This window comes from Molossus molossus, unplaced genomic scaffold (assembly GCF_014108415.1).
Source record: "Molossus molossus isolate mMolMol1 unplaced genomic scaffold, mMolMol1.p scaffold_m16_p_18, whole genome shotgun sequence".
NCBI classification, from domain to species: domain Eukaryota; kingdom Metazoa; phylum Chordata; class Mammalia; order Chiroptera; family Molossidae; genus Molossus; species Molossus molossus.
This window is the reverse complement of record NW_023425353.1, coordinates 52878301-53111202: the sequence shown is the minus strand read 5'-3', so window position 1 is coordinate 53111202 and position 232902 is coordinate 52878301. Positions and strand designations below refer to the sequence as shown.

General features: G+C 43.4%; 4 protein-coding genes, 2 non-coding genes and 1 pseudogene across 7 annotated transcripts; 3 read left to right on the top strand and 4 right to left on the bottom strand.

The window, feature by feature from the left end:
- Window positions 1–15917: 15917 nt before the first annotated feature.
- CCR4 (C-C motif chemokine receptor 4) lies at window positions 15918–20581 on the bottom strand. The gene is made up of 2 exons (XM_036267225.1): window positions 20526–20581; window positions 15918–17576 (listed from the first exon to the last, which is right to left on the bottom strand). Exon 2 carries the CDS (start codon window positions 17500–17502, stop codon window positions 16420–16422), a length of 1083 nt encoding a protein of 360 aa, XP_036123118.1. The 5' UTR covers window positions 17503–17576; window positions 20526–20581; the 3' UTR covers window positions 15918–16419.
- A 25423-nt stretch (window positions 20582–46004) lies between these two features.
- Window positions 46005–110960, bottom strand: TRIM71 (tripartite motif containing 71). The gene is made up of 4 exons (XM_036266082.1): window positions 110074–110960; window positions 62080–62247; window positions 51497–51631; window positions 46005–47456 (listed from the first exon to the last, which is right to left on the bottom strand). The coding sequence occupies exons 1-4, from the start codon at window positions 110938–110940 to the stop codon at window positions 46005–46007; spliced, it is 2622 nt and encodes an 873-aa protein (XP_036121975.1). The 5' UTR covers window positions 110941–110960.
- A 32862-nt stretch (window positions 110961–143822) lies between these two features.
- Window positions 143823–208287, bottom strand: CNOT10 (CCR4-NOT transcription complex subunit 10). Of its 2 annotated transcripts, XM_036267048.1 has the most exons (19): window positions 208003–208287; window positions 193391–193485; window positions 192341–192502; window positions 188147–188297; window positions 184989–185131; window positions 182350–182436; window positions 181737–181820; window positions 180085–180202; window positions 176317–176466; window positions 174396–174598; window positions 171251–171372; window positions 169519–169695; window positions 168531–168611; window positions 156188–156301; window positions 150885–151015; window positions 149579–149614; window positions 149252–149379; window positions 144945–145020; window positions 143823–144077 (listed from the first exon to the last, which is right to left on the bottom strand). In XM_036267048.1, the coding sequence occupies exons 1-19, from the start codon at window positions 208022–208024 to the stop codon at window positions 143926–143928; spliced, it is 2232 nt and encodes a 743-aa protein (XP_036122941.1). In that variant the 5' UTR covers window positions 208025–208287; the 3' UTR covers window positions 143823–143925. The 2 variants fall into 2 exon arrangements, with proteins under 2 accessions (XP_036122941.1, XP_036122942.1); XM_036267049.1 differs by lacking the exons at window positions 143823–144077; window positions 144945–145020 and adding an exon at window positions 147894–147914 and having other exon boundaries at window positions 208003–208165.
- Window positions 155584–155931, top strand: LOC118633275 (translation machinery-associated protein 7-like). The gene has a single exon (XM_036267050.1). The coding sequence runs from the start codon at window positions 155584–155586 to the stop codon at window positions 155857–155859; it is 276 nt and encodes a 91-aa protein (XP_036122943.1). The 3' UTR covers window positions 155860–155931.
- Window positions 183676–183780, bottom strand: LOC118633664. The gene has a single exon (XR_004960218.1). It is a non-coding gene; the product is annotated as a small nucleolar RNA U13 (small nucleolar RNA).
- Window positions 197449–197804, top strand: LOC118633274 (annotated as a pseudogene).
- Window positions 208288–216595: 8308 nt separating the features above from the next.
- On the top strand, window positions 216596–216732 carry LOC118633654. Its single transcript, XR_004960212.1, has one exon. It is a non-coding gene; the product is annotated as a small nucleolar RNA SNORA29 (small nucleolar RNA).
- Window positions 216733–232902: the final 16170 nt, after the last annotated feature.

Here is a 232902-nt window from a genome sequence, read left to right as displayed (position 1 = left end):
ATCAAGTTTTCTCCCACACCGAACACCAGAATTTTTTTCTAGTAGCTAGGGGGAAGCAGTCTATCTCAGGTATTCAAGTAGAGCCATGCTTTTGAGAATAATTAACTCCTCACTTAGACATAAAAAGTCAGTGCCTATATAGCAACATATATAGAAAACCACACAGCGGGAGTGAACCACACTTTCAGCCCCTTCTCACTGAGCAGACCCTTCAACATCATATTGATCTGAATTGTTCTTCTTTCTCTTGGTAACAAAATTCTGCCATTTTCTGTTCCCGTGGTTTTGTACACTGGAGCCGTCTCTTCTCCATCTCGGATCTTATCACCTAAGTCCTTGGTCCTTCAACCTGAAAAGTCTCCAAGATCCTTCTTTATAAAAATGTCATTAATCTCCAATATGGTCTACAGAGTGCTTCTAGCCTCCATCTCTTTGTTAAATTCAGGACAACATTCATTCATTCATTCATTCATTCATTCAATACTAGTGAGTACCTAATACATGCTAGGCCTTGAGGACAAAATAGTAACCACTTTATAGCTCCCTCTCTTAATCTCTCTCTCTCTCTTTTTAAGAGTAGCCCTGGCCGGTTTGGCTCAGCAGTTGGAGCGTCAGCCTGTGGTATAGAGAGACCCGGGTTCGGTTCCCGCTAAGGGCATGTACCTTGGTTGCAGTTTGTCCCCAGTCCTGGTTGGTCGTGCGGGTGGCAGCCACTCGATGTGTCCCTTTCACGTCGATGTTTCTGTCTCTCTCTCTCTTCCTCCCACTCTATCTGAACAAAAAATAGAAAAATGTCCTCGGGTGAGGATAAAAAAAAAAAAAAAAGAGTAAAGAGCCACTCTCAATAGCAGTAATAATAAAAATACGGCCCAGGACTTCAAGAGGTTTATAGTTAGTAGCAGAGAAAGCAAACACGCATTTTCAGTGCCGTCTCGTGGGCACCACGGGACAGGACAGTACAGGGTGGTAGCTCACCCGTACGGTGTGGAGGGGTTCACAGTCCCGGCCCAGGCAGGCAGGGGCTCTGTCTTACAGCAGAACCTAAAACAAGGGTTTGGACACATGTGGTTTATAAAAGGGCTGCCATAGGAAGAAAGGGGCCCCGGCCGGTGTGGCTCAGTGGTTGAGCATCGACCCATGCACCTACAGGTCACCGGTTCAATTCCTGGTCAGGGCACATGCCCAGGTTGTGGGCCCCGTCCCCAGTCGGGGGCATGCAGGAGGCGGCCAATCAGTGTTCTCTCTCATCGATGTTTCTATCTCTCTCTCCCTCTCCCTTCCTCTCTCTCTAAAATCAATAAAAGAAAAAAACTTTTTTTCTTAAAATAGAAGAAAGGGAATACAGGAAGAACATGGGGCAGGGGAATAAAGACAAACAGTGACTACCTTCAGCTGAAAACCACTGTTTATTTAGTTCATGGTTCTGGACAGTTCCAGTCTGGACTGGGCCCTACTGAGGTAGGCTTTGCTCATTCATGTGTCTGAGGCCAGTCAGTAGGTCAGCTCTGGCTAGTTCCAGAGGAACTCACATATAATTATTGCACCACAAAGTTGGTCTTACCTTGAGTCAAGGGGGCCAGACTTTTATACTCCCGCCCCTGCCTTGTCAACCAGCCAATGGCTGCAGGCTGCCCCTCAGGGGAGGAGGAACTAGTTGTGCTCCGGGAAGATGGTGGGGAATTGGCCAAAAACAAGAGAGAGGGCATCTGTTAGAAGCCAGTGCCCACAGAGACTGGGGACTGGGTACACCAGTGCCTGAAGGAGTTTTGGGCAGGCTTCATGGGCATCTGCTAGGGGTCTTAAACTGAGACCTGCAGAATGAGTAGGAGTTAGTCCCAGGAAGGGTCGGGGGGAAATATTTCAGGTCAAGTTAACAGTGTACGCTGATGGCCAGAGCCAAGTGAGAGCAAGCCCATTCACAGAAATGCTGTGATGGGGATGGACAGTGTGGGGACACATGGAGCTGCAGCAAGATCAGGGTGCTAGATGATTGTATAATGAGGATGCTATTTTCACAGTATTCGCCCAATAATTCCATATCAGTCAGTAACAAACAACACCAAAACCTTTGTAATTTAAAACAAGATGTATTTCTCATACTTGCTGTGTTCTTTGCTGATTATTTGGGGAATCTCAGTTTCCTGTGTTTTTGTTTGTTTCTTTTTCTTTCTTTTCACACTAGGAACAGGATAAAACATTCTTTTTTTTTTATCCTCACCCGAGGACATTTTTACATTCATCTTCAGATAGAGTGAGAGGGAGAGAGGGAGGGAGGGAGGGAGGGAGAGAGAGAGAGAAACATAGATGTGAGAGAGACACATCAACAGATCGCCACCCACACGACCCAACCAGGGCTGGGGACAAACTGCAACCAAGGTACATGCCCTTAGTGGGAACTGAACCCAGGTCTCTCAGGACCTCAGGCCGACGCTCTAACCGCTGAGCAAAACCAACCAGGGCCCAGGCTGAAACATTCTTTACACAGTTTCCAAAGCAGGCAAAGGTAATGTAGAAAATCACACATTGACTCTTAAAGTTTCCACCTGGAAGTGATTCCAAAAACAAACAAAAAGACTTTAATTTTCAAAATAGCATTAGAAATAGAGTCGCCAGTCTGACCAGTGTGGTTCAGTGGTTGAGTGTCGACCCATGCACCAAGAGGTCGGTAGTTCGATTCCTGGTCAGGGCACATGCCCAGTTTGTGGGCCAAATCCCCAGTGGGGGGCATGCAAGAGGCAGCCAACTGATGTTCTCTCTCATCAATGTTTCTATCTCTCTCTCCCTCTCTCTAAAAATCAATAAAGAAAAAAAAAAGTTTAAAAAAAAAAAGAAATAGAATCACCGCAATAATTATGAAATTACTATTCATCAAGAAGCTATATTATTAAAAACACATGCATAAGTAAAATATATAAATAAAAAATAATTGAACTACAGGGAGAAAATAACGATCCTTTATCACAGAGCATTGAAAGCTAATAGAATAGAAAGAGAGATAAATAAATCATTGAAAGACATTTTTGTTGATCCAAAGTAAACTGATGGTGAATTGAAAACAATTTTGAACGGGTTCATGAGGCAAGGAGCACAGAAGTCAGTGCCTGGCATTTATAAAAGTTGGAAAGTCTAATAGAACTAAACAGAATTTCTGGAACTGCAAATTAAAATAACCAAAATTTAAAACTCAATGTAGGGTTTGGGAGCTGGTTGGACACAGTAGAAGAGAAATGGGTTGGAATATAGATCAAAAGAAATAATACAGAATGTAGTGTGGTAGGGATCAGAGACATGGGGGATAGAGAGAAACGATCTCACATATTCCAAAAGGAGAAGAGGGAATGCAGCAGAGGTAGTATTTGGAGAAATAATGGATGAGAAATGTCTAAAATCAATGTAAGGTGCCAATTTATAGATTCAAGAGGCCCAACAAACCCCAAACATTTAAATTAAGCAAAAGTTTATATCTATATACAATGGAATACTATGCAGCTGTAAGAAAGAAAGATAAAGATCTCTTATCCTTTGAGATAACATGGAGGGGCCTTGAGAGTATTATGCTAAGCAAAATAAGTCAATCAGAGAAAACAAATACCACATTATCTCACTTATTTGTGGAATATAATAAACAAGGTGGGCTAAAAAATAGACCCAGAGACATAGAAAGGAGTATGGGGGCGGGAGGGATGGATGAGATAAACCAAAGAACTTATATGCATGTATGCATAACCAATGGACATAGACAACAATGTTGCGAAGGTGGGGGGGCGGGATGGGGAGGAGGGTGTCTAGGGGGGAAAAAAGGAGAAACATCTGTAACAAAAATAAATTAATAAAGATAGGAAGGAAAAAAATAGTTTAGCCCTAGCCAGTTTGGCTCAGCGGTTGGAACGTTGGCCTGCGGTCCAGAGAGACCTGGGTTTGGCTCCCGCTAAGGGCACGTACCTCAGTTGCAGTTTGTCCCCAGCCCTGGTTGGGTTGTGCGGGTGGCAACCACTCAATGTGTTCCTTTCACGTCGATGTCTCTCTCTCTCTCTCTCTCTCTCTTTCTCTCTCTCTCTCCTTCCCACTCTATCTGAACAAAAAATGGGAAAATGTCCTCGAGTGAGGATAAAAAAAAAAAAAAAAGTTTATATCTAGGCATATCATTGTAAAACGGAAGAACAACAGCAACAAATAGAAGCATCTTAAGAGACGCCAGAGAATAAAGATTACCTTCAGGGGAGTGGCAATACACTAAAAGAGGATTTCTCAAAAGCAAAAATAAAAGACCAACAATAATAGGATGATATCTTTAATGTACTGAAAGAAAACAACTGCCAACCTATAAGTCCATACCCAGTGAAGTTATCTCTCAAGAATATTGGCAAAAATTAAGACATTTTAAAAAAATGTATGTTTTTATTGATTGATTCTTTAGAGAGAGAGGAAGGAAGAGAGAGCTAGAAACATCAATGTGAGAGAGATACATAAATCCACTGTCTCCTGCTTGTCCACCCCCCACCAATGGGGATGGAGCCTGCAACCCAGGCATGTGCCCTGACCAGGAATCAGACCAGGACCTCTCAGTCCATGGGATAATTCTCAATCCACTGAGCCACACCTGCTGGGCAAGACATTTTTTGAAAAGCATAAACAGACTATTACTAAAAAATATACTAAAGCATGTACCTCAGGGAGAAGGAAAGTGACTCTAGAAGGAGAGTCTAGAATGTAAAAAAGAACAAAGAGCAAAAAAAAGTGGCAAATCCACTCATAAATGTACATAAATATTCAATTCATGACACAATAATATTAATGACTATTGGATCTCACAATATTGAATTATAATACACAAAAACAAGGACTGTAAGGCAGGAACAATATAAATAAAGTCTTCTAGTTTGGTGGTGGTGGTGGTGGTGGTAGTTGATCTGGAGGCTTTTTGTGGGTAATATCTATGATAAGGGAAAAGGCAAATGATTTATTTTAAACTTGGAAATTTTAAATATATGCTCCAAAAAAATTCAAGAAACAATATAAAAAGAAACTTGACATAGGTAGCCTAAATAAAATCCATGATGCCCAGCCAGCGTGGCTCAGTGGACTGAGCACCGTCCCATGGACTGAGAAGTCCCCATTCAATTCCTGGTCAGTGCACATGCCTGGGTTGTGGGCTCAATTCCCAGTAGGGAGCGTGCAGGAGACAGCCAATCAGTATCTCTCTCTTACATTGATGTTTCTAGCTCTCTCTTCCTTCCTCTCTCTCTAAAAAATTCAATAGAAACATATTCTTAAAAAATAAATAAAATCCTGAAATATGATTTGTACATAAATATATCAGTAATCACAATATACATGGGCTAAATACAACAATTAAAAGACCAAAATCACCAGAATGAGTCTTTTATAACCTAACTACATAGTGTCTTTAAGAAAGCAAACGAAAGCATAAGGACACTAAAAGGCTGAAAGTTAAAAGATGGAAAACGCAAATCAAAACAAGCCAGTTACCTCACCCAGAGGTTTTTGAGATAATGGGTAATTTCCTGTTTTTGTAACACCAGTTCTTAATATTTTACTTTTATTCTCCCATTAGCTTAACTGCAGCATTGTAAAGTGGTGGTCAGGGAGCTTCTGCAATGTAGTCCTCACAAAGCAATAGTCAGTGATACTAGCAAGAATCAGAAAAGAAGAGAAACATATTTTTTAATTAGGCAAAGGACGCTGTCAGAAATTCAGACTTGTGGATTAGGACCATGTTGGTAACACACTGTGCGAGCCTTGATGGCAGAGGACATGGATAGGACAGATGGTAAACTCTCCCATGGCCTCCTATGTTCTCCTGATGTTTATTAGTGCAGGGGCTGTTAATTCTTTCTCAGGTTACATCCCCCTCTGTGGCACTTAGCTCATAATATTGCGGTTATTTGTTTACCCCTAACCAAGAGAGCATTCATGAGAGGTCCCATATGATTTTAATTCTTGTGTCCTTGAGTCAGTACATCTAGTCCATAGTAGGTCCTCAATCAATGCTTTCTGCATGAAAGAATGTTTTCTTGACATTCACAGACTAAGAGTGGGTCCATGTATTTCCCGCATTCCTTTAGGCATGTTCAACACAGACTCAGCTGAGGTGTCCTTCTCTTGAAAAATCTAGATAAGATCTGTCTTTAAGGCCTTCCCAAGAAATCTGCAAACCCCTTGGGGGTGGGGGGCTCTTACTTTCTCAGTTTCCTCTGGCTAGACAGTGTGCCTCTGCTTCCACTGAATTAGTTCAGTTCATAAATGATTTCACCATCCCACACATTCTTTTGCATTATCTTGACTCAAATGTGGACTGAGTCCCTTGAGTTTCACAAAAACTTCACCCACATTGGGACTTTCATCTTTAGAACTTTACAGAAGCTTTGAAGAGATCAGGGTGAGGGGCAGTCTACATTGCAACAGCATGAGCTTAATAGTATTAAATATTAGGTATCTATGTTTTCACAAGACATTCTACCATCATCCACATTGCTTGGCCATTGTCTTCTCTTCACTTCTCTCCTCTTCTTTGTCCCCTCCCACCTCTGAATTTCTAATCATTTTATTTTATTATTTTTTTCTTTATTTGTTTTGGAGAGAGAGGAAGGAAAAGGGAGAGAGACAGAAACATGATGAGAGAGAACATCAAATGACCACCTCCTGCGTGCCCCCCACTGGGGATCAGGCCCACAACCCGGGCATGTGCCCTGGTGGGGAATTGAACCGCGAGCTCTTGGTGCCTGGGTCGATGCTCAACCACTGAGCCACACCGGCCAGGCTCTAATCATTTTAATCCTCACCCGAGGACATTTTTTTTTTTTTCCATTTTTTGTTCAGGTAGAGTGGGAGTGAGAGAGAGGAACAGAGAGAGAGAAACATCGATGTGAAGGGACACATCGAGTGGTCGCCACCGCACAACCGACCAGGGCCGGGGACAAACTGCAACCGAGGTACGTGCCCTTAGCGGGAACCGAACCCGGGTCTCTCAGGACCGCAGGCCGACGCTCTAACCGCTGAGCCAAACCGGCCAGGGCCAGGCTCTAATCATTTTAAAATTAAATGTGTCCTATCTGTATTCCTGCAATGACACATGCTTGTCTTTCTCTTCCAGGTCTAACTTTTTAGGGAGGGGCCCCGAGAGGCATGAGGCATCTGTGGGCTCACAGAGAAGAGAGGAGTCAGAGGAAAGTAAAAATTCAGATGCAAGTGAGCATCCTTGAGATGAGTCTGGTGCCCGTTCACCCGCCCCATGGCCTAGCCCTTGGGGTTGGGAAGCACAATAGAATGTCCACAGGGCTTTTGAGGTACCATTCCGAAGGTCAAGCTAAATTCTAAAACAATGAACAAGATTAACAATTTAAAAAGGAGCTCACTTTGAGGTGAACTCAGTATAATATAATAGTGTGAAAATACTTTAGAATAAACATTCTGATTTGTTCTGAGGAAGTACTAACACCCACTAACAAAGAACAAGAAATTCTAAAATATTTTCTGTCACCAGGAAGGGCTGATACCCAAAGGTGTTAGGAGTGATATTCATGGGTGTCAACAGTAAATGGCTTTCTAGAAAAGAATTTAATTTTTATTTTGAGATCCGAGTTCTCCCAGGAATCAGAAACTGTATCTCAGTCAATTCAGTGTTTTACCCACTTCCCCTTGCTCAGTAACATTTGTGGTAGAATTTTGGGAAAGGACCCTGGTCTTTGTCATCATTGATGTCAGCACCTTCTGACATGCACATCATCCTGTCTGGGTCTCAAGCATCACTCCACAAAGTGACCTGCTGAGTTGGTCCACACTCACATACAGGACTTCCACAAGGCTTCTTCTTAGATGCAATGGTACCCTGAAGACACAGGACACCCTGCATTTTCTCCTGCTCTCTGTGGTGTCAGGAGGCTTAGTGGGGCTGTCTAGAGTCTTTGCTGCTTTATGCCGCTCTAGCTGGTATGAGAGACCATCTACTGCTCTCCACTCCGTGTCTGCCTCACGGGACCCCTTGGCTCATGTGCAAACATATGTGTGTGCTGCCGCCATATGTGCAAGCTTGAATGATGAAATTTTGGTTTGCATGATCATTTTGAATGAAAGGTTTTTATTAGTTGATAAAGAATGCATTCTCATTCTCTCTCTCTCTCTCTCTCTCTCTCTCTCTCTCTCTCTCTCTCTCATTTGTTCTGCTTCTCTGGAAAACCTTAATACAGACACATCTTTGCTTAGCTTCTTCCCTTTCCCTGTTCAACATCCCTTCCTCCACTTCTTCAGGGAGCAGCCCCCAGTAAATCTCTTGTACTAGGATCTCTGTCTTAGGTTCTAGGGAACGCAACCAAAAGTCCTTCCAATCAGCAGCTTAGAGTCAATCTGTAAACAGGACTGATGCGGGTGGTTTGAATCTCAAGTCCCAGAGTGGTTGGGGGTGTCACAGCTCTGATCACTGAATCATGGACTTGGGGCTTGGTTCAAGTCTTCGTTGTGCGTTTGCGTTTCTCTTCCAGCCGGACGGGGCCTACAGTGGCCAGCCAGCAGCGTCTTCATCTCTCAGGGGTGGGGCCGCCTGCCCTGCCATCACCACTCGCTTCAAGCCCGCGCGGGGTCTGGAGCAGTTACCCCACCGGATCTGAACTGCTGGAAGCTGCTGCCAGCTTCAAGCCCCGGGACCCAGCAGACTTGAGGTCTCAGCTTTGCTCACCCCTTTGCTTTTATTTTCCAACTGTGGTCCTTCCTCACTGAGGTTTTATCCTATTTGCTTTGCAATATTATTTTTGTATTTGTGTGTAATTTGTATGGCATAAAACATGCAGGTTTGTAAGTGTAGAATATAATAAAATTTGATGAATATATCTACCCAGGTCACCCACACCCAATAAGATATAGGAAATTTCTATCACCCAGATTATTTCTTCGTATGCCTTTATTGTTGACACTCTACCACACATCAGAGGCAATCACTGTTATAATTTGTTCTACCTAGGTTAGTTTATGCCTGTTCTAGAACTTCAGATAAATAAAATCATACAATATGTGCCCTTTTGTGTCTGACTTCTTTTTTTTTTTTTTTTTTATCCTCACCCGAGGACATTTTTTGTTCAGATAGAGTGGGAGGGAGGGAGAAGAAGAGAGAGAGAGAGAGAGAAACATCGACACGAAAGGGACACATCGAGTGGCTGCCACCCGCATGACCAGGGCCGGGGACAAACTGCAACTGAGGTACATGCCCTTAGCGGGAACCGAACCCGGGTCTCTCTGGACCACAGGCTGATGCTCTAACCGCTGAGCCAAACCGGCCAGGGCTGTCTCTCACTTCTTTTGCCCAACATAACGTTCCTGTTACCACAGAAACAATGTTGTTGCACACGAGTGATCCCTTCATTTACCTTGCTGAATAGTAGTCCATTGCATGATTATACCAAGTTTGTTGATCCATTCTCCTGCTAATAGACAATGGGATTATTTCCTTTTTTTTTTTTTTTGGCTATTGTGAATAAAGCTTTTACAAACATTATTAAACATTTTTATTGAGATGTAACTCACATACCATAAAATGTACTCATTAAAAATGAACAATTCAGTAATGTTTAGTATATTCACAGAGTTGTGCAACCATCATCACAATCTAAGATTAGAATCTTTTTATCACTCCAAAAAGAAACCCATACCCACTAGCAGTCACTCCCCATCCATCTCCTTCTTCTCCACAGGGCTTTTGAGGCACATTCCCAAGGTCAAGCTAATTCTAAAACAATGAACAAGATTAATAATTAAAAAAGGAGCTCACTTTGAGGTGAACTCAGTATAATATAATAGTGTGAAAATACTTTAGAATAAACATTCTGATTTGTTCTGAGGAAATACTAACACCCACTAACAAAGAACAAGAAATTCTAAAATATTTACTGTCACTAGGAAGGGCTGATACCCAAAGGTGTTAGGAGTGATATTCATGGGTGTCAACAGTAAATGGCTTTCTAGAAACGGATTTCATTTTTATTTTGAGACCCGAGTTCTTATTAGAAAAAAGTTCAGTGACATAAATATTTTCCAGTTTGTCATTTGTCTTTTGGTGATGTTTTTGTCATGCATATTTTTATAGTCACACAGTCAAATTTACAAATCTTATAGCTCCTGAATTTTGAGAAAGGCCTTGCTCATGCCAAAATTATTTAGAAATTTTCCAGTGTTTCCTATTAGAACTTTTATTGTTTCAGTTTTTACATTTCAATATTTTATCTACTTGCAATGTAACTATGTGGCCGATGTGATGTGTAAATCGAGCTTAATTTTTTCCCTGATGTCAGTTTGTTTGGCCCACTTCTTAAATAAATAATTCTTTGTATCTCTCCTTTGATTTAAAATTCCATCTGTAATATAAGCTAAATTCCCATGTAAATTTCATTTAGTACTATATTTCCCATTCTGTTTCACTCACCTTTCTGGTCCATTGCCATACTATTTTAATTAACTAATTAATTTACTAAACCTACTCACTTATGTATATCTTCATTGCTCTTCTTTTTCAGAGTGAACCTTTACATGAACTTTTACATCATTGTATGTAGTTTAAGAGAACCATTGATCTGTCTTGAAGAATAACATGAAATTTAATAATTTAACTTAAGAAAAATTGATATTTTTATAATGTTGAATCTTCTTTTTTTTTTTAATCCTCACTTGAGGACATTTTTTCATTTTTTGTTCAGATAGAGCGGGAGGGAGAGTGAGGAAGAGAGAAACATCGACGTGAAAGGGACACATCGAGTGGCTGCCTCCCGCACAACCAACCAGGGCCGGGGACAAACTGCAACCGAGGTTCGCACCCCTACCGGCAACCGAATCTGGGTCTCTCTGGATCGCAGGCCGACGCTCTAACAGCTGAGCCAAACCGGCCAGGGCCGTTGAATCTTCTTATACAAGAACATCTAGGCCTTTTCATCTAGACCACCTTGGTGTCCAGCAAGAGAGATTTAAAGTGGGTTTTTAAAATACATTTTGTATATATGGCCTACATATTTTAGATATATATATATAACATGTATTTTAATTAAGATGTATTTGTTCTTTTTCAAAATGTAGGCCTGTTTTTTCATCATATCTTTTAACTCAGCGATTTTCAACCTTTTTCATCTCATGACGCACATAAACTAATTATTAAAATTCTGCAACACACGAAAAAAAGGTGTTATATTTCTTGATGATCTGATAAAAAAAAAAGAGTTATAAATCTGATTCATTTATACCAGACGGTTAGTGTTGAGTTGGCTGCTGTCATTTGTTTATTGGACAGTCTAAGGGAAAAGAGGTCAGGGTCCCTGGCTAAATAGTCAAGTATTACATGTTTTAAAAATTCTTGCAGCACACTGGGTGGAAATCACCATTCTAACTGGTTGTTACCTGTAAATATAAACGTAATTGAGTTGGATGTATTCATATTTTGCCTTATTAACTTGCTTAATTATCTTATTGTTTATAATAGTTTTTTCAGGTGATGCTCTTGAGCTTTCCAGTTATTAAACACTAGCATTGCAACTAGAGATACCTGATCTTTTTTCAATTCTTTAAATAAACTTCATATTTAATAACAACTTCAGATTTACAGAAAACCGTGAAGGACAGCATGCTCCCATATGCCCCCACATCCAATTTCTCGTAATTCACATCTTATATTAGTATAGAGCATTTGTTATATACTTAATGAACCAATATTAATACATTATTATTAACCACTGTCTCTACTTTGTTCAGATTTCCTTAGTCTTTAGCTAATGTCTTCTCTCTCTTCCAGAACTAATTACATTCAGTTGTCTCGTCTCCTTAGGCTCCTCTTGGCGGGGACAATTTCTCAGACTTTCCTTGTGTTTGATGATGTTCACAGTTGTGAGGAATACTGGTCAGGCATTTTGTAAAATTTGCCAATTTTTACACCTCTTATTTATTCCTCCTACAGCATGAGGCTGTGCCTGCAGAGTGATGTCTCGTGGAAGTGGTGAGCGCAGACACTCTTGTCTCCTTTCATTTTCGCTGAACACCTCCCTGGTGCCCCGTTAAGCATTTGAGCCAGAATAGATATATCTGATCGTGATAACGAAATATTCTATTCCTAGATCGCTATAGTATTCCTATCCTGATTATAGGCAATGTCGTTTTTCTTAGTGTCTGTCTCTGAATGATTAAAAATGCTTATGTTTGGGGGGTGGGAGGGGCCCTAGTTTTCCAGGCTAGCTCTTTTCACAACCCGGTGGCTCTCCTCTCTTCTGCTGCCGCGGCGACAGACTTGCCTCCTGCACATCTGCCTCCCGACAGACTTGCCTCCTGCACATCTCCCGACAGACTTGCCTCCTGCACATCTCCTCCCGACAGACTTGCCTCCTGCACATCTGCCTCCCGACAGACTTGCCTCCTGCACATCTGCCTCCCGACAGACTTGCCTCCTGCACATCTGCCTCCGCTGCTCTGAACGCAGGTGGGCCTGGAGGGCTCTGCCCGAGCCTGCATCTCAGCTCCCGCCCGCGCGCCCCTCCCTTCAGGAAATGCCTCTTGGTGGTGCCTCCGAGGTCGTCCCGCTGCACCCGCCCCCACCCCCTCATCACCTTTCCCCGCCGTTTTTGCCTGATTATCAGCTGCTTTGGGGCTATCTCTCTTCCCGGTTTGAACGAGAATGGAGTTCATGGGTTTTAAAATTCATTCTTCTTGCTGTTGTTTTACAGTTTCCCAGAGAAGGTGAAAAAAACGAGACCCCTGCCGCTACGTTCATAGCAAAAGTCTGAATGAAGTCATTTTTGACCCGAAGGCTGCCCACTGGTTTCTGGAAGGAGGAGGCCTTCAATCAATCTTTGAACTCTGTAACATAAAGTTTTATTAGAAGCATAATGGGGATTTTGGGGAAAGGGCTGGTGAAGGGTGCATGCTGAAATAGAAACTGGAATTGTCAGTGTAGAGAACTTGATGAAGAGATAAGGAAATTCACTCATTCAGTAAAAAAGAAAAAAAAATTGAAGAACTGCTTTGTGCTTGGCGTTGTGCTAGGCAGTTCGGAGTTCGTCTCATTTATGATTGGAATATTGTTTCCCCTGGACCTCAGTTTCCCTGGGGTAATGGAACCAAATTAATCTACTTTAAGAAGAGGCTGAAATGAGTTTCAATCTATGAAAGCATTTAGTGAATTGTTTGGTTGTCTGAAAGGGAAATCTGGAGCCGTTGTAAACTTTTAAGGAGTATAGTTCGGGGACCACAAAGGTGCCTGGAGCTGTGTCTGGTTCACCTACGCCGAGGACGTCACTGGTCACTGAAGGATTAGGCCAGGTGACTGAGGCACAGCCAACGGGGGACATGACGGAAGGAGAGTGGTGTAGGGAAGATGTCTCAGGGCTTGCGGCAGGCAGGTGATGGGAGCAAAGGTGACACTGACTAATGGAAGCCTGGGAACCAAGAGTCAATCTGGGGTTGACGGTCAGAGGGCAATGAATGAAGGACACCCCCGATGTAAAGATGATGCCTCTTCATTTTCCCACACTTGAAGTCAATTTCCATTCATATCACTTGTCCCCTATGTGATCCAAAAGTCCCATTTGAGACTGGGGTTCCCGGAAACAGACTCTGAAACTCGGAGGTTAACATCCAGGAGGGTTGATGGGGGGCCCTCTCGAGACCAGCAGCGGTCGGGGCATGAAGGAAGCAGGGCTAGACAGTAGGCAAAGTTGAACTGCAAGGTCATTACAACAGAGGTCTCAGCTAATCTTATGGGGAACTCTGGAGTTGAAATGGTTCTTCAGAGTTGTCCCAAATTACGACAAGGAGGCGTTCTGTTTCCGGTCACTGGGCATGAGCTGCGCCCAGGGAGGACAGTCCTGAAAGGCAACCAGCTGAGAGCTGCTCTCGTCAATGCTCTTGACAGATGTGGGACGAGGGCTTCAGTCCCGAGCAGGGGTGTACGGACAGCACACCTCAGCACCCGCCAACCGCTTCCCAAGCCTAATGTGAGCGGCAGCTGGCTCAGTAGCTCAGCACTGCAGCCGCTCAGGTCTATACATTTTCTGTGGTCTCTCTCATCTTTCCCTACTTTGTCTCTCTTCCCCACCCCCCACCTGTTCACTTGAACTAGAAAAACCAGCACACCTCTCCCGGAGCACACAGGGCGCTCTTCACACCACCCTGCCTTTTCAGGTGCTAGTTCATCAGTCCCTTCTCCCTGCCATTCGTCCAAATCAAGCTCCTTTAACAAGGCCTACTTCAAAAACTAATTGTTTTATAAAAAGCTGAAACGGGCCCGGCTGGTGTGGCTCAGTGGCTGAGCATCGACCCAAGTACCAAGAGGTCACCGGTTTGATTCCCGGTCAGGGCACATGCCCAGGTTGTGGGCCCAACCAGTGGCCTGCATGCAGGAGGTGGCCAATCGATATTCTCTCTCATCGATGTTTCTCTCTCTCTCCCACCCCCCTCTAAAAATCAATAAAGGAAAAAAAAATTTTTTTAAGTTGAAACGGAGTCAATTTCTTCTTCCTCTGGGGTCCCAACGCATGCTGTTCCTAATTCTCTTATTGTATCTGCCCTGCTTGCATTATACTTGATCTAGTCTTTTATTGTCCTGAAACTTGTCTCACTGGGATTAAATGAATAAAATCACAAGCTCTACCAGGAAAGAGGAGGCAGCCACTGGGAGGGCTGATCCAAAGCCACCTTTAGCGACAACCTAGGAACAGAGGTGCTTCGCATTAGCCGTCTTGTTTATTTCTTTTAATCATTCCGCAATATATTCTGCTCCATAGAGCAGAGGAAGCTGAGGCTTCGAGAGGAAAGCAACGTGCTCAGGCTCACAAGGGCACGCAAAGCTGGGACCTGGCAGACCCCAGCCAACCACGCAGAGGTTTTCTAAGGAAACTGCCTGAGAGCCTGGCCCACCCCTCACTTTTTATCCACTCTGATCTCCAAGTGCACTGGAATGAGACAGCAGCTCCATTCCCCACCCCAAGTGATCTTAACTTCAAACTCTCCAGTTCCTCCCCTCGGGCACGTCCATGTCATTGTCATCATGTAGCTGACGAGGGACAATGAGGTGATGGGGACAATGAGGCGATGGGGACCTCGGCAACTTGGATCAGAGGCAAACAGTCAGGAAAAAGGCTCTGTGGGGCTATCTACAGATTATTTCATTTTATTTTTGTCTATTAAGGCAATATCAACATACCCTTTTCAAATCACTTTTCTGACATCAATTTTCAGGCAATTCATTCTTTCTAAATGTAGCACGTGCAATAATGTGTGAACTTACAGAAGCAGTTTGAAGTGGGTAATTCAGTGAATGGTTTCCAAGAGAGGCTTTTGTTTTTGGAGGGGGTATCAGTACCCCCCTGTTTCAAGTATGCCCAGACTTTGCTAAAGTCTTTACATAATTGTGATTAATTAGGGCTGTAAGAACAGAGACTTCTCTTCATGGTGTAAAATGATTAATTCCATTATTACAATGACAAGAAATGACTGAACTTTAAACTTTAAACAAAATTTAAAAACCAGGGCCAACGTTTTATAAGAGAGGATGATACTTTTTACAATTTCATAATTTTTAGTTGATTACTCTCGCCTCCCCTGATGGCAAGCAGTTCAAAAGGACAAGCTTAAGTGGTCCTTGTTATTTTTAGATTTGAAGGCACTGTTTGTAAACAAGTAAAAGACCGCAAATAAATGGATTGGGGGCTATGTATTATTATTTTTTTAATTTGAATATTCATCTGTTACAATTAAAACAAAACATCTGGATTTCCACAGGTATGTTTGGATTTTTTAATGCCTTGAATTTCATGCTTGGCAATCAGACCATGCAAATGCCTTCATATCCTTATATTAGGAATCAGCATAAAACAATTGGCTTCCATTAACAAATAATCCTTTACATTAAAAAAAAAAAAATCAAGATCTGAGTTCATTACTTCACTATTCATTTTCGCATACACCTGGCTTCAGATACATTATTAGAAAAAGCACTGGGACTGCAGGTGAAAGTTTTCTATATTGTCCCACAAAAGCTAGAAAGTAGTTAAAGAGCCCATTTTTCACAGCTGGAAGTGGCAATTTATTCCACCAGTCAATTCTCGTCCAGTCCCGCAGGGAACTCGATCTATTCCGGCTAGAAGGGAAGGGTCTTCCCCTTCCATGATTATTTCTACCCTCTTTGAAACACTGCTCGGAATTCTCCGCGGGTCTGCTTATGGCTCAGGCCAGCCCGCGGGGAAGGACGCCTCAGGGGGGGACATGAACTCCTGCCACATTGAACTCCGGGCCACAGGAAAGCGCACCACAGGTGAGCAGCCCCGCTTTGGGCAATGGATACACATCTCCTCCCCGGTGCTCAGGGAACTCTGACTATGATACAATGTTAAGTAAGTTCTTCGCTTGAGCTTACTAAGTCTTTTTTGCATGTCCGTGTTTTCACAGAGCGTCGTGCCAGTCGTGGTCCACCGTGGACTGCGTGTACGACGAGCTGGGGGTGTCGGGGGAGGAGAGCTGGAGGAGCCTGCAGTATTGGCAGAGCACAAAAGAGCCCCTGCAGGTTTTGAAGAGCTGGATGATGTACTTTCGAAATTTCTCCCCCAGGAAGAAGTAGATGATCGGATTAAGGCAGCAGTGCACAAAAGCCAGGGTCTCTGTGGCCTGAATGGCGTAGTCCAGGCGTCTCTCAAAGGTGCAGCCCTGGAGAACCTCCAGCTCCACCAGGGTATCCAAGAACAGCACCACGTTGTACGGTGTCCAGAACCCCAGGAAGAGGACCACCACGGCAAAGATCATCTTCACCGCCTTGTTCTTCTTCTCGTTCTTGCAGTGCTGCAAGGTCCTGATGATCTTCGAGTAGCAAAACAGCATGATCCCCAGGGGGATCACCAGTCCTACGATGTTGATCTCCAGGGAGCTCAGAACCTTCCACTGCGTGGAGTTGAACGAGTACTTGGTTTTGCAGTAGGTGTGGTTGCGCTCTGTGTAACAGGTGCTAAATAAAAGGCCTGGAAGGGAGACGCACACAGCCACTGACCACGTGACCAAGCTGGTGATGACCCCGTAAGTCACGGTCCTGGCTCTCAAGGAAAACACCGCGTGCACAATCGCCAGGTACCTGTCTATGCTCATGAGCATGATGAAGAATATGCCACTGTAAAAGCCCACCAGGTACATCCAGGAGATAATCTTGCAGAGACTTAGTCCGAAAACCCACTGGTCTGCCGCGTAGTAGCTCCAGAAAGGGAGGGAGAGCACGAAGAGCAGGTCAGAGATGGCCAGGTTGAGCAGGTACACGTCTGTCATGGACCTGAGCCGCTTGTACTTGAACAGGACCAGAACCACCACGGAATTCCCAAGCAGGCCAAACAGAAAGACCAAGAAGTAGAGGGGAGGCAGGAAGAGCCCCCCAAATGCCTTGACGCCTTCTTTGGTGCAAGGCCTGGGAAGATTTTCATCACTATAGTAGTTGCTGTAGATGTTTTCATACATCGTGGCATCTGCTGGATCCGTGGTGTTCATTTTCAAACCTACAGCCCCTCAAGGCAGGTCTAAGGCCAACCAGAGGCTGAGGAGGAGGACAGCAAACACGATTTCTGTAAGAACAAAAACAAATCAAAACAGAACTGGATGCAGAGAACAGCTGTGTAATATTCGCTCCTCATCATCCGCATCCTTTCCCACCTGCCCAGGGAAAGGGCTCAGATCCTGGAGGGCAGTGCAGCCTATTGAAACAATCCTGCCCTTTGGAGCCAGACAGACTCCAGCCCAGCTCTGCTGTGTCTTTACCCCTCTGCTGGGCGCTTCGGTGCCCTCCTTTGAGTGAGGAGAGTAAATCCTCCCTTCCAAGGAGGTGTTTTTCAAGGTCATATTTCTCAAAGATAGTCTGGGGTTATGAAATCACCTACAGGAAGGACAAGACCTGCCGATATCCCCAGCAGCACTGCACCGAGGGCCTTTCTGACATAAAAACAGAAAGGAAAACAAGATTGTAAAATCTACCCATGTTAAGACTATACTTTCAGGGATCATTTCTATAGTTCTTTAAAATCTGCCTATGTTGCCCCCTTTAGACTAGAACTCCAAAAATTCAGTAATTGCTTGGGTAATCATTAATCTGAAAGGAAACCAGGTTGGCCACTTGCCTTTATAGATAAATTATTATTTTTTTATTATTATTAGTTTCAGATAGAGAGGGAGGGAAAGTGGGAAGGATAGAGAGAAACATCGATATGAGAGAGACACATCGAGTGGTTGCCACCCACACGACCCAACCAGGGCTGGGGACTAACTGCAACCGAGGTACGTGCCCTTAGCGGAACCGAACCCGGGTCTCCCTGGTCCGCAGGCCAACGCTCCAACCGCTGAGCCAAACCGGCCAGGGCTATTATTATTTTTAATCCTCACCCAAGGATGTATTCACTGATCTTCAGAAAGAGGAGAGGGGACAGGGAGTTGGGGGGGGGGCATCAATGGGTTGCCTACCATAGGAGCCCTGACTAGAATCAAACCCACAACCTTCGGTGTACAGGATGATGCTCCAACTAAGTCACACTGGCCAGGGCTACAGAAACATTCTAATTCCTCCTGCATGTTTTGTACTCTATAGATTTCAAAGCATGTTCATTGGTATTGTCCACTTAATCCCACTCCCATACTCTTATCCCCAGCACCCCATCATCCCAACAATAATATGCTACTTAAGCCAATCGAGCATACTGAGCCGTGGTGTAGATAACTCATGATAGATTCAGAGAGGTTAAGTGATTTCTGAAGGCCACGCAGCTACGCACAGAAGTTGCTCTTCAGGCTCTGAGTCCCGGCGATGCTGGTAAGGTCTGGAGGTCTGTGGACGGGAGAGCTCTGGCTGTGGAGTTTGCTGGTTTCCTGCGTGGGGTAAATACTCCCACTATGACCAAGGTCAAAGTTCCTGGCTACTTAACAATCAACTCTCGAGAGTTGATGCGAGTGGGCTCGGTGCACCGCTGCCAGGTTCATGTCCACTCTAGAGCATTATCTCGGGGGGAACACGCTTGGCCTTCCAGACTGGGGGGCTAGCCTCTCCGGGCCAGTCTGACCTTGATGCAGCAAGTCTGCTCTTGAGGCCTCTGGAAGGTTACAGTACTTAGCTGGGTAAATTGAGGGAGACTTTAGGTCTTTTCCTGAAAGCCACACATGAAAATCAATTCAATGCACTGAATCCTATCAGAGTGGGAATTCGGATGACATTAGAAAAAGGCACATCAGAGCCAGAAACATAATCTCTTCTTCCCAACCACCCTCACTTCCTATCTAAATCGGCAGATGAGGTTATAACCTACCTTAGAGTTATACACATGCTCACAACCACTCGCGTTTCCTAAGCTGGCAGAGGTTAAAACCTTCTTACAGTCACACACGGGTTCCACGTAAATCAGAGCACTCAGGACTAGGGCTTTCTGATTCAACGCCAATTCCCCTTGCTGCCTTTTCTTTTTTTTTTTTCAGTTACAGTTTACATTCAATATTATTATGTATTTGTTTCAGACGTACAGTACTTTACAGACTGGCCCCCTGGTATTTAAATACCCATCTGGCCCCATACATAGTTATTACAATATAATTGATGTATTCCTCTTGCTATCTTTTTCTTTTTTTAATCCTCAATCAATATGTTTCTATTGATTTCAGAGAGAGAGGAAGGGAGATTGAAACATTAATCGGTTGCCTCCCAAATGCACCCCAACTGGGGATCAAACCTACATCGTAGGCAGGTGCCATGATCAGGAATCGAACCCACAATCTTTTGGTGTGAGGGACAATGCTCCAACCAACTGAACCCCCCGGCCAGGGCCTCTTGCTTCCTTCTTAATAGCACCCTGAGGTTTCTTATCAAAACCCTTTTCACATTGTTCAGTAATTCACAGCTACTGCTACCCCCCACCCTCTCCACCAACCCACCCAAACCTCTAAACTCTGTTCCTCAAGGGATGTTGGTTTACGACTGCAAATGGACGCTGAAGACCTGGTGCATCTCAGGGTCTCCAAAAAATAAATATGTTAAGTGAATAGCAACTCTATTTAAATAAAGAACAATTCTAGTCTTTCTGCACCATTTTACCAGTGAAAATTAAAGAAATGAAAGAGGCCAAGGAGTTAGGAAGTTATCCGAACACATAAAGGTAAACGCAGCCGGTAAACGTCTGGAATTATCCTGTAGCCCTTATGCGTGTGGTCTCTTTGGACCTGGGAGTCTTACTAGAAGCAAGCAGCAGGAAAATGTGTGCATCTAATGAAAATCACCTGTGTGTTCTGTCTGAGCACGTGGGCTTAGAACACATGTGTGTGTAAATGGGTGCTCAGCAGATGAGGGCCCAGAGCGCGTGGGTCCAGGTAGATTGAGTGTGACCTCCAAGATAGGAGCCAAATGTGGGCACCAGGCTGACCAAGATCCCCAAGTGATGGGACTGGGTGAGCAGTTTCCAGTGCTTCCCAAGTCCTCACACCTGCATGGAAATCCGCGCGGGGCCCGCAGCCCTGGGAACGGCCCCCTCATCCCCACTTACCTTGCTTTTCTGAAAGTGGCTCGGAGGAAGGTCTGGGAGGCTGTGCCAGACTTGCTCAAGCAGCAGCGCTAAGAGAGACAGGTGCCTTTGAAGGGATGTGTCTTCCTGTCAGCACCGACTATTTCTCACCCCTCTGTGCTGAGTTCAAGTGGGGTTTTTTTGTTTTGTTTTTTTTGATAGAAGCAGCAGAAAATGACTCTTAATGACTCTTAGTGACTCTTAGTTACTCATTTCCCAAAACGGAAAGCTCAGAAAGGTTTATTGTCCGCCAGATTAAGGAGAAAAATGAAGTACATTTTTAAAGAGAGAAACTTGTATAAATAATTTGCTGCATTTCTGATTTGAAAACTTTCCTTTTCGCTGGCTGTCTGCAGTAGAAATTATCTTTACAGTCCGGATCGGGGGCTGTTTGTTATTTCCCCGTCATATTTCCCTCAGCCATCACTAGGAATCCGGGAAATAGTTGGACTTAGACCCAGTGGGCCACCCTCGATTTCTGAGTGGTTGTTCAGGTTAAAAACAGAATTCAGGTTTCCAAGTTACAGAGGTCAGTGTTCAGGGTTGCAAATTAATAACAGTACTGTCCTGGAGAAACATTAAATAGGTTTTCCCTCCAGTAAGGGTTTCAAAACTAAACAACACCCCCTTCCCCCCAAAAAGGATCAAATTTTTAATAATGCCTATTTCATAGATGGGAAATACAGAGCTAAAGAGGGCAGGTGCCGTGCTCAAGGCCACACAGCTAGAGACACAGTCGGGACTAACACCACACTCCTGACATTTTCATGGACAACATCTTCCACTGGGCTGAGTTTCTGAAACCTAACCAAACAGGAGCAGGCCAACACGAAGTATTCCAGGGCAAACCAAGGCGGTAGGCAGCCCAGCACAGGCAGCCCAGAAGGAGAGCAGTAACATAAGAGTACAGCGCCTCCTGGTGTTGCCAAGCCGCATTTTAACACCAAAGGCAAAGTACATTCCCCAGGCCACACTTGACCGAGCCAGTCCACAGGGACAGCATACCTGACAGGGGAAGCCATAAACTCCCAGTGCCTTCTGGAGGAGCTCAGGGACTCAACTCTAGAGCAGTGGTGGTGCAGCATCAAAGACGCGATGTCAGCCGTCACAACCTCAAATGGGAGAAGGCTGCCAAGCAGAGCCACACAGAGGTTTGTACCCAGGGACAGGGCAGCACTGGGTTACAGCAAGCTGGCACTTGAGGAGACAGCTTATGTGTGGCAAGCAGGATGGGCTGGCTGGTTGGTTGGTTGGTTAGTTAGTTAGTTAGTTAGTTAGTTTTTATGGGTTCTCTGTTATTGGTTAATTTGAAGAATGTTGTGGGCTTGGAGCAGAGGGGCTGTTGCAGAGTGGCCCCAGAAAATGAGAAGCTATTACGGGAAGTGATTGGGGGGTGGACCTCGCTGCTTAAGTAGAGGAACTGACCAGCCTTTTCAAAATTGAGTCAAGACTGCATTTAAAGTATATTACAGGGGAGGTCTGAATAAGCAGGTAAAGTTTGGGTAAAGAAATAGAAGATTGCAAACAAATTACAAATTGTTTTTTTGTTGTTGTTGTTGTTTTTCTTAAGATCACTAAAAATCCCTGCACTTTTGAAAATTAGAAAATGTCTGGCTGGTGGGGCTCAGTGGACTGAGCGTCATCCTATGGACTGAGAGGTCCTGGTTCGATTCTGGGTCAGGGCACACGCCGGGTTGTGGGCTCGATCCCCAGTAGGAGGTGGGCAGGAGGCAGCCGATCAGTGTTTCTCTCTGACATCGATGTGTCTTCTACCTCTCTCTCCTTTCCTCTCTCTCTCTCTTTCTCTAAAAATCAATAAAAAGAAAATTAGAAAACATATTTCCACCCTGGCCAGTATGGCTCAGTTGGTTGAGCATCATCCCGTGCACCTTTTTCATATAATATTAACTTGAAAAAAAAAAATGGTAGTTTAATTTAGAACAAATGATTTTTTCTCTCTCTGTAAATATTTACAACTTTATAGAAGATCACAAAAATGATAGCAAGAACATTTTATCAAACAAGTGTGTGTGTGTGTGTGTGTGTGTGTGTGTGTGAGGTTTGAATGCAAACGTTTCTTATGTGAGTAGTATTTACACCAACATATGCAGTAAGCTCATGTCATAAAGTGTACCCATCCTCAACATTATGTCCAATCCTAAAACCTCTCATGTCCCATGTTTTTAGGATCCAGGTTCATTTTCCTTTCTGGGGCATGCACACATTGTTAAGAATTCCACAATATATTTCCTTGAGTCTTTTGGCTTACTAAAAGCGGGGGGAAAGATATGTTATTAATTACAGAATGCTGGTAAATGACCCTTCTTGCATAGAATTGAGAAGGGGGATCCATTTGGTCAAGGTTTAATCTAGCTGAATTATGAAAGTTTGGAAAGTGTAAAACTGTCCGCATTTCATTACACAATATCAAAATACCACTGTGTTAGTTTTCTGTTGCTGCTGTGACCGATGATCACAACATGACTTTATCATCTTACAGTTCTTTCCGTCAGAAGTCATCTTCGCTGGCTGTTTGCAGGGCTGCTTTCTTGAAGGCTCTAGGGAAGAATTTGTTTCTCTGCTTTTTCCAGCTTCTACAGGCCACGTCCGTTGCAGGCTCATCTCATGGCCTCTTCCTCCATCTCCAAAGCCAGCAAGAGAGTATCTTCTCTCCTTTCTGACTCTTTCGCAATGACCCTAAGGATTACATTGAGCCCACCTACATAATCTAGGATAATCTCCCGATTTCAAATTAAATGTGCAAAGTTTCTTTGGAATGTAAGGTTCGTAGGTTGCAGGATTGGGACCTAAACATCTTTAGGGCCCATGATTCTATCTACCACATCACATTCAGTAATATCACCACAGATCTCATAAGAAAACGCTAAGAAATGAGAGGTTGTGCCCTGGCCGGTTTGGCTCAGCGGTTAGAGTGTCGGCCTGCGGTCCGGAGAGACCCGGGTTCGGTGTCCGCTAAGGGCGCGTACCTCGGTTGCAGTTTGTCCCCGGCCCTGGTCGGTCGTGCGGGTGGCAGCCACTCGATGTGTTCCTTTCACATCAATGTTTCTCTCTCTCTCTCTGTTCCTCTCTCTCCCTCCCACTCTACCTGAACAAAAAATGGAAAAATGTCCTCGGGTGAGGATAAAAAAAAAAAAAAAAAGAAATGAGAGGTTGTCATATTCATCAAAACGGACACAATTTTCCAAGATTATAATTTTCACTTGAAAGCTCAAATTTTATCATTGGCAACAATACTGTCAGTTGTTTTACTTGAAATGACAGATGCACTTCATTTTTATTCAAATGTCTACAAAATATCTGTTTGAATCATCATAAGTTGTCTTTCAAGTGAAATGGAATTCCATGTGAATTCAAGGGTAGAGGCAAAATCGTGTTTTCCTGCTTCATCAAGGACAAGCTCAAATCAAGTTAGCACCGGGAGCACAGGGCAGCGAAGAGTGTAGTTTTTAGTAGTTATGTTGCCTCAATTTGTGCAAAGGTCCCATCATTGCTTTTGCACCATCAGTGAAAATATCAACAGAGTGGAAAAGATAAAGTGATAATATTATAAATGTAGGTTTGATATCACTGAGCCCCTGAAAGGGCCATAGAAACCTACTCTCTCCCCCCCAGGGATGCAAGGACCACACTTGGAGAATCGCTGTTTTCAGGAAATGGAACCTGCCAGCAGATGGCAGCAGGAACAGCAGTATTTTCCAGTTGGCATTGGCCACGATTTAAGAAATACTAGTTATTTCATGATAGATTTATCTCAAAAATAACATTTATTTTTAAATATACAAGAGAATTTTAGCTCACAAGTCAGTTATACAAAAACTTTTTCTCTTTAAAAAAATTTTTTTTATTGATTGATTTGAGAGAGAGGAAGGCAGAGAAAGAAAATGTCAATTTATTCCACTTAATTATGCATTCATTGGTTGCTTCTTGTATGTGCCCTGACAGGGGATCGAACCCACAACCTTGGCTTATCAGGATGACACTCTCAGTAACTGAGCTACCCGGACAGGGTCAAGAACTTTTTCTTTTTTTTTTCTTTTTTTTTTTTCCTCACCCGAGGACATTTTTCCATTTTTTGTTCAGGTAGAGTGGGAGGGAGAGAGAGGAAGAGAGAGAGAGAGAAACATCGATGTGAAGGGAACACATCGAGTGGCTGCCACCTGCACAACCGACCAGGGCCGGGGACAAATTGCAACCGAGGTACGTGCCCTTAGCAGGAACCGAACCCGGGTCTCTCAGGACCGCAGGCCGACGTTCTAACCGCTGAGCCAAACCGGCCAGGGCAAGAACTTTTTCTTAAGATAACCATCATATTTTAATACGCGGGAGTACTCTGGGCCTACTCTCATTTTGTCCCCAAGAATATTAAGAACAGTTAAATAGCCTTGATACCCTGCCATTTTATTAAACCAAACAAACTAAATGTTATGCAAACTGGAATTACTATAAAATGAAAACATTTATATAAAGAATTATGTCTGGAGTTCAAGAAAACTCATTTTTTATTTGTATTTTATTTATTTATTTATGTACGTGCCCCTAGTGGGAACCGAACCCGGGACTCTCTGGTCCGCAGGCCAACGCTCCAACTGCTGAGCCAAACCAGCCAGGGCAAAACTCACTTTTTAAAGAAGTTAAAGGTCAGTCTTTCTTTTTCCTTTTTCTTTATTAAATCTATCAGAGCATGAAGGAATGGCTCAACAAGGAAAACTCATGTCCACTGTATATTGTCCCAAAGCTTCTCCGTTAATGCCTTTTTTCTTCCTAAAGAGAAGGTTTTGAATTTTATTGATAAAACATCAAGTTTTCATGCTGAATATCATGAATGATTCTGTAAGATAAGAGATGCCAACAGTGGAGCAAAACATTAGTAAACATGTGTTTTTGAACTAAAATCAACCAAATAAAATAAGAGTCAACTCTAAATTTGAAAAGCAAGTACATATGCGGTAGAATTAAAATACTGTTCAATAATAAAATGTAAAACAAACAGGAGTATGATCAGAATTCAGGTGTTCCATATTAAAGTCTTATATTAAGACTTCATTAGTTAATTTTGTAGTTAAAAATTTAAGAGAAAACTCTAAAAGGATAGAATATAATTTTTAAGTAGAAGAAAATCACATAAAGAATAAGTGTCTCACCCAGCTGGTGTGGCTCAGTGGTTGAGCGTCGACCCATGCACCAAGAGGTCACCGGTTCCATTCCTGGTCAGGGCACATGCCCAGGTTGTGAGCCAAATCCCCAGTGGGGGGCATGCAGGAGGCGGCCAATCGATGTTCTCTCTCATTGATGTTTCTGTCTCTCTCTCCTTCTCCCTTCCTCTCTCTCTAAAATCAATAAAAGGGGAAAACAAATTATTTTTAATCTTTATGTATAAAGATGACCACTAGTTAATTTATGCATACCACTGAAAAAATGTTAACAAATGCAGTTTCACAGTATGGGAACAGCTAAGCGTATCGAAACACTATATGAACCATTTATATAGGCATGAAAATTGTTTACGAAGACGATGCAGTGATAGATAAAAATGGTTACATATCAAATGTAACCAGTTCTATGATCACAACAATGTAAATTAAGTTAGGAACATTATGCATCCACAGAAAAGTTGTTTTGGAACAGAAATTGAAACAATCTTTTTGGCAGGACAATTTGACAGTCTATGTTTCAAATGTAAATTGTTCCTATCCTTTGACCAGGAGATTTCTTCCAGGAAATTTAAGCTCTGACCAATTCCCTTATGTGAAAATTCATTTGAGGATTCAACAAGAGTTCTGAAACATTTACATACTGGACAATGGAGGTTTCTAGATGAAGTGTCCATGTTTCTGGGCACACTCCTGGAGGAGACAAAGATGTGAGGAGATAGTTATAACAGAGTGTAATATATCAAAAACAACATGGACAAAATTATAATTATAAAATAGATTTTATAGCCCGGCCAGTGTGGCTCAGTGGTTGAGTGTCAACCCATGCACCAAGAGGTTGCCAGTTCGAGTCCCGATCAGGGCACATGACCAGGTTGTGGGCCCAACCCACAGTTGGGCGGCATGCTGGAGGCAGTCAATCGATGTTCTCTCTCATCGATGTTTCTATCTCTCCCTCTCCCTTCTGTTCTCTCTAAAAATCAATAAAGAAAAAAAATTTTTTAAATAGATTTTATAAAGCATAATATTGAATAAGTGAGACGAGTCCAATTCTACACAAGAACAGAAAGATTCCATAAAAAGAAAGTTTTGATCGACCTTGATCGACCGTGCTAGAAGGAAGATAGAATTACCTCTTCCTTTTTTATATATATAAATTGTTTCTTTATTGATCTTAGAGAGGAAGGGAGAGAGAGATAGAAACATTGAGGAGAGAGAACATCAGTTGGCCAGCCCCTGCATACCCCACACTGGGGATCTGGCCCACAACTTGGGCATGTGTCCTGACCTGGAATCGAACTGGTGGCCTCTTGGTACATGGGTCAACGCTCAACCACTGAGCCACACCGGCCGGGCTAGAATTACTTCTTTATTCTCTCTATAGAAAAAAATTTTTTTAATTGTTATTATATGAAAAAGAAATCTCAGAAAACATGGGAAACATTTTAATAAAGATATTACAGATAACACAAATTACAGGGTGGGGCAAAAGTAGGTTTGCAGTTGTGAGCATGCAAAACAGAGTTTATTCTTGTATTATTATTTTAATTATTGTATTATTTTCCATATGAACAACTGTAAATCTACTTTTGCCCCACCCTGTGTATTATTTTTTAGAATGTTGTGATGATCGTATTATCTTTCAGGTTTTTCAAATTTATAATTAATTATTTTCTTTATTACACTAAAGAAACATTTTTAACCTAATTTTGTATTTGTAATTTTGCTTTTTTTTTTTCCCCCTCTTAAAAATGACCCGCAAATAGCCCAACCGGCTCGGGCCAGTTTGGCTCAGCAGTTAGAGCATCAGACCGCGGACCAGAGAGACCCAGGTTCGGTTCCCGCTAAGGGCACGTATCTCAGTAGCAGTTTGTCCCAGGCCCTGGTTGAGGTCGTGTGGGTGGTAACCACTCGATGTGTCTTTCTCACATTGATGTTTTTATCTCTCTCTTCTCCCCTCTCTCCCTCCCACTCTATCTGAAGATAAACACGAAAATGTCCTCGGGTGAGGATAAAAAAACAAACAAATAGCCCAGCCAGTGTGGCTCAGTGGTTGAGTGTCAACCATGCACCCAAAAGGTCACTGGTTCGATTCACTGGCAGGTCACATGCCCAGGTTGTGGGCCTGATCCCCAGTGAGGGGCATGCAGGAGGAGGCGGCCAATCGATGTTCTCTTTCATCAACATGCCTTTTTTTTTTTTTTTTTTTTTTTTTTGTGGTACGTGCCCCTACCGACCTGGGACTCTCTGGTCTGCAGGCTGACGCTCAACCGCTGAGCCAAACTGGCCAGGGCTCATCCATGTTTCTCTCTCTCTCTCTCCCTTTCTCTTCTCTCTAAAATAAAAAATAAAATAAAAAAGACCCTCAAATTGAATAATCTTCAGATCCACAAATCTAGGTCCAACACTGACTTCCAATTGAAATCATACAGTATGTATCTTTCTCAGATTGGCTTCCTTCACTTAACATATATTCATTTAATGTTTTTCCAGGTCCTTTTGTAGCTCGATAGTTCATTTATCGCTGAGGAATATGCCATTGTACCAGTCTGTTAATCGATTCACCTTCTGAAGGGCGGGTGGGTTGCTTCCAAGTTTTGGCAGTTACCCAAAAGTTGCTGTAAGCATCCGAATGCAGGTGTTCCTATGGACACGTCTTACCCAGGAGCACAGTTGCTGCATTGTACAGTAAGAGGATGCTTGGTTCTGTAAGAAACAAACTGTCTTCCAAAGTGGCCGTACATTTGGCATTCCCACCAGCAATGAATGACAGTTCCTGTTGTTCTGCATCTTCCCCAGCACCTGCCATTGTCAGGGTTTTGGATTTTAGTCATTCTGATAGGTGTGCCATAGTATCTCGTTGTTTTCATCTGCATTCCCCTAACACCTATGCTGGTTGAGGACATTTTCAAATGCTTATTTGCCATCTGTATTTCTTCTTTGGTGACTGGATGACCACAGTGCAATGACTCAACTCCAGAACTCTAGGAGTCTGATTATTTTCACCCTTCAAGGGACTGGCGAGAGGTTCCCTGTGACCCATGATACAGCCACCAGGGCTCAGCGGTAAAACAGGCTCCCTGTTTCTCACACCGAACATCAACAGCAGATGCCTCCTGTATGTGAGTGGATTACAAACCTAGTACTGACAAGGTGGTTGCCTCAATACCAACACCTAGACGGGGACAATACCTTTTCCTAAACTGGGACAAGACGCCATAATTACACTGGCTCCCATCCACCCATCAGGGGTGGGGAACCTTTTTCCTGCCAAGGGCCATTTGGATATTTATAACATACGAAATTATCGACTTAAAAATCAGCTGCTGTATTTGGTCAGGCTAATTTGGAGAGGCGTGTGATGTTCGCTGGTATTGACTGCACAGCCACGGCCCAGACGTGCCCCACCCCTGGAATTCCTTTCTATGCATCATTTTATTTACTTTCCACGGTGATCCTGCACAGGGGCGATTGTACTTTCCTTTCTATAGCTGAGGAAACAGGTTGAGAGAGGTGAAAACCTGCCCAAGCCCTGGCCGGTGCTCAGTGGTTAGAGCGTCGGCCCATGGACCAGAGAGTCCCGGGTTCGGCTCCCGCTAAAGGCACGTATTTCAATTGCAGTTTGTCCCCGGCCTCGGTTGGGGACGTGTGGGTGGCAACCAGTCGATGTGTCTCTCTCACGTCAATGTTTCTTTCTTTCTTCCTCCCTCTCCCTCCCGCTCTATCTGAAGATAAATGCAAAAATGTCCTCGGGTGAGGAAGAAAGAAAAATCCTGCCCAAGATGGACCAAGTGCTGGACAGGGTCTCTCCCTCCCTCTTACTAGTCGTGTAACTTCTGTGCAGCACAATTAGCAGCAACTGACTTCCCAGCATGTGTCATTGCAGGGCATGTCCACCACCACTCCTGTGAGGTGAGACAGGCGGGCTTCAGCGACTTGCCCAGCGTTTCTTGGTTTTGCTCAGAAGTAGCAAATCCAGAAGAAAATGGGAACCGGCAGGACAGATGATTCCCAGGGAAATCAGGAAGTCCGGTGTCGAGCATGGGGTAGATGAGAAATGTGAGCCCAGTTCCACCTGTCTCTAAGCCTTCCAGATCTCCACTAACGTTCCCCTCGGGTTGTCACCGAGCTGAGCTCCAAGGCCCCTCTCCTCTCTCAGAACTCTTCTTCCCGCAGGACTTTGTCCCATCAGAAGCGCCTTCCTCTCTACCTCCACCTCCTCCCAGAATGAGCTGATCACACAGCCCTTCTGTCCATACACTATCCCGCTCCTCCAGAATCTCCCAGTCCAGAGTCATCTCTGCAACCATAGCCTTGGGTTGTTTTTGTTTATGTTTTTTTTTTTTTTTCCATTTTTTGTACAGATAGAGTGGGAGGGAGAGAGAGGAAGAGAGAGAGAGAGAGAAACATCGATGTGAAAGGGACACATCGAGTGGCTGCCACCCGCACGACCAACCAGGGCCGGGGACAAACTGCAACCGAAGTACGTGCCCTTAATGGGAACCGAACCCGGGTCTCTCCGGACCACAGGCTGACGCTCTAACCGCTGAGCCAAACTGGCCAGGGCTAGCCTTGGGTTTTGAGAGTCACTGTCCTGGGCTTGGATTCTCTCTACCTTTGGCAGGCTGTGGCAATTTATCTTGAAAGATGGAAATGCAAAGAAAATTATGTGAAAATTACGTTTTGAAAGGTATAGCACAATTTAAGGTGTAATATTAATATTTACTCTTATATAAACTCCTTCCAGAAACTCACAGAACAGCAAATTCTCCCTACTCAAACGATGACTTCCAGATAACCCCACCTCCCCCCGCCCTCTCGGCCTGCTCGCCAACCCCGGAGGGATTTGTTTGGTTTGGTGACATGGAAACCTCAGAATGTCTGGCATCAGCTGGAGCTCCAGTAGAACCCCGGCTCTGTCACTTATTAACTGTGTCCTTCAGCAGGTTCCTTTATTATTCGGATTCCTCACCTGTAAAATGAGCACGTTACTGCTTGATTTGGTTGTTTTGATACTTAATCAAGAAAATACTTGCGAGGTCTGTAAGTCTGGTGTTGACCAACTCTTCACTGGTGGAGACAGAAGCACAGAGAAGCAGAGTGGCTGGAATCTATGACCTCTGGAACCACCGACGGACTGGCACAGGGTACAAACACCTGGTGTCCCGTCTCCTATTCAGGACACGTCTGAGTGTGTCCTACACCATCTTCTGTGCTCTCCTGTGTGGGATTCAGGCAAAGTTAAACCCTGTTGTTCTTTTTTGGATACTTGCTTGGCCTCTTTCCCTCCCTGTGTCTCTCTAATCCCCTATCCATTTTGGGGGGAGCAATGCATGCTTAAACGCCTTCACACGGTTCCTCACTCACTGCCTTGGGGGAACCCAGCCGAACCTAAGAAAGGCTCATGGTGTCTCCCTTTCAGGCTGCTGAGGACAAGAGTGTACCCAAGCAGCGCAGAGCCTGGCGCACGAGAGGTGATCGAACAACATGGCTAAGCTCAGGACGCGCCAACGAGAGACACCGGTGCTGGCTGTTGGGAGGCGACACACACCAGCTGTGCCAGGAGATGGAAGGGGATCTCAGAGGGCGTGGGAGGGGAAGGGTAGTGCCTGCTGCACATCCGGGTCCACCGGTGAGGAAACACACTCAGCTCAATGTCACTTGCTCAATGCCCTCAGCCAGTGACTGACAGGACTGGGATTCGAAGACAGGTGTGCAGTGTGGGATACAACACAGGAGGACGTGGGCACTGGGAAAGTGAGGCCAGGAGACTAGAGGCAGCAGAGAGCAAAGAAGCTGTGGTACCACCATTTGACCCAGTGATCCCACTTCTAGGAATGTACCCTAAGAAGCCTGAAACACCAATAAAGAATATATGCACCCCCATGTTCATAGCAGCACTGTTTATAATCGCTAAGATCTGGAAACAGCCCAAGTACCCATCAATGGATGAGTGGATAAAAAAGCTGTGGTACATCTACACAATGGAATACTATGCAGCTGTAAGAAAGAAAGATCTCTATCCTTTGAGACAACATGTAGGGATCTGGAGAGTATTATCTTAAGCAAAACAAGACAAGCAAAGAAAAACAAATATCACATGATCTCACTTATTTGTGGAATATAATGAACTAAACAAACTGATGAACAAAATAGACCCAGAGACACAGAAGTAGGGTAGGGACTGACAAGCCTCAGAAGAGGGGCTGGGGGGGAGGAAGAGATAAACCACAGAACTTATATGCGTGTAGGCATAACCAATGGACAAAGACAACAAAGCTGGGGATGCGGGGGAGGGTGTCAACAGGGGAAAAAGGAGAAACATCTGTAACAAAAATAAACAAGAATAACTTTTTAAAAAGTTGAGTAGGAAAAAAAAAGAAGTTGTGGTACTCTACACAGAAAAGGAGCAGCACAGTGAGAGTGGAAATGAGGAGGGGAAATGACAGGATCTGGTCAGAGACTGGGAACAGAGAACGCAGTACGTGAGCTTCATGAGGGCACGGAGTTTTGTCTGTGTGGTTCACGGGTGTCCCAGAATCCTGACCAGGGCCCAGGGCTCATGTAGCATTCAAGAAATATTTGTTCTAGCCCTGGTCGGTTTGGCTCAGCGGTTGGAGTGTCGGCCTGCGGTCCAGAGAGACCCGGGTTCGGTTCCCGCTAAGGGCACGTACCTCGGTTGCAGTTTGTCCCCAGCCCTGGTAGGTTGTGCGGGTGGCAGCCACTCGATGTGTTCCTTTCACATCGATGTTTCTCTCTCTCTCTCTCTGTTCCTCTCTCTCCCTCCCACTCTACCTGAACAAAAAATGGAAAAATGTCCTCAGGTGAGGATAAAAAAGATAAAAATAAATAAAAGAAATATTTGTTCTAGGGCACACGACACAAAGAGTGAAGTGATGGCAGATTAAACCAAAAGCATAATTAGCTGAAATGTATATTGCTCACATAATTCTAAATACCTTACATAGATTTGTTCATTTTGTTAAAAATATTTTAATTAGCCCTAGCCGGTTGGCTCAGCAGTTACAGTGTCAGCCTGCGGACCAAGAAGTCGCAGGTTCAATTCCCGTCAAGGGCACGTACCTCGGTTGTGGTTTGTCCCCAGCCCTGGTCAGGGTCATGTGGAAGGCAACCAGTCGATGTGTCCCTCTCACATCGATGTTTCTCTCTCCCTCCTTCCCACTCTATATAAAGATAAATGAGAAAATGTCCTCGGGTAAGGATTACAATTAAAAATTTCTTTTTACTTTTTTTATTTTTTTTTTATTTTTGCCCTGGCCGGTTTGGCTCAGCGGTTAGAGCGTTGGCCTGCGTTCTGGAGAGACCCGGGTTCGGTTCCCGCTAAGGGCATGTGCCTCGGTTGCAGTTTGTCCCCGGCCCTGGTTGGGTCGTGTGGGTGGCAGCCACTCGATGTGTCCCTTTCACGTAGATGTTTCTCTCTCTCTCTCTCTCTCTCTCTCTCTCTCTCCCCCCCCCCCCACTCTATCTGAACAAAATATCAAAGAATGTCCTGGGGTGAAGATAAAAAAATAAAAAATAAATTTTTTTATTTTAATGTTTTCTTTTTTTTTTTTTTTTAAGAGAGAGGGAGAGAAAAACATCAATGCGAGAGACAAACATCAACTGGTTGCCTCCTGCATTCACCCTAACTGGAGATCAAACCCACGACCTGGGCATGTGCCCCGACTGGGAGTCAAACTGTAGGCCTCTTGGTGCATGGGATGACGCTCAACCAACTGAGCCACACTGTCCAGGGCGATGTGTTCATTTTTTTTCATATATGTTTTTTCTTTTAAGTTTTTTTCTTTATTGATTTTAGAGAGGGAGGACGTGAGAGAGAAACATCGATAAGAGAGAACATTGATTGGCCGCCTCCTGCATGGCCCCCACTGGGGATCGGGCCCACAACCTGGGCATGTGTCCTGACCAGGAATCGAACCAGCAACCTCTTGGTGCATGGGTTGATGCTCAACCACTGAGCCACACCAGCTGCACTCAAATATGTTTTGTTTTGTTTTTTATTTTTTTTATCTTCACCCGAGGACATTTTTCCATTTTATGTTCAGATAGAGTGGGAGAGAGAAAGAGACAAAGAGCGACGTGAAAGGGACACATCGAGTGGTTGCCACCTGCACAACCCAACCAGGGCCGGGGACAAACTGCTACCAAGATACGTGCCCTTAGCGGGAACCGAACCCGGGTCTCTCTGGACCGCAGACCAACGCTCCAACCACTGAGCCAAACCAGCCAGGGCTCAAATATGTTTTGAGTGTTGGACATGGGACACTATTTAGACAGACATTGGGAATACAGCAGTGATTGAGCAACAGCGGTGGAGGTGATAAAAAAAAAATGACAATCAATAAACAACATACCGCTCTGGCCAGTTTGGTTCAGCGGTTGGTGCGTTGGCCTACAGACTAGAGAGTCCCGGGTTCGGTTCCCACTAGAGGCACATACCAAAAAATAAATAAATAAAAATAAAAAATAAATAAATAAACAACATACCTTAAACTAGTGATAAATGCTAGTAAAAAATGGAAAAGAAAACAAAGAAAAATAGTCAACAAATATTTGATTATTTGAATGAATGAATGAATACAATGGCCAAAGCCTGGAGTCCGAGTGTAACAATGGAAGTGCCCCCGGCAGGCACGTGGAAACAGGTTGCTAAGGAAGCCAGCTGGCAGAGGGAAGAGATGGATTCAGTTTTACAACATGTTAAGTCCCGTGGTGGTAGAGATTCCTGGACAACTGACAAATACAAAATGAACTTCCATGTTCAGAGCCATGCATTCACACACATGCATACCTGGCGTGATCAAGAATGAAGTTTTTAAAGCGGAAAAGAACCCAAATGAGTAAGGAGTGGCTCTCCAAATATGAAGGGTGCTACTGCCCCCCGACAAAAGGCACACACTGAGCCATGCCTGCGTCCGACACTATTTCCTACTTAGTGGGCTTTTGCCTGATTCTTGGTCGGCCTTGATTTAAGAAAAATGTCCTGGAGAGAGATCTTTTAGGGGAGATTATGTTGTTATGTGGAAGGGTTAGCAGCAGTCGGGGGAAGCATAAAGAGCCGTTTCTCAGACTGTGCTGGAGTTGGCTGGAACCCCGACAAGCTGGTACCTGCGCAGCCCTCCCCGCATGAGAGGCGTGGGACCATGTGTTCTGGGTGGATCCCTCACGCTTTCTCTTCTCATTTCCATCACAGGCCGTGAAGTGTGGGCACATTCCTAAACTGAGTCCTTAAACCTGATGAGATCGTGTCTCAGTGCTGATGAGAGGCCGTATTCCAGTCTCTACCCCACCCTACCCCATTCCTACTAAGACTTATCTTGGCCAGCCCCTTACAAATAACCAGTGACAGACCCATCCAGCAGACAGACAGTGGACCAGGCTGCGGTTGAAATCTCTGCATCCACAGGGTCTCTCCCTGCCCCGAACACAGTGTAAAAAGTTCAAAGTTTTCAGATCCAATGTCAGTCCAGAGAAAATACTATGTCTTTAACCTTTTGCAGCAAGGATAGCACATATTACTGATAGAATTCTGGATCATATATATAAGATAGCCATTTTAGCCCAGCCAGTGTGGCTCAGTGGTTGAGCGTCGACCCATGCACCAAGAGGTCACCAGTTCAATTCCCAGTCAGGGTACATGCCCAGGTTGTGAGCCTGATCCCTTTGACGTTTCTATCTCTCTCTCCCTCTCCTTTCCTCTCTCTCTAAAAATCAATAAAGAAAAAAAAATTTTTTAAAAGATAGCCATTTTAAAACATGTTGGGAACGCTAGACTGCAAAAGTTGCCAAGATAAACCTCAATCACTAAAATCAAAGTTGTCATCTTTTGAGTAAAACACCAAGAAATTACTCCACCCAAGAAAACAAAGTGTGGTCTGGCCACCTGTCCTAGCAGGCCCCAAAGGGTTTGGTTGAGCAGAATAATGTACATTCACATCACAGAACCTGCCGGGCAAAAAAGTGTGTAACTATCCAGCCAAAACCCTGTGTCTGTATGACTGAACTAAAAAGGTCATGTTCACATTTGTCAGTTTTGCAGGAAGTAGTCTCTCCCAAACCAGGTTCCAAACTCCATACATCTTCCTCCCCACCGAAGGCCCACCTTCCCAACCTCCTCATTTCTTCCAGAAGTACCATCATTCTGACAGTAGGCTAGGCTTGGAGGATGCAGATCAACACTGGAAATGAGTTAACTGAGAAGGCTAGGATTGGTTTTAAGTCATCCTAGAAAATGCCTAAAGTACCACTCTCTGAATATGAATTATTAGAAGGAATGAGATAATACACCCCAAATCCTTTCACAGATGGGAACATGACCCCAGCTTGCATGTGGAATTGTTTGGGGTCAGCCACAAAGTGAGTCCCCCAAGAGCTTTGCTTATGTCCATGAACACAGTCCACTTCCCACCCCAACTCACATTCACTCCTCACTCTGAAGGGGATCAAGCGCGGGTGTTGAGAGGGCACTGTGAAAGAATTCAGAAAGTCCATAATTAGAAAATAAAGTCCATAAATGTAAATGCAAAAGGACAATAGTTTTTTATACGAAGCAGAACTATTGAGGCCTCCCTGGACGCCACGCAGGAAAAGCCTCTGAAAGTGGTCATCCAATGAAAACAGAAGATTAAGCTTGAAGAAAGATCATTTTAGTTGATGGTTCTTTTAAATCAAGAAAATATGATATTTAAACAATTACTTCTATACTAAAAACAGTAACTCATTGACTTCGACTTTCTATAATTAATGACATGGCACTTTGTGAGTTTTAGGGGGAGCAAATAGTGGTTGATACTGAGGAGTAAGGCAATGGGAGAAGCCACTTCCCTGAATTGCAGAAGCCAGTGGGAGGCCATTCCATTCGTACCTGGACATCAGAATCTCTCCTTCAGCCATTGGGTACCCTGGCATCTCCCCCTGTGTTGTTGTCCTATTGATTTGGGGCAGTGTAGTAGAAAAAAAATAAATTTAGTCTCACTCACAGACATGTACACCAAAGAGTGAAATTTATTGTCTGTAAACCTAAACTTTGAAAATGAAAAGCGCTAGTCTCTAAAAGTTGAATTGTCTAGCCCTGGCCGGTTTGGCTCAGCGGTTAGAGCGTCGGCCTGCGGTCCGGAGAGACCCGGGTTCGGTTCCCGCTAAGGGCACGTACTTCGGTTGCAGTTTGTCCCTGGCCCTGGTTGGTCGTGCGGGTGGCAGCCACTCGATGTGTCCCTTTCACATCGATGTTTCTCTCTCTCTCTCTCTCTCCCTCCCACTCTATCCGTACAAAAAATGGAAAAATGTCCTCAGGTGAGGATTAAAAATAAATAAATAAATAAATAAATAAATAAATAAATAAATAAATAAATAAATAAATAAAATAAAAGTTGAATTGTCTAAATATTCCATCAGATTATATACTTAGTGATTAACTGTGGTGCTCATGATTAAATTTTAGTAACTGGCATTGTTGCCTAAAACTCATTTTTTTAAAAGTATGGTTTTATTGATTTTAGAGAGAGAGGGAGAGGGAGAAATATTGATCGGCTGCCTCCTGCACGCCCCCTACTGGGGATCAAGCCCGAAACCCAGGCATGTTCCCTGACCGGAAACTGAACCCAGGATCTCTTGGTGCATGGGACGATGCTCAACCAACTAAGCCACAACAGCTGTGCCTAAAACTCATTTTTAAGCAAGGTTAAGTCTAGCACTATACACTTAGAAAGAACTGCTGTCAAAGGTGGAGAAAAACTTCCAGCAGGTCTGAGGAAAGGGAGTGTTGTTCGGTTGAGTCACTTAGACGTCTCTCGTGGAAATTTCTTACACCCATACCCTGTCCTATTCCTTCTAGAAATTCAAAGTTCTACCATCGTTGTTCTTATATTTCTGTCTCCTATTGTCATGTTTTATGAGCAAGTTAGAATCTTTTTTTAATTTTTTAATTTTTTTTTTATCCTCACCTGAGGATATTTTTCCTTTTTTTTTTTTGTACAGATAGAGTGGGAGGGAGAGAGAAGAAGGGAGAGAGAGAGAGAAACATCGATGTGAAGGAACACATCGAGTGGCTGCCAGAGTGGCTGCCACCCGCACGACCAACCAGGGCCGGGGACAAACTGCAACCGAAGTACGTGCCCTTATAGCGGGAACTGAACCCTGGTCTCTCCAGACTGCAGGCCAACGCTCTAACAGCTGAGCCAAACCGGCCAGGGCTGAGCAAGTTAGAATCTTTACTGAGAAAAGAGAAAACAGAAATCCTGAGGTTTTTTTTAACCTTCTTGGTCACTGTATTTTTTTTCCCCCCATCGGAGGACATTTTTCTACTTATCTTCAGATAAATGGAGTGGGAGGGAGGGAGAGAGAGAAACATCGACGTGAGAAGGACATGATAGGTTGCCTCCAAAGAACTGCAACCGAGGCACGTACCCTTGGCAGGAATCGAACCCACGACTCATTGGTCTACAGGCCAATGCTGTAACCTCTGAGCCAAACTGGCCAGGGTGGTCACGCTCCATTTTTAATAACCTTTAGGGGATCGGTTGCTTTCAATTTTACAACTCTCTTGTCTAGCAAGAAATTCAACCTGCAACCCAAGCCACTTCATACTCACTGAACAAAAACCAAATCTGTAATGTAGGTAGTATCATGTGTTTTTTCAAACATTATGTAAAATGTACACTGTCAAGTCATTTTGGAACTTGCTCTTTTCACTCAACATGATTTTTAGACCCATTCATTTGAACTTCCATTGAATGAATATCAAATTTACTGACAAATTTACTCTTCTGTGTCTCTACGTTGCCTAATCCAGGGAACGGGGCAGTGGCCATTGTGTGTTGGGCTAGTGTCTCCACACGTTCCTGGAGGTGGAATTACCACTGGATCTAAGCGTACACCTACATCATCTGCTGCACTAGACTGACAAATGACTGAAGGGGATGCACTCCCGCCAGCTGTGCAGGACAGCTAGTTTCTCACCAACACTTGCCACAATTAGACTTTTACACTTTTATCCAACTGATGGATATGAAATTGTATCTCACGGTTGCTTTACTTTGTATTTCCCTGAGTTCTAGTGCAGTTGAGCCCTACAAATTACTTAACCACATCCTTTGCATGTCTTATTAGTTGGATTGATTTCCTTACTGATTTTTTTTTTATCCTCACCTGAGGACATCTTTTCCATTTTTTGTTCTGATAGAGTGGGAGGGAGAGAGAGAGAAACATCAACGTGAAAGGGACACATCGAGTGGCTGCCACCCACACGACCCAACCAGGGCTGGGGACAAACTGCAACTGAGGTCCGTGCCCTTAGTGGAACCTGAACCCGGGTCTCTCGGCACCGCGGGCCGACGCTCTAACCGCTGAGCCAAACCAGTGAGGGCAATACCCAAGATATTAAAAGAACTACAAATCAGTAAGGAGCCTGGCTGGTTTGGCTCAGCGGTTAGAGCATCGGCCTGCAGACCAATGAGTTTCGGGTTCGATTCCAGTGAAGGGCATGTACCTTGGTTGTGGTTCCTCCCCAGCCCTGGTCAGGTCGGTCATGCGGGAGGCAGCCAGTCGATGTTGTCTCTCTCACATTGATATTTCTCTCTCTCCCACTCTATCTGAAGATGAAATAAATAAATAAATATTCTGGATATTAATCCTTTGTTTCTCACACCCTTATAAATATCTTCCACCAAATCGGGGCTTGTTTTTCTGTATTATTCATTGAACAGTTTTTCTTTTTTATTCTTTATTGATTTTAGAGCAGAGGGAGAGATAGAAACATCGATGAGAGAGAACACCGATTGGCCGCCTCCTGCATGCCCCCCACTGGGGATCAGGCCCAGAACCTGGGCATGTGCCCTGCCTGGGAATCGAACCGGTGACCTTTTGGTGCATGGGCTGACACTCAACCACTGAGCCACACTGGCCGGGTCACTTCCTGTATTTTAAAACGCTGCATCCAACTGTTTTGAAAACACTGCATGGACCCAATCTGGCCCAGCAGCCAAAGAACAGCCTCTGGGCCACCCTCCTTGCAGACTCCATTCCATGTGCCACACCCCCTTATTTATTCTGGATTAAAAGATCACAGACACATATTTCCATGGAAAAAAACCCTCGTTTATTTGATTAAACAAAAATAAAATAAGCTGCATAGGAACAATTTTAAAGTCCAAAGAGACACCAACTTCGTTTTAAGGCTGCAGTAGCTGATACAGCATCTCCTTGCTACCTTCCCCAGCCCTCGCCGTGGGCCACAGCGATACATTCAGAAGCCCGTTCGCCAGCAGTTTTTAAACACTTTTCCATTGGTTCTTCACCTGCTCATTGCCTGTCATGCCTGTGGCCCTGCAGCATAACATTAAGATCTAAAGTAAAAATCCACACGGGGGGGAAAAAACCACCCCAAACACCCGCTTTAAAGGCTTGAGGGGAAACCTTTGCTCCCCCATTCTCCACTTAATTGATGGGATCTGCACCACCGCTGCGATGCCCATTTAAAAGTGTCCAGAGGCAGCAGGCACCCCAGATGGGCTTGCAGATGGCTTTTGTGGCCCGGAAAGTTATTCTGGGGGTGCATATTCCTTACTTTATGTCTGCCTTGGAAAAATTAAAAACAAAAAATTTTTACTTTGTCTGATTATCAGGCAACATGCCCGTGTTAATTTCTCCAATTCTGCAATGAACCTGACCAAAAAATAAAAATAAAAAACACAACTTTAAAAAAAAAAAACCACTCAGCTGAGTCACGTGTTCCACACTTGAAGCATTTGCTGACCGGGCAAGACAGCTAATGGACAGTATTAAACAAGATTTATTTTTCTTAAAAAACAAACAAAAAATCTAACATCCCTCCCACCCACCCAAGTATACCTAACATGCTAGTTAAAAACAATATCCCTGAACCCACCCACCTTTTCACCTGCATTGATTTTAGGGAAAAAGGAAAAAAAAAAAAAAGGAAGAAGAAAGAAAACTTATCGCCCTAAAAACAAGAAAACCCCAGAAATGTGAGAAATCTACAGACTTCTAGAAACATAAAGAACTATTACAGAGCTGGTTATTTAAAGAAAGTAAACACTTTGCTACACACGTTAACATTCAGTCAGTGTGCTCTGAGCTAGAGCCTTAAGAAAAATACTACCTGAGCTTGTAAGTTAATACAATCATTAAAAGGAGGTCTAAGACCATGTGGATACACAAAACTTTTAGAACCATTACTGGTTAAATGATGATGGAAAACATCCCACCAGGCTGGCTTGTTAACCCGTAAGATCAGTTTAAAAATAGACATCATTGAGGTATTTCTTCACCATGACATTTAAAACCCAATTCACAATAATTACAGTGGTCTCAGTACCCTCTCCTCCAACCAAACAAAAAAATTAACTAGGGGAAGCAAAGGTGGAGAGGCAATACAGTATTATCATGGTAATGTGCTTCTCAATTTTATCAAGTATTTAATAAACAAGCAGAGGAAAAGAACAACCCGTCAACATGTTACCTTTGGTAGGAAGAAAAAAAAAAATTAAACACAAAACAAAAGAGCAACACACACTTTACCAGTCACTGCTCAGTAAAAACAGCGATTGTTGCCATGTCTTGAGATGAACATCCAGCTGGGTCTAGGAAAGCTACAAATACAATCACAAAGTCTAAAGATTCTCATTCCCTTCAAATAGTTGATGTTTCCAACAACCAGACCCCTAGAATTGCTCCTAAAAGGGTGTGCCTGTTGACATTCAAAATACAGATAAAATATTTTTCTCTTGAAGAGAGAGACCTAAAGGTCTTTATTTATTTGCAGTTAAGTCCTCAAATAGGTCAGATGAACCAGTACTTCCATAATACTGAACAACATGGTAAATCGTGTGCGTAATTCCAGGGGGATTGGGGGGACGACAGGGGGGTAGGCAGGGCAGGGAGCCAGTTTGGGAAGGAACGCTTGGATTTCTGACTCCATTTGCCTGAGTATAGGAATATTTGGTTTCAAAGTTTCTTTTTTCAAGGTCAAACGTTTCTCCTGGGAGAGCACAGTTCTGGATTCATGAGAACGTTTTTTTTCTAGAGGTAGCTTCACGCCCACCCACTCTCCAGTGGCTTAACATTATTCAGAGACCCGTCAGATGCTAACATGAGGTAGATGAGGACTTTTGCCAAAAGTGAGGTAGGAACTAAACAAAACACGGTGTGTGGAGTGGAGTGAGTGAGTGGGTGGGTGGGTGTCCTGTGTCCCTGGCCTGCAGGAAGCCAGAGAAAGCTAAGAGCCCCGGAGGTCGTGGCTCTGTGGTATCATCACACCCAAGTAGAGAGAGAGTTTCACTTTTATACAGCCCCAGACTGTTGGAAATGCAACAGTGATGTTTTCAATAAATACCCTAAATACTTTTTTGGCACCGTTGGATTTTTTATTTTTTAAACAGAAAAAACAAGCCTATTAACTTTGGCATTTCTTTCACTACCTACCAGAACACAGCAATCTTCAAGTCTCCCACAGAGAAAGACAACACACAGACAGACAGTATTCTGCCGTTTCAAGCCTAAAAGACTTCCCTCCTCAAATCATTAAGCTTTGGCTTAACTAGAATTACACAGACTGAGCCAATCGCAAGCTATTCTCTCTCCTCCAGCTGCATCACAAAGTGCCTTAAATCTGGCAAACTTTTTTTGGCCCAACACATAATTTAGATTCTGTTTATGGTACCCTTGTGTTTCCCCCAAATAAGTTAGACTTAAAAGGGCATCCATCAGTCAGTCAGGGCACCTGGGGCACTGCCCAGGGCCCTGGGCTCCAGCCAACTCGAGTGCTACCGGCCAGCCAGCTGCAATGCAGCACAGGTTGAGAGAGCATGGCCTCTGATGACCCAATTTACAAAGGGGCGATTTTTTTTTAAACAAGAGATTAACACTTTTGAAATGTTACATCAGTGTCAACTGAAAGTGATTTTTATCTGTGCGTTGTTCAGATTTCCTTTAGCCATCTCAACATCCAAACCTATTTATTCAAATCCAATTGGCATCTCCCAACATACACTGAACTTTACATCCCACACCGCCACCTGACCAGATTAGACATACATGGGGATTACTGTCTAAATATCACATTTACTCAATAGAAACATTTTATTCTTTTCCCTTCCAGGACTTTATCCTCTCACGGTGTTAAAGACTTCCCTTTCTGACCCAGTTCCTACCTACCCTAGCATCACCTCATCAAGGGCAGGAAATATGCATTTAAATACACCTATTTTGAACAGCCTCACTCACACGAGAGAGTTCCAAATATTGGCTTTTCTCCTCTTTCTTTGATTTGGAGCATTCTACATTGTCCAATAAACACACTCCAAAGTGCTTCGCACCAATCCCTGTGGGTCAAGGAGTCAATTGTGGGTGGCCACAGATGGCCAATGTTTTAAAAACAAAATCTTTCCAGGTGACCATGTTTTGCCAATGGCAGCGATGCGCACAGCTCTGGGTGCAGAGAGGTAAGGAGCGGCACCACCTCTGAGGGTAACAAGAGGCAACGCCACCCCCCTGCACGCTCATTCCAGGGAGAACCTACGAGCTTTAAGCCTGCAAACTGGTCAATCTATTGTAAGACCTGGTAACTTCAGCCACGTGTGGAAAACTCTGGCTTCACCAAGTCCATAGAAGAATTTCAGTCACTGCTACTCGCAAGAAAATCCCTCACTCAGGCCCCAGGCCATCCGCGCGCGCGGGCAGCAGGGCAGGAAAGAGGCGAGCGAAGAAAATGCAATTGAAGATGGAATAATCAAAGTAGTGACCACACTTGATAAGTCATCCCAGCCATAATCATGACCTAGGTTTCTGAGAACATTAAAGAACTTTTGAGATCATTTCTTCGATAAAAAAGAAAAAAAAAATTTTTTTCCAAGCATTTAAAACCAGTTGTCTTTGGTGTTTAAACTGATGTGTTGGGCAGTGGCGGGGGTGGGGGTTGGGGTTGAGGAAAAGAAAACCAGCACCAAGTTATCCCAAAATAAAAAAAAAAAAAAATTAAAATGTATAATTACACGAGCTTTTTACCAGTCAAAGAACTTAGAAAAAAAAAAAGGCAGCGGAACGCTATTGAGTTCTAAGACAAAAGAAAAGGCGCTTTGACAAAACGAGAGTTCCTGCCTCCTTCCCACCCTGTAACACGGGCTGAGCTGCAGGATCAAGTTACTTCTTAGTTTTGGGATACTTCATGAAGTTCTTTAAGAATTGAGGTTGTCCCCCATTTTTGGTCATTCAGAAACCCTAGAGTCAAAGCAATGGGAACTAGGAAGTGGTCAATTAAATGTTCAAAACAGTGGACAACAAAAGCAATTCGATCAACTTGCTCCATGGTCCCCACCACCTCCTTTTTCTTTGGGGATGACAGAAACAAATTGCTTCATTTGTCAGTTTATTCTGTTCACTCAAAACTACATCCATATTGCAAAAGGAATTTCTTTTAAATACAGGAACAGAAAGTGACCTGTTGGTCTTTCTGTTTAAACAAGAGCTCTTCCTGCAAGGCCCTGACTTCTGAGTGCCCGTCTTTCTCCTGAGCTGTGCAATTCTCGAATTTGGTTATTTCAGCACTTGCGGGAAATGCAGAGACCCACGTGGGTTCTGACAATCGGCTTCACCAACTTTTCCCTTAAGAGACAGACAATGTCCAGAAGCACAAGGTTTTGTACCCAAGTCCAGGTTACTACAAACCAACCCTGTAAAGTGACAGGCGCCATCCCACGGTTCAGCAGTGAGGCCTGGCTTCCGTTTTCATTCTTTGGTACCAAGATATAGGTTTAACAAAAGACAGTTTGGTCTACCTTTGGAGTTGGGGCAATTTAGTTTACAAATCCTTTACATTCAAAGGCCTGGGGGGAGGGGTGGGGGCGCGTTAATCACGAGGTCCTATGGCAGGGCTCGGGAGCCGACCACTCTGTAAGAGACCCGAGCAGAAGTAAGGATGGGCTGTTCCTATGAATTTGACTTTCAAACATTGTATTTCCCTGAACTTCCAAAGCAGGAAAAAATTGTGCTTTTAAAATAAAAGTTCATTCCTTTGCCTACTTGACTCTTCTTAGGAAAAGAAATGTCTCCGTTTAAAGAACAACATTCAATCAAGGGCCGGGATCAAGCCCCACCCTCTTGCGGCGTCCAGAAGAGTTGGGGGTGACTTGCTTCTTTCCCATGCTCCCAGCTGCCTACCTCATCACACGCACGCCGACCCCCCTCGTGTCCGCACACCAGGCCATGTCTGAAACCCTTTCTGAGAACAAGGGTCATTTTATTTTTCCTTCCACTTAACTTTTTATAACCAACTAAGCAAACTAAGAATATTTAACTTTTGAGAATACTTTTCATCAAAAATCCTGAACTACATTTATTAATTTTAGGAACTAAAATAGGAAAAGAAAGGTTCTTTGGGAGGTTGGTGCATCACCTTCAGCTTTACTAATTTGGTGGCAAATGGCTTCACACACACGCCCCTGCCTGGAAAGAAACAAAGATTACATACCCTAAAATTTGAATATGAGTCTGCTTTTCTTGGCTAGCACGCTACAGCCACATCTAGGAACAAGAAAAGATGCCTGAACAGGATGATAAACACACTGAGGTATAAAAGGAGAACATAGGAAAGTTCTCCATTGCAGCATTAAAAAAAAACAGAAAGGAAAAAAAAAAAGATTTTCCCAAAAAGATCAAGATCACACACAATCTAACCCCATAAACACAGTATTCTCAAGAACACAAATACTCTATAATTATTTAAAATCCTATTTTCCATGTTTTATACTTTTGTTTTTTTTACTTAGCAGTTTTTTTCGTGCTTCCTTGGCTCAATCTACAGAATACCAGCCCACCACACATCCAGTGCCCTCCCAGCCAGAGATGCGAGGCTTGTGCATATCACTCCCAAGAGGGGAAGAGGGATCGCGACCCCACCGAGCTGAGGGTGGGAGGCGGGCAGAGGGTCTGCTGGAGAAGGAAATGTAAAGATTTATGAGGTAGATAGAAATTATCACTTCACAGGCTCAATCCCTGCAGAAAAGAGAAGTACATTCATCTGTAAAAAAATAAAGATGAGGTAGGACTTAGGCAATGTTGTACTTTTCTTGTTCTCTTTAAACAAAAGAAAAAAAGAAATTTCCCTGAGATGGTTTCTTCTTTGAAATTCAAAGGGGTGGGGGGGTGGGGGGAGGGAGCGAGAGAGAGCGAGAGAAGGCGAGAGAGTGAGAGAGAGCGAGAGAGAGCAAGAGAGACAGACATGCACACCCCAAACGCAGAAGCCGAGAAAATGTGATTAGAAGACAAGGATTCGATTGTTGCCAAAGTCGACCACGACGATCATCCCATCGGGGGTGACAGCGATACCAGAAGGGCGGTCCATCTGCCCAAAGCCACTGCCCTGAGCGCCGAACTTGCACAGGAAGCTGCCATTGGACTCGAACATCTGTACCCGGTGGTTCCTGGAATCAGCCACAATGATGCGCCCCTCCTGGTCCACGGCTACACCCTGTGGGCGTAGGAACTGCCCGTTGCCGGTGCCCTCTGAGCCCAGAAAGCGTGCTGACTGGCAATCGGGGTGAATAACCAGGAGCCGGTGGTTGTTGAAGTCGGTGACCACCAAGTGGCCCTCGTGGTTGAAGGCCACACCCCGAGGGGAGTCAAAGTGCTTCCAGAGAGCCCCCTCGAAGCCATACTTATTCAGGAAGACTCCATCGGGCCCGAACAGCTGGATCCGGTGGTTCCGAGTGTCGGAGACCAGGATCTTGCCCTCAGAATTCACCGCCACATCCCAAGGGTAGTTGAACTGCCCATTCTTGGTTCCTTTCTCGCCAAACTTCAGGAGGAACTGGCCCTCGAAGGTGAAAATCTGGATTCGATGATTGTCCTTGTCGGCCACCACGATCCTGCGGGAGGCGTCGCAGGCCACCCCGGCTGGCCGGTCGAACTGCCCGGGCCGGGAGCCCAGGGTGCCAAATTTGTGGTGGAAGGTACCACAGGGCTTGAAGACCTGGATGCGGTTGTTGCTGCGGTCGGCGACAACAATGTAGCCTTCCTTATCCACACTCACGCCCCAAGGGCGGCAGAGTTTGCCATCGCTGTCGCCCTCGCTGCCGAAGCTCAGGCCCGGGAGCCCGATGCCCACGTAGCTGCGGCCGGACTTGACCACCACCTTGAAGGGACTGTTCTCGATGTGCTGGTTGCACAAGGTGACCGACACCAGGTGCTCGCCCTCCAGCTGGGGTCGGTAGCTCACCATGTAAGTCCCGTTCTGCTGATCATTCACCTCTGCCCCAAACAGGTTGCCATCAGGGCCCAGGACCACAGCTGACATGAGGTCACCCCCTGAGAGACGAGGCTCCCCATCGTGGTCATAGCCAATGACAGTGAAGGTGGCCACCTTACCCTGGAGGGCCCGCTTGAGGCCGTCGCCAGTGGCCTTGGTGAGGGGTGCGAAGGCCCCGCTGCTGACGAAGCCGAAGGACTTGATGGCGAGGTACAGCGCCTGGTCAGGGGGCGTGAACATGACCCGGTCGTCTTCCTGGGGCTGCAGGAGGCTACGCACCGTCTTCAGCTCCTGCACCTGGGCCAGCATGCGGTCGCGGGCCAGCAGGATGTCCAGCGCCCTCCCCTCCTCCAGGACCTGCTGGACAGCACTGATGGTGCTCTCAAGCTTGTTGAGGTTCTGCCGCAGCTTCTCCACCTGCAGGTACAGAGACTTGGCCTTCACCTGGCGGATCTTCTCCACCTGGAGGGAGAGAGGACACAGAGGCTTAGAACCAAGGAAAGAAAACGCATAACCTGACACTAGTCAGGAGAAACCCTCAGACAAACCCATGCTCGGGGACGACCTGCAGAAACAACTGGTCTACACTGTTCTAACATGGCAAAAACTCAAAGGCTAAAAAAAAAGAGGCCAAGGAACCGTTCCTGGCACAAGGGATGACTACACAGACATGACAACTAAATACACCGAGGGACCCAGGATTGGGAGGGCAGAGCCACTAGAAACCCCACCGGTGAAAGGTGACTGCTGACTGAGGGTTATATACTAGTATAGAACTGAGGTTGAACGGCCTGATTTTATTTTATTTTTTTAATTACTTATTTTTTTATCCTCACCCAAGGACATTTTTGCATTTATCTTCAGATAAGAGCGGGAGGGAGAGAGGGAGGAAGAGAGAGAGAAACATCAATGTCAGAGAGACACATCGAGTGGTCGCCAGCCACACAACCCCAACGGGGCAGGGGACAAATGGCAACTGAGGTACACGCCCTTAGCAGGAACTAAACCTGGGACTTTCAGGTCCGCAGGCCGACGCTCTAACTGATGAGCCAAACCGGCCGGGGCTTTAATTTATTTTTATTCCTCACTGGAGGATATTTTTCTAATTCTCATTAGATAGTGTGGGAGGGAGGGAGGGAAGGAGAGACAGACAGAAATATCAATGTGATAGAGACAGATCAACTGGTTGCCTCCTCCATGATCTGACCAGGGCTGGGGACGAACCGCAACCGAGGTACATGCCATTGGCCAGAATCGAACCCGCGACTCACTGGTCCGCAGGCCAACACTCTAACTGCTGAGTCAAACGGGCCAGGGCAAACTGCCTGATTTTAATTAACTGTGTGATAAACTAAGCGAATGCCCTTGCTCAGAGAAAATAAACTGTTCAGCATTTAGGGACAAAGGGGCATCGTGTCTACAACATTTGACTTACTCTCAAATCAGATCTATTCATTATACCTATAGAGAGAGAATCATAAATATGGGTCAAAATATAAATAATCAGTGAACCTGGGTAAAGGATATGGGGAGTTGTTTTATTATTAATACCTGTAATTTTTCTGTAAGTTAAAAATAAAACCAAACAGCCATCTAACAAGTGTTTATTGAGCACCTAACAATAAGCCACGCACTGGAAGTAAGTGACCAACAGAAAATATGGCCCTTGCCCAGGCCGGTTTGGCTCAGCGGTTGGAGAGTCACCCCAAGGACCAAAGAGCGTCGAGTTCAATTCCGACAAGGGCATGTGCCTCAGTTGCGGTTCGGTCCCCGGCCCTGGTTAGGGTTGTGAGGGAGGCAACCAATAGATGAGTTTCTCTTACATCGATCTTTCTCTCTCCCCTCCCCTACCCCCACTGTCTGAAAATAAGTGGAAAAATATCCTCAGGTGAAGATTTTTTTTTTTAAAGTGGCAAAAAGGATACCAGAGGCAGACCAGCAGGACTTCCCAAAGAACCAGTAGGCCAGTCTTGTACTCCCCAAAGACTAAATTGTCAGTTCAGCAGGAGAGCTAAAATGTCTTGAAAGATACGGACACACACACACACGCGCGCGCGCGACTAAAGAGGGAATGAAGGGATTGGTAAGGACCTGATTCAACAGTACACACTTCCCCTTCTCTCCTCCCCTCACCTCTAAGAACAGGTTTTAGAAACCTTCAACAGGAAGCCCAAAAGGTCTCACACAAAATTTAGAGAAAGGAGCCCTCTATATCTAAAATACTATAATAAACATGGATTCTGACCTACCGCAATAATTCCTGCTTCTGAGGTTCTCAAACCACACTATTCAGCAATGTGCGCTTTTGTCTGACCAAGGAATCAGTCATTTCTCCATTCTTTTGCATTAACTCAAAGTCCTCTCATTTTACATGATCTCCCCCACGAAGGGGATACACAGGTTACCCAGCGAGTTCACGCTACTTTGTAGAGGACTGTGAGTCCTGGGTGCTCTACTGATCTGAAAGCTACAGAAAGCTTATTTCAGAATAAGGGTCCACTGCCGGGAGGCCCGGATTTTCCCTTGGGGAGTGATGATGTGATTTCTGACCCTTTCGCTTGCTTTCGCATCTGTCCACTCTGGAAACAGGGCACGTATGTGCAGGAGGCCCTTGTGGGGACAGATCAAAGATCTGTCCTTTGGTCATGCACTGGACCAAACCTCCAGGCTTTGGTTCTAGCCCCTCAGCTAGGTGGCTGTAGCTAACCCCAAGAGGAAGCCAAGTCCACTGGAAATGTATAAACCAGAAGAATGAAAGGTGGTTCTCCTGGCACTCAAGTGTCTCAGTGTTCAATCACTGAGATGCAAAAAAAACAAAACTTTGTAAGAAAGAGGTGTCCGTACAGAGACAGCCAGGAAAACACTGCTGGGTGAGAGCAAAAAATGAGTAATGAATGAAAGAGAGAGTAAATGACTTGGGGCAAGGTACCACAGCAGAGTAAAGATCAGTGGGACTGAGGCACGTCCAGAATGAACAAGCCTATTTTGGAGGAATCTGAGATTTTAGACAAGCAGAAACGAAGTTCACCGCACAAAGGAGGGGACTCTGTTCCCAAATTTGCTTCTCCGAGAGTAAAAACTAGCTTTCCAATCCTCCTGAAAGAACTGCCGGTAGACGAGGCCAGGAGTCAGCCTCACAGGAGAGAGGATAACTTAGGATAACTTAGGTGAGATCTACAGAAACACACAAAGGCCTTTTCATCGGCAAATCCAGAAGAGCAAGTTTGTGGCAGAGTTCACCACAGAGCGCTCAGGTTGCAAGGCGCGGGCCCCTTTCAGTTATAATTAACATTCGTGGGTGGCACGAGACTGACAGACCATGGGGACATCTGAGTGTCTGAAAACCATGTCAGGGCCACATAGGTGCCTAAATAAAATACATGATCAATCTTGGACTTTTACCCACCCACGCAGTCTCTCTCCTCCTGTCCAAAAGCAGCTGAGCCATAGTCCTCGAGGTCGGAAAGAGCAGAAAGCCGCCAGGGGCGCACGAAATGGGAAATGCGAGGTCCAAGGGAGCCTTCCAGAGGAGGTTTGAGGGGACAGTGATTGGTGAGGGCCATTTTCAGAAATCAAGGTGCCATCTCTACCACCATATAGTTTAGATGACCAAAATAAGAATGCTGCCCGGCCTGTGTAGCTCAGTGGTTGAGCGTTGACCCATGCACCAAGAGGTTGCCGGTTCGATTCCTGGTTTAGGGCACGTGCCCAGGTTGTGGGCCAAATCCCCAGTTGGGGGGTATGCAGGAGGTGGCCAATGTTTCTCTCACATCAATGTTTTTCTCTCTCTCTCCCTTCCCTTCTCTCTCAAATCAATTAAGAAAAAAAAAAAAGAATGCACACACAGTTAAGTGCACCCATTTCAATCAGCTATTATGTGGCCTTACTCGTGTATTCCAAGAATGTAATTATAGTGGATCTGGAGTGTGGCACTGGTCCATCCACAGGCATAGTCCCCTTCCCTTTGAAGGGGGGGACAGAAGAGCAGAAAATGCTGGGATAGTGATGTGGGTGAGGAGAGCCACCTTCCCAGCTGATGTTTTATCTACACAGCACACCTGTGTGCTCAGCACTCCTTCCTGCGCCGACGGGAACAAAGAGCACACGCTCACTGTCCTCACCAGGGGAAAACTGGCTTTCCACGAGGGTTCAGGAAGTGCAACCAGCCAGGACACCAAAAATAAGGCTGTTTCCTACCAGCGGCCTGCCTTCATAACAACGGTTCCGATTAGCCCCCCTTTCTGTCTCCTTCAGGGCGCGTGTGCAACGGAAGGCGTGGGACTCCTTCCAGCCTCGGCACCCGGCTACTTCTGAAAGGCTTCTTCTTGTTTCACTGCCCAGACAGCACCCACAAGGTTCCAGGGACCCCTGAATATTTCTGCCAACGAACTCTGGAAAACTACCAAGTATTCTAAATTTAGAGCCGGGGTCCAGAATCCGACAGACATGTGGTTCATGGAAGAGGCCGGCGGGACGAGGCGGCCAGGCTGGGGGCACCGTACCTTCCACAGCAGCTCGCACTCCCGCTCCTCCAGGGCCTTCTTATGCCTTGCCGTCACGGCTTTGACCTCCGACTGCACGACCTTGGCCTTCATCTCCACCTGTTCTGCCACCGTCTGGGCCTGCTCGATGCTCAGCTGGAAAACCAAAAACAAATTTCATGGCATCAGAAGGACCTTCACACGCCTCAGACAAAACAGTGAAGTCTGCTGTTTTTCAGACCTGAAAAGCTGACACCCGGGGGCCCCAGGCCGCTTGATCCACTTCCTTGGAAAGAAAGCAGGCACTTAGGGAGAGAATGGCATCTGTCTGACATGTAACTGAAGGAGCTGCTGGCAAGCGCTGGATTTCTTTGTATGAGAAATGGCACCTACACAGTGAATGTCAGGACTATTAAGAGATACTCTAACACAGGGAAACCAGTGTAGCTGGGTCACAGCCGAAAAACGGGACTAAGGATCAAATGTGAAATGTACTACTCTGGGCACACGAGCAACTTCCTTCAGACCTTCTGGCCTTCTCACCCGCCTGGGGGAACCCCGAAGGCTGGGCACATCCCTCACGTGAGGGTCTACAACAGGCTGCAGGCCAGCGGTTATCCATCACCTTCTTGTCATGTTATTTCCAGCCAGAACCAACACCAAATGCATAGTGGGAATACTGGTCACCTAAGAAACCGTGCCCTGTGGCCAGAGACCATCTAGACACACCGCACACCCCACCCTGTACCACCAGCTCTAGTAAATCAGCCAGTTTAATCAGACGTATTATTGTTCATAAAAAATTAATCCAGACAGAAGGCCTCGTGTTTTCATTAATATTACATGACATGTCTTCAAAAGCCACAAGGATTTCTTTGAGATACTGATATTAAATCAGGGATTCCAAACCGGCTGCTGATGGTGTAATCGTTTTAGAGCAGGAGTCCCGAACCAGGAGGGGCCTGGGGAAGCACAGAGAGTTTGTGGCCTGACCTGGGCTCAGGGACTGGTGACGTGAGACCCATCATCCATGTGCCTGGACCCAGGAGCTTCCAGAATATGGAACACATCAAAAACTGGGACATGCCTGGCTGGTATGATTCAGTTAACTGAGCATCGTCCCATGTTCTAAGAGGTACCGGTTCAATTCCTGGTCAGGGCACATGCCTGGGGTTTTGGGTTCGATACCAGAAGGGGACATGCAGGAGGGGGTCAATGGATGTATTTCTCTCACATCAATGTTTCTTCCCCCACCCCTCTAAAAAAATCAATAAAAACATATTTAAAAAACAAAAGAAAACAAAACTAGGACAGTCCTGGGCAAACCTAGGAGTCAAGTAACCAGGTTCAGATCTTGGTTCCACCCCTTACCAGTTGAAAGGCGAAAAATGCAACAGAATACATGGCAAGAGCTGACCACAGCACCTAGGACAGGTTATTAGTAGTATTATTATTAATCCTCACCCTAGGATAGTTCCCCATTGATTTTCATATGGAGCTGGGAGGGGATTAGGGAGGGAGAAAGGGAAGGGGGAGAGGGGGAGAGATCAATCCATATGAGACACATCTGTTGGTTGCCTCCCGTACGATCCCAACCACGGCTGGGGATCAATCTGCAACTGTGCCCTTGACCGGAATCAAACCTGAGATTCTTTGGTCTGCGGGCTGACACCAAACCAGCCAGGGCTACCGATTATTATTAACAGTGCTTGAGAAACACCAACAAAAAGCTCAACCATGTGTGCCGATAGTCAAAAGATAATAGTACTACAAATATATCACCCATAAACGCATAGGCACCATACCAGATACGGAAAATACTCTAAATAATTTTAATCACATTTAATGTCTTTGAAACTATGATTTATCTTAAAATTGTCAGTAGGTGTTTTCCCCCTTTATTAGTTGCATATAAAATAAGAGAGCGTCTTATGCTCAATGGTATCTTAATGTGATAAAAAGCATACAGTAATTAAAGAATCAAGGTTCTTGATTGAGGAGAGCAACTATATTACTGATCCTGTTTATGAATATCCCCAGGTAATCAGTGCACCTTCATAAAATCCTCTAATTACACAGGTGACTAGAATGTTATACTTTCAGGAAGAATCAAAGTTAAGAGAACAAATGTTCTAAAAAGCAATAAAAGCCCTGGCCGGTTTTGCTCAGTGGTTAGAGCATCAACCTGCGGTCCAGAGAGACCTGGGTTCAGTTCCCGCTAAGGGCATGTTTGTCCCCAATCCTGACTGGGTTGTGTGGGTGGCAGCCATTCAATGTGTCCCTTTCACGTTGATGTTTCTCCCTCCTTCCCCTCTCTCCCCCTCTTACTCTATGTGAACAAAAAATGGAAAAATGCCCTTAGGTGAGGATAAAAATAAAAAGCAATAAAAATGACGAGGCACACCACAGACATCTTCCATGCTTTCTTTGTCCATCAAAGGATTTACTTTTGAGTGCTTTTTCTACAACTAAAACTCTGGAGCTGAATAAAACCAAACTGTGATTTTCCCAGAGTCGTAACTTAGGAATTGTGGTTCATAGTCAACTGTACATCCAATACTTGTAATTTAACACTGGATTAAAAACGAAAAACAAACAAACAAAAAAAACAGTCAACGAGAGAGATGTGCCTTTTTAATGTAAACTGTTCCCATCCAGAAAAAAAATTATAGAAGCTTACGCAAAAACTAATCTTGAATAGAAGTTGATGTGGACATCAGGATGGGAGGAAAATGAGGTGTCCAACACACGATGACCTCACTAGGGAGGTTAATACACAGACTGCATACAGTTCGGGGCTGCTTGTTTATTATAGGAGAGGAGCCAATAGACATCTAAGCCTTCTGCACCAACACAAACACATAAACGAAGACCAGTGGTGTGATTTTCGGGGCCCAGAAGTGACGTGGGAGAAAAAGGCAAAAACGCCTCTGCTGAGCCTGTAGTAAGTGTCTATCATCTCCAACTATGGAGGGGAAACTAATAAGACAATGATCCTGGTTGACAAAAGAGACTAGTGTTCCTAAAAAAGGTTTTCTGAACAAAAGTTGTTAAATGAAAATTAAAACACCCAATCCCCAAATTGTACTGAGCCCAGACACATTGTAAAATATATTTCTGGGATACCAATACTCATTTAAAGTTTGTTGATGAGGACTTAAATCTACCTGCAGATCTGGCTGCCCGGTATCCTTTACTTTTGAGATGTGTTAAATGCTCATTCGTTTGGCCCAAAGAGAGCTCCGTCATAGTGCCTCCAGCCACTAAGCCCACGGAAGCCAATCAAGGGCCTTTCCCTGGGATTTTACATATGGATATTCCAGATTCCTCCCCCAACCCCAAAAGGGAAGAGGAGGGAGAAAAGGATACCCACGCTTTCCCTGAGGGTGGCTTGCTGGAACAGTGCAGGCCTGAAGAGATCTGCACGAAAGCCCACCTTTCTCTCTGCACTGCATGGACAAACCCAGGTCCAGCAGCAAGAATGAGGTTACCATGGAGAGAGGGACAGAGCTAAGTGATTGACAGTGCTGGCACCAAGGTCTGCGTCCCTGGATACCTGAAGCCTGATCCATCCATATTCTTCTACCTGGTCACTTGAGACTATTCATTCCTTTTAGTCAGTTGCAACCAAGAGTCCTAATTAAGACAGCATGGGAAATTTTTTTAATTAGGTCACGGTGTATTAAAGTTCTTAAACCATGATTTTTTCCTCATATATGGAGTGTGGGTGTGTTGGGGGAGGGAGGATGCACATGCACAAGAGGAGGGTGGGGAGCTAGAGACAAAACACCTGCTTCCTAAATGAGAAACAATGTCTGTGGGTTTTGGACTCAAACTGCAATTCTTCTATTCACTCCAGTGTGCCTCTGGCAGGTTACTTGAGGTTAATCTCTTTGGAGCAAAGTGTTCTCTGCAAAATGGAAAGAATGATGCTCACACCATAAAGGCACTACTATGTATGCATAAAGTACCTATTTCAGTGCCTGGAACAAAGCTGGAGCTCAGTAAACAAAGGGAAGGCCTATGATTAAGGAGATCTGGGGCCGGCCGGTATGGCTCAGTGGATTGAGTGCTGTCTCATAAACTGAGAGGTCCCAGTTTGAGTCCCAGTCAGGGCACAGGCCCGGGTTTCAGGCTCGACTGGGGGTGGGGTTGGGGGGCACGCAGGAGGCAGTTGATAGATGTTTCTATCTCTCTCCCTTCGTCTCTCTTTATAAAAAAAAAATCAATAAAAACATGTTTTTAAAAAAAGAGAGATCGGTTTCTTGGACAAAGCAATTAATTCTGTTTTCCCATTTCCATATTTGTAATAGAGAAAACCTTCCTTGATCTACTTTTTGGGATAATTTTCATTAGCTCATAGGAGATAGCAGGCATTCTCAGCATTCGTTGTAGGAACTTCCCATCAGGGCAAGCAGGGCTGTCTGCAGGTCCCTTTACTCTATTAGAATGATAAAAGAAATGGTAAAAGAAAAACAGAAGATACGGGATCAAAACAGTCGGAAAATCCAGATTAATTTACAATTTCATTTGTACAATTTAAGACAATTAGGCTTAGTCATTAAGCACAGTTCTCGATTTGTGCTAAATGGTGTAATATCTATTACTCTTCTTTAACATGAAGAGTGACAATGTTGCCCAGCCAGTGTGGAGGAGTTTGTTGAGCGTCTCACTCACCAATAAGCCACAGGGTTCGATTCCTGATCACAGCACATGCCCCAGTTGCAGGCCAATCCCCAGTAGGGGGCGTGCAGGAGGCAGCCAACTGATGTTTCATCGTTTCCATAGCTTTCTCCCTCTCCCTTCTCTCTCTTTAAAAAGCAACAAAAACGTATTTTTTTAAGTGACAATGTTTATTTTTTTAATAGGTAGACAACTCATGTCCAACAAAATAAATCAGAAAGAGGGTACGGAAAAGATAGGTGTTTGTCTATATCGCCCATTTCACTTTAGTACTACTACTGACTCACTACTAATGTTAGATAACAAGTAACAGAAATTGTATCTTAAGGCTGTAGTGAGCTTGGACAAAATCCCCTTAGCAACTGATGTGGTCATGACATCGGTTTTCTGGCCAATGTTGTGCAAGACTTCTGGGCAATTCTATAAAAGGTGGGAGCATAGCATGCCTGGTTCCTTTCAACTGGCCAGAATACAGATGTGATGCCTTGCCTTCCAGCAGCCATTTTGAGCCACAGGGATAAATGTCAACACTTAGGAATGATGAGGTAGAGCTAAAGGATTCTCCTATCATTACCTGTATCTTTCTTTTAATAAAAGAGATTAAAACCTTGAGTATTTATTGAAAGCTCTACTTTTTGAGAACAGAGTGAAGGCTTGTTACTGACTGCTAAATTCACTTCCCAACTCATTAAAACAAAACAAAATCTTCATCTATGACAGAATGCAGATGAGTGGTTGCTTGGGAACATGGGAGGAGGGAGAGATTTCCCCTAAGGATTACAAGAAAAATTTGGGGGCTGGCAGACATGTTCCCAATCTTTTTCTTTTTAATTTATTGAGGCGACATTAGTTAATACAGGTTTCAGGTGTGGGTTTCTATGTTACAAGATCTGTATATTGCACTGTGTGCCCACCACCCAAAGTCAATTTTTTAAAAAAAATTTTTATTTGACATGTTTATAATCTTGACTGTGATGTTTTCATGGGTGAAATACATATCAAACATACGGTGTGCACTTTAAATCTGTGCAATTTATTGTCCATGTGTTTTCCTCAATAAATCCGAAACGTTTTTGCCTCAGCCTCACCTTAAAAGAAAACACTACTAGCTCATTTATGACAAAAGATGTTAACCATTTGTCGTGCATTGCAACTGAAATACCATGGGTTTTGTTATTTTACTGTGGTGTTTTAGTTTTTGATTGTATAGAAGTTGTGTATTGAAATATAATTGCATTGTGGGTTTTTTTTTAAAAAAAAAACACACTACTATTAATATTTTAGTCTACTACTTCCCAATTTTTCTTTGCATTATTTTTTGGTTTTGCACAATTTTTCCTGAACCAACTTTAGAGTTTGCTCGTTTTACTTTACACTGTGTGTTTTTTAATGTGATCGCAAACTCTTTATAAATTTAAGTGGCTAAAAAGCCCTGACTCCTATTGTTGACAAATACCTTCGAAATGCAGGATGCTCTCTTATAGGAAATTCCCAAAGGAGGAATGAGTTACTTCCACGTTTAAAACTCTGGATATTTTTCAAAATATGTTCTCCCACCCACAGAGAGTAAAGCATGACGTACATACTCAGTTATTTACCCAAAATCATATTCTGATGTCATTTTAAATGGATATCTCAAGCTGAGTATATTACGTAGTTGGATTTCTCCCGGTAAATGGTATGTTTTCATCTTGCTTTCATTCCTTAATTAGCGTCTTACTGTTTTATCGACTTTTATGATCTTTTCATAAAATAATTTTCTGCTGCATTTTATAGTTTGTGTTTATTTTAACACGCATACGTTTCTTATAACATTTATAATCCTGGAGTGCTTTTGAGCCTGTAGGTATTTAACATAAATCCACCTTTAGTTTTCTTGTGTGTGTTTTTAAAACTCCCCTCCCCTCTCCATAAAACCCTTTAATCTAGCTGGGTTTTTATTTTGGTGTTTGTTATGACTGATTTAAATCTATTCCCTCTCTATCCTTCATTATCCTTTATAACTGGTTTGGTGTCTTCTTAACTGTCTTAAGGTATTAGCAAAATGAAGCCTATTTCTAGGATATGTACTGTTTCTTAGATTTGCCAATTTATCAGTACAAATAAACAGCTTTTAAAAGCTCCCGAATGACATGCTTAATACATTAATACTATTAAGAGCAAATAAACAAAACCTAGGATAGTTTCTTAAACCAATGATTTCCAAGTCAAACTTGTTATTTAAATATTCCCTATAAAAGAAATCAGTCTCTTATTACCCTGGGACCAGAATCATTCAGTATTTTGATTTTTTTTTTTTAAAGGGAGGGGGTAAAAAAACAAATAGATAGATAGATAAAAGAGAGGGTGATATGTGTATATTTTCAAGACACCACTCTCCCAAAACTATATGTTAATTGACTATATTCCTTCCCTCTCCGATGTTCACATTAAGATCAGAAACGTCTTGATACCATCTCTGTTGTACTCTTTAATATAAATGCTATAAAACGACAGTGTAAAGGCCAGCCAGTGTGGCTCAGCGGCTGAGCGTCAAACCCTGCACCAACAAAGAGGTCGCCAGTTGGATTCCTGGTTGGGGCCCTCGCCCAGGTTGCCGGCCTGATCCCCAGTGGAGGACACGCAGGAGGTGGCCAACTGATGTTCTCTCTCATCGAAGTTTCTATTATCTCTCTCCCTTTCCCTTCCTCTCTCTAAAATCAATAAAGGAAAAAATATTTTTAAATTATAAATAAATAAATAAAATGACAGTGTAAAAATTATGCAGTCGGGCCACTTAACATTTTGACCAACTGCATGAAGAGATCAGGTGTCCAAAGTGATCAGCCACCTGAATCAGTGTGTTACTTTACGGCGTTTCATCTTTGCGTCTTTACCCTGTGGGGTAGGTACATCTCAAAATTTCAGTGTCTGTCAATCTTCCCATTGCTTAGTGATCAAAGAAGAAACCACTTGCATATTCACATAGAAATCTAAGCATCTTTTTATAGAAATAATCAAAAGCATACCCTGTGCTATCATACTGGCTGCTTTTCCCAATATCTTCCAGATACACCTGTAAATGACATTGGGATTAGACACGGACTCCACCTGAAGCTCTCTAAACAGTGCTCTCAAAGGAGAGCAGAGGCTCAGTCAAGGATGGCGGAAGACACGCAAACTCATCTCCATCCACAGTCAGTTTCTTGGACGTGGGTTCCTTGGAAAGGGGTCAGAACAATTAGAGTCATTAGTCCAAGAAACTGAGTGAGAATGAGGCAAAAACACTTGTTGACAATAAAAACAGGGTCACGCCAGTCTTCTGACTTTGGGGACGGAGCCTGTTTCTTTGGCTCACATGGGAGCAAACTGGCTTGTTTTTGAGCAAAGCTAACTTGTCCTCAATCTTTACCTTCTCTCCCAACCTCCAAAGGAGTTGCTGACATCACAGAGGTAACTCAGAGGGGAAGAGAGGCTGTGTTTTCTACCAACATGCGGGAACTTCTTCCTTAACAGGAATGAACTCTACTTTCACAGAAGCCTCCAGCTCAGTGGTTCTCAACCTTCCTAATACATACAGTTCCTCACACTGTGGTGACCCCCAACCATAAAATTATTTTCGCTGCTACTTCATAACTGCAATTTTGCTACTGTTATGAATCGCCATTGGAAATATGTGTTTTCCGATGGTCTTAGGTGACCCCTGTGAAAGGGTCATTCAACCCCCAAAGGGGTTGCAACTCATAGGTTGAGAACCGCTGCTCCAGACGGTTTTATAGGAATGGTCAATGCCTTAAGAATCTGGTAAGAACTCGGACACAGAAACAAGTGTCCGAGTATATCTCAATCACTGGCCGAATGTAGGTTTTAAAGAATTATAACCAAGATCCACGAAAGGGCACACCCTCCCACATGCCCCATGGTCACACAAGGACTTTTCTAGGGAGTCTACCAGCAATCTGTGCAGTTGATGTTCAACAGGTATACCTGGGTGTGGCCATACAGACTGTTAAATTACCGAGCATCCCAACTCACCCCAAGAACCCACCTGCCCAACCTTCCATTTGGATCCTCCCCCTAAAATGCCTCATGGCCCAGCATTTACATTAGTGTCAGGTACAGTAGTGCCAATTACTGTTTGATTTTCACCCTTGCCTTCTTTCCACTACTCACACTGCAGACTCTAAGCTAACTGATGTTTTTGGAAAGCAGAGCATGGCAGGCAAAAGTCAGCCCTCTCCCTTTCTATCCTCTCCTCGAAAAGCTCAAATTTCCACTTCCCTGAGAATTCATCACTCTAACAACAGATCTCTCCTCCTAAATCTAGCAAATAACAACTGATTTTTCTCTCCAAAGTTACAGATGTCAACAGAACACAAAGCTCACCAGCAATTCTCTGGTCGTATTTCAAGGACAACCCCACTATCCTCAACCTTGGAGTGTTCTCAATCTCCAAGGACAGAAAGGGGTTCAGCGATTTATACCACAATCTAGGGGAGCAGAACTCAGACATCAGCAGTTCTTTTCTTTCTTTTTAACTGATTTTTAGAGAGAGGGGGGAGGAAAAGGGAGAGAGACATAGAGACATCAATGTGAAAGTGGAACTCTGATTGGCTGCCCCCTGCACATCCCCTACCGGGGATCAAGCCCAAAACCTGGGCATGTGCCCTGATGGGAAGTCAAACTGGCAACCTTTCGGAGCAGGGAAGGCACCCAATCAACTGAGCCGCACCAGCCAGGGCGACAGCAGTTCTTTCAACTTCCCAGGTGATGGTGTGTTAGAGAGAAGCCTACTTGACAAAGTTCTAACTACAGTGGCATAAAAATGGAAATCACAAACCACTTCATTCACAGGGACAGAGTCACTAAAATAGAACAGAAATAAAATAGAACCATGCCCAGTGCAGATGCCAACAAATGAGATTCAACAGCAACCAAGAGACACTCTGAAGGCCTAAATATACAACAGAATAAGTCATCCCACAAATAGAGATTCTCAAATCTCCAATTTTAGGACTTGAGTACCAGATGATCTGACTCATCAGAAAGATCACTTCAATATCACACACAGGAATATGATAGCTGTGAGAAATAGATATTAACATCTAAAGCATCCTTCCACCTGCTTTAGAGCACATAATCAGTTCTTGAACCATTTTCCAAAAAGCTACTTTTTAAACAATTCACTTACTCAAATACTCTAGAATGTAAAAAAAACAATAGTTTCCTATTCAATTTCTGCTCCAGGATTAGCAATGTTTCTTGATCTTCTGGTTTATGCTATAAAACAAAGACAAACACCTTATGGGTTTTCTGTTTCCCTAAAACCTTGTCACCTGGATCAGGCAAGAAGATTCAAACTCAGTTCAAGCACACAGCATCACCTCACTGTGTGGAACTTTGCTATGCCCCGAAGTAACGTGCATCCCTTCCTAACCACAAAGGGATGGAGATTTCAACAAAGAGTCTAAATTACCAGGATGTGACTTTATCACCCAGGAAAGAGTTTGAGATGCTTAACCTTATGTGCAATTTCCCACGCTCACTTATTTATCACCTATAAATAAATCTGAACAGCAAAGGTCTCTGTCTGAAAGCACTAAGCTCCCAGTATTCCTGCAGTCCACCTGGATTTGGGGAGGGGCTGGACCGGAAACAGACAGATGATGTGACAGGGGCCCAGAGGTGTGTGGAACAAGCTTAGACTGGCCAGTAAATTTGGCCACATCCTAATCTACATAAGACTTCGAGGAGGTCCCCCAGCCCCGCCCCAGGGATTATTGCTTCATGGATATCACATGAGCTCATTTGGGTCATTGTTCCATGGCCCCCACCCACTGGCCTCTGCCCAGTAATCTCCACACACTATCTGAAAGGGAGTGGGAAAGGTCTTATGTGTAAGGAGAACAAGGGAAGTAGGTGAAGGGTGGGGAAGAACTGACCTGGATTGCTTGGCGGCCCTGCTGGGCATCAGCCAGCAGCTGGATGGTGAGTGCCCGCGAGTCCTGCAGTGCCTCCTGGAGGTAGATGAAGCTGTGGCCCCCGTGCCGGCCTATCGTGCACTCGCGACAGATGGGCACCGAGCAAGTGTCACAGTACAGGTGCAGCACCTGGGGACCAGAGAGGAGACAGGCATTAATGAGAGCTGCAGGACTGGAGGCAGGAAGGACTAAACAGGGGCGCCTGGATCCCAGACTTCCACCATTCCCTTTGCAATAACCGAGCACCCCCCCACCCCACCCCCGCGGACCGAGAGCAGTGTAGCCGACTGTGAGCACAACTTGCTCCCCCCACCCCGTCCCCCTGCACCCAGGTCGAATTAAGACAACCCTCATTCCCCTCCAGTTTCATTCAGAAATATAACTGAGACACTTCAAAGGCATAATACCCCCCCTGTATCTTACATTAATTACCCAGAAATGTTCTCAGGTTATGTTTTCCTGACCTAAGATCGGTAGCCCAAATGAAAGAATATACCAGAAATTTTCTCTTCCCACCCCAGCCTCCGGGAGTGTGAAACAAGGTTAGGGGCCAATATTAATCACCCTCATACCCAGGCTGTCGCCACCCTCCCCACCAAGGAGATTAGCACAACATGCAAAGCATGGTTCTCCGGCCACTCAAGCAAGCTAAGGGCTTAAACTTCTGGAACGAAGGCAAAAGGCTGGCGGTAAGGTCAGCCAGCTTCTTGTCTTTCTTCTTCCTGCCAAGTTGTTCCAAGGAGTTGACCCTGGGAGGCAGCCCATGCTGAGAGAACTGATGTTCTGTATTTCCCTGGGGCCCAGCATGCTGGGAGGGGGGGAAGGGCAGGGTTGGCACCACCTCCACCTGCTGATAAATGAAGAGCTCTCAAGAGCAACAGCTCCTTGGCACAGAAACTGGGCCAGTCTCATATCCCTCCACAGAGCAGGGTACTTAGCACCACTCTCTGTAAATGTTTGCTGGATTGCTTTCAAGAGCGGAGCTTAAATTTGCCTCGGGTACACGGGCGCGAGGGAGAGCCAGCCAACACGCAACAGGAGGCAGGGAAGACGTGTTCAGGGGGTTTGCTCACATTCACGATGCACTCAAACCCCAGCTGAACACAAGGTTGTGAGGTGCTTCAGGCCACACAGCTGGCGAGGGCTGAGCAGAGAGGCCAAACTGAGACTTCCTCTTGTTTTTAAATTGAATTTATTGAGGGGACACTGGCCACCAAAATTACACAGGTTTCAGGTGCGCAACTCTACAACACATCATCTGTATAAACACTGTACATTGTGTGGTCTGAGACTTCTTAAGAGTAGCATCGCCCTGGCCAGTTTGGCTCAGCGGTTAGAGCGTCGGCCTGCAGACCAGAGTCCCGGGATCGGCTCCTGCTAAGGGCACGTACCTCAGCTGCAGTTTGTCCCCGGCCCCGTTGGGGTTGTGTTGGTGGCAACCAGTCAATGAGTCTCTCACACATCAATGTTTCTCTCTCTCTCTCCCTCCCTCTATCACTTCGCTCTATCTGAAGGCTACAGCACTCAGTCCTCAGGTGAGGATTAAAAAAGAGAGACAGTAGCTTCAACACATGCCTGGTATGGGCCACCGCATGCAGAGTGGAGCACCTCGGGAGGTAATGTTCTAGAACTCATCCTGGCTGAGCAGACGAGAAAGGGAGACAGAGATAAGGGAAGGAGAAAGGGCTGCTGGGAGCCCTGAGGGCCAGAAAGTTCCTATTAGGCAGAAAGTCCCACCCAAAAACAGCCGTGAGGTATAAACAATGAGAATGCAGTTTCTCTCCTTTTCCGGGTCGTTTTATTAACCCATCCACGTCTTGGCACGGAGCACGTTCTCCAGAAAACGATCTCCCAAAAGGCTCAGTCCAGGAAACAGGCCTGCTCCACTGTGGGTCAACAGAGTTCATAGGGAGCTGTGTAATCCAGCACGGATCCCGCTGCTTTTCCGAGAACTTTCAGATTCGAAGACAGGAAAAGATTTAGGATATTATGTTCCTACTTTTAAGAATGGCTCTGGCCCGGCCGGTGTGGCTCAGTGGTTGAGCATCGACCCATATACCAAGAGGTCGCCAGCTGTGGGCCAAATCCCGAGTGGGGGGCACGCAGGAGGCGGCCAATCGATGTTCTCTCTCATCGATGTTTCTTTCTCCCTCTCCCTTCCTTTCTCTCTAAAATCAATAAAGAAAACAATTTAGTAAGAAATAGCTCTGATATGGCCAGTTTTGTGGACTCGACTCTTCGGGAGGGGAAAATGTGATCAGGCCCGTGGCTTGACCACCGGTTTTGCCGTCCAGTGAGATGTGTCCAGGAGCCATGGCAGACTGACACCAAGTACCGGCAGTTTGCCTTCCTCGAGACTAAACGTCTTAAAGAGCAGGTCCACCATGCAGAGAGGAGCTCATCTTTCTAATCTGGTAAACCTACATTTCTCAATCTAAATGTAAATACTAACCAGAAGATGCAAAGCTTGGATACATTTGGAGGACATTCCTGGAGACTTCCCTTTTTTTATCCTCACCCGAGGACATTCTCCCATTTTTTGTTCAGACAGAATGGGAGGGAGAGAGGGGAAGACACAGAGAGAGAGAAAGACAGAGAAAGAGAAACATCAATGTGAAAGAGACACAGAGTGGTTGCCTCCTGCATGACCCAACCAGGGCTGGGGACAAACTGCAACCAAGGTACGTGCCTTTATAGCAGGAACCGAACCTGGGCCTCTCTGGCAGGCAGACGCTCTAACCGCTGAGCCAAACCGGCCAGGGCTGGAGTCTTCTTTTTTAATGATGTGATGATAAAGCAATTCACCCATCAGCTTCAACCACATTCTTTCCCTTTGCTCCCTCCGTTTGTCATGGGAATAAAGAGATCACTCCTATGCTAATGGCAAGTGGAAAACCTTCCACCAGAAAGTTCCTTTTAAACTAGAATGAAGCGTGTGCACGAACCTTCTGTCTCCTGCCCATCCCGCCAGTTGAGTGATCCTCTCTGCCTCTCAGGACTAACCTGTTGTCAGGGCAGCTGTGTGGACTGACTAGCTAGAGACACCTTGCTTTCCTGTCTTTGGGTAACAGCTGAGGTACCTGTACAGGCAGCCGAGTGGCCAAGAACCTTATGCTGTTCACCTGAGCCTGGCACTGCCTGCTCATGGGACCACCTAGCCAGTCTAACTAGGTACACTTCAGGAGACCCCTTTCTATCCCTGAAATCCCAAGAATCCTGTCTCTGGGGTCTCAACCTCAGAAACCAAGAGGCTCGGAAATACCTCTGGGCAGAGCCAGGAAGCCAGGCGCCAAGCGCCAATTGTGCAACGGCCTGGAATTGAGGTGATTTTTCTGGATTTTAGGTTTGTGAAAGTCCGGAGCCTGGATGATACTGTGTATAAGAGAATCCTACAAGTGGTGGGTGTTAAAGAATTCTGCAGGTGCCCTGGCCAGTTTGGCTCAAAGGTTAGAGCATTGGCCCGAGAATCAAAGACTCGCAGGTTTGATTCCGGTCAAGGGCACGGACCTCGGTTGCAGTTCAGTCCCTTGTGCTTGTAATTAACAAGTAACTGATTTTTAAAAGACATATTGGAAATAATTAATTTTTAAAAATGGAAAGAATGTACTGTACAAATGCTGAAAATGTGATCAATTTTACAAAAACCAGTAACAAAAATGGGAGTAGAACTTGGGGAAGACTCTGCACTCCATTTGGGAGCCCTACCTCTCATCTACATCTACTTCAAATCTCCATGGTCGAAAACCCGCCATTTCAGAGCTTGGGAAACATGATCAGTAAGTAAGGATGCACATAGGTACAATTCTCTGAACCAGCTGCAAGGTATTTTAACAGAACAAACTGGAACCCACGTTTTCCAAAGAAAGGGCCGTGTGGCGTGTCCAAGGCCAGAAATGTAGCAGAGGCCATGAACTATGGCTCCAGGAAGGGGGTTGGTGGGGGGGAGCAGGCCTCTGGTGGGAGGAATTCCAGGGCCTGGGGCTGCCTGTTTGGGGCTTCCCGGGCAGATGCACAGACACGCCCCCGCCCCCACCTCCCCCTCCCCTACATGGCGACAATCTGGCTGCCCCAGCTGAATGGAGCAGGCTCGACCTCTGACCTTGCAAGTGACCACCCTCTTCCCTGCCCCCAGCTTCCAGGAGGCCCCACCCACTGCCTTCCTCTCCCAAAATTTCTAAAATACCAGGCAGAGACAAAGACCTAGGAATGTGGGCCCAGTAGGAGAGGAAGGGGGAGTTTAAAGCAAAAATAAATAAATAAAAATACCAAGTAGGCAGGTTTACCTTAGCCAGAGCTTAAATAAAGTGCTTTGTCAATGAACAAGACTTTGTGTGTGCACGCTTTCTGGAAACCTACTTTTCCTACTACCTGCGACCAACAAGGAATTCATACATACCACACATCTGTAAGAATGAGCTTCTAGTTTTAAATACGACTGCCCACATCCGTGAAGAGTGTAAGCTCAAAGGATGGAAGGGTCTCTCATTGTCAAAATGCCCCAAATGAAATACAATATATTAACTGCTGTAAACTTATTTGAGACTTTTTCCCCCACAGCTCTTAAAATGACTGGGGACATCTAGCCTCCCACAAACTCCAGCTTCGACAGAAAGACGTCTCCACCCACCCAAAAGGGCTTCTTAGTTTCCCACTATAGAAATGAAGTGAAGAATGACTGGTGACAACCAGAAGCCTTATCAGTGTGTGCCACTAGGCAGACTCTCCTATTTAAAAGTGGGTAAAGCCAAGTTCAAGGAGTGACGTCCAGCCATGAAGCTAAGTCTATTCAATAACATTAAAACCAAGCTCCTCCTGATTTATGGAAAAATACACTAAATACCAAGTCCAAACCCAATGCAGGGGCTCCTCCAGCATCGTTGGCCACGTGCTAATGCTAAGGGGAGCTGTGGCGGGGTGGGGTGGGGTGGGGGACCAGGAAGAGAGGAAAGAAAGAAATCCGGACCCTTTTTGCAGCACAATCACCACCAGCTCAAAACAGCAGAGCTAGGCTGTGGGGGGAAGAGGACCATCTGAAAAAATATTATTTAGATAGAAAATTCCCTAAGTTTTTTAATGCAAAAAGACACATAAGCACAGCCTGGCCAGTGTAGCTCAATGGTTGAGCATCGACCCATGCACCAAAAGGTCGCCAGTTCAATTCCCAGTCTGGGCACATGCCCAGATTGTGGGCCCAATCCCCAGTGGGGGGCATGCAGGAGGCGGCCAATCCATGTTCTCTCCCATTGATGTTTCTATCTCTCTCTCCCTCTCCCTTCCTCTCTCTCTCTAAAAATAAATAAGGGGGGGGGGATTTTTTTAACACCTAAGTGCAAACAATTTTAAATCTCTCCCAACTTACATAATCATCCAAAACTATGCTATCTTTACACATGTGAATTTTAAAAAGACAAACAGGAGTACATCATGCTCAACTTTTTTCATTTAACTGTATTAACTTGGAGAATGTTCTGGGCAAAGGTGCCTGCCTTAAAATGGCTGCATGATGTTACCATAGCTTATTTAATTATTAATTAGTAACTATGGATAGAAGAAAGTCCTAATTTTTTTTTAAATCACAAGCAATGCTGCAGTGACTATCCTTGTTTCTTTACAACCCCAAATTTTCAATTGCGATGTCACTTGATGTATCCAGAAAACATCTACTTGCTAAGTGTGGCTAGTAAGGATTCTGAAATTTAATAACTAAGTCGGCGCAACCTCCTTCCGTGTGAACACAGGTTGGCAAGTGCCTGATTCTGTTCCCAGCAAGACTAAACGTCCATGAGCCAGCAGGTGAGGTGGCTGGTGGTGGGACTAGGAGCAGGCTTCTGTGGATGCCTGAGACTGAAAACAGCCCAGCTCTGGCCAGTGTGGCTCAATTAGTTGGATGGAGCACTGTCCCATAAGCTAAAGGGTGGTGGGCTTGATTCCTGGTTAGGGCACAGGCCCAGGTTGCAGGTTCAATTCCCAGTTGGGGTCTTTTTTTTTTTTTTTTTTATCCTCACCCGAGGACATTTTTCCATTTTTTGTACAGATAGAGTGGGAGGGAGAGAGAGGAAGAGAGAGAGACAGAGAGAAACATCGATGTGAAAGGGACACATCGAGTGGCTGCCACCCGCACGACCAACCAGGGCCGGGGACAAACTGCAACCGAAGTACATGCCCTTAGCGGGAACCGAACCCGGGTCTCTCCAGACCGCAGGCCAACGCTCTAACCGCTGAGCCAAACCGGCCAGGGCCCAGTTGGGGTCTTTGTGAGAGGCAGCCAATTGATGTTTCTCTCTCTCCCTTCCTCTTTTTTAAAAACAAACAAACAAACAAAATAAAAAATAAATGTTATTTCCTCTTCAAAAAGAAAATGGCTGAGAAGAGGAGCAGCAAGAAGGCAAGCCTTGTGTTTTGCATCCTCATTAGTGGCTGCTGCAGAGACTGTCCCAAACACAGCGGGGGAGGGGTGCTCCCAGTAGGATGCAGAGGCAGGGGTGTAAGGGGTCTCAGGCAACGTGCAGGAAGAGGGGTGTTAAGAATAAACATGAGCCCTCGTGGACACCCTTCAAACACCCAGTGAAACAAACATTGGGGCCCCAAACTAACCCACAGTCCTCTTTCTACAATTCCAAAACCCAACAGGCTCTGGAAACCGAAAGTTTTTACATAAGCTATTTGGCAGCAAGACCTGACTGGCAATGAAAATGATTTATGGTTTTTACCATTGAGTGTGAGTCTTCATGTGTTTACTGAAGAAATGCTAATATAGTCATTATTTTGTGGTGTCGTTAATAGAGCACAGCATTAACTTCCTAAAATCAGAAATTTTGAGGCACCTCTGATCCCAAGGGTCAAGGTAAAAGACTTTGACACATATTACTACCGGTTTGGCCAGCTAGCTGAGTAAAATGCATTACCAGGCCTCACCAAGCAACAGAAAGAGTTGAGAGTATCTGGTGGGGAGGTGGGGGTGGGGGTGCCCAAAGCACAGCCAGCTCAGCTCTGGACCCTACTGCTAAGCTCCACGGACAAACTTGAAAAAGAAGGACGGAAAACAGAGAGGGCTGCCATTAGCGCGACAACTTGAGACTCGATGTGGCTGCTGGAGCCGAGGGAGAAGCAGAGTGTGCCGACCATGGGACGTCATGTGTTGTTCACTTGCGGCTTCTGTGCTGCCCTAAAAGCCTCATCGTGATCCCCTCCCTGTGTTTTAGGAGAAAATATTCCCACTCCCCACTGACCACTGCTACCCCTCCTTCCTTTCCCAATGCCAGCGAACCACCCCTTAGCAGGCCGGCTCCCAACCCACAAGCTTCCTTAATGCCTGCAAGCTGCCTTCTCCCTCCCAGCACCTGTCCCCCTGCTGGTGGGACCAGGTCCCACGGCCCCAGAGCTGGGCACATGGGGGTCCTCACTTTATAGTCTAGCAACCTGCTCCGTGCAGATGCTCCTCCCCCTGGATGGCCCCTCCCTGAAGACCACCTCAGCCCCCCCAGCTCACAGCTTGGGATGTTAAGTATACAAAAACAGAGCCATTACCTTTTTAAAGCTAAGACCACACAAAAAGGAACAGACAATTAGATAAGTGAGTTGTTTCCATAGTTGAGTGAGTGAATTTGGCTAAGCTTAGCTGTCGGTTTGATAAAATGATAAATAACCCAATTGCTGGTTCCCAGAACTGTCAGAATTATTAAAAAGTATGGAAACAAGTTCATCCTGGAAGAAGAGCATTTCCCTTCTAGCACTGACTCGAAACGAAACCCCAGGCAACAAGGTCAGCCTGAGCGGCACAGCTTAGGCACCTCCACCAGTTTTGTCAGAGCCACAGACAAAACAGTCTCACAGAGCCCCCTACCACAGCCCCTCCCTCCCTACCTCAGTCCCCTCCCCCCACAGCCCCTCCCTCCCTCAGCCCCCTCCCCCCACCACAGCCCCTCCCTCCCTCAGCCCCCTCCCCCTCCCTCAGCCCCTCCCCCACCACAGCCCCTCCCTCCCTCCCTCAGCCCCCTCCCCCACCACAGCCCCCTCCCTCCCTCAGCCCCCTCCCCCCTCCCCCAGCCCCTCCCCCCCTAAAGCTGAGGGTGCAGCAGTTGATGTGACTGAAGAGCAACAGTATAACCCAGGCGTGTGTTTTTCTGGGATCCTGACCCTACTCGAAGAGCGGTTAGTATGACAGGACAGGAGAAGCCCTCCAGGTGAGCTAAAAGGGCAGGGGTCAAGGTGGAAAGGGGGCAGAGGGATTTAAGCAGGTAAACAGGTGGGCAAAAGACATTTCCCACAGTGAGCTCCAGTAAGCATTTCTCAGAGCCTTTGTGAAGTCACAAGAAGCAGCATCTCCTTTTTAAAAGTATAAACACGATGTCCTAAAATGCCCAATGTAGGACAATACACAGGGCCACTCCGAGGAGGAGGAGGAGGAGGAGGAGGAGGAGGAGGAGGAGGAGGAGGAGGGAATTCAGCTCTGCGTCCCGCGTCAGGCTCACTCCGTTTCGCTGGCGCTGAGGCCGAGCCTTGTTGGGCCGGCATCTGCTTCCTTCCCCTGCCTTTCAGAGCTGCTGACAAGCAAGTTCACCACCCAAGCTCAGAGTTTGCCTCTGGGGAAGCCAACCTACAGCAGCTCCTTCATTTGGTCCGATTCTGATCTTCAGGCTGGAGCCTGTTATCTCTGCCCCACCGTGCAGCCTGGGGCTCATGCATGGCCCGCCATGCCCACCAAGTCCAGCAGGGTTTGCTGCCCACAGCCTGGAGTCTCGTTCACATTTCTTGAAGGCTCTGTCACGGGCCCCCAGTGGCAAGTGGCACACAAGCACTCGGGCTTTCCTGCAACAGATCCTGATGACTGAGTGACATTGAGTGACACCTGGAACATGCCAGAAATGTGTTTTGGATTGCTGCCTACCAAACATACTTTTTTTTTTTTTTTTAATCCTCACCCGAGGACATTTTTCCATTTTTTTGTTCAGGTAGAGTGGGAGGGAGAGAGAGTGAGAGAGAGGGGGAGAGAAACATCGACGTGAAAGAAACACATTGAGTGGCTGTCACCCGCATGACTCAACCAGGGCCGGGGACAAACTGCAACCGAGGTACATGCCCTTAGCGGGAACCGAACCCAGGTCTCTCTGGACCACAGGCCGACACACTAACCGCTGAGCCAAACCGGCCAGGGCCCAAACATACTTTTTAACAAACAGAAGTATTTACTTAAATAAAACTTGAGTGTTTAAAAAGTCTTCCAGTTCTGCCCTGGCCGGTTTGGCTCAGCAGTTAGAGCATCGGCCTGTGGCCAGAGAGACCTGGGTTCGGTTCCCGCTAAGGGCATGTACCTCGGTTGCAGTTTGTCCCATGCAGGAGGCAGCCACTCAGTCAATGTTTCTTTCTCCATCTTCCTCTCCCTCCCTCCCACTCTATCTGAACAACAACAACAACAATAAAAAATTAAAAAATAAAGGAAAAATGTCCTCGGGTGAGGATTAAAAAATAGTAATAGTAAAAAAATAAAACGTTTTCCAGTTCAGAAATAAAAACTTCCACATCAGAGAAACAGACTGTGGTATATCCACACAACAGACTATTTTTCAGCAATGAAAATGAATTACAGATCGGTGTGGCTGCACAGATAAATCTCAAAGGCATATGACTGGTGGGAAAAGCCAGAATTAAAAGTAGCATATTGTGTAATTCCATTTATATGAAGGTAAAACTAATCAAAGGCAGAAAAAAAATCAGAAGCTGCAGGTAAAAACAGGAGTGACTGGAGGCACCCAGGGAACTGTTCTGGAGTAGTGGAGATGTACACAGGTGTATACAGAATTGTCAAAACTCAAAATGCATATTTACAATCTGTTTATGTAAACTGTACCTTAAAAAATGAGGAGGGCCTGGCCGAGAGCGTCACCCCTACAGCAAAAGTTTGTGGGCTCAATCCCCAGTCAGGGCATGTACTGGAGGCAACCGATGTTCTCTCTGTCACAAAAATCAGTAATAATAATAAACCATGTCCTCAAGTGAGGTTTTTTTTTTTTAAAAAAAAAAAAAGTGAAGGGGAATCCCTCCCACCAATAGCCTCAGGTTGATGGGGTGAAGTTTGGAGCCTAGACTTGGCATGGCACTGTTCCTAGCCGAGGACCTAATAAATACTCATTGAGCCCATAAATGGCCCCACGTAATTTACTTCAAATAGGCTGCTACCATGCTTCCCACACTATTCCCATTAGGTATTATTTCTCCTTTGCCTTCCACTATAAATATTATCTTAAGTTCTATCTCACAAGAGGCAAGCCTCCGACTAACTCCCTGGAGGTTTTGAAAAAAAAAATTAGAGCCCGAGTCCGATTTACAGCACCACAGGCGGCCGGCGGTCATACAAAGCCGTATGAAATCATTAGTGTCCCAGCTGCCGCCCCTGCATGCATCTGACCTCTGATGTACTAATGAGTGGCCCATGCAGCTTCCAGCAGCAAATAAAACTGAGATTTGCTCCAACACCGAGATCACTGCCCACGTAAATTGTAGATTTTCAAACACGACCCGAAAAGATAGATTTTTGACACAGATGCACAATTTTCCTGTTGCCTCCAAGGACATGAAAGCAAGGTACAGTTTTAATCTGTTCTGTTCTGGACAAGAGTCTGTGGTGCTTGGAGGCCGACTTTAGAGAGAGAGAGAGAAAAAAAAAGATGGTGAGACTCTGTAGGTGGCCGTGTAACTCAGTCTCACTCACCTCTTAAACAGTGGGCAACATTGTGCACCTGAAACCTTTTCACTCCCTAAAGTAGCAAAAGGGGTTTCAATTGCCGTTGTGGCTGAGACCACGTGGACAGGTGGATTTAAAGCAAGGGAAGGCACTCATCACCTGGGGAAAACTCTTGAGAAGGAAGCAGAAATAAAAGACACAGATAAAAATAAAAGAACAAAATGGTTTTTAAACCAGTTCCAGCCACAGCTTCTCCCTCCATCATAACACAGTAAATTTCCTTCTTTTCTCTCTCCATTCAATCAAGTTCTACTATCAAGCTGCCCTCTGCCTTGGGCAAGAAGGACCCATCCACTCCGGCCTTCCTGGTGGCCCAAGTTTACATACACTGTCACATCCGTTGACAATTTTAAGAGCAGGTCACCTTACCAAGCACTGCCTGCAAATCAAGAGGTTAACCAAGTATTTATTGCTGTAGAAATCTTGTTCACAGGCAGGACTTATTTAAATTGGAGAGGGGACCAATCAGGGAAGCAGGGGATGGCCTCTGTGAATTCTCAATGCCACTAAGTGCCACTCCTCCGCAGGGGGCTGGGGCAGGGACAGTGTGTGTCTGGTGAAGCCTGGGGGTTTGTGGCCCGACCCCCAGCCTAGGCTCTCTCTGCAGCACTCCTCCAAACTGCCCCATCGAGGGGAACGTGAAACAGGGAGCACAGACGCGCTCCTACCAGCACCTCTTTTTCCAGAGTCTCCCAAGTTTCCTCCGTAAGTAAAAGGCAACCTGAGCAAGAGCCCGCGGAGCTCAAACCAAACCCCTAACGAAACCACTGGGGGCGAAACGCAAGGCCTTGGTCTCATCGAGAAGCGGGATTTCTTTTTTAAACTCTTCTCAAGTTAGTGGTTTGTCAGGCAATTAATTTAAATCACACACCCCACGTACCCTTCTACTCCAACAACGGGAAACCTGATTCCACAGACACCCTCACAAATGCCAAAGGGACACCACCAGCCAGAATCACCGAATAAGACTAGGAGACCACCTTGAAAGTGTCACCTGTCACCCTCACTGAAAGTCACCAGAGGAATAGGGGACCCGTGGCCCCCATGATCCAGGCAGTTTACAGGGTGGATCTGACCCCTCCTCGTCCCGCCCCAGAGAGAAAATGCAAACTAGAGACAGCAAGGAGATCTCGGTGACCTTGAGGGTCCTAGGTAGGAAACAGGCAGGGTGGGGATAACAGGGCAACAAGACACTAATACTAAGCAAGACATCAGATTAAGCATAATTAGCGCTGAAAGGCCTTTTACAGGTAGGGTGTGGGAAACAGAAACCAAATGCAGCAAAGGGTGGGACGAGGAGCCTAGGCAAACCAGTAGAAACTGGTCCAGCAGAGAAAAGAACTGGGTGGCAGAAAAGCCGCATTCCTATCTTAAGCGATGTGACCTGGGGAGGAAGGGCCCAACCTGTGCTGGAATCACAAGGGACAAACCGGGATAAGCCCACCAACTGCAAAGGATCAATTCAGCTGCCAAACCAGACAATCAGGAACTGTAGCGGGGCCTGAAATGAAGCCCCCGTCCCTGGGAGTTCACCCATCCATCCCTCTTCCCACAAGTGTGCACAGCTCTTAACAGCTGTGGTCTGAAAGAAGCACTAATTACAGCCGGATCTGGCAAGGAGTCAGGGAACCCCCACACCCAGGCCAGCGGGATTTCAGGCAGAAAAATGCCAACTAACTAGTAATAAGATACAATCGGGGGGGGGGGGAAGGTCAACGTTTGGGGACACTGCAGACAAAACCATTGGAGTCAAACTCCTCTTTAAGAAGCCCGAATTCCCTGGACCATTCATCATCCAGTTTATTTATTCCCTTGAATAAGAAAAGGGCAGGAATAAGAAAGAATAACTTCAAGCCCAAAACATGGAGCGTTCTCAGAACCCCACTTCATTCCAACAAATGGAGCGTGTGGGAGTAAGGCGTCTCTTCAAACCGTACCGTGTGCTGGCCACCAGCACCCAGCAGGCAGCCTCCTGACCCCGACTCAGGAACCAGCACCCCCTATCTTCTACAGAACGTCATCACCACCCAAGCAGATGCTCAAACAGATGAGAAAAGCCAGACCTATTAGGGTAGGGGGAAAATCAGGTAGTATCACAGTCACATCATCTAAAGTTTTGGAAGGACAATAAAGGAAATCAAATCAGGTCTCTCGCTTGGTCCTAAAATTCCTAATTTGCTTCACCTGGCCCTGCTGTTGATTTAAACAAACAAAGAAACAAACAAAAAATCACCTTTGCTTTGGCTAGCACTTAACCAAGAGAAGAGAAGATACAAGGCAGGGGAAATCTAAGTATCTGACTGTAGTGAATCCTCCACAACCCATGTGTTTTGAAATTCTGGCCCCATGTGGCTTTTCCTTAGTCCTTCTGCAACATTGATCCCACTGCACCTAAAACTCAAAGGGCCTCCCCTAAAGAGGCCCTAGCCTGGGAGACACAGGCTGGCCCGGCCACTTTTCAGCTGTGGGGAACTTCCTGGCTCTCTCAACCGTTGCCTCCTGGGTGGCCAACTTCATGTTTTAGAGTCAGCCCCTTATCATCAGCCCGTACTCAGTCTCCAAGGCCACAATATCCTTAAGGATATTGTGTTTACTGCTGGGTTGTTTTTTTGTTTTTGTTTTTTAAACTATTTACACTGGATTTCAGGCTCTGAGCTAAGGACCTTGGGAGATTATGAAACAACTCAAGAAGCTTCCAGTCTTAGTTGGTCGGTATGGGGAGGTCCAGTCTGCTCATGCATCTCTTTCACTCTCAAAAATGGCAGGTTGGAAACCTGCTGGAAAGGATCAGTAAGACAAATGGGGAATTCACCAAAATCCACGAGAGCAGCCAAGAAAATCTGCCATCCTGAAAATGACGCAACCCATGCGATTTACTGTGATCACCGAGGCCTGGGGTGGGCTGGTAAGTGTCTTCTACGAATGGAATGAAAGGGGGACTGAGGTAGAAGACTTACAGATCCAATGAAAAGAAACCACCTGAGCAAAGAAGCACACTGTTCTTGGGCCCAGGTGTAGGGGAAGAATCTGGGGCAGGCTGGAGGGAGTTTGGCTGGAAGCCCATGGGCCAGCCGTGGGGGAAAGAGGGGAGCCAGGGGAAAGCTTCTGGGCAGGGGCATAAAAATGGTAGCTGGGTGACCTTGAAGAGACAGAGATTAAATGATTGTTCCAGTCACCTAGACATGGAAGGAGCCAGAGCACAAGCTGGGGCCATCTTGTGTTTGAAGAGTCAAAAAACCCCTGTTCAAAATATTGACGTGGCCCCTTCCTTCCCAGCTCGTTTGGATAAGTTAGCTAACTGAGCTCCATTTCTACCCAGAAAAGGAGGATAATACACTTCATCTCACAGTGGGTGGTAGTGAATTCTTAAGAGAATGTGCAGGCAACCCGAAGGTTGACCAGTTGCAACAGAAAGTAGAGGGATGGTGGCCTGCCCAGGGGTTCCAGCGTGGTGAGTGGAGGGCAAGTTAAATCCAACTCCTGGGGCGTGTTTGCAGGCTGGATGCAAGCAGGTCTGGCGAGGGCTGTAAAGCTACTCCAGTGGCTTGTGCACCAGTGTCCTCCAGAGGTGTTCTTTTACTTGCCCACTGAAAAGACTGTCGAGAGATTCCACAAATGATTGGAAAAAGTGTACTGCATGACACCTCTGCCCCTCCAACTCATGACCAGTCAGTCAGATCAGCCTCTTGTTGCCTCCGCCAACGAACGTCGTTATATTTTTAACCCGATTTCCCAATGTGCACATTTCCTCATTGCACCACGCTTGGCCCTGTGCCCCTGCCCTCACAGAGGACCCCGTCCGGCAGGATGGCTGACTGAGTGAGGCCAGCAGTTTCAGGACTGCGGGAAGAACAACAGAAAGCACTGGGCCTGAGATGTTCGTCTCAGCAGACTTCCTGGAGGACGGGAGAAGCTTGAGTGTGGTCTGAAAGTGTAAATAGGAATGGGTGGGATGAAAGTTCCGGAGGCTCGGGTGGGACAGCCCCGGTGCTCGGCACCGTCCCCTCCCTCCCTGTTAAACCCTTCTCCCTCTTAGAGCCTCTGCCGTGTTCCCCAAACCACCGTCCCTTTTTATTCTGGGACAAGACAGTTCAGTTTTTCCCCACAGACATTCTTGAGCATGCCACTACTCTCCAGACCACCAGCAGACTTGGGACTGGTTTCCCAGGGTCTCCCTGCTTCCACCATTGCTGCCTGACCGGTCTCTTCCTCCTGCAGAGAGCACCTTTGGAAAAGTCAGAGATGGCAGGGCTCCCCGCTCCTTACATTACAGCCCTCCAGCGGCTCCCCACCAGGAGGCCACTCTGCCCGCTATTCCTTGTCTTAACACAAGCTAAACTTGCTAACCATGTTCTCTTGCCGCTACACACACACACCCCCTCCCGCCGCCGCCAACACTTCATTCAAGACACTTCCTCTGACTACCAAACTGGTAGTTCAGTACTGGGTCCACTCCCTATGCTCACTGCTTGCTTGTTCATGGTCATGTCCTCACTATAACTGAGCACTGCAAAGGCTGGGAATTTTGTCATGTTCATTGCTTCATTCCCAACCCCTAAAAGTGTCTGGCACATGGACGATCGATAAATATGAGAATAACTATTTAGGTGGCGGTCGGCACTGTAACCCACCAGAATAAAAACTGTGGCTAGAAAAGTGACAACGGAAGTCTCCTAAGCTCTGTGGGCAGTTCTGTAGCAAATCTCCAGAGTGATGAATCGAGAGGTTCTGGGCACTGTTTAGCCTTGTCTAGCAATCTCACTAATGCCTAATGAAACACCCACCTTGGAAATAAATAAACAAACAAACAGGGAACATGGAAGAAGACAGGATGGAAGGTATAACAGAAAATCATGTTTCACAACTTGCAGTTCTAAAATTGTGAACAGAAATTAGATTATGTCAGGAAAATCCAATTCCCATCACTGGAAGGTAGTATCTGGGTGAGTTTCTGAACTTTTCCTAGAAAAGCTACTTGTGGTCAGCTGAAGACTGCCGCACATTTTTGCTATTCCGCTCATCAAAATGTGTGGTCTGTTCTCCCAGCCTTGAATCTGGACTGGTTTTGCAACTTGCCTCGCCCAGTCCAATGTGGTGCAAGTCGTGCTATCAGACTTCCACCAGGGGGACCGATGGGCCGTGCGCTTGAATGCTTACTTGGAACCCAGGCTACAGGGAGGAGGACCTAGGCGCTCTGGTGGGCAGCCCAGCCGCACCACCAGCCAGGTAGATGAGCCACTTTGGACCTTCAGGCTCAGCTGACCCTTTACTTCCAATAACAAATAGGACAAACGACTCTCTAGGCTGAGTCCGGTCTACCTACAGAATCATGAGAAAAAGATCCTTTTTATTTTATCTATTTAAGTAAGAGAAAACAGCTTCTCACGGTGTAGGAGCTGAGGGCTAGGTTTTCCTCAGCCAGAGAATGCTGAATAATCCTTTCCTCCTAGGATCGTCAAGGTTTCTTCCCAGCTCTGCCCATGGCTAATTCCATCAAAACTTAATGCGTGGCGTCCATTCCAGAGCCTTGATCTGACAGGAGCCACAAAGGGAGAGCCAGAGGAAAATCCAGATTCCCAAACCCCAAGAGCTGGTGTCAACCTCTCAGAGCGTCAACAGCCCACTGAGCATGTCTGGAAGCATCTTTCCTGGTCTGAGGTTCTATCTATCAACCAGATGGTTCTCCAGAAATAACTACCCATGGAATGTGGTGGAAAACAAAACCATTAAATAGGAAGGGGAGACTGTAAATCCCCAGTAAGCTTCCAAAGAGGCCAATCCTAAGATGTCTTTCCCCAGATCTCCCTAAGTCTCTGTCTTTCCCATACACTTGTGACAAAACCTAACTCCAGATCCGACATGTCCAGGGCCCAGGGCTCTAACCCTTTTTCCTCACCACTGGCCCAAGGGGATCTCAGGAAAAGCTTTAACCTCCATTTGTTCTCAGGAAAAAGCAAAGGTGCCCCTTTCTCCAGTAAAAAGAACCTTTACAAGGGACAGGATGTATCTTTCCATGTTCAAGCCATCCAGCTAAGAATGAGGCACTTCCTTGAAAAGACCGATGATTTATGGCACCGGGTTTTAAGATGGGGAGCAAAGTAAATGTCCATCAATAGAGGACTGGCTAAATAACTGTTAAACAGATTGATTACTGGGTGACCATGCCAAAGAATGAGATGTTCTGGACCCATGAAATAGTCAACAAAATACCTTATATTATGGAAAAAATAAGGAGTACTGAAATGTATATAGACTACTAATACTTGTGTAAAGAAAGAAAATGGACACAAGTATTCCTTGCTAACCAAAGCTAGAGAGGGGTACCTGGAGGTAGCTTGGATGTCCTAGAATACTACTGTGTACTTTTCATGCAAAACTGGGATGTGTTAATGTATTAACTTAGACCTTAATAAAATTGCAAATACTTTTTTTTTTTTACTATTCCCTTTCACATTCCTAAAATAATTGCTAAGATAAACTACAGATTTAATTACTGTTTATACTAAGTAAACAACACTAGATAAAAGCAAAAAAATTATGTTACTTCTTAGTTAGGATGACCAGCAATTTAATTTTCTGTAGTATTTTGTAAGTTTCCACACAGAGCATACATAGAGGGCTTAAATGAAGCACTGGGCTCTCCCCTGACGTCCATTACCCAAGCTCTGTCAGGACCAGAGGAATTTAATAATGGAAACATTTTTCTAAGTGTCTACTGGGATCAGGCCCTGTGGCAGGTGCTTTACATAGTAACTGGTTTCTCTCTCCTCAAAGCCCTATGAGGTAGCTACTATTATCATCCTCATTTTACAAATGAAGAAACTGACACCTGACCAGTGTGGCTTGTGGTTGAGCGTCGACCCATGCACCAAGAGGTGGCTGGTTCAATTCCTGGTCAGGGCACATGCCCAGGTTGTGGGCCAGATCCTCAGTGGGGGGCATGCAGGAGGAGGCCAATCAATGTTCTCTCATTAATGTTTCTCTCTCTCTCTCCCTTTCTCTCTCTGTAAGATCAAAAAAGGAAAGAAGAGAGAGACAGAGAGAGAGAGAGAGAGAGAGAGAAACTGAGGCATAGACAGTAACTTGCCCAAGGACACAAGTAGAAAGCGGCAGAGTCTGGCTCCAGAGTCCATGTAGAACCCACTAGGCTTTGCTGACTCCACTAACAATAACACTCCCTCCCCCACCACCTTGAAATGCTCACCACTATGAACTTCCATCTGCCAAGCTAGGATTTTGTAATCTGTGGGACAGGCATTTTTATCTGTGTGCCAACAATGACTGCAAACATCCTCCAATTGATTTTTTTCATGACTCCCAAACTCAACAACCCTCGATGGCTCAGCATCGCCTGCCTACAGGCTGAGAATTAGTTCACTGAGTTTAACACGTCTGACTTTAGTAGCACTGTAACATGAACTTAGTATGATAAAACCGCTGGCCAAACGGTCTCGTCTTGCTGTGGGCCTCTGCTCCAAAGTGCTCACCTCTGAGGACCCCACCCTCCTCCTAGCTCCTAGGGAGCCTCTCGCCCCTACACTGCATTTATTTCCAGCCATTCATCTTGGCTCCTAATACCTCAAATTTCTATACAACACCCTCAGGCATAACCCAGCAGTGGACACGTGGTGAAGCTGGAAAAACCTATTTATCTGCCTCCCGACCCCCCTTCCCCCTCCCCCGACCCCCTTGGATCAGAGAGAAGGAACACAGCTCTCTATGTCCTTCTCCAGCCCCTGCCCCCAGGGGCTCCAATTTAGGACACAACACTGTCCCTGTCCCTAATTTCACTCATGGCCCCACAATCCAAAAGGCTAACCCCCCCTCCCAGGGGATCTGTGATCAATTTAGTCCAAGGCTCGGGGCCAGGGGTGTAATAGATGGGTCCAAGGTAGCAGCTGGTCCAATGCAGAATCTTTGTTCTCACAGGTTCCTTCACGCAGGCTCCAGCAAGAGGGTTCCGGGCACACTCTCTGTCACTGAACAGCTTCTTGCAAGCAGGAAGTGGACAGAAAATTCCTCCCCCCACCCCCACCCCCAAAAAAAGAGATCAGCTGTCCCTGAATGGTAAAATCAGCTTTTCCTTCTTTCTGTCCCCGTTTCTCAAAATTTTGATTGTTGTTAATCCTCACCTGAGGATATTTTTTCCATGGATTTTTTTAGAGAGCGTGGATGGGGGCAGGGGGGCATCGATGTGAGAGAAACATATTGATTGGTTGCCTCCTGCACATGCCAGGGCTGGGGTCTACCCGGAACTCTTGCTCTAACCGCGGAACACACCAGTCAAGGCCCCTTTTTGAAATGTTGATACACCCTTCAGACCCCCTCCACTGTCACCCTGAAATCATTACATTCCCAAAATTAAATTTTCTGATGGTCGCATAAGAGTTAATTAATTTAAACTAGAATTTCCCCATCCCTCTCAAAGGTACCAACTCTAGTATCATTATTAATTGGAATAAAAGGTGAGGATCACACCACCGAGGTCGGAGTCTCCAAACAACTTTATGTTCAGTCGGGTGCGTTCCCCTCAGGAGGAAAGCATCTGATCTGCGTGTGCCTGGCGTTGACTCAGCTCTTCTGTTAATTGCATTCAGCACTGTTACTCACCAGAGTCATCTCATTGCCCATGGTTCATTCGCCTGCTAATTGTAAGCGGAAATTTAAATTTCAGGATCTACTTAGGAATTTTTTAAGTGTGAGGGGGTGAGGAGGGAACTGAAACCGAACACTTATCAAAAATAAACGAACTTTTCCCCATTCCCCCCAATAAACATTGTCAAACAAGGTTTTAAAAGGCAGGAGTTGAACTAGTGACATTTCCAGTCACGGTTTGGGAAAGGAAGCTTTACCAATAGCTTCTGGTTTGGGTTTTTGTTTTTTAGTGCTTTAAAAAACAACAACACAGGGCTTTCATTTATTTTTTTATTATTTTAAACAATATTTTTTTCATTCTGTATAGTTCAATAAATACTTTTTCTGTTGAAACCTCTCCCCGGCTCACACCTCAGGACTTCTCATTTGAATGGGTTTGTGTGGTGGGGGAGGAGAAATGACTTGAGATTTCGGGATTTGATCAATGCAACATGTTAGGGGCAGAGCGCAAGGTCAAAAGGAAATGATTAATCCCACAAGAGAAACAGGCGGATGGGGCAGGGAATGGCTTCCCTACAAAACCCCCACTAACAGGTCAAAAGACACTCTGGTCGGCAAGGTTTTCTCCCCAACCCATTCTCAGGATTTCATCTTCAAACACATTTTTTAAAATCCAAAGAACTTTAATCTACACCAGCTCATTTTCCTTAGAGGTTATTTTTATTTGCCAATTACATTCCAGTTGTTGCCAAAGGCGGTTCAGAATTACGCAGGAGGGAGAAAGACTCCAGTCATCTGGATGACTCCGACATTCTATGACAATTTCCATTACTAGGGGGAACCCACTGATCATTAATGGAGATGCGGATATTTTAGGCCTACTTAAAAGAAGTTACCAGTTAAGACATACAATATCCCTTTGAAATGCTATGACATCAACACTCTGAAAGTACATAAATGGGTCAAACACAAGAGGAGGGGGAAGGGGCACACCCTACAAAAATCCTTTGGGGAATAATTTTCCTCTTAGTTTTTCTCCCTCCCCAAGGCCCTTATTAGAGAATCACATGCAAAAATTCAAGCCCTAATTACTGATACAAATGTCCCCTCAAACCACGACACTCTCCAATACAAATTCAAGATTTGCCACTGGGCTGGCATTTAAACAAGCTCAGAGAACTGTCTCAACACCTTTCTGCCCCACCCCCCAAAGCAGAGACTGGAAGGCTTCACCAACATGGATCTCAGCCACCGGGGCTCAACTGGGAAACCATACAGGCTGGGTCAGGGGAGCCACTTTAAAAATTTTATGGTAACAGATGATTATCTTACTTTAAAAGAAACTGAAGACATTCCTCAAGATTGCTTTAAGCCACAAAATCTTATAAACTCGATGGGAGTAACTCAATTTGTGTGTGCAATTCTGAGTGTGCACACCTTTCTGGTCCCTGACAATAAAATCCACAGTCAGTGCACTCCACTCTGCCACTTCCACCAGCCAAAAAAGTGAAGGGGAAGGAGGAGCGTTTATCTGCTAAAACAGGCACCGGTTAATGTAGAATAAGGATTAATATGTGGTCCTCCTGACTTTATCCAGGCTCCTTCCTCTAAGGAGGCTGTTGACAAATTTGTGGGGGGGATGGGGGAGGGGGGTGTCACAATGCCACGTTTCTAATCTAAGACAGGTAAGAGGACTCTGCCTTCCCCATGACAAGATGTTTAACCAAGACTTCATGGTAGCACCACACACAAGATCCAGTTCCTTCTGACCCTGTCCATTCAAAAGGAGGCCCATTTTCCAATGCATGGCTTTTAAGTTCAAACTGCAGTTATCGTACCCATCCCCCTAGCTCTATACTTAAGGCCTCCCTGACCTCTCAGAGCCGGGATTCCCAAGATCCATTTCCTAAAACAGGAGAGTCCTTGAAAATTTAAGTAGCATCTTAACCCTTACCGACCCCCAGACACTGCGGCTGCAGGGAGCTCACTGGTTGGGGTTGGGGATATGGATCTGTATTGGGCAGTGACCCCTCGGGTGATGGAGCCACAGAGGGCCTGTCTGGCTTTCTGGGTTTTCTTGCAGCCTTGAGTCCCAGGTTTCATCCAGGCATGATGGGGGGGGGGGGGGGGCCAAAAAGGAAAAGAACAGCGGCATTTAAAAACTGTCTGGCGTGCCCTGGCTGGTTTGGCTCAGCTGTTAGAGCGTCGGCCCGTGGACCAGAGAGTCCCGGGTTCAGTTCCCACTAAGGGCACGTACCTTGGTTGCAGTCTGTTCCCAGCCCCGGTTGGGGTCATGTAGGTAGCAACCACTCGATGTGTTTCAAATCGATATGTCTCTATGTCTCTCTCTCTCTCCCACTCTACCTGAAGATAAATACAAAAATGTCCTCAGGTGACCATAAGAAAAAAAAAAAGTTGTCTGGTGCCCTGGCCGGTTTGGCTCAGCAATTAGAGCAGCAGCCCTCGGACCATAGAATCATGGGTTCGATTCTGGTCAAGGGCATGTACCTCGGTTGCAGTTCGATCCCCAGCTCTGGTCCGGGTCGTGAGGCAGCCAACTGATGTGTCTCTCCCACATCAATGTTTCTCTCTCTCTCCCCCTTCCCCCCCATTCTATCTGGAAAAATCCTTAGGTGAGGATTTATTTTTTAAAAAATTTGGCCTGGCCGGTGTGGCTCAGTGGTTGAGTGTCAACCCATGCACCAAGAGGTCGCCAGTTTGATTCCCGGTCAGGACACATGCCCAGGTTGTGGGCCAGATCCCCAGTGAGGTGCATGCAGGAGGCGGCCAATCGATGTTCTCTCTCATGGATGTTTCTATCGCTCTCTCCCTTCTCTTCCTCTAAAACCAATGAAGGGGGAAAAAAAAATTTTCTTTAATTTGTCTGGCAAGAGGAAAGTAACCTCAGACATCTGCTCATGAATGAAGTAAAGTATATTTTTGAGCTTCAGTTCCCAAAAGGAGCATGAAAAGAAGCCATCTTCAGAAATGTGAAATGATGAGTAGGCAGCAAAGAATTAGCAAAAACCATCCCCCTTGTTTCTTTGGAGGGGCCCTTCCAACAGCCTCATGACCTGATGACTCAGGCCCCCATCCCTCCAGGGAAACAGGGATAGAAAACCAGCTGACTTCTGGAAAGACCATGATAAGAGTTTATGGGGCGGACCTTGTGGAATGCCCGTGTTAGGATTCCTCTGTCTGCAGAAGGACGAGGGCGAAGAGAAATGCACCCTACCCCGGGGTGTACACCTGCCAAAACTCACATTTCAGCTTTGTGCATAGAGGAATGCACGAATCATTATCCCATTTTGACAATTAAGGAAACTAAAGCAAAAACAGATTAACTAACTTTAACTTGCACAAGGTCTCCGCAGCAGTATGTGGTGCTTTGCTCTTTGACACTAGTAGAAAGTACACCCAAATACATTACAGTTGACCCTTGAACATGGGTTCAAGCTGCACAGGTCCACCTATACATGGATTTTTTCAACAAATATATACAGTACTGGAAGTGTATTATTTTCTCTTATGATTGACTTAGTAACACATATATAATATTTTACATAACATATAAAATACGTGTTAATCAATTTTTATGTTATCGGTAAGGTAGTCAGCAGTAGACTGTTTTTTTGTTTGTTTGTTTGTTTTTTTAATATAAGACTAGTTTTTAGGTGACTATTAGTTTTGAGGGAGTCAAAAGTTATGTGTGGATTTGACTGCATGGGGGTCCAGGTCCCTAACCCCGGAGTTGTTTGAGAGTCAGCTGTACTTCTAAATTGTGTGTTATCACAACTAAAAGAACAGAACCCCAGTCCGACCGATGTGGCTCAGGGGTTGAGCAGCGACCCATGCACCAAGAAGCTGCCAGTTCAATTCCCGGTCAGGACACATGCCCAGGTTGTGGACCCGATCCCTGGTGGGGGGGACATGCAGGAGGCGGCCAACTGATGTTCTCTCTCATCGATGTTTCTATCTCTCTCCCCCTTCCTCTCTTTCTAAAAATCAATAAAGGGGGGAAAAAAGACAGAGTGTCTTTAAAAAAAAAAAAAAAAAAAAAAACAATAACCCCAGAGACCAACCTGATGCGAGACTCAGGCCAATGTGGGAGGGGTGAACTCTTCAGCTGTCAGGACACGGATTTGTCACAGGAGGAAGGGGCCGAATTCAGCTGAACACAATGCTGCGCCCACAACAGACACTTGCCAAATGGACGGATGTAGTAAGTTAGGTGCTGAGCTGAACGCTTCCCTATGTCACAGTATGTATTTAAAAAGCACAACCTGAGGAGCCACGGGTCACATCACCATTTTACAGATGGTGGAAACTGAAGTACTGCCCAGGTCACATGGCTGGTTTGCAATTTAACCCAAAAACCTCATGAAAGACCCCAAGGCACTTTACTCTCTCACAGGATTAGGCAAGTTGATAGCATATATATTTTTATTATTTATTATTTTATCCTCACCCAAGGAGACATTTTTGCACTTATCCTCAGATGGAGCGGGAGGGAGAAGAGGGGGGAAGAGAGAGAGAAACATCGATGCAAGAGACACATCGAGTGGTTGCCACCCACACAACCCCAACCGGGGCTGGGGACAAACTGCAACTGAGGTATGTTCGTGTCCTTAGCGGGAACCAAAACCCGAGACTCTCTGATCCGCGGGCCGACGCTCTAACTGCTGAGCCAAACCAGCCAGGGCGCAAGTTAACAGTATTAGCCCACAATGCGCACAACTGGTTTATAATCTATTGTGCTCAGTCACCTACTGCCCACGGCTTTTGAGCAAGGTTTGTGTGTGTGAGCAACCCTCAACAACCCCCTTAGAATCTGCTGGAGCGTGCAAAAGGCACAAAAATGGATTTATACACCATCTACCTGCTTTATAGAGGAGGCTGGAAAGGGAGTGAAGAAAAGAAAGGAGGGGGTAGCGAGGGGGTGCTGCTGCCTGCTGCCCCAAGGCACGGGGACGTCAGCATTCTCCTTATTCCTTCCCTGGGCTCCTAGGGATCCCCCACATCTTCCTGAGGGTTTTGTGGGTTAGTGCTGCATCAGGAGCAGGGTACAAGCAACGCATGTCCCTGGACAGTGAATGGCAGCCCTGGCTTAAAATGACTGTACTCCTTTTCCAAGCACAGTAGCAGCTGTTTTAATACAGTCTTCCAGTGAAAGGGCCACCTGGGGAAGATGTGTCCCATTTTAACATCCCCCTTCACTTGCACAGGCTGCTGGGGAGGAGGGGAGGTAGATTAATTCAAGGTGGCCTTTGCCACTGGAGTTTGAATGAAACGACGTCAGAGGACTTACAGGAAGGAAAAAAGCTTATTTACTGGCTTTTATTCTTTCGCGGAAACGTGGAGATGATAAAAATGATACTGAGGTGTAGAGCACAATATCTTTTTTTAATAATTTTTTTTCAAAAAATCCTCACCAGAGGACAGACATGTTTCTTTGGATTTTAGAGAGAGGGGAAGGGAGATGTAGAAAGAGAAACATAGATCAGTTCCCTCCCCTATGCACCCCAACCAGGGATTGAACCTGCAACCTGGGTATGTGCCTTGAGCAACACTGGTCAGGGCTAGTGTACAATATTAAAAGATAGATTTTCCAAGGACGAATAAAACACTGTAGGTCTAAAAGGATTCTTTCTTAATCAGAATGAAATCTACACTATCCAGGACCAGTAAGATCTGGGTTTTTGTGGGTTTTTTTCCGGAGGGCTACAATCACTCTCCCAATCAGAGGGATGACTACCTACCTTTCCCGTCAACCAGGAGCTGCCTTCAGATGCTCCTGCGGCCTCCCAGGGCCCGGAGGGCTCCATGCCCCACAGCTAACAGCTGATGCCACCTGGCAGTGTGAGCGGCAGCTGAAGACCTGGCCAGGGATGACACCTAGCTCTCGGCAGCTGTGTGGACACAGAATTTGGCACCAGTGTCCAGTCCCAGAGCAGGTAACCTAGTTCCAGCTGCTTTTGTGTGTGTCAAGCAGAGTTCTGCATGCAACCACTGTGGGGAGTTTCACTCTGATGCAGGCAAAAAAAACACCTCATTGCCTTCATTAACCTGTCTGCCTCGGATTTTCATCTCAACATCATTAAGACTGGAGCACTTTGGGAATATGAAGTAATATCTTAGAAGCAGAACGTCCCTCACCCCTTGACCCTCTTTTTCAAAGGTGGCTCAGAGGAGGGGGATGGCTACAAGTTCATATGGTTTGGGCTTAAAGTTGAAGAAACACCAGATAATGATAAATCATGTATTATCAAGGGCTGCTTAAATCAGAGAATCTGATGAATGATACAAGGTGTAACAACTCGGGTGCAACCACTTAAAATGAAATAGAGAGCATTCATGACTGACAATTGGGAGTTAAATGCCAATATAAAAAACAAAATTAGCCCACCGGTGTTCCTCGGTGGTTAGAGCGTCGGCCCACGGACTGAAGAATCTCAGGTCATATTCCAATCAAGGGCATGTACCTCGGTTGTGGTTCAATCCGTAGCCCTGATCAAGGTCATGCGGGGGCAACCAGTCGATATGTCTCTCTCACATTGATGTTTCTCTCTCCCCATCCCACTCTATCTGAAGATAAATGGAAAAATATCCTCGGATGGGGATTTAAAAATAAAAATAATAAAATAAAGAAAACAGCTCCAGCCTGGCCAATGTGGCTCAGTGGTTGAGCATCGACCCATGTACCAAGAGGTCACCAATTCGATTCCCGGTCAGGGCACATGCCCAGGTTGTGGGCCTGATCCCCAGTGGGGACATGCAGAAGGCAGCCAGTCTATGCTCTCTCATCAATGTTTCTATCTCTCTCTCTCTCTCTCTCTCTTTTCTCTCTCTAAAGTCAATAAAGAAAAAAAATTTTTTTTTAAATACGAAACTACCCAAAACTCTGCTGTGACCTTAAATCCCCTCTCCAGGGTGCCATTTTAAATCTATTTCTCATTAGGTGCTCATTAAAAATGCAAATTTGAGCCTCACCCAGGTTTTAAAGAATCTGGGATCTCAATGGGGTAGAGAGCCCCAGGGATATCAACTCCTCCATCACTGTTAACTGGGAAAGGCTATATAAGAATGAAAGAAGAAAACAGAAGCAAGCTCATAGTGGGCAGTCACTAAGCTTTCTGCATAAAATACTTCTGCTCTAATAGTTTAGGACACTTGTCTTTTTTTTTTTTTTTCTTCTTTTTCTTTATTTCACCTCCAGGCACCTTGAGTCCTGAACAGAAAAAATGCATTATCTGGAGTTATTTGCATAACATTAAATCCAGAAGGATTTATGGAGCTGAGCTCCTCCACAAAGGAGGGCCAGGGTGTTTCATGGGCAGGGCCCAGATTAACCCTTGCTTTCTGGGTCGGCTCTGCACCCTCCCACCTTCCCAGAGAGCAGAAGACAGGAGTTTTCAGGGAGGTTCTAATGGCCCTTCCCAGAATGTTACTTGTCCTTGGCTGGGCTGGAACAGAAAACCCAGCAGGGCAGCTAGTTTCCCCGGGAAGATTAAACACAGTTAATTAAAACCCTGCGGAACAGGGAGGCAGGGGGATTAGCTGGCAGGGGGAAAGGAGGGAGCTGCTAGCAGAGGTGATGCCTGCCCCAAGATTTCACAAGTAAATGTGCTGAGCACCGGGCCATCCATTCCATTTAGACAGGTCCCAGTATCCCTTACTGAAAGGCCACTCTAGTCCGTAAGCCTGTCCCAAGACATAGGCTTTTTCATCAAAAATTAAGCTTAAGCCCTAGCCGGTTTGGCTCAGCGGTTAGAGAGTCGACCTGCGGTCCCGAGAGACCCGGGTTCGGTTCCCGCTAAGGGCATGTACCTCGGTTGCAGTTTGTCCCCGGCCCTGGTTGGGTCATGCGGGTGGCAGCCACTCGATGTGTCCCTTTCACATCGATGTTTCTCTCTCTTCCTCTCTCCCCCTCCCACTCTACTTGAACAAAAAATAGAAAAATGTCCTCAGGTGAGGATAAAAAAAAAAAAAAATTAAGCTTAAAACTTGGGTGAATGCAACACAGGAAACTGGGTGGCCAGAGTTTCCTCTGAAATGCAACAATCACTGAAGCCATTATTAATTAGGGTTACCTTCATATTTCTCCCCCACCACTATCACCCAAGACAGATCTGGGGGACTGGCAGCAGCAGGAAGCAGAGAGTTCTCCAGGAGGGTGGGGTCCTGCCCCTCTAGGATTCCTGTGCCAAACAAATTCCGACCAACCTTGCCCAGCCACAAGGTCTAAAACCAAGCCAGGCTGGAGGGAACTTGAGCTACCAACCCAGGTAAATCCTACAAAGCTTCCCACCAAGAGCATCACCAAAGAAAAGCATTTAGTAAGCACCTAACTGCCTCGAGTCTGGGCAAAGATTCATAGGGGCCTAGCCCCTGCCCTGGGAGAGGGTCATTTATGACCATTAAGGCCAGAGTGAGGCAGACTCCCAGAGGCCTATAAAACTCCCAGGGAAGGAAGTGGGGATTAACCACTTCCTCCCACCCCTCAAGAAGGGGTTTCAAACTCTACCAAATTGCAGAACAGAGGGTTCTCGGGAGGGGGTGGGGAGTCAGGTCAGAAGATCCTACACCTCTACCAGGGGACAGGACTAACCCTGGGGTTTCTCAAATTGCTTTGATTTTTACAGATGAGGCTTTGTAGTCCTGCTACCCTAGCAGCTCCGTGAGGCACATTCTAGCAAAGCCTCCTTCCTCACTGCCCCTCGGCACAGGTCTGGACTCTGTCCAGGGAGGGACAGAGCGTCCATGAGAACTACATGTTTGTTTGACAAGTACTGCACTGGCACAATGGCTTGATTCTTCCGCATCCTCCTCAGCCAGATTTATCGGATCGAAAACTGTCAGCATTCTGGGCAGTTTACAACCCCCTCATCTTTCACTCAGTTTTTAATATTGAAATTTATTTCAGCAACTTTCTTACCCAAAGCATATCAAAGATGAGCAACTGACAAAGAAAGCCAAACAACACGCAGAAACAGGCATGAGTCAAGAAAGGACATGCATGTCAATGAGACTTCCCAGGCTGGGACCATGAGTTTGGCCCTGAGCTTCCTGGCAGTCACAGCAAAATGATCAACACTATTCTCTACAATTAAGTCACTGTCAAACCACCACTCTGAGAGGCCAGTTTTCCTGGCAGCAAATCCAGAAGCAGTCGTGTAACTGCTGGGCAGCCCCTAGTACACAGTATATACAGCCTGCTCTCTGAGCTGTGGAAATCCCTGCTAAAATCCTACAGAGACCATCGTCCTCGTGCTGGAAAAAGGCAGGTAGATCCTGGTGCCCAGAACTACGTAAGGTGCCCTTACCGTATGTTAAGCAAGTTCCCAAGAAATGCATATTAAAAATCCTCTTCTAGAAATTCCAGGAATAAGACTAGAATATTGGGGGAGGAGGGCTATAATGACACATACCACCCCCACTGGCGCATGGGGGCACTAAGATCCCAAAGTGTTTGGCAGCCATGGACCTGGGATGGGAGGGAACAGCTTGCTCTTTCCTGGCTGGCATTCAGTTTCCAAGGTAAGCCTTAGCGTCCATCTCCCCTGCCATTCTTAGCCAGCACGCCCTCCCTTCTTTATTTCCCAGGGCCTGGTGGAATGGGGGAGTCACAGGGGTCCTACGAGGAACCCTACAAGGGTCTGTAGGGCTCAAATGCAGAGTCCTGGGCAGGGATGGGGAGAAATCCTTTCAGGTTGGGCATGTCAGCCTCAATAGTTTTTTTGTTTGTTTTAATCCTTACCAGAGGATATACTTTTCCATTTATCATCAGAAAGGGGGGTGGGGATCAATGTGAGAGAGACACATTAATTGGTTGCTTCTCACATGACCATGACCAGGGCAGCCCGCAACTGAAGTAGGTACATGCCCTTGACTGGAATCAAACCTGCGACTCTGGTCCTTGGCCCGACGCTCTAACCGCTGAGCCAAACTGGCTATGGATGCATCAATAGTTTTAAAGGAGTGTCGCAACTAGAATTGCCGTTGAAAAAAATAAGCCAGCAATTGCTCAGTTAAAATTTCTGACAATTTTTAGTGTAAGTATGTACCACTCAGGGGCATAATCATACTAAAAAGTTATTTATTGTTTATGAACTAAGAGGAGGGGAACGAAAGCTGCCAATACTGGTCAAGAGACCTCTTGGTCAGTCCTGGGGTCCCAGGCAGGTGAGACCACACGAACCTGAAGAAGCCAATGATAAGGAATAAGCACCACGCTTATTAACCATGTTTAATGGGGGAGAGAGGTTAGTTTGGTTATATTAACTTAGGACAAAATCTGGCTCACTTAATCCAGCTCAGGGGTGACTGAGATGGAAGGTCACCAGTCATGGCCTCAGCCAACCCTGAGAACTCCCCAGGAACAGGAGACAGAAGGCTTCAACGGTGCTGGCCACTCATCCCAGGCGATCAACATTCCTAGAGGTGGCCATTCGCGCCCTTCAGAGGAACAAAGAGCCGGGGAGGAATTCCTGCTGCCCCAAGCCTGGGGGGTGGGGTGGTATCCAAACAAAACTAGGTGGGAAAAAGTGCGCCCCCCAAGGGGCCCTAGAAAGCCTATTCGCTCCAGTCGGAAGCATGAGGCCAAGGAACATCTCCAGCACAGGTATTAAAATTGGACCTCATAAACATGGTGTGCAATTTGGGAGCTGAGTCTCTAATTGCAATGGAGTAAAGTTCAAGTGAGAAACGTCTCTAAAGGAAACAGGCCAAAACCTCTGAATTTAATCATTAACTTTATCTTGAGGGTCTTCTTTGTATTCATGCTATGTACTGGCTCTTATTGTAAAACCAATGCAAACATTTTACTGTCCTTCCAAACATGGAAGGTGGGTTTTGTTAGCTCTTTTTTTTCCCCAGCTGCAGCTTCTACAGCATCATAGGAGATGATTCCGGGGAGGCTCCAATCAGGGTTCCCCAGCTAAAGGGATCTTTGGAAGGGGAGAGTAGGCAGGGAACAGGAGCTGATGAATGCGACCTTTTCTCCCTCCAGCAGGCTGGTGCACCCACTGGTTGACAGCAGTGGAGGGATCTTCACACAGCTTGAAAGAGAGAAGAGAGACCTGGGCTTTCAAAGGACTCAGTAAAGAAGTTTAGGGACAGACTTTCACAACTCAAGGTTGTCTTTTGCTTTCAGGGCCGAAGTGCTTCCTAAAAAGGTGACTGTTCCCATGAAAAGTCCCCCTTCATCCCCAACCAAAGGTTTTCAATAGAGCCCAACAGCTCCCTGTTTGAGTTAACTCCGTAAACACTGGTTGAATATTTGCTTTGCAGATAAATTTCTAGTCACCAATGAAGTCCTCAGCAAAGTGCTTACCAGTTTTTTAAGCCCCTCAGAGAGGCTCCCAGGTATTTCTTCCTGAAAGACCACTAGAGATCCCCCCACCTCACCGCACCCAAAACGGTTGCTTTCATGCCCCTAACTGGTTCTCACAGTATCCAACCCTTACTCTGTTGTAGCTCAGCAACCTGCTATGTCATTCAGTAAACCCAGTTCTCGCTGGGGGCCAGAGACATGGGAGAAAGCGGAGAAACCAATTCTGAATCCGGATAGTGTCAGGCAGTTAGGGACCCTCCCCCACAACAAAGCTCAACAATCAACTTTCTAAACTGAGGTCTCAACAATTTTACACACAGGAAACAGCCTAAAACCCAGAGTGAAGTTCTCAGGCTTGAGGGTCACATGTCCACCAATGAAAGGCAGTTCTGAATGACACACACAATATGGGCCAATGCAAGGAGCTGGCCCCACCCCAAAATGAAATTTCCCCCTGTAAATTTACATTTTCTAAGAAATTCAAAACCAAATGTTTCTAAAAGAAGTCTCTGGAATGGAAGCCACCCAGCTGTCGACTCCAACTGACCAACTCCAACTGACCGAGCAGGCCTGGAAAGATGAGTTTTCTCAGAAGTGATCACCACCACCACCACCACCACCACCACCACCACCACCCCCCCCCCCCACACACACACACACACACGCCTAGACTCCAAAGTAGGCCCAAGGACAAGACAGCTTTAACTCCCCGAGAACCGCCCCCTCCAAGAACACAGGAGGCTGGCACTCGGGCACTAGGACTTCAGTTCTCCACTTGATAAACCATTTTTGAGACCTTGTATTTTTTTTAAGCATATAACAATACCAAATCAAAACTAATTTAGTGCTTTTACATGTACTTCATCAGTACAGTGCGTGTAATTCTATTTCCTTTTATAGTGATGTAAGGGTCCCCAGAGGCAACCTCTGTTCTAGTCCTTTGTGTCCTAAAACACCCGGAGAGAGCCAGGCCCAGGGCAGATGCTCAATGGGAAGTGTGTTGATTGAACGGAATTCACTTCCACATTTTCCAAGCAATCCTTGAGGAATTTGCCTCCCAGCAGGCATCTGCTCACTAGAAAACAATGTGCCCTGGCCATTTGCATTGTGGCCCTGAGACAGCAAATGTTTAAAAGAGACCTGGGCCTTCCCAGTAGAGGCTAAAATGTCTCCAAGGCAAAGATTTTAGGGAGTTTTATTGCTATCCTTGCATCAGCAATAAACCCCGACACATCAGACATTGCGATTGTGCATCATTAGAGACTCCTTCACATCCAAAGCCCTATGGCTCACTCTAGTTTCCCTATATCCTGCCAAAATCCATGACCAGCATAGTAGGCCAAATTCTCCAGAGACCAGCACTGAAAGGTACTACAGCAAGAGAACTTTCTGGGATGCAAGAAACGTTCTGTCCCCATTGTGGTGGCAGGAGCACAGATATATATATAAATCTGTCAGAATCATCAAAATGTGTCCTTACAATAAGTGCGTCTGGTTGTGCCTCAACTATAACTATACCTCAACATCGCTGATGAGTCAAGGAGCTGTGTATTGTTGGTCATGCAAGGATTTGCCGGATTCATTGTTATTTAAAAAACAACAAAGCAAAACGCAGAACTGCTGCAGTATACAAATATATTTCAAAATAACTCGATCATCGTCAGTGTGTATGTGATTAAATGATAGACAGTCATAAAAAGAACGTGACATAGGAAATATGACCAATAATACCATCTAAACTGTTAACAGTAGTTTTACACCCAGGGAATGAAATTAGCAAGATAAATCTTATTTATTTATTTACTTATTTATTTATTTTAGCTACTTAGCATTTGCCTGTGATGTCATGACTACTTCTCTTGAAATTTAAAAATCCAAGGAAGAAAAAAATTGAGGGGAGAAAAGGCAGCATATAGAGAACAGTCTGTATGGCCCTGCCCAGAAATCAGTATACAACAGGCAACAGGACAGAGGCGTGTGTAACAGGCCTAGACCAATCAATAAGCATTGCTGCTGATCTGTTGTGAATAACTGGATATCTACAGAGAATCTATTTCCTTAACAGCTACCAAATAACGAAATTTTTAAAAAAGGGATCCCTGGTATATGTCCATAAAGCAATATACATGCAATTGTACGCAATTGTACTCACAGGGTAAAGGCTTTGATACACCCAACTCCTCACCCCCAGCCAACAGCTATATTCAGAACTGTTTCCCAGAAACGTGAGGTTCAGAGAAAAAAGGGGAAATGAGCCCGTTCGCTAACAGTCAAGACATTAGGCTCATCATTTGTTCTAAATAAAATTAGATCTCGCTTCATTCGATACAGCAAGAATATACTCTAAAGTGGGATTAAAGACCCAACATGTAGAAAAAGTAAATGACCATCATCGACACTAAAATTTCAAATGTCTACTGAGGAAAACTACACTGAGGCAAGCCAGGGACTCTCAGAAGTCCTTTGCAACAGACAGCTACTGCTCCATATTTATCCTACAAATTGATTTTTTAAAAACCCAGGAGAGAGAGGCCCAGGAACCAAGGCAATCCAGGGAGGAAACCCAAATGGCCAATAAACATATGAAAAGACGCCCACCTAGCTGCAATCACGGAAATGCAAAGTAAAACAACAGGGCGAGCCATTTTTCTCCGTTAAATTGAAGGCAACAAGGATGGGTGGGGTGGGAGGAAATGGGGCTGGTAGGAGGCAAGCTCTCAGGGGCAAATTAACATTTCAAATGTGTCTCTCCAGCTTCCTAGCAATTCCCTGGCTGGGGGTGGAGAGGGATCTTCCTTCTGGAAGGAACAGGGGCAAGTAGATGTGGCAGAAGGATGGTAATGGCCAAATGTTGGGGAAATCCAAGTAAGGAACAACTAAATAAATTACACACCATGAACAAGTTCGGTGCAATACTGACCAGCAAATCGGTACAGGAAAACGCCCATGTCTTTAAGACTATGTTTCTTATTTGACCAATATCACCCCAATAAACCTAATTTTTAAAGAGATCACTGAAAGGATTTTGAAAGAGATTAAAGGATATTTTAAATGACCATATTTCTGTGTGTGTGTGAGAGAGAGAGAGAGAGAGAATGGTTGTTAAGGTTTAAAAGAAAATGCACAAACCCAAATTATATACTTTGGAAATAAGTAGAATGGGGGTACACTTTAAAATTTTTTACAGATAATCCAAAGATATATTTATGTAGTACTTGTACAACTAACTATCTCAGGATTAGAGTTGACTGTGGTCCAGGTTACTTGCTGGGGAATACAAGGTAGCCCTGAGAAAAATCTCCATTTTTCCCTTCCCCCGCAACTACAAACTGAGGACGGTGAAGAAATGAAAGGTCAAATAAATACAGTCACAAGCATGTATGCATTCAGAAAAATTACAACCCAAAGTGACAAGGGCTGTGAAGTCAAACAAAACGTGCGTTTAAAAAAAACCTTAAATGTTGTTAAAACATGTGTTAAAAGAACACAAATTTAAAACAAAATTGTTACCTCGCGACCCCCCCTTAACAAACCCCGTCAAGTGTTTGCAAATCTCCTGTAGTTTTTATTAGGCACTCATTCATTTGGTTCCTCTTTTTTGTTCACTGTGGGCAAACCTGTCTACCTTTAGCATTGAGATGGAGTGAGAACCCTCACGCAGGGACAACGTTTATTAAGTGCTGACTGCAAGTCAAGGAACTGGCAGGCCCTGGCAGGCAGGACAGGGACCTACCTCCAAGTTAGTTTTTAGATTTTGTTTCTTAATCTGCTGAAATCACAGAAAGTTACACCTTGGGCATATATTCTGGGCTCCCCCATGAAAAGCCGCCTCCTCCATCGTGTTACAAGCCAACCACTGGACTCAACAGAGTCTGAAACCCAATCTCTTGTAAACCCAAACCAGGGCCAAACATTACCTCCTCCTCATCTGCATAATTTGACCTTACACGTGGCTTTCTCATTCCCATTTATTTACCTGTCCCCTCCTCATTTTTTTTTTCTGGTGGAGAATAAAATTGGTTTTGTATCCTAGAAAGCAAATGAAAGAAATATAAAAATAAATTGTATGGGGCTGGAATGAACAGGCACTGATGAACTAGGCAGATCGTCACAAAATTCAGACATATGCTGTGCTCCATTGTACAGCAGAACCTAGGCAATCAACAGAGGGAAAAAAAACAAACATGGCTGCTGAAGACACCAAATGTGAACCCCACCCCACCCTTTTGAAAGAGAAAAATGGGCCCTGGCCGGTTTGGCTCAGTGGTTGGAGTGTCGGCCTGCGGTCTGGAGAGACCCGGGTTCGGTTCCCGCTAAGGGCACATACCTCGGCCCTGGTTGGTCGTGCAGGTGGCAGCCACTCGATATGTCCCTTTCACGTTGATGTTTCTCTCTCTCTCTCTCTCTCCCTCTCTCTCCCTCCCACTCTACTTGTACAAAAAATGGAAAAATGTCCTCAGGTGAGGATAAAAAAATAAAAAAAGAAAGAAAAAGAAAAATGGTTGTTCTTAAAGTTATTCTGTGCTAGAGTCATAACTTGAGGTCTGAGGTGCCCAAATATAGGTAACACCTTTCTTTGGGTGTACTTGCATGTTATTAACATTTGTGCATAATTAAAAATTAACACAAATTAAGTTAGCAAATAACCAACAGTAAAAAAAAAGATGCTACAGATGAAGATAGGTAATAAGTAATAACTTTGGTTCTTAGACATTGAAGCACATCTATTTTACTGCACAATAAACTTAAGGATGAAAAAGGTTAAAAAACTAGTAGCTGTTGTGGCAGGTCCCAAAGGTTGTCCAGAATTAACCATTATCTCTAGCTAGGAGAAGATTTTGCTATCCCTTCATAAATTGTTTCCCATTATGACCATAAATAAACCCAAACACAAAACCCTTTTGTCCCTTAACTAACCTTCAGTTGAAAAGTAGAGAACTCAAACCCTCCATCCACACTATAGGGAGGGGGTGGGGGATCCTTTTCCAAGACACCCTCAAAGCTCCAGATAACTGGGCTTCTCCAGAGCTGACCAGAGCTATGGTTTTTATTTGCACTCATGTGACATTTTAAGAACCCAATTAAATTGGTGAAATAAAATTTCCCGTTAGAATATCCCTCTAAATCCCTGAAAGCTCTGTTGAAGTTAACAACAAAAACCAAAGGAGATAACAAACCCAGGGGAATTTCTCTGCAAGATTATTAAAAAGAGTGGGACTGGCAGGTGCTTCCCCTGACCCCAATGCAGCACCCCCGTGACCCCAATGCAGCACCGTCCCCAAATCAGCTTCTTTCTTCATGTGGCAACTTTTTCATCAGGAAATACTTCATTTGATTTTCACACACAAAAGTCAGCCCTAGACTGACTAATGAGAATGTTACCAACCCGTACAGACTGAAGAGGAAACAGGCACCTAGTCACATAAATTTGTGCTGGATCAAAACGGGGACCTCAGCATGAAGAGTGACCACCACCACTCAACAGCACCGCACACATTCCGGTACTGAATCGCCAAAAACGGGAACCAGAGAGTGACCCTCAACTGGTGAACGTGTTAACTTGGGTGCCTTCACACAATGGAAAACTACTCGGCAATAAAAAGGGAGGAACTGCCCTGGCCAGTTTGGCTCAGCGGTTGGAGCTTCGACCTGCGGTCCGAAGAGACCCGGGTTCGGTTCCCGCTAAGGGCATGTGCCTCGGTTGCAGTTTGTCCCCGGCCCTGGTTGGGTCGTGTGGGTGGCAGCCACTCGATGTGTCCCTTTCACGTCGATGTTTCTCTCTCTCTCTCTCCCTCCCACTCTATCTGAACAAAATATCAAAAAAATGTCCTCGGGTGAGGACTAAAAAAAAAAAAAAAAGGGAGGAACTACTGATACTACAACAGGGGTGACCCTTGAATGCATTATGGCAACTGAAACAACCCGACTGAAAAGATTATACAGCACTGTATAGGCCCACTGTATGACATTCTAGAAAGGGCAAACCGTAGTAACAGAGTTGCCTGAGGTTGGGGTGGGGAGTCTAAGGTGATAGAAGCGTTCTGTGTAGTTCTGTGTTGACTGTAGTAATTATACATTGTATATAGACTCTTATTAAAATGTGCAGAATTGCACAATATGGTGAGTTTTACAATATGAAAACTATACCTCAATAAAAACAAATTAGAAAAACACCAGGCCAGTAGAAGTGAGGCCTTCCCTCTGAACCGCAGGACAAAGCTGGGTGGGAATGGGGGGAGGGCTGCGGCCACCTTAAAGGCTGAGGAGGAAGGGGAAGCTCCATCCTACAGCCTGCACTGAGCCTCCCCAGCTCACTCCCCCGACACTATAACCATAAGGTGCTGGCACAGGGAGATATCCATGGTCTTCTCAGGCAGCCATGCACAGATGTCCCCTCTGTGGACCACCAGCAGCCCCACTCCCAGGCCAGAACCAAATCAAACCATTAGGGAAGATGGAGAATCACTCAACCCCAAATCAGCTGTGAGGAACAGGATTTGGGGCTATTTTGCCTGCTACTGTATTCCCAGGGCCTCCTATTTACACCAAATCTGTTTCCATAGAAATTAAGGCCTGTTTTCATAGCAATTCCAACGTCCTGCATTCATTTCATCTTTACATAAACCGGGTAATCACATGAGCAGATACACGGCATGAAAACAGCATCTCCCTTGGTAAGCACACACTGCACTGGTGAGGGCTGGGTGCCGGGAGAGATGGGCAGCAGGCTGGGTTAGTAAGAACCTAACCACTGATAGAAACAGCACTGCGGTTCCCCCTATTTTCATGCAAAGTTTCGAGGGAATCAGGCCAGGTGGTGCTGCCAGGAGGAGCAATGGCCAAAAGGAGATACCATCTTCCCAGCTATGCTGCTCCCTGAGTTAGTCTCTCAGCCTCAAACCCATCCTCCTTCCGGCCCCTCCCTCTGTGACTGAGGGAAGGGTGACTGAGACCTAGTGAAAGCCTAGTCAGCCAGGTCAGTTACTCGGCCCACAGGGGATGCTAAAGGGAGAAAGGATGTTGGTCTATCTTGGACTGCTTCCGGGGTCACACCATCAACACTTCTTTACCCCAGAAGCATTGGTCATTTTGGTAGAGGAACCAGCTTCATCAGCCTGTCTCCCATCCCCACCCCGAGGGGCCAGACCCACAGGAACCCTCCTAAGTATTAATAACTCCAACCATTTCCCTTTTGATCCCAACCTAGAATGGCAGCTGCTCCCCACAGTTGCTACTTCCCAGATACCCTGGCGTCTTTGTCTATCAGCTTCCCAGTTAACAACTTGGTTAACAGTCAACAATTCTTCACATTAAATTACCTGTTAAAGAAATACATGTGGCTCTGGCTCCTGCCGGGTACACCAGTTGTTTCCTCTACATGTCAATAGCCCATCCCCCCAGGAGGAGGTAAGGGAAGGGGATCATAACACCCGCCTGAGAGATGTTGAAAGGAGTAAGAAAAATAAGGTAGAAGATTTCGATTACCAACCCTCCTCTAGAGTCCACCCACTGGTTTCCTGGAAACCACTCTGCCTATCAACACACCTTTGCCCTAAATTCCACAATTCTCCAAGAAACCCCTTTTCTTTCAGCCCAAACTCATCTTCCCCTTGGAACTTCTGTTTAGATGCCCTGAGCTTTAATACCAATTTCATCTGATAATTTGTAAAAGACACATAAAGCAGCTTCAGACAGAGAAGGTGAGAATCCCCCTTCCCCACTCACCTTCTCCCTCCCTTTCAGTTCTACCTTCCCAAACAGACAGACCACAAGCTCAGGGGGGGAACAGGTAGAAGACTGCCCTCACACAACTGTAGCTCAAAGCACAATTCTCGGCAGCAAATAGACACTCAAATGTTTTGAACACACATCGAGTCCTATCAGGAACGAGGAGCTGCACAAATTATTTCATGGCATGGAATATGGTTTGGCCATCCACCAGGAAGTATTTAACTAAATGAAGAAGCATATTTAATTTCATGAAAAAGAAATTTTACCTGTTTGGCAACAACGTGCAGGAAAAGTTGAAGCCAAAGCTTTTTCCAGTATATTTACAAAGTTATGTGCGCCTATAATGATTAAAACATGAATTCTAGCTCCTTCAAAGCACCTCCATGTAAATTACAGCTCTCCCCACAGATAGGTCTCTACTACAAAACATAACCATTCCTATGGCTCCCATCTAAAAGGTCAGAGATCAAGAGGTTAAATGACTCATCCAAGGTCACATAGCTGCTTCCCGGCAACACAGAAGCTTGAATCCAGGTCTCTTTCATCGAAAGCTCATGCTCGCTCTTCTTGTCTTTATACTGAGAAGCTATAAGCATTTTCCAATTTACTATTTCCTTTCATCCCCCAAATTCTCCCCTTCATCTACATAAAATGAGAGAAAGGTCCAAAATTTCAAAACCTAGTATTTTCCAGGGCATTCATTTTTTGGCTTGAAAACAAAGAAGTCTCTCCTTTGTTCCCGGCAAAGGCATAAAATGGCAGCAACATGAGTACCTTCTGATGGTCAAACCCAATTTGCATCAGTCACCACTGAAAATTGACAATCCTGCAAAATTCTTTCTGGAACTAGTCCTTAAGTCCACTAATATCAACAGAGGCCAGATTTACTAAGAGCTCCTATCCACCAACGCCAAAGTACTTGCATTAGAGTGTTGAAGCCAGGGTACAGAGGAATTCGGGTGGGGACAGGTAGCCTCCAGAATCAAACATGCCTGTTATAAATTGGGTGGCAGAAGAAGCACCCTTCCTACTGATACTGCAGAGACGCCTTTTTAAAATTATTGTTGTGATATTTCACATTAAGTTAATTTTGGAATTGAGACACATCATAATGATGTCACACACTCATTTCTGCCCATTTATGTATGATATTTAACTTTCTACTCAACTTAGAAAAGATAGAAAACAAAACACAAGACCCTAAATAGTCAAGCAATACATTTACTATTAAGTATCAGATGTCTAAGGACTGGTTTCAAAAACATAAACTTGACAACTATTTTGAATAAAGAGCAGTGTGAAAAGAACTGGACTCATGTGATCAACCAGTCATTCATTTCACCATCCCTGGCTTGTAAAGTAATCGTTTTCTCCTATGCTTTTCCTGTAATAATTTGTTTCCTCTTCAGATGCCATCCCCAATACACACACCCAAACACACACACACACACACACACCCTAACAATACCGTGAAATTAAAGCTTATACAATATTTCAGTCCCTGAAATCATACTGTTCCCCTAAGCAAGTTGATCTGTTTCCTTGAAATGCCACGGGGGGTATCATGGCTTCCAAGATTAATGGTTCTCAGATACATCGTATAAAATGTAAACCAGCCTTCCATCTGAAAAAGGAAAAAAAAAGGTGAAGGTATTGCTACAGCCTCTAAATACACTTGTACCCATCTTCCTCCTCAACTTGGGAGCCCTATAGCCCTAAAATAGTCTAAAGCAAAAGTTCTAGCTGATTCCCAGTTTTTCTCAAGTGAAACAAGGTTTCTGCATTTTTCTCCAGTACACATTGCATCACCTGAAAGAACTAACTACCTATGTTTCCATTTAGAAAATGGTAAACTGATCAAAGCACAGCTCAGCCATAATATCTACCAATGAAAATTCGTTTTCTTCTACAAAAATTCATTTTATTTTGGGGGAAAGGGACTGGACAAGGGAGGGAGGGGTCTACTTCAATATTCTAAAGAGCTTACTAATAAAACTATTATGAATGTTTACAATTGCCTTCTATTGTGGGACACTGCTGTGACATTTTATGTTATCTTTAATCCTTACAACACTGAAAAGTGTAACTGCCAGTGTACAGATGAGAAAACTGAGGTAGAGCAAGAACTCAACCTAGAATCACATTGTCTGAGTGCTCAAGTAAAGCTCAATAGACACGTTTAATAATAAACATCACAAAAACCTTTACCAACCACTACTAAGACTTTCTTTACCGTATCCTTTTCTGCTCAACACTTACCCAACACAATTTTGTGTGTGCACCTTCAGTACAAGCCTATCGATGATCTCAAGTAAGAGAGAAATCTCTCCCTCTGACACAGATCTCAAAGAGACAGAGGGCACAGACCAAAACTTACAGATGTGGTCTGAACACATCATGTTCATGCCTGCAGATGCTACCTGTACACAATTCTCATTTTTGAAACACCTGTGAAGTAATCATATCTGACCCATGTTAAGCATCAAAACCTAAATGCAATTATTTTTTATTCAACAGCATATTTTACAATGATCTCAATTAGTCAAAATGTGAAAGACGTTCCCAAAACCCACTGGCATTTCAAGAAAATCGTATTTTTAACTGCAAATGGTTATGGCTAGGAGGAAATGGCTGGCCAAGCTTTCCATAAAGTAACTAAAGGATGCAGCTGTTGACACAGTTAGGAAGGCACAGAGGTTCCTCTCTCATTCCCAGGGGTTCCTCACCAGCTCAGGCTCCAAAGCCTATTCACAGGAGGCTTCAAAATTAAGAGTGGCCAAGCCCTGAGGGGAAGCCCTCAGTCTATATAACTACCCTTGACCCACTGAATTCTCTTTTGTGGGACACTGCTCTGCTTCATTCCAATTCCATGTATGTTGATAGAATGTGCTATACTGTAGGAGCGTGTCCAGGTAAATAATCACGATTGAGAATTATCCCCAAATTCATAACCAAGCCTCCCCCCTTCCCAAAACTGACAACTTCAATTTGCTGAAAGCAGTAACTTTATCACTAAAAGCTTACCACTTCCTTAGGGTATTGTGCCTATTGATTATAATAGTGATCATTATACAGATTCACTAAAAATTCACTTGGTGGGAACCGATGCTCAAGTAAGGAGCTTGGGGTTAGTAAAAAATCCACATTAGAAAGGACAAAATAAAATACTGCCCTGATGTCTTCAGATTAAATATGGATCTCCCCAAAATCTCAGTTGGGTTTGAGTGGGAGATGAGACCCAGGAAGAGTTGGGGGTCTTCCCCATTTTATTCCAGCCTATCTTCAAAGCCACTGCAAGCAAACTACAACATGAGGGAAGCTGGAAAGGGCATCTGAAGAGGGAAGGAATTACAGTGGAATAAGATTTAAGTCAAATAGTTTCAGATGTCAATTGCTCAGCCGCCACCCCTCCCAATTTTTCTGTTAACAAATCAGAGTCTTGTCAATCATAACAGTCAATCTGGGTTCAGTCGATTCCGTTTGTAGGTATAGACAAAATCTCAAAGGGAGAAGAATAATTCGGTACAGAAAAAGCATGAGGTCACATCAACTGAAGAAGAAAGATGGATTAAGCTTCCTCTAGCAAGTTACAATGCTTGAAAGGTCAAGAGGAGTGGAACAGAGTGGACTGCAATGGGTAGTCTCTTGCTCTCTTTAGGCAACTCTAATTCTTTATCAATCTTTCTCTTGCTCTCTTCCAAATTAACAGAGGTGGCAAAAAACAGCTTTTGGTGCGCCAAGCCTTCACCTGTGTGTCAGTGTTATGGGAAAGTGGAGAGGAAACACTACACTTTGAAACCACCTGCATGGCAGCGTTCATCTCAACCTTTTGCTTAAATGTGTCATGAAGAATGACACCAAAGTGGTCCTTTATTCACTTAGAAGAAATACATCAAAAATAAACCTTGCCCTGTGTGAGGTACTGGATGGAGAAATGGCAAGATTAAGCAAATCATGTGGCTTTTAAGTCGGCACCACAGATAATAAAATTTGGAGCAGATAAATTTGAGAGCTAATAGAATTTTCAAATAAGTTAAATGTCCTCTTGGATCATGAAAACTTCTAGCCCCTACACTGCAACAACAAAAGCATTTTAACCACTTCACCTCATGTATAGTGAAAAGCTCACTCCCTTCCTACTTATGCAAAGTTTTAAAAATGAAAACAAAAAGTTGAACAGCTATGCTCAAAATTTTACATATGAAGAGACTTAAAGTTGCTTCCATTTTAACTAGTGCTTTAAGAAACTATACACTTTAATGTTGGTTTCAGTGTCCTGAAATTTATAAGCAGCTACAATGGGAGGAAGAACTCTGGTGGAAAAAGGAAATTTCACTCCATCTTCAAACACTTTCAAGACTTCTCTATTCCATGTACAATGTTTTCACTTGAACACATCTGAATCATAAAGAACATACAGTAATATCAAATGATATTACTGGGAGAAAGTGCCTGTTTCCTTCCTAAAGTATCTTCATCGTTTCCAAAATATATATTCCTAGCATTGGAAATAAAAACCATATAGACCCAAAGGAAGTCTATGTAACCTGAAAAACAGTATAGTAGTTTACCCTTTTCAGGAAGAAAAAGTCACAAAAGGTTCCCCAAGGCAGTGCTGATGCCAAAATAGTCTCAAAATATCACTGGCACACTTTATGGCTCAGGGTTATGCCTGCAAGGCAACCTCACCAACAAAGGCTTACCCAACTAGCCAAGGCCCACTTCCGGGGGAATCCATGTTGGTAAAATCCATCCCTATGCACTTTATAAAAAAAAAGGGGGGGGGCATATTCCTCAGCTCCAACGTAACTTTTTTTTTTTTTTAATCCTCACCCGAGGACATTTTTTGTTTTTTGTTCAGATAGAGTGGGAGGGAGAGGAAGAGAGAGAGAGAAACATCAACGTGAAAGGGACACATTGAGTGGTTGCCACCCACACAACCCAACCAGGGCCGGGGACAAACTGCAACTGAGGTACATGCCCTTAGCGGGAACCGAACCCGGGTCTCTCTGGACCGCAGGCCAACGCTCTAACCGCTGAGCCAAACCGGCCAGGGCCAACGTAACTTTTTAAAAGCCCACAAACAGCCAGGCAGGTGTGTCTCAGTGGACTGAGCATTGGTCCCATGGACTAAGAGGTCCAGGTCAGGGAACATGCCTAGGTTTCAGGCTCCATCCCCGATGGGGAGTGTGCAGGAGGCAGCTGATGTTTCTCTCTCATATCTCTCCCTTCCTCCCTTTAAAAAAAAAAAATTCAATAAAAATATATTTAAAAAATAAAAGCCCACACAGATTACCTTTAAGGATAAGAAATTAAGAAATCAATGATGAACATCTCTCCCATATACTTTGATGGAGCATTTTCTTCATTCAACAGATTTCAACCTACAATTCAAAAGCAGCAACCTCCAATTATTTCCAAATTATAAAAAGTTTAGTCTTCTAGTGAATAGGTGTGATTTATGCTTTAAGCAGACAGATAAACCAAATTCCTATACAGTAGGTCAAAAATGGGGTGCAGAAATACTAGAATACACTTATATTCATTTTTTTCCCTCTTGTCCCTGCAGAAAGTCTTTTGGTATAGGTTTTATAATTTACACAGCAAATGCAAAAACAAACGTGCATACACTGGGTACACGTGACTGAAAAAGCTTAGACACTTGAATGCACAATAAAATAAGTATATTGGTGCCAACACTGGATAAATCCCCACTCACAGTGACTTACTCAAAATAAGATACAAGGCAAGTATTTGCTCTACAATCAACATTTAGGCAGCAAACTCGCCTTCCTCCAAGTGGGTTGAGACTGATTTTTGGAATGATTTCCCAAGGAAAGGTAGTCCCCAAGCCTAGGACAGTTCAATATTCAGATTCTTATCTAGTTGGGATTCTAAAACTTACCTTTCCAAATAAGTTTTGCTTTGTTTTTAAATCCAAGGTGGGGACCTACATTAATTGTAAACACATGCACCCCATTTTCCATCCAGGGGACTCAGGAAAATCCCACACCCGGCCTGCCTCACTGGAAACAGTATTGCCATCCTCGCTGAGATGGGCTACAATGTTTCTCTTGGATAAGATGGCAAGTGTGTCACCCCCGCCATGTTGTCCCACACACACCGCTTGCGACATGGCCTGACATGGCCTTTCCTGGAAACCGGAACACGCTCAGACCCCCTTCAGCTTCCCGCCATTTACAGAGTCCTGATGCCCAGCCTTTTACACACAACACTCAGGAGATTTCTGCTCCAGTGTCACTTCCAGGGCGGCAAAGGGCTCACATCCTATGTGCCAGTAACACACATTAGAGTGGCTGGAGCGGGACGCTCAAGTCCCACTTAACTCCCTACCACTTTCCCCCACCCCCAAATAGGTGGGGACCCTTGCGGACCCTTTCTCGGGTGCCCGCCCGAGGGATGAGGAGCGGCCACAGGTCCGGCAGTGTCACCAGAACTTAGGTGGGCGGGGGGTTCCGGACCGGCGAGGCGGCGGCGGCGGGGGCTCACAACCGGGCTGCCCCGGCGCGCCTCTCCGGGGACCTATCCGCCTCTCCGGGGACCAGCAGCGGGCTCCCGGTTCCTGGTCTGGATGTCAGCCTGGCCGCGTTGCCGGCTGGCCTTTCAGGCTGACCATCGAGATATATAACTAGCGAAAAACCCAAACTATTATTTTCTATGAGGCGACTACGGGAGTGGGAGCAAGCAATTATCATTTTGTTGGAAACTCCAACTCCCTCCCCTGTTAGGTTTCAAAGTTATTTTAAATCAAGCGCTCAAAACACCTTGCCAATCCCGAGGAGCCATTTCGATGGGGGAGGGAGCTGCTCGAGGAAAGTCTCCGGCACCCCGCACCCCGCAGTGGCCAACTGTTGGAGGTAACCTCCCTAAAGCCAGGCGGCGACCTCCTTCCCAAGGTCAGGTGGCATCAGCCACCATAAGGCAAGAGCACCCTGAATTATTTAATGGAGCCTGTTGTCACAGGAAGCAAGTCAGCAAAGTAGCACATTTTAAAAATTGAGGTAGACTGTACATACACCTGGGTTTTGGTGTTCAGTCCCACCACACTCAAATAGAAAACAGTCATTCTCCAAAAGCGCCCACATGCTCTTTTCCTGCCCAAAGCCTCTATTTTCGATGGAAAAAATATTTTAAAACTGTTACCTATCACTTCCCTTGAAGGAAAGGAAGAATTTAGGCCATGGGTGGGGCCCTATATGAACATGGTGTCACTTTACTCCTCTATCCACAGCACTGGTTTGTCATCTTTAAAACTCACTTTCTAGCATTCTAAATACAGGAAAGAAGTCTAAAATTTTACTTCCAAGATTGTTTGTTTTTTTAAATGAAAAACTGAAAAGTGAAAGGTAGATTTTGCTCAAAACGGAAGTTTCATGTTCTTAAAGGACCTTTAGTTTAACAATATAATGTATTTGGCAAATATACTTTTGCCAAACAAGTTTAACCTAGTGTAGGCAACATGTTAAAAAGTAAATCTGCAGAGCACCCAGGTACCTCCCAGGATGAGGGGAGCTTCACTTAGCATTTTACACTCTCCCATCCCATTTGAATGGTTTTATAATTTAAAAAGTGTATAAACCTTTTACAAGTCTGGCAACACTGAGCATCCACTGTTTTAGCCCAAATAAAACCTATGCAGATCTTTAACTGGGAATATAAATAAAACCTGACATTTAAAATCAACTGCTGGGAAGGAGGGCTCAATCAACACCCCTCCAAGAGGAAAACTGTGCTGGATTCAAGTGGCCCTCTCCCCTGCACTTTTCCCCCACCCCCATTTCACCCTGATCACCTTTCCATTGCTGAGATTCAGATTGATATTTAGTTCAGTCATTTTTCTAAAAGTGAAGAAAAAAACATAGTGGAAACATTCACCCATGAATGTGTAAAAACTGTAAAGATGAGTCCATTCAAAGTTTAAAAACGAAGGAAAAGAATAAACTGGTCCCTCGCTTCATACCTAGAAGTAAACTTTTAAAGTGAGGCACCTACAAGTAGATTAAAATTTCAACTTTTTTCCAATAGGAGAAACTGGCTTAAGGCCATCAGGCAATAGCTCCGCCTTCCTCCCCAAATAACAGGTTAGGAGTGGAAAAGGCTGCGCTTTGCAAGCCTCTGCCCAGCTCAGTACCAGCACATCCACTCCAACTCGCAGGCAACAACTTCCACTATGATTTTTAAAGTCTCTACGTCCAGCAAGCCTCGAGCAAGCACACACACCCAAACGGGTCTACAGATAGATCACATTGTTACCGACCCTCTCTACAGAACATGCTGCTCAAAATGTTCAGCCTTTTCATCTAATGGTTCAGGGGAATGGAAGGTGTCACACACACGGTGTGAAAAATAAGCAATAAGGTTTATTCAACAGCCCAAACAGAGAAATCAAGTCCGAAGATTGCATGCAGTGCAGCTCTCAGACTTCGCGAACCCCTCAGGTTCAAACCTCGTGCAGCTGGGTCCGGTTTTTTTCCGAGAAATCAGACACCCCCCAACCAGGGAACCCGGTTCTAGGAGGAGTCAAAGCTGGGGCAGCCTAGCGTGGCCCGAGGACTCCCAGTTGGGAGAGGGCAATGGGTACAGTCCCCCAATACCGCTTCTCTAGGTGCAGCCCTGGGCCCACGAGGCCGAAGAGTATAAGGGCAGGTTCAGGGACCAGGACATGGTTTTTTTCCTGAATGCGGGAAACAGGCGCGGAGAAGATAAGCGCGTTAGACCGAGGGTCCCTTGGCCCTCAAAGATCCAGATGCCCTCAGACCCAACACAAGGAGACGACTGCCACCGAGTCCCAACAAAAAAACATTCCTCCCTCAGAAGCGCGCACGTGGAAACCAGGTCTACACAGGCACGCACTCCTCACCCACCACTCACCCGCACAGCCATCTCTTCCTGGCTCATGTCCTACTTAAAAGCAAACATCTATGAATTTCAGAAAAAAGGAGAAAAAACTAAGAGAGCCCTCAGTGTGTTGGGAGGCCTCTAGTGTGCCCCCACAAGGAGACCGCATCCACACAGATAAACAGCACATGCTCTTCCTTCTTGGGTCTTAAAAGAGCATGCGAGCCTTGTCAAACAGAAATGAAATGAAATCAAAACCACAAAGCGGGGTGTCCTCAAACCTCGGGAACAGGGGCGGCGGGAAGCCTCGCACAAGGAAACCAGGTCTACACTGACACACCTAACTTCCTAGCCCGTGCTTAATTGAAGAAAACGGTTGCCGCGTTCTGCCACACACAAAATCAGATGAGGAAAGGGGGGAACTCCACGTCTTGGGACCCCGCGAGGGTCCCAAGAAACAGAAAGCAGGTCTTACACACACACTTACTACTACTGTTACTACTACTACTACGTGGTGACGAACGCCAAGTAGCCAAAGAGAAAACAAGGCTTCCCGAAAGACATCGCCCCCAGCCCCAATCGCTTTGGGACAGGTCCTGCGACCCTTCGCGAGCCCTCCCGCGGTTCCCAGTAGACACACACACACACGCCCCACCCTCGCCCCGAAAAGCCCCCTCGGAAGCCGCCACGCACTCACCTCGTCGTCGTGATGCTGGCAGAAGCCGAGGCGCTCGGGGAAGACAGAGAGGATGGAGAAGGGCGGGCCGGGGAAGGGCGCCCCGAGCCCGAGCTGTTGCGCGGCGGCGGCGGCAGCGGCGGCGGCGGCGGGACCTGGCGGGCCGCGCTCGATGTAGTGGTCCTTAGTGAGGCGCACGCGCTGGTGCGCGCGGACGCAGTTGTCGCACAGGTGTTCCTGGCAGTCGAGGCAGCGTGACGAGGCGGCGTTGCCCTCGTCGCAGGAGCTGCAGCCGTGAGGCCGGCGCAGCAACAGCGCCGACGGGGAGGTAGCCGGTCCTCCGGGCGCGGAGCGGGCAGGCGCGGGCGGCGGCGGAGGCGCCTGCGGGAGCGCCGGGGCCGAAGCAGACGCGCGCGGGTGCGCGTGGTGCGCGTGGTGCCGGTGGTTGCTGTGGCCGCCCGCGCCCGCTGGTGTGCCGGCACGCCCGTTCTTGGGCGGCGGCTCGTCGGCGGTAGCCACCACGGCGTCAAGCAGGTTGCTGAGCAGGAAAGCGGACGAGGGTAGCGCGTCCATGCCCGCCGCCTCGGCCAGCACTACTTTCTGGTCGCAGACAGGGCAGAGCAGTTTTAGTGACTCTCCTGGCGCGCCGCCGCCGGCCGCCGGCAGCCGGTGCGCCTCGAGGCACGGGCGGCAGAAGGCGTGCAGACAGGGCAGGACATGCAAGCGGCGCGCCACGGCCCCAGGGCCCCCGCCGCCGCCCCCCGACGACGTGGACGTCTGCGAGGATGACGACGACGCAGACGAGTTGGAGGAGAGCGGCGCCGGAGAGCCGCACATCTCCTTGCACAGCAGGCAGATCTGGAAGTCGGTCTCAGGGAACGAAGCCATTTGCAACCAGGCCCGGAGGAGGGAGGAGACCAGAGAGGAAGAGGAGGAGAGGAAAGCGCGGACGAGGTGGGTGGGGGAGCCGCCGACTCACTCAGAAAAATGCATCGATTAGGCCTGCAATCCAGGAGCCCGCACCAGAGCGGCGCGGCCCACTTGGCCTCGCCGTGTCCGGCCCGCGCGCTGCCACCCCCGACGCTGCGGGCATTAAATGCCACTATCCAGAGGCAACACAGATTCTTCCCGGAGGACGTGGGGGCTGCGTGCCTCACGAAGCGGGAGCGCCGGAACAAGTCCCGACTCGCGAGGGGAGAGCGGGGGCAGGGAGGTCAGAGGACTCCCTAGAGCAGCTGGGGTTTAGCTTCTCCTCGCGGAGGGAAGTCCTCTAAAGTAGAGTCCGCTGTGCAATCCCAGTCCTGGCGGGAGAAGCAAAATTTGGTTCGACAAGTATTTGGTGCGTTGGTTTTCTTTAAACGAATTTAGTCTCTTCTTGCGAGAGAAAGGCTCCCCAAACTAGTAAAGGCGGGAGCGGCGCGACGCCAAGCCTATGTCCCCCCGCGCGACGCCGGCCGCCCCACCGCATGACGCGGCGACCAGGGACTCCTGGGTGGCCCGGCGTGCTGCGCTCGGGCTTGCGCACGGCCGGGCGCGGGCTCCCCTGCAGGACGGTCGGCCCCGCAGCAGCTGCAGGTCGTAGGGGCCCGGCCGCGGCCGCACGCGTGTAGTAGTACGCACGCGCGTCCCACGCGCCTCGAGTCTCCCGCGCGCCTGCCTGGCCTGGCCGCGGCTGCTGGCGCTTAACACGCACGCGCGCCCCACGCGGCTTAGGGCCCTCGTGCCCCGCCTCGCCCGGCCTGGGCGCCTCCCGCGCGCTCCTTCCCCTCCGGTTTAGCGGCGCTGCAGCGCGGGGCCGCAGGTCCCCGTGGGCCGTCCTGAATTATTCATCGGCAGGAAGATATTAGATGTACCCGCTGCCCGCTCCGCGCGAGCCGTCGTGCAATGCTATCCGAGCTCCGCGCGCGCCCCGCGCCCCTCCTCCTCCTCACGTCCGTCCTCTCTGAAACCTTGGCAGCGAAGGGGGATCACATTTCCTTTGTCATCGGGCCATTTCGCCCTCGCCTTAGTCCCCCCTCCGATCCCGAGCCGCAGGGACGGAGCCTCCTCCGGGGCGCGCAGGAATCAGTGGAACCGGCAACGGCCCAGCGCGGTGAGCTCGGGAGCCGCGTGGCTAACGCCGCTGGCCCGCGTCATCTTCTTTCTGAAAGGAGTAGCCGTGCAAGACAAGGGTGGCCCCGGCCGCGCAGCGCCTACCGGGCTTTGCTCGAGCCTTGCGCCCTGACCTCCTGGGGCTTTGCACAACTCCCCCAATTCGGGCTGCGGGCGTGCACGCGCGCGCAAGCCCCCTCTTTCTCTGCTTTGCTGCCTCTTCCTCCTCCTCCTCCTCCTCCTCCTTCACCTCCTCCTCCTCCTCCTCCTCTTAGTTCGCTGGTTATTGGGACTGATCGGAATTCGGAATCCTTTTAATCTCCAAAGGAGCAAACTCACTTCCGCCCGAGTGCTGGGAGGGGGCTGGGGGAGGGGACTTAGGGGAGGGGGTTCCAGGCAAACAGGAAACATTAGCCCTCTCTGCACGGCTCGCTTTTGTGTGCTCCCTCCTCCCTCCAACCTCCTCCCTTCTCCAGGCCGCTGGGGAGATGAACGCCCCCAGGCTTCAGTGTGACGACCTTTGAAACCTTCTGAGCGAGGAGTGGAGAAGGACTCTTCCGTTTATTTAAAAAAGAAAAGAAAGGGAAAGACTTCATTCTGAATCCAGGTTCAACAGAAGCTGATATCCACTGCCCGAGAGATCTGGATTTTTTTCCCCCCACCGTTTGTTTGTTTGTTTGTTTGTTTATTGCTTTAACGTTTTCTTAAGGACTCTGCATATCTGTGATCATCACTAAAACATCACGCAGTGTGTGCAGTTGGATGGGTGGAATTAAACGAATCTGAATTCTGATCTCCGGAGGGGCCAGTTTCCTTTGAGTTTTAATGAGGAGTGGGGGGCAGAGGGCAGCTGTTCAGGGGAGGCTACCCGGGTGATGGCCCCTCAGCCATCTGGGTGGTGCCCCAGGCTGCCTGGGCGTTTCTGGGAGAGGAACTTGCTTGGCCCTGGAAAGAGACTGACTTGGAAGAGCAAACAGGACCACATACCAGGATTTAGAGGTTATCTGGTTTGGAGGCCAATGGGCTGAACAATTGTCAAGCTGTTAGTGACATGTTGGGTCCTACTTGTACAGGCAACAACAACCTGGATGAATCTCAAAAACATCATGTTAGGAGAAAGAAGCCAAACACAAGAGTCCATACTTTGTGATTCCATTCACAGGAAATTCTAGAACAGGTTTAAAACTAAGCTATGAAGATAAGAAAATTACCCTTGAGGGATAACGGTGTATTGACTGAGAGGTGGGGATGAGGGAACCTTCTAGGGTGATGATATAGAAATATATTGGTGTCTCCATTTGTTAAAACTTATAAATCTGACATTTAAGATCTGTGTGGGATTTCACTGGACATAAGTTATATTTCAATAAAATGAAAGAAAAAAATAATTTAGTATCTAACCTGAATAACCTTGCCTGGATTATAAAGATGAAAAGGAACTGTGTAAATATCCCCAGCTTCTCCTCTGAATTTGCTCACCAGAATTCAGGGAGTTTTTCAAGGAAAGATCAACTTGGAAAAAGCCCTTAAATCAACCCAGGTGGATCAATGTGCTGAAAGACCCAGGCTGCAGAAACACCTCCCTAAAGAGACAAAGCTCTTGTGGGGCCCAAGTGCAGTTCTGAGCCTGGCAGCCCCACTAGGAAGGCCCAAGTCCTCAGCTGCCCTCAGGAGCGTTCTCAGCACCTGGAGTCAATCCAAGCTCAGTGAACATTGACTGAAATATGTAGGGAGTGCAAAAATTATTATCAAAAGCAAAACATGTCAATTAAGCTCAATAAAACGAGAAAAAACAAAACAGAGCTCCTTGTTTGCCAATAAAAAAAAAAAAAGGAAACATTTTATACTTTAGAGAGGAGTGTCTCATGGCACTTTCTGTTGTCTTGAGGAGTTTCTTAGTTTCTTCTAGTTTGAGACCCGCATGTAAACGTGCACACCTTCACACATGACTCTACACACAGCTATCGAATTTTCTACCACACCGGCCTTGCTTCAGAGGTGCTGTATGTGTTTGGGGGGTTGGTTTCTTTTCCTTTCTTTGATTGTTTTTAATACCTCTACCCCTTAAAAACAAACAAACAAGAGGAAAACAGATGGGGAAAGAGAATTGCCAGAAGGAAGATAGCCCCAGAGGATCACAAAAAAGGATGGGCCAGACCTGCTGTCTCCCTCTTGGTTGGACCCACTCACCAGCATCTAAAAAGTGTATTAAACAAATTAAAAGATGATGGGTAGAGCTGGAGTGGAGTAGGGGGTGGGGATTGAGCAGTCCTCCTGACCCTAACTCTAAAATATCTTGCAAGTGGATAGCAGAGATGGGATGAGAAGTCAGCTGACACATCATGGAGAAGCAGGAAGTCTGTAACTCCAGAAAGAGCAATCATACTTGGCAGCAGTTGGTGGGTTTGTTTCCTGGGGACAAGTGCTCAGAATAAACCAAGAAGAGTAAGGTTGGGGAATGAAAGGTTTTGATTTCTCTTAACTCAATAGCTTTCCTTTCTTGAATTGATAGAATATTGCCAGGAAACAGGACTGTGGTGTAAACTGTTTAATTAGCACATTCCTATTTCCATTGACTTAATTTACCATAGGTAGAAAAGAGGGAACTCTTTAAAGCAACTAATCTAATCCTCATTGTACAGAAATACAGTTACGATTTTTTAAAATATGGCATAGTGATAAAGAACAAATTAGGATTAGACTCTTATTAACCTTATCCATGAGAGGAACAAAAGCCATATATCCACATGAAAGGCCAAAGACAGTCCCCTGCTATAAACTAGTATTAAAATTTTCATTGCATCCTAGCTAATAAACACCCTTTCTTAGCAAGGGAGGAGCACAGCCTTCCAGTTTTCTCTCTGCAAGTTACCATTAGCAAGGGAGTCCATATTCCTCCCCAGATCCTGAAAATAAATCATTTTGTATTTTCATAATAACCACCTTTGAAAAGAAACCAGCCCTGAAATCATGTAGGCAGTAAATTTGCATTCTTTCTCAAACCATATTTTGTTTCCGAAGATGACACTGAACCCTGCTGTTCTCAGACCTGGGTTTGGGGATTAGACCACGTTTCCATCAGAGTGACTTTGTATCTGCTTTTTTCAATTGATGTTTTTTTCTGTTGTTTTTTTAATAAAACTTTTTTTTTTTTTTATCCTCACCCGAGGACATTTTTTTAAAATAATTTTCTTTATTGATATTTAGAGAGAGAGAAAGGGAGAGGGAGATAGAAACATCAATGAGAAAGAACATCGATTGGCCACCTCCTGCATGCCCCCCACTGGGGATTCCTGATCAGGAATCAAACCAGAGACCTCTTGATGCATGGGTCTATGCTCAACCACTGAGCCACACCGGCCAGGCAGGACCTTTTTTTTTTCTTTTTTCTTCAGATAGAGCTGGAGGGAGAAGAGGAAGGAAGAGAGGGAGAAACATTGGTGTGAGAGAGACACGTTGGTTGTCACCCACACGACCCCAACCGGGGCCGGGGACAAACTGCAACCGAGGTACATGCCCTTAACGGAACGAACCCGGGACTCTCTGGTCCACGGGCCAATGTTCTAACCGCTGAGCCAAACCAGCCAGGGCTCAACTGATGTATTAATTAAATATCTGATCCACCCGCTCAAAATTGCGCCTTTACCATCATCCTCAGAGTGTATGCATATAATTTTTAAAACATAACTCACCAGAGTATTTTTAAAACATTAAATACCATATCACAATTACTATTTTGAACCATGAGGATGTGTGGGTAGCAGCCTAGTAGACAACCATTGAATCATTGCTTGCATTATGCCAGTTGAGGGGGGACAGAGTTCTATCCTCTGGGCCAATTCTTGACTCTACCCTGACTCTGGCCTCGGAATCATTAACTGAAGTGTGTCAGGTGCTTTCCACATCCCAGAGTTTAGAATAGCAGCAAGTCGGATGGTGTCATGGAAGCTGTAGCCACCTAGATTTTTAGAAACGACAGTAGAGAAACTTGAATTGAACATGTGAAAGCTAAAAGTCAATATCCAGCTTTAGTAGTTAAAAGTAGCTCATAGCTCAGCTAGGCTTATACCCCAGCTTTATCACTCTTAACTGTGTGACCTTGGGCAAGTTACTTCTCTGTGCCTCAGATTTCTCATGCATATAATGGGACTTATACAAGTACCTGGCACATCAGAGTTAAATGAGCTACAAACTGTACAGTCTTAGTATGGTACAAATCATACATCAAGCACACATCTAAATATTAGTTTTTTGGGGTTTCTTTTTTTAAATATATTTGTAATTGACTGGTTGGTGGTTTGTGTTTTAATCCTCGCCAGAGGACTTTTTTTTTTTTTTTTGGCATTTATCTTTAGATAGAGTGGGAGGGAGAAAGGGAGGAAGAGAGAGAGAGAGAGAAACATCAATGTGAGAGAGACACATCAACTGGTTGCCACCCACATGACCCCAACGAGGGCCACGGGACAAACCCCAACCGAGGTATGTGCCCTTAGCGGGAACCAAACCCTGGACTCTCTGGTCCGCGGACTGACGCTCTCTAACCGCTGAACCAAACTGGCCAGGGCAATTGATTGGTTTTTAGAGAGAAAAAAACATCAATTTTTTGTTCCACTTATTTATACATTTATTGTTTCCTTTTTTTTTTTTTTTGGTACATGCCCCTAGCGGGAACTGAACCTGGGACTCTGTGGTCTGCAGGCCGAGGCTCCATCCACTGAGCCAAACCAGTCAGGGAATTGGTTCCTTCTGGTATGTGCCATCAAACCCCACAACCTTAGCACGTTGGTATGATGCTCTAACCAACTCAGCTACCCAGCCCGGGTTTAGCTTTCTGGGGATTTTTTGTTTTGTTTTCCTTTCTCTTTTTATTATTCCTATTCAGCATATTCAGCAGACTGTTTTGCAAACTGCCTGCCCACCCATTAAGTTTGTCATTGCCTAATCACTACCCTTCACTGGACCTTGGCAGCTCACATACTCATGCACCTCCTTCCTGTCCATAACAGAGAGTTGTAATCTCACCTCCTGTCACCCTCAGCTCAAGACTGTGGCAGCCTGTGGCCTGCCATGTTTTAGCTAAGCTCTCAGCCTTAATGTTCTAAAATGGAACATGTGTGTCTTTTATAATAAGGGAGCAAAAACTGTAAAAGTTGTTCTTAAAATAAAAACAGCAGCCCCGGCCAGTATGGCTCAGTGGTAAGAGCGTCACCCACGGACCAAAGAATCTTGGGTTCAGTTTTGGCGAAGGACATGTACCTCGGTTGTGGTTCCTCCTCAGCCCTGGTTGGGGTCGTGCGGGTGGCAGCCAGTCGCTGTGTTTCTCTCACATCGATGTTTCTCTCTCTTTTCCTCCCTCTTTCCCTCCCGCCCTATCTGAAGATTAATGTAAAAATGTCCTCGAGTGAGGATTAAAAATAGAGAGAAAAGAAAATCAAGAGATATATAAATCAGGACATATTGTTGCCCTGGCCGGTTTGGCTCAGCGGCTAGAGCATCAGCCTGCGAACCAGAGAGTCCCGGGTTCAGTTCCCGCTAGGGGCACGTACCAAAAAAAATAAATAAATAAATCAGTACATATTTGTTAAGACTGAGTAGCTTCTTATTTCAAATGTTCTCTGATTCTGCAGCTGAAAGATTATGCCATTCAAGTTATCCCTGTTTCAGCCTGACTTTGACCCTCACTCATTCTACCTTCTCCAGACTTCAAGGGCTTCCTCTTACCTAAAAATGTTCATTCAAGCTGTGGCCGGTTTGGCTCAGCAGTTAGAGCATCGGCCCACAGACTAATAAGTCGCGGGTTCGATTTTGATCAAGGGCACATACCTCAGTTGCAGTTCGTCCCCAGGCCCTGGTGGGGTCGTGTGGGAGGCAACCAGTCTATGTGTCCCTTTCACATCAATGTTTCTCTCTCTCTCCCTCTCTAATGATAAATAGAAAAATATCCTTGGGTGATGAATAAAAGAAAAGAAAAAAAACAAATTAAGCCCTGGCTGTTGTGGCTGAGTGGCTGAGCATTATCCCATGCACCAAGAGGTTGGTTTGCCCAGCCGGTGTGGCTCAGTGGTTGAGCATTGACTCATGTACCAAGAGGTTGCCGGTTCGATTCCCGGTCAGGGCACATGCCCAGGTTGTGGGCCTGATCCCCAGTGAAGGGCATGCAGGCGGCGGCCAATCAATGTACTCTCTCACTGATGCTTCTATCTCTCTCTCCCTCTCCCTACAAATCTCTAAAAATCAATAAAAAACTAAAAAAGAAAAAAAAGAGATCGTTGGTTTGATTCCAGGTAAGGGCACATGCCTGGGAGCAGGGATTGCAGGAGGCAGCCACTCCATGTTTCTCACTCATTGATGTTTCCCTCTCCCTTCGTCTCTCTCTTAAATCAATAAAAATATATTATACAAAAAAGAAGAAAAAAGTTAACTCAAAGTGTTTAACCTGACAGCCAAGAACCTCTCTGTTCTGTCCCAAATCTGTTCCATTACTGTTCCACACAGCTCCCCCCACCACCACCCAGATATTCCCAAACTCACCTGCTTAGGACCCATTATCTTTTCAGCCCGGTCCTGGCTGTTCGAACTCAGCTTCTTCCCACTCCCAGGACTTTCACTGAGAAGTGGGGTCTATTGTCCCTTACCCTAGAATCTGGGCTGGCAGGGGTTTTCTTTGACAAATAAAATATGGCAGAAGAGATGCTATGCCAGTTCTGGGCTCAGCCTTTAAGAAAACTAAGAGCGCCCTGGCCGGTTTGGCTCAGCAGTTAGAGCAACAGCCCACGGACCAGAGCATCCCAGGTTCGGTTCCTGCTGAGGGCACGTACCTCGGTTGCAGTTTGTCCCTGAACCTGGTTAGAGCCGTGTGGGTGGCAGCCACTCGATGTGTCTCTTTCACGACGATGTTTCTCTCTTTCTCTCTCTCTTCCTCTCTCTCCCTCCCACTCCACCCGAACAAAAAATAGAAAAATGTCCTCGGGTGAGGATAAAAAAAATAATAATAAAAATAAAAAAAGAAAGAAAAATAACCTTAGGGACATTAATCTGGCAGAGAATATAAGGTAGGCTGGGGTGTGAGTGTCCCAATTATTTATTGTTGTGAAATGAAAGGCCCCAAGGTGAAGGCCCTGGCCGGGTTGCTCAGTTGGTTAGAGTGTCATTCCGATATACTAATGTTGTGAGTTCAATCCCTGGTCAGGGCGCATAAGTGGAACAACAAATTGATGTTTTCTCTCTCGCTCTCTCTCAAAATTAATCAATAAAAAAAGACCCCAAAATTTAGTGGCTTAAAATGACAACCACTTTATGATATTTCACAATTTTGAGGATCAGCAACTTGGGCTGGCTCAGCTGAGTAATGCCTCATGCACCACCCTGGAGTGCTCAGACTGGATGGTCTGGAGGTTCCAACATGCCTTCACTCACACGCCTGGCACCTTCGCGGGGATGGCTCGGAGGCTGAGCTCAATGAGCCCCTCTCCGTGTAGACTCAGCGGCTCTTCATGTGATCTCTCCAGAAGGCATGTCAGACTTCTTACATGATGGTTCTGTCTATGAGACCAAGGTGGAAGCCGCTAGTTTTCTCTCTTTTTTTTTTAATCCTCACCTGAGGACACATAATAAATAAACTACACACATTTATTTTTTTAAATGTTTTATTGCTTTTTTTAGAGACGGAAGAAGGAAGAGAGAGATAGAAACATCCCTGTGATGCCCAGCCAGTGTGGCTCCGTGGTTGAGCATTGACCCATGCACCAAGAGGTCGCCAGTTTGATTCCCAGTTAGGGCACATGCCCAGGTTGTGGGCCCGATCCCCAGTGAGGGGAATGCATGAGGTGGCCAATCGATGTTCTCTCTCATCAATGTTTCTAGCTCTCCCTCTCCCTTCCTCTCTCTCTAAAAATCAATAAAGAAAAAATATTTAAAAAAAAAGAAACATCCATGTGAGAAACATTGATTGGCCGCCTCCTGCACACCCCTGCTAGGGCATGTGCCACAACCTGGGCATGTGCCTCAATCAGGAATCAAACCAGGACATATGCTCAGACCACTGAGTCACACCAGCCAGGCTAAGCTACACTCATTTAAAGTATGCAATTTGGTACAGAATAATATTGAATATAAACTGTAATTGAAAAATAAAAATGTAAAATGTATCCAAAAATAAAAGAAGGTATACAATTTGACAAATTTTTATATATGGATGCCTGCCATAAAACCATGACTATGACCAAGTAAATGAATGTATCCATCACCCTTAAAAGTTTTGTTGGGACCCTTGACAATCCCTCCATTCAACTCCATCCTGTTCAACCACTGATCTGCTTTCTGTCACTATAAATCAGTTTGCATTTTCTATAAATGAAACCATATAATATGTATTCTTTTGTACAATTTGTACTTTTTTGTGGTGGTGGGGATGTGACTTCTTTCATTCAGCATAATTACCGTGAGATGCATCCATGTTCTGTGCATTAGTAATTCCTTTCTTTTTACTGCTGAGTAGTATTCCATTGTGTGGTTGCACTACTAGTTGTTGGTTCATGCACCTGTTGGTCATTTGGGTTGTTTTCAAGTTTGGGCTATTTTAAATAAGGGTACTATAATCATTCATATATAAGTCTTTATATGGACAATTATATCTTTTCTCTGGAAAAATATCCATGAATGGAATGGCTGGATGATGTGGTAGGTGTATGTTACCTTTTCAAAGAACTGCAAAATGGTTTTGAATAGTGGTTGCATCATTTTACATTTCCACCAACAGTGTATGAGAGTTCCATTTTATCCACATCCTCACCAAAATTTTGCGTGATCATTTTTGTGTTTAATTTTAGCCATTCTACTAGGTGTATGGTAATATCTCATTATGGTTTGTTTTGTTTTTGGTACATGCCCCTAGCGGGAACCGAACCCGGGACTCTCTGGTCCGCAGGCCGACGCTCCAACCGCTGAGCCAAACAGGCCAGGGCTCATTATGGTTTTAATTTGCATGTCCCCAAAGTCGAATGATGTTGAGCATCTTTTCATGTGTTTATTTGCAAACCATAGATTTTTCTTTGGTGAAGTATCTGTTCAAAGCTTTTGCCTTTTTTATTTATTTTTTAATTATTAATATTGAGTGTTTCCTTATTGTTTGGGAGTTCTTTATATATTTGGGATATAAATCTTTTATCAGATACATGCTTTGCAAAGATTTTTCTCCGAATCTGTAGCTTGTGTTTTCATTCTCTTTCTTTTGAATGTATTTTAAATTTTGACGAAGTTCAGTTTATCAGTTTATTCTTTTATGAATTCTGTTTTTGGTGTTGTATCTAAAAAATCTTTCTCTGGGCCCTGTTTTCCTTTTCTATAAAATTGGAATAAAAATAGACCCTAGCTTTCTGGATGATTAGGAAGATTAAATGAGATAATGCTTTTAAAGTTTTTAACTCAGAGTCTGGTGCAATTAAAAAATGGGCAGAAGATCTGAGTAGACACTTCTCCAAACAGGACATACAAATGGCCAAGAGACATTTGAAAAAATGCTCAACATCACTAATCATCAGAGAGATGCAAATTAAAACAACTATGAGATATCATCTCACACCTGTCAGAATGGCCGCCATCAACAAATCATCAAACAAGTGCTGGCGAGGGTGTGGAGAAAAGGGGACTCTAGCACACTGCTGGTGGGAATGCAGACTGGTGCAGCCACTATGGAAGACAATATGGTGTTTCCTCAAAAAATTAAAAATGGAACTGCCATTTGACCCAGTGATCCCACTTCTAGGAATAGATCCTAAGAAGCTGGAAACACCAATCCAGAAAGAATATATGTACCCCCATGTTCATAGCAGCACTATTTACAAAAGCTAAGATCTGGAAACAACCCAAGTGTCCATCAGTAGGTGAGTGGATAAAAAAGCTGTGGTAGCCCGGCTGGTGTGGCTCAGTGGTTGAGCATCAACCCATGTACCAAGAGGTTACTGGTTCAATTCCCAATGCCCAGGTTGTGGGCCCAATCCCCAGTGCGGGGCATGCAAGAGGAGGCCAGTCGATATTCTCCCTCATTGATCTCTCTCTCTCTCCCCCTTCCTCTCTCTCTAGAAATAAATAAAGAAAACAAAAATTAAAAAGCTGTGGTACATTTACACAATGGAATACTATACAGTTGTAAGAAAGAAGGATCTCTTTAAAAATATATATTTTTATTGATTTTCTTAGAGGAAGGGAGAAGGGGAGAGAGAGAGAAGCATCAATGACAGAGAAACATTGATCAACTACCTCCTGTACACCCCACATTGGGGATAAAACCCGAAACCCAGGCATGTGCCCCAACCGGACTGGGAATTGAACCGGGACCTCTCAGTCCTTGGGACGACGCGAAATCCACTAAGTCATTCCAGCTGAGTAGAAAGAAAGATCTCTTACCCTTTGAGATGACATGGAGGAACCTGAAGGTATTTAGTATACTGAGTGAAATAAGCCAGTCAGAGAAAGACATCTACCACATGATCTTATTTACAGAATTTCCTGAACAAAATAAGCTGTTGATCAAAATAGATCCAGAGACATGGAAGTAGGGAATAGACTAGCAAACCTCAGAGGGAAGGGAGGGGGAGGGCTGGGAAGAAATAAACCGAAGAACTTTTATGCATATACGCATAACCAGTGGACACAGAAGATAGTTTGGAGAAAGCAGGAGGGGAGTGGAAGTGGGGAAGAGGGGGTCACTGGGGGAACAAAGGGAGGACATCTGTAATACTCTCAACAATAAAGATAAAATGTTAACTGAAGAAAAATTATTATTACTGCCCAGCCAGTGTGGCTCAGTGGTTGAGTGTCGACCCATGCACCAAGAGGCCGCTGGTTCAATTTCCAGGCAGGGCACATGCCCAGGTTGCGGGCCCAATCCCCAGTGGGGGGCATGCAGGAGGCAGCCAATCGATGTTCTCTCTCATCGATGTTTCTATCTCTCTTTCCCTCTTCTTTCCTCTCTAACATCAATAAAGAAAAAAATATATTATTACCGATAATACTTTTACCCTCCACACACTTTGATCCTATATCATCTGAAATGTCCCTGCTTCCATCTCCATCCATCTAAATCCACGTGTCCTTCAAAGGCTGAATCAAAGGCCACTGCTTTTTCACGTCTGGGTCAGAAGTCATGTGATTTTGCTTTGGCTAATGGGACAGTAGCCAGTGTGACTTAAGCAGGAACCTGAAAGCATTTGAGCTTTCGGAGCTTGCCCTCTCTCTGCTTTGAGCCCCGGTGACCACCTGGACCCACCTGCTGGAGGATGAGAGACATGTGGCCAGTTAACCCCTTCACCCAACTGACAGATGGCCAACTAATGAACACGCGAGCGAGGCCAGCCTCCCGCTTACCTGCCAAATGCCCAGAGGAGTGCTTTACTCCAGGTAATACAGTGAAGGAATGAGGCAATAGGTAAATTCACTCAATGAACAAATATTTATTGAGCACCTATTTACTATGTGCCCGGCTTTGGGAATGCAGCAGTGAACCGAGTTCCTTCCTTGAAGGGGGACACAGGCAATGCACACAGAAATCAATGTGGAGTGTATTAGCTTCTTTTGGTCTGTGCTATAAAGCAAGATGGGTCAGAGGACGAAGCGTGATGGGGATGGGGTGCTGTTTTAGATGGAGAGGTAAGGAAGACCTCTCTGAGGAGGTGACACCTAAGCAGAGACCAGAATGAGAGGGGAGTAGCTATGCAAATATCTAGGGGAGGAGAGCAGTAGGCAGAGGGAACTGCAAATGAGAAGACTCTAGGGTGCCCGGCTGGTGGTGTGGCTCAGTGGTTGAGCGTCGACCCATGCAACAAGAGGTTGCAGGTCTGATTCCTGGTCAGGGCACATGCCCAGGTTGTGGGCCAAATCCCCAGTGGGGGGCATGCAGGAGGCAGCCAATTGATGCTCTCTCTCATCGATGTTTCTCCCTTCCTCTCTCTCTAAAATTAATAAAGAAAAAAATGTTAAAAAAGCCCTGGCCAGTCTGGCTCAGTGGTTGGAGCGTTGGCCCACAGACCAGAGAGTCCCTGGTTCAGTTCCCACTAAGGGCATGTACCTCAGTTGGAGTTTGTCCTCGGCCCGGCTGGGGTCGTGTGGGTGGCAATCACTCGATGTGTCTTTCTCACGTCGATGTTTCTATCTCTCTCTTCCTCCCTCTCTCCCTTCCGCTCTATCTGGAAAAGAAAGAAAGAAAGAAGAGACTCTGGGGTGAGGCTATGATAGCCTTCTTTGAGAAAGCGATGTTGCCCTGGCTGGTTTGGCTCAGTGGTTAGAGCGTTGGCACACAGTGCAGAGAAACAGCGATGTTGTCAGTGAAAGTAGACAGCAATGAACAAGGAAGAAGCTGGCCAGAAAGCAGGGCTGAAATGAAGTCAGGGGCCTGATTACGTAGGGCCTGATAATCAAAGTTAGAATTTGGGATTTTATTCTGGTTGATGAGAAGACGGTAGAGGGTTAAGTTCAAGGGAGTCACATGATCTGATTTATGTGTTAGAAGGATCACTTAGGCTACTGTGTGGAGAATAGATGGTGGGGGTTGGCTGGAGGGGAAAGAATGGAATCGCAGAGGCAGATGGATGCTGATTACGACTTGGACCAGGGTGGTGGCTGTGGAGGTCATAAGGGGTGGTCGGGTTCAAGATACCGTATTTTATGGACTCTAAGACTCCATTGATTGTAAGACACACTGTATGGCAGTTCTTAAACAGAACCCCAAATTCTTTGACACTTTTCTTAGGAAGAGGTTGGTGGTCTGTGGGTCTTCCCCTGGAATCTGGGCAGGCTTGTGACTGCCTCAGGCCATAGAGCACAGAGGAAGTGTTGGATTGCTTCAGAGGCTTGGTCATGAACGGCAATGTAACTTCTGCCTTGCTCACTGGGACACTTGCCCTGGGAACCCTGATCTACCGTAATAGAGAGGCGATGTAGAGAGTACACATGGAGAAGTCCTGAGAATATATAAAGAGTAGATAGATATATTAGATAGATGATAGATAGATAGATAGATAGATAGATAGATAGCCAAAGTTACTCATGTCGTTCCAATCAAGGAGCCAGACATGGGAATGATATTGTCTTCAAACGATTCTAATCTCAAACCCTTAGAGTCACCCCAGCCATTCAAGTCTTTCCAGCAGAAAGTTCAGGGATTGTGAAGCTGACACAAACCACCCCTGCTGTGCCCTGAATTCCAGACGTACATAGTCTGTGAGCATAATACAATGGTGGTTGTTCTATGGAACTAAGTTTTGGAGTGGTTTGTTAAGCAGCAATGGATAACTGGAGCATATACCATTATTACCCATCAAAAACAAAAAAACAAAAAACACTGCCGCCCCGGCCGGTTTGCTCAGTGGTTGAGTGTCAACCCATGAACCAAGAGGCTGCCAGTTCGATTCGTGGTCAGGGCACATGCCCAGGTTGTGGGCCTGATCCCCAGTGGGGGGCATGCAGGAGATGGCCAATTGATGTCCTCTCTCATCGATGTTTCTTTTTCCCTTTCTCTCTCTCTCTAAAATCAATAAAGAAAATTAAAAAAAAACAAAAAACAAAACCACTGCCAATCTAATATTCTGCACTATCAATTCCAATTTCAGTAACATTATCCCGTGGAAAAATGTGCCTCTCCAAATTGAAGAAATACACTGTATTTTTTGGTTTTTTAAATTTTTATTTAATTTATTTAAATAAACAAGACCAGTTCACCCATTTCTTCCTATCCCCTTTGCCTCTTGCAACTTCCAATCTGTTTTCTGTATCTATGAATTTGTTTTTTGTTTTTAGATTCCACATGTAAGAGAGATCATATCGTATTTGTCTTTCTCTGTCTGACTTATATAAAGCCCTTAAACATAACATAAAGCCCTTAAAGTCTGTCCATGTTGTTGCAAAAGGCAAGATTTCATTCTTATTTTAAGGCCAAATAATATTCCATTGTATACATAAATACCACATTTCTTTATCCATTCATGCATTGATGGACACTTAGGTGGTTTTCATGCCTTGGCTATTGTAAGTAATGCTGCAATGAACATGGAGGTGCATGTATCTTTTTATTTATTTTATTATTATTATTATTTATCCTCACCCGAGGACATTTTTTGATATTTTGTTCAGATAGAGTGGGAGGGAGAGAGAAAGAGAGAAACCTGGACATGAAAGGGACACATCGAGTGGTTGCCACCCGCACGACCCAACCAGGGCCGGGGACAAACTGCAACCGAGGTACATGCCCTTAGCGGGAACCGAACCCGGGTCTCTCCAGACTGCAGGCAGATGCTCTAACCGCTGAGCCAAACCAGCCAGGGCTATCTTTTTAAATAAGTGTTTTTATTTTCTTCAGATAAATACCCAGAAGTGGAATTGCTGGATGATATGGTAGTTCTATATTTAATTTTTAGATGAACTATCCTATAGTTTTCCATAGTGGTTATACCTGTGCACCTTCCCATTAACAGTGCACAAGGGTTCCCTTTTCTCCACATTCTTGCCAATGCTTATTTCTTGTCTTTTTTTTTTTTTTTTTTTTTTAAGATTTATTTATTGCCCTGGCCGGTTTGGCTCAGCGGTTAGAGCGTCGGCCTGCGGTCTGGAGAGACCCGGGTTCGGTTCCCGCTAAGGGCACGTACTTCGGTTGCAGTTTGTCCCCGGCCCTGGTTGGTCGTGCGGGTGGCAGCCACTCGATGTGTCCCTTCACGTCGATGTTTCTCACTCTCTCTCCCTTCCTCTCTCTCCCTCTCACTCTATCTGTACAAAAAATAAAAAATAAAATAAAATAAAATAAAAAAATATCCTCGGGTGAGGATAAAAAAAAAAAAAAGATTTATTTATTGATTTTAGAGAGAGAGGGAGGGAGAGGGAGAGAGAAACATCAATGCGAGAGTGAAACATGGGTTGCTGGCTGCCTCCTTCCTGCACACAGCCCGGGCATGTGCCAGGAATCGAACTGGCAACCTTTTGGTGCACAAGGACGATGCCCAACCAAACCACACTGACCAGAGAAGAGCTTTTGTCTTTTTGATAATAGCTATTCTAACAGGCAAGAGGTGATATCTCCTTGTTGTTTTGATTTGCATTTCCCTGGTGGTTAGTAATGTTGAGCATTCTTTTCATGTACCTCTTGGCCATTTCTATGTCTGTCTTCTTTAGAAAAATGTTTATTCAGATCTTTTGTCCATTTTTTAATCAGGGTTTTTTTGCTATTGAGTTGTATGAGCTCTCTATATTTTTTGAATATTAACCCCTTGTCAAATATATGATTTGCAAGTATTTTCTCCCATTCAATATGTTGCCTTTTCATTTTCTTGATGGTTTCTTTCTTTGTACAGAGCTTTTTAGTTTGATGTTGTCCTCTTTGTTTATTTTTGCTTTTCTTAATTTTGCTTTTGGTGTCGGATTAAAAAAAATCATCTCTCAGACCTGTGTCAAGGAGCTTTCTGCCTATGTTGTATTCTAAGAGTTTTATGGTTTTGACTCTTATGTTTAAGTTTAATCTATTTTGAGTTAACTTTGGTTTATGGTGTAAGTTAATGATCCTGTTTCATTATTTTGCATGTGGCTGTCCAGTTTTCTCAGCACCATTTATCGAAGAGACTATCCTTTCCCCATTGTATAGTCTTGGCTCTTTGGTCATAACTTTATTGACCATACATATGTGCGGATTTAGTTCAGGGCTCTCTATTCTGTTCCACTGATCTATGTGTCTGTTTTTAATGTCAATACTATACTGTTTTAATTACTGTAGCTTTGTTTTGAAAGAGAAAGAAAGAAAAAAAGAAAGGAAGGAAGGAAGGAAGGAAGGAAGGAAGGAAGGAAGGAAGGAAGGAAGGAAGGAAGAGAGAGAGAGAGAGAGAGGGAAGGAAAGACAGAGAGAAAAAAGAAAAGAAAGGAAGGAGGATACCAGTAAGATTTGCTGATGGATTTAATGAGAGACAGTCGAGAGGTGAGAGGGGCTGACTCCACAGTTTTGGCCTGAGCAGTTGGTTAAATGGTGGTACCATTTCCTGAGCTGCAGAAGGCTGGGGGATTAAATGAGTTTATACTGATACTGGTACTAAAAGGACTGTGCAATTTACATGTAGGACAGAAGACAGTTTCTGGAGAAGTCCTTACTGGGCTGTTTCTGGACCTGTGTGCTCTCAGATCTGTTCCCTGGCCTCCCCGCTCTGTTCCGTATCACAGAGGAGCTGACTTTTACAGTGTTCTCCCCAGGGTCCTGCATCAGTTGGCTTCTGGTTGGGTTTGGCCCACAGGAGGCTGGCAGTTGATTGGAGAGTGGGAAGAAGAGAAAAGCCATGGTATTTCTCCCCTTCTCTTTCTGGTTCGGGTAGCAACTCCAGTCTCCAGCCATGGCTACAGCTCTCATGCCTATTGTGGCTTCAGCTTCCCGCAGGTGACCTGAACCCCTGGGTTCTGGAAACATCATCTCCTGTTTGACCTTCCAGCCAAGAAGTGTCAGCAGTTTCCTGCTCTAGCTGACCTCTGGGTTCCATCACCTGTCCAACTAAATCCCCTCTGTATAAATATGCAAAGTCATTTCTGTTTTTTCTGAGTTGACCCTGACCATGGGACTAGAGGCTGAGGACTCACATGAAAGCACGCAGGCTCAGGTGAGAAGCAAACACCTTGCACAACCCCACCTTGTGCAGACTCCCAGGCTCCAGGGTGTTTGCCAGCCCTCACCTTGGGATTTGCTTATTGCTGACCTCTGTGCTTTTGCACCAGACATTCCTTCCATCTGTGTGTAATACACGGCTTTCTGCATCCGTGGCAATCTCCCTCATCAAACCCCGGCTTAGAAACCTGGCCTCCTCTAAGCCCTCCAGCAGTGACTCATCTGCCCTGCTTTCAGCCTGTTGCCTTTGCTCAACGTGCAGTTGCTCAAATATTGTCCAGTAGTTGCATTCGGTCTCCCTCTGTGCTTTGGCCGACTGTCCCCTCTTACTATTGCTCACAGCCTCCCTTTTCCTGGAAAACTTCTACTTCACCTTTAAAACCTATTTCAAGTGTCCATCTGGGAAGTAAGTCATTTCTGGTGGGCTCCCTCCACAGACCGAGGCACACACGCCCACATTCACGCCGCCGTCTCGGTCCCTGTCAAACCACACTGCAGTAAATGTACACACGTCTCTCTCTTCTATAAGATGGCCAGCTCCTTGGAGGCAGAGGCTAAATCACAAACTCTAGTCTGGGCGGCAGTGGCACTCGGTCTTTTTGTTGACCGCTGGCTGCTGGCTGCATGGATGATACTGGGTTTTCAATTATTGCAATCAAGTGCCTTAGGTCTATAACGTCAGGGTATAAACCTCTCTTAGAGGAATCGCAGATTCTTTCGCAGCCTGTTGGCCTATCATAGGGCATTATCTGGCAGGAGGAAACCAACAAATGTTGTCATTGGAGGTGAACGTTTTATTTCCGTACATCTCACCTCTTTTCTTTATTATTTTTATCTTTTATCTCTTCTTAAATTTATTTAGTTTTACCTATTTTTATTTGTTTACTTTGTATTTTGAAATAAAGAAATTTTTATTATTGATTTTTAGAGAGCCAGGAGGGAGATAGAAACATCAATTTGTTGTTCCACTTACTTGTGCATCCAATTGGTTAATCCTGTGTGTGCGCTGACCGGGGATCCAACCCGCAACCTTGGCAAATCAGGATGACGCTCCAACCAACTGGGCTACCAGGCCAGGGGGAAAGAGTTTTAAATGTAGAAAAACAGCCCTGGCCGGTTTGGCTCAGCAGCTAGAGCATCGGCCTGCAGTCCAGAGAGACCCAGGTTTGGTACCTCGGTTGCAATTTGTCCCTGGCTCTGGTTGGTCGTGTGGGTGGCAGCCCCTCGATGTGTCTCTTTCATGTCAATATTTCTCTCTCTCTCTCTCCCTCCCACTCTATCTGAACAACAACAACAACAAAACACTAAATGTAGAAAAACATTACAATAAAAATAATACAGCCCTGGCCAGTTGCTCAGCGGTTAGAGCGTCGGCCTGCGGTCCAGAGAGACCCGGGTTCGGTTCCCGCAAAGGCATGTACTTTGGTTGCAGTTTGTCCCTGGCCCTGGTCGGTCGTGCGGGTGGCAGCCACTCAATGTGTCCCTTTCACATCGATGTTTCTCTCTCTCTCTCTCTCTTCCTCTCCCTCCCTCCCACTCTATCTGAACAAAAAATGAAAAAATGTCCTCGGGTGAGGATTAAAAATAAATAAACAAACAAACAAACAAATAAATAAATAAATAAATAAATAAATAAATAAAATAATAATAATACAAAGAACTCCTATATTTTCTTTACTCAGAATCCCTAAATGTTAACATTTTTGCCATTTGCATGATCACTCCTTTTCTCCCTCTCCATATATATGTATATTTACATGTACATAATATGTATGTATGATAGATGTATGTGTGTGTGTGGGGGTGGATGTCACGTGTGTAAATATAAATATAAAATTGTTTTTCTGAACCTTTTTGAGAGGATGACAATGCCACTCTATTCCTAATCATTTCCCTGTGCATTTACTAAGAATACCAACATTATCTTCTATAACCAAAGCACAATTGCCTAAATCAGGAAATTTAGCATTGATACGATACTATTATCTAATCCCCAGACTGCATTCACATTTCACCAGTTGTCCCAATAATGTCCTTTCTGGGCATATTTGTTTTTCCCTTCCCGGGTCCCCGTCCAGGATGACACGCTGCCTTCAGGGGTCATGTCTCTGCAGTCCCCTTTAATCCGGGACAGTCTCCAGCCCTGCTTGTCTTTCAGGACCCTGACATTTCTGTTCTTTTTTTTTTTTTTTTTTTTTTATCCTCACCCGAGGATATTTTTCCATTTTTTGTACAGATAGAGTGGGAGGGAGAGAGAGGAAGGGAGAGAGAGTGAGAAACATCGACGTGAAGGGACACATCAAGTGGCTGCCACCTGCACGACCAACCAGGGCCGGGGACAAACTGCAACCGAGGTACGTGCCCTTAGCGGGAACCGAACCCGGGTCTCTCCGGACCGCAGGCCAATGCTCTAACCGCTGAGCCAAACTGGCCAGGGCAGGACCCTGACATTTCTGAAGCATCCCGGCCAGTTGTTTTGTTTCCTCACGTGTTTCAAAATGCCCCTAAGATTGTACCTCTCACCACGTTGTTACCAAACTCTCTCTGGCCCAGACTCAGAGGAGGGACTCTTTGCAGGGCCTTGTAAAACCTTAAATAAACTACATGAACAAATTCCACTTTGACCACTATCTTGTTAAAATTCCTTAAAAAAGTTAACTCGTTGGGCTCAAAGTACCTTAACAAAAGCCAGGCTGTATTTCTCCTAGTATTCACTGTTCCTCAAAGGGTTTTATGTGCTGTTTAATGATTTTTCACAAATAGTTTTTCTTGCCCTTAAAGTCCGATTAATTGAATTTTAATTCAGTAGGATCACCCTCTAGAAAAAGGAACACTGGCTATACAGGTCCAGCAAGTTAGGGCCCCTACACCTACTTCGGGCCTGTTTCAAGCAACGAGGGATTTCCAAGGGTGGAAAATCCAGCCAGGCAGCACCCTAAACTCACCTGTATTTCGGATCCTAATGAGAAAGTCCCCTTTTCATTCTCAGCCAAGGAAAACCTGGACGGCCTAGGAAAGGACACCGCCCACCAGCTTTCTCAGGCTCAATCTACCCCCCTCTCAAATCTGAGTCTTCTTCTTTTGTTTTGGTGGGTGGCCTAAGACCACTCTCTGTGGCCCGTGACACCTCCTATCAGCTCCATTTCCTTCCATTTGTCCTGCATCTTTCAGAACCTTACCCTCATTAAAACAAAAACAAATTTAAAAAATACTTTTTATTTTGGTTAAAAAGGTTTTGTTTTTCTTTAAAATTTTTTTCTTTTCTTTATTGATTTCAGAGAGAGAGGAAGGGAGAGGGAGAGAGAGATAGAAACATTGATGAGAGAGAACATCGATTGGCTGCCTCCTGCATGCTCCCCACTGGGGATCGGGCCCACAACCTGGGTATGTGTCCTGACTGGGAATCAAACTGGTGACTTCTTGGTCCATGGGTTGATGCTCAACCACTGAGCCACACCGGCCGGACTTGGTTAAAAAGTTTGTGAAGCCCTGGCTGGTTCCATTGGTTGGGCATCAAGTCACCCCATGAACCAAAAGGTTGCTGGTTCGATTCCCAGTCAGTGCACATGCCTGGGGTTGTGGGCTTGATCCCCAGGTAGGGGACATGCAGGAGGCAGCCAGTGGATGTTTGGCTCTCACATTTCTCATTTCTCTCTCTCTCTCTCTAACTACCTCTCTTTCTACAATCAGTTTTTAAAAATCTTGCCCTGGCTGGTTTGGCTCAGCGGTTAGGGTATCAGCCTGCGGACCAGAGAGTCCTGGGTTCAGTTCCCTAAGGGCACGTACTGGGTTGCGGTTAGTCCCCAGCCCCAGTTGGGGTCAAGCGGGTGGCAACCCATCGATGTGACATCAATGTTTCTCTCTCTCATCCTCCCTCTCTCCCTCCCACTCTATCTGAAAATAAATGCAAAAATGTCTTCCAGTGAGGATTAAAAACAAAGAAAAAAATCTTAAAAAAATTTTTTTTGAACAGATAAACATAGTCAAAATTCCCAAAATACAATATTGTACCAAGAAAAGTCTAGACTTTCTCTTCTGAATCCTGGACTCAACCCCACCACCCTTAGTTGTTTCTGCTGGTTCAGGCAGGTTTCCGGAAGCCTTGAATCCTTTCGTTGCGTGAATTTCACTGAATGAGTCTGTGGGTGAGGGACCGAGTCTGTCATTTCCTCCCAGAATCCTGCTATTTTCATGATCAGCCTAGCCGATTCCAGTTGAAGACAACAGATGATGATAGATGATAGATAGATAGATAGATAGATAGATAGATAGATAGATAGATAGATAGATAGATAGATGGATTAGACAGACAGATAGGTAGCTGATAGGTAGACAAACCAACCCACATTCAGAATTCTATAAGTCATCTGACATTGAGAGGACGGTTGTAACAGAAATACTGGGTTAGCCCACAGCCTCTCCACAGTAGCCTCTGAGGGGCTGGCAGAGGCCAAGCAAGGGCTGCTAGTGATCTCGGATTCCTGATGCACGAAGCCACTGTTGGGTGTTTTGCACTGTTCTAGTAAAAGGTCAGAAAGGAAGAAAGCCTATTTCTTTCTCTGGGAGAGAAGGCCTAGAGAAGTCAGGGGCTCCAGGAAGGAGCAGGCCAGGAGAGGCTGCTTCCCACCTGCTCCTTACACCTGAGCGGACTGGAGCTGAGGCAGAAATCAGAGACTCAGGGAACTACTCCTAAAACAGCTAGAGGCCGTTTATTATGCAACATTCTCTAAAGAAGTACTCCTCCTCCAACTGGCCTGCAGAGCGAGCATTAAACTCCTTGTGCAGATGTGGAAGCTGAGGTCCAGGGAGGGCAAGCAGCCTGCACAGTCACATAGCCAGGAAGTGGCAGAGCCGGGATTTGAATCCAGCAGTGTCTACCTAATTTCAACGCCCACGACTATAACTTTCTTTCTTTTTTTTCTTTATTTTTTATTTTAATTTTTTAGAGCAAGAGGGAGAGATAGAAACATCGATGACAGAGAATATCAATTGGCTGCCTCCTGCATGCCCCTCACTGGGGTTTTGGCCCACAACCTGGGCATGTGTCCTGACCAGGAATCGAACCAACGACCTCTGGTGCATGGGTCGATGCTCAACCACTGAGCCACACCGGCCGGGCCCCGGACCATGTCTTTCCATGGACCCATCCTTCTTCCTTTTCCAGACTGCAGGAGAGGGCTGGATTCAGGATCTTCTCATGACATTGATAGTAGCCTCAGCATTAACTAATTTATTTAACCTTCACTATTGCTGGGCACTGTCCCCAGAGCTTTGCAAATATTAGCTCATTTAGACTTCATAACAGGCCTATTAGGTTCATATTATTATGATCCCATTTTACATATGAGGAAACTGTAGCACCGAGAGGTGAAGTAACTTGTCTAAGAGGTGGAAGTAGTGGAATGGGGATTTGGGCCCAGGCAGTTGGGTTCCAGAGTCCGTTTCCTACCTTCCCTGAAGCCAGACCCCCGAGGAGGAGAGAGGATAAAAGTGAATGCATCGCTTGGCTGGTGTGGCTCAGTGCTTGAGCATTGACACACATGCCAAGAGGTCACCGGTTCCATTCCCGGTCAGGGCACATGCCCAGGTTGTGGGCCAAATCCCCAGTGGAGGGCGTGCAGAAGGCGGCCAATCGATGTTCTCTCTCATCGATGTTTCTCTCTCCCTCTCCCTTCCTCTCTCTCTCTAAAATCAATAAAGAAAGAAAAAAATTAAAAAAAAAAAAAAAGTGAATGCATCACAAATTACAACAAAAGCAGAATGGGGCACCTCCCAAAATTTGCAGAAAGGAAGCCCATCTTTCGTCCAGTTTGAGAGATGAGAGCCTCATTGGTAGTGTCTTCACTGGGCACTTTGCCAGCCCCACCCTTCCTGGAGCCCTTTCCCATGGGGACAGCAGGTATCTTGTCCAAGCAGGCTCTTTGGCCCTACTACTGATTGTGGCACCATGAGCCGCAGGGTCCAAGGACTGGGAGGATTCTCTCTTTATACCCCCTCCCATCCCTTCCCCTCTCCAATCTCATAAAGCCCCATGTGGGTTAGAGGTCTCCTAAGGTCGGCCCCCACATGCAGGTGGATGAATCCCCAACTCAGAACTGCTGTCCACCCTGCATTTGACCGGATGCAGGTCAACCTTAGACACCCATGGCTCACAGCTTCTCACCAGTGTGGTTGGTCTTTTGATGCCAAAGGTTTCCTCTAACCAGCGTTTGAACTGTTGCCTGGGTCTGCAACCACCAACCGTTTCTCTCAGATCCCTCCCTGTCCAGGGTTCAGTGCTAATGAAAGCCACAATAGTGAAATGGGAATAAAAGTTGTGTTTCTCAACTTGGAAAACATACCATTTTTAGAACGGGAAATTGGGATGCCATGGTGCTTTCCCTGTGGGGTTGTTTTGGGAGTTGTGTAGGATAGGAGTACTGGAATCTAAACAGACAGGAAAGCAAGAAGAGTAAACGTTTTAAAAAGCACAGTCCTCCGGCCGGTGTGGCTCAGTGGTTGAGCGTCGACCCAGGCACCAAGAGGTCGCTAGCTCGATTCCCGGGCAGGGCACATGCCCAGGTTGTCCCAGTGGGGGACATGCAGGAGACGGCCAATCGATATTCTCTCTCATCGATGTTTCTCTCTCTCTCTCCCTCTCCCTCTAAAATCAGGAAAGAAAGGAAGGAAGGAAGGAAGGAAGGAAGGAAGGAAGGAAGGAAGGAAGGAAGGAAGGAAGCACAGTCCTGGCTTCTGAGGAGAGGTCCTCCAGCTTGGGGGTGGGGTGTCACGAATGAAAACAGTGGGCCTCCTCCCCATGAAAATGCATGTGTAGTATCAAGAAATAATCAGTCCCTGGCCAGTTTGGCTCAGCGGTTAGAGCGTCGGCCTACGATCCAGAGAGACCCGAGTTCGGTTCCCGCTAAGGGCGCGTACCTCGGTTGCAGTTTGTCCCTGGTCCTGGTTGGGTTGTGTGGGTGGCAGCCACTGGATGTGTCCCTTTCACGTCGATTGTTCTCTCTCTGTCTCTCTCTTCCTCTCTCCCTCCCACTCTATCTGAACAAAAAATGGAAAAATGTCCTCAGGTGAGGATAAAAAAGAAAGAAAGAAAGAAAGAAATAATCAGATAAATCCAGGTGGAGGAAAGTTCTCCAAAACCACTGGCTTGGAGTCCTCAAAACTATCAAAGTCATAAGTGAGTAAAAAGGCTGGGGGAATGTTCTGGATTAGCCTTGTGAAAACCACATACAGTGCAGGATCCTGGGTGGATGCTGGCCCAACAAAGAAAAACAGCAATAAAGGGCATTTTGGGGGAGTAACTGAGGACATTTAAATATGGACTGTGCATAACTAAATAAAATTATTCTATCAAAATTAAATTTCTTGGGAGTTATCATTGTGTTATGGTTGTGCAGAGAACGGCCCTGTTCTTAGACATACAGGCGGACGTATCCAGTGGTGAAGAATCATGTTCCCATCTTACTTTCAAAAGTTTTTTCAAAATAAAAGGTTGGGGAAGATAAGGTAAAAATTCAGAAATGCACTTCACAGTGCTTTGTAATGAATCAATAGCAAATAAATAGTGACCCATTCTCCCCTTCCCCAAAATAACCCAGGACTCACACCATATTGTACTGGGTCTTTCAGGGGAGTCCCGAGCGCTAACACCCTCCCTGGAACCCACAGAACCCTAGAGACAGAGAACCAAGACTTTCCTGACAACGACCTCTTGCCAACCTCACCTGACACTGGCATCTGGCTCTACAGTGTGACGGGACCTCTTTCCTAGTGTTATTGATCTAGAACATGTCGCCTAGTGTCCAGTGGCCTCCAGCAGCCTCCTGTTCCTATGTGTCCACGTGAAATGACACTTCCTCAATGAAGCCTCGTTGGAAACCTTGGGTCCTTGTTTCTGTCCCAGTTGGACTATGTGCTCTCTCACCTTGACTTCTGCCCTGTATAGCCTTGGGCGCGCATGCACCTTGATGGAATTTAAAAACTGAACTGTTTAGCCCGGCCAGTGTGGCTCAGTGGATTGGGCCTTGTCCCATGGACTGAGAGGTCTCGGTTAGATTCCGGGTCATGCCGGGGTTGTAGGGAGCATGCAGGCAGCCAATGCATATTTCTCTCTCACATGGATGTTTCTCTCTCTCTCTCTCCCTTCCTCTCTCTCTAAAATGAATGAAAATATAGTTTTTAAAAATTGAATTGTCTAGATATGCGTTTTACATTGTGGCAACTGAAGAAATGTTTAATAACTCTAAGTCAACTAACACCATGAATAATTAGCTGAGATAGTATTTATTTTCACTCAGAACTAAGAGGCAGGAAAATATGTAAACCTCACAATAGGAGAAAAAAGGTAGTCACCTCTCCACTCACAAAGTAAAATAAGATAAAACAAATGAAATGAAGTAAATACAGAAAATAAAAACAAATGATAAACAAAATTAATGAAACAAATTAGTGAAATTAAATAATAAACCAAGTAAAATAACGAAGTGGAATAAACGAAATAAAAATGAAACAAAAGGAAGTAACTAAAATAAAGAAAGTAAAATAAATAAAACTAAATAAATAAATCAGAAAATAAGTATAATAGAAAGAAAGGCTATTAATCAAATAAACACCGTAATCATCGAAGGAACTGAGTAGTGTATTTGTTGGGCTGGATGCGCTGTTCCACCTACATCTTTGGGCCCACGGGTGTCCGCCAGAGATAAAGCTCAGCTCTAGGAAATGCTGGGTCCCCAACTCTGCACCCCTCTGACGGGGGTCGTTTTCCACGCCGGTAAATGTGCAGCCTTCTGGGGAACAGGGTGCTTGGGGCTTGACAGTATCCCGGCTCTTCCCCGGGCCGACTGTGCCGCCGATTGGTGGCGGTCCGAGTCCCGAGGCCCACGCGCGGCGCCCACGGATCAAGTCCGGGCCCCAGGACAGCCACTTTGAACCCGGCCGCCTCCGAACCCTTTGGGCTGTGTCTCCCCGCTCACCCCGCCACCTTTGGTCTCCGGGCTGCCCCCTCTGAGGACGAACCACGTACCGGCTGTTCGGAGCCCCGGCAAAGTGTCACATCAAACGCAGGGTTCTCGCCACAAGAGCAGAACCGTGAAACTGGACATCCAGCGCTTTGATCTTCCTTGACGGAGTACGTTGTTTTATATGAAATAACTGCACGTGTTAAATAACATCTGGAAATTGGAGTAAGAAACCAGTTCACCTGCCTGGCGTCCCCGGGGAAATCTATTCAGTCACAGTCCCCAAATAGCTACCTGTGGCTTTCGCGGGGACCGCTGGAGGCAGAGGACACTTACCCGCGGGCCTTCCAGCGGCCCTAGAAGTCCCCCGGGAAAGCCGAGCTGGGGGAGGGGCGGGGTGGGGGTGGGGACGGGACAGGGGCCGCTCACATGCAAATGCCGCGGTGACAATCCGCCGGGCGCCTCCGCGCCTCCGGGAGGCCGGGGCTGGAACAAAGCATTAGCATTTTCTACATGTGAAAAGCCCGCATTCCTGGGCCCGAGGCCGCGAGGGCGCCGCCCCCTCCCCATTCACGCTCCGGACCACACAGAGCGCTTCTCCGGCCCGTTGCTCGAAGGTTCGTCGTTGCAGCTTCTCTTTTGACCCGGGCGATGCATACGAAATGTAGATATTTCCCTAAACGTCGGCTTTGACATTTAATGCGATCCTAAGTAGTCTGAAATGTGGACCGGATTAGGACGAGGCTTGGGGCCCACAGGGACACTTGGCCAAATCCTCCTAAATCCTCCCGGACAATTGTTTGTCACCACACGGATCCCCTTTGCCCCAAATGAGGGGGCTAATGAACTTCGCTACCTCCTCCCGTGGCACCTCCACTCCTACCCCGGAGCCTGTTTTTCGCCTCTGTTCTTCCCAGGGAGAAAAGGAAGGTGAATGTGTAAACTGCTTGCTTTGTGTATGTTCGCGTCTGGTTACTTTACACTGGGCCAGCCGAGTCCGACCAGTAACCCACCTGTGTTGGGCCACTATTTAACTAACACTTGATAAGGCTCAGAAGGTCAAGGATGCTGAGGCCCTGTGAACCTGGGGATTATGTTAATAGGCCAACCCAACCTTGCGAGTAGTTCCTGTGACATTGATATGCCTAGGAAGAGAACATCATCAAAAATTCTGTTCAGATTTTATTGTCCATATAGTCAATCCACACACTGTATAATGAACAGCCGTCTTCAGAGTCCTTGTAATCCAGCAAGGAGAAGAAAACAGTTGAGAAAGAACAGAACATAGACCGCGCCTGCAGAGTTGCCAAGTTGCCATCGGCCTCAACAGAAAAGCTCACTAGCCCAGAACATACCCTTGGTAAGCATGTGTGGAATGAAGAGTTGGGGCATAAGAGGAACCTCCTTGCAGGTCAGGGCACGGAGAGGTAGTGTGACATGGTGGGGATGTGGATACAATGAAATTGGAAGAAATGTCTAGGGAGCGGAGGAGACTGAAGCAAAGCCCTGGGGTGGGAATGATGACTCCTTTTGGGAGATGGCAGAGAATCTAGTTTGGGTGACACATGAGGTGTAAGGGAGAGATCAATAGAAGCTAAGTAGGAGAACGGAGCAGTTAGCATGAAAAGACCTTGACGCTTCTGAAGGGAGCCCTGGGCAGGAGTCAGAGCTGTTGCAGGAAGTCATAGGGTGGTGAGGAAAGGGTGGGAGAAGGGGCCCGAAGCAGGGGAACTTGGGACCTCTTGTCATCACAGCATAAGGGCCTGAGCGAGGTAAGGGCATGAGAACTCAGGATGCCAGTGTTCACCGAACCAGGCACTGGCAATATCCAGAGTGACTAACCTCAGAGTCTCCCTGCTCCCTACCACCCACCCACAGTGCTACCTCCAGTGTCAGCGGTTCAGACAGGTCTCTGCTGTGACATCTTTCTTTTTTTTATCCTCACCTGAGGACATTTTCCCATTTTTTGTTCAGATAGAGTGGGAGGGAGAGAGAGAGAGAGAAACATCAACGTGAAAGGGACACATTGAGTGGTTGCCACCTGCACCACCCAACCAGGGCCGGGCCGGGGACAAACTGAAACCGAGGTACGTGCCCTTAGCGGGAACCGAACCCGGGTCTCTCTGGACCACAGGCCGACGCTCTAACCGCTGAGCCAAACCGGCCAGGGCGACATCTTTCATATTACAAAGAGAAAATGACCAAGTTTCTTTGTGAACCCATGGAGTTTAAGGCACATCCAGCAAGACCCACAATGGACAGGCCCTTAAACCTCATCCTAACTCTGTGAGGTAGGTACTATTAATAGCCTCATTTTGTAAAAGAAACTGAGGCACAAAGAAGCAAAACAACCTGTTCCAGATGCAACTTGTCCCAGTAAGAGAAGATAGATTTGAAGTCAGAGTCTGGTTCCAGGGTCTGTGATGTCACCACTTTTCTGTAGGTGGCTTCCACGAAGGGGGATGGATGGGAGAGACCGAGGGTAACACGAAGATGAAGTGTAGAGGGTGACTGGGCCCAGCAAGTCACCAGAAGGGTAAGGGAACTCACCTCTACCCAATGGTGCACCTTGCATTCACCAGCTCACTTTAATCCTCCCACTGGGCCCTCAGGAAAGGTACCCTCGTTTTGCAAACTCGTCAGAGAACTTCCAGAGAGATCCCAGAATTTTCCCAGCCACCTGGGTTGAGTAAGGGACAGAGCTCCTGGCTGACTAACTAGTCAGATAAGGGACTATGAGGGCTGGAAACACCAGTCAGGACATGTTATGACGGACGTGGCAGAACTTGAGCAGCGTCCTTGTGCGGGCAGGTAGAAGGGGATCAGAAAAGGCCACTGAAGGCTGATGGGCCCACATGCCCGTCAAGTAGAGCTCTATGAGGGGCCCTCCTCTGGGGTAGGAGCCAGGGGGCAAAATGCAGGACTACCCCGCTCTTCTGAGGGTTCATGCCTTGCAGTTTGGGGGACACCTGCAATCACATTCTCATTGGGTCAGTGAATTATGCCCCATTTTGCAGCTGAATGGGTGGTGGAGCTTCAATGGGGCTCTTCTAAGAACTTACGACCCCATCAAATAAGATGCCATCCTTTGAGTTTGATGCCTACAGCATCCACACCTATAAAACTCCACCGAACACCATATGTCAGAGAAAGTTAATTATCAGGAGAGACATCGAGGGGGAAGAAATTGGAGACAGCTAAGAAAAACATCAGGGAAGTGGCATTTAAAACCTTTTAGCAGAGTCCTGGCCAGGTAGCTCAGTTGGTTAGAGCGTTGCCTGATATGCCAAGGTGGCAGGTTCGATCCCCAGTCGGGGCACATACAAGAATCAACCAATGAATACATAAGTAAGTGGAACAACAAATCCATGCTTCTCTCTCTCGCTTTCTAAAATCAATCAATAAAAAAGAAAAACGAAAAACAAATCTTTTAGTATAGTTAGGATTTCTTCAGTTAGTGGGTAGTGTTAACAGGGGGGCAGGAAAAATAGGTGGGAAGAAGCCTTCCTGGCTGATGCAACCAGTACAAAAAGTGCAGGAGGTGAAGAGCGTATTTCATGTGCTGGATCTGCCAAGGGTGGGCAGTGGAAGGCAAAGCTGGGCTGCTGGAATCTTGTTGGACACAAGGTATCAGACACAGTTGCCAGGCTGGAAAACCTTTAACCGGGCTGTTCCAGCAGCTGCAGCAGACCCCGGCAGGCCTCGACTTCCCTCCTGGCCTCCTGGCAGCTAAGGAGGCTACGAGACTTGATCTGACAAAGGTGGTGTACGCTGTCTGCTGGGGTGTTCTAGGGCAGCTTTGAGGCTGGCAGTCTCCAACCAAGATAGGCTGCCTTTGTCGCCGTCTTGCCTTCCATGTGGGTATAATGCTGAACATCACGGACCCCGGGGACAAAAGCCCAAATGCTAAGAGTGACGTGGGAAAATAGAGCCAAGTCCCTGATGGCATCACTGAGAGCACCCAGGCCAGCAGGCAGCTGCCTACCTATCCCTTTCTGAGTGAGAGGAAAACATTTATACTTTAAACCAGGATCCACTGTTTTGCTACTTGTAGCCAAATGTGTTCTTACTTAACATAGCAACATGGGGCCTGCCTCACAGTGATTCCTGCTTTCCCACAAACCAACCAGCAAGAAGGGAAAGTTCTGATTTCTTGAGGTTTCTTCAAAGATGTGTTATCTTTGAGTGTAATTATGGGCCTTTTCCCATTTCACACAACCAACGCCCTGCCCTGTAGGCCCTTGTGATACAATGTATGAGGTCTGTAGACTCACTCTCCAGAGAATGTCCAGGCTAAGCAATCTGCTGCCATCCTGCAGCAGAGGAGTGGGTCCCACAGAGCTGGGGCTCAGGACCGCAGAGGCTGCACACTTGAACCGATGACTAGTGCAGTTTAAGGGGCCTCCTTTCATCCCACCTGGAAAAGGCTGCAGGAGGCTCACGGGAAGCTAGGGCCTGTATTCTGTGACTTACCTGGAAAGAATCTCTTCTGTGCATAAAACTGTAATGTGACAGCCCTGGCCAGGTAGCTTAGTTGGTTAGTGTGTTGTTGTGATATGCCAAGTTTGTGGGTCCGATCGCAGGTCAGGGCACATACAAGAATCAACCAATAAATGCATAAATAAGCGGAACAACAAACCTCTGTTTCTCTCTCTCCCTCCCCTCCCCCCTAAAATCAATTAAAAACAAACCCCAAAACTGTAATGTGACAAAAGAGCAACAGAATCCATGTGCACATCCATCCCATGTTTGTTACAAAAATTTTTTCTTTATTGATTTTAGAGAAAGAGGAAGGGAGAAGGAGAGAGAGAGATAGAAACATTGATGAGAGAGAACATTGACTGGCCATCTCCTGTATACCCCCCACTGGGGATCGGGCCCACAACCTGGGCATGTGCCCTGACTGGGAATCAAACCCGCGAGCTCCTGGTGCATGGGTCGACGCTCAACCACTGAGCCACAGCAGCCAGGCCCATCCCATGTTTAAGTGAAGGAAAGCACTTCCTCCGTGTCTGAGTCATCTGTGGGCAATGTCGAATACACCACAAATACTCAGTTCTAGGATGTAGCCCTACACACTCTGACTTCAGCTAGAATAATTCAGATAAAAGTTCTGGATAGCCCTGGCAAGTTTGGCTCAGCAGTTGAGCGTCAGCCTGCGGACCAGAGAGTCCTGGGTTCGGTTCCCGTTAGGGGCACGTACCACACACACACAAAAAAGTTCTGGATAAATCTTGTGCTCTGTAAACATTCCCCTCCCTAACTGTGCAACCCACTAACCACGGAGCAGTGTGATACACTGCTACACTTGGTCTCCAAATCTGGGAGCTGAAGAGATGTAGACAGAGATACTCCTAAATGCTTAGCTTTGATGAATCTACCAAGCATGATTTTAACTGGGAGGTCACTCAAATTTTCTAAAGCAAATCTATATTACTTTTTTTTTGTCAATCCGGCAACACATACCTGTCTCCTGGAAAGGAGCTTTTACATTTTTGTATATGCAAAGAGGTTATCAATAAACCTTGAACTTGCTAACAGAATCAGAGCTTCTGCCCAAGGGTCCGGGGTGGGGGGGTGGGGAGACACACAGGACCAGTGCCCTGAACCTTGTCTTCATTCATGATTTTTAAGCAAACTGATTCCTATCAGATCGGTAATTTCTTCTTTTGGTCAGTCAGTTTTACTAGCCCTGTGTGTTTTATTACACATTTTCTGGTCATTTAATTCACTACTAGGCATAAAACACACTAACTTCTCCTCATCTCTGCCTCCGGGTCAGTTTCTGGATGGGCTACTCACCTACTGCTGATGTTGTTCTCTCAGTTTTACAAACTTTAGCACTAAATCTCAGATGCCAAAATACTCTGAACAGTTACAAGAAAGACAAAATATGTTATATGAGACTGTTCTGATAAGACCATGATTTAATTGCCCATGACACAGATACATTACATAATGGCTCCAGATTTATAGTCTAGCAAAGATTAAAGAAAAAGAGAAGAAAATGAATTTGTGAATCCTTAATTTTAAGTAAGTTTTCCGGCAAAAAAAAAAAAAAATCGGGTTAGAATTGTTTCAAATTGTATCTCCAAAACTAGCACCCTTCACCATCTGTCTTTTATTCATTTTGCTGTGATACAACTAAAAAGGCCCATAAGTACTCCCCTGGGTCTCAGGTAACCGTTTTCCAAGAGCAAAATATCACTTTCTCTGTACAGTGAAAGCCGGCATTTGGATGGGCTGGATCGGGTGGACAGGCTGAAACACGGGCTTCTTTCTCATTTCAGAGAGTGTTTTCACCGCAGGGAGCAGCTGATTCCTTTTGATGATCTGTAAGGCCAGCTGGGTATTACCTATAAAAACACTTCCCATGAAAAAAGGCATACAACAGTACCACCACATACAACGCTAGCGGTCAAACCCTGGAAGGGAGGTAAAAGATGTCCTAGAAGAGCAGTGGTCAGCCTCTTTGCTATACTCTGGAATCACATGCCTCCGTCCCATCCCCACAAATTCCGATTTAGAGATACTGGGTGTGACCTGTGCAATGGGGTTTTTTTAGCTCCCCAGTGGTGCCAAGGCAGGTCGAATGCACGGAAGGGATCTAGAACCATGCACTAAGCCTAATCATGCCTTTCAGAGGCCACGGTCTGCTGGGTGCCAGGCACTTCACGCCCTTCTGCAGCTATAAAGAGGGGAGCCTTGTAAGGATTCCCACAATCCACTCTTAATATTTCTGTCTTCTCTAATTTCTCCCATTCACATCGCTTTTCTACTTCATGCTACGTAGGACCCATAGCCTTTTTTCCAGGGAGCCACATCCTGGAGGTTGTCTATGCTCCAGGGGTATAGCCTGGGCTCAGGTTTGGATAAATAATTCTCAGCAAAAACTGGTTTTCTGTAAAACTCATGAATGACATCTGTGTTCAAAGAACTTAGGTGTACAACTCAGAGCAGCTGGCATCGTGACTCATGACCTCAAGTAGAGTCATTTGGCTGCCTAAGAGAATGGCTACTTAGTGGGGATTATAATGAAGTGTCAGAAGTTACGCCATTCTGCATTTTCACGAAGGAAATACGTGTAACTTGCCAGTAGGAGTTTGTAAGATACCAAAAATTCCCTAGCTACATTTTTGTTTAGAAGAACTCGCTGAGTAATATCTTCAAGGAAGGCAGAGTTTCCATTTCAAAGAGAACAGGCAGAGGGAAGGAGTCCTTACCATTCTGCAGTTCGAGGTAGACGGCCAGTAAGATGGCTTCAGGGGGCACCTCTTTAGGATGGATCATTGAAGCCGCCTGTGCTCAAAACAAAAAAAGACACCCATGAAACGAGCAGCTGGAGATACAAAAATCCAAGTTATGGAAAAAAAAAAAAAAAGGATGTCATCCCACCAACGACAAGTTAGCAAACTTATCCAAGCTCATTCCCACAGGATCTCCTAGGGACCAAGACGGTTCTGCTCTGATGGCTCTCCGGTGCCTTTGTCTTGATCCCTCCCAATGAAACCGGACATGTATTTATTTTCCCTTATCCATTTTCCATAATGAGCTCTTCATAAAGGAAAGCTTTTCTTCCCTCTTGGTTTTCATCTGCCTGGGGTTCTTCTATCTCCAGGCTACATTCGATTTTGAGAAGGGTAACCAGACCCCTAATTCCACACGCCACGCACCCAGCCAAGCCTGTGGTGGCTTTCCCACGCAGTGGCCAGTAAATCTGCATGCCCATTCATTCCCCAAGGAACAGGTCAGGACTGTAACCTGCAAGATCCCCATGCTACAATAGGAATTCAAACTTGAAAGGCTGGCAATAGAGAGAAAAACATATCCGATGTCTCCATCATTAAGGATTGGAACAGCACGATCTAGTCAAATAAAGTAATTCATTTGCTTAGGCACATGCTGTCCTCTCCTAGATCTGAGAGCCACGCCCCCGGCCGGCAGCTTCTCCCTGATCTGGTCCTGAGAAAAGGGAGCCGGACAGCTCTGGTAAGAGGTGCTGCGGTTGCAGGTTTATTTCCTCAGGCCGGGCCTCTCTGGGCTGCAGCCTTTCTTCACCTTAACATCAACTTGCATTTCCCCATCCAGCTCCAGGTGCTTATGCTCCCAGACCGCTTTGCTTCTACCCTTCCCCTAACCAGAAAGTGTACTTCTACAGATATTTATGGACCAGAGGTGGATGTGAAGGTAAGATAGAGACTTCCCCAGATAATAAACAAGCATGCACATAACTGACACTCATCCAAACGAATGCTAGAGAGAGAGGAAGAGATGCACCGTGAATATGAGGAGAGAGAGAGAAAGTTTCTTTCGAAGGAGCGCTTCCAGACAAGGGAAGCCTGCCTTACTCCTTGCAGGGTCCGTATCTGACAGGCAGAAAGTGGGAAGAAACAGCATCACAAGCTGACGTGTGAATTCGGGAGCTGTCGGTGGGACCAGACACTTGCCCAAGGTCAGTTACAAGCAGCATTAGAAGAAATCTCAGGCCAGAGGGGATTCTCATCCAGGGCACATGCTCCTAAGTTCCTCAGGAATGGAGCAGGGAGCTTTTTAGTCCTCTTACTACATCACTGAGGTGTAACAACTCAGTTCAGAAAACAAGATTTTATACTTCTAGGCCCAGCTTTATACAGGCAAGATCACCTTTACAGCATTTTGTGAATATTAAAATCTCCGTTTTCCCTCCAACCAGCTATTAACACAGAACACAGGTCATTTATTATTCTTTGCATTGACCACAGTCTGCAGCTTTTTCTATTATGATCCTTAATGGTATTTTGCTCACTGGCTGTTCAGAATGGTCAGTAGTGGGCAGGCAACCTTAGAAACATGTACTTGGGAGCCCTTTCTAACCCTTCACATCATTGTTCTGCCTTCCCAGGCAGGGTGGGCCTCCCAATTAACAATGTCCAGCCATTGGATTAACCTAAAAACCAAGACCAAAACAAACCCCCCTTCAGACCCCGAACCAGGCCTGACCCCATCTGTGCTTCTCAGCGTGGCAGCCGCCATGGCCACCTGCTGCATGAGAACCTGAGCTGGACTGTACAAGCTGTAACTTTAGATCAAAAGCCCCGTTTGCTGCAGTCATCGTGGTCCACGGGCACGTCCAGAAGGGCTGTTGAACACCTTCCTTGCCACCGAGAACAGCGAAGCATCTGAACACTTATCCACTGAACTCGTGTACTCGTTCCTAGATAACATCAAACTTGTTTTACTGGATAGTCCATCACTTAACTGTTCTGGTTTTGGATCAACAATGCTGACCAGATGCCACTAGGTTGACTAAACATCACTCATGGCTATTTTCTGCATGGTAAGCTCCATCACTGTTGGACACAACAGAGTGGCCTGCACAGGAAGGAAATTCCTGAAGCCACCATATCCTGAAAATAGGTTCAATTGCAATTTCAGTTACTCTGACAGCATATGGGGATGTGGGCTCTCTCATGAGCTGCTGGTCAATGTGTCTGACAATTTTAATAATTTCTATATTAAAAATCTTAAAATTTTTATCCTCTGATAAATGTGTACCCTCTGACCTTGCAATTCCCTTTTTTTTTTATCCTCGCCGAGGACATTTTTTTCTTTTTTGTTCAGATAGAGCAGGAGGGAAAGAGAGGAAGAGAGAGAGAGAGAGAAATATCGACGTGAAAGGTACATGTCAAGTGGCTGCCACCTGCATGACCCAACCAGGGCCGGGGACAAACTGCAGCCAAGGTACGTGCCCTTAGCGGGAACTGAACCTGGGTCTCTCGGACCGTAAGCCGACGCTCTGACCGCTGAGCCAAACCAGCGAGGGCGTAATTCCCTTTTTAATAAGGCATCTCCTAACTGCAAGGTCCACAGGGGCAGGACTGTACCAAGTCCACTTATTTACCGATTCCCATGGCTGAGCACAGAATTGAGTGTTCATCAGATACCTGCTAAATTAATATCCTTTGGAGCAATCACTCCTTTCCGATTGTGAAGTCCCTCTGGGGCTGCCAGTGGTGGCACCTGCTGCCCTAGTACAGGTAAAGGTCTGTGCCCAGGACTGGTCCCGGGACTGGCAGGTGACCGAAAGAGGTCCAATCTGCATCTTCCTCGACACCCACTGATGCCGCAGCATTTCAATGGTAGAATTCAGGGGTCTCTTTTAGTTACATATTGCCAGTAGCTTTCTTTGGTGTATGTGGAGTTTCTTTCTAACCCTGTCTTTATAAAAGCATAGTATATAGTATGGTATAGTTGCAGTTTAACTTTTGGAATAGATATAGATTCACATAACTCAAAATTAAAAAGTATGCGTATCCAGTGAAAAGTCTCCCATTTTAGTGCTCCCACCACAAAGCTGACCTGCCACCCCCGGAGCCCGTCAGCAGGTTCTGCGCGTCCTTCCAGAGATCCTGCATGCACAGACAGGGTCACGGAGAAACTTTTTACATCTCGCTCTTTCCACTTAATGTCATGGATAGCACCGTTTTAGTACGTAGTGTTTACAGCTACACAGTGTTCAACTATATGGATACACCATTAATTATTCAAATAATCCTTATTTAGATGGTTTCCAATATATTTTATTGATTTTATTTTTATTATTATTTTTTATATCCTCACCTGAGGATATTTTTCTATTTATCATCAGATAGAGTGGGAGGAAGAGAGAGAAGCATCGATGTGAGAGAGACACATCGACTGGTTGCTCCCTGCATGACCCAACCAGGGCCGGGGGATGAACTGCAACTGAGGTATGTGCCCTTGACCAGAATCGAACCCGAGACTCTCTGGTCCACAGGCCAACGCTCTAACTGCTAAGCCAAATGGGCCAGGGCTATTTTTATTGATTTTAGAGAGACAGGAAGTGTGGGGGGGAGACATGGATTTGAGAGAGAGAGACTTTCATTGTTTGCCTCCTATACGTGCCCTGACTGGGAATTAACCTGTGACCCTTTGGTACATGGGACAACACTCCAACCAGCTAAGCTACACTGGCCAGGGCTGGTTTCTAATCTTTTGAAATTTAAATGATTAAAATCATCAGAGCCCTGGCTGATTTGGCTCAGCAGTTAGAGCATTGGCCTGTGGACTAGAGAGACCCGGGTTCAGTTCCCGCTAAGGGCATGTACCTCGGTTGCAGTTTGTCCCCGGCCCTGGTTGGGGTCGTGTGGGTGGCAACCACTTGATGTGTCTCTCTCACATTAATGTTTCTCTCCCCCCCCCCCCCACCGTTCTATCTCAAGATAAATGCAAAAATGTCCTCGGGTGAGGATAAAAATCAATCAATCAATCAATCAATCAATCAAATCATCAGGAAAAAACCTCTCCATTTAATGCCTAGGTTCATTCTTTTTTTTTCCTAAATCAAGTCCTAGGTTCATTTTCAATACTGATCAGTTGTTTACCTTGCAAGAATATTTCTAAGCTTGGAAAAGAATACTCCAATGTTTAACAAACTCACCAGGAGCCTCAAACAAAATGACAACATCCACACTCCACCCCCTTTGCCTGGGTTTTATACAGGGCCTGGCACCGCCCTCTCCAGCCTTACCTGGTGCAGACACTTTCGGGCTTTGTCATATTCGCTCCTCAGGCAGTAGGCGCTGCCAAGGTTAAACAGCATCACGGTCCTGGCAGAGTTGACGGAACTGGGGTAGCACTGAGGGGCCCGCTTCCCAGCTGGAGAAAAAGAGCACAGATGCTGGTGAAGAGGCCAGGCCAAGGGCAAGGGAGCAACCCAATCCACTGTCCCAGGGCTGCTTGGAATAAAGCACAGCTCTGCTCCTCAGGCTGACACAGGAAGGACACAGAAGGCTCGAGCCTAAATCTTTGGGATGCAGGCCAGGCTACTTAAGTATTTACAAAACTTCTCACTTACAGGATTCCATTGCTTCATTTTCTCCTTTGTCTGATCCTACAAAGACATGAAAATAAATCTGAGGAGGCAGGATAACAGAGTATATATTCTAAGAACCTAATTTTCTTTATGAAATGAAAATCTAATATTGTAATAGTATTTACATTTCTTGTAGTGGAGGTTCTATTAAAAAACATCAGAATGCTACCACCACCTACCACCCCAAGCCTGAGAAATAACCTTGAATAAAGTGAATGCCAGCCCTGGCTGGTTTGGTTCAGCGGTTGCAGTGTTGGACCGTGGACTAGAGAGACCCGGGTTCGGTTCCCGCTAAGGGCACGTACCTCAGTTGCAGTTTGTCCCTGGCCCCTGTTGGGGTTGTGTGGGTGGCAGCCAGTTGATGTGTCTCTCACATCGATGTTTCTCTCTCTCTCTCTCTCTCTATTCCTCCCTCTCTATCTGAAGATAAATGCAAAAATGTCCGTAGGTGAGGATTAAAAAAAAAAAAAAAGGTCAAGCCTAAAAAAAAAAGTAAATGCCAGTCTCACTCCCTCAAAAAAACTTAGCCATGATTTAAAACTATAGTTCTAACACTATCAGCCTTTCATTTTTTTAAATCCTCACCTGAGGATATTTTTCTATTTATCTTCTAATAGAGTGGGAGGAAGAGGGGGTGGGTGAGAGAAACATCGATGTGAGAGAGACACAAAGACTGTCTGCCTTCCATACGACCCCAACCAGGGCCACAGACAAACTGCAACCGAGGTATGAGCCTTTGACTGGAATTGAACCCCTGACTCTTTGGTCTGTGGGTGACAATCTAACTACTGAGCCAAACTGGCCAGGGCACAGTCTTTTAAAAGTTAGAATTTAGCCCCGGCCAGTTTTGCTCAGTGGTTAGAGCATCAGCCTGCGGTCAGAGAGACCGGGGTTCGGTTCCCGCTAAGGGCACGTACCTCGGTTGCAGTTTGTCCCCAGCCCAGGTTGGGTCGTGCGGGTGGCAGCCACTAGATGTGTCCCTTTCATGTCGATGTTTCAGTCTCCCTCTCTCTCCCTCCCACTCTATCTGAACAAAAAAATGGAAACATGTCCTCGGGTGAGGATAAAAATAAAAAAATAAAAGTTAGAATTTAGACCACGTGATAATCGATTCTGAGGTCTACTTAGCAAACAATTACTACAAAGTAAAATCCGCCAAAAATGAAGAGAGCCGCCCTAAAACTTCCTTCCCTTCACAACTGTGCCCTTAAATTTCCACTCATCCTGAGTTACAACAGGAAGGAAGTGAAATTGGTGAGCAGTTCTGATCAGATGCGTCCTCATTAACCTTGGTCCTGCTCATTTGACGAGATCCCTAAGGAGACATCAGTGACATTCTCCGGGTTCAAGTGAGTAATGGCATCAGATATTCTGTCCAGAGAGATGAGGGCTTCTGCAGCATATAAATGACCCAAAAACCTAAAATTAAACAAACAAACAAACACAAAATACAGATTTCAAACTGAAAAGGAGGTCTTCACAAAAATACCCAATGTATAATAAGAGTTGATGTATGTTTCATATATTTCAAGTCCTTGAACAGAAATCTAAGTTTATAAATGAATCATTTAACGGTCCCTTAAATGTTATGTCTTTAAAACAATTAAAAAATATACAGTAATTGCCCTGGCCAGTGTAGCTCAGTTGGTTGGGCATCATTCAGTGCACTGAAAGGTTGCTGGTTGGATGCCTGGTCAGGACACATGCCTGGGTTGCAGGTTTAATCCCCAGTAGGGGGTGTGTAGGAGAGAGCTGATGGATGTTTCTCTTTCACATCTGTTTCCCTCTCCCCCCACCTCTAAAAATCTATGTAAAAAGTCTTAACACACACACACATACACTGTTTATATTAGCTAAGTAGGAACAAATTACACATATTAATTAAGAAAGCAGTTCAAAATTGGCAAACTTACGCTGTTCTATTTATACAGAAAGTAACATTTTAACATAAGAAGGTTCTAAAATAAGAGGCAGGTCCAAGGGGGAATGCTCATCACATGAAGACTCAGACCTAGAGTCTTCCAGTCTCTGCTGCTGGGAAAGCCAAACTGCATCAGAGCACCAGACCAAACAGAGACCAGATTTCAGCTGCATCAATTTACTTCCATTCTAAAGGTTTCCTGCTTTTCTGATCATCTGCTTTACACCCAGATGCTAAAGCAGATGCACACCCTCCTAGCGTATAACAGCCTGTTTTTTCTAGTCTCTTACTTGGAGCCATTTACCCCATAACCTCCTGATTGAGTTTTCAAAATTAAAACAGGCCTATATTATACCTTTGCTCAAAATCTTAATGACTTTTTCTTTGTGAGAACAAAACAGACAAAACTAAACTTTTATAGATTTAAAGCTTCCACAGTTTGGTCCCACTTTCTTATATCCAGTCAATATTCTTACTCCTCCAAAGATTCCTCTGTTCCTATCAGTGTCCTGGGCAGAACACACCCACTGCTTCCCTGTGGCCTTGCCTTCTTGGGCTCAAAGGTGGGCCTCATCTCCAGTCATTATCTAACTCCTCCTTTTAAAGGGCCAGCTCAGGTCTCTCACCTTCTCTAACTACTCTGCCCCGACTGAGTCTGTCCACATGGATCTCGGGTCCTCAAATCTGAGGTTCTTTCAATTTGACCATACTCTGGAATTTATGAACATTAATCACTCCAGAGCTCTTTATTTTTTCATTAAGAAATTTCTTTCTTCTAACTAGCAGGGCTGCAATGACCTTTTATTTTGCTTCCCTACCAAACACCCTAATAGAAACGATAAGTAAAAAACAAACAAACAAAGAAAACAACAGTAACCCCAAGTACATTTTGAAATAAGATACTTAAAAAAAAATTTCATTAAAGCAGTACCCACAAGTCAATAATCACCACAAAAAAAACAAACTCTAACAAAACTTCAAATTATTTTCTGTGAATTTACTTTAAAAAAAAATTTTTTTTTAACCAAAATGAAACACCTCCATGACACCCAAAGGCCAGAAATCCTTGACTAGGTATATAGAAAGCTACAAGCAGGAGGGTAAAGCTGCTGTGGTATTCAGTCTGCCAAATGCAGAAAGACCTGCTTATCCTCACTGGCAAGACGGATTAAGAAACCAATGTTTGGGATAGAAGGGTTACGAGAATTAAAAAGAAATGACCAGAGGTGGTTTGGCCAATCCTCGGAAGTTAGCTAAGAAATCATATAAGCTAGGAATTTTGTTTCTTTGACATTCAAAGGGAAGAAGTTGATAAACGAGGTAAAAAACGGTCCAGCAAATGCCAGGAAAAGAATCTACTTGGGATCATTTAAAGAATAGTAATCACAATGTCAACCAAAGGATTAAATAAAGGCAGCAGGATTTATGTTTCACTTTTGTGAAGAAGAAAAACAAAACACCGCTCTAATAATGGCCACGCACACCCCAATCTGAACACAGCAGTCCCTGCGGTGGCAGCAGCCGCAGCTCCTGACCAGTGTCTCAGGGAGCCGGGCAGAGAGGATAGGGAAGGCACCTCAGAGGCAACCTAACTCCCTTGAACTGAACCCAGGATCCCGCAAGCGTGAATATTAGACAGATTTTTCTCAAAGAGGAGCAGGCGCTCCCTTGTATTGGAATTATGACAAGGCCGCATATGTTACTGGTGCACAAGTTATGTTTGGGGAACATTGGTCTAAAACAACCTTAATCAATGTTAATTTTTTGTTTTGTTTTTAATCTTCACCAGAGGACATTTTCCAACTGATTTCCAGATGGGGGGGGGGGGGGAGAGGGTGCTCTTGAGAGGTCTGCAGGCCAACGTGCTAACTGTTGAACTAAACCGGCCAGGGCATCAATGTTAATTTTAGATGCTTGTATAAAGTAGTATTTTTTCCCAAAGACAAAAATAATTAAACATTTACAGAATGACTCCTCAGAGTATGATCTCACAATTCTAAGTGTTGCATTTTATCAACAAAAACCACTTACAGGCAAATGAGTAAGTAGTTATATTTTGGAGATTATAAGAACATACTCACAGGATGTATGAAAAAAACTGCAAAATGTTATACAGAGTAGTTGTGGCTTTAGATAAGACTTTTAGCATCAGCATCATACAAAGATTACATGCTGCAACTTAATTCCATAAAAGATAATGACGTGCTTTAGATAATTCCAGAATGACATAATACTAATATTAAAGTGGCATCTACAAAGTTTGAATAAAACTCATGAACTTGCCCTGGCCGGTTTGGCTCAGCGGTTGGAGCGTCGGCCTGTGGTACAGAGACCCGGGTTCGGTTCCCGCTAAGGGCTCATATCTCCGTTGCAGTTTGTCCCCAGCCCTGGTTGGTCGTGTGGGTGGCAGCCACTCGATATGTCCCTTTCACGTCGATGTTTCTCTCTCTCTCCCTCCCTCCCGCTCTATCTGAACAAAAAATGGCAAAATGTCCTCGGGTGAGGATAAAAAAAAAAACACAAAAAACAAAAAACTCATGAACTCAGGAAATGGTGCAGTTTAGAAAAATATTTTAAAATTCTTTTTTTTCTCTTTTTTTTTGCATTTTCAGATAGAGCGGGAGGGAGAAAGGGAGGAAAAGAGCAAGAGAAACATCGATGTGAGAGAGACACACCGAGTGGTCACCACCCACACGACCCCAACTGGAGTCGGGGACAAACTGCCACCAAGGTACATGCCCTTAGCAGGAATCGAACCCAGGACTCTCCGGTCTGCAGGCCGAATCTCTAACCGCTGAGCCAAACTGGCCAGGGCTATTTTAAAATTCTTATTCATCTTTTTTTTTAATCCTCACCCAAGGACATGTTTCCATTAATTTTTATAGAGAGAGAAAAGGTGAGAGAGAGAGAAGCACCCATCAGTTGCCTCCCATATGCGCCCTGACCAGGAGAGTGTAACCCACCACCTTTTGAACGATGCTCCAATCAACTAAGCCAAACTGGCTAGGGTGTTATTTTTCTATTTACATGTTTTTAATTTATTTTTTAGAGAGAGATGGAGGGAGAGAGATAGAAACATAGATGTGAGAGAGAAACATCTATCTGTTGCCTCCAGCACGTTCCTCATTGGGGACTGAGCCCGAAACCTGGGCATATGCCCTGACACAGAATCGAACCGGGACCTCTCAGTCCATGGGAGGATGCTCAATCCACTGAACCACTCTGGCCAGGCCTTACTTTTCTATTTAAATTGTGTTCTTCAAAGCAGATTTATCATGGTGACCAAACTCCTTTTATGTGGGTCTTCTGAGGACTCATCTTATTTTGAAGCTGATATGTAATGACATGCTCTGGTGAGATGCTCTAGTCAAACCTAGCAGTGGACACGAGAGAGCCTGAAGTTTCTGCATAATGCTTGAGTCAGCGAGTGCTATTTCCATTAGTCCTTGAGATGCAACAAGTGAAAAACTTTCTCTGTCAAACACGAATTTATCAGTTGTTTTCCCTAGATAATAGATATTCATTCCATTGGGGGAATAAAAAGCAACATGCAGCCCTGGCCGGTTTGGCTCAATGGTTAGAGCATCAGCCTGCGGTCCAAAGAGACCCGGGTTCGGTTCCTGCTAAGGGCACGTACCTCAGTTGCAGTTTGTCCCCGGCCCTGGTTGGGTTGTGCGGGTGGCAGCCACTCGATGTGTCCCTTTCATATCGATGTTTCTCTCTCTCTCTCCCTCCCACTCTATCTTTTTTTTTAAAATTTATTTATTTTTGTTAAAGATGTTTCTCCCTTTCCCCTACTGATTCCCCCTCCCCCTCCCTCCCTGCCCTGTCCCCAGCTTTGTCCATGTCCATTGTTCATGCACACATGCATATAAGTTCTGTGGTTTATCTCTCCCCCACCAACCCTTCTTCTGGAGACTGTCAGTCTGTACTCCACTTCCACGCCTCTGGGACTACCCCATTCCTCAGACTGTTATGTTCATTATATTCCACGAATAAGCCTCCCACTCTATCTTAACAAAAAATGAAAAAATGTCCTCGGGTGAGGATTAAAAAAAGAGGCACCATGTCCGGTTGCGAAGGTGGCAAGAAGAAGCCCAAGAAGCAAGCCAAGGAGATGGACGAGGAAGATAAGGCATTCAAGCAGAAGCAGAAAGAGGAGCAGAAGAAACTTGAGGAGCTAAAAGCGAAGGCTGCGGGGAAGGGCCCGCTGGCCACAGGTGGAATTAAGAAATCTGGCAAAAGTGAGCTGTTCCTTGTGCCTGGGGCAATGGTGATCCTTAATTCCATTCCTTTTTTTAACGTCTGGATTTCCTGCCATAACATCTCTTGCCATCCATAGCTAGAATGAAGTGTTGTCTCGGAGCCTGTTGTATATTTAAGAATAAACTTTTGTAAAAAAAAAAAAAAAAAATAGTAATAATAATCATGCAGTGGCTCATCTCTTCAGTTCTCACTCTGCCGTTTCAACCTTAGCAGTGAGGTCAGAGTAACCCAGCCCAGAATCCTGCCCAAGTGTGTTCTTCAGTCTTTGTTCCATTTGGAATTCTGTACCACCTGGAATTAAACTTAATTCATTTGAAAAAAAAAAAAAAGCAACATGCACCACAAACTAACTGAAAACCTCCAAACAAAACACACCAGGGACACACAGGGCAAGTTACACTTACTTAAGAGATCCTGACAGTTTGGGCTGCTGAAGAAGTTTATCTGCGTGATTCAAAGCCATAAGGTTATCACCCAAAGCCAGGGCCACGTAAGCACTACAGGCCAGGATGGAGCATCTGCAACATAAAAGGGGAGGGTAGAAAAGCCGAGTTACAACACTGACAATGGCTACATTTGCTGAATAGGAAAGAATGTCCTAATTATGACTGTGACGATCTGGACACCAGGGAAGTAGAGAGGAAGCCTCAATACTAATGGTAAATAATTAGAATGATGTATAAAACTACTGTCTGAAGCACCGTATAGCTATTTACTTAAATTATCTTTAGCTCCCATCCGAGTGACCCAATCTCCAACAAATTAACCAAATAGAGTTACAATATATATTTAGCCTATAAAAATTAATGTAGCTAATGGCCTAGTGAGAACTTACTTCCACAGAACATTTCTTTTAACATCCTAGAACTAAAGCTATAGAAGCAATGTTATATTTCCTACATACATTTGCGATTTTGCTAAGAAACACAATTAACTTACTAAAATCCATTTAACTTAGCTACTGTAAAGTGTTCTTCTCTGAGCCTATTAAGAGGTCTATAGTTCTTGCTAAGCAACAATATCAAGAGTAATTAAAAGTATTTCAATCACACAGGTACTATTATCCTAAATGAGTAGTCAAGAAAAAACAACAGGCTGAATAAATACATGTGTAAATAAAAATTTTAACTTACACTGATTTTGCTAAGTTGGGCTGGAAACCTAAATTTCTGTTTGGGTTTCTACTTAACGTGTGGCTCATTTAAAACAGGTCTAGCTGAAGACTTGACACTAATAGATCACTTGAACCTTAAACAACTGTTCCACAAAGCAATCTTAAAATAAACCCTTGTCAAATAGAAATGAAGTCTGAATGGCCGGTCTCAAATGACCTAACTCAGATACAGGATTTTGAGTAATGTTTACAAATTACAATACATATGTATATCATTAAGTGCATTTGGGTTGTAATTTCAGTTTAAGGAAGAATGTAATCATATCACCATCGAGTTTTCTAACACTCTGAAATCCTCTGACTAGAAATGGCCCTTCTAGCAAAAGCCCAGCTGGGCCAGTTCAGGAGTTCTCTGCTGTTTCCTCTCACTGGCTCACCCCTGACTGCTGGAACCTTAGAAAATTATCCACTAAAGGAAAAGTAGCCCCTCAACTTCTAACAACCCAAAAAGGTAGACGGGATCCAGAGAAGGCAAAAGGAAATTGAGATTTATGGCCTTAGGCTACAATGGTAGGGCTGAAAGACTACCTAATGTGGTTCCTTGTTTTATCAAAGGAGAAACTGAGATTCAAAGTAATTAAAATACACCATTCTCTAGCTTAGAGGGGGTGATTCAAGTCCGGCTAACAGTCAACACTGGACTCTCCCAACTCACTGCTCTCCCCATCCCATCACATTGCTTCTCTATCAATTCACAGGACTGCCCTAAAAATAAGGAAAGATAAGATTACACTAGGATTTTTCTAATGCATATGTAACTATGTGTATATATATACCTGCTGTCTTTTCAAAAAGGAAGAAAACAATTTAACCCAAATATTACAAGTTTAAATTTTATTACTGAGCACATAATTAAAAATCTGAGCCCTGTTCGCAGAGTAGTAATTTAAGAGCAGGCAACAGTATCATTTCCACAGGGATTTCCCTAACAAGCCTGCTGTCTATATCTCTGTAGCTCCGAGAGCTGTCCTCACCAGCAAGACCACCCTGTGGCCACAGCCCCTGGGGGGAGCCCTCTTCCTGATGGAAGACTCAGGCCCAGAGGAGGGAGGCGGCGGCTAGCTGTCTCCCGTTTTCAGAAGCACTACAGTGGTTAGCTCCCCAGGTAGTGAGATTAGGGTAATTTAATTTCCTCGGTTGGTTTACTTGTAGTTTTTATTTTAAAATGGCAATGAACATTTATCTATCAGCCAGGTATATATTGCTTATGAAGAAAAAGGAAGACTTTTTAAAGCCCTGGGTCAGGTTTTCCGGAGGCCTAAGAAGAATCATCAACTCAGGGCCTACATGAATGTCAGTCACTATATGAATGACACATCCATTTTCATTTGTGACCTTGCCCAAGACGGGGGCAAAACGTAAGCTCCTTAAAAGCAGAGGCCCACATCTTTGGATTCCTGCACAAAGACTAGCGCAAGTTTCACCACCTGCAGTAGCTGTTTAATAGGTACTCACGAAGCCCACCATTTTCAATGTTTTAAATGTATTTCTTCAGGCACCCAGAGCCACACCTGTCCTGTTGGTAGGCTACCTTGCGGACAAGCTGACTCCTTCCTGGCTCCCACAGACAGGGGAGCCATCCCAAGTGCCCTAGGTCCTTAGAGGCTAGGACAGCCTCACCTCAGACAGGCTAGCTGGGAAAAGTCTGCCCTGGCCTCTCCCGACAGTAGGGGGGCTATTACTGCTCCAGCCCACTGTCAAGCCCACTTTGGGTCCAGAAATCAGTCATGTAAGATTTGCAGCAAGGATTCTGTTTCCCAGGAAGTCCAAACTATAATTATGTACAAGGTAAAAATCAGGTTTTCTCAACTTTTGTCCCCTTTCCCATAAGATACCATATCAAATTACAACAGTGTAAAAGATTCTAATAATAAAACACATTTTCTATTAAAAAAAATACTTAAATATGTGAATGCAAAACCTGAAGGCTGGCTTGCTGGCTTTCTGATCAAGAAACATTAGGATTAAGCATGTTCCACCGCATGTAATTCAAAGTAACATTTGTGTTCCTCTTCTCTTAGTGCTTTACAATGACCCCCGCTCACCTCTCATCACCCTCTCACTCATCCCCTTTTCCCTCTTAGAAAGCAACCCAGTACCTTCTGCAGAATTCCCACAGACGGGGAACACTGGAAACATGCACAGCTTTATCTACTAAGCCCCTGGAGAACACACTTTACTTTTGATAGTTGCTACTTAAAATATTGAAATCCCCTCTCCAGCCTCCTGCTTCCTCGAGTCACTGTCCAATCTGCTTTACCGACCCCTCAGTGGATCTGACAGTTCAGCAGGCTGGAAGGACTGTCCTCAAGGGAAGAGACACACTAGCTTCTGCCCCCTGTGGAGGATATGACACAACCCCACACTGGCCTCCACACGCTGGAGAAGCTGGCTCTAGGCCCACAGAACGTCAACCCTTGGAAAAGAAAAAGATGAAGAAAGGAAAAAAAAAAGGGAAAAAGAAAAACTTTCTTTGAAGCACCACATTACAGCAACAAATTGGGCATTAACATTTGTTAAGCCATATATTCTGTGTATATTCTGAATCTAAAAGAAGTATCTGAATAGTTGAACCCTTATTAAAGAAAGAGAGGTTAGAATGGGGTAAATCCAGTAAGCCACCATTTGTCAAAGGAAAATCAATTCACAAAGTGATCTCATAGCAAACATTGTTTGAAAACTTGACTGCAAAAATCTGGTAAGAAAGTTTCTTCCAAAAAACTGAATATGGTACTGGATTTTAAAATTTCAAAAAAAACAACATTTCAAGCTGTTTCCATTTATCTGTAACCATCTAGAAAATGTTAATCCTGTCAACTTTTGACTGATAAGAAAATTCAAAAGTTAAAATAGATAAGTTTTTCACTTAATGTCTTTTGTAAACATTTTGTTTCCTAACAGTTCTGTGCAAAAAAATATCTTACTGACAAACACACCCAAATCCAAAACAGAGAAGCCCAATACAAAGAAGCTGAAAAAGTTTTTCTTTTTAACCAAATCTAGCATCTCAGAGAACCCAGTCCATCCCAGGCAGCAAATAAAATACATAAAGTCATAGATATCTCATTTTATACATGGACAGGACCTTACGATCACCCAATCTAATTTACTTATTTGACAGAAGAGAAAAGTGAAGCCCAGAGGGCTTAAATGATTTGTCCAATGTCAGCAGTGGCCCTGTGGGGTTTCCACAGAGTGGCAGACCACTGAACAATTATTCTAACCCTGGCCTGTGATGAATCTGACCACCAGTTTACCTAAATGAAATCCTGGGACGCACATGTGAATCATGCCAATGTGAACACAAACTGCTGATAATGTGAAGGAAATGTCATGCAGGCAGGTTACTTCTTTGGTAGAGTTTATTAGATGGACAAGTTTTAGTAGGACCATACTTAGTTATAAGACTGAAACGGGGCTGCGTCTCTAGCAAGAGCAATAGGAGATTCAAAAGATTATTAATCTAATCCTGTTTTAGGTATGTCTCATGAGACACAATAGAACCAACCACTAGGCTAATACCAAAATAAATGTGATTCCTTAAGTACCCTAAAACTGTCTATAATATTTATGTTATCAACCATTTTTTTGATTCACTTTCTCTTATAAACACTGGGTCGTGGGAGGGCTCTTTTAACTGAATGGGAAATAATTTACTGAGTGTCACATCAGAGTCTAAATGAATTGATGAAGGTTCCACAATTTATGTTTGTGAAATAACTGGGCTCAATTAAGTTTGGCCTGAACATTTTCTTTTATCCATTTTTGAGACTCTTTTTTTAAAAAAAAAGACAAACTGAAATTTCATTTTTATTTTGTCAGCTTTGATTTTAATTTCTCAAGTTAGCCTCAATGTTATTTCCCACCCTTTTCCAGTTCTGCTATACTCTTTTCCAGGTTCTAGAGCAGCCTCCAATTTTAATTTTTGAAATTAAAATTTCAGCTAATATAATAATTTCAGAACGAGCAAGGATGTCCTATAATATGCTAAATGAAAGACTCAGTACATACTCATGACAGTTATTAAACCATTGTGCAAACAGGAAATGTTAACATATGCCTAATCCTATTAACTTGTTCTTATTAGTAAGTTATCAGTATGAAAAAGAATTAAGTTGAGCCCTTATCTCATACCATATGTAAAAACTCAAAATGGATCAAAGACCTCAATGTAAACGCTTAAACTATAAAACTCTTAGAAGAAAACAGCCGTAAAACCTCATAACCTTGAATTTAGTAAAGGATTTTTTGTTGTTGTTAATTCTCACCTGAGGATATTTTTTCCATTGATTTTTAGAACAGAGAATGGAAGGGGGAGGAGAGGGAGGAGGCGGAAGGGAGAGACAGAGAGAGATAGAGAGAGAAAGAAACATTGATGTGAGAGAGACACATTGATTGGTTGCCTCCTGCACACACCCCAAGCAGGGATTGAACCCACAACCTGGGCATGTGCCCTGACCAGGATTTGAACTTGCGATCCCTCGGTGCATGGAAGGTTGCTCCAATCACTGAGCCACACCAGTTAGGGTTGGTCAAGGATTCTTAGATATAACATGAAAAACACAAAGAAAAATATAAACTAAACTTCAAAATGAGAAACTTCTGTGATTCAAAGGACACCTTCAAAAAGTCTAGAAACAACCCACAGAATAGAAGGTATTTGCAAATCATATATTGTATCTGAAATATATAAACTCTTACAACTCAATAACAAAAAGATGAATAACCCAACTGAAAAACAGGCAGTGGTTCTGAATAAACATTTTTCTAAGGAAGGTATACGAGTGGCCAACACACACACACACACACACACACACACACACACACAAATGCTATACATTAGTCTATAAGGAACTGCAAATCAAAGCCACAAGGAGATACTACTTCACACTCACTACACGGTATAATAAATAAAATGGCCAACTACAAGTGCTGGTGAAGATATGAAGAAACTGGAACCCTCAAATATGGCTGGTGCAGCCACTTTTAAGAAGTCTGGCAATTCATCAAATGATTAAATGGAATTACCATAGGACCCAGCAATTCTACTTCTAGGTATAGCCCAAGAAAAAGAAAAACATGCCTACACAAAAACGTGTACACAAATGTTCATAACAACATTGTTCACAATAGCCTAAAGATCGAAACAATCGGGCTAACATACTCCTGTTCCCAGTGAACGCCAACGTGCCCCGCGGGCCTCGGTGCCTGACCGGCTCCCCTCTGAGCTCACTGGCGCAGGCCCAAGCCTGCCCAGCTTATCGCGGAGCAGTGGTTCCAGACCAGCTCATGGCTTTGGGCTGCTCCACCCAGCCCTGCGCGCTCTGCAGCGGGCGCGTATCGCCAAGATCGGAGCCCGCTCCAGAGCGCCTGCGCATCAGTCCGGCACCATCTACACCAACTACGACAGGAACGCGGCCTACGTGGCCTGGAACCGCTCCACCTCCGCCCGAGGGCCACGCCGCCCAGACCTACGGGCACCAGACCCCGCCGCCACCGCCCGCAGAATTCTCCCGGCCCAGACCCAGCGACTCCAACTTCTTGATTAGGAGAAATAAACGGTTTCGAGACCTCAGGGGAAAAGAGAAACAATCCAAATGTTCATAAATGAATAAAATGATAAACAAAACGTGGTACACTTATATAACAAATATATTTGGCAATAAAAAGAAATAAAACATGAAGCATGTACCCTGGCCGGTTTGGCTCAGCGGTTAGAGTGTGGGCCTGCGGACCAGTGAGTCACTGTGCGGTCAAGGGCGATCAAGGGCACCTGGGTTTCGATTTCTCCCGGGCAGGCCCTGGTTGGGTCAGTGGGAGGCAGCCACTGATGTGTCCCTTTCACGTCAATGTTTCCCCCTCTCTCTGTTCCCCTCTCTCCCTTCCACTCTGTCTCCAAAAAAATGGAGAAATGTCCTCCAGTGAGGATAACAAACAAACAAACAAAAAACAAAAAGAAAGAAACAAACATGCTACAACTTGGATGAACCTTGAAAACATTATCCTAAGTGAAAAAAGCCAGTCATAAAAGCCCACATATATGATTCTATTCATGTAAAAGTCTAAAAAGGAAAACATACACAGAAAGTAGATTAATAATTAGGCTGAGGACTGGGGGTAAAGGGGTGATAGCTAAAAGGTACAGGGTTTATTTTTGAGGGGATGAAAATGTTCTAAAAATTGACTGGTGATAACTGCACATATCTGTGAATATACAAAAAACACTGTACACTTCAAATGGGTGAACTGTATGGTGTGAATTATATCTCAATACAGCTGTTTCAAAAATATAAGATAACAGTAGACAGTCAATAAATGTTTGACTCTTAAAAAAAAGAAAATCTTAAAGGTATACTCTTATAATCAATCACTGCATAAGAAAATCATTATCTCCAAATGCATGTGGCAACATTAATAATTAAATCAAAACATATGGCCAAAATACCAATCCTGCACAAGCTTCTATATTCTAAGATTCATTTGGACATTAGGCCTTTTAAAGACAAAATTTTTTCTGAAGAGTTATTCAGCTAAAATTTGTGGCATGTGAGAAAACTGGCATAGCAACAATATTACACATTTGCAGAAACCATATACCAGCAACACAAACACTTCAAACACAGCTCACAAACCTTGGAGCAGCACTGTCCAACAAAAACATAACTAGAGCCATAAGGATAATTTTAAAAAATTCTAGTTGGCACATTTTTAAAAAGTAGAAAGAAACAGGCAAAATTTAATTAATTGAATATATATTAACTAATCCAGTATATCTAAAATATTTCAACATATGATCAATACAAAAATTATTGAGTTATTTCACATGTTGGGGGTAGTAAGTTCTGAAATCTGGTTATCACCCACTCAAACAGCACACCTTGCACCAGCCACACTTCATGTGCTCAGTAGCCACATGTGATGAGTAGATCTGTAATGAATACTGCAGCCTTGAAATCTAATAAATACATGTTAAATACAAGAAGAGGAATTCTTTTTTATGTTTGTTAAGATACCACATTTTCCATGTAATGGCACCTCATAAATGATGTGTAAGAGAAACTGACCTTTTATTAATCATTAGTGGTTAAATTATATTTCCCAAAAGAATATATTTAGAATTACATTAATTTTGTAAAATTTCAAAATACCTTAAAAATTTTTCAGTGAGGTATAATTTATATACATTAAAATACATCATTGTAAGTGTACGGTTTGATGAGTCTGACTATATATGTAACCACCAATCCAATTAAGATACAGAATATTTCTGTCACCCCAGAATGGTTCCTTCCAGTCAATTCCCCAACTACTGTTCTAATTTCCATCAATATAAATTATTTTGCATAGTTTTGTCTGTCATATAAACAGTATAAATGAAATTATGTAGTATGTACCTAAAACCAAGTTTAAAAAAGGAACACAAATGTTTTGAGATGCAAATCATGTTAATCTGGGCATCAGTAATTTCTTCTTTTTTATGGCTGAATAGTAGTACTCCAATAGATATAGTGAACCACAAGTTTAGTTATCCATTCTCCTATTAATGGATACCCAGGTTATTTTCTAGTTTTTGCCTATCTTGAGTTAAGCTTCTGTGAAATTCTTGTGTAGACAAGTTTTCATTTCTCTTGTCTAAATACCTAAACAAGATATTTTTAAAAAGTTAAAATCAGCCCTGGCCAGTTTGGCTCAGCGCTTAGAGCAGTGGCCTGCAGTCTGGAGAGACCTGGGTTCAGCTCCCGCTAAGGGCATGTACCTTGGTTGCAGTTTGTCCCCGGCCCTGGTTGGGTCGTGTGGGTGGCAGCCACTCAATGTATCCCTTTCACGCCGATGTTTCTCTCTCTCTCTCCCTCCCACTCTATCTGAACAAAAAAATGGAAAAATGTCCTCGGGTGAGGATAAAAAAAACAAACAAAAAAAACCCTTAAAATCAGAGCACTTATTTAATTCAAGGCTGCAGAATGTGTCTGTGTGTTTTCCTAACTGAATGAAAGTAGTGGCTTGGCAAACCTTTGACTGGTTCAGGAACTGAAGCAATATTCTCACAGTGTCACTATTCATATACTTTTCCCGATCCATTATATCAGTACCTCTTAAGTTCATCTGAGCTTCACAATTAATGTATTTAATTCATGAGACATTTCCCTAACTTGGGACAAATTTCTGTTTTGTTTTATTTTATTTTTCTTTATTGATTTTAGAGAGAGAGGAAGGCAAAGGAAGAGAGACACAGAAACATCAATGAGAGAGAACATTGACTGGCTGCCTCCTGCATGCACCCCACTGGGGATCGGGCCTACAACCTGGGCATGTGCCCTGACTGGGAATCGAATTGGCGACCTCTTGGTGCATGGGTTGATACTCAACCACTGAGCCACAATAGCCGGACACAAATCTGTTTTAATTGTGAGAATACTTTTCTGAAACCTACCTTGATTTTAGCACAGAATCTCACAACCAATTCAGGTGTCATATGCCTTCTGAAAACATACTGTAACCTGGTCAGAATGAGTATTTTTGGAGCCATTTTCCTTTAGGTACAAATGAAAAAAAATGGCTGTGAACCCATACCATAAGGAGTGGCCACCAGAACAGTCATGATAATTTACTGCATATTAGTTATGCTGGAAATAGGAAATGAGGTTTTGCATTGGTGTCTTGGGTATTAGAGAGTACAAGGGGTCAAATATAATAGTCCATAAAAACTAAACTACACTAGTCACATACATTTCCAGTCACATAAAAGAATTCAGGTCAGAAATAGATGGAATCTTTAAGAATTCACAATCTTAACAGAACCAATGTGCTGTCTCCTTCCTCTACAGAAGACAGCTGGCTCCTGCCACAGAACTGCCCTTATCACACACAGCTGCATTGTGAGCTTTCATAGCCTTAGAAATTACGACACAAACCTTTTACGACTCCTTCCCTGCACCATTTGTCTCCACATCACCATTACTACTGTCTTACATAGCAGTTCTTTTATAAATCTACCCTAAGGCTCCTTCCATCTTGTTCCATTTCCTTTCTCACATCTGCTCTATAAGAAAAAGAGGTTAATATATACCAGCAAACCCATCTTCGCCTCACTTTATGATGATGGAATTCCCCATGGAAATCCTTTGCCCCTTTCCATAAAAATAGGGAAGTAATTTTATTTTCCTTGAAAATCACCAATCCTCCTACTAGGACACGTGGAAAACAAAGAATTACGCCATGAGAAGTACAAAACTCTTTGAGAAGTATGCCACCCGGCACATACCCTTCTCTTTAATGCCATTTTCAGAATATGAATTTAATTTACACAATTCTGCAGTTGTTCAACCACTATGGGATAATATACTTCTATACTTTTTTTTCCCAAGCCTCACCCGAGGATATTTTTTCCATTTATCTTCAGATAAAGTGGGAGGGAGGGAGAGAGAAACATCGATGCAAGAGGGACACATAGACTGGTTGCCTCCACATGACCCTGACCAGGGCCGGGGACGACCGGCAACTGAGGTACATGCCCTTGATGGGAACTGAACCCAAGACTCTTTTGGGAGATTCATAACAGTAGCAAAGTTACAGTTATGAAGGAGCAATGAAAATAATTTTATGGTTGGGGGTCACCACAACATGAGGAACTGTATTAAAAGGTTGTGGCATTAGGAAGGTTGAGAACCACTGATATATAAGAACCTGCTCCTCGGGGAAGAGGAAACAGAACTGGAATGGGACAAGATTTACTTTACACTATATAACCTTTTGTTCTACAGTCACGCACGGCTTAACATGGGGATACGGTTTGAGAAATGCCTCTTTGCCCTGGCCGGTTTGGCTCAGCGATTGGAGCGTCGGCCTGTGGTACAGAGAAATGCCTCTTTAGGTGATTTGGTTGTTGTGCAATAATCATACAGTGCACTTACATAAACCTAGGTGGTCTAGCCTACTACACACCTAGGCTATATGGCATAGCCTACCGATTTTGGCTATAAGACTGTGCAGCATGTTACTGTACCAAACAACAAAAGATTAATTCAAGCACGAGAAAATGATGCAATCAAGAGATGCGGTAAGCAAGAGACGTATACTGCTGTTGCTGGCATAACATGGCATACTGCTTTACAACGAACTTTTTCTTTCTGAAATTGAAAGAGTATGCCAAAATGATGATAAAGAGTATAGTGTAATAAATGCATAGCCCAGTAACACAGTAGTTTATTATCATCATCAAATAGTATGTACTGCACATAACTGTGTGAGCTATACTTTTATATGACTGGCAGTGCAGTTGGTTTGTTCACACCAGCATCACCACAAACATGTGACTAAATGTGTTGTGCTACAATGTCACTAGGTGACAGGAATTTTTCAGCTCCATTATAACATCATGGGATTACCATCATTATACACACACATACACACACACACACACACACATATATGGTCTGTGGTTGAAGTGGTGTTAGAGGTATGGCTGTACTTGGATTTTCAGCATATAAAATAACCTATTAAAAACAGATGAACCCTAAGATAAATATGAAGTGTAGGTGGCTCCATAAACAGAGACATTTCTAGAAAATATTAGGCATACTGGGGGGAAATGGTACATTTTTTTCGCAAGTTAAAGAGTTTTCCCAAATATTGCCCCTGTTGAACTTTATAATCCACATCTCCCCACCAATTTACTTTATACCAAATCTGGTTCAGCTTTACTAATTTGCTTTGTTTTTATATATTTCTACTCAAGATGAAAATCTAGTGTAGTGTTTACTTATATGGTTGACATTTGATTGCTTTGTAAAAAATTTTATTCACTTAACAGCAAATACTCTTCTGTATATTTTGCTTTTACACTGTTTCACTGGCAATTTGTCATAGTACTTTTATTTTCTTGCTATCTCATGACTCATATAAGAAGTAAGAATTCAAAAAATTCTAATATAACTGAAGATAACTGAAAAAAGAAAAAAAACCCCACATTTAATTGTCTTCGTCTAAGTTTGAGAACCAAAACACTATTTTCAAAACTCAAATGAGTGTGGGTGGAGGTGGAAGAGGGCATGTATGGGATAAATGGTGATGGAAAAAAATATATATACATGACTGTTCAAGGCAACAATAGTGGGGCTTATAATGTACATAAACAAATATATAACCTTCCCAAACTGACACAGATGAAACAGAAAATGTGAATAGAACTCATCTATTGAAGAATTTGAATTCATTATAAAAAAAAAACCACATTCTGAATTGTTTTTGTTACAAGATTGAAAGGTTGGTTTAACATCTGACATCCAATCAGTGTCATTCATAATTTAAAAAACATTTTTTTCTTTATTGATGTGAGAGAGAGAGAAGAGAGAGGGAAAGATAGAAACATCGATGAGAGAGAACATCGATTGGCCACCTCCTGCATGCCCCACTCTGGGGATAAGGCCCACAACCTGGGCATGGGCCCTGACTGGGAACTGAACCCATAACTCTTTGCTCTGCGGGCCGACGCTCTAACCACTGAGCAAACTGGCCAGGGAAAAACACTGTAATCATTTCAATAAATGCAATACTAATTTTGTTTGGATACTCACTTTAAGTTTTCTAATTCCTGTTTTCTTAATGGAGAAGAAGGTGGAGCTGGAATGAATTTATCTCCATCATGGCTTTTACTGCTAAAATAAAGAGGGATTCTTAATTATGAAGAGCAATAAACAAACAATTAAATATAAAATTTTGTTTCCCTATCCCCACTCCCATGCAATTTTTTTGTGACAAAAAGTGCAAAAGAATCAAAACAATGAAATATGCTTATAACTTGGTAGCATTGACATGTTAAAGCGATACTGTATATTAGTTTCTTTCCTCCAGCATCCAATACTATTTTAAAAAACCTCCAATTCAAAACAGTATCTCCACCATACAAAGAAAATGACTTCAAGATTTTCACACATTTCTCATTCTTCTGTTGGCATTTTATTAACTATGATAAAACATAACCCCTTTATGGAGGAAAAAAATACCACAATTTTGCTTCAGGTTTTCTATATTAAACACATATTTCTATTATAATTGATTTTTATTGATTTCTTTAGAGAGAGAGGAAGGGGGAGAGAAAGAAAAACATCGATGAGAGAGAAACATCCGTTGGCTGCCTCCTGCATACCCTCTATTAGGGATCGAGCCTGCAACCTGGGCATGTGCCCTGACCAGGATTCAAACCAACAAACTCTCAGTGCATGGAATGATGCTCAACCGACTGAGCCACACAGGCCAGGGCAAGTATTTATTTTAATAAAAGTACAAAAATACTGTCTCATAGCAACAGGATTTCTTTCAAAGATTCCTCCTGTTAATACAACGCTGTTACTTTCCACTTTTCTCTCTCTAGGTTCTCTCCTGACTTAGCTTTCACCTATTTTTCTCTTCCAAAATACATTTGTACTTTTCCTTCTTATTATTCAAAATAGAAAATTGTGGAATTCAAGGTGAAGATTTTAGGAGTTCACCTGAAGCACAGAGAGGCTTACTAATAAAGTCTTGCAGGGATTTTGCCAAGGAGGTTCAAAGGGATTAGCAAACCTGCAAGTTTCACTGCTTTCGCTGCTCTCAGTGTTCCCACCTAATTGGTTACTGTTCTTAGACCCATTTTCCTGCTTCAGATCTTGTTGTTCTTCAGGTAACAGCAACAAGGCATTTCGGAGACAAATGGCTGCAAACTCCATACTGGCAACAGGAATGGCTGAAGACTGTCCGTCACTTAAAAGAACAAAACCAAGTTAGCTAAGTGAGTAACATAAAAATAAACAATATTTTTCCGTTATCAGAAATAAAACCAATATAATTGTAAATTAAAACTTTGCCCTAGGATAGATAGAAATTTTAACATAAGCAGTTATAAGAGAATGCTAAATACCCAAATTCTAAATAATACACACAAAGTGCAAACAGTATATAGTTTGCAACTACATACATTATACACATCATTGTGAATGTATTTAGAGGAGTTACATACAAGGAAAATTGTAATGAGGGTCAGGACAGGTAGAATAAGAATTGGAAATAAGGGAAGAAAGATTTTCATACTTTAGTCTTGTTTTGGTTGATCTTTATTTTCCAAACTGCTTTTATATTTTAAGTTTTGAAAAAGCAGCATGATATCTTATAATTTTTTTGAGATTTTATATAACTTTATTTGCTTTGACATCAAATGGAATCGAAATTGAATTGGCTTTATTAGGAAAATATATAAATGGAAAATTGGTAACAATTTTGAAATTGTAGGAAAGTGATATGTTATATCAAGCCTTAAAAAAAAAATCAGCATTATAGTTGATATATATCAAAACCAAAATATTGTGTGCCAGATGCTATTTAAAAACTTTAGAAAGCCCTGGCCAGTTTGGCTCAGCGGTTGAGCATTGGCCTGCAGACCAGAGAGTCCCCGGTTTGGTTCCCGCTAGGGGCATGTACCACCAAAAAAATAAAAAAATAAAAAAAATAAATAAAAGCTTTAGAAAAACTCTGAAATGGTAGTGAACAATTTTATTTTTTTGGAGGGGGGAAGCAGTGAATATTTTTACAAAGCCTATTACTTTAGAAATATTAACAACTCCAAATTGGAACCTTTTTCTTTTTTTTTTTAAATTATTTTTTCTTTATTGATTTTAGAGAGAGAAGAAGGGAGAGGGATAGACAGATAGAAACATCAACAAGAGAGACCATCGATCGGCCACCTCCTGCATGCTTCCCACTGGGGGTCGGGCCCACAACCTGGGCATGTGCCTTGACTGGGAGTCGAACCAGTAACCTCTTGATGCATGGGTCGATATTCAACCACTGAGCTACATTAGCCGGGCACAAATTTCTGTTTTAATTGTGAGAATACTTCTGAAACCTACCTTGATTGCACCCAAATTGGAATCTTTATACAAGCTAAACATCTAACGGTGTTTTTACATGTGACAAATTTATATTGCTTTAGATGTTTTATGCATTAGTACTTTTCTCTCCTAATACAAAGAATTAGCTTCAGAGACTGAGAAAACACTTAAATGAAGTTAACAATGACAAACCATAAAAAGGAAACATCAAGATGCCCTCTACTGGACATTCTGAATAATGGCACTGACTAGACCAGGGCTGCTTAGGCCATCAATAATTTCAGCACCCATGTATGTAACAAACCAAAATCACATGTCAGGCAACATTCACTATGGACCTTTTTGGAAGTAGCCATAAAACCTAGTTACAAGGTGGTTCCTCCTATGAAATAACGAGTCTAAATAAACACTTGCTCTTTGTAAATACTTACTTATATACAGTGTTCTGTATGGACTGGGATGCCAGAACTATTTTACGATGATAGCCTTGACCAACAATAGACTGTACAATTCCTTTTTTACTTGGAAGACCTTTAGTTTCTTGTTCAGAAGTCTATAAAATACAAATCATTTCCAATTAATTTAATGGAACTGTAAAACAGGGTATGAAAAATGATCTACTACCTTTCCAGTTACTCTAAGAATGTTCTTAAAATAAATCAACGTAGAGTTTTTGGTAATAAAAGAAATATGTTCAGTACTGAAGAAAGAGTACATGAGGCTGAAAGTCTGTGACATATGCTATATTTTATTAATATGAGGTTTGAGGTAATTCTAAGGAAAAAAGGCAATTTAAGAGTGATTCAAGCATGTATTTAGAATAACTTCTTTAGAACATTCTACCCCAATCCCCCGCACCATGCTACACATTACAGACACTTTGACATCAGAGTAAAGAAAAAGAGAATCACAAAAACACAGTGAAAAAGAAAAGGCAGCTCCATTTCCTAAAACACAGATTTTTTTCCTTCTTAATTGAAAGTATTAATTAAATTGTCAACAACCTATAAGCTTTAATAAGCTACATATGTTAAGATGTAGATGGGCACAATTTTTCTTTTTAATAAATTAAAATCCTAAAACCCTACAAACATTAAACTGAAAATAGTAAAAGCTACTTACATATATTATACATATAGTATACAAAATATATATTTAAATATCCTAAAATATATATAGAAATATAGGATATTTCTCTAAGTTACATTATCTCACTATAGGAGTTTGGGACCAACTTCATTTATCTTCCCTGTTCACTATGCCTCTGATTTACCTTCAGGTGGAATCCTAAATAGTCATTTTATGAACTTATCCAGATTCTCATACACAGGAACAGACTGGAGCCAGCCCATATGAACTTATAGAGCTCAACTCTGCCCTGCAAATGTCCTTCTCTACACACAGTGTTTCTGCACTGTTCCTTAGTACCCCCTAATGTAACTGTATTATAGTTGTGCCCATATGACTTTTAATAAAACAAGGATTCACTGTACATTCACTTTAACAAGAAAACATTACATAATGCTTAACTGTTCTGATGTGAACAAATCTGTGTTGAGCAATATTAATGAAAAATAATAAAAAGTGGTATTTTGAAACATTACTGGGTGGAAGTACTTCCATTCTGACTTCTTTTCCTAACAGTGGTGACAAGTTTAAAATGATTCACCTACACACTTTCCTGATCCTTAAGGCTGTGCAAGCTGATCAGTTGGCTAGACCTGGAGACACAACATTCGAAAACAATGATGGAGTGAAACTAAAAACCCATGATAATAAACCACATCTTTAATAATATACCAACAGCCAGAAAGTGTGCCAGATCAATCTTAATGTAAGGAATCATATGTAATTAAAAGATTCATTATTTTATAATGCCTTGGCAGTAAAAGCACTAACAAATCTGAGTTTCAGAACTTAGAAGAAAAGTAAATGGTACAGTTTTTTTTTTTTTAATGCCTTCTCTTACATTGGTTAAACACTTGTCCTACAATTGAGTCTTATGTTTTTATTTAGCAGATCTTTTCTATACCACCCACCTAAACATAAACCCTGCTTCTGCCAAAAGACGTCTAAAGCAACATACATCAGGTAAACAGGACCAAATAATCTCCTTAGCATCACCAATTTAGCAATTCCATTGGTTCTTTTTATTCAAAAATAAATTTAATTTGTTTCTGAGGGTACAAATTATTTTGTTCAACATCCCCTCTATCCTTACTAAATGAAAGAAATTTTATATGGAGTTTATTGTTGATCCCATTGGGATTTTGCTTTCTGATTCTGCAAACGTTTTGGCTGGTTTTTATTATCTTTTAGGTCACTTCAAATCATGTTTAAAAGGAGGGAAACCATAGACAAAGATAGATAATTATTAATGGCAAATTTCCTATTATCAGCATAGACTGTGAGTGTTCTAGTATCCATCAAGTTATAGCAACCAAGTCATCTTTACCATTTTTAAAAAATTACAAATTTGCTAGAAAAAATGAAGGGCAGAGTCATAACCTACAGAACAAAGACAATCCTAAAAGCACTATTTCTAAAAATACGTAATTTGAAAAGAAAATATTAAACCTTAATATATGTCTCTACTCCCAAGAAGATGTAACTCCCTAGTTTACAAGAGAATGGTCTCTAACATCTAAATTCATTAATAGGTTAAAGAGAACAGCAATTTCTAGAGAGCCATTTATTTTTAAAAAGTATAAATTCTGCCTAGAATTGTTTTTCAGTTAATTTAACAATTATCCAATAAGAAAGTTGTCCTATAAAAGGAAAAGTACAATGGAATAAATCAATGACACCTTTCTAAGACAACACTCCTTCCTTTCCCCAGTGGGATAGCAAACTGCCAGGCAAACATACTTCTTTAAATCCTTTAGTTCTTGCAGGTGTTTCTCAGGAAGTGCTGCTTAGTAGGAGGACAGCCAAAACATTTTCTATCACCTATGGCAGGCATGCCAGGCAATATTTCATGTCACCCCTCTCCAATCTCCACACAACCCAGAAGCACAGCAATGGTGGGGGGTGTTTAGGAAATGGTGTAAACTGGTGTATTTCTCATAGTCACTAAGTCAGAGGTAAACAGCCTGGTAATCCATGAATTCTAAACCAAAAGTAAAGCCCTGGGCACTGAAGGAAATGCAGTGCAACGCAGTTCTCTCCACACTCATTAGGTTATCACCAGTCCTTCTCCAATCAGCTGGTCCACCATTCTCATTCATGGTTCTGCCCCAGCAGCTAGCTGACCACCATTCCAACAGGTATGATCTTCTTATTGGTGTCAACTCTTTAATGTGACTGCTGATACATGTTGCCTTACTAAACAAGAACCAGAATGTTAACAAATGACTTTATGAACCTAAAGTTTTTGTCCAGCTGTTAAAAACAGATGATTATCTTTATAAATTCCCTGAGAGTCAAAAAGGGGATGAGGTCTTATAGGTTTCCAAGTATTTTTTGCTTTTCATGTAACTGTGTGTGTGTGTGCGAGAGAGAGAGAGAAAGAGAGAAAGAAAGAGAGAAGGGTAGGTGGAAAGTGTGGGTTCAAAAAGATACCGAGGCAGCACTCACCCCCTTATTGGCAGCGATGCAGCATTCAGCCAGCCGTAGCCAGAGGCGGGGATTTGCGTGATAAACCTGAACAGCTTCAATCAGGCACTCGAAGGCAGCAAGAGGCCTTCCAATGTGAAGAAGCTGAATCCCACAGTTATACAGCAACTCATACCTCTTGTTGGTTAGTAGTGTACACATGGGTCTTCCTGAAAATTTTTTGCCTAATGATAAAAATTAGATGGGAATAAACCATTAGATTTAAAAGAACAGTTACTTAGCCTGGCCAGTGTGGCTCAATGGTTGAGCACTGATCCAGGCACCAAGAGGTCGCCAGTTCGATTTCTGGTCAGGGCACATGCCCAGGTTGTGGGCCTGATCCCCAGTGGGGGAATGCAGGAGGCAGCCAATTGATGTTCTCTCTCATTGATGTTTCTATCTTTCTCTCCCTCTCCCTTCCTCTCTCTCTCTCAAATCAATAAAGGAAAAAAATAAGTTACTTAGTAGAAAACATTGATTCCACTAAGTCCTTAAACACTACCTTGTTTAATACCACTGACCCCAATGTGAAGTTTAATAGCTCTCACCAATGATGATCTCCAGTCCCAACCCACACATATTCACCAGAGTCATCTCAGTTGTCTGTGTTGCCAACAAATGAGAATCTCCTCAGGCAACAAATATTCTAGGAAGGCAAAGAGAAAAGCTAGGACCCACTCTTACCCCTTTGATTCTTACACATTTTAGAGACCGTAAGAAGAGTCTACTCTTTTTTTTTTTTTTTAAATCTTGGCACATCACACTTCTTTTTTATCTTTTTTCTTTATTGATTTTAGAGAGAGAGGAAGGGAGAGGGAGAGGGAGATAGAAACATCGATGACAGAGAACCTCGACCGGCCCCCTCCTGCATGCTCCCCACTGGGGATTTGGCCTACAATCTGGGCATGTGCCCTGACCAGGAATTGAACTGGCGACCTCTTGGTGCATGGGTCAACGCTCAACCACTGAGCCACAGCAGCCAGGCAGATTCCGCTCCTTTTACTTTTAGTTTTGTTTAATCAATTTATTGTCATGTACTTTTATTTTTTAATATGTTTTTATTGATTTTTTTTTAAGAGAGAGAGGAAGGGAGAGAGAGAGATAGAAACATTGATGAGAGAGAGAAAACATTGATCCGCTGCCTCCTGCACGCCCCCTACTGGGGATCAAGCCCACAACCTGGGCATGTGTCCTGAGCTGCAATCGAACTGGGACCTCTCACTCTATGGGAAAACCAACGCTCAATCCACTGAGCCACATTGGCCAGGCTGTCATGTACTTTTTATTAACCAGAAGTATTCAGTTAATGTTAGGATGTTACAGGATTTTACCATGGAAGTAAAAATTAATGTGCTATACCTACAATGACTATCGTGCACACACTCATTCAAAGCTTCTCAAGCCAAAATAAAATAAGACTATTAAATAATTTTTGGATACATTTTCATCAATAAAACAGTTTAAAAAATATTTTACAAAACTAAATGATTGCTGATTTGTAAGCATTTCAAATCAAGGATCTATATAACTATTAAAAGAATAAATTTTAGGAAATGCTTAAAGACTGCCAGGTGCTGCCAACAGTACCACATGCGAAACCCCCAAAGAAGCTATAACAACACTAGTTTGGCACTGTCAAAAAATCTTAGCAAAATATTTTGTTTTTTAACATTACCATATAGGATTACTGATTTTCAAATCCATCAAGAATGGAATTGAAATGTCTTAACTCCTTACTATTCAAAGTAGCAATATCTACCAAAGCCCCACAGTCAAACTTGTTGGGCAGGATTAGTGATAACCAGAGATGCACACGGCAGGCATTTCAACCAGATGCTGGCTTTTTGAAATCACACTTTCCTCAAGTAGTAAAATATAAACTGTCCCCCAGCAAAGGGCTTACCTGGATCAGTGCCGCTTGTACTGAGCTGTGCACAGACATTGTCATTCTCCTGCAGAGCTTTTTTAAAGTAGAAAATTCCCAAATTGTGCTTGCTCATGGCAAAATGGATGCAACCAAGATTATTCCAGAACATACATCGCAAGCACTCACCTGAGAAAAACACAAATAAATTTGTCTAGACAAATTTTACTGATGATGTACATCATACAAGAATGGGGCTTATCTAACATGAGTTAATTCTATATGCAATTCCACATAGTCCCTATAGAACAGCTTATAAGGCATTTGAAATTTAGAAAACATCTGAAAAATATATAAATTCCCTCTCCTTTTTTTTTTAATCCTCACCCAAGAATATGTTTTTATTGATTTGGAGAGAGGGAGGGAGAAGGAGGAAGAGAGGAGGTGGAGGGGAGAGAGAGAGACAGAAAGAGAAACATCTATGTGAAATAGAAACATCAATTAGTTGCCTCCTGTATGCACCCTGAAAACCTAGGTATATGCTCTGACCAGGAATCAAACCCACAACCTTTTGGTGTACGGGATGACAATCCAACCCACTGAGCACCCAGCCAGGGTAAACTCCGTTTACTTATTTTCTGATTTAATTTTTAATAATTGTAGGCAACAGATACAAAAATTGCAGAAAAACAAAAAATATTTATTACTAAATTAATATATATGTATTTTATCTGCATAACAAAATACTATGTTGAAACTGGAAAGATGGAGCAAGTATATAGGGAGTCAAAATATATTAAATGAAGAATAGCAAAAATACAGAAAGTGGGATATATAAAATACTGCTTTTGCTTGTTACACTATAAATCTCCACTATTCTTTTAGTTTACACTTTAAATATCACCGTAGCTGAGCACCTATCTTTTCATGTTAGTTGGGCATTTATATTTCTTGCCTTGAACACTGCCTCTTCCTGCCTTTTACCCATTTTTTTGTTTGGTTACAGATGTTTTTCTATTGGTTACCTGTTATAGAAACCTTCTGTCACATCTGTTTCAAATATTTCCCCCACTGCCAGTTGGTCATCTGTCTTGTGACTTGGTTCAGTGTGTGTTTATGTTTATGTTTTTAATCATAAAAAGTTTTAAATTTTTATGTGGTCAAATTTAGTAATCTTTTCTAAGTGCCATGGTTCTTAGAGTTTGGATAATGTTTAATCAAGGCTCCCCCACAAAATTAATATATCCATCCAAGTTTCCTTTAGTTGCTTTGATGATTTTACTTTCACATTTTAATCCTTCGTCTCTCTGGACTGTATTTTGGTATAATGGAAACAATCCAAGCTTTCGTTTTTCCCTTTTCTAAATGCCTTCGCAAACGTTCTAAAACAATTTACTAATAGTCCAACTTTTCCTCAATGATATAAAATGTCTGCCAAAATTGACAAAATTAATAATCAGGATATTCAATGCTTAATACTAAGAACTAAATGTTGGCTTTTGCAATATTTTTAAATTAAGCAATGATTATATTTAAAAAGGAGAATAACTATGCTTAGGAAAAAAGAGAGTAAAAAAATGTTTGAATGAGGATGCTTCTGGGTAGTGGTATTGTGAACAATTTTTAAAAATTCTATTCCCAAATCTTCTCTTATAAGCATATTTTATCAGCAACAAAAACTAAAGTTTGTATATGGGAAGCAAATAAGAGATTTAAAAATGAATAATTATGAAAAAATAAATATATGAAATATACAACTACTATATAAAAATCTTTTTTTTTTTATCCTCATCCGGGGACATTTTCCGATATTTTGTTCAGATAAAGTGGGAGGAAGAAAGAGAGAGAAACATCGACGTGAAAGGGACACATTGAGTGGTTGCCACCCACACGACCCAACCAGGGCCAGGGACAAACTACAACCAAGGTACATGCTCTTAGCGGGAACCGAACCCAGGTCTCTCTGGACCGCAGGCTGACGCTCTCACCGCTGAGCCAAACCGGCCAGGGCTAAAAATCTTTCTTATGCCCTGGCCAGTATGGCTCAGCGGTGAGAGCGTCGGCCCATGGACCAGAGGGTCCCAGGTTCGGTTTCCACTAAGGGCACGTACCTCGGTTGTAGTTTGTCCCCGGCCCCGGTTGGGGTCGTGTGGGTGGCAACCATGTCAATGTTTCTCTCTCTCTCTCTCTCCCACTCTATCTGAAGATAAATGCAAAAATGTCCTTGGGTGAAGATAAACAAAACACAACAACAACAACAAAAATCTTTCTTATTAAATGATGGCAACTGTTGACTAGTCAACAACATGCCCTGCTCCCGACTCCATTTTAGAGATTGCCAATATGGATTCTGAAATCTGTGTCAAGACAATCCTCTGCAAGATTTTCTCAAAGCTTATCATCTGTTTAGTCAGAGAGATCATTTCAGTGATCGGGTGTTAATGGGTCCCTGAGGGGAAGCCACGACAATAAAAACATCGAAAATTTTAATTTAGCTGAATTAGAAATGGGTACTAAGAAGAAATGAATATCCAAGAGAATTATAACAGGACAAACTGCCTTTCTCCATCATCTATGACTCTACTGAATTGAAGGTTTAAGTATTTAGTTTGCATGTATGTTCTGTACATGTATATAGATGGCACTGAATTAAATTTTAAAAATATATTCGTCCTTTGCATTTTAAACTTGGTACAGAACATTTTCAGCCCTGGCCGGTTTGGCTCAGCGGTTAGAGCGTCACCTGCGGTTCGAAGAGACCCGGGTTCGGTTCCTGCTAAGGGCACGTACCTCGGTTGCAGTTTGTCCCCGGCCCTGGTTGGTCGTGAGGGTGGCAGCCACTCGATGTGTCCCTTTCACGTGGATGTTTCTCTCTATCTTTCTCCCTCCCTCTCTATCTGAACAAAATATCAAAAAATGTCCTTGGGTGAGGATAAAAAAACAAACAAACAAACAAACAAAAAACCATTTTCAATAGTGTAACCTCATTCTTTTTTTTTTTTTAATCCTCACCCGAGGACATTTTTCCATTTTTTGTTCAGGTAGAGTGGGAGGGAGAGAGAGGAACAGAGAGAGAGAGAGAGAAACATCGATGTGAAAGGAACACATCGAGTGGTTGCCACCCGCACAACCGACCAGGGCCAGGGACAAACTGCAACCGAGGTATGCGCCCTTAGCGGAAACCGAACCCGGGTCTCTCAGGACCGCAGGCCGATGCTCTAACCGCTGAGCCAAACCGGCCAGGGCTCATTCTTGAATAAATTGGTTTTCCTTCTTCCTCCCCATTAAATAGAAATGATATGAACTAAATAGACAGCAATAAATTTTACCTTTCATTTTACTACGAATATCAAGCAATTTGTTAAAAATTTTCTAAATAGAGGCAAGAATAGATAACAGTCATTAACTTCTTAACTTTACAGAAATATTTTTCTTAGAGTTAATTGTCTAAAGAAATAATATTTTTCACTGTTTTTATGGAAGAAAAGGGAAAAATAAGTACATTATTATCTCATTTCCATCTCACTTCACAAATCAAAAGGCCAAGGACCTATGTGCCCTGGGTATCATTTCTAAACTGCTATTATGAAACAAAATGAAAAAAATCAAGTAGGATGAAAGATAAGTAAAAGAAACAGAAACCAGTAGTAAAATTCCAGGAATTTTCTGTAGTAGAAATAATAAAACATTTTCATTTAAAAAATTAGCAAAAATCATTCTAAAGAGCAGTCTTTGGGGAAAAAAACAAGCAACAAAGGATAGAAGAGCCAGGAAGAAAATACAAACAAATTCACAATTTTCTTTTACCTGTTTTCAAGAATCCTGGATGCTCAGCAATGTTTGAACTATTTAATAGCTTCACAGCTTTTCGATAATTGCCTCTTAAGTACTCAAAATTGCTTTTGAGAAACAGAGAGGGTGCGGACTGTAAAGAAAATATAGGTTACTTATAATTAATTTGTTTTTAGATGCCCAATGAGATCATAATCACACTGTGCACTGGCATGTGTTCAAGGGCATAAATGAATCAGTTAAGTCATGGTCACAAAAACTAGTCTCTCCTCCTGAAATGTTCCCTGACTCAGGTATAACTATTACTTTGCATTACAATTAATTCTTTTCCTGTTTGTCTCTTTCCAATGTCTATAGTATCCTTTAAGGCAGGGATCAGATCGAGTTTTGTTTTTTGTTTTTATCTTCACCTGAGGACATTTTTTCCATTTATCTTTAGATAGAGTGGGAGGAAGGGAGGGGGAGGTCGATGTGAAAGAGACATCAATCGCAGGACCCCTGGACCCTGACCAGGGCAGGGGATGAACAACAGGTGTTTTTTAAATCTCAAAAAGGTTTCATAATGACTGGCTGGCTACTTAGGCCTTTCCCCTCCTCTTATGTCCAGGTTATAATTGTTCTCAAAAATCACTTGAGTACTGACCCAGTGGCTAATCTGAATCCTGCTTGAGATTTCTAAGGTCAATTTTCTTGAACTATTCCTATTATAAACCACATCTCCCCATGATTTCATATTTTTAATTAACAGTAATCCTTAAAAGCATCAAGAATGTTCACTTCTGTCTCTTCCCACTACCATCTTAAAAATTATTTCTCATTGAGAGGTTGGGGTGAAGGGGTAGAAGAAAGGAGTAACTATATGTCAAATACTCTAGCACTAGTCAAACTGAAGGCATTGTCAAGCCAAAAATCATTTGGAAGGGGCAGGTTTGGGTTACAACTTGACTGTTAATCGTTAATAAATGTTTTCAGTATAATCTAAAAAAAAAAAACCCTAGTGTCTAATAACAATGAATGTTTACATGAATTGTGATAAATCACTGATAGAATACTAGATAGCTGTTTAAAAGCAGAAGGGGGTGCCCTGGCTGGTTTGGCTCAGCAGTTAGAGTGTTGGCCTACAGACCTCAGGTTCGATTCTAGTCAAGGGCACGTACCTTGGTTGGGGTTCATTCCCGGCCCTGGTTGGGGTCATGCGGGAGGCAATCAGTTGATGTGTCCCTCTCACATTTATGTTTCTTTTTCTTTCTCCCCCCACCCCATCTGAAGATAAATAGAAAAATATCCTCGGGTGAGGATTCAAAAAAAAAAAAAAAGGCAGAAGGGGGATGGGAGCAGGGAGGAGGGGGTTAATGGGGGGGGGGACATCTGTAACACTTTCAACAACAAAGATAAAAAATAAAGTAAGACAAAATGGTGGTTTGAAAGCTATATGCCAAGGGGAAATGCTTGCTATGATTTTAAGTGAGAAACAGATTACATTAAATTGTAGTAGAGACAGGAGATCACTACTTCACAACTCACTACTATCAGGGTTTATATATTGTAGTATAATATACTACAACAGACTTAGATAAATTATTTAAAACTGATAAATACAAACTGTCCAAAGAAAAATTTAGGACAGAAAAGACACAAACTGAAAAAAAAGTCAAGAAGAAACTCACATTACCAGCCGTGTTCATGACGGACTTGATCTCCCTTTTGCATGCTTTCAGAGACTTCATTTGGATATAAGCTCTTACTTTATACTGTCAAAGGGAAAATGCTAGTATGTAAGAACTGTGGTGGATTTACACAAGCTGAAGTAGTTCTACTTTCTCGTTAAGGAAATTAAACCTGTTTACAACATGGCTACACCAGTTACTGTACTTGCAAAAGCAAGTTTAAAATTATCTTAATCTATTGTACTGTACTCTTGGAATACACTCTAGAAAACTAAAAACATGGTAGAATAAAATTTATACTTAAGTTCCAAGCAAAAATCCTATTGATTCTTATCTGCACATGGCTAATTAACAATGAATTTTAAAATTCTAGATTCTATCATTTAATGCATTTCCAGACCATTTTTCTCAATCTTCTATAGAGTAAACATCTTAAGCAAAGAATATTTAGAAGGACTACATGGGCTTCTAAACTACAATACTTGAAAGCCAAATAAACATACATACAAGCCTTCAGTGACTTACTACCACCTTCAATGACCCATTTCATATTCTTCATCATTCATAACGAAGTAAATACATGTGACGTATAACCTCTCATAAAATTTGTTACCTGATGTATCTTTGATTTTGCAGCTTCTATGAGTGCTCCACTTTCAGCTTTATGATTAGCTCCATCTTTGTTGGTGTTATTACCAGTCTGTAGAGTGGTGAAACAAAGTCAACCAAAAAATTAAATATTTCTGATAATTTAAATCACTGATTTTCAAGCGAGCTATTCTGAATCACCTAGAGAGCATTTTCAAAATTCAGAACCCCACGTTCCAGTCCCAGAGATTCAGGTTTAATAGTGTGGAGTGGGTGACAGGAGACTCTACCTATGAGAAGCTCACTGTTGAGCATAGTGATAGGCTAGGTTTGAAACACATGGATATTGCTCAGTCAAAACTCAGATTCCCTTTCTAAAACCCAGAAGTGATCATGTCATTCTCTTCTTCTAAAAGAATTTTTTTTTTCTTTATTGATTTTGAGAGAGAGAAGGAGAGGGAGAGAAAGACAGACACATCAATGACAGAGAACATCCACTGGCTCCCTCCGGCATGCCCCCCACTGAGGATGGGGCTCACAACCCGGGCATGTGTCCTGACCAGGAAGCTCAACCACTGCGCCACACCGGCCAGGCCGTCATTCCCTTCTTAAACTCTTTCTCTGGCATAAACACTGCCAACATCATACCCTAAATTCCTAGTAAAGCATTCAAAATCCTTCACAGTGTAACCCACGCTGGAGTTGCCAATGTCATCTGCCGCTGATCTCCATTACATTTCGCAGGCACTACTACCCATCTCGTGTCACCAGAATTCCCCCAACACACCCCTCTCACACCTTTTGGGTTGTTTTCTCTGCCAGGACGGTTATCCTGCTCCAACCTTCCTTTTCTGATTTGTCAAACTATTACAGCTTTAAAGGCTAAATCAAACATCCAAACTTCTCTGAAACCGTCCCTAACCTCCTCCCATCCAGTCCCTGAACAGATCTGCTTAGTATTTTCTGTTCCTTGAAAAGCAGGAACTAATTGCGCGGTGTTCACTGTTGTCCCCTTAGTACACAAGCATCTGTTGAACTGAATTGCACTTCACCAACTATTACAAACACTGAATATGAAAATGAAATATTTTACTACAGTTTATGACTAACACTAAGATTATTTAACTGAACTCTTATACATACACATTTGTTAAACTGAAAAAAGCAACGCTAGATGTTTACTTTTAAGCTTCAAGCACTTATACAGATAGAAAGGTAGTGACAATCTATTTTCTTTAGATACTCCTTTTTTAATAAAGGGTAGGTACAGGAAGAAAGGACATCCCTTGAGAACCAGAAGCACAAGCAAAATGAAAAATATGAGAACTAAAACACATTCTTTTTCTTTTTAGGTCAGATGGGTAATGTGCCACAGTCATAACAAGGTTTAGTGGGAGGCACATCTCATACAAAAGTATGAAGACCCAATCATCATGCTTATGCACTACAAAAGAATCTAAAATCACATTCTTAACGTGAACCAAGTCTCACGAGAACACAGTTAAGCTTAATCATCACAAATGTACACCCTTTTTGAAGAACTTTTTTTTTGTTTATTATTAGACAGAGTAGGAGGGAGGGAAAGAGAGGGAGAGGAAGAGAGAGAAATATCAATGTGAGAGAGACACATAGACTGGTCACTTCCTGCATAACTCAACCAGGGCTGGGGACGAAATGCAGCTGAGGCATGTGCCCTGGACTGGAATCGAACCTGTGACTCATCGGTCTGCAGGCTGACGCTCTAACCACTGAGCAAAACCGGCTAGGGCCTTTTTGAAGAACTTTAATGATGAAATTTTCCATAGTGAAAGCTATCCTGTTTAGCCAGATTATAAAACTTCATTGTCTTAATTCTAATCTTCATATTCTATAAAATATCTCATATATGAAAGAAAGCTAACACATCTTTAGTCATCAGGGATATCAAAACTATTATGAGATCTCACTTTACATCCATTGGGAGGGTTACAAAATTTTTAAAAATATAGTAACAAGGGTTGGCAAGAATGTGGAGAGACTAGAACCCTCATTAAGTTGTTGGTAGGAAAGTCAAACAGTGCAGCTACTTTAAAAAACAGTCTGATAGTTCCTCCTAAGGTTAAACATTAAGAGTTACCATTTGACAGGAGGAGATTTGACTTTGGGTGGTGAACACACAATGCAATATACAGATGATGTATAATAGAACTGTATACTTGAAACCTACATAATTTTATTAACCAATGTTACCCCAATACATTTAATAAATAAATAAAAACAAAAAACAAAAAATGTTACATGACTCAACAATTCTGCTCTTAAATATATATCTAAAACATATGTCCCCACAAAAATACTGTATATAAATGTTCAGAGCAGCACTATTTATAAATAGCCAAAAATAAGAACCCAAATACTAACATTGTATTAGTTTCAGGTATATATTACAAAATGAAAAAGTCTAATTAGCATCCATCACCATAAAAGTTACGAATTTTTTTTCTTGTGAAGAGGACTTTTAAGATCTACTCTCTAAGCAACTTTCAACTATACAATATAGTAGTATTAAGTAGTCATCATGCTGTACAGTGAGTTATATTTCAATAAAGCTAGGAAAATAATCTTTAATAACTACATATATTCATTACAGTTTAAAGTTCAGTCTGATCACCTCAGAACACTCACCTCGTTTTTTCCATTTTTGCTGTTGTTACCCTGTGAAATCATCTTTTCTAGGACAGCAAGAAGATGCAGAGCTTTCTCAGCTTGGTACGTTAGTATATACAGGTCTACAAGTAAAAAACACACTGCTTGGGCAAATTTTTCTTCTGGGGGGAAAAACAAAACAGAAAGAGAAAAGTTACAATCCAAAGTGAAACAAACATCTCGGATCATTTCCACCCACCTCCCAAAAAGCTGTAAAGAGCAAAGCCCAAGTCTTTACTTAAATAAATGTTTACCGCCCAGAGCCAGGAATGGAAACACCTTGCAAGGCCAACAGTGCCTTTCTACTAGGCATCTCAAGGCCTCTCATTTCAGGGATACTGGTGACTGAACATACTTTGGTAAAATATCTTCCAAACACTGGCACATGAATTGAGGATTTTACTTTATGTGGAAGGATATCTCAATTCCAGTACCTGCCTGGCCACTTGCCTTAACATATCATTGAACTAACTTTTAGGTCTTAGCTGGCTGACCTGTAAAATGTGAAGAACACTTTACCTGCCTAAAGGCAGGGGGGTGGACCAGGTGATCTCTCGAGGTTCCTTTGACTTTAAAAAAGTCTGTGACTCGAGGAAATATATTTGCTTTCGAGGTACAGATATGGGAAAAAGAAACAATTTGACTGCAGACACAAAAGCAGCAAGGTGTGGATTAGAGTATATCAAAAAACTGCAACAGCCACGAGGAAAATATACAGACAAGGACATTGCACGGCCCTTGTGGCTCAATGGACTGAGCATCCTTCCATGGACGGAAAGGTCCCCGTTAGAGTCCTAGTCAGGGCATATGACCAGGTTTGGGGCTTGATCCCCAGTAGGGAGTGTGTAGGAGGCAGGCAATCGATGTATCTCTCTCACATCAATGTTTCTATCTCTTTCCCTTCCTCTCTCTTTAAAAAAAAATCAACAAAAACATATATAAAAATTTTTTTGTTTTAATGACAGGGACATTAAAGGAAGAACAAAATAAGGACAAAAAGAAGACTGCTATAATCAAGAACAGAAAATTTCAAAAACTCTTTTTTTTTTTTTATCCTCACCTGAGGATACTTTTCCATTTTTTTGTACAGATAGAGTGGGAGGGAGAGAGAGGAAGGGAGAGAGAGAGAGAAACATCAACGTGAAGGGACACATCGAGTGGCTGCCACCCGCACGACCAACCAGGGCCGGGGACAAACTGCAACCGAGGTACATGCCCTTAGCGGGAACCAAACCCGGGTCTCTCCGGACCGCAGGCCGACGCTCTAACCGCTGAGCCAAACTGGCCAGGGCTCAAAAACTCTTAAGAGCCTCCTAACAAGTCTTCCTGATTCCACTCTTGCTCTTACACAGTAGCTAGAGTGGAATCCATTTAAAACTGAAATCAATGCAGTCATGTGCAAAGGTGGCATCTCCAAGGGCTTCCCTCCCACTTAAACAATAAATTCCTACCTAGAGGACAGTGATTTACCTGTTCTGCCCCTGGCTACTTCTGAGCTCATTTCCTACCATTCTCCCACCCAGGCCCTGTCACAATGGCATTCCTGCTGTTCCTCTCTAAAAACTGCATCCCTAGTCTCTGTCCTGTGACCCAATTTTAGTTTTTCTTTACAGCATTTAACTACATCACAATAGATTTTGTGTGTAGTGCTCTCTCCCATTTGAATGTAAACTTAATATGAGTAAAGACTTTTTCTATTTCATTCACTGCTTTATCTTCAGATCCCAGAATAGTGTCTGGCCCCATAGTATATTCTCAATAAATATATATCAAATGAGGAATCCAAGTAGTAAAGTTAAAAAAATAACAATAGGCCCTGGCCGGTTTGGCTCAGCAGTTGGAGCGTCGGCCCACGGACCAGAGAGTCCCGGGTTCAGTTCCTGCTAAGGGCATGTACCTCGGTTGCAGTTTGTCCCCAGCCCTGGTCGGGTAGTGTGGGTGGCAGCCACTCGATGTGTCCCTCTCACATCGATGTTTCTCTCTCTCTCTCTTGCTCCCTCTGTCCCTCCCACTTATCTGAAGATAAATGCAAAAATGTCCTCAGGTGAGGATAAAAAAATGTTTTAAAAATAACAATAGTTTTCAAAGAAGAAAAATGTGTTTGAATACTAATTGGTTGCTAGATTCTGCTCAACTGTAGCAGAGCAACTGGATTTCACGAACTGTTCTGGAAATTCTAAAAACCAGCTTTATAGGAAACACATCTGTGCCAGCCTAGAAGTATAACTGTGACTTCTAGCTTTTCAGAAGAGAAGAACTAGTCATGTGTGACACACTTCACCACTGCCGTCTCTCCTGAGCAGTCTGTCCAGCCACCACACCCTCAGGATTGGGGGAAAGAAGAGAGTAATGTTTCCCTGGAGCCAAAGTAAGCAGCTGTTCAACCAGCTGTCAGCAAAAGGAAACCCTCTAACTCTTCCCAAAGCATCACAGAGGAGCCATCACACTCCATCACCTGCCCTGTGATGACCACCTCAGCAATCAGGTCTTTATAAATCAGGAATTTGCATTGGTGTTTTGAATTTAAAAAAAAGTAACCATGGAGAAAAAGACAAAAATGTTCATCACAGTTGAAATCTGACTGCTGTGGGTGGAAACCAACAGCTCTTTCTAAAAGCCATTTCCTGGGTCCAGCTTGGCTGCTTTATTTGCTCCCTCTTTTTTCCTTTGTACTTACCTTTGTTCCTACGCTTGAGGCTAGTAATTGTAAGCTAGTAAAGATAACAAAAAAGCTAACACAGTTCTTTACTATCTACTCTACTTCAGCTAGGCAGTAGACCAAATAAACTATGCTGTTCCCTAACATTCCAAAACACGCCTTCTTAAAACACTTAAGTAAGAAAGGATCAGGTATACAACCAACCCCTACCCCCCAAATCAGTAATTCTTTCATATTAGAAACAGCAATTCTAATAGTTATTTTCAAAAATTGGGGTGGGAGGGTGCTAAAAGAAAACCTGGATTCATCTAAAAGTGATACAATTTTTATCTTTTCTAACCATTAAGAAAACCTGACACAGCTCTTTTTCTTTCTTACTGACATGTAATTCTCCGATTTAGGTTATCTAGGTGCAAACACCAGCGACCTTTGCAAGTATGAAAAGATAGGGAAATTACTGACTTGAAAGATAACATACCAAAAGGTTCTATAAATTGGTAAAGTTTTTCACCAACTGATATGGCTTCTGTATACTGCCGCAAATGATAAAGAATGACTGCTTGATTATAATACAACATGCTGTTTTCAACATCATCTAATCCATCCATTTCTTCGACAGCTGAGTGGACCTATAAAACAATCAACAGGAATTATGCTCTAATAACAGTGAGAAAACAAAGGCAAAAGTGAAAGAAATCTACATGAATATACAGGAACACAGGCCAACATTTCTTACTCTGAATTTCCCCACATTTTCAACAGGACCTCTAGATTTCAATTATTCTCACACTAAAAATTATTTCATTTATAATAAAATTCTGTTTAGTAAAACATTTTCTTTCTTTCTTTTTTTTTATCCTCACCTAAGGACATTTTTGCATTTATCTTCAGATAGAGCGGGAGGGAGAGAGGAAGGAAGAGAGAGCGAGAAACATCCACATGACAGACACATTGAGTGGTTGCCACCCACACGACCCCAATGGGGCCAGAGACAAACTGCAACCGAGGTACGTGCCCTTAGCAGGAACCGAACCTGGGACTCTGGTCCACCGGCCCATGCTCTAACCCTTGAGCCAGACCAGCCAGGCCTGTAAAACACTTTGATGAGACTTGATTAAGTACCTAGCGCAAGGCAAGGCGATTCTCTTCCTTGCCACTGTGACGATCTCTTCAGTGTGAACTACCAGCATGGTCTCTGGGTTGGAGTCACACGTTGTTGACTCATGAGCTGCAAGAGGCTATGTGGAGAGTAGGCCAAACTCCAACGGCCTTTCCCATGACCATGTTACACAGTATGTACACAGAAGCTTGATTCCATTTTGTAAAAATGAAAAGTAAAATTTAAACATTAACAAACAATAGCTAACGCCTTAACTATGTGGCAGGCCTACTACATTAAACCTTTTAACAGAGAACACCTCGCTTAATCCTCAGCCCACCTCGAGTACACAGATAATATTACCATTTCCATTTTATAAATAAGAAAACCAGCACAAAGAGCTTAATTATCTTGCCCAAGGCCATATAGCCAGGAAGTATATTTTCTGATTTTCCTATTATGTTCAGGTTTTGTTCCCTTAATAAAAAGAATAAATTTTTTAAAAGTAATGAACAAATACACTTTGTCACACATGGTGGTGAAAATAGGCTTTTAAAAGGGCTTTACTAGAACCCTAACAACATCTGATACCAAAAGAAAAAAAATCACAACACTGCATTTTAAAGCTCGACTTGTATACCCCTTTCTGTAAGGAGTAACAATACGCTCTTCGATTTTAATCAAATGTCACAACCATTCTGTAATTCCACGTAACACGTGAAACTGGACCTCTATCTGCATTAAAATTAATCTTTCTTTGGCATTATGAAGATTGCAATATATTTTTGAGTAATGTTAAATAATTAATTCTAAGACTGGCATTTCCCTAAAACAAGCATAACTTTGATATACACAGACTCAACCGTGGTTTGGCTAATGGCAAGGAACCAGAAGGTTCCCGACACACAGTGATTTATAATCAGACTTCTGCAGACTTCCATTACCCAGGTGGAGAGCTTGATAGTAAGGTTCAAATGTTAACAACTGGTCCTAGCTGACCAACAGCACATGCATTTCAATGAGTTTGGGGTTCTTTACAGTCTTCACTCATCAAGCCACTATCTACAAATAATTAAAAAATAGTCTCTTTAAATAGAGAAAACTCAATTTCCAAAGAAAGACAATACTTCTTAGTAATTCTGTAATGGAGAGAGAGAATGAGCTAAAGAGGGTTAATTCTCAGCCAGAAAGAAGGGTTTTGGATAAATTAAGTTTTGGGTTCAGCAATAATTAAACATATGACATAAGTAACTTTGCCACATTTTCTATGAGTTACTAGCCAGAACAAAAACCATTCATTAAATGAGATAAAACGTTAATGAAAGTGGAGTAGGTTGAAAAAGTGTGTCATTATGCTCAGGACACGTGGTTCTGAGCAGAGTATGATTTAGAGAAAGCCAGAAGACACAAGTACATCACTTCTAGGAAACTCAAGAGAGTTGGAAGGCACTAGGGGGGTTATTAAACCAACCTTATTAAGAATAATGGCTGGTGAAAGGATTTTAAAAAGCAGTTTTCTTAGCTTGAGTTTGCAGGAGCCACTTATTCTAAAAAAAGTTTTAAGGATGAATTTGTGCTCAATGACCAAATAAATGTTCCCTGGAAGAAAGTGTTTATGGGTTCATAGGGCACGTGTACTAGATATCAATAAACATCATTTTTTCTTTGATTCTGGAGCTCCAGAAAAAGTCAAGGCTAACAATAGTAGCGTAATGATGAAATGTGATGACATATAAATTTATAAAGGCTGAGGTAGTTATAAGAACAGGCTCAAGAGTCAGAAGGGTCTGGTTCAAGTGCTGCTCCTCCCTCCCTAGTATAAATTAAAATGAGCAGGCTCCCTAAACCCCAGTTTTATTTTTATTTTATTTTATTTTATTTTAATTTATTTATTTATTTATTTATTTATTTATTTTATTTTATTTTATTTTATTTTTATTATTTTTTAATCCTCACCTGAGGATATTTTTCCATTTTTTTTTGTACAGATAGAGTGGGAGGGAGAGAGAAGAAGGGAGAGAGAAGAGAAACATCGACGTGAAGGGACACATCGAGTGGCTGCCACCCACACAACCAACCAGGGCCGGGGACAAACTGCAACCGAGGTACGTGCCCCTAGTGGGAACCGAACCCGGGTCTCTCCGGACCGCAGGCCGACGCTCTAACCGCTGAGCCAAACTGGCCAGGGCTAAACCCCAGTTTTAAAACTGAGATAACAAGCACCTCCCCCTCAATGTTGAATGTGAGGATTACATGAGACAATGCATAAAAGGCACTTAGTATGAAACTTGGAATCAAGTAAGCATTTAATAAATGTTAGCTATTATTCTCATTTTCCTCCAAGCATTTTAATAGGGTTGGAAATGACTTTATTCCTATAAGGAGTTATAAAGAACCTGAAGGGGTCACTTATTTTTAACTATATCATATTTTAGAATGACACTCTGCAGAACAGTGGTATTCATGAACATAGGAAAGGGACTCAGAAGGTCTCAAGAGCTTCTACAGCATGAAGCAGTAATTAAAAGTGCAGACCCTAGAGTCAAACAGAACTGGGTTCATGGCAGCTTTTATTACTTAAAAGCTTTCTGGTCTTTGGACAATTTACATAAGCTATCTGTACCTCAGCTTTCCCATCTGTAAAATGGGAAAAATGATAGTAGTTACCTGATAGGGCTACTGGGAAGAATAATTTAGATGTTGTATACAAAGTTCCTAACAGGGCCTTGTTATCGAGTACACTCAAATTGTCTGCCAGTTGATCCTATCATCACCATCATCGTTGTCATTAACCCTCTTGGCTACCAAAGGTCTAACTTTGTGATTTGAGAAATGTTGCTTTTACGACCAGATCAATGAAAAAGATTGGTTCTAAACCACATATAACCCAGAATATCTTCTATCTAAGCAATTAATCATCCTCTTATCCAAAATGCTAAAACAATGACATTATTAATAATCAAATCCTTGTAGTTACAAATCATATCTCAGTAGCTAAGCTTCTTCATATACTTCTATTTTAATTCTTTCTCAAAACTCCAAAGCTCATTCAAATTTGTCATATTAGTCTATTTTGTTCAAGTTAAAAACTCAACAGAGCCCTGGCTGGTTTTGCTCAGTGGTTAGAGTGTTGGCCTGTAGTCCAGAGAGACCCGGGTTTGGTTCCTGCTAAGGGCACGTACCTCGGTTGCAGTCTGTCCCCGGCCCTGGTTGGGTCGTGCAGGTGGCAACCACTTGATGTGTCCCTTTCACATCGATGTTTCTCTCCCTCTCTCTCTTCCTCTCTCTCCCTCCCACTCTACCTGAACACAAACCAAAAAGGTGTCCTCGGGTGAGGATAACAACAACAAAAAAAGAAAACCCAATAGAAAATAAAATCATATAACATACCTTTCATTTCTTGGAATAATAGTTTTATACAAATAAAATAAATACCAACAAATGTTTCAGATATATTAGAAATTGTGCTATGAATATCAGGTAAGAAGTCAGATTACATTTCCTTAACTATTTTTATTTTACAATTTAGAGAGTATAATAATATTTTTATAGCTAAATTCATTTGTGTATTACCTGATTCTTCAGCTGGTTAAGTGTTTGTCTCAAACTATCTGTTGTTGTTTGGTTACTTTTAAAAAACTCAGCTACTGTTGTATTTAAAATTATTTTATAATCATCTTTGTTTATATCTTGTAGGCAGGCAAGGTGCTGAAGACAGGCATCATAATTTCCAGCCTAAAGCAAAAATGAAAGTACACATTTACAAAATCACATACCAGCTTTAAGACCTATACAATCATTTCCAAATATATTTCACTCATCTTTATTTTAAAATTCTTTAAAAAGAGATATAATTCCCCCAAATATACTAATTAAAGTCTCTAGATGAAGCAATATTTATGTCCATTAAAAAATTGTGATATGTCAATCATATCTCAATAAAACTGGGAAAAACAAAAAAATTGTGGCTATATACTTCCCAAGAATCAAACTCTAACACAAATACATGTGCATCATACCTATAAGACATATACATATAAATATATATAAATTAGACCTATATATGTTATAACCATATATATTAGTATATATATTGGTACATATTGCTAGCAGGGTATAATAGCCAAGACTAGTAAGAAAGGTAATATGATTACTCCAAATTTTAATTTCTAGTTAATATACTTTGAATACCCACATATCAAGTTCTTCTGCTAACATGTATGCAACTTGATAATCCAATAAGGTGTTTTATTTAATGTCAGAAAAGTTTATGTTTTGACAAATTTCTGTGGTTCCATTTTAAAGCACATTCAAGAAAAAAGCCGGAATGAAATGAAAAGACTGACCCACATACTTACAAATCTAAATTTAAAAGACTTAAAAACAACTGTGAGAATTAAAATGTATTTATGAAAACACAAAACTTGGGAATGGTTTAAATTACTCCTATTCCTTTCACCATAATTAAACTCTAAAATGTTTTTATTTTAAAACTAAACCCATTCTCTAAACTTAACTTTTAAATTACTACAAAACAAAAATTATAAATTTAAAAATTCACTGTGAAACAATTCATACTCGACAGACCCTAAAAATGGAGCAGATGAAGGAAAACATTTTTACCGTGAAAGCTTGGAAAGCATTGGTGGACAGCTCCTTCTCCTGATCAGTGATCCCAGAGGACGGACCTGTCCCTTCATGCTTCTCTGCTCCCTGATCTGCAAATACACAAGTTTTACAGATCTTTAGAAATAACAGTTGTGCAGTGATGTGTCCCTAGTTTTCTTCTTGTCTTCTTCTTAATGAAGTTGCCAAAGTTAAAACTCAACTACAATGGTGTAGGAAGGCACTCCTCCAAAAACATAATGAAGAAATGTTTCCCTGAGTCATGGTCAAGTTCAATGAAAGCCCACCACCCTGTGGTAAGGATTACAGCTCTGCCCATCAGGACATTAGGGCTGAGAATGTTGTGCTCTTTTAAAGATATTAGTCTGTCCCTCCAGCAATATACCAAAAGCACGCCCTGAAGCCACAAGGAGATTATAAATACATGCACACTGCCTTCAAGAAGTTTATAATTCAGCCCTGGCCGGTTTGGCTCAGTGGTTAGAGCGTCGGCCTGAGGTCCAGAGAGACCCAGGTTCGGTTCCTGCTAAGGGCATGTGCCTCGGTTGCAGTTTGTCCCCGGCCCTGGTTGGGTTGTGTGGGTGGCAACCACTCAATGTGTCTCTCTCACGTCGATGTTTTTTCTCTCTCTCTCCTTCCCACTCTATCTGAACAAAAAATGGAAAAATGTCCTCGGGTGAGGATTAAAAAAAAAAAAAGTTTATATTCAATTGGAACATTTTAACAATGAGAAATCTACACTGATAAGAACTCAGAGATCATTTACAGTCAAAGAATGCTTTCGTAAACTTTGAAATCCAAAAGCCAAGATTAACACATTTTAAAAGCTTCGTTGCCCACCCAGTGTGGCTCAGTGGATTGAGCATCGTCCCATGGACTGAGACATCCTGGTTCGGTTCCCGGTCAGGGCACATGCCTAGGTTGCAGGCTCGATCCCCAGTGGGAGGCATGCAGGAGGCAGCTGATTGATGTTTCTCTCTCACATTGATGTTTCTATCTCTCCCTTCCTCTCTCTCTAAAAACAAAAACAAAAAAACAAACAAAAAAAAAACATATTTTTTAAAATAATTTTAAAAAAGCCACCCTGGCCAGTTTGGCTCAGCGGTTAGAGCATCAGCCTGCGGTCCAGAGAGACCTGGGTTCAGTTCCCGCTAAGGGCACATACCTCAGTTGCAGTTTTTCCCCGGCCCTGGTTGGGTTGTACGGGTGGCAGCCACTCGATGTGTCCCTTTCACGTCGATATTTCTCTCTCTCCCTCCCACTGTATCTGAACAAAAAATGGAAAAATGTCCTTGGGTGAGGATTAAAAAAAAAAGCTTCCTTAACATGAGTAAGTGTCCATATACACTCTAACATAAATGATTCCTGCTCCACAATTCACTATTTTAAAAATTAGATTTTGTGCCCTGGTCGAGTTACTAAATTGGTTAGAGCAACATCCCGATATGCCAAGGTTATGGGTTTGATCCCCAGTCAGGGCACATACAAGAATCAATCAATGAATACATAAATAAGTGGAACAACAAATCGATGTTTCTCTCTCCCTAAAAATCAATTAAAAATAAAATAAAATGAAAAGAAATCAAGAGATGATCTGAAATTCTATTTTTTAATAACCAGACATTTTAAAATTTAAAAACAATCTTAAAATAAATGTAAAACTCTCAGCTGAACCAAGTCTAAAACTACTCAAGTATGACACTTGCTGGGTGTGAGTGTAAACTGGTACAATCTCCTGGGAAGTACCTGGCAATACCTACCTATGTACATAGCCTCTGACCTAACAATCCCACTTCTAGGCATTCACCCTACAAATACACATGCTCAAGTCCACTATAGCACTCACTATAAAGACGCTCACTATAGCACTGATTATAACAGTGAATGTCTAGAAATTACTAAAATACCCTCAGTTAAAAAAAACTGTTAACTAAATCATGGTACAGGAATACAATGACACACTGAATTGTTAAAAATAAGTTGAATCTACATGCTTAGACATGAAAAAATATCTACAACACCCTGTTAAGTAAAGGAAACAAATTGCAAAGTTTTATACAACCGAACCCCATGTTTCATAAAAATATGTACATAGTGATGTATTTCTGAATATATACAGAATAAAGTTTGGAAGGATAGGCATCAAACTCTTAGAGGTGCCCTGGCCGGTTTGGCTCAGTAGTTAGAGTGTCGGCCTGCGGTCTGGAGAGACCCGGGTTCGGTCCCCGCTAAGGGAACGTACCTCGGTTGCAGTTTGTCCCCGGCCCTGGTTGGGTCGTGCGGGTGGCAACCATTCGATGTGTCCCTTTCACGTCGATGTTTCTCTCTCTCTCTGTTTCTGTCTCTCTTTCTCTCTCTCAAAAAAAAAACAAAAAACCAACTCTTAGTGGTTACCTCTAGGGAGTGGGTGGAGGAGGGAAAGTTTTATTTTTTTTATCCTCACCCGAGGACATTTTTGCATATACCTTCAGATAGAGCAGGAGGGAGAAAGGGAGCAAGAGAAAGAAACATGGATGTGAGAGAGACCCACATGACCCCAACCAGGGCTAGGGACAAACCTCAACTGAGGTACGTGCCTTTAGCGGGAACAAACCCGGGACTCTCCGGTCTCTGGGCTGATGCTGAGCCAAACCAGCTAGGGCGGAGGGAAAGATTTTACTTGCCTTCATATTTCTCTAAATGTTTAATTTTTTATAATGAGTATATATTATTAGTTTTTTAGAAAGTCTTCTTTTTATATATATATATATATATATATATATTTTTTTTTTTCTAGTTGTTTTTTAGAAAGAGAGAGAGAGAGAAACATCGACATGAAGGAACACATCGAGTGGCTGCCACCCGCATGACCCAACCAGGGCCGGGGACAAACTGCAACCGAGGTACGTGCCCCTAGTGGGAACCGAACCCAGGTCTCTCTGGACCGCAGGCCGATGCTCTAACCATTGAGCCAAACCGGCCAGGGCTAAAAAGTCTTCTTTTTAAATGCCCATCTAAAACATGTAAGTTTTAGAAATCAGATAAGGAGTCTAGTAACTGCAAAATGCATAAGGAGGGTTTCCGGGTGTGTGGGAATTCATTAAACTATATGAATCTACATGCTTAGACATGAAAAAATATCTACTTAAGATGTGGGCTTTTTAGCCCTGGCCGGTTTAGCTCAGCGGTTAGAGCATCGGCCTGCGGTCCGGAGAGACCTGGGTTCGGTTCCCGCTAAGGGCATGTACCTCGGTTGCAGTTTGTCCCTGGCCCTGGTTGGTCATGCAGGTGGCAGCCATTCGATGTGTCCCTTTCACATCGATGTTTCTCTCTCTCTCTCTTCCTCTCTCTCCCTCCCACTCTATCTGTGCAAAAAATGGAAAAATGTCCTCGGGTGAGGATTAAAAAAAAAACACATGTGGGCTTTTTAAAAAAATTTATTGATTTTAAAGAGAAACACTGATTTGTTGTTCCACTCATTCATGCATTCATTGGTTGATTCCTGTATGTGTCCTAATTGAAAATTGAACCTGCAACCTTGGTGTATCGGGAGGATGCTCTAACCAACTGAGCTACCCAGCCAGTGCTGATGTGGGCATTTTTATAACTGCCTAGAAACCTACATTCCAGAAGCATTTCAGAGAATCAATCTTCGTAGAACTGGTCTGGCACATGTCAGCAGTCAGTCAAGACTCCCAACTTCCCTTTCTCTGAAGAAAGCAACGTGGCATAATGAAAGCAGCACAAGGCTTAGAACCCACCACATCTTCAGCCCAGTCTCCCCTTGGCTACCTGACTCTTTGCTTGGAGATACTAAATAAATATTAGCTCCCTTCCCCCTTTCCTTTTGCCAAAACAACTAAGGATTCTTACAGTTAGGTGGTTGTTGTTGTTTTTTAATATAATGACTTCTGCAACTTTAAACGTACAAATTAACCAGACCCCACTGATGTCATGGTGCAATAGGGGGAGAAGTTGGTGATTCTCCAGGCCCTGGCCCTGAAGACGAGGTCCAGGTGACCGCTGGCTCCTTCCCACCTACCCCTCTGCCAGCCTGTCCCATCTCTTCCGGCAGGATGAGGCGAGCAGGCCTGGGGGAAGCAGTACCTCCCGGCAACTATGGGAGCTATGGCTATGCTAACAGTGGGTATAGTGCCTGTGAAGAAGAAAACAACACTCTCTGAAAGTCTAAGACACAGAGCAACTGCTATAAAATCTCTTTCCATCGAGATAGGCCATGAAGTTAAAACTCAAAATAAATTATTAGCTGAAATGGATTCATAATTGGATTCTACAACTGGATTTCTAGGTAGAAGTATGGAAAAACTAAAGATTTTATCCAGAGGAAGCCAAATTAAGCTGATGTGCTTTATGCTGCTGTTTTCATTGTTTGTCTTTTTTGGTCATTTATTGGATTATTAAACTGAGGTGATGCAAAAAATAAATAAAATAAACATACAAATTAACAATGAAATTAGATTTAGTATGACTGATTATGCAACAGCTCCTTAGATCACTGTGAAATCCCCAGATCGCACACTTTTGAGAATCACCACTTACACAGTACTAAGAACATAACATGACCTGTGCTTAAGTGAACGTATCTAAGACTTAGATCTTTCCTCCAATAAAAGGCATTCTGGTATTTGGGTTTATTAGAAGTGCTGCTTCTGATACTTAAAGTTACAGCAGATAAATTGGCATTTCATTTCAACTTTAGCATACAGATAATTAAGAATGGAGTCCTAATAGGGAAGAGGGAGAATTGATAGTTTAACAGAAAGTTTACCAGTTTAAAAGGACAGTGTTGCCCTGGCTGGTCTGGTTCAGTGGTTAGAGCATTGGCCCATGGACCAACGAGTCGTGGGTTCGATTCCAGCCAAGGGCAGGTACCTCATTTGCAGTTCGGTCCCCAGCCCAGGTCAGGGTTGTGTGGGTAGCAACCAGCTGATGTGTCTCTCTCACATCGATGTTTCTCTCTCTCTCCTACCTTCCCACTCTATCTGAAGACAAATGGAAAAAAATATCATCAGGTGAGAAGGAAAAGAAAGAAAGAAGAAAAGGACAGTGTTAAAATAGTTTTTCCTTTAGAAAGCAAATAGCAATGTGTTTAACTGCAAGACTACTGTCTACACAGTACACCTGTTTTACAAAACTTTCAGGTGCACAGAACAGTAAGGACCAATTACTTTAAAATGTGTAAAAATGGGACACAGCATTTCAGGACCCCAGTAAGCAAAGTCGGAGTTTAGGGTGAAGCTGAACCCTCAACTCCATGTATGTTCATTATAAAATTATAACAATGAACATAAATACTTAATTTTTTTTTAGGAACCCTAAAGTGTTTTAAAATTTTATTTTCCCTCATAAGGAAGAACACTAAATTTAAAACAAATGACAAAAATTCTAGTTGGTCATCAAGTTATCTCCATAGCTTCTTCTAAAATAAATCCTCTCTGGACTAGATGACATTCTTTTTTTTTTTATCCTCACCCGAGGACATTTTTTGCATTTATCTTCAGATAGAGCGGGAGTGAGAGAGGAAGGAAGAGAGAGAGAGAAACATTAACGTGAGAGAGACACATCATGTGGTTGCGACCCACACGACCGCAACCGAGGCCGGAGACAAACTGCAACCAAGGTACATGCCCTTAGCAGGAACCAAACCCGGGCCTCTCTGGACCGTGGGCTGACGCTCTAACTGCTGAGCCAAACCAGCCAGGGCTAGATGACATTCTTTTTTTTTTTTATCCTCACCCAAGGACCTTTTTTTACATTTTTTGTTCGGATAGAGTGGGAGGGAAAGAGAGGAAGAGAGAAAGAGAGAGAAACATCGACGTGAAAGGGACACATCAAGTGGCTGCCACCTGCACAACCAACGAGGGCTGGGGACAAACTGCAACCGAGGTACGTGCCCTTAGTGGGAACTGAACCTGGGTCTCTCTGGACCGCAGGCCGATGCTCTAACCGCTGAACCAAATCGGCCAGGGCTAGATGACATTCTTTAATGGGACTTCTGGGCTCAACTGTCAACAGTGATGTATAAATATAGGACAGAGGGAAACACACAACAATTCACCAAGGTGCTGAAGAAGTTAAGTTTCTATCTACTTCCCACCAGAGGCAGAATGGCTCACGTGGCCACTGCCATCATTATCCTCTGGAAACTGTAAGTCTCCTAAATCTTCCAGGAAAGGACAGAATCCAACTTTAAGATAAATAAACTAGACTCTAATGCTGACAAGAGACTCTGAAATTCCTATTTCTACAGACATTTCAAAGAACTGAGCTCAATAACATGTTAACCAACCATCATTTTACCTACATTCTTTTACATCAAGATAAAACTTAAAAAAAAAATTCAACGGCATTACTATTTTTATTTTCCTTCTTATCTCTCTCCACGTTTCGAGTTTTCTGCAAGAGGTGGGTATTATTTGTATAATCAGTTTTTTAAATGTTTTAAAACATTCATTTTTCATAACTGCTGACATCTTACCAGAAAGAGTCTGTACATAATTCCACAATGTGTCTTTATTTGTCCAAAAGTAGTCTCCATTGCCAATGGACAGGGTATATGACCGTTCATCCATAAGCTTGACTTTCCTTCTACTGTGGCCTAATGAACATGGCTGGCCTTCTAAGCGCACAGAGCTCTTTGGCGCACAAACCTTGACACTCTTTAAGCTAAAGGGCTTCATTCTGAACCAAACATTTGCCTTTAGGTTTGAACTAAGTAGAAAACAAACACACTCCTTTTTCAAAACTGAAAAAAGTCAGTTAACTGAAAGCATAGACACATTCCATTAGAAGAATGTTAATTCAAATATGATTGGAGGATCTTCCACACAAGCTACACTTTTCAAAATACAACTCCAATGATGTTCAATGATGTTTGGAACAAAGAAATAAAGGATTGTTGAGGCCTAAGGAAATCTGCTACACTCACAAACTAGTGTTGACGCCTTTGTGAAGGAAAATTTTATGTGAGGATGCCATTTCAAAGAAAAATAATTCAGGTTCACCAAAGTCACCATGTAGCTAAGGCTCACATACCTCACATGTGGTTTTCCATCACTTGAACAAATACACCTGACTTATCAAAACATTACATATAATGGCTGATTTCTACACAACTCAGAGAAATAACATGTGACCAGAAATGCTACAGACACCCTGAACACTGTAGAAATAAAAGAACAGGATATCAAGAATCAAGAATATATCAGCATGTTTTGGGGAAGAGAGACAAAGCAGAACATTACCAATGCTGATGGGTATTTTTATTTTCATATCTGAGGGTATTTTAATGCACAGAAAAAAGATTTCCTCCAGTTTTCAAATAGTAATACTTGATTTATTGTTACACAATCAAAAAGCCTAGATTTTCCTCAAACTTTTAATTTCAACTTAGACATCTAATTCTATTTGGAGTTTTAATTTTAAAAAGCTGTGATGAATGTTTGATCTCCTTTATAAAATTAAACTCCTTCAAACAAAATTTTAACTACTTTAAATAATTTAATACTTTCAATTTTAAGTACAATTGTTTGCCTTAAAAAGATAAAACTTATCTGAAAACAACTTACAAGCCCTGGCCAGTTTGGCTCAGCGGTTAGAGCGTCGGCCTGCAATCCAGAGAGAACCAGGTTCGCTTCCTGCTAAGGGCACATGCCTTGGTTGTGGCTTGTCCCCAGCCCTGGTTGGTCATGCAGGTGGCAGCCACTAGATGTGTCCCTTTCATGTCGATGTTTCTTTCTCTCTCCCTCTCTTCCTCTTTCTCCCTTCCACACTGTCTGAACAAAGGATGGAAAAGTATCCTTGGGTGAGGATTAAAAAACAAAAACAAAAACAATTTACAAATCTAAAAAATTAAATTTATGCAAATAGTGACTCAGGTACTCTTCTTTTTAAAAAATATGTTTTTATTGATTTTTTTAGAGAGAGAGAGAAGAAACAGAAATGTGAGGGAGAAACATCAATCGGCTGCCTCCTGCACACCCCCTACTGGGGATTGAGCCCACAAACCCAGGCATGTGCCTTGACCAGTAATTGAACCGGGACCTGTTAGTCCATGGGATGACGAACAATCCACTGAGCCACACTGGCCGGGCACAACTCAGTTACTCTTTAATGTCAGTGTAAAAATATAAATATAGTAAGGTTTCAACTTATATTCATAAGTAGAAATCAATTATTGATTCAATTATACATTCTAAATTGGAATCATAAAACCAAAATATTACTCTAGATTCTTAAACATTAAAAAAAGTTAAAAGATCAGCCCTGGCCAGTTTGGCTCAGCGGTTAGAGCGTCGGCCTGCGGTCCGGAGAGACCCGGGTTTGGTTCCCACTAAGGGCACGTACTTCGGTTGCAGTTTGTCCCCGGCCCTGGTTGGTCGTGCGGGTGGCAGCCACTCGATGTGTCCTTTCACGTTGATGTTTCTCTCTCTCTCTCTCTCCCTTCCTCTCTCTCCCTCCCACTCTATCTGTACAGAAAATGGAAAAAAAAATATCCTCGGGTGAGGATAAAAAAAAAAAAAAAGTTAAAAGATCAAATATAAGTCACTACATCAATTCCCTAATCTGAAAACTAGTAAAATGAAAAGGATGACTTAAATTTTTAGCATTTAAACATGCCTTTCTAAGGAGAATTATAGTTTATCTCCAGTTGATATGGAAGAGCTATTCTTTATAGAATACCAGCTAATAAATGTAGACGCAGTAATAGAATTAGGAAAGGCATCATTTTACAATCCACAATGTTATAACTGATTAAGGCAGGTCAATGGTGGGGTTTACATAACGCCAAATTATTACACCACAGATTACTTCTTTTTTAAAAAAAATTGAGATATAATTGACATATAACATTATATTACTTTCAGATATATAATGATTTTTGTGTATATCCTATAGATTATTTCTAATTGCAAATGGAAAAAGATGTTTACCATCTTAACAAATTGATCAAATTTAGCATCTAATAATGAAAAAACTGACAATATATACTTTATAAAAAGTATACAGCTTCACCTACAAAGTATCTTGCAAACATATTAAACCCAAATATAATTATGCCTGTTTAAAATAACTTTTAGTTTATAGAAAATACAGGATAAGGAACTAATTAAAGGATACCAGGAAGAAACAGAGAAATCCAGAATATGGGATGTTCTACAAGACAACTGACATAGTCTCTTAAAAAAAAAAATCACTGTCATGCAAAAAAAAAAAAATTAAGAGACATACCAAAATACAATATATGAACCTTAATAGGGTTTTAATTTGAAAGGCATAGCTTCTTTAAAGTTTTAAGTAACATTTTTGGTTCAACGGGGAAATCCGATATATTCAAACACTAATTTTCTTAAGTATGATAATGGTATTGTGGTTATGGAAGTGAATGTCCTTATTTTAAGAAATGCACAATGAAATATTTAGAGATGAAGTATCATGATGTCTATAACTTATTTAGAAATGATTCTGCAGCTAAAGATAGAGGAAATAAATATAGCAAAATGTAACAATTGGTGAACTAGGTGCTGGTTATATGGATATTCATTTTATTTTTTCAGTATTTTGGATGTTTGAAATCATTTGTAATAAAAGGTGGAAAAAATATCAAATGAGCACAGATTTTTGTAAGTATGTATGGTGACACATGTTAAGTAGATGTACTTCGGTGATCATTCTGCAATATATACAAACATTGAATCATTACATTGTACACCTGAAATTAACATATCAATTATACCTCAAAAAAAAAAGAAAGAAACATCAACCTATACTACTGAATGCTTACTGCATTTTTCAAGGACCTGGAGAAGATAATATCTTTGTCAAGGATTTTTTTCCCTAATAAAATTGACACTAACAAAAAAATGCCAATTCCTTATAGGACACTGAAAAAAAGTAAATGGTAGGACAGCACTGCATAGTTTATTCCTCAACTTCATCTACACAAGATATATATACACACACATATATATACACACATAATACTTACATATTTATCAAAGTATATACATATTTATAAGTATATATGGTATAAAAATATACATTTATAACATATATACATATTTATAAAGTATTAATAAATATTTATTTATTTATTTATTTATTTATTTATTTATTTATTTATTTATTTTCAAGTCAATGTGAGCTTGGGTAGGCATAGAAAAAGTCTGGAAGAGCACACAAACTCAGTATTGGTTACCTGAAGAGGTGAGGAATAGAGGAGAGGACTTCATTTTTTTTTTTTACCTTACACACTCATTTCTTGATTTCATATTATTCACCTGGTCTTGTCTTTCCCTTATTCATATCATCATCAACCTTTTCCTATTAAGCCTACTACTGCTATCCACATAGTCCAAATTCTTAGATTAATTCAAATCTAGGATTTTGTTTTCTAACTCCAGTCACGTTTTTCTTTGAAATAACTATCAAAAGTAAAGTCAAATAAATCATCTTAAAACATTGCTGGTATTCCCTTAGTCAAAATGATACTGGTTTTAGCCCTGGCTGGTGTGGCTCAGTTGGTTGTGCATTGTCCCATGCACCAGAAGGTCTTGGGTTTGATTCCCATACAAGGCACATGCCTGGGTTTTGGGCTCAATCTACAGGAGGCAGCCGAATGATATTTCTCTCTATCTTTCCCTCTTCCCTCCTCTCTAAAATAAATTAAAAAAAATTTTTTAATGATATTGGTTTTATACCATTTTTATGTTACATAGGGACACAACCCTTATGAACCTTCCACTGCCCCTTCTTTTTTTTCTTTATTGATTTTTTAGAGAGAGAGGAAGTGAGAGGGAGAGAGAGATAGAAACATCAATGAGAAAGAACATCAACTGGCTGCCTCCTGCATGTCCCCCACTGGGGATCTGGCCTACAACCTGGTCATGTGCCCTGACCGGGAATTGAACCGGCGACCTCTTGGTACATGGGTTGTTGCTCAACCACTGAGCCACACCAGCCGGACCACTGCCCCTTCAATCTCTGACTTTGCTCGACACCCCATCTACCCTCAGACTCTTCTCCCTTCACAATCTGGTTGAAATATAACTCAGCCAATGTGAGACTGCTGACTGATCAGTCACTGAGAGGCCACACAACCTAGAAAGACAAGTAAATTTGTTCCTAGAAGGTGAGTCATGACTTACAGGAAACAAAAAATGGGAGAAAGCTGGACAGATAAATCACCCCTTTCTCTTTCATGTATACTACCCGAAGTTTAGTTTCTCCTGGAAAATTTTTCAGAAAAATCCCATGTGCAAGTGACCTGCTATGGCTCTTCCCAGCTCAAGGTGAAACAGTGGCCAGGGATGGAATGAACTGCATCTCCCTCTGCCTTACTTCCTTCTCTCCATCACTTTCACTACCCTGGACTTGCACCTTCCAAATAAAAAGTTAGCACCTTAATTGGGTTCTGCTTCCCAGAAGATGTGAGCTAAAATACACACCATATCTCAGTTGATCCTCACAAGCTACAACCCTGTGAGGTAAATAAATTAGAAAGCTATTAGGAATAAATTAGGGAACTATTAGCATCCCTGTTTTACAGATGAAGAAAATGAGGTTCAACTAAGAACTTTTCCTGAAGAGCAAGGCTTTCTGCTTACCTACCATCCCAATCAGTCACAAATTCTGCCAATTTTACCCTCTAAATATTTCTCATAGCTGCTTCTCCTCTCCATTCTACCACTACCCTAAAGTAATATTAGTCAGCATTTTAAAAAACCAAGATCTGAGATATTCTCATTTAACCCTTTACCAACTCTGTGAGGTAGATATTATTATTTCTATTCAGCACACAGGTTGGGACATCAAAAAGGTTTCTTAACATTTGCCCAAGGTCTCACAATTACCAAGTGGTACAGCTCGAATGAACCTAGGCTGTCTCATTTCAAACCCTATGCTCCTAACTCTTTATCAATTGTTACCTGGCTCAGTTAAACATACATCAGATAACATCATGCCTTTGCTGAAATCTCCCAATGGCCTCCCATTAGTTAGAATGAATTCAATTTTTTTTTATATTCACCTGAGGACATTTTTCCATTTTTGGTTCAGATAGAGTGGGAGGGAGGGAGAGAGAGAGAGAGAGAGAGAAATATTGACGTGAAAGGGACACATCGAGTGGCTGCCTCCTGCATGACCCAACCAGGGCCAGGGACAAACTGCAACCGCAGTACATGTCCTTAGTGGGAACCAAACCCAGGTCTCTCTGGACCACAGGTCGATGCTCTAACCGCTGAGCCAAACCAACCAGGGCATGAATTCAATTTTTTTCCATGGCCTACAAGGCTTGACGTAAACCATCCCCTGCCACATGTCATCTCTTGCCATGCTTCCTTTGCTCACTATGCTACAATATGCATCGAGTACCTCCTACATGCCAGCCATTGTTCTAGGTGCTGGAGAGAGAGCATAGCTAACACAGACAAGTCTCTTTCCTCAAGGGGTCTTCTTGCTATTCTTCGAACATTCCCCATTTGTTGCTCCTCCTACCTGGATCACTCTTTCCTCACATGGTTGGTTCTTTATCTTAAGGTCTCTGTTCAAATGTCACCTCTAAGAGAGCCCTTCCTTCTCTAACCAATCTATTCAAAGAAGAGTCTTCTTCTCAGCTATTCCTCCATCCTCTTACTCATTTTTCTTTTCTTCACAATATTTATCACAACTTGAAATCATAATTATTTATTTTGTTTAAATGTGTATCTGTCTTTCATACTACATTACAAGCTCCGTGAGAACAAAGACTTTGCAGTGCCTCGCAGAGCAGGCCATTGGTGAGTATTAACTGAATAAGTTAACATCACATTAACTGGTCTTAGCAAGACTCTGGGTTTCCAGTCTTGTTTCATTTAAATCTACCCTCTACCACAGCCAGTGTGATCATGTCATTCAACTTCTTAAATCTCTCTAAATCCTACAGGCTTCTTCTCTTACCTAATGAAGAACAAGCGCACAAGATCCTCCATGAAAAGGGTCCTGGGCTCAGGAGCTCAGAGATGAAGAGCATATAAACTAGATTTTGAGTGAAGAGAGTGTTCACCAGATAGAGAAGAGAAAGCAGGGCATTACCGCTCAGGAGCTCAAAAGCACAATGCTTTCCAAGAGTCATTTTAGGTGTGAAGAGCTAGGTGGGCTCCTATAAAACCATCAGCTGAAAATAGTTTGTGAAGAGCCTCACAAATGACATTCCTAGTGAGGTTTTGACGCACACAAAAGATGGTACAGTCTTAGAAAGTCAACAGGTAGGGGAATGGTATGATTCAATTAGTGTTTTAAAATGAAAGGCAGCAGTAAGAATGGACTGTTTAGGAAGAGACAAATATTAGTCAAGAGGCTAATAAATGTGAAATAGAACATATAAAGAGATAAAGGCTAGAACACAGCAGTTGATATGAGGTTGGAGAGGAGGAACAGAGAAATTCAAAGGAGACACATTGTCCCCATCCACACAACCCTATTTCCTATGGCTCATTCCTTCATTTTATTCAGGTATCTGCTCAAATATCACCTCACCGGAGGCTTTCCCTGACCAGCCTACTTAAAATTTATAGTACACTCTGTTATCCTCACTTTCTAAACCTTTTCTCTTTTGTTGTTCTTTTTAGCAAATTACTGAAGAGATCCTCTAACAATTATACTTGATTGTACGTGTATTAGAATAGGCTCACTTTATTTCAAATCAAGTTCGTCAGTTATTAAGATCAGAACCTACTAAAACTATAGCACAATGAGATTTTTCTTTTCTTTTCTTTAAAACATTAATTTCACTGTGAAGTCTAAGTGTTGATCACCTCTAACTCCTCTCACTTAAGTTCCTTCCAACAAAACTGGATGCTACAGAAATCATTGATTTATTACAGGAAACGTGGTGCCATACCGTCCCAGAGGTTGGCAGGAAAGAATTTTATATTCCTTAATGGAGAAGATTCTAGGAATGAGGCAGTAATTCATAAACAAAATCGAGATCAGTTAATCACAAGGAACTAGGGGGAAACAGGTTCTAAATGCAAGATATTAGAGAGCACAGACCAGAGTGGCAAACTATTATTTCAAGTGTATTTAAATAAGTGGTTTAAAAGTTAATTACATTGGACGTTAATTACCAGAGGCGGCTTGATGTAGCCAAAACAGTCCAGGTGAGTCTTAGCCTGAGCCAAGGGACATTGAAACAACAGCTGTGTGCTCTGGGGTGAATTTTCCTTGCTCTGACTTCCGCACTGGGAAGTCGAAAAGTCTATGGAGATGAAGCGGCTAAATAAATTTGGGCTTTTTTAGCCAGAGATATTCTGGAGAAGGGGGCAAAAAGCGGTCAGCAGCGACTTCAAGCTGCACTTGGGTAAAAAACTACTGGACCTGGCGCCCAACGACTCATATCAGCCACGGCCGAGGGGACGGAGGAGAGAAGTGCACGCCTAGATTAAAGTCGCCCTTGAGTCCCCACTCTGGAGTCCCCACTCGGGCCCCGCCGCCTCAGCACTCAAGGTCTGCACACCCACTCTTGTCCCGCCATCCAGGGCGCAGGGCGCAGGGCGCAGGGCGCAGGGCGCAGGGCGCAGGGCGCAGGGCGCAGGGCGCAGGGCGCAGGGCGCAGGGCGCGGGCTCCTCACCTGCAGGCTTGTCTGCAGCCATCTTCCCGCCTCGGCTTGGGTTCTTCCCTGCAGGTGGCGTGGCCTCGACTGCAGCTGCCGGGCTGGCCGTAGTCCTGGAACTCTGGAGACGACTCTGTGCCCACCCAGGCTCCGTGCCCCTGAGTTCCGGCCTGGGGACTGGGTAGACCGCGGGCTGAGGAAGTGACGAAGGCTAGTTCACGTCGTCTAGCAACAGCAGCGGCATCTCTGCCCAGGCGGCTACACTGCATCCTGCCATATACGGCCTCCGCCCCGCGGAGTCCCCGTAACGCTATTTCCGGGGGCTTGGCCAGCGTGGGAACCGCGGCTGGCTCCGCCCCACGCTGGCGTCCCACCTCCAGCGGCGTCTGTGCGCGCGTGCGCGCGCCTCTCGGCATGTGCCGGGTAGGCTGCGCGGGATCTGCGCGCGACTGCCTTTTGCTTATCCAGGTTAAGATACTTGTGGCAGAGCTCTCGTTCCTCGTTTTACATAAAATCACCATAACCATACCTGGTTTTAAGTGCTAAGCATCTGGCCTTACTTTCTCATTGATTTCCCACGATTCCGTAAGAAAGCACTGTTATGGTTCCCGTTTAAACAAAACATTTTATTTTAGAATAGTTTTAGATCTACAGAAAAGTTGCAAAGAATTCCTGCGTACTCACCTAGTTTGCCCTGTTGTGAACATCTTAATTATTAGTTACGATGGTACATCCATCACATCCAAGAAACTACCTTGATTGGTACATTACTATTAACTAAATACAATTTTTAAAATTTTATTTTGCCATTTTCCCATCAAGTTGCTTTTCTGTTCCAGGAATGGGATAATATATTGAATTTATTCGTCATATCGTCTTAGGTTATTATTTTTTTCCTTTTAATTTGTCTCAATTTTTTAATTGAGGTGTCACTGACATCCAACATTATATTAGTTTTAGGTATACAACATAATGATTTGATATTTGTATTTAATGCAAAATGATCACCACAATAAGTCCAGCTAACATCTGTCGCTATACATAGTTGCAATTTTGTTTTCTTGTGATGAGAAAATTTTTTCTTAATATGAGAACTTTTAAGATTTTCTCTCTCAGCAACTTTCAAATATGCAGTAGAGTATTATTAACTATAGTTATAATGTACATTACCTCCCCATGACTTACTTATTTTATAACTGGAAGTTTTGACCTTTTACTCCCTTTACCCATTTTGATCCCTCATCCTCCACACCCACTCCTGGCAACCACTAACCTGTTCTTTGTATCTGTGAGCGCTCTCTCTCCCTCTCTCTCTCTAAGATCCACAAATAATTGAGATCATATAGTATTTGTCTTTCTCTGTCTGACATATTTCATTAGCATAATATTCTCAAGGTCCATCCATGTTGTCACAAAGGCATCATCTTTTCCCCCGTCCCCCCGGCCTACTTTGGATACCATCAGGCAAGGGCATGATGCTCAGAGCTGTGGTAGTTACCTTGGGCCCAAAGGAAGACAAAAAGAATCCCAGGGATGTCAAACTGCATCCTGACATTGTTGAGTCACTGAGCCAACAATGGAACAGCCTATCTGCAGATTTCTTATCAGTGAGATAATTAATGCCTATATTATTTGAGACTTCAGGACCACTGGCAATACAGTATCTGCTTGCATGGTGTGCCACTGTTGTCTCAAGGAGGCCCATTCTGCAGGTTTTAATTCTGGCACTTTCTAGACCTTACCAGAAGATGTCACAAACGGTAGGTTTTCAGATCAGGTTCGAACATACAGAGGAAATGACAAGTATACCACAACAGCCATCTGACAGACAGTAATTGTGAAATGCTATCAATTGTGAGAAGCCTGCCAGTTTCAGAGATGAAAGATTGTGTTTTAGAATTAGTGAAAGCCCTGGCCGGTTTGGCTCAGCGGTTAGAGCGCCCACCCGCGGAACATTGAGTCCTGGGTTCAGTTCCCCCTAAGGGCACGTACCTCAGTTGCAGTTTGTCCCCACCCGGGTTGGGGTCATGCGGGTGGCACCTACTCGATGTGTCTCTCTAATGTTTCTCTCTCTCTCTCTTCTTCCCTCTCTCCCTCCTGCTCTATCTGAAGATAAATGCAAAAATGTCCTCAGGTGAGGATAAAAAAAAAAAGTCATAGAATCAGTGAAATATGGTGAATCTTTTCTAGAAGCCTCTCACCAAAATTTCCCCTTAGTTCTCATTGGTGAACTTGGTTGCCTGCCCACTATTGGGCAGTTACCAGTAACAAGAAGGGAGATTCCAAGGCATGCCTTGGCTGCATCAGGATGCATCCATAAACCGTTTCCATCAGGGTGTCAGGATTTTATTGACCAAGAGAAACAGGGAATGGCTGCTGACAGGTCAACCTCTTAGTGCTTTACCTCAATTTATTTATCTCTTCTCGACAGACATTAAAGTAATTTCCAATTTTCATTTACAAACATGGCTGCAGAGCTCACTTTGAACATGTGCACAGTTCAAAGTTTCTCTAGAATAATGGTGAACCCATAATTTGGGGGGGGGGGTGTTCTGTGAAACTTTCCAAACATATTCAAAAGCAGAAAATATAACAAACTCCGTGTGTCCATCCCCTGCCTTCATTTTATCATATACTTGTTGCATCTACCCTTTCCTCCTTGGTATGTTTTGTTGCTGGAGTGTTTTAAAGCAAATCCCAGACATCATATAATTCACCTCTAAACACTTCAGTATGCAAATCAAAAAGAAAAATCCAAATATTTTCTTGCATAACCACAATGCCATTATCACATTTAACAAAATTCAAAATATTTCTTTAATATTCAGTTCAGTTCCTCAAGGCATACTCAAATTTCTTCTATTTCATGAATTTTTTTGGTAATTTCTGTTTAGAATCAGGATCCAACAAGATCATTTTGATTGTTATGTCTCTGTGTTTCTTATAAGTCTTTTAAGTCTTACATTTCTCTTAATCTAGAACAGTTCCCCCACCTTTAATTATTTCTTTCATTGACTTATTGATGAAATTAAAGTCCAATATAAGATCTGGTATATTGCCTCCTTGTGGACTGCATCCTTTATGCTCAATACTCCTGCGGACTACAGTTCAGTTCTAAAGGCTTGATTATGTTATGATTCAACAATTTTTTTCCTGAGAATCCTTGCTAGGTGGTTCTTTCCTCCAAGGTGTACTTGCATCAGAAGGTACATAATGATGGTTGTTTTATTTTTTGTGACATTAAGATTGATCCTTGGGTTCAGATAGTGACAGCCTGATTTTCTTTTTCTTTATTGATTTTAGAGAGAGAGGAAGGGAGAGGGAGAGATAGAAACAGCAATGAGAGAGAACATCGATTGGCCGCCTCCTGCATGTCCCCCACTGGGGATTGGGCCCACAACCTGGGCATGCACCCTGACAGGGAATTGAACCAGTGACCTCTTGGTGCATGGGTGGATACTCAACCACTGAGCCACACCAGCCGGGCATGACAGCCTGATTTTTATACATTTCCTATCAGCCTTTCCCCTAGTGGTTTTAGAAGCATTAGTGACCACTGCCCGAATCAGTTAGTTTACTAATAATTGAAATATTTTCTAATTTGGATACTCGTGCATTTGTTAACTAGAATCAGGGCTGAGTGCCGTCTTCAATTTTATACCATAGGTACCCACTCACCTTTACCCTACTCCCAGCCCTAGGCAAAATTCTTCTGTACTGAAAATCTTTCCCTTTTCCACAGAGATATTCAGTTACACTGAAATTCAGTTTATATCAGAAAGGCAGGATAAATATTTAGTTCTTCCCCTATAATTATCAGTCTTCAGAGGAATAAGTTTGATGTTCCAGCAATCTGCAGGACTATTTCCTTTCTAAACAATGTTTCTAAACTCATGGCTTTTTATATATTCTATATGTTTTTATCAACTGCAGTTCATCCTTTTGAAATTAAAATTATTCCACGTGTGTCTGTGGGAGCACACAACCACAAAATTATCTGTTATTATAATTCTACCATGCTGTTAATCCCTTAATTTAGCTGTTGTTGTATATATGCTTTAGATATATTCTCATGTTCACTGGCTTCTTTGCTCATTCTCGTTTCTTTGGGAAAAAAATAGCTATATTGAGATTTAATTCATATACCATACAAGACACCCATTTAAAGTATACAGTTTGGTGAGCTTCAGTATATTCACAAAGTTGTGCAACCATCGCCACTAACTCCAGAACATTTTCATCACACCCAAAAGAAACCTGTACCATTCTCAGTCATTTCCCATTCCTCCTAAGCCCCCGCTCCTGGCAATCACTAATCCGCCTTCTGTCTCAAAATGACCATTTGAGGACTGGTCCATTCTGGACACCTCATAAAAAGAGAATCATCAGCCCTGGCCGGTTTGGCTCAGCGGTTGGAGCGTTGGCCTGCGGTCCCGAGAGACCCGGGTTCGGTTCCCGCTAAGGGCATGTACCTCGGTTGCAGTTTGTCCCCGGCTCTGGTCAGTCGTGAGGGTGGCAGCCACTCTATGTGTCCTTTCACGTCAATGTTTCTCTCTCTCTCTGTTCCTCTCTCCCCCTCCTACTCTACCTGAACAAAAAATGGAAAAATGTCCTCGGGTGAGGATAAAAAAAAAAGAGAGAGAATCATCATACAATGTGATAATTGTATGATGATTCAGTGTGACTTTAGCAGAGCGAATAAGAAACAAGAAGAGGTCCGTGAGGCAGGGAGGATGTAGACAGTACCTGGCCGTAGAGGCCACATTAAAGAGTTCCATAAGGATGACTGTCCTTTATCACCTAACGTCCAATTTGAAAACCATTATTTTTCATCTATTTTTTTTTCATTTTGTTGTTTTCTCTACCTTTTCCTTAGTGTGGATATGTCTTTTTATTTAATTTATTTTTCTTTAAAGAAAAAAAATTTGTAATTGATTTTTAGAGAGAGAAGAACGGACAGGGAGAGATAGAAACATCAATGAGATCTCAAGAACATCAATTGGCTGCCTCCTGCATGCCCCCCACTGGGAATCGGGCCCACAACCCGGGCATGTGCCCTGACCAGGAATAGAACCGGGGACCTCTTGGTACATGGGTTGATGCTCAACTACTGAGCCACACCAGCCGGGCTTATTTTTATTTTTCTAATTAAAAATTATTAATGCTGACGCTATTGTGGATGTTCCCCATACCTCCCCCTCTGTTGATAGGTCTTGGTTTATACAGCCAATCTTCCACAATGATCATTGAGATATTAACCAATGTTTGCTATTTCAAACAGTATTAAAATCAACATCATTAGACATATAACTTCTCTTCCATTGCATGACAACTGTGCAGACAGAACTATATCAATAGAAGGTGCTGATGGGGAAAAAGCTAAACATGGACACTCCTTAGGTAAATTAAATAGAATTTCTCTCATATAGTGATCTTTCTTTCCAGACCCACCGTCTCTCACTCCAGTACGGCCTCCTTTGGGAAATCCCAGTTTACTCGGCAGGTCTGTACCTGGAGATCCAACTGTGAATTGTTTCAAGTTTTTTTGTGTGTTTAAGACTTCTGGGCCATTGCAAATTCAGGTGAGGTTAAGCGATTGTTTTAAATGTCCCTGCATTATCAATAATAGTTAAGAAGTTCTTTGAACCTATTCCAACAGAGAGGAGGTTGACCTGCCCAAGGCACACAGGAATTCTCTAGAAGCTTTGTTTTCTCACCTACTGCCTGTTGGCTATCTTGATGAATGTCATTGTTGGCTCCAACTGAAGGAAAGCCAAGACCAAGGACCCCACTGGGTAAATCGACAGGTTTTACATACCTAGGGGAACCGGAAGGAAGTGAGCAGAGCCAGAAAACAGCACAGTGATCGGTGCCACGTCCTCTTCTCACCATGCTGTCTGACAAGGTCAGACATGGAGAGGAAAGCTTCAAGGATGCATCTTCTAGGAAGAGGACGTGGCATGGGAATAGGACTAATTGGTATTACGGGAATTATACTAAGAACTGTTATTCTGATTTCCCTGATGACTAACCTGGGACTAGCAAACAAAATGTTTGAAATCTTGCTGTTTCAATTAAATTCTGAAGAAACGCCAGCTTCCCCTGAAACAGTCACCACTGCATGACCGGAATGTCTTAACAATTTACTAATTCAATTAGGTAAGATATTTCCCCTGAAAGTCTCTAATAAACAAGTCATAGATGAATTGCAACAGGTAGAACTAATGGAGGCACCCTATACTCCTGTGCCTCCTCCCCAGATAGAAGGAGTATTTCACAAAGGATTCCTGACTCCTGACCCTCCCTTGCCCTTTACAGGAGTATACAATGAAAATAGATTAAGAATAATTAACAAAGACGGACTACATGTTCCTTACACTAGCTTGCCTTTCATGAAACAGTTAGCATGCCAAGGTCCTCCCTGGTGCCTATGGTCCAAAAAACAAGAATGTTCTATTCTATTTCAATTGAACAGATATTATAAAAAATATTGCCCTTATCTCCTTGGAGATCTTAAACAAAACATAGCTGATATAGAGAAAGAGAAAAGAAACAGGGGTTAGAGTATAGTTAATCAATAACCTTACACAAAGAATCAAAAAATCATATCTGGATGCCAATATTTTGCTGTTACAAAAATAAGCCTATCTATCCTTCTGTTCCTTTCCTTTGTTTAACTGAAACTAACCTCCTGGAACTATAATACTTAACTTTCTGCTTCTGTAACTGCAAATGCTTAACTTATGCCAAAAAAGAAAATGTATAATCATAAAGAAAATTACAATAAATCGGAACAGTGTCACACTGCTTCTGAGTCGTGTAGTCATCTGTCTCCCGGCGCCGACGCCTTCCCACCTTCCGGACCTCCCGGATCCTGCTGCGGCTGGACTGCGGCAGATCAGCAGCACTTTTTTTTTTTTTGATAGAGTAAAATGCTAACTTCAGAACTGAAAAAAAAAACCTCACCATAGGTGTGTGCGTGCTGGTGGTGGGGGTGAGTTGCAGGTGGAAACATCTAGGAAAAACTGGGTCACGTTAGACCTTCGGGAAGCTCAACTGTTCCTCATAGGACCAGCCCTCTGTGTGTATATATCAGCCTGGGGATGTGCTGGGCCAGTGACCCTCATCAAACCTGGAGTTAAGCAACATACAGAACTATCGGGCACCATTCAAGTACCCTCAACGTGAAAAGTCTTCATTCATCACCCTCCCTGACCTCAGGTAAATTCAGCCTGGTCCAGAATGTTCCTGAATTCAGAGCTGGGGACCCAGAATAAGGCTCAGTGCCCCAGAGTCTCTGGATCACCCAACAAATCCTTAGGCTAGATTAACCACCTAGCTGCAGGCATCTAGGGTCAAAACCTAGAATCAATCACCTTTCACCATCCATACTCAGGAAATGCCTCTCATGACCTCTGCCCATTTCCACAGCCACTGCTACCACTGTCCCAAGACCTCATCATACTAAGCCTCAGAACTGGTATCAGAAATGCCCTTCACGGTCCTTGGTTCTATGCAATTCTCACACATGTGGCTCACACTACAGATGAACTGGACAGCGCCAGTTTAGACCTTTGTGACTCTGCTTTTATTATTTCTCTAACTTGAAAACATAAAATTACCATTCACCACTAGGTGGCACCCTATCACAAATTATACTATATTTAGGGTCGGCATGTTAAGACTGCTTTGTTTGAGAATGTCTGATCTGACCAGGAGAATGCCAATCTCATGTTTCCTCCTCAGTGCAGCTTGTCTAGTCTCAAAACTCTGCCAGCTAGGAGTATGCCTTTCACCTTTGTCCTTTCATTTATCAATTATGACGGAAGTAAGAACAATAGGACCACAAATCCTTTTCCTTAGGTGGTCCAAGAAGGTCTGGGTCACACTATTTATAGCAGTAATGCAAATGGAAATAAATCAAGGTATCTTCTTCTGTGGGTTTGATTGTTCTGGCTCCTTGTTACCATTGAAATTCCTGTGGTGATTGTAGCCATGTTTCATAAGCCCCATATGCAGCTGGACCTTGCTCAATTACAGCAAATGCTGGGAGAGCCAACCCAACCCCCCTTCATCTTGTCCCAGTGCACTTGCAAATCGACAAGGCTTGCTATCTGGTTTCCTGTCATGGCATTTGGCTTTATTTCATGTTCCTACTATTTTTTATTCAAAGTTGCTGCTGCTACTGCTTGTTTTTTGTTGTTGTTGTTGTTGTTTTTTCTGGTACGTGCCCCTAGCAGGAACTGAACCTGGGACTCTCTGGTCCACAGGCCGACGACGCTCAACAGCTGAGCCAAACTGGCCAGGCTGCTGTTGTTGTTTGCAGTATGTGTCAAAGCCTCTGTACTGTACTGGCCACTCTGTAAAGGCTGTTGCCCCTGGCAGAGTATTATAAAATGCAGAGGATTTTAAAGTAGAGAAAGTGGAAGGGAGGATAGTCAGGTTAGTTAGTAAGATACAGCAGCCCTGCTAACTCATGTGCAAATCCCCTGCCGGTCTGCATTCTGCTTAACTCTTTTGAGGAAAAACAGAAAGTAAGAAACTAGCAAAGTGTGAAAAGATACTTAGTATAAACCTACCTTGGGTTAGCGGGATTAAAAACAATTCTTTCTTTCCTGTTCAACTACCAAGTTTTCTCCTAATAATAGATTGTAGTGGTTATGCTTATGAGATAGATTAAAACTGCCATGATCTGAAGAGGGAGGACTTACTTGTGTCCTCCTATATGAAATGGTTAAACAAAAAACACGTCTTCCCTTCTGATCACAAACATCACGTTCATCTGCAGATGGTAATTTGTACACACAATGCAGAATCGTCAGGCTCTCTCTTTGTTCAGTTTGGCAAATAAAATGTCAGTGACTGAGGTTAACTATGTGAAGTTACCAGGCAAACCAGACTGTCACCCAGACCCAGAGTACGAAGAAGGCTTGCTAACTGATGATATTAACGAATGAAAAGCCACAGATCAGTAGGAGGAGGCACAGTTCAGGTGGAATTACAGGAACATGGGGAGGAAAGGAGGATATGAGAAGTGAAGGTCAGAAGCACAGGCCCAGAACTGTCCTGGAGACGCAAGTGGCCCGAGCTTCACACGTAATTGCCCTTCTTTGTGGCAAACGTATTATGACTGCTATTTTCATCTAGGCCTTCTTGTCTTTATTTGTGAAGTAAGAAGGTTCAACCACAGAATATAGGAAAAAATATGAAAGACATTGAAATAGAGATAAATTATTACTGGGTGTCTTCAATGGAAAAATAGGCAGAGAGCCCTGGCCAGTTTTGGCTCAGGGGTTCGACCGTTGGCCTGTGGACTGAAGGGTCTCAGGTTTGATTCTGGTCAAGGGCACATACCTGGGATGCAGTTTCTATTCTGGGCCCTGGTCAGGGTTGTACAGGAGGCAGTCAGTTGATGTCTCTCTCTAAAAATCAATGGGAAAAAAAAAATCAGCAAACATTATCCAAACACATCCTTCTGGGTTATCTAAGTCTATGGAGTATCTTTGCCTTTCATTGTCTTGGAGCTCTTTCATAAGTCTATAAATTGTAGACAACCTATAGACAAGCAAATAATTCTTGTCCATAGACATGCAAATAAATTTTGATATGTGGAAATGCAAATGAATTCCCTGTATTCTTACAAATTTGTCATGTGTCACCTGTGTCCACTAGGGGCTCTCTGTTGACAGAGTAGCTATGGTAAATACTGGGTGGTCTCAACTAAGACCACATTGCGGGAAATGATGGCAGAGAGAGGTCTGGGGTGGATAGCCTTGAGAGAAAATGTACGTGATGGGAGAAGGAATTCTGAAGGGGATCTTCACAAATCTGAAATAAATCTTATTCCTTTTTTTTTTTTTTTTTTACTGTGATAACTTTAAAAATAAAAAGCCAAAGTGAGAGGCAACAGATACTTATTTGAGATCATGGAAGAGCCATTTAGGAAGCACTGATCAGGCAGAAACCCGAATAGAGTTCTGATGATTATGAGGCGAAAGCAAGGGGTATTTATGAGAAAGGGAAGGGCTTGCTACAGGGGTTTGGCACCCTGGGAATTCACTCCTGCTCTGTGTAGCTTGTCTAAATTGAAGCCTCTGTGCAGATATAACACATCACTGCGCTCTCTGTGAAGACGGTATGCACGGGTGGTGGGGTGGGGATGGGGAAGCTCCTGGTGCTTAAAAAAAAAAAGCTATAAAAATCCACAGCTCTGAGTATATTCTCACAGATGGAAAAAGCTCACCTCAATTTGCTGAATCCAGCAGCCCTAGGCAGTGGCTGCTCAGCAATTCTGCTCCATGATTCCTCCTCTTGACCCAATTTTTCTTCCAGGAGTTGCTGCAAAAACCTGGTGTGAGCAAATGTAACGTGATGATATCTATCTTGTTCAGATAGCCAGATTTTTTTTAAAAAGCCAAATCCTGTAAAATTCTGATGATGAATTATTGCCTGAAAATTAAGACCAGTTCTGCATTCTGCTGAGGATTTAGGCGAAAATCCCAATTTCAATTTAGAGTAATTATTTTAAGAGCAAACTTTCTGATTAAGGCAGCCTGCTTTGGAATCCTAGCTCCACCACTAATTAACTATGTTATTTTATACAAGTTACACACAATCTCTCTGGGCTTCAATTCCCCCATCTAATAAAATCAGGGTAGTAACACTACTTAATTCATGGGATCATAGTGAGGATTAAATGAAATAATACTTTAAAACAGAATAGTGCCTGGAATGTGGTCAATAATAAATGTTCTTTATTTTTCATAGTCCTGTATTCCCAATTAGCATGAGTAAATCATGTTTTGGTATGTTTTAATTACACCTGAGAGGCCATTTAGTAAGATAAATTTTTTGGCATGAAAATAAATGACCTCTTAATCCATCTGTCTAATTTTAAGAAATAGCCCTTTTTTCAAAATGCTTTCGAGGGAAGTATGATGGTCCCCCATCAATAGGTGGCGCCAGAGTAGGCTCCTGGAGAGTGAAATAAGGGGCCTTAAAGAGCATCCCACCCAGAGTCAGCTCACCAGCTGCCAGATAGCTTCATAAATGTGGTTAATTTGGCCTGCAAGAATTCACAAAATGTTTTAAAATGTATTTGCCAACATTATAAAAATCAGAAGAGTTCATATAAAAACCAGATATCCAGCCTGTCAATAAATCAGAAGATCTGTCAACCCCAGGTCTGCGCGGTGCCTCCTGTAGATTGGGCTGGTGTCCTCCAGTCCAACAATGCCCTCAGCTCCCCCAGATTGCCTGTGTCTCTCATTCATCCTTCCCTGACTCCTCTAGGCATTTGAGTTTGTGACCCTTATTTCATCCAGTCCTTCCTTTTTCAGATGTGGAGGCTGAGGTCCTACAGAGAAGTTGAGAGCTGGACCTACAATTTTAACACTCAGGTCAAGGCTCCTTTTTATACCCAGTGTTACTCCTTTTACATTTGGTTGTTTTCAGAGAAGGAATGGAGTTAAAAAGCAAGAGAGAGACATAATGGGAGAACTGAAATTTGGGGATTTGAGGGGCACCATTTAGATGACTGAAAAGAGATGTAGGAAAAAGTAGAGGTCTGTAGAATCTTTTTCTTTTCTTTGTGGAAAACAACTCTTTCTTGGCGGTGGGAGAAGTGATATATGTTCAGTGCAAAAGACTCAAACAATATGGAAAACACAAAGAAGAGGGTAAATGTGGTGACTGTGGGGGTGAGGAGGAGTGGGTGGAGGTGGAAGAGGGTACAGTGGGGATAAATGGTGATGGGAAAAAATTAAATTAAATTAAGTTCAACTTAAAAATAGAAAGAAGGTAAAGTTTTCCCAGAATTCCACTTTCATTGACAACTTCCATGAACATTTTGGTGTCTATCCTTCCAGCCCTCTCTGTATATTTATAGATACACTTACTGTAGGCACTGTATGGGCCACAGATTACCTGAGAGTGTGGGGTTTGGGATTCCACATCATCTTCAGCAGCTCCTCTCCAACCATTCTTTAATATGCCAATTGAGAGTTTTTTCAGTTATATTAAAGTGCTTAGGCAAATGCAATGGCAAGCCTTTTTGCTCACCCCACTCCCTTCCATCAGATTGTTATTCAGTCCACCTCTATAGAAATTCTGGAGCTGCCAGCATGCATATTTAAAATATTCCTAACAGAGCATTCAAACTGCTCTGTAAACTGATTTTTCCAGTAGTAGTAAAATCTCACTTTCAAGAACATTCTTGGCATCCTCAAGACAAGCTAGTAGGTCTCTATTTTCTTTTAGGTTTAGAGACTTCCCTTTTTTGTTTGTTTGTTTATTTATTTGTTAATCCTCACTCGAGGATGTTTTTCCATGGATTTTTAGACAGAGAGAAAGAGAAAAACATTGATGTGAGAGAGACACACTGATTTGTTGCCTCCCACATGACCCCGATTGGGGCTGGAGATCGAACCTGCAACCCAGGTACGTGCCTTTGACTGAAAATCGAATCCACAACCCTTCAGTCCATGGGCCAATGCTCTCACTGCTGAGCCAAACCAGTCAGGGCAAGCTAGTGGGTCCCTTAAACAGACTTTACTCCATTTGATTAATGACTGGAAAGATGGGGACCAGCTAACTGGAACCCAGAGTGCACATTTCAAAGTCTGTATGATTGCTCATGGTAGGCATTACAGGAACGATTAGTTTCTCAATGGTTGTATTGTTTAGCTTTTGCTGCAATAATGTTACACAACAAATAACCCCCACATGTCAGTGATATTTAACAACAGACATTTATTTTTCTCCCACTGGTCTGTGCACACTGTGTGTGGGTTGGCCAGGCCTGCCTTGACTTACATTTTGGTTTGCTCCTCTTGTTTCTCCTTCAGAGAGCTAGGCTAAATGGATAATGGCTACCAAAGCCATTCTGTCCTCATGGCAAATTGCAGAAATGCAAGTCAAGCCAATTCCACAAATTCATATAAAACCTGTGGTCAGCCCTGGCCGGTTTGGCTCAGCGGTTGGAGCATCCACCTGCGGTCCAGAGAGACCCAGGTTCGGTTCCCGCTAAGGGCACGTACCTTGGTTGCAGTTTGTCCCTGGCCCTGGTTGGGTTGTGTGGGTGGCGGCCACTCAATGTGTCCCTTTCACATCGATGTTTCTCTCTCTCTCTTCCTCTCTCTCCCTCCTACTCTATCTGAACAAAAAATGGAGAAATGTCCTCGGGTGAGGATAAAAAAATAAAATAAAATAAACAAATAAATAAAACCTGTGGTCAGACATGTTGTATCCATCCACATTCTATAGACCAAGTCCAAAGTGAATGGCGTGGAAAAGTGTATTCTTTTTTTTTTTTTTTATCCCCACCCGAGGACATTTTTCCATTTTTTATTCAGATAGAGCAGGAAGGAGAGAGAGGATGAGAGAGAAACATCGATGTGAAAGGGACACATCAAGTGGCCGCCACCCACACAACCCAACCAGGGCCAGGGACAAACCGCAGCCAAGGTACATGCCCTTAGCGGGAACCGAACCAGGGTCTCTGTGGACCGCAGGCTGACGCTCTACCGCTGAGCCAAACTGGCCAGGGCGAAAAGTGTATTCTATCCATAGCAAAACAGGTAAAGGGTGGGGAAGGAAGAAAGAAATCGTAAACAAAAAATAATGTCTACCACTGCGACCAACCAGGATGGAGGATGAAAGGGAATTTAGACTGAAACTTACTGTTGAGCCTTATAAATGCAATTTAAACCCACACTGCTTAGGACCCACAGCCGCTTCGTCTGGGGGTCCCTTAATCAAAAACCTTATGTCATCAAAGATCCTTAATGAAGCTTCCTCTTTGTTCTCAATCTGCCTTTATATTTAATATGCTTTATGCTCTTATATATATGCTTTCTATGACCTTTAGCGTTATGGAGACCACATTTAGGTCTTAAAACAAAAAAGATTACATTGGCCTATCAATTTTTGAGTGCTGAGAGACTATATTCTCCTTTCCCTTTCCCTGCCAAAGTCACACCAGTCAACAAAAATAAACCTCCCTGTGAATAAAATTAAAAAGTATTGCTGCCAGGCAACAAATAAGAAAGCGCTATTTTTATGTTTTTTGGAAGGTGTAGCATCTTGCTCCACTGTTTCCACAGAGAATCCAATTGTCAGGATTAATCAAATGCTGGAAAATTGAAATTCATGCAAAGAGACTAGCTTAGTAAGCAATTATCCACACTAAGGGACAACCAGCAGAAATACTTAGATGAAACCTTTTGCCACGAATCAAGCATTCTCCCCTGGCATCAACTGATTCAAGTTAACACTTTCATGTTTGTCAACTGCTTTTCTAAAGTTACTGCAATGATATTACATTAAAATCACAAATTACGTGCATACCACTTCCAGTACAAATCACCACTGGATGTTTAGAATGCACATGAACTGCATCAGAATACTGTAAGCAATACATAAGGAATGGTTGTAAACAAAGCTGTCTCTATTTTGTTAGCATGATAATTTATCAATTTTTAAACTTCTCCTCAATAAACTAATAAGAGAGAATATCTGAGGCAATTTAGAAAAAATAAAGGAAATGAAGGCAGGGTGGGGTTCTGAGAATAGTCCTATCAGAAAATAAAGAAGGAAATGTGTGTCCCTGATGGGAGAATAGACAGCCAAGTGGAATAGAATAGGTAGGTATGACAAAGAAGATATAAAAAATAATTGGGTAGAAGAAGATATACAAATGACCAATATGCACATGAAAAGATGCTAAACATCATTGCTACCAAAGAAATCGAAACAATGATGAGATAACACTTCACACCCACTAAGAGGTCTATAATGAAAAAGATAATAATGAGCCTTGGCCGGGTAGCTCAGTTGGTTATAGCATCGTCCCCATATGCCAAGGTTGTGGGTTTGATCCCTGGTGAGGACACATACAAGAATTAACCAATGAATGCATAAATGAGTGGAAAAATAAATGGATGTTTTTCCCCCTTCTCACTCTCGCTCTCTCAGATCAATTAAAAAAAGGGTAATAGCCCTGGCCGATTTGGCTCAACGGTTAGAGCGTTGGCCTGTGGTCCAGAAAGACCTGAGTTCGATTCCCACTAAGGGCATGTATATCGGTTGCAGTTTGTCCCTGGCCCTGGTTGGGTTGTGAGGGAGATAGCCACTCGATGTGTCCCTTTCACGTCAATGTTTCTCTCTCTCTCTCCCTCCCACTCTATCTGAACAAAAAAAGTGGAAAAATGTCCTTAGGTGAGGATAAGAAAAAAAAAGGATAATAATGAGTGCTGGTAAAGATATGGAGAAATCATAACACTGTGGGAATGTAAAATGGAGAGCCTTTAGAAAACAGCCTGGCAGGTTAAATGTAGAGTTAGTTACCCTTTGACCCAGCTATTCTAATCTGGGTAGATACTCAAAAGAACTGAAGACATATGTCCACATAAAGACATATGTACAGCCCTGGCCAGTTTGGCTCAGTGGTTGAACATCGGCCTGTGGACCAGAGTCCCGAGTCCCGGGTTCGGTTCCCACTAGGGGCATGCACCACAAAAAACAAACAAACACAAAAACAAACATGTACAAATGTTCACAGCAGCATTATTCATAATAACCAAAAGAGTGGCCCTGGCTGGTTTGCTAAGTGGTTCGAGCATCGGCCCATGGACCAGAGAGGCCCAGGTTCAGTTCCCACTAAGGGCAGGTACCTTAGTTGCAGTTTGTCCCCGGCCCCTGTTGGGGTTGTGTGGGTGGCAACTAGCCGATATGTCTCTCTCACATCAATGTTTCTCTTTCTTTCTCCCTCTCTCCCTCCTGCCCTATCTGAAGATAAATGCAAAAATGTCCTCTGATGAAGATAAAAAAAAAATTGACAATTGTTAAAATAAATAAATAAATAAAATAACCAAAAGAGTGGAGATAGTCCAAATACTATCAAGTAATGAATGAATAAATAAAATGTGGTATATCTATACAATGAAGGATTATTTGACTATAAAAAGGAATGAATTACTGATACATGCTACACTACTGATGGACCTTAAAAATGTTATTTTAAGTGAAAGACCGCAGTTACAAAAAACCTCACATATTGTATGATTCTTATTATATGAAATGTTCAGAACAGGCAAATCGACAGAGACAGAAATATTAGTGGTTGCCTAAAGCTCCAGGGATTGGGAAAAACGTAGGGGGATGGTGCCCATAAAGGATACAGAGTTTCTTACTGGGGTAATGAAATGTCCCCAAATTGTGGTAATAGTTGCACAACTCTGGGAATATACTAAAAATCACTGAATTGTATACTTTATTTATTTATTTTATTGAGAGAGGAAGGGAGAGGGAGAGAGAGATAGAAACATCCATGACAGAGAACATAGATTGGCTGCCTCCTTCTAATCTGGGGATTTGGCCCACAACCCGACCAGAAATCAAACTGGCGACCTCTTGATGCATGGGTCGACGCTCAACCACTGAGCCACACTGGCCGGGCTGAATTGTATACTTTAAATGTGTGAATTATATTTCAATAAAGATGTTATGAAATAATTGGGGAAAGAAGGAATATTTCTTTGGAAAATAGATTAGCAACTTGAAAATAAAATCAGTTTAGACCCTTAGTTAATATTAAACTTTAAAATCATTTTCAAATAAGCTAGAGTTAAATATAAAAAGTTAAAAAGGTAGAAGAGGAAAACTAGAAATCCACATGCAAAAAAATGAAGTTAGATTCTTTCCTTATACCACACACAAAATTTAACTCAAAATGCATCAAAGACCTAAATGTAAGAGCTAAAACCATAAAATTCTTAAAATGAAACATAGTGGAAAGGCTTCATGACAATGGATTTGGCAGTGACTTCTTGGATGACACCAATGACACAGGCAACAAAAGAAAAATATAGATAAATTGGACTTCATTACAATTTAAAACTTTCATGCAACAAAAGACACTGTCAACAAAGTAAAAAGGCAATCCATAGAATGGGAGAAAATATTTGCAAATCATATTTGATAAGGAATTAATATCTAGAATACGTAAAGAACATCTACAACTCAACAACATAAAAACAACCAGATTAAAACATGGTCTAAGGGTCTGGCCAGCATGGCTCAGCGGTTGAGCATCGACCCATGCACCAAGAGGTCACCTGTTCAATTCCCGGTCAGGACACATGCCCAGGTTGTGGGTCTGATCCCCAGTGAGGGGCATGCAGGAGGCAGCCAATCCATGTTCTCTCTCATCAGTGTTTTTATCTATCTCTCCCTCTCACTTCCTCTTGCTCTAAAATCAATAAAGGAAAAAAAAAATTAAAAACATGGTCAAAGGACTTGATTAGATGTTTCTGTAAAAAAAGATACATAAATGGCCAATAAACACATAAAAAAATGCTCAATATCACTAATCATTAGGGAAAGGTAAATCAAAATTGCAATGACACACCACTTCATACCCATTATGAGAACAATAAAAAAAAATCAGAAAATAGCAAGTGGTGAGAATGTAGAGGAATTGGAACCCCTGTGCATTGCTGGTGAGAATGTAAAATGGTAAAGCTACTGTGGAAAACAGTATGGTGGTTCCTCAAAAAAATTAATCATAGAATTAGCACATGAATCAGCAATTTCACTTCTGTATATATCCAAAAGAATTGAAAACATGTATTTGAACAAATATTTGTACACCCATGGTCATAGCACTATTATTCACAATAGCCAAAAGATAAAACAACCCACATGTCCATCAGTGCAATAATGGATGACTAGATAAACAAAATATATGTATACAGTCCATGAAGTATTATTCAGCCTTAAAAAGGAAGGAAATGCTGACACACACTACTGCGTAGATGGACTTTGAGGATGTTATACTAAGTGAAATAAGCCAGACACAAAAGAACCTGAATATAATTTTAAATGTTAAAATGCTGCTGCTGTGCTATTGCAACATATATTACAATTATGGGTTTTTGTTTTTGCTTTTCCCCCCTTCTCTAGGAAAGAAAAGTTTCAGACTTTTCTCTTATTAGAGTTAAGTGATGTTTGGAGAGTGAGGACAAATAATTATCGGAACTGTTTAAAATTGGAGAGAATTATGTTTACAAGGTACACAAAATTTAATGCATCTACTATAAATATATGGAAATTGCTTTTAAAAAAGGGGGGGGCCCTGCCCAGTTTGGCTCAGAGGTTAGAATGTCGGCCTGCGGACCAGAGAGCCCTGGGTTCGGTTCCCGCTAAGGGCACGTACCTCGGTTGTGGTTTATCCCCGGCCCCAGTTGGGGTCATGTGGGTGGCAGCCAGTCAATGTGTCTCTCTCACATCGATGTTTTTCTCTCTCTCTCTTCCTCCCTTTTTCCCTCCTGCTCTATCTGAAGATAAATGCAGAAATGTCCTTGGGTAAGGATTGAAAATAAAAGGAACCTGCCCTGGCCAGTTTGGCTCAGCGGTAGAGTGTCGGCCCGCGGACCAATGAGTCCCAAGTTTGATTCCAGCCAAGGGCACATTCATCCCTGGCCCTGGTCAGGGTCGTGCGGGAGGCAACCAGTAGATGTGTCCTTCTCATGTCGATGTTTCTCTCTCTCTCTCTCTCTACCTGAAGATAAATAGAAAAATAACCTCGGATGAGGATAAAAATAAATAAAAAAAAAGGAACCCAAGAAGTGTGTGTAAAGGTTATTGTCCCTGAGTCATGAAAAGGAGTAGTGGTCTAACACCAGCCCAGGCAGCTGGTTATGAATCGTCAGTGCTTTTGGGAAGAAGTTGTTAAGAATTGAACCTCCAGCTGCAGGCAGCCCTCCTCACTGCTGGGGAGCCACAAGAAAGGGGAATCTACATCATTGTCAGGATCCTTCTTATTGGAATCATTGAGGGCCAGTTTCAAACTATATGCACCCTAGGCTCATTGGAGCAATTTTATAGAAGACCCAGAGGGACTCAAATGCCTTTCCTAGACAATTGGTAATTACCCCACCTACTGGCTAATTCTGGGCTAACAAACACTCAGGGTTAAGAGTATTTTGGTGGTAAAAGTGAGTGAGGTGTGGACACCACTTTCTGAGGATCAGTTTAACTAACTTGTTTTTCCTAAAATTGAGTTGGGGTTCAGGAGGAGATGGGAGCTTTGAAGAGCAAGGAGGAGAAGGCAAGGCAAGAATAGGCCAAGAAATGAGGAGGACAGAGAGTTTCAGAGAGGTGTGCGAATAGGACCAGGAAGGAAGTTAGGAAGAAAAGGCAAGTTGGACATAGGAAGTGGAGGGGCAAAAGAAAAAAAAAAGTGTACCCACAAGATTTTTGTTTGGATGAATGTGCCTGACAACCTTCACCCAGCAAGAATATCATTCAAACCTTGACTTTGTGTCCACCATGTTAGACTTACCACGTGTTTAAAGTTGTATCAATATGATAGAAATGGATTTCTATCTCTATTTAGATAAATATTTCAACCCATAAATGTATTGTTTTTACTTATATGGTACCAAAAAACTGAAACAAAAATTACATTTGACTTAAAATATCCCCCTCATGAAATGAATATGGTTTCACAAAGACCCAGCTAAATCTCCTTCTATTTAGAGGAATAATGCCTTGCTTGGAGGTCTGGCATTATTCCAGATAATGTTGTCACAAACCCAGACAAAAGCAGAAAATGGCTTTGGAGCAAAAGGGAAATACCTGCCTGAAGAGCTCAAACAATCTTGAAAAAGAAGAACAACACTCTTGGAGGATTCAATCTTCCTGATTTAATTTTTATTATTATTTTAAAATAATTTTTCTTTATTAATTTTATAGAGAGAGGGAGAGAGAAACATCGATAAGAGAGAACATCGATCGACTGCCTCCTGCTTGCCCCACAGTGGGGATTGGGCCCACAACCGGGAACCAAACCAGCAACCTCTTGGTGCATGGGTCTATGCTCAACACCGAGCCACATCAGCTGGGCCTGATTTTAAAACTTAATACAGCCCAGCTGGTGTGGCTCAGTGGTTGAGTGTCGACCCATGTACCAAGAGGTTGCTGGTTTGATTCCCAGTCAGGGCACATGCCCAGATTGTGGGCCCAATCCCCAGTGTGGGGCATGCAGGAGGCAGCCAATTGATGTTCTCTCTTATCAATGTTTCTCTCCTTCTCTCTCTCACTTCCTCTCTCTGTAATATCAATAAAGAAAAAAAAAACTTTATATAAACTTCCAGTAATCAAAATAGTAAGGATAGAACAATAAATCAATGGAATACAGAAGCCATAAATAAACCTACATATTTATGGCCAGTTGATTTTCTTTCTTTTTTGAAATTAATTAATTTATTTTTGTTACATATGTTTCTCCTTTCCCCCCCACTGATATTCCCCCTCCCCACTCTGTCCCCAGCTTTGTTGTCCCTGTCCATTGTTCATGCATACATGCATATAAGTTCTGTGGTTTACCTCTCTCCCCTACCCCCTCTTCTGAGGATTGTCAGTCTGTAGCCCACCTCCACATCTCTGGGACTGCCCCGTTCCTCAGACTGTTATGTTCATTATATTCCACAAATAAGTGAGATCATGTGATATTTGTCTTTCTCTGCTTGGCTTGTTTCGCTTAGGATAATACTCTCCAGGTCCCTCCATGTCGTCTCAAAGGATAAGAGATCTTTCTTTCTTACAGCTGCATAGTAGTCCATTGTGTATATGTACCACAGCTTTTTTATCCATTTGTCTACTGATGGACATTTGGGTTGTTTCCAGATTTATTGTTCTATCCTTACTATTGTAAATAGTGCTGCTATGAACATGGGGGTACATATATTCTTTCTGATTGGTGTTTCAGGTTTCTTAGGGTATATTCCTAGAAGTGGGATCACTGGGTTGACCAGTTTATTTTCAACAAAGGTGTCAAGACCATTCAGTGGGGCTAAGAATAGTCTCTTCAACAAACTACTGGGATACTGGATATCCACATGCAAAAAAAAAAAAAAGAATCTGGATCCCTATCTCACACCACATACAAAAATTAACTCATACTGGATCTACAAACTAAATATAAGAGCTAAAGAGCATAAAACTCTTCTAAGATAATGTGGGGTAAATAATTAAAGCCTTGGATTTTACAATGGATTCTTAAATATGACACCAAAAGAATGAATAACAACAAAAAATTAGATAAATTGGACTTAAAATAAAAATAACTTCTGTGCATCAGAGGACATTATCAAGAAAATGAAAAGACAACCTAAAGAATGGGAGTCATTATTATATGATAAAGAGCTAGTATCCAGAATATATTTTAAAACTCTTACAATTGAACAATAAAAAGACAAACAACCCAATTTTTAAATGGATGAAGGACTTGTATAGACATTTCTCCAAAGAAGCTGTATAAATGGCCAACAAACACATGAAATGATGCTTAACATCATTAGCCATTAGGGAAATGCAAATCAAAACTACATGAGGTACCATATCCACTAGGACAACTATTATTAAAGAACAACAGAATCAGAAAACAGTAAGTGTTTAAGTAAAGATGTAAAGAAACTAGAACTTTCGTACATTGTGGTGTGAATGCAAAATGGTTCAGTTGTAGTGGAAAAATATTTGTCAGTTCCTCAAAAAGTTAAACATAGAATTACATATGACCCCACAATTTTACTCTCAGGTGCATACCCCACAGAATTAAAAACAGGCACTCAAGTACATGTACACATTCATAGTAGCACTATTCATGATAGCCAAAAAGTAGAAACAGCCCAAATGTCCATCAACAGGTGAATAGATAAATAAATTGTGGTATATATACAATACTATGTATATAATGAAATTATTCAGCCATAAAGAGATATGAAGTACTTATATATGCTATAACATGGATAACCTCCAATACATTATGCTAAGTGAAAAAAGCCAGACACAAAAGTTCACATATTGTTTGCTTTTATTTATATGAAATATTTAGGATAGATAAATTCATAAGGACAGAATGCAGGTTGGTAGTTTTCAGGAGATGGGGAAGAAGGGAGGAGAACAGAGAGAAACGCTTGATAGATAAAGGTCTTTACTTTAGAGCAGCGATTTTCAATCTTTTTCATCTCGTGGCACACATAAACTAATTGCTAAAATTCTGCAGCACACCAAAAAGATAGGTATAATTTTGATTCATTCATGCTGGACAGTCATTGTGTTGGCTGTTACCATTTTTTTATTTGACAATCTAATGGAAAAGAGGTCAGTAACCCTGACTAGTCAGATATTGCAGGTTTTAAAAATTCTTGTGGCACACCAGTTGAAAATCTCACACTGGTTGAAAATATATTCCCATTTCTAGGAATATATCCTAAGAATCCAGAAACACCAATCAGAAAGAATATATGCACTCCTATGTTCATAGCAGTGTTATTTACAATAGCTAAGATTTGGAAAGAGCCAAAGTGCCCACAGCAGATAGTGGATAAAAAATCTGTGATATATTTATATAATGAAATACTATGCAGTTATAAAAAAGAAGGGTCTCTTACCCTTTGAGACACCATGGATGGACCTGGAGATTATTATGCTAAGTGAAATAGGACAGCCAGAGAAAGACAAGTATCACATGATCTCACTTATTTGTGGAATGTAACGAACAAAATAAACTAACCAATAAAATAGGTCCAGAGGCATGGAACAAACTGACGAATCTCACAGGGAAGGGGGAGGAGTGGTATGAAAAGAGATTAACCAAAGAACTGATATACTTATATGCATAGCCCATGGACACAGGCTAAATAGTGTGGTGAAGGCCTAGAGGTGAAGTAGGGACTGGGTGGAGGGGGGCAAAGGGAAGAAAAATGGGGGACATCTGTAATACTGTCAACAATAAAAACACACACATATATATTTAAGGAATAAAAAGCCTACCTGGACAGCTCTCCTTGCTTCAATGAAGAGGTAGGAGTTTACAAAGCATCTCTCAACTGGTTAATTTATACTTTGATCCTATGTCAGATGCTCAATTAGATTCTCCTCTTGGAAAGCGAGTGTCTGGCTTTCAGCCTCAAAACTATACATTTCAGTGTGCAGCCTCCTCTCTGTTGGCATTTTTCCTTTTCTTATATGTAGATGAATTTTCTCCCATTTTTCCTGTATGTTCATGCAACAATCCTGAAAATAGAGTAATTCAAGTGCATGAAGACAGCTGTACTTTCTAGTAAAAATATCTTCTGAAGGGAAAGAATTTTTCTTATGAGTAGAATTTTCACCCCCAAATTGTTCACTTTTTTTTTTTTTAATTGTGGTGAAGGAAACAAGCTCAACAGAAAAACCAAAATAGACACACATGACTCCCGATGAATCTAAAGACAACCCTCTGGTCTGAGTTACCAGGCAACTGTCTCTCCGACGATGCTGTCATTTTAATTTTAAAGGGTAATCAGGCATGTGATCTTCTGACTCAAGAGATTCTAGGGTAATCATGAATTCATCTTTTAAGATTTAAAAAATGTATAAGCAGAAGCCTCTTTCTTGCCTGGTGCACGTTTTTCTTTCCCAGTTTCTTTGTTGTGTGCCTTCAAAGTAAACAGGTTTTCATGTGTTTGGGACATTGTTCCGGATCCTGCTGAAAGTGGGGATGGATGAAAAACCAGTCACGGGGCTGATTTTCAGCTGCTTCAGATTCTGACCATATGGTTACTAAGAAAATTTATCCACTAGGAGTTTAAGAAAAAATTGCACGTAAATATCACCTAAAATAATAGTTATGATAAATTCACCCTATGCCTAGAAGCAAGGTCACTGCACATAGGTAGAAAAACTATTATTAGATAAAGAGCTGGACAAAGAAAGCTGCACACAGAAGAGTGTTTTCATCAATATTAGGGGAGGAAAAGTCCCTGCAGTAACACAACTGTCCGGGTACTTGTGTGTAAAAGTCACAGAAAAGAGGTTTAGAAAATATTATATGCCAGTTTTCCAGTTTTCTTTTTTGGCTGTACCATGGTATGTTACTCTCTACTCATTTGCTCATTAGTGAAAGCCTACTTTGTGCAAGGGTCTCTGCTTGAGTAGAAGAGTCCACAGTCCCAGCCTTCAAGGCGTTTACCCTCTAGAGATGGAAAGAGACATGTTAACGGCTCTTGACCAATGACATCAGATTGAAAATAGTAGGATCTGCTGTCTGTGCCATTACAAGTGGCCTACTACTTAAGGCTTTTTGAAGTTGTTAAATATATTATTTATAGTGTAAGCTTGTTGTGTTTTATCAGTCAGTGTTCTTGGCTGCCAAGAGTGGAAACTAACTAAACAAAAAGGGAATGTAGAAGGATGTCAGGAGAATCAAGTCTGCATGGCCAGGCACCAGGGGGCTGGATATCAGAAACCCCAGCGGCAGCCATTCCCCAGAAGAGTCTAGACAGCAAGCCACTGCTGCCTGAGAGAAACGTCCTCTAGGTGTCATTCACTCCAAATTCCAATCTTGGGTAGAGAACACTTCATTGATCCAGAAAGTTCAGGCCCTCTGTCTTTGTTGGGTGATCAGGGAGGACCGTCACTTTAGGAAGCTGCCACTACTTTCCAAGACCACATATGTGGGAGACTCCCCCAAACAGAGCTCAATAAATAAGGGGTTGAGGTTAGATTCTAGAAGCAAAGAAAAGCAAAGCCAATTGTCTACTACATGTATTATTTATCTTTCAATTTGAAAATCTAGGCACAATCTAGATACAATGAAGACAATTTTTAAATGTAATTAGGGGAGAAATTATAAAAGATTGGAGAGGAAATCATCTACCTCAAATCTTTTATTTTATAGTTATAGAAACTAATTCCTTGGAGAACTGTGACTTCCTACTGACATCCAGGATAGTTGGTTGAAGAAAATGGATTACTGTTCAGAATGTCTTTCTCTCTGGTTGACATACTCTTCACTGCATCACATTCAGAGCCGATACACACTGGTTTGGCTGTATTGGTTGTTAAAATGTTGAAATACTTCTGAACCAGCTG

Bases quoted from the DNA above. Each gene is read 5' to 3' on its own strand.
- CCR4 (XM_036267225.1), bottom strand. From the start codon at position 17,502: ATGAACACCACGGATCCAGCAGATGCCACGATGTATGAAAACATCTAC.
- TRIM71 (XM_036266082.1), bottom strand. From the start codon at position 110,940: ATGGCTTCGTTCCCTGAGACCGACTTCCAGATCTGCCTGCTGTGCAAG. The intron at 62,248-110,073 runs GTGAGTGCGTGG...TCTGGTCCCCAG, and splicing joins GCCAGCATCACGACGACGAG to GTGCTGCACCTGTACTGTGA. The intron at 47,457-51,496 runs GTACGGTGCCCC...CTCTCCCTCCAG, and splicing joins AGTGCGAGCTGCTGTGGAAG to GTGGAGAAGATCCGCCAGGT.
- CNOT10 (XM_036267048.1), bottom strand. From the start codon at position 208,024: ATGGCTGCAGACAAGCCTGCAG. The intron at 180,203-181,736 runs GTGAGTTTCTTC...TTTTCTTTACAG, and splicing joins TCATGAACACGGCTGGTAAT to TCCGCACCCTCTCTGTTTCT. The intron at 145,021-149,251 runs GTAAGGCTGGAG...TTTTGAGCACAG, and splicing joins CCCGAAAGTGTCTGCACCAG to GCGGCTTCAATGATCCATCC.
- LOC118633275 (XM_036267050.1), top strand. From the start codon at position 155,584: ATGTCCGGTTGCGAAGGTGGCAAGAAGAAGCCCAAGAAGCAAGCCAAG.